This window comes from Lichenostomus cassidix, chromosome 1 (genome assembly GCF_008360975.1).
Source record: "Lichenostomus cassidix isolate B80296 chromosome 1, HeHo_3.0, whole genome shotgun sequence".
In the NCBI taxonomy this organism is placed as follows: domain Eukaryota; kingdom Metazoa; phylum Chordata; class Aves; order Passeriformes; family Meliphagidae; genus Lichenostomus; species Lichenostomus cassidix.
The window spans coordinates 93455963-93744320 of record NC_139479.1 but is presented as its reverse complement, the minus strand read 5'-3'; the positions used below and the strand labels follow the sequence as shown (position 1 = coordinate 93744320).

At 41.9% G+C, this 288358-nt stretch overlaps 8 protein-coding genes and 2 long non-coding RNA genes across 15 annotated transcripts in view; 5 read left to right on the top strand and 5 right to left on the bottom strand.

The window, feature by feature from the left end:
* Positions 1-41464, top strand: part of LOC146445311 (uncharacterized) — a 273530-nt gene extending 232066 nt beyond the window's left edge. For both annotated transcript variants that reach the window (XR_014854489.1, XR_014854491.1), the window contains exon 5: positions 41326-41464. This is a non-coding gene — a long non-coding RNA (uncharacterized LOC146445311). The remainder of the gene's footprint in view (positions 1-41325) is intronic.
* A 27311-nt stretch (positions 41465-68775) lies between these two features.
* On the top strand, positions 68776-83315 carry ATP1B1 (ATPase Na+/K+ transporting subunit beta 1). Its single transcript, XM_085071468.1, has 6 exons — positions 68776-69098; positions 71660-71788; positions 78301-78456; positions 79178-79362; positions 81242-81322; positions 81910-83315. The coding sequence occupies exons 1-6, from the start codon at positions 68999-69001 to the stop codon at positions 82174-82176; spliced, it is 918 nt and encodes a 305-aa protein (XP_084927594.1). The 5' UTR covers positions 68776-68998; the 3' UTR covers positions 82177-83315.
* Positions 82944-172585, bottom strand: NME7 (NME/NM23 family member 7). Its single transcript, XM_085049858.1, has 14 exons — positions 172577-172585; positions 172215-172341; positions 171784-172121; positions 154643-154750; positions 151067-151233; positions 145834-145944; positions 142235-142285; positions 139603-139810; positions 136194-136299; positions 122601-122665; positions 121740-121808; positions 117863-117964; positions 98098-98205; positions 82944-83391 (listed from the first exon to the last, which is right to left on the bottom strand). Exons 1-14 carry the CDS (start codon positions 172583-172585, stop codon positions 83359-83361), a joined length of 1602 nt encoding a protein of 533 aa, XP_084905984.1. The 3' UTR covers positions 82944-83358.
* Positions 171860-180277, top strand: BLZF1 (basic leucine zipper nuclear factor 1). 2 transcript variants are annotated; one of them, XR_014854472.1, is made up of 8 exons: positions 171860-171986; positions 173529-173585; positions 174922-175361; positions 175985-176184; positions 177718-177846; positions 178440-178659; positions 178844-179333; positions 179380-180277. XR_014854472.1 is itself a non-coding variant. In XM_085071437.1 (7 exons), the coding sequence occupies exons 2-7, from the start codon at positions 173567-173569 to the stop codon at positions 179027-179029; spliced, it is 1194 nt and encodes a 397-aa protein (XP_084927563.1). In that variant the 5' UTR covers positions 171860-171986; positions 173529-173566; the 3' UTR covers positions 179030-180277. The 2 variants fall into 2 exon arrangements, 1 of the variants encoding a protein (XP_084927563.1); XM_085071437.1 differs by having other exon boundaries at positions 178844-180277.
* A 629-nt stretch (positions 180278-180906) lies between these two features.
* Positions 180907-194179, bottom strand: CCDC181 (coiled-coil domain containing 181). Its single transcript, XM_085071380.1, is given in 7 exon segments — positions 180907-181642; positions 181644-181755; positions 182384-182538; positions 183115-183261; positions 185288-186196; positions 187930-188090; positions 194015-194179. Coding segments are annotated over 7 exon segments (1554 nt in total). The 5' UTR covers positions 194034-194179; the 3' UTR covers positions 180907-181591.
* Positions 194180-195201: 1022 nt separating this feature from the next.
* Positions 195202-206516, bottom strand: SLC19A2 (solute carrier family 19 member 2). Its single transcript, XM_085071393.1, has 6 exons — positions 206262-206516; positions 205540-206145; positions 202575-202797; positions 198932-199124; positions 197908-198049; positions 195202-197675 (listed from the first exon to the last, which is right to left on the bottom strand). Exons 1-6 carry the CDS (start codon positions 206445-206447, stop codon positions 197550-197552), a joined length of 1476 nt encoding a protein of 491 aa, XP_084927519.1. The 5' UTR covers positions 206448-206516; the 3' UTR covers positions 195202-197549.
* A 6565-nt stretch (positions 206517-213081) lies between these two features.
* Positions 213082-247432, bottom strand: F5 (coagulation factor V). The gene is made up of 25 exons (XM_085071479.1): positions 247122-247432; positions 243898-243989; positions 242754-242876; positions 241501-241713; positions 238530-238673; positions 237416-237637; positions 236742-236907; positions 234811-234988; positions 233631-233733; positions 233041-233252; positions 232144-232294; positions 231237-231449; positions 227534-229433; positions 225285-225450; positions 223875-224111; positions 223182-223392; positions 221985-222164; positions 220797-220913; positions 220269-220340; positions 219097-219188; positions 217636-217791; positions 216652-216796; positions 216330-216478; positions 215345-215527; positions 213082-214589 (listed from the first exon to the last, which is right to left on the bottom strand). The coding sequence occupies exons 1-25, from the start codon at positions 247280-247282 to the stop codon at positions 214401-214403; spliced, it is 5775 nt and encodes a 1924-aa protein (XP_084927605.1). The 5' UTR covers positions 247283-247432; the 3' UTR covers positions 213082-214400.
* Positions 222886-226719, top strand: LOC146445305 (uncharacterized). Its single transcript, XR_014854486.1, has 2 exons — positions 222886-223173; positions 223572-226719. It is a non-coding gene; the product is annotated as an uncharacterized LOC146445305 (long non-coding RNA).
* Positions 247433-254176: 6744 nt separating the features above from the next.
* On the bottom strand, positions 254177-276871 carry ATG3 (autophagy related 3). 2 transcript variants are annotated; one of them, XM_085071448.1, is made up of 12 exons: positions 276700-276865; positions 273986-274027; positions 270754-270803; positions 269496-269566; positions 267689-267796; positions 266022-266071; positions 264055-264136; positions 263526-263560; positions 262628-262783; positions 261867-261994; positions 256084-256152; positions 254177-254414 (listed from the first exon to the last, which is right to left on the bottom strand). In XM_085071448.1, the coding sequence occupies exons 1-12, from the start codon at positions 276769-276771 to the stop codon at positions 254333-254335; spliced, it is 945 nt and encodes a 314-aa protein (XP_084927574.1). In that variant the 5' UTR covers positions 276772-276865; the 3' UTR covers positions 254177-254332. The 2 variants fall into 2 exon arrangements, with proteins under 2 accessions (XP_084927574.1, XP_084927582.1); XM_085071456.1 differs by lacking the exon at positions 262628-262783 and having other exon boundaries at positions 276700-276871.
* A 198-nt stretch (positions 276872-277069) lies between these two features.
* SLC35A5 (solute carrier family 35 member A5) lies at positions 277070-287872 on the top strand. 3 transcript variants are annotated; one of them, XM_085071412.1, is made up of 7 exons: positions 277070-277146; positions 278394-278546; positions 279300-279398; positions 280627-280763; positions 283884-283951; positions 285252-286047; positions 287496-287872. In XM_085071412.1, exons 2-7 carry the CDS (start codon positions 278417-278419, stop codon positions 287562-287564), a joined length of 1299 nt encoding a protein of 432 aa, XP_084927538.1. In that variant the 5' UTR covers positions 277070-277146; positions 278394-278416; the 3' UTR covers positions 287565-287872. The 3 variants fall into 3 exon arrangements, with proteins under 3 accessions (XP_084927538.1, XP_084927530.1, XP_084927546.1); XM_085071404.1 differs by lacking the exon at positions 277070-277146 and adding an exon at positions 277170-277447; XM_085071420.1 differs by lacking the exon at positions 277070-277146 and adding an exon at positions 277500-277688.
* The last annotated feature ends 486 nt before the right edge of the window (positions 287873-288358 follow it).

The following is a 288358-nucleotide window of genomic DNA, read 5'->3' as shown; positions in this document are numbered from 1 at the left end:
CTCCACACCACCTTCATAAATGACTGAATTCACTTGTTTGGAAGGTCCTGCAACATTTTAAATCCTGTTTGAATTGTAAGCAAGATGATAGGAGTATCCATTCCCTCACCTGCTTTGTCCCCAGGGCAGCTGAACATGCCTGGCTTCTGGCTGCAGGTTGGCATGGTCTGTGCCCTGTGGCATGTGGCATGACAAGGGCAAGGGATTTGGCAGACCCTTTCAGAAAGAGTGTGGGCTCCAATGAGACAGAGTTCACCCAAGATTTGGGAAGGCAAGCCATCATGTAAGTGAGGCAGTGTGTGTGAAGTACAAAGCAGAAGTAAAAATTGAATTTGATAGCAAAAGGTCTGGGATGCTGAGTATTTGATTTATTTAGGGAGAAAGGAATTTTTCTCCCTCGTAGCCAGCACCGAAATCATTCATGGAATTCTGAATCTGCCTCTTGAGAAGTAGGCATTGCCTGATGCCTCAGACAAGATACTAAACTTGGCTAGTGTGACCTGGCCTAGCAGATCCTGTGCCATGTTGAAGGGAGAACTCTGGCAACCACCTGCTTGCATATTTCTGCCCTTGTGTGCAGCCAGATTTACAGCACCACAAACACAAGGAAATCATATCCAAAAAAGAACTGCACAAAAATACCATGCTGTTAAGGGAACAGCAGCATTTTGTGAAGAGCAGTTGACTTTGCAGAATGTCCTCAAATGGATTTTGGGTAAGAGCTGGTTTTCTTCCATCAAAAGCTGAAAAAAGGCAGAGAAACAGAGGACTCTCTTATTAGCTCTGTTTGAGGGCCATGCCACCAAGCCATCTTGGGGAATCCTCCTCCTCCTTTGGCCCTCATATGCACTGCTCAGGACTGTCTGTAGCCCACTAGCTGCCAAGCCTGGTTTTCCACCATCTGCACCAAACATTTTCTTTTTGCCTGCTGCTGCTGTTCATGGCCCTGTCAGTTCAAATGGCAAACATCAATACAAGCATTACCAAAAGCAAAGCCCCATGTGGAGGGGACAGTGTGCATCTGGACCTGGTCCAAGTTGAGTAAGTCTTCATTCTTCCTTCTCATGCTTAAGCAGGAACCAGGAAATATCTTCAAGGGATTTTTTTTTTCTAATTCCTGGTTATTCTATTTATAAAGGACTAGCAATTTGTAAACATCCTCAAAGGATAAGGTGTGCTCTGAGCTTTTGCTTTCTCAGGTTTCATATCTGTTTACATTACAATGAGTCTAAATATATAAAGGGCAATAGTAGCCTCTCATTGCTTTGTTTTCTGGCTGGCATTTCCAGTCTGGTCTGGAACAGCTGAACCCAGGAAGGGATTCCCACTGTTGTCAAGGGCTCTAAATGAATATTCCAGTGGCAGTCCTACATTTATTTTATTTTGCAAGCCCTAAACTCCCACCAGTTTCACTAGGTGCTGATGCTTTTTGCTAATGGCAGCATAAGATCCCCCAGCAGGGATCTATCTCCTGTATTGAGGCTAGAGGAGATTTATGTCTCATTTCCCTGTGCTGTGTGTAATCCTTTTGCTGCAGCATAAAGACATAGGGAGTACCAGGTCCTACTATTCTGCTTTCATAGCTTGTACAACACCTCTGTACTCTTCATTTCTGTAGGGACTGCAAGTGATACAGGGCAGTGAGGGGGAGGAGAGCTAGGGCCTTGGGTAGTGCTTGTCCTGATCACTGAGACTTAGTAGCTCTTGGGCATAACCAAAATTATTTTAAAAAACCCCAAACCCAAATCCTTCTTTAAAACATCAAGGTCCTCTCCTTTTTCTCCTTTCCCTCTCATCCTTTATCTTTTTTTTCACTTGTCTCCTTCTCCTTTTTTAGTTTCCTCTCCTATGAGCACCAAAATTTCTTTTAACCTTCTCTCTCAAATTTTCAGACATCTCTGGCCTCAAACAGGAGCTGATGTACCAAAACCCCATGAGAGAGGTCTATTCTTACTGTATTTCTGGCCTATTTTTGTTATGAGAGGTGGGTGCCCTCTGAAGCTCAGAATGGTATCTAGGGTTTCAGATGCTTCCCCTAAACACTGTGGCTCTTGTCCATCACTTGTCCAGAACACATACTCTGTGCAAAGTACTTGTCTGCTTACAAGGGAAAAAGTTCACTACAGGGGTGAACTTCTGTCAGTTTGGAGAGTGGAAGGGTAGGAAATGTCACTCTGCTTTCTCTTTTGGAGGAAAAACAGTGGGAGAGCATATCATAAAATGACCACTTGAAAGGCAGTAACGGACAAAAGGACTGAATTCAGTCACATTTCAGGTCAGCTGGGTGCCAGATTTTCTCCCAGCCAAGGTACGTTGGCTGTTTCAAGCATTTTTCTTCATGGCAGTGATAGTAGACAAGGTTTATAGATGAGAAATTGGAAGATAGAGACATAAAGAGGGCATTTGCTCCACAACACAAAGGTGGGGATATTCCCAGGGAGAAAACTCTGGCCCATAGAGGTGACCTAGGCCACTTTTGGATGAGGCAGCAGGGTACCCAGCAGAACAATTTCAGCAGCCTTGCTCTGGTGCTGACAAGGAATCCTTGGGTAGTTGTGCCTTTTTCTGTAGCTTTGTTGGCCAGTTTAAAACCAGCCTATTTGAGTCAGTTCAGGCTGAGGTTGAAGATGTGATTTGGGTTGTGAAAGAAATGGCAGACCAAAGACTGAGCAGCATTCCCAGGTGCTCCGTGTCTTCTCTTTTTCCTGTGTTATCCAGTACTGTGTCCCCTTTGTCTGTCTCCTTGCACCAAAAGTAACATCGGATCAAACTGATTCCTGGCATATCATTTTGGGGGCACAGACATATTGGACTCTGACAATGAAGTTTATTTAAAATGAAAATTATCTTTAAAAACATTAGACAGTTCTACAGTTCTCTAAAACCCTTCATTGACCTGCATTAAGCCTCCCACATACAGTCTTAAAAGCTCTGCAAGTTAAATCCTGCCTTCTTTATGCTTTTTCCCGTAGGATTTGGTGGGCCTCAGATAGTGTGGTTAATTGGAAGGCAAATACTGTAGAGATGATGACCAAGCACAGAAGTCCATTATATTGCCTTCATGGTGCAGAATATATCCAGGCAAGGGCAGAAGGGATGGTGGAGCAACAAACCCTATTGTGTTTCACAGAACTGAGAAGAACCAATTCCATGGCAGCAGTTCTGTTGATTTAGTAGTAATTTTGCATAACAGTTTACCAGACTAGCACTGCAATTCCAAACAAAGCCCTAAAACCTTTAATAATAATCCCTGGGTATAATGGAAGATGTATTTCACCTTTTTCTCTCTTTCATTTTCCTTTTCCTTTGGAAAAATGCCTACCAGAAACCATATGTGTTACTTGTACACAGTAGTACATAAAATGAGAAAAATTTTCAGAAATTTTTCTGTTCCTGTTTTAGACGTGGCTTCAGGCCAGTAAATAGATGCATTCTTTACTGCATTAGCAGTTTATTTCATTTTTAGTCAACCACACGATGCTATCCCAATATCATTTAACCTGTAATGATCTTTTGTCCAGAAGCCCAAATATTTGTGTTGCTAATAAGAACTTGCTAAGGTGGCACTCAGGGGTTTTTTGTCCCCTGACTGCTGCCAAGTAGTTAAGTTCTAATATATTCAGAGATTTGAAAGGCTGCAGTCTTAGTACTCTCCCTAGTTATAAAATTACTATTCTGGGAACCAACCATCCAGTTAGTACAATTACTTATTTCCAGTAACAGCAGGTATAACCTGGTTCAAAGGTAAAATACCTAGTGATGTGTAAAGGCATAGTCTGTAGGGAAGTTCCTCTCTGAGAACAACTACGATCATCTTGAAGCAAGTACATTAAAAATCCTTGAAGATCTGTGCTGTACATGGTATTGCTAGAAATGCTGCTTTTCTCAAATTCTAATCTTTTATTTAAGAAAAAAATTAATAGGCCTTTTTCTTCCCTAATAGATTGTGGCAATGCACAGGGCAAAGCCAGGTGACACTGAACTCTAAAAAGCCTGACTTAGCAGAGCTGAAGGGAAAGCCAGGAAGAATGTGTGCTGTGCATGGTAATCTGTAATTGTACACATGAGCAAATGTTCTGGTACCATGGACATTTCAGGTCTGAAATATATGTGCAGCCTTTAGATCAAAGGGTTCCTAAGTGTTTTATTATCCTGATCTATCTAATAATATTGAGCAAACTCCAAAGTACCAGTATCTGGTAAATATTCACTTACCCTCCTCTGATACGGAGCAATTGCAGGAATCAATCATAGTTACTCTCTAACAGCATGCAACAAACTAATTTCAGTTTTGTGGCAGGAGGAATGGAACTCTTACTCACACACTAAATGACAGGAGAAAGTCTTGCAGCTGACACCCTTGCCATAGTTTTATGTGTACGTGCCTCAGTCTTTCCAATGGAGCAGAGGAGACTGAATGTGAGGTTAGGGGCAAGGTCTTGAGTCTTCCTTGGCTCTGGGGATTGCTCTGGGGGTTCTTGTGGGTTGGGGGCAGCAGGATGGAGTGGGGTGGGTGCACAAGCACTGCCCCAGCACAAGGAGACCAGTAGCAACTGAGATCTCCTTGAAGGTACACAGAGCTGATGAAGGGTGACTGGGGGAGTGAACTGGGGACACAAACCTTCAGTGGGTGGGTTTGGGAAAGGGGTGGAGGAGTGTGAGTGTTTGCAAGACGATGCTTCTTCACCCCTGGTGTCTGGTGTTGCACAGGTGGCTGTGCAGGCAACTGTGGGGACTTCAGCACTTCTTCCAGGTGCCCGTGAGTTCCAGCTACTCTGAAACACCTGAGTGTGTACAGAGGGCCAGTTGTTGTTCAGGCTGGGAAGTGGTGTTGGTGGTATCAAGTAGAGCTGGCCCAGCAATGGCACCTCTGGGTTAACCACTAGTGGCCATATGAGCACACAAAGTGGTGCAGCAAGTGGCTGTAGGTTTGTCACAGCAGGTGATCGAGGAGCATTAGGAAGGGCAGCAGCTCACTAAAGGACAGGACAGCTTGATCTTAAGAAGACAGAGAAATGACATGAAACTAGAAGAGGAACAGAAGGCAACACCCATCCCACACTCCTTGAAATCTCACTGGCTCCTCATTCATAAGGCTTAATGGTATTCCACACTTTTCTGGCATTTGAATTGGGAAGGGTTCAAATGTTGAATACTGCAAATCAGCCAGAATCACCTTTTTCCTCACCAGTGGGACAGAGAAGCATCACAATTTCTCCTGGGGAGGGAGGGGAAGGGAGTTAAGTTGTTGGAACTAGGGTATAACAGCACTTTTTCTAGATATGGCTGGGTTTTGATAGGTTGTTTTTTCCTCCATACCAAGCCTTTCCATCTCTGAATTATTTTAGTTAGAACATGTTACTATTTTAATCCCTCGTCAGTCCAAACCATTGACCTAGTACGTCTTCTGAGATAAAATGCATTATTTGATATGGGAAAATTGGTGTCAGTTGAAAAAAATTAAATTGCATGCTCACCAGCAAAAGAGAGCCCTTAAGGACCAGGTCTCAGGCTCTGAATTTGTAGATGAATGCTGATTCAGGTAATCACATTTTTGGCAAGATAGTCAGCACCCCACAATGTCACACTGAGGCCCAAAATATATTAAAGCATCTGTTTGCTAAGATCATGCATGTGTCCACCCGTTTGTTCACAGTACTATCCTAAATAAAAGGTCAAAACTTCACTGTAGTTTAGCTGCAAGATTCTGAAAGGAAAAAACATCCAGCATTATTTCCTTCTCAAATTCATTGTGTTATGTGTTAATTTAAAACTTTCCACTCCTGTGGAGAGCAAAAAGTGAACCTAGCCAGAGGCAAGTGGTGAAGATAAAGAGTTGGAATTGTTCTGACCCTGCAAAGAAAAAATCCCAAGCACACAAATTAACTCTACTAACATAAAATAAATCTGGTCCTTAACATTTTCACAGCCATATCTGAGTCATAGCGTTTTAATAACACCACCAAGAATGCTATTGCCAATTATTTAATTATTCAAGGAAGAATATCCCCAGCCTAGGCTTTCTACCAACTCTCTTCTCACCATTGCTGGAGGATTGCTCTGAAAAAAGATGGCCTTACGCTGGCAGAACCCTGTGGAAGTCTGTGGGAGTTTGCTTTCACTGTGAGTTGCAGGAAACAGTTGGTGAAAAGCTAAGTCTGATGGTAAGTGCTGTCAGGCAAATGGCCAAATCCAAGAAGGAATACAGGCACCTAAACACTCACTGATCTCTGTGACAGGCTGTGGCTTACATTTCTTCAGGTGGCTTGCTCCTGTATCTTCTTTTTCAGGATTAACATATCAAAATTCAAAAGCTTGTTCTTTTTCACAAAGAATAAAGAATATGTGTGTTTTCAAGAGCTGTGGGCAAACTGGGCAGCAGTGCAGAAAGGAGAGTCCTGGGGACGATGGTTAAAAGGCCAGTGGCAAACTTAGGTTACTTGTCATGGAGATGGGCTGTGCTGTGTGGCTGGACAGAGGGTGGCAGTGGGTCTGGGGCACAGGAAGCGATGCCTTACAGCCTTCTGATGACAGCTGTGCTACTGGGACACCCAAGGAATCAGTCCCAGAGCAAATGGAGACAGTGCCCTGGTGGCCCTGAGTGTCTTGTGCAAGCATCCTAGCTGCCTCAGGTTTCCTAAAGAAAACCAGGGCATGGGAGAGTTGTATCCTTCAGTTACTTTGCATCCTTGCACAAGTCCTCAGAGGCCACTAAACCTTGCAATCCTTGGGGCAAAACAATACAATGTGACTCAAAAAGCCTCTCGTACAGAGAAGGAGTGCATCAGATCTAAGCATGGACAGTCTACTGAAGTGCAGCATGTATTGCTTTGATTTAGGAGCTGACAAGCCCAGTTTTCAACAGTATCCACCACAGATGCAGATTTCCCTGAGAATTCTGTAGTTTCCCCAGCCTGTGCCTTCCCAAGGTGACATCACTGTGCTCTTAGAGACACTGCATCTTTTTGCTGGGGACACCCATACCATGTAAGCAAAATCCTCACACAGCACCTTCTTTCCAGTGCTGTCACTTTTCTACTCTATGTGGAAGGTCTCCCAGACTAACACACAGGAACAGGAAAAAACATTGCACAAGAAATGGAAGCTTCCCTGGGCAGGCACAGAGCAAAGAGGGTTTTTCCCCCCATTGTCAAGGACCTGGAAGGTTAGTCTTGGTTGTGGTGCAACCTGAGACTTGCTTTTCCCTGACTCCTACCTTTCATGATCCACAGTGGACTTTGCACTGCTTTGATGTGCATTCTCCAGGGCTGGGTTAATCAGCCCTCAGAGCTCACAGGAGCACAGCCTGCACCAAAGTCAGCAGTTTTGCCTCCTGACTTGACACAGACCTTCATTTCACTTGCAGCTGCCCTGATCCAACTGGGCTGTAAACGCAGCTAGGTAGGTTGAACAGAAGTTTTGCTGAAGATTAATAAGTTCAAGCCTTTATTAGCATCTAACTTCCAGAAGTGGGTGTGGTCTAAGGAGAGACATAAATGCTTTTTTACTTTGTGAGAAGGTACTGTGTTGCTTAATTCATTGTGACAGGTCAAGGTTTCTGTTAGAACAAGATGCTTGAAGAGGAGTACATTCTTCTTGGAGAGAGTGAGACAAAAAATAAATACAAAGAACCATCACATATGTATATAGCTACTGGAAAAAAAAATTAAAAATCCAAGCCCTACAACACAGACACAGAAAAAATTTAAATAATTTTTAACATTTTAAGTGCAGTACTTGTGTTTGTGGTGACAAATTATCCATGTCTTTTGTGCCTTAGGGAAAAGTATTATAAAATTGCAGGCCTTGATCTATGGTATATGAGTCATTTAATGACAAACTGTAGCAATGAGTCCAAACCTTTTATTCAAGTACATTTTAATCTCCTGTCATTTTTAATTATCCAATTATCCAATTATGACAACTTGGACACTTGGATGGAGAGTGATTGACTGTGCATATCAAGTGTCTTAAACTCCAAATTTTATTTGTAAACTATCAGTGAAGAGGATGGTAAATAGGTTAATTTCTGACCTCTCCCGAGTGCTGTTGCACTTACTTAACCCAGATGAAGAGCATGCCTGGAAAGTTAAAAGGAATTCACTAAAACTTCAGTGAAACTGGGAAATCATCACACTTTTAAAGGCAGAAAGAGAAATACATGACAGCTTGCTTTATGACCTAGAAACTCAGTCACTGCATTTTTTTAACCTTTCTGCTAAAACCAGGAACATAACCCTGCCCTGCTTTAGAAACTATAATGTCCTGTCAGTTTGTATGGAAAATGCAAGTGCTCTCTGAACTTACTGTAAGCCTTTGTTTTGTTTTCCTTTTTATCTACCTTGTTTCTCCCAATCTTTGGCCTTCTGTGTTTGCTAAAGCTATTCAAGAATGCAATGCCAAACAATGCCCTATTACTGCTCTGCAGCTTTTATTTGAGAAGGCAGCCTCTCAAATGTACTTATCCTAACCAGCAATAGCCAGGCACTCACAGTCAGGGTTGCACAATCATTTCCATTTCAAGAGGTGTTTTTGTTGGTTTTTTGGGGTTTTTTTTGGTTTTGTTTCCCTTTTTCCACCCTGAAGTTGCTTGTAACTTCCCTAAACTTGATCATTCAGGCTGAAATTTTCCATGCTGGGTGTCTACCTTAGGCCTCTTTTGCTTAATTTAAAACAAAACAGCTTCATTATCATCCATTTCTGAGAACAAGATGATGCAAAATGTGTACACTTCCCACATTAGAAATCTTACTGTAAACTGAAGAGTGCTGGTGCATTCACTGCTTCGCCTTGTTTGGAGGTCAATGCAAAGCTGCCCTGCTTCTTAGAAGAGCCTTTGTCATTACTGTGGTATTTCTGGAAATTTGAAAAAGTGCAGGACTGAAACACTTCGACTCTGCCTGGTTAGAAGGAACCTAGAGTTTGCAAATCAAACCTGTAAAAATGTGCCAGCCTTTCACATGGAAACCAGCACAGCCTGAAGTGTCACAGCAGTGGCAGCACCTGCCTGGCCTCAGGCAAAGAGCACAGGCACCAGAGAGAAGAACGTCAGCCACAGGCAGAGGATTTTGCTCTCCAGGTCCATAAGTAAAATCTGGGCTTTTTGTTCATGTTCAGCATGTAATTTACTGTTTTCCTCTCAGGAAAAGTGTATGGATATGAGTTTTCCACCAGGAGCAGATTCTCTGTTATCTGAGGTAGGGAAGAGCTGATGAGGAGTTGATGTTCCAGCTATATCAGATAAACCTTGTGAGAAGTAAGGTGGAATTTTGGTGTTGCCATTATTTAGTTTCCTGTTAATACTTTGGAAGCATTGTGGAATGTGATTCACACACCACCATTAACATTTTATCCATTCAGAAGCCAAGTCTGCCATTGCAACCATATTCAGCTCCCCTTTATGTCATGGCAGTGATGTGGAGAGTATAGAAAAACAATTCAGAAATTATTATGTCAATGTGACCAACAGGAGAGCTACATCCACCTCCGGACTCAGCTCATTAAACTGTCTCCTCTGGGACCTTTGACTTTTCCTTAATAAGCTTCAAAGTATTATCATTTTCTTTGTGTCAGGCTTCTTCCTCTCATTCTCTCTCCGTCTGGCTTATGTTAATGAAAATATTACTACACAGTGAAAAAAGAGCATATATGTGGCTAAAAGCAAGCATTATGGCAAGATATCAAACCTCTCATCATAAGAAGTAGGTGTCAAAAAGAAAAGACAAAAGTGCATTTTTTGGAGGTGCATATGCTGGTCTAGTTTCATTTTTCCTCTTCTGACAGAAGCTGTAGGAGCAGGTCTGTGATTCTGCCACAGGTCTGGAGCAGCTGGAGACAGGTCTACTGCAAGCATGGACAACACAGGGCTGCCTGGGGTGGCAGAGTGCTGTGGGCTGAAATGTGGTGATTGCCACAGGGCAATCAAAAAGCTTGGCTACCACCAAACTCTGGGTACTGCTGGAGCTGTTGCTGTTACAGGAGGGGCCAAGCTCCTTCCCTGACACCTACTGTGGACCCTGGTGAAGGAGGATGGGGTCTCAGCACATCTTTCTCCCATTCTCTTGTTTCTTCCTCCCATCCTTCTGAACTGACACCTGCCTCTTCTCTCAGAGCAGCCATGGTAACTTTGTGCAGTTCACTTAATTTGTTCAGTAAGGGAAGATGGGGTTACTGCTGAAGAAATACTGGAATAAGATTCTTGGAAAACACTTCTTTTAAAGCATTTAAGAGTGTTTCCTCTAAAATGCAGAACAATGAGTTCCAGGAATGAACTAAGAATGGCTGAAGATTTGCCACTCATCAGTTATGTGGTCACATCAACCTCAAGCCATCTCACACAATCACACATGCTCTTCAGTTTGCTCCCTAACACACTTATGTGAAAGGTTATGACAAATGCAGAGACAAGTGATGTCAAGAAATAGTAGACATATAACTCTTTTTAAGTGTATCAACAAAACCAGCAAGACAGTATTTAATACTTTCTGGCCAAGTTTGCTCTTGGGATAAATGGATAACCTCTACAGCTTCAAATCTGACCTGCATTGTGCATTACGTTAGGATTGATCATCAACAAAAATCACAACAGAGCTATTCACTTGTGCTCAACTTCAAAAAATTTGCAGTGGCTCATGAAGCTGGAAATGTTCAGTTTAAGAAAGCTGCAGTGCTAAATTGGTGGTAACACAGAATCTCTGATACCTTTTTGATGTTGTTTAGCTTTTAGTACTGATGACTTAAGTGGCTTAGTTATCTTAAACTGTTCTAAGGGCTTCAGCTCTTTTAAGCTGTTTAACTTACAGTTGTGGCAGTCACAGTACATGGGTTTGAGGGACCCCTGTTAAATCAGTGTATAGTCAGGACATGTCAAGACATACAAGTCAGTTCTGATGAATGTTTAACATGTTGAAGAAATCATTATTTTCAGGCTTTTTCCCTTGATTTTTCTTTTAAATAGAGGACTATCACACATAAACATAGAAGCTTTGCAGCATTGAGATTCAGGGCACATATGAATTTCCTCAGAAATTAAATACTAACTCTGTAACTAAGAGGTGATCTGAAAATCTGAAGTGATATTTCAGTGCTTTTTGGCATGATACTTATTTTTGGTTTTTCACTGCTGTCTTAGGATTTCTCACTAGGAGTAGATAGTTGAAACAAATCCTAGCTCTTAAGTAGTGCTTCTCATCTGCTCACTGAAGTGGCTATTTGCATTGCTCTCTCCAGCTTGAAGAAGGGCAGCTGATGAAAGTTTCAGAGGTTTGCAACAGCCACTTTATTTTCACTGTGACATAGTAAGAAGACACCAGTTCCTCTCATTTCCCTTCACTGGGGAGGGAACTCACTGTTCCCATAAAACAAGACTGAACCTCAAAGACCCAGCCAGCCAGCAGTCTGCCTGGAAGCATTCATGTAGGAGGCAAAGGCAGATAATCATCCATTGCATCCAGAAGAGGCTCAGGGCACAGAGAAGGGATAGGGCAGAAAAGACCTGGACTGGGCAAGGAACACAGAGGGTTCCAGATTTCGTGACACTGAGCACAGCTGTGGCTGTCTGTTGGAGCATATTAGGAGGGTTGCATCCCTGTGTTTCTTATCTGGTGTTGAAGGGGTCCACAGCCAGATGATTGGCCTCATCTTCCCATCACAACTCCTTCCAAGAGCTTATTTACTCATTGGCAGTGATCTCCTCCAAGGAGAGATGGCTCTGCCATTGATTCAGTTGGAAATGTAAGAATGGACCTTGCTGAGTGAATATTTCTGTCTGGAAGATGCTTAACATGCTTGGCACACTGCTAGGCATATTTCATTAATAATAACAGTAGTACTGTCTCTCTAGTAAAGACCTTTACAAATGTAGAAGGGAGAGGACTGAAACGCTACAGCAATACATTCACCTGGGGAGGTTACAGAAAAATCCCTTTTGCTACTGCCACAAGCTCTAACTGTGAAAAGAAGGGGTCTGTTTGCATTTTTGCTGAAGAGGTAATGTTGATGTGCTCCTACTTTTTAGGTAATACCATAGAAACCTTTAAGAGGATAGGAAATACAGACGAATAGCAACAAATAAGAATGTGGCAGTTGTGTTCCTGCAGCTCCTAATTTAATTTTTAGATTATATAGAGCACAGGCACGTTAGTCACAGGCACAGGTGATTTGGGTTATGGGCTCTGCCTCACGTTGGTCGTTTTAGGATGAGACTTGGAATATTCCCCTGTTTGCTTGTCACCAGTAATTCCAAGTCCCTTGGCACAATCATCACTTAACCACTTTAGATTACAAATACCTTACCAACTGTCTTGTGAGGAAAGAGACTCTTATTGCACCCATGTGACTCTTTAGGAGCTGTATGATAGGAGGATAAAGTAGATGATCGAAGAACACGTTGAAAATTTCAGCAAGTCAGAGAGTTCAGCCTGCATTTCCCAAGTTCCAGGCTTTCTGTAAGCCACTGGACTTTAGCAGAGAAGGCCTGCATTCTCTTAACAAGCTTGTCAGCACATCTACTTAAAATCTCCAGAATAAAAGCACACACAGAAATTGGACCCTTTCATAAGATCAGAATTCAAGAAAAATCCCCAAAACATGAACTTCTGAAGTCTCAAATGTTAGTTGTTCTACATAGCCTCCCTTTATTGTCAAGAGCTCTGGATTGCATATCCAGGTTTACTGCAATCAGTTCTGGAAAAAAATGCAGGAGCAATCTGACTGCATCCAGCAATTTTGCAAGAAATCATGGAAGAGCTTGCAAAAAGGACAGAGAAGAGATAAACTCTCTATTTGTAGCCTGGCTCAAACTTTCCTAAAGAGCTAATGTGTGAGAGGGATCAGAACTTTAAACTACCCTGGTCTGCTGGTTCCTAATTGTCCCCACAATTCTCCCTATTTATGGGAAGTAATGTAGTAACAGACAAAGGCACATGGAAATCTGTACCTGGAATTTCAGAACAAAAATGAAAAGCACACTTTCCAGAGAATCCACAGAAAAGCACCTGCGCAATTAATGTGAAAGGAGAAAACGTAAAGCTCAGAAAAGATTTTTCCTGCTGTTACTTGAGACAATAGGGATTTAGTAAAGAAAAGGTTTCCATCAAAAGGTGAATGAGTAAGACCACTGTCAAAGTAAAACGTGTCAGAACCACAATCTTCATTTGCTCTGAGATGTCAGCCTGTCTTTGTAAAGCTGTGAAGGCAGTGATGAGCTCAGCACAGTGCCTGGGCAACATAAAAGACTTTACTTTCTTTCATACAAGAGCCTGGAGAAAGTGTCCAGTCAAAGGTGCTGGTGTATGGTTGGTGGTCTCCCAAACTACTTCTCTTGCCACCAAAAGAAAAGATAAAGGATCCATCTAAGAGGCTGGAATGACAAAAGTAAGGGAAGTCAAAACTAGGTCTAGAGGTCAGGAAAGTTCAGGAGGAGATGCAAGGGTTTATCCCAATGCTGGAACAAGTTATTGTGGGCATGAATATACAGTATTCACCACTGGGATGAAAGTATGGATGCTGTAATAATTCTCCAAGGCAAGGAAAATGATCTCAGCATCAAAAGAATTTTCTAATTGAAACTTGTGCTAAGACTAGACAAAAGGCAAGGCTTGTTCCTAGTTTATCCTCTGGAGGAGATTGAAAAGGTGGCTAAAGATTTTTTGAAGGGTTATTCCTGTTCAAAGAATGAAAGAGGCTTGAAAATATTTGCTAAATATAAATACAGAAAGCTTATAGATCAGAAGGGTACTTTTTGTCCATGTATGCATCTGAAACTAGATGACTTCTCTTGTTAAACTGCTTCTCATTTCCAAAGACAGGATGATACCCCTCATCTATTGAAGCTGAAGAAAAGGTGAACATTTTCCAGTGTAGTGAGCTGTATTCTGCCCTCAGAGCTATTGAACTTGCAGTCAATTTAAATCTGATGTGAAAATGGAAAAAGAGAGACTGACCATGATTTTCATGAAGCTAATCTCCTTTCTAACAAGGATACTTAAAAGTTCTCAAAATATCCCTTGAATTCCTTTACTTCTCTCCCTGCAGACATCAGGCAGGACTTCTCTCTGAGCCTCATGGATGAATTTTGGAGGCAGATTTATCCTCTGTTATTTGCAGATACATGTCAGCAGGTTAATAGGGAGGTAGGGAGAAGGGAGAACAGGAGTACCAGGGAGTAGTCCCACAGGGAGCTGTAGAAGATCTATGCAAGAAAACACATCAAAAGAAGCAAAAGCTAATGTTTAGCTCCCCCTCCATTTAATGCTCTCAGCTGCAGAGAAACAAAGCAGAAGAGAAATCAGGAATAAAATCCAATTATCCACATGCTATTAATGGGTACCACCTGCTCTTGGGTGCACAGGTTGACACAGCTGTGAGATACAGCTACATTGCCTGAGAGGGACAAGCATTGCTGGCAGAAGTTTTGTGCCAGCTAAATAGCTAAGTGAAGCTATTACGGGCTATAGGTTTTTTTTCTTCAAAAGTTCCATTTCATGGTAGATTACAAATTGCATTTATTGATCAATTTTATTGAGTGAGGAAGAACTCAGAAAAAAATAATTCCCTTTATATCTTAGAACTTGCCAGACAGAGAGAGTTAGAACTTGTGATTTCTAAGAGCTGGTCCCAGGAAGTTGGCCTAGCACTTCATCATGCCACAGAGACCTGCAGTGTGATACTGTGCTGAGAGTATCAGGGAGAAATACATACAGGGAAAATACCAGCTGTGCATTCAATGTAGGATTCAGCTTTTGGGCAGGGTACAAGGTGCAGAGATTCATATGGAATGAGGACAGTAAGGATCAGTGTGTTTTTTATTGGATCCATGGCTGTATGAGATGGTAAGTCCATGTCTAGGACCAGGGTGAATGTACCATGGCCACATGATGCTCAGGGCTGGAATGGTACATACTTACTCTGCTGTGTCAAATGCTTTTTAAAGAAGTGAAGGGACACTCTGTTCTGGCAGATTGTATATCATGCACAGTCTGTCTGCGCTTCACTGACTTCATGATGAGTCAAGTATGGTCTGTCCTTCCACAGCTGGTGTAAGTCCTCTGTATGAATTTAATGGTTCCTGACAGCGCTAAATCTTGTGAGCCTTGGCTGAAAAGATTATTAAAATGTGATTGTATGCTTGCATCTGATCCAAATGAGACCTGTTTTGCCATGACCCAGTAGTGTGCAGGCCATGTATCAATACTTACAGAGTCAGTATTCAAGTTCCTCACTCAGCCTGTGCAAAGTGTGGTGTGGGCTCCTCAGACAAAACAGTTTGTGATCCTGCAGTTGGAGATCATATCACAGTGCTTACCACCAGCAGGGCTCAAAGGTTTCATAGGCAGTTTTAAGCCCAGCATTTCCTATCCATGAGTGGATGATTTTGTCCCCTTGGTGATGTTCTTTTTGTGTGTCATATGATCATAAGTCTACTCTTGTGAGCATTTTCCTTGCAATACTTGGATATTTTGTCTATAATTCTTCAACAGTGTGCTTTTGTGTCTTTTTTTGTAGAACTTTTGCTACTGCTCAGTTTGTAATCTTTAGTGATCAATTCTGCTATGAAACAAAGCAGTCTTAGACATGATTGCTTAAGTATCTACAATAATGAGACTAAATGTTTTGGCATTGAGGAACTGCCATAAACAGAGCTTCTTTTGTGATGGGTTCCTACTGGAAGTAATTGAAATCTCCTATCAGTATTTTTTGTTAAGTTTTAAAACATACTGCTTCCTTTATTACCTGCATCCCTAGCGATTCTCTCTGTCATTCAACAAATTAATAACACAGCTGTGTTAGAAGCCAGTTTTGCATGTGAACTTGAGGGTGACTTTCACCAGAATGCAATTCAGCTGCATGCTGTGCCAGGTGCCAGGTGTTTGGGCCAGCCTGGGACAAATACTGAGATGGTTTGTTATGGAACTCTTGAAAATGAGGCTGCTTTTGTGCCTCTGCCAGGAAAGAAAGAGCAGTCTTCCTTGCTGTGAGGTTGCTCACCACATCTCTAACCAGAGGCTGCTGGTTGCTGTCATCCCATCAGGAGCTGGGATAACCTGCTTTTTAAATGGGAGCTTGTCCTTGGTAAGATCAAAAGCCTTTACAATGCAAATTGGGCACACTTTTAAATAAATGCAGCACCTCTCCAGAGCAGTGTCAGGTTTTCCAGTGACATAGCAGAAGTGAATTTAGTTGCCCTAACCAAGAGAAACAGATACTGAGATAAAATCATAGAGTGGTGTGGTTGTTAGGGATTTTAAAGATCATCAAGTGCCAAGCCCCCTGCCATGGGTAGGGACATCTTCCACCAGACTGGGTTGCTCAAAGCCCCATCTAACCTGCCCTTGAACACTTGCAGGGATGGGGCAGCCACAGCTTCTCTGGGCAACCTCTTCCAGTGTTTCACTACCCTCACAGTAAAGAATTTCTTCCTAATACCTAATCTAAACCTGCTCTCTGTCAGTTTGAAGCCATTCCCTCTTTTCCTATCATCACATGCCTTTGTAAAAAGTCCCACTTCAGCTCTCTTGTAGGTTCCCTTCAGCTACTGACAGGGGCTCTAAGGTCTCTCTGTAGCCTTCTCCATGCTGAGCAGCCCCAGCTCTCTCAATCTGTCTTTATAAAAGAGGTACTGCAGCCCTCTGATTATCTTTGCAGCCTGCTCTGGACTCGCTCCAGCAGATCCATATCCTTCCTTATCTCGGAGCCCCAGATCTGGATGCAGCACTCCAGGTGGAGTAGAGGGGGTCTCATCAGAGCAGAGTAGAGGGGCAGAATCCCCCCCTCGCCCTGCTGGTCAAGCTGCTTTGGATACATCTGGATTTTTTGGGGCTGCCAGTGTGTGTTGCTGGGTCATGTCCAGCTTCTCATCCACCCACACTCCTCCTTCAGTCTATGATTCTGAGATCTGCTCCTGTGACATAACATGGAAGGAAGGGATGGGATATAGATGGAAGAGCAGTGGTAGTGACCCTGTATAGAGATCAGAGGAGCGAGGACAGATCATGCTGTTAGGCCTGATGTTGGAAATAGCAGCTGTCCACATATTCTGTCCCCAGTCAGCCAGAGGTGGAGGCAGCAGAAGGCAGTGTGACTCTCCAGCACTCTGGAATAGGCAAAATGGGCAGCTGGGTCATGGGTGGTTTTGTGTGCTTTGGTTTCCTGCTCTGGGAAGTTGGCTGCTGGATGAATTCCTAGAGCCAGCTCTGCACTTGTCTACGTATGGCCTCAATTACTTCTCTTTACATTTGCATTGCACTACTTTTTCCCTCTCTCAGCTACATCTCTGCCCATTCTTGTTTGTGGTCCATTGAGAGGGAAAGACCCGACCAGCACTCTTTTGTAACAGGGATGCTCTTTTAATTCCAAAGGTAGGAGTCTGTGTGATTGTACTGAGCAACTTTGTTTCCATCTCCAGCTGCCTTCCTCTGCAAGGTGGGTTATTGCAAACGTGCCAGGTCTAGCACTGACTTGATGGAGTGTCTCACAGCAAGCATGGCTCAAGCAGATGAAAAGACAATAAGCACTCCCCCAAATTGTCAATGAGGGTAAATATTAGCTATATTAGTGGAGATGTCTCTCTCTTTCACGCCAGCACATAATTTCAGGGTTTGCAAGAGCATCTTCAGTTCTTTTCTGTGAACTGCTGAGGTCACACTGACTGGGAAACTACCCATGTGCCTACAACCATCCAGGAGAGCAACAAGAGCATTTTTCCCTGTGTTGCAGCCAAACCCACTTTGTTCCAGCACAACAAAAAGCTGCTACACAAGCTTCATGCCAGAAGTGTTGAGAGGGGATGGCAAAGTTGGAAAAGATGGAAGTGTGGCCAGAAGTCTGATTACCCAGATACCCTTGTCATGGAAGTTGCAGCTGTGTTTCAACAGCAACAGGAAAGCACAAGAAAAGTGAGCAGCTTTTCTTTTGTCTCTAGCAGTAGACCAACACAAACTCTAATCCAGAGAATGTGATGGAATACAGCCACAGTTTTGTCTGGAACCTGGGGACCTGCCAGCTGTACACAGCTGGGAGCCAAGGCAGTGCATGTACAAGAGTGAGGGAATGTGGGCATCAGCCAGAGGGAGAGGATGAACAGAAAGGAATTGGCAGATAGAAGCAGAAAGAGTATCATATGTTGGGGAAGTGGTTGATGTTCAGGAATACTTGTCCTGGGAACAGCACTAGCCTATTAAGGGCAGTGACTTGAAGATTGCAGTGCCTTCTGCGATCCAAAGGTTAGAATGAACATTAAGCTCAGCAAGCAGAGCACTAAAGCAGGGGAGCCAAGCTAGCTTGCAAAGTAAAACCCAGGAGAGTGTTTAACTGTATCACAGGCTTGCATAGAATTGTTGACTAAATTGCTAGGCCTTGCTGTTGAATGTGAGTTGCAAAGCTTTAAAATGTAGCCTTCTATTCTCTTTCCATTTTCTGGTAGAGAAAGTATGTATGGCAGCCTTGTTTGAAACTCATAAAAGGCTGTAGGCTGTTTCTGTCCCTCTGGAAGAACAACAGGGAGAAATTTCCCACACCAAGTTGTGTATGGGATTGGAGCAGTGTCCCTGCTGCTTCCATGCACCTCTGCTGTCCAAACAGCTCCCACATGGAGGGTGCCCTGTGCTTGCACGCAGGGAGAGAGTGTGGCATGGCTTGGGGACTGCAAATGATTCCCTCCATCTTCATACACACAGGCTCTTATCACAGAAAATGAGCATCCATGCAGACATTTTCACCAGTGTCACTGTAGCAATTCAGTGACACATCTGAGATTTCCTCAGCTGAAAGAGCCCTCTGAAAATTAAGAGGTGATCACCTAGCCCTTTGCACCGTTTTAAAACTAATCTTTAGAAATTACTTTAACATTTTCCTTTAAGATCCCTTTTAAACCTAGCTAGTGCAATTTTCTTGTGGTAACAGAGCCAATGAGAAAAAAGGAAAGGGAAGGAGGCAGAAGCACATCACCTGTGTGTGTGTGTATGTCTGCTTGCTGCCTTTAAAAACAAGGCCTGGCTCAGGCATTTGCATGTCATGGTTTCTTTTCTCTTTAGGAACCAGTACAGAAACCTTTATGAGCTGCCAGCTGTTGATAATATACCTGGGTGGGAAAGCCTCCAGTTGGATTTGTACTAGTTACTTTCTCATTGTGATTTCACACAAGCAGGGCAGAACCATTCCTGGAGTTGAGAGAAGGGAAAAGCAGGAGTCACCTTATCTGATAACTGTACTCTGCCAATAACTTGCTCGTTTCCTGTGGACAAGTTATTTAGTTTCTCTGTGTCTGGGAGGGTGGCTTGATGATCCAGAGTCTTCTTTGGTAATTCAAGCTTTAGGTATTGCTACTTCACTTCCCATCATTATCATCACCCTCTCCTTTGCTTTATCCTTCCTCCATAGCTCATTCCTTGTCTTCTGACAGTGGACGTTACCACTGTATTCATCATTAGTCAGCATTTTCCCAGGAGTATTGTTCCTCTGGTAACTGTTAAGCTTATAAAGAAATACAACAATAAAACCCCTATGTTGGGTTTGTTTGTTTTTCAGTTGGAAGCTACATCACCAGGTTTATAAAGTAGCACACAGTTTTGAGGGTCAGCCAGCTGGGAGGTGGCTGTGGCACGAGGAAGGAGTGGGGATGAGGTAGAAGCTGTTGTTGAAGACTTTGCTGCCATCACATTCTTTATACTGACAGCCTATGGCCTCCATTTTAGCATTTAACATAAATGGGAGAAGGTGCTGTGAGCCATCACTAAAGGATGTTTGCAAAGGGGTTTGAGATCCTTACAGGTACCTTGCAATAAAATGTTCTTGCAGAACAGACATCTCTGTTGTTACCCTGCAAGATTTTCCAGGCAGATAGCAATAAACAAGAATCATTGCAGGTCATGGCTAGTCATGTAAGAATCACATGTTTTGAGAAGAAGGAGGGAGGAGGGGTTGTTAGTTGGCAGATACATTTCTGTTGTCTAAGTGCAGGAAGGTGGAGGGAAGACTCACAGTAGTGGGTCAAGCCTTTGACCCTGTGCAGGATGCAGTTGGCTGAGCAGTTTTTGTCTAGAAGGCTGCAGCTGCTGAATGCAGTAAGGCTGTGATTTGCAGTAACCAGCTTAAATTCTTGAATTCTCCCATTTCACCATAGTTGTTTTTTGTCATTCTCTCCCAAATCAGTTGTCCCATCTGTGGTGCTGGTAACACTGCAAATGCTGACAGAAGCATTTATGCTGTATGTCAGACAGACATTTTGAGGGGAAAGTTATTTTCCACCCTGAGCTAACTCAACAGCCAGGTGGAAAAACACTGGGTTCAGCTCAAGCATGAGTGAGGTGCAGGAGCATGAGTACATGTTTAAAGGTGAAGAAAACCAGTTTTTCACAAGTTAAGCAGCTGTGGCACAGCTGGCAGTGTAACACATTGCCTTATACTGGGTAGATGGTTCCCACCAAGAGCTCTATTTTACAGAAACACTGAGATCGAGGTATTGTTGCATTAAATGTTTCGTACATGACACCCAGGTAGAGCGTCTCTGTTTGAAAAGCCTCTAAAGCCTGCAAAGACTTCTCTGATGTTGTGGGAAAGGTTGTCATCTGCACAGGACCATTCAGCATCCAGCAGATAACAATTTCTCTGCACAGACTGGTGCTGGTTTTGGGGCAATTTGATATGGGAGCTCAGTGAGGAGGGAGCTGCTTTGATGACTAGAAGGAGTGAGGGAAGAACAAGGAGAAAAGAGGGAAGGGAAGTCAGAATGAGTTGTAGATGGAGACTGGTCTGAGCAGATCAGAAAGGAAGATGTAGGAGCAAACTTCTATTCAAGAAGAAATGCCTGATTTAAAATTGCAGAGAATGTGGATGACATTGTGAGTACTACTTTGAGCTTGCTGGTGTGATTCTATGGTCTGTTCCTGCCAGCCTTCAATACAACCACCTATGCACCCAGCTCTTTGCAGTACATGTTTTATCTTTTCCTTTTCTTCTCTTTTCCACACAAGCCTATATGGCTCTGGGGTAGAAGACTCCCCATGGCTCTCTAAAGGGAGTCAGTCGGTCTTGTACTGGTGGGTGTGAGGAATATTTCTTTTTTGAGGAGCTTTTGGAATTAGGGGAACAAAAGAAAGGAGGACCCATGCAACAGCGCAAGTATCTTTTTTTTCTCTTGTGCTGCTGTACACTGCTAACCTATTACCCCAAATATGGCTGTGTTTCAGGAGCAGGAAAAGTCCTTCTAACACCCTATTGGGACCTCATGGGATGGGATGCAATAGGCAAATGTGAAAATTGTACAGCACTTGTCCTTTAATTTCCAGCTCTGTTCTTGCTCTTGGAGTCAACATGCTTTTCTGACTGGACTGCCCATTTCCATAGACATGCAAGCCCAGATCTGTAGAAGTTCTTTATCATTTTATATGGCGTTTGTTTTGTGTGGCACAGCTTTAAGCACTGCATCCTGCCTCTCATTTTTTTTCCCCTTTATTGCTTGCTTGCTTTCATTTTGCTCTTTGTTTCTTCCACCGTATTGTTCATTTATTTGCACTCCCTTTGTGCCTTGTCTCAAGGCTGTGAGCAACATCTCAGTGCAGGGAATTCATTGTGCTACCACGTCATAGTGAAGAGAGCTCCCATTCAGAGCCAAGGGAGTGTTTTTTTAAAGGGAAAACCATGTTATCCACAGCTTCATGTTTGAACAGCACAACATACAAACAGTGTCCCCTTTGGCATTACTTTATTTCCTATGACAAGGTATGAATCGAGGAAGAGAGAAATTATGACAAAAGAGCAAGCTGGTGCCTGTTGGAGGGGAGAGTGAGCAGGCAGGACAAATGTCCAAAGCCACAGGCCATGGAATGACCTCGTAGAATGCAGCTATGATTTGTGGCAAGACATCTAGCAAATGGGTGGGAACAGAGAGAAGGGTCTACACCTCTGTGTGAGATGTCACATTTCTGCCATGAGCTGCTGCAGTTTACAGACAAATGCATTCAGTTGCACTTGATGATCTTAAGAGTCTTTCCCAACCTAAATGATTCTGTGATTACCTGGAGCTCATCTCAGTTTAAGCTTGCACTCAGATGTTCAGCTGTGAAGGAAGCAGCTGAAAGGCAGGTAGATGCACCCACTTCTGAAAGGTGGGAGTGGGCAGGGAAGGGGTGTAACTGCCAGACAGCCCTGCAAAATCTGTCCCTGAAAATAAGCTGGTGCCTGGGACTCCCAGGTGGGGTTCAAGACAATGGGGCCATTGGAGGAGCAAACTGCAGTGATTAAGTGAGAAGATTAACTCCAATGGATATGATAAAACAAGAGCTAAATGAAAGGAAAAGCTCACCACTGTCAGAATGAAAAACATAAACAGGGTTGCTTGGAAGAGAAAAACTAAGGATGCTTTGTCAGCTCCACTCCAGTACATTATAAACATGGTACCTTCTAGAGCCAGGGCTGCCAGGTGGGTAATAAAAGCCCCACTGGTGCTCACTGTAATACATGAAGTTTGCACTGAGTTTGGATTATTAGAGCTCCATGGAGAAATAGGAGATGCTAGTGAAAAAGGTAGTGGAGACAACTGCTACCTGTGGGTAAGAGTTGGGAAGGAAACTGAAGGAAAAGTCCTGAAATTAGGCAGAGCCATAGCATGAAACTGTATAAGCAAAGACCCAGATCCCACATGACCTTCTGCAGGAATCTCTGCTGATACCAATGTGCAGTCTCTGGCTGGGGTGGCACGCAGCAAACAGCACAGCAAGGGAGGATGGTTTGAGCTGGTGCTCTGTAGTGAAAGCAGAAATTGCAGTTGCTTAGTACAAGTAGAGTTCCATGAAGACAGAGCTTCCTACCTCTGCTCCCCTTATACAAGTGCTTGGCTGGCACTGTGACTTGGTATTGGTTCTTGGCAAGACTGGGGCCTGAGAGCTGCTCTTGTATAAATTCCCTTGCTGACATTCAAACCTGAACACTTAGATTGGGCTGCCAGCTAATGGTGCTGAAATCATAGGATCATAGAATTGTTTAGGTTGGAAAAAACTTTTAGGTCATTTAGTCCAAACTTTAATGTATAACACATGGAAAAAAGTTACGTGCAAATACCTATTCCTTGTACCCAAATGAGCTTTTCATGTTTATTCTTCAAGTGGTGGATATTTCTGTACATATTTTGAGTTTCATCACCTCCATTTCAGAGATCAGTGTGACTTCTAATAACCAATTAAATCCATGGCAAGTCAATCACTGTATAACTAGCTCAAATCTGTGTTCCCGTTAGCTGCAACATCCTTTACCTGCCATTGAGCACCCAGCAGTAAAAGGTGTGAAAATTCTTCTGACCTTGGAAATGCATCCAAAACCCAGAAGTGATGCTCTCCAGACAGATATTTGCAGACTATTGAGAACACATATCAGGACCTGTGTGTTATCCTCAGTTATGGTATTTAGTATAGTTTAGACTTTTTCATTAGTCTTCAGAAACTATGATAGATAATTGATGGAAAAGTAAGGATAAACAGTCCCTCTAAAGGCAATTTTGTCTTGATATGTATCAATTTTGAAACAGGCCTGGCTTTACAGGCAAGACAACAATTTTTTTAAGGTCATGTAGTGATGACAAGACACAGGCACTTAATAGGATTTTAGGTTGCTACTAGGCACAGCAGGCACAGACAGCCCATCAAAACCATTCAAGAGCTCTGCACAGAGCATGGGTATCTATAATCAACTAATTTTTTACTCTGTTACTCAAACAACTGTGTGCCAATAGCAACATTGTCCTAATAGGAGAAAAGTTCTTCCTCTGCAGAGCTCCCTGGTTTCTAAGTCCTCCGTCACATTTAGATTTGTGCCCTGCCAGAGCAAAGGGCCATGGTGAAAAGGAACAGAGGTTATATGTGCATGGGGCAAAGCTTTCAGGTGTAGGGGGAAGCTTCCTATGTAAAAGGTGCCAAGGGGGCATCCAGCATTATACCAAAGAGCAACATACCTGTGAAGGGAAGGGAAAAAAATCCAGGTTAGAGGACTCGTCCCACAAAGACATTTGGGGTAGTAACCTGGAAGGAGTAAAAAATACATTTTATTATGCAACATTTTAATTTTTGTGTGTGGGTTTTGTACACAACCTTAATGTTTTCCATAAAGTATAGTTTTTCAAATGTGCAGTTTGCATTCAGGTAGAGCACTCAAAGTGGCTGAGAGAGCTTTTCCTCCTTCTCATTGCTGACCTTTTGCTTTTTAGAAAACTTGAAAATGTAAAATTCTCTTTTTACATTCTGCTACACAGAATGTTATTGCCGTCAGAGTAAGCTCTTGCAAAGAGAGTGCAACTTTACCTTATATTTCCCAAAATACATATGTTTGGGTCTTCATGGTGAATGGCTCATGCACACCCTGTAAGAAGGCTTGGTTGCGTTATGGGAAGCTGGAAGGGTCAGAGGAGTCTGCAATGAGCAGTTTTCTGCACATGGGGGTTTGCTTGTGGTTTAATAAACCATATTATCCTAGAGCATTCTCTCCTTCAATTAATGCCTCCTCCTAGAGAACTGATGTGTCTGCTCTGGAGAAGGGGAATGGGCAGTAGAGGGGAGGTGACTGCCAGGCAGCAGCCAGAGCATGGTAACAAATAGCTCCTTTTCAACTAGGGCCTGTCACAAATGGGGCCCCCAGGGATCTGTGCCAGGCCCAGTGTTTAATATCTCCATGAATAATCTAGATAATGGGATTGAGCATACCCTGATGAAGTTTGCCAGTGATACCAAACTGAGTGGAAAAGTGGACACTTTGGAAAGGAGTGCTACCCTGCAGGAAGACCTGGATAGGCTGGAAGAGTGGACTAACAAGAACCTTATGAAGCTCAACAAAGACAAATGTGAGGTATGGGAAAACATAATCCTGGAATGCAACTGAGGCTGGGATCTACCCAGCAGAGCAGTAGCTCAGTGGAAAATAACCTGGAGGTCCTGGTGGGCAGCAGCTCAGTGTGCCACAGCTGCACATTGTTCACTCACAGCAACCCAACAGGATGCTGGGCTGCACCAACAAGGACATCACCAGCAGACATAAAGAAGTCACTATCCCACTCTACTCAGTGCTTGTCAGGCCACTGCTGGAGTACTGTGTTCAGTTTTGGTCCCTGCTATACAAAAAACATGTGGATAAGCTGGAGAGGGCCCAGAGAAGGGCCACAGAGATTGTCAAAATCTGGGAAACCTGTCCTGTGAGAAAAGGCTGAGAGAGCTGGTTTTTCTTAATCTTGAGAACAGAAGGCTTAAGGGAGACCTTATCACCATGTTTTTCCAGTATTTAAAGGATGGCTACAAAAAAGATGGAAATGCTCTTTTTTTCACCAAATCACATGGAAAAGACAGGGGGTAATGGGTACATGTTACTTCTGGGGAGATTCCAATTATGTTGCTGTTGAGCAGCTAGCAGAGTAATGAAAGCACCAGTTCTCAGTGGCAAGAAGGAATGACCTTTATTGTTTTGATTTCATCACATATATAGAGTTCTCAAAAGTCACCCAGATTGGTCAGTCAGAAGCTTTCCCCCAGGCCTGATTGGCCAGGCCTGCACTGCCCAAGTTCTGGGACACCGTTCCAACAACATCCAAACTTTATCTTTATTTATAAAACACAAGAAAATTTCTCATGGGAAAAACCTGTGCTAGCCGCACAATTAGACACAAGAAGAAAATTATTCACAGTGAAATCAATCAGCCATTGGAATAGTCTCTTGATGGAAGTGGTGGATTCCCCAACATTGGATACTTTTAATATTTGTCTGAACAGGGTCCTGGCCTGTCTTGTCTAGACTGTGTTTTTGGCAAGAAAGCTCAGACCAGATGATCATTGTGCTCTCTTCCAACCTGGTGTATTATAGTTCTGTGATTCTGACACTGGCTTAAAATGACCTCAAGGAAAGCTTGCCATTCATGTGGGATGTCTCATCCAGGCATGGAATAAGAAAGAGCTGCTACATGCTCAGTGTACACCTAGATGTGTCACAAATGCTGCTCCCACAGACAGGTGCTAACTAGGCACTGCAACTGTTACAACTTGGCAGAGCTCCTCAGCAGTTCCCCAAAATTTTATGCTTGAGGGAACATATCCTATCTTGTTACGCCAGACAAATGGTTTTCAACATTCTTCCAACTTGCCAGCCACTAAAAATTCCAGGAGAGGTGTGGGCTCCTGTGGAGAGAGTAGGTTTTCTTTTCTTGGTCTTTATCCATGGACTCCTTAAAAATAATTCACAAACCCCTGGGATCTCACATAGCGTGGGTTGAAAACCAGAGTACTAGATCAGTAAACAGATCCCCTGGTGAAATTAAGAGATTTGTTCTTGGCTGCAAGTAATGCAGAAGTAGGTGTGAAGTTAGTCCAGTTCCAATTTTTTGTTGTTAGGAGATGTGTTCTTGTGGATAAAGCACTGATCTGGCAATCAGGAAACTGGGCAGCAAGCAGGACCTACAGCTGGCATCACGCTCTGCAAGGCAGAAAGCATGGTTGATGCTTGTGGAGAGGTGAGATGAGCACTTAGTCCAATATTTTAGAGCCACAGAAGCAATTTTGGATAGAAAACTGGCTTCTGGAAAGGCAAGTAATGAAACATCCTTGTTGGATGGGAGGAGTTCTGAAAAAGACCTTTCCTGACGTGCTGTGTTACTACAGAGAGACGTTTTCCCAGGACGTTAACAGAATCAGATTTCCTAGTGTGATGACAGTAGGAATTGCACTGGAGAGATTTTGTGTTTCCATGTCCCAGTGCCACCAGAACAAATTTCCTTTTCACCGTGTAGAAAACCTGTTTCTCCTGTATTACAGGAGGCAGTAGGAGTGTAGTACTTCATTGAGAAGTTCATCAGGTCTCCAGTTCAGCTGCGTGAGCTGGCTGCAGTTCAGCCTGTTTGTTAAAGATGCCATCAACCTCTAAAATTTGCCAACAGGCTTCAGAGGAGCATCACATTCACCTAATAAAACACAAGGACTAACTTTTTCACTCCCTTTCCAAATTGCTGTCTGAACACAGCCTGCTGGTAGGACACGATTAGCACATCTTACACCTCCTCAGTAAGCTACTGGGCTGATCAAGATGTCTGTAAGAGGCATGAAAGTTTTTGCAAGAGCTACGGGGAGAACTGAATATCCAGGAGTAGGAGAAAGTCTCATCTTCATATTAAACATGCCTTTAGCTCTGATGGATAGAAATATAAGAACAAACTGAATATTGATTTTCTATGATGGGCTAGGGAAATGAGGGCTCCTCTCTTACTGATTGGATATGCATCAAAATGCTGAACAGGTTCCTGAAAACCTGCCACTAATTCTTCATATCTCACATTGCCAGAATGTTTTAAGTGGTTCTTGCTGCTTTCCTGAACAGCCAGTTCTTGAAGCTGGGTGTTTGGAAAGCAGAGAGTTTGTTTTTAGTGATCAGTTTTAACTGTGGACTAAACAAGGATTTCTCTCAAAAGGGGAGACAGGATCTTAAAACATTTCCATGATTGGAAATGAAAACTTCTGAACCACTTGAGAAAGGAGTTTCAGAAGGAGAAAATAAGAAGGGGAGAGGACTTAGTTCTATCATCTCTCCAAGGAATCAATCCTAATTTGGTGGCTGAAGAGAACAGCTTGCTTGAGATTTAGTCTGTGTGAGGTACACAAGTAATGCAGGAAGGAGCATCACTTCTTTTGTAGGTACACAGAGTATTTCAAGCATAATATCTGCGTTCTGGCTCTCCTGCACCAGAATGAATCTGGATTATTTCCACTGCAGACAAAGACAGAACTTCTTGTGATTTACAGCAGAATCTTCATGTTTGGAGACAATCAGGCACAGTTCTAGCCAATTATCCATGACCTACTGTACTTGTACAGTTTTTAGTCTACATCTGGCCTCATGTCACCTCCATATATCTGTTAAGCACTGCAGATGTCACATTGAGTGCAAGGACTTGCAAGTGGAGAGTATTTATCTAACAACCTTGTAACTCCTGGAAGGCTTCTCAGCAGCAGGATGTGATGTTTGGGTCTGATACTGCCTTTAGTGTGTCCAGCCCCCACCTCCTTTTTATCACACATACTCATATAGCATTAGAGAGCTGCCTCACAGCCACTCCTCTGCTGTCATTTTGGTGTTGGTCCCTGCTTTTTGGTTTGGAGTCCAAATAAATGAACACTTGGCATTTACAAACTGTGTAGCCCATGCAGACTGCAGTCCCAACATGAAGCTGCTGACCCACATGCCCGCTGTATGAATTAGGTCACCCTGGCTGTGTTTTGTCTTCCTAGTACAGATAAGGAAAATGATTTATCCTTCTGGAAAGTGGGCTGGAAGTCAGTGCAAGGATTTTAGTCCCAGGAGACTTGTGTTGTTTTATTTACCAGCCCAGAGAGGGGATAATAAAAACGAGCAGGGGGGAAAAAGTCATAAAGTGCAAGGTGCATACTGTGCCCCAGCCAGAGGATGCTGTGTGTGTGAGCCAGGGCACTGCCTCTAAACAGATATCTGTGTTATCCTGACAATACTGAGATTCCAGCAAGAGACAAGTCTTATTTTACTGATCTGCAAGCAAATGCATAGGAATAGATCATTCTTGCCCCACAACCATTACAGTACATTTGCTGAGAGGGAAGCAGGAAGAGGATTCAGCCCATGGAGAACTGAAAGGAGGCATGAGTTTTCCCAAGTTGGAATAAAACCTGTGGCAGAGCCAAGACTTAAACCCCTTCCCCCTTTCAGTGCTTAACCATCCCTTCTCCAAATGTCCCTCTGTGGCTGTGCCTGCCAAGCTGTCGTTCTGAGGAGCATTAGGATCTGCCTCTGAAGTGACTTCAGTGCAGTTTCTCTCCTCCTCACCCCCGCACCCTCTCATTAGCTTGAAAGCTCCTATTTATAAACCTGCTCAAGATTGCTTGTTCAGAAAGGAGGAGCCGAAACACTCCGCACACAGACTAAGAGACTGAGCAGAGATTCAGGCAAGAGCTACTTCTCACTCAAAGGGTAATAACCAGATGGAACAAGTCAGCAGGAAGAGTGCCTGAAATGTCACAGAAATGAGATCAAGCAACAGCTAGAGCTGTGTGTCTGCAGGCAGAAGGGGGAGAATCACAGGATTGCAGGAAACACTAAGAAAGAAGGGCTGAGTGGAAGCAAAATATTTAAGTGGGTAAGAACATTGGATTAAATGGCCTGATCATCTCCCTAGACCAGCACATTTCCATTATGCATTTTTGTCACTCTGTCCCAGCCTCTCTGACAGTGATGAACAGGAGGCCTATAAAACTGGCTTGCCATGAAAAAGTGTGCCAGGCTATTTACTGTGGAGTGACTTGTCATCTCTGTTGTTAAACAGCTCACTCGCCTCCCTGAATCTCACTGGGATGCTGTTTGTAAGCACAAAACTTGTTAAACTCAGGCTTGCCTGCAATTTCTGTAGCACCTGGTGATTTTGTGCTGGCAAGCTAGAAAACAGGCTGATGACAACTTGAACCCCTGTGAGGGGAGAAGTGTGTACCTAAATAGCTGTCCTACATTGTATGGCACTATTTACAACAGCCTGACTTCCCTTATTTTTCCTCCTGACTGTATTTTATGGTAATTATCCAGACACGACCCAGCTATCTCTGCTCTTCTGGAGAAGCACAGCACAATTATGAAAGATCAGACAAGCTCATCTGCTATGAAGATAGGGGGAAAAAAGGCCAGTCCCTAAGTTTTATATACAGAATAAACAAAACTGCATTAACCCATAAGGAGTTGCATTCATGGAGAGAAACAGAATGTCATTGTTCAATAAATCAGAGCAGAACAAAGAGGTTCAATGACAGCGCAAGACCAAAGCCATTTCTGCTAAGGAGCCTGCATCCGCATACTGAACATAACCTCACCTCTTCTCCTTCCGGCTTAACAAGTGATTTCATGGAGCCCTTTGTGCCAGCAGCCAGGCAACTCCCTGAGCTGCTTCTCTTCACTGGGCTTCTCACAAGAGGGCAAAGGATGTGCTCTGCTCTGCCCTTTTCCAGTCTGAATTCTTCCAGTTCCTCTCAAAAATACCAGGTTAACTCTCCTTCACGTCTATGGTTTGTCATCAGGTGCTTTGTCATCTGATACATTATTATGTCACTTAAAAAAACCCACTTTTTAATGCCCACAGTCTTACCGAGGTGAAGTCTCTATGTATTAAGTGACAGTTTACAGATCCAGTAACGGACAAGCATTCCCACAAAATGCCCACAAAATGTCAAAGACAAGACACAACCAGTGAAGAAAACAGGTAGACTGAGGGAATGAGAGAATCAAGAATTAGGGTAACAAAAGTAATGTGATGTGCACAGTTGTGGCATTTTGAGCCAGATGATTTTAATGCTGGTGTGCTGGACATACCAGAGTACTGGGACACTCTTACAGTAATACCAAAAAATTTCTTAAAAACCAAAATTACTGAATTTGCCTATACATACTTGTTTTCTTTACTGGGGAAAACCTGATACAGTTTGTGGTATCATCTGATGTATCTTACATATTTAAGAAATTCTCTGCTGACATCAGAGAAAAAAACATCAGCCTATCTAGAGCATGTCTCAGTGTCAGGTACAGACAGAGGTAGGTTTAGAAATGAACAGTGAAAACTGTCACAGGTCTACAAAACCTGGTGAAGAAAAGTTATTGATGGAATTGCATTTACTGAGTTTAGAAAAAAGAAATTTGAGGAGAAACGTGGAAAACTGTCTTCTAGCAGAGCTATAAAAAGGACAGGGACTAATTGTTCTCTGCTTCTGTGATGGGAGGGGTGTGCAACAAATAGTGGTCAGCTTTGTTTGCATAAACAAAGATTTTGGTTAAGTATCAGAAGGAGATTTATTCTGAAAATAGGAAGAGAGAAGCAGTGAAGCAGCCTTGAAGGCTGTGAAATCCCTGTTTATGGAGTCCTTTAAGAACAAAGCTTTGTTAGTCAGTGATGGTGTTGGCATGTTTACTTTATCATAAGGAAGGGGCCTCTGAGTCCTTCCAGCCCCATATTTCTATGGTTTGTACTAAGTCTGCAGTTGTAGCACAGCAAAGCTGCAAGATGTAATCTCATTGTATAAATAAACAGAAATCCCCATTGTGTTCTGAACAACCAAACCTGGAAAGGGAAACAGACAGTTTGGCAAAACAAATGCCCCAAGAACCTTTAAAGATTTATAGGTGTAATTTGACTCTGTAGTTCTATTTAGGAGCACCTGTGAAGAGTGGCCTGAGTTAAGCAGGCTAAAGAGGGGGAAATACCCCAACTCCTTATCCTTAATATTGTGGCAGGACAACCTGGCTTATGCTGTGTTTACACAGGCAGCTTCAGGGCTGGCAGTGCAATCCAGCCTGCATCTCAGTGACTACACTCAAAATGTACAAATAACAAAATTTATAGCAATATTTTATTGATGGAAATATCCTGAGGTAGCTAAAGTGGTTCAATATTTCAAAGCTGAAATAGGAGAGAAGTTTGTGAAATTAAGATGTCTGTATTCCTTGTCCATAATCAGAGGGGAAAGCTGAATAGCCTGTGGGTAAAATAAATGAACTTTTAATTACATTATGAGTAACTTATGGTATAAATACTATATATAAGATGGTTGAGTATTTTTAAGCATCATCCACTGGGTTTGAGTTGAAACATTAGCTTTACTCAATTGTAAGTTCTCTTAGTTAATAAAACTACATGTGATTTGGCACTGTATACATGAAAATCTAGTATGTTCGCTTTGAGATAGCTTCGTTAGGTTTCTTTCTTCATCCCAAATAATTTACTGATTGCTCATTTCCTGTGATCTCAATGGTTCTGGTTTTGCCTTTATTTTTTTGTTTTTGTTTGAAAAAGGGGGTTCCATGTCAAATGTAGAGACTCCTAAACAGTGATAGATCATGACCGATGATCCTACTTTAAGCACTCAAGCATTTGTGTAAGAATTGAAATACTGTCATCTTAACTCTGGAAGATGATAAGAGCTGTGGCCGCAGTCCAGCAAACTGTGTTTGTTCTGGGAATAATCTGATTCAGCTAGAATATTTATGTGCTCCAATCTAAGCACAGGGAAGGACAGCAGCTCAATCAGGACCTGTTGGGATAAAGAGAAGCAGTGAAGATCTGATCATAACAATGAAGTGCACTCCCTTATCTTTGGTGCAGTTCCTCTGATGTATGCAAGGGTAAGTGACACTAGATCTGGATCTCTAAGGTCCCTTCTCACTTTGGACTCCAGCTTTCAACATGATTCCTTTCACTTGGAATACCATCAGTTAATTGACATAACAGATACGTATCACTGGTTTATGACAGAAAGAAGTTGCCCATAGTGTTACCTAACCCAATAAGTATATATTCTCCACGAACATTAGCCTTGGAATGTCTAGAAAACCTGTCTAAAGTCCACAGTGGTGGTAAAAAAATCAGGCTCTGTCATGCTACCATTGCTAATGGAGTGGAAGGGTGGACTGTTTAGCCATGTTGGTGTGAATTGATGAGTCTCAATCCAGCTCACAAACAGGAGCTTTGGCTCAACCCTGCCACAAGCATCTCTGTCTCGTGCTCCACTGCACAAGGCAGAGAAACACAAAACCTGATGGGAAACCCATAGAACAAACTGTTCCAGAGTTCAGATCCATCCTAGGGTCTAAATGTTTTCACCACTTCCCTGTCTATTAGAGCTTTGTTCAGTGTGGCCCAGAAATGAATAATGCAAAAGCCTATTTTAATCATGTGGCCTCTGCTTGCTCTCAAGTTTCTTGGATGAGCAGCAGTTTCCTGCAGCACTGCAGCATCTACATCCTGTGTCTAGAACTGTTTTTCATCCATTTCTTGCTTCAGAGTAGCAGGCCTTGGACCACTGAAAAAGATTAATGGAAATGCAGAACACCATCAAGTCCAGAGCTCCCAGCTTAGAGAAATGGACACTTTCTCTTTCCTGCCTCTCCCATGGAAGCTGCATAGCCTGGATCTGAAAGCTGCTTAGCTCTTCTCACTGGGGGTCGGCTCTTTGCACTTAGTCCAAAAAGACCCAACTTGATAAAGAGCTATAGGTGGTTATACAGAGCCATATACATGTGGTTACTCAGTAGTGCTTATCATATGTTGACAGGAAAAGGAAATTAAAAAAAAAAAAGAGAAAATAACTAACACAACGCTGTTACAAACTGCAAAATAAGAAGGAAAACCACTGTTTTCCATACACTTGCAATTCTCTGTTATTTGCTTCCTTGCTGTTTCTACTCCTTCCATAGTCTCAGTGTGTAAAATCATAATTGTATTGCATAATTTACAGTGCTGATGTCACTGTGGAATTCAGTGCTTGGCTGTTGGATTTATTTTTATTAGATACAGTGATTAGAATCTAAGCAGTGATCATAGCTTTAAAGCTTTTATGAATATGTGCTTGTTTCCAATGGGATTTTCTTTCTCCTTCCTTAATATCTTTCTGATTCAGAATACTTACAAAAACTTGGAAACTGAATGTGTATGGAGAAGCATTTGGAGAGGATGTTTGGATCTTAAAAGCCTCATCAAATGTCTCAAGGGCAATGGATTTTTACTGTAGGGCAAGCTACTTTATTCCTTAGGTTACTGACAACCAGAAAATAGCTTCCAGAAGAAACATATGGTCTCAAAATTATTGGTAAGGAGGTATGATGTGTCCTTTCATTGCACTGGGGAACCAAAGCTAGCCCAAAGCTTGTGAGAACTATTACTGTTGAACTTGCTGGGAACAGTGGAAAAGGGTCTCAAATTCCAGTGCCTGGGCTCCCAAACACCAGGTCACTAGTGAAGGATCAGGAATCAGTGGCCACCTTTTCTTTACCTATATGTGATGAAGACGGGTCCCAGGAAGAGGAACAAGGAAACTGCCCTCCAAGTGAATCCATTTCTGTACGACAAATTCAGCTGCTTATGTGGGGATGAACTAGGGTGTCCCTCTGAGGGTAGTAGGCTAGGTCACATGAGAAGAGAAGCCTATCTTTCTGTATGTATTTGATTTCCTTGGTTTGTGGGGGCTGTATTAAATCCCCACACCACAGGAATAACAGTCTTAAAGGAGCTGATTTGCTCACTAGGCTAAAATCAGTGTTCTCCATGTTTCATTTTGGTGGTGCCTTTCCTTGACATATCTGGTTCTACCTGCAGTTGTAGTTATGCCAGAAAAGGAGTGCCTTTTTCTGGTTTAAGATAAGCCACTCCTGTACTAGGTTAGAGGTGCTGCTCAATGTTACCTTGCCTGGTCTCTTCAGTGTTGTTTGCTCTTCTTTTTATAGCCATCTTGTCTCTTCAGGTTGACAGTTTTTTGGTCTCAAGCTATCCGCCTGTGTAGTCCTTGGAAAGCCTGTTATCATGAGAAAAGTAACAAAAAAAAAAAAAAACTTGAACATTTTCCAGGATGTGTTCATGGGCACAAGGAGCAGATATGTCCTTGGGAGCTATCAACTCAGAGTCCACATTTCAAAACGTGTTCCGGCACACATTGTTCCTTCAGGAGAAGTCATACATAAATACTTCTGAGACACCTACACCTTGTTTATCAGTTCAATGTCATTGGGCATTTTCTCCTGTCCTTTCACCAGAAGGAAAAAAACCATGACTGCACACAAAAGGGTCAATGTTTTTGAAAGGCCAGTAATTCCAGATGAAATGCAAACCTAAGGCTTTAAAAAAAAAAATCTCCATTGAGCAATAAAGCACTTAGAGTTTGACTTTGTTACGCAAGAGAGAAACTTTCCAGCTGGCTGGCAGTGGCTCCAAAGGGTGTCTGTGTGGTTATTGATTAATTAAGTCTATTGTTACTCACTTCTTTCATTAATCCAAGAGTTTTCTCTTCACTTGTGTCCCTGCATAACCCTGTTTTAAATATTTGAAATCCGTCAGAGACAACTGCTTTGAATATCAGGTGGCTTATTTGAAATGCTAACTCTTCCTGTCTCAGAAATATCTAGGTGTGGCATTTTAGACCTCAGAAGAATGACAAAGCTCCTTAAAGTTGAAGGTGTCTCCTTTCTCATGTTCTGGCCTGGAACTCTCTAATGTGTAATATGTGTAATATGTGTAACAGAGAGGAAGGGCACAAAAGGCTGGACCAGAGGGGTGGCTCTGCTGCTTTCTGTAGGACTGCACTCAGTTCCAGTGCTGAAACACAAACCTTAATGGCTGTGTGAGGGACAGATGCCTCTGGAGGGTTGACAATGTTCAGGGCTCTAAATCTCTGGTGGAGTAGTGTGGAGGATGAGATTAGTAATATCAGCAAGCCAGCAGCACAGTTTTGCTTCTCCATATACTCACCTTGGCCCCAATGAAAATCTCTAAATAGCCTTATACCCACGTGGTCCCAACAACCAAAACCCCTGAACAATACTAGCAGTACTAGTAGCAGTAGGAGGCTGTGTCTAAAAACCCAGAGAAAAGCCCAGCTCCTGCTAGGCCATACAGCCCCAGTGTCTCTGTTTGCTGTTCTGAGGGTACTTTGTGTGCTGGTCCCTGGCCTGGTGCCACTGGCTTGTGTCACACAGGAAGCTGAAGCCCTGCCAGCTGGGAACTGCTGCTGGTCACTATCTCCAGCCATCAGAGCTCGATTGGAGCCTGTTAACCAGGCTCCTGACCTGCCAGCCTTGCAGGTCCCAGGCATTTGCTTTCCCTTTTGAGCAGAGTTCCCTTGAGATAGCAGAGTCTGTTCTACTGCCATGAATGTGTTTAGGAAATGCCAAGTCTGAACTAACTACTGCTGGCTATGGGGAATTTTTAGCTTGACTGGAAACATTGGCCAGAGTGTGGGACGGACTGTGTTCATGCCCAAGAGCAGGGCAGACCTCCTTGATAAGCTTTCCCACAGAAGCAATTCTTTATCACATCAGTGACAAGTCACTCCTAGTTCCTTCCTGCTCTATACCAGCTTTATTTCCACTGAAATACAGAGGTCATCTGAAGGTTAAAGCTGCAGCCATCACTCAAGTCAAGAGAGCACCATCTCCACCTTTCTGAAGCAGGGAAAGAGAGGAAATATTTCCAGTTCAAGACTATTTGGCTGATATATACTTTTGTCTGGTAAAACACAGAAGCGACCTAGAAATTTCAGAGGGCTGTTTTAGGAAATCCTTTACAAGTTCCTTTAGGAGAAGGGTTTTACCTCAACAATTCAACTAATTATAATTAGTCACTTGATCCTGGAAGAACAAGGAAATTGTATCATGCATATTACATACAGGATTTACTTAAGTATTCTGGTTTTTAGCTCTTTGGCACCTGCAGTTAGTCCTTTTGCCTGTAATTTTGGCTGGCAATAATATCAATGCCTTCGTACCAGAGAAATGGGCTTCCTCTCCTGAGGAGCAACAACAATAGTGTCTGCTGGCAGGCTCTGTTCTTACAAAAATCACATGCAAACAAAATATGCATAGGTTGGCCTTCCAGTCCAGCAGGAGAACAAAGCAGACATTTGTGCCTGGGGATGTCCATTTCTCCCCAGCTGTGGAGGGCGAGGGAGGGAGGTACCCAAAGATTACCTTGCTGTAAGAGTAGATCCCCCTGGTTATAGCAGTACTGCTAACAAACTCTGTGCTAAACCTTCATGCAGCACAGGATCAGGAAGGCCACCTACTTTCCCTAAAGCATTTTTTAAATGGAACTTTTAAACCATTTCCTAGCCACAACATGTTGCCCATTGTGAGAGCCCCTCCAGAGGACTTAAAACCTCAGAGAGGGGCTGGCACAGCAGATGGGGAGGAGCAGCTGGTGATGTGTTTAGCTTGTGTGCTGCTTAGCAGTATAAATGTCTTGAGCACAGAGGAAATTTGCAGTCAGTCTGGTGTAAACAAAATATTCCAGCATAATTGCACTAATTAAACAGGGATACTGCTTTTAACTAAACATCTGTTACCTTTTTCTGATTGAATTAAATTGTTATAAGCCTCTGAGCCTTACTATTACTCCCTTTTTCTTTCTATCCTAAATCTCTTTTCCTGCTCTCTGTTTTGTCAATCACTGATCATGCCTGCGGATTTTGCAGTGTCTCCCTTTGATCAGATTAGAAATGTTTGTGGTTTCTTGCTCTCTGAAGCCTTGCACACACAGGACAATTTTCCGTGGCTACCTCAGCAGTGCCTTTGTGCCAGCAGCTGCCTGCCCTTCTCTTGCTGATGCACCACTGCTGCCCTGACCTCTGTGGAAGGAACTGATCCCGGGAATAATTTGATTCTGATCTGAATAAGGCTGCCAGTAGAAGCAGACAATGCTTTGCCATCACAGAGTGGTATCCAACACACAGGAATGAAGGCTCAGCCTTTCCCTGAGTTACAGTGGTGCTGCACCTGCTTTTGGAGTTGTGTTAAAGCAGTGTGAGGTGCTACGACCAAAGCAGATGTAGGCAAAACCATTTGACTCTACTGCATCAAAGAATTGAATAGTTACCATCTTCCCCTGAAGAGCCACCACAACAGTGCCTTGGGTGGTGATGTCTACAGTCTGCACTACCTGATTGCAGGGCAGTAGCAGGGATAACTCTTCCAGCCTTCTGTCTCTTCAGTTAATTTTCTGTTGCTTTCTCATCATCTTATCCTCATCCACCGTCCATGTTTTCCTCTCTGCACTATTCAAATATTTCTGTATTGGTGTTTTAGGTCACCTTAGTGACGCTGGAAGGAAAACTGGTTATGAAAGAGCAGCAGCGATAGTCAGCTCAGCAGCACAACTCCTGTGTACTCAACCCCACTAGGTTCCCTCCAATGCAAGTGCCTGGCCTCACCTGACCTGTGGCCCCAAGCAATCCTGCCTTTGTATTGACTTAAATTTGCTGCAAATAGGTCACCCTATCTTAGAAAGACCGTAAGAAAAGAATCCTAACCATTTTAATTTCTGAACTGGCAAAAATCCTGGACAGTGCACGATAGAGCTTATAAATAGCACTTTGAGTGGCCATGATGTCACAAACCACAAGAGCGTCTGACTTGTGATTTATTACATCAGATCATGGCTTGTTCATAGGCTTGTAGTTTGCAGCTTATTTACAGTCAGTACACCCACTATTATTCCTAAGCCATCCCAGTGTTATGCAGATACATAAATGCTGCCTGGAATTGAAACAGTAAACAACCAATTAAAAGTTTAACCTCTTCCTTTCTGATCTCTTCCTACATGATTAACTGAGGGTACTGCTGCATAAAGCACAGTTGTGTTAGATAATGAAAAAAAGTGGTGTTCTTTCATTTGCCTGTGTATCACATTTACAATAAAAAACACTTGTAGATTTTTTTAACATTTATGCTCAAAAATAATTTGTCATTAAATCTGCATTTATTTGAAGACATGTTCTTTCCTTTTCTTCACTGCAAGATTGTTGTTTTACAAGATTTCCTAGAATAAAATAGCAAAAGCTAATTTCTGGACTTTAATGAGAGAAGAATTTTAATTCTTTTTATAGCTCTTGACACAGCACACATATACACACAAATTGGTTTATCTAAACAGCAGTTTGAAAAACCAGAGTTGGGCAATGTAATTAGAAAAGGAAAAGCTTGCTATTCAGATTAATTAAGCTAAGTAACATTCAATTTTTACGTCACATCTTTTTGGCAGAGGGGGTAATCTCATTTACTTCGACCATGTTTTGGAAGAGGTCACAGTGAATATTTAAATACAGGCCAATATAAACCTCAGGCATTAATGAATCTTGAATGTAATGATTTTAAGATTGGAAAAATTCTTTGGTCTGCTCCCTATCTATATCGCTGAGTTACAGGGATTATTTGGTTTTGAATAGCCCAGTGGAAGAGAAAGTCACCCACCTAAAAATCTACAGAAAGAACTAAGCCATTTTCAACCAGTGCTTGTTCAGCTAGATGCATTTTAAAATAAAGAAACTCCCACCCTGAGAAAAATGTGGGATTATATTCAGGTATCTATAAATTGCTGTATCCTCATATCTAAGAGTGGGCAAGGGAGAAACTGCTTCATTCAGAAATGGCAAAATGGAAAACAATTTATATAGCTCCTCTCAACTGAGTGTCAGTGGACCTGGCTGGTACATCAGTGTGTGCTCTCTATCAAAGGTTACTTCAGAGCACTCCTAAACATGTTGTGATCTACTCCCTCGCTTTAAAAAAAATCCCTCAAGTGAATCTAAAGCTGTAGGAGAAGAAAAGTAATTACCAGTACTACTGTCCTGTACAGTACCTCAGTCTATGCCTGATAGTTTCATAGTCTGTGATCTTAAAAGTACAGTCCTCAGAACAGAAACTCCTTTTGTATTCTCACAGGACAAAGTACCCTAACCCAGCTGGTCAAAGGAGATCAAACACTACATGTCAGTGTGATTTGCAAGAGAGACACAAAGGAAATGTTTCTGTAGCCAACTGGTTCTTTCTAAACATTAATTTGTATTAATTAAAATATTTACAGTGTTAGCAGCCCTTACAGGAATTGGAACAGAGTGCAGATAAGATGGTTCAAGGTGCATGAGAAATCAAGTTTATTGCAGTCTTCTCTGCACAGATTTTGCATTATATACCTAATCTTGTTCTGTAAGCAATGAATTGGCTAGCTAAAGTGTACCAGGGGCCATGAAAGAGAAATCTAATGCACAGACTGTCAGCAGTATTTCTTCTAGCAGCATTTACATACATCTGTAGGTGGCCTCAAAGCTGGGTTTTATTCATTGTGACCTGCTTTTAAATATGAGTGTATTTGGACTCTTGCTGGGGTGGGCAGAGGGCTTAGTGCATATCATTGGAGAACCATGTGCTTGTTCTTTCAGCATCTGAAAAGAAGAGAGACAAGGTGCCTTAAATTGAAGGAAAAAACCTTATCTTTTTTCAAAGAAAAAATATTTGTGTGCATTGCTATTAATCTCAGGTGTTTGGACATCAAGGAAGAGGCCTTTAGGACTTAGAAATCAAATGATTAAACAAATAAATAAATAGGGGAAAAGTCTTTTTTAATGTCCCCTGAATACAGGGGACACTAGTGAAGAGAGGAGTTCTGTTCTCAGGATTTTTTACGCTGTCATGACAGCTTGAATCCTCTTTCCCTTTGATCAAAGTACCTACACAACCCCTTGATATCAGGAATGGCAGCTCTAAGGCAGATATTGCAAAACTTTCGTGTATGAAAGTATGCAGATTTTTTTTGTATCATCCAGTTCCTGGTACTCTGCCACTGGCACAGGGCAGTGCTGGAGGCTGACCGGGTGCCTTCCACAGCTATAACTGTGGCTCTTCCTATGTCTTACCATATTCCTGGACATGTGGTAGCAGCCATTGTCAGAACACGGGCAATGGCCAAATAAGCCTCTGCTGGGGTGTTTCCTATGTCTTATTTTGGATTTGGAAGAGTTAATAAATATACAGATTCGTTTTTCCTCCTCCGAAATTAGATCCCAGAGGGAAAATGCCGTAAGCCTCAACTACGTCCTTAATCACCCGAACAATAGAAACTGTATTAAAAAACCCCAAACAAATGTCTTCCTGGGAAGGGTAGAGGCTCACCAGTGACCCTCAGCTGGGTTTCTGGTGTGAGCCTTGCCTGGGCTGGCTGGGGGCAGCGAGGGGGTCTGCTCATGAGTGCAGGAGCACCTCCTGCTTGCCTGGGCTGGGCTGAGCTCCTGCCAGGCAGGCGTTTGTGGCTCTGGAACTGGCAGGGTGCTCTGCAGCAGTGTGGAGAGGTGCTGGGGAAGGGGGAGCATGGGAAGGTGGGCGAGCAGCTTGCTCACCGCTGTAAGAAGTGGCTTCTCTCCAGTTGGCAGTGCTTTGGCAGAGGGATGGGGCAGACAGATGTCCTGCACTTGCCCGATTTATCTTCTGGAGAGGTCCCTTCCCTCTCCAGGTCTGTCAGCTCCCTTGCACCAAAAATACTTCTCTGAAACGTGCCCTCCTGTGCACTCAGTCGTGCAGAGAGCCTGACCCTCAGCTCAGCTGGCAGAAAGCAGTCTTCTGGTATTTTCTGTGTACTTCAGGAAGGGCACAATCAGCTGCCCGGAACCATTATCAAAAGAATTGGGACACGGAATTGCACACATTAACCCAGCCTCTCCTCTCTTCCTCCTCCCTCTGACTCAACAAGTGGTGTAAGCTCCAAACAGCATCCTTATCCTACAAGTGTGTTTAATTTCCTTAACAAATTGAGGTATTAGGAATTTTAAACCCCAGATGTTTCTCAGAGTTATGTAAACCAAGAGACACCCAGATGCTCACGTAAGAGCAGAGGGAAAATCCCTTTGGGAACATGTGCCTGGCCCACGGCTGCAATGGGCTGCCAAGCAGAGTCATTCAAACTGTGACATGCAACAAGCTGAGATAGCAAAAGCTCAAGGAGAATGAGGTGAAGGTGGAAAGTGACACAGTGTTCCTATTCTTTTTCCCCAGGTGGGCCTTGGGAAAATTAGAATATACTAGAGTTGTGCCTTCCAAATCAAGAGTCTCCTATGCATGAACTCAGGCAGACATCAACCAACCAGAAGGACGCCTACATGGCAACAAGCATCAAAAGAAAAAAGATGTAACAAAACAGGTAAATATTAACATTCAGTGTTACCCAGTGTACGGTATTTCATTTTCCCCTCCTTGTTTCACTCCCCTTTTGAGAAAAAGAATTGTCACCTGGAAACAAGATGAAATTTCTTCTTATTTTGTAGCATATAGGAAGGGCATATAGGAAGGTTTGAAAATGTTTAGGTTTTTGAAAATTATTTTCTATATTTAGAACTCTCATAAACACTGAGTCTGTTTCTTGGAGGTCTTTCGTGGTGACCTTGAGATGTTGACTATGAAGTCTTTGAATTCTTATAGAAAGTAGCTGGGTCTTTATTTCCTTCCAACAGCTTATTTTATACTTTCAATTGAAGAGATGTTAATGAACACACGCTGTTAAAAACAGCTGTTCCTGCCTCGTACTAGAGCTCATCTCCACCATAATAGCTCTGCTGAAAAGAGAAAAATGATCTCCTGGTGTGGATTCAGTCCTGTGTGAGCTTTTGCTTTCCTTTCTTCTGCAAGGCTCTGTCCCTCACCCAGAATGGGCAGCCTGCCTCTATCTACCCTGGAGTGTCCTGTGTTACAGGGATCAATGACATGACCTAGCCTTATCTCATACTAGGAAATTATAGAGCTATTAAGAGTGTGGAAAATACCTTTTCTCTCCCTCTCCTCCCACCAGTCAACTGTAATCAGCACAAGCTTTACTGTAAATGCAGTGGTAATAGGTAAAAGCAGTAGCAGGAGGCTTTTTACTGGTGTGGCTTATTATTACCATCTGGGAAAATAAACTTCAGATGCAATACTGAGGTTTGCTAGTTATACCATTGTCCCTGTAGATGTGTCTTGTTCAGTGGAAGCAAAAAATGAGATTTGAAACTGTGCAACCAGTGAGGAAGGATTTTATTAGAAGTTGCAGCACCACCGAGGAGTGAAGGAATTAAGTTGTAGGTACCTAATAAAAGCTTTTGATAATGTTTTGAGGACATCCACATACATATGGGGCCTTTCCAAGGGGACTTTCACAAAACTCTGTGTGTGTCTCTTCTCATTCCATTTTGCCTCTGTTGGGATACCAAGGAATCCATGATTGAGATAACACCAGGCCTCTCTGGCTGAAAGGTACTGACTGTAATAGTGTCTGACTCAGTTTCAGCCTAGTGGCCTCCTGAAACTCTCAATATGTGCCAGATATAAGGAGCTCTTCATCATGCAGGTATCTCCAAAGAACCAAATTGAGGCCAGCATAGCCTGGCATGCAGAGTACTAATCAGTCCTGCAAGGCTGAGTCACTATTGAATCTCACCGGACCAGGTTTTGAATCAGGTCAGAGGACCAGTTGTTTATTGTCAAAATCCTCAAGCTCTCTATCCCTACTTGCCAGTAAAGCTATTTAACTTCCTGCCACTGTTTCAAAGCATTACTGGTTTAAAGAAGCCTGTGCTTGACTTCTGTTTAATGCAGCTCCCTGGAGCAGAGGAAGCACAGTGTCACCCTGGGCCAGGGCTGGGTGCTCTGTGTCCATGACCTTTGCCATGCTAACCTGCCCTCATCTTGCCCGACAGCATTAATTGCCTCTTAGGGCAGTTTGTCTCCAGCTCTGGGAGGCTGGGACAGACAGCTCACGCTTCCGCTAGTTAGGAGCCAGTAATAGCCACTTTGGGTCCTGGGATGAGAGAAGGAGGCTGGTAATACCCCTGCTTCAGTGCCCCATTAGAGTGGAGGCATCCCCAAAATGTGGGTTAGTTTCAGCTGAGCCCCCTCCCTCTCCAGCCCAGGCTCTTCCTCATCTTCTGTTTCAGCTCTGCACCACAACCCACGTGAGGAGGGCGTGATGCTATTTATACTTGTTTCCTCCCTCTCTGAGATCCTATCAGAAACACCAGTCTGAGTCAGAGGCAGAGGCTGCGACTGAAATGAGAGAGAAAACTCGGAAATGCACAGATTTCAGCCCAGTGTAGCTACCCCAGCTCTTTGGAAAACTGGGCCTCAGAAATGTGTGAGATACTCAGCAAAACAGCAGCTAAAGAAAGACTACGTGAATTAGAAACTGCCTAGCAAGCAGCAAGGAAAGGAGTGGCTGGTTTGTCGTAGGTAACGAACAGGGCTCAGAGGAGTGCTGTAGCATGGGTGTTACATGACCTTCTACCCTCTTGCAATATCTGCTATTTTTGGACATTTGCTGAGAAGAATCCCTCCAAGATCACTTCTCTGGTTTATTGGGTGGTGATAGCTGGGTTTTCCAGCACAAACAGAACTGTGCTACAGTGAGAGGTTTCCAGCAGTGATATTTTTCCACATGCATTTGGATGAAAAGTCATTTAAAAGCCTACTCTCTGGATTTGGCAGGTAGGGGCAGGGTACCACAAACCAAAAGCATGTGTCCAAATATTCTAGTCCCAAACACTTAGATCTAGCTGCTTACAATATGTTTCATTACACATTAAGCAGCACTGGTCTGGAAGGATCTGGAAATACTTTCCACATCCAGATCTCCCCAGCAAGAACCATGTCTTGGGTAGATTGCATTTTTATTGCCTTCATTGCCTCGGTGAGATGATATCCCAGTACTTAAGTTGAGCTGTGTGAGTAATGGTACTTCAGTAGAATGGAGCCATTTACTTCTGCTCAAGTGAACTGGTGCTTAATGGTCTGTACAGTTATATGACCTCTGGTTGCAATCTGATCAGATAGCACAAACTAAATGTAGTGGAGTCTTGCTGATAATGGGAGGAGAATGGAGGGTCAGGATCTAGGGTATTGCCCAAAGTAGGGACAACTGGTCAGCAAGTGGCAATCTTATATCTGAAGCAGGAAAGGCCCCCCACTGCTAGAAAAATTTGCTACCAGCCATGTCTTCAGCGAGATGTGTAATCGAGAGATCTGGACACTTTGTGTACTGGTTCTAATCACATGGCTTTAATTTTCCTTTGCAATCTGTTAACAGCACACCTTTGCCATGCCCCAGTTTCTCTTCCTTCCATTCTGCTGTGCCCTCTAGTTGCAGGTCTGATAGCTTATATTCAGCCTCCTCCTTGGCCAGACAGCACTATGGGGCCAGATGTGCACTATGGGGCCAGATGGGGCCAAACCTTGCTATTTGCTGCTAAAAGGCTGCTATGGAATGGGTGCACCTTGCAAATGTAAGCCATGTAATATCATTAACCACGTGTGTGAGAGAAGGGCATCTCAGTCCTTGCAGACATGAGTGGCTCACTGACTTCCCTAGCCTTGTTTGTCCATGTAAAGTCAGTCAGCTGCAGCAGTTTGATCAACACCACCTTTAATACAACACCTCAGCCTAGGCATCTTTGCTCATATAGTGCTACTTCAGAAATGCTTTCATTTGGGCCTTTTTATAATACACAGAAAAGAGATCCATTTCCAGAGCATTTGACCTCATTTTCAGCCTGTCAAGTGGGAGAGAGGCCGTGAAGCATAAGGAGAGTGTTTGGGACCAGGCAGGGATTATGCAGCAATGGCAGCATTTGTGATACATGTTGTCCTAACAACAGCAGCTTTCTCTAACCCAAGATTTCCTGTGCTAACATATTGAGGAATCCTTGGGTATGGCCTGTTACCTGAAAGCCACTTCATGCACTTGTGGGGAGGGAGGAGGTGAGAAAAAAAACTGGTGCTGCTGCTTTTAAAATGAATTTAGCATTGAGGAGAGTAACTTGTTCCCAAACATGGAGCCTGAAGCTCTGTATAATCCACAGGGCATGGGAAACAGGCAGGGCTGGAGCAGATGTCCCTATCCTGCATTTGTTCTGAGGTGAATTTGGACCTTGCATCCTTGCATGTGAAGGGCTGCAGGAAAGGGGCAGGTGTTGGTGATAGCCAGTTCTTTCTTGTGGATCTTCCTGGGCACCTATGATGGCCAAACTTCTTACAGACCTCACAGTACCAGCGCCCAGCAGTCTGCTGGAGAAGTGCTTGCCCTGATTTCAGGGAAGCAAGGTAAGGGGCCTAAAACTAGGTGACCTGGGCATGGATACATGGCAGGTTTGTTGAAAGACAAGCAGTTATACCAGAGCCTCCCAAATCCTAGCCCTTTCTCGTGGGTTAGAGCAGCTTCAGTTGCCCATTCAGATTTCAGCCCCATAACCAAACAGCTAATTTGGGCCTATTGCAAGTGAGATATGCACCACTGAGGATTAAAAATCATTTTTCTTATCCTGCCAGCAGTCACCAACTGGAATTTGACAGCCAAGCACTGCTAGTCTGTGCTTCATATAAGCTGGCAGCCTTCTTGCTGAAGTCAAGGTCACTGGGAGTAGCAGAGGACGGTGAAGAGGCAATTAAAGCACACGGGAGCCACCCGGGCACTCACAGCAGGTTTGATTTCTCATCTCTTCTGCTGCCCAGTTTTCACAATGCACATCTACAGATTCAGGTTATAACCCCAGAAGTGTTGCAACAAGTTAGGGCTTGGAGCACATTTTGTCTGCAATGTTTGCACAGTCTGTCTCACGAGCAGCCAGGACTGCCCCAGGCATGCCAGCAATGCAGGTGGGAAAGGCTGGATGAAGCTCCCAGGTAGCAAGCAGAGCTTTAGTTCCCATCCCACCATAACCCAAATGGCATCAAGCATAAGCTCCTTGAAACTGAAACCTCCCTACCTACTCCTTGCTTGGCCACCTGCAGCCTTTACCCAGAGATCTCGTGGTGCTGCAGCAGCACAGATCAGTGGTCTGTGGTAAAGAAAGGGCAAGCAATATCAGACATGGTGCTGGCTCAGACAGCTGCTCACACCCTGCCCACCAAAGCAGTGATCTGCATTCAGAACCTGACCCAATTCCAGCCCCTGCTGGCTTCACAGGAAAAACACTGTGGGGTTTCCAGGAAGTGCTTGCACAACAGCCGATACCAGGTGAGCTGCTGGCTGAGACAGATGTGTCGTCAAAACAGTGTTGCCACGTGTGTTGCAAGGATGAGTGAAGGATATTGGCATTTTGTGTCATCCATGCCTGGGGGACCATGTTCTCTTTTCAAATGCAGTCAAAATGGAAGAGAGAAGAGGATAAGCATGGTTGTGACTTTAAGATACCCGCTCTGAGTGGGAATGTGTGCCTGGCATAAAGTCAGTTCTTTCAGTAACGCTTATGTTGCTTTTATGCTTTTGTAGAAAACTCATCAGTGGATGAAGGCCTAGAAAAGGGTAGGGGCCTTTGCTTTAATAGAAGGGCTATGACCTGGTGGAGTGAAATTACTGTGTTTTGGAAATTTTCCCTTCGTATCTGACATTTGCTCTACATCTACCCAGGAGCTCTGACCTGTCTCTCATGAAGAACAACCTCTAATCACATGTGAGCACAAGTGGAGGATAATAGGTTTTTTTTCACCAGGATGAAGAGGAAAAGCAGTGACAAACACAGCAACTGATAGGATAAGTTCTCTCTTTATTATGAACCAGATGTCTTCCAGCCTGAGGAGCTGGTATATGGCTCACTGTGGAATGAGAGTGCTGGGGTGGATGAGAGGGCTTGGAGCACCTGGTCTGGCCTGGTCATGCATGCTCCTTGTGATCTTTGATGAAACACTGGTTATGTCTCTCTGAAAGCCATTTGCTTTCCACCCACCTACTGTGCTAGTCCTCAGAAAAGCTTGCCTTGGAAAAAAATGCCTGGCCATCAGCCTGGTAAGTCAGGCTTCTTGTCTCCTCTCTCGACCTCTCTCTCTCGACCTCTCTTCCCAGCCCAAAGCACATTTGTTGCAGCCCCACAAAGTTTGCATCAGAAATCTCTGCTTTAGCTTCCCTGGAACTGGAAATGTTTAGAGCACTAGAAGAGGGAAATGAGACCACGAGATGTGGCAGGGAGGTAACAAAAGAAATGGACAGGAAAAATGAGATCAATGTGTGATCCCAGGCCACAAGACCAGGTATGTGAGGGAAAGTAAGGAACAGGACTTTTAGGAAAGAGTCCTGGCCCTAAGGCAACTAGGTGAGAGACATAGCAGATTTTACTAGAAAAATCTCCAAGGCTGAAAGATGTCAAAAGGCTGCTAAGAGTGGGGAGACAGAACAGTATTGATCTTGGAAAATGTGAGGCATAGGGACAGCTGCAGCCCTATGGAGAGGTTCACACTTTTCTTTAGATGGTCCTTGCTTAGTTATGCTACGTACCAGTATTACAGCACAGCCCTGCTGATGCCACAACTTAACCCTGCAGTGTTTGCAAGTGTCTGTAGTGGCTGGTCCCAAACTACGTGGGTCAAGGTGCCACGTGGCTTTCCTTCTTGGCCAGCACCCAAGAAGGAGCTGTAGCAGCTCCACAGGTCCCATCCCCACCGCTGTCTGCCTGGAGGCCTCCCAGTGTCCTGGCCAGCTCGGCGTGGGGGCTGGGAGGACAGCGGTGCTGGTGTAACAGGTTTGGGCAGCAGAGCAGCCGCCGGGCTGTTCCTGCAGCTCCTGCTGCTCCTGCTGCTGCTCCTGCGGCGCCTCCGCGGGGCTCGGCAGCAGCACCTCGGCGGGGCTGGGCTGGCCACACGGGCGAGGAGCAGGTTCCGCTGGGCAAGGGCCCCACGCTGGCACACGGGCCGCGGGAAAGCAGCGTGACATCCGAGCGAGCAGGAAGGAGCAGTGGCGGTGCCAGCTCCAGGCGCGGGTCAGCCCGGGAGAGCCAGGAGCACGGCGGTGCCGCCGCGCCTCAGGTGCTTTCCGCCAGCTCCAGCCGTGTGTGCACAGGGTCAGGGCACGGCACCGCCCCGGGCACCGGCAGGGCTGCGGGCTGCTCTGCGGGGAAGCAGTGTCCTTGCAGGAAAATTGCTCTCAAGGTCCCTCTCTTTTGCTGTCCCAAGTTGCCCTTGAGGGTAGTGGAAAAAGCCAAGGTGGGAGTCCTGTTCTGCAGCATTTTCTCCTTGAACTCCAGAAGGCAAGTTGGTGTTGCTGTAAATGCAGCAACACATTTCGCCACTGAGGCGTTTCTGTGTGGCTGACAGGGATTTTGCCTAAATGTCACGCAGGAGGCCAGAAATATGTCATCCTAGTCTCAACAGCTCTTTCTGCTCCTCCTGCTGTGAAGACTGGCATGAAAGGATGAAAAGGTCATCAGGCAACGATAGCTAGCCCCTGTCTTCTGAGTCTTAGCTGGAGATTCCTGCTTTGGAGGCCCTTAAGCCAAGGAAGCCTGCTTGGAACAACCAAAATACCAAATCCTAGACCTGGAGCTGAGACTTGGTCTACACTGCTACCAGGCTTGAAAGATTGAAGCATGACTGGATTACTTCTTTTTCTGTTTTGAATTCCTTTTGTCTTGAGGCCCTGATGGTGTGGACAAAATTGAGAAACTTACCCTTGTGCCTCTTTGGGAATTTTCACATGCTGCTTGTATCCTGGGAGCATGCAAACTTTCTATCCTCTTACCACAGATGGTGTATTTTTTTAACCCCTGTTTTCCACAATGCATTCCAGTGCGAAATGTGTCCTGTAAGTGTGTTGTCCGAGATCATCCTGCCCTCTGCAATCCAGGACTTGTGGAAAGGAAATCTATTCAGGCTAGGAATGTGTTAACTATTCATTACTGACTCTTCCATCAGGGGCTGTGAGATGTGCTGGGAATTTTGTGCTGGGAATTTTCCACCAGCTCTGCCTATTCCAAAATCCATCCTTTCTGGATGCATTTTCCCAGAAAGATGTAGTCTCATAAGTGCCATCTTCACTGCTTAGTCACTCAGGTAAAGAAAATAGTTCAAGCATGGTTCTCATGCTGCCTCCTTCCTACCAGGCACTTGGCTTTATCTTGCATTATAAGTGAGACTAAATCTTTTTGAAAATCTATGTGTCAGCACTGAATTATTTATAGTCGTGTCAAACATTCCTGAGTATATGGATAAAACCCAGGATAAAGGATCCTAGTATGCCACTGACGACAAAAAATGTTGTGCCAGTCAGAGAGCTTACCTTGATGTGGTGTAGACAAAGATGGTTTTTGCCAGTCAGGGGGCAGGTGGGGTGGGAGTGTGTGCTTATTTTAACGAAGTTAATATGTCGTATTTTATGATTGCCTTAATAAACATATATATAATAATGCAATTTTTCCAGCAGCAGACTGCAGCAGAAGATAAAAACCTAGAATTATGTTTGTGAATTTGACTGGAGGAGATTGCAGACTGTTCCCAGGCCATGTTTGTTCTCTTTGCCAAAGCAAAGTATTACTTAAATAGAAAGCTAGAGACACTCTGCTGCAGCTGAAATATGACCCATTAGAAATGCCTGAGAAGCCACAATTAAAAACTTAAGAAATTTGAAGTAATTTCTCCCAAATAAAACTAGGAGAGGAGAGGTAATAGTATTGGTGCATAAATTATGAACCCAGATCTTGCCTTGTATCTGCTCATTTTCTTTATACACTATTTGTCCTTTTTTTAAGAATAACACAGGCCTTATACATTTGCATATAAAGTATGCAATGATACATCATTATCCTGCTTGTTCTTTATTCATTTTCTATTTTAAAATCTTCCAGCACTTGGAGCACTCATCCTTATATTCAGAAACTGCTTCACATTAGTGGCTGCCCTCTCCTGCTCCCAAAATAATTATGATCTCCACATCTCTAAGGTTTTTTTTTTCTTTTTTTTCTGTGTTCTGACATGTATTGACCAGCCCACATTGATATATCCTGCCTTCAGTTAGAGAAGATCTTTCAACATGGGCATTTAGGAATTCTTTCTGGCTGCTTTGCTGTTGAGTTCTCGGTGCATTATTCACACGATGGGCTGGACCATTGTCAAAGGAGTGGTTAAATCTCAGCCAGACCTGAGAGGGTTCAAGTGGGCAAGGAATGATAGCCTTTCACCTGTTTTGGTCTTTTCAGTCTTATGATAGCAATATATGCTTGCTTGGTCACTCCCTTTCGAAACACAGTCGCTCTGCTGAAAAAATAGACCCTTTGGTTTGCTCTATACTGAGGCAAAAGCAATCTTAATTCCAGAACTACGGAAATGTACGCTTTTCTTACCACCCTTCAGCTAAGGAAGAGGGGAAACAAATGTTTGAGTAAATCCATCTATAATAGCGTAATATTTTACATGTCTGTTTAATAGATAACTACAGCAGTAAGGGAAAACTCTGACAAGTCACTGCTGCACTTTATGTTGTTTGTGCTCTGAAGGCTGTTAAACTTCTTCATTGTCCTGCAGAGTTTGCAGATGGCATTGTGATTGCTTGATGGGTCTAGTTCATAGGTGTAAACTTATTTTCTGGTAATGCCTAGACATGGTAGAAACTTCACAGCCATAAAGGAGCCATTGACATCCTCAGGGTACTGAGGACTGGGGACAGACCACTGAAGGGGAAGTTAAATAAAAGGTGGGAAAATCAGAGTTATTGCTGTTGGGTCCTCAACAAAGCTGTGTGACTTCTCACACTGGAATGAATATTTGTCCCCAGGTTTGTTTTCCCCCTTTCTAAGGGGTGGTATTGATAACATGTATATGGATTATTCTGTATTAAAAAATTTTCTGTCATGTTGGGGTATACTAGTTGGGAGTATACAGGAGAACATACATCAAACTCATCACAGTTCTGGCCCTAACATGATTTAAATTATGCTTGGGAAAAAAAATTACAGCATCGTCTATTTAAATAGCTGAGAAAATAACTTCTCTGTGGTATGAATGGCATCTCCATTACTGAGGTATTTTTGTCATGGCTCTAGCAATATATATACATATGCTGGAAAACTTTCAGTGTAGACACACCCTAGAGGAACTGGATGTCCAGCTGACTGAGAAGGTCACCTGCATATCCAACTCTCTTACACACACTCAAAATCACTATTTAAAGTTTCCCTTTTGAATGACAGTTTAACACATTTCACCACATTCCCTCCCACCCCTGTGAGGTCTTGATGAACAATGTGGTATCATCTTCCCTCAAAACCAAATCCAGCCTACTTGTTGCTCACCCTGCCTTCAGCACTGCCTTTCACACATACCCTAGGCAGTAGAGCTGGTAGAGGAAGCCTGGGCTGGGCTGGAGAGAAAGTGGAAGGGTAGGATGAAGTCTGTCAACGACATGTTTTTAACTGGCAAATAGAGGGACATTTCCCTTTAGTGACAAGACCTGCCCCTGTGATGCAAATGAAGTGGAATATTTGCAGTGTCATACCAATGGGTGTAGATTCCACTTGTTTTAAGATAAACAAATCCTAAACCTATTTTTCTCTTTCTTTTCTGCCTCTGGAGCAAATGCATTTAACTCTCAAAGAGGAGACAGCTGGTTGTTAGCTTCAGATTCTCTTGATGTTCATTTTCATTTTAAAAAAGCTTGCATATTATTCTAGATTAATTATATCCTTCTGCAAATAAAATCATTGGAAGAGGTCCACCTCCCTCCCCCCATTCTGCTTGGTTTTTTCCTTGATTTCTTTCACATGTCCCCTCCCCAGTGAATACATCTGAATGTTACGTGGTGTTAATTAAGGATCTTAATTGCATATTTGTCTTTGCAAAGCCGGTCAGTGTGTACGGGCAACTGTGATTGATTGACAGCATGTGAAGAACAATGGAGAAGCCTTTGCAAGGCTTGGCAAAACAATAAAATCAGTGGAGAGCTTGGAAGGGGAAGCTCAGGGGCAGAACTTCACACAAGGATTTCAGGAAGATCTGTGCTTGGTGACTTTTATTTCCTTAATCAACAGCAGGAAACAGTTCAGCCCTGCTGCAGATGGTGATAAAGCAGCTGCCCCAAAGCCCACCACTAGATGAAATAACCACATGACTTGAGGTAGAACAAGCAGTTCTGGAACACACACTTTTGTGGTTATTTGGGGAAGTCTTAAGGAACTCTGGTTCTTCCTGGCAATGACCCACAGCTGGGATTATTTTGGTGTTGGGCTCTGCAGTTGTGCCAGCACAAGGTGCTTGTGATGCTGGTGCAGACTTCCCTACTAGCTGAGGTCCTGAGTAATTGACCCAATGCCACACAGGCCAGCCATCTGTTCTGCTGCCATCCCAAGGCAAAGCTCGAGCACAGTGGAAGAGAAAAAGTCTGGATTTACCTCAGCTCATACAGAAAGTCTCCCATAGGCAGGGTGAGAGTTGCAGGCATGTTGCCCAGCATGTTGCAGAGAGTTGCCCAGCATGTCAGGGGAGAAGCTCATCCCAGTTCTGTGCCCCATCTACAGGGCTTGCCTGTCTCACATGCTGTGGTGATCTGTGGTACCACAAAATCAGAGTACCACACCCCTTCTGTCCAATCTTTGCATTCTCCTCACATACCTGAGGGGCTAAAAACTGCTGCAAACCCTGCTTTACAGGAGAGAAGTGGAGGTACAGAAATGTCACCTGTAACCTCTTCAGTTTCCTAAGCAATGATGAGAAATTTTAGGGCAGAACTGGAAATTAAACCCGGGTTTCCCAGTGGTGTTTCTTGGGGAGTTACCTCAGGGGATTCCTGCCCACAGGGCTGTTACTATCACATAGTAAGAGGTGCAGTGGGTCAGGCAAAACTCTGAGGACTCACAGCAGTCTGGGATCTGTTACATTTGGAAACAGTAGCATAATGCAGCAGAAACTGCTTTCCCTCCATCTGTCATGCCTGAAGTGGCATTTACGCAGGCAGCTCTCTATGCCAAGGGGTCATGTTACAGCCCAGTTCTCTGCTAACCATGTTACTGCATGTTTTTGTCTCACCTGTGTATGCAAGTCCAACCCATGTTACAGCTCAGAGGACAAATTCCTTGCTGAAACAGAGTTTGACCTTATGGATAGCAGCAGCAATGGCCACTATTGCAGCAGGGTTCCCAGGCATGTTCTGTTTTCTGTGCAGACAGGTCTGCTCACACCAGTGAAGGCCACCAAAGTGAGGTGTGCACTGTAAACCTCAGGGGGAGGGGGGTGTGATGATATGCTGACCTATAAAAGTTTGGACAGTTATTATTTTTTGGCTATTTTACCTTTTCCTCCCTGTCCTGCATTTGTTTCCTGAGTTGAGAAGCACAGCAGATCAGGTGTTTGGGTGCGGGCAAAGCACGGGGAGACCTGGAGTCAGTATCTTTGCCTGCTGCAGTCCTTTGCATCTGAGCTAGGTGAACCCCTTAGGGTTTCTCTGCACCAGCTGGACTAAATGCTTGGGAAGTTGTACCTTCCTGTAGGCAACAGTCAGATAAATCAACCCAGCAGAACATGGCATGTCTGTCTCCTGATCCATTTAGAGCTTGTCACTCAAAGAGGTTGCCTGGGCTGCAGGGATGGCTCAGCTCCCGAGGAAAGCAGCCGGTGAACCTCTGCGGTTAACAACCCTCATCATTAAGGTAAATTAGCACCAACATAGGAAGCTTTAAAGGAAGAAGGGGCACATTGGATCACTCTGTATGTCTGTCTAGTCTGGTATCCTCTCTTCATCAGTGGTTGATAGCTGATGTTTAGAGAAAACTCTATGAGAAAGGCAAGCATGTATCGTAATTCTCTGGTGTACTTGCCAGGCTGTGGCTTCTTGAAAGCTTCCTAAAACCTTGCTGTTTAGTAGCAGTTAATAGATCTGTCCACAACTTTGTAAAATCATTTATTGAAATCTATTTTCAGCATCCATAGCACTGCTGGTAGCCAGCTCCAGAATTTAATTATGCATTTGATGAAGCATTTCCTTTTGTTAGCTTTGAATCTGCCACCTCATAACTTTATTTTATGCCATTTCTTCTGTATAATCCTGCCATGGGACCAAATTGTGTGGAAGTCACCAGAACACTTCTCAGGCTGGTGTCTTGTCTATAGCTACATGCTTGTGAAACTGTTGCGGTTATGTTCTGGATATATGTGGCATATGTGTCAAGGGGAAGTTGTTTTTCACTTAACCAAGTCCACACCAAAAAAACTCTCAATTTTAAATTGCATTACAGTACCCCAGATAGGTCTGCCAATGATTTAACTCTTCTCTCTTCTTGGAAGTGAAAGCCTTGCCAGCACTGATATATCACAAACTCACAGAATGAGCTGAGCTGGTAGGGATTTATCAGGATCATCGAGTCCAACCCGTGATCCTACACAGGACACCCCAAGTATCCCCATGTGCCTGAGAGCACTGTCCAAGCACTTCTTGAGCTCTGGCAGGCTTGGTGCTGTGACCATTTCCCTGGGGACCGTATTCAGTGCCCAATCACCCTCTGGGGGAAGAGCCTCTTCCTAATGTCCAACCTAAACCTCCCCTGACACAGCTTCAGGCCATTCCCTCACATCCTGTCACTGTCACCACAGAGCAAAGATCAGTGTCTGCCCCTCCTCTTCCCCACATGAGTAAGTTGTAGAAAGCAGGTGTAGTCAAAAAAACTTGTCATTTATCCACAGCTTTGTATACTTTTCCAGCACCAGTGAGTTTTACCAGGGAGATGTCTCTGCCGTGGAGATCGTGTGTGTCAAGGCTGTGCTTTGAACCAACCTGCTACTCATGGGCAGAAAACATGGCTTTGCTGCAAGAGTGGTGCCAGCAAGGCAGCTCACCCCTCTTTGCCATCCAGACCCATCTGTAGGCCAACAGAAGTCCTTGGTAATCCAGCCTTTGGGGCTAAACCGGCCTGACAGGATGCAAAGCTGTCCCTCAAGTCATATGAAAGAAAAAGTAAAATATCCTCATGATGACTAAGGAGCCTCGCCACCCAATGCCTGTACAAATGGCACGAGGTTCACTGAAGACCTGTGCCTACGATTCGCTTAAAAGGCCATGCTGCCGAGACCATATCAGAAAGTCTGATAAAAGACTTGATTCCTCAGGAACCCCTGAGTTTCTATTAAAAGAAGTGAGAGAGGTTGTGAGTTCTGCGCATTTGAAATTCAAGTCATTTACACAGGAGTCCAAATATGGAGTTGGACTTCTATCTTATGATATATTGGCCTTTGTCTTGGGCTGTTGTAAAGCAAATATGATAAGCTAACAACTGGCATAAAATTTTCACTTACTTTCTAAATGTTACAGCAGCAGAGAACCAAGTGGAATTACTGAAGGGTCAAAGGCATAGATCAGAAACACCATTAAGAAATTGTAAGAATTACTGATAAGTTTTAGTGTCTTTGTTTTATTACTTCCCTGTCTCAGTCAGGTCTGCAAACACACTGATTCACGTTTAATTGAACAACAGCTTCATTGTGAAACCTGCCATTCTTAGCTCCAGTAAAGAAAATATCTTTAACAACACCACCCCCGCTTTCTAACATTGTACAGACAAAGAATTACAGCTCATCTGCCATAGGATATACTCTACAAGTGGCATCATCTCCCTTCAGTCTCATTTTCTCCATCATACGTGGTGTAATAAGCAGCATCCTGAGGACCTGTGTGCTGTGTGTGCCTCAGTCATCACCAGCAGTCTCTGGGCCAGTGTCCCAAAGCTGTGGAGCAGGGCAAGGCAGGCCATGCAGGAGGTGTGGAAGGGTGACCTTCACGTTGAGTTCCCAAAGCCCTGCCCACTCTCTGGGTTGTGCACAAGCAAACGTGTCTCGCTTCCCCAAAAGCAGCATGCCATGAAGCATGTTCTGCTTCCACTGGCCGTGGTCTGCAACACTCACTACGTGTGATCAACTGCAGGGATTTGGTTACTCTCATAGAAATAAAAAGGGTTAGCTGGCTCTGTAGAGCATTTGCCTACATTTCACCATTTTCTTGTGAAGCTGAGCTGGATTGGAGTGTGGAAAAAAAGCTTGTGAACACCCTGGTGTTGACACAGTTATGTCAGCCAAAAAACCCCCAAAACTTGTCTCAATAACTAATTTCTTTTTGCAGAGCTCTTCTCTGTGGCTTTCACCACTGCAGAGGTGAGCCCCACCTCACGCAGATCATGCAGTGCAGAGAGATTGAGGGTGTGTAGTCCAGCTTGGCTGTGGCTCCAGCTGTGTGCTGCTGATGTCCTTGGTGCAGCTCCTGGGAGAGGCATGCATCTATTGCAACACTTAGGCTAGAGGAGGACACATGAGAGGCTTCTGACCTGCCTCTGATTCAGAATACTGCATCCACGTGCTCAAGAGTGCATTCACCTCAGCTTATTTCAATACCAGCATACAGGCACAGTGCAGGGGAAGGTGCAGCAGCTCGGAGGAGAGTGGATTGTCTTTGAGGTCAGACAAGAGATGCAAACTCGTATGCAGGATGCCCCATGCTATGTGATACATCCTGTGTCTGCTTCAGACTGTGGGAGATTTCACAGCTCCAGTGTCACCACAAAGTTAATTTACCACAGTGATGTGAATTGATGTAACCGAGCTAAAAGTGACAGTTCAGTGTGGGAAACCCCTAATTTTTAAGTTGGCTATTTACATTAGATCAGCCTGTGTGAGTCACAGCATCTGACCTGAACAGCCCATTCCACTACCTGGGTAAGGATTTGTCTTACGAGGATGGCTCTCTCGTTTTTTGCCATTTTTAAACTCCTCATGAAGTCAAGAGTTATAGAAAGAAGCTGGAAACTTCTGTGGACCAGTAAAGCCTTCCCTCCTGCTCTGGGTTGTGACCTTTAGTCATTTTACTTTCAGCCAAAATTGCTGAAAGTCCTGTCCTCCCAATCTGTGCACTACAGATTATGAAAAGCTAATGAGAAAAGCTAAAACTCATTTGCTCAGAAAGAATAATTCTGCTTGTTCCTGTGGCAAATGGGAAAATTAGGCAAACTAATGCATTTGTGATAGACTCAGTTGAATACACTGTTTTATTCTGTTTCATGTAGGAGTCCTTTAAGAAGGGTCTGGGCATAGGTCCCTGACAGGTTAATAACTCCAACTTTGTTTCTACAGGGCTTTTGAGAGCACTGTAGTTTTCCAGATGGAGGACGGGCAGACTGAGGAAAGGTCTAGGCCCAAGGGATCCTGGCAGTAGGGAAGGCAGGAGAGGTGGGTGTCTCTGAATGTTGCAAGAGAAGATCATGTCTGTAGACCTCTACCTGATGACTGTGCCCTGCTCTGCTGTGGACCCCTGTCTTTGGCCAGATGGGTCCATGAGTCACAGTCCAAACACACTGCAACTATAATTTGACTTGCAATTGCTGCTGCCAGTGCCATAGTAAACATCTGACCATTGTGAGCAAGGCCAAGTCACTTTTCCCACGTCTTGCTTTCTACCTTAGGAGAAGGTAAGAAGTCATGATTCTTGTCCTTAGTTTCCAGTGTAGTATCCTTAGTATTCTTGTCCTTAGTTATCCAGTGCTAAGATCCAGCACTGGAAAACTGCTCACATGTTTTGAGCATGTTTCTGAAGATCCCAGAATGCTGAGAGTGCAGCATGGTAAGGGTGGTCTGATATTTGAGACTTGAATAGGTCTTGAATTAAGGCTGAAATATTTGAGAGTGAGTTACCTACCCTAGAGAGGCTATTCTCCATTTTTCTGTCTTGCTCATTTTTATGCTCTATTCCAATGTGTATCTGAATCTCTCTGCACTGCCCAACCTCATGCTGCCATTTGGGTGGGGGAAGAGAAAAGGCTAAATTTGTGGCTTATATATGAAGAAACCTTGAAGCTGCCCACCAGATCCTCCTTTTGGCTCCTGTGGAGTGCCTGAGGCTGGGACCACCCTTGCAGGCTTTGGCATTCCTGCTCCAGCTGCTTTGCTGACACCTTGAGATAAACAAAAGGACTCACTCTATGTCCTCAAGAACCTAGGCGTAGCAGTGACAATAAGAGAGAGGTGTTTGAGATTAGGAGAAATTTGCATTCACACTGGTGTAATAATTGCAGGCCCCTGGAAAAATATGGGTGTTCTCCCTTCAGGTTTTTAAACTGCTATAGACCAAAACTACATCCCCAAGAAGGCAATGACTACGGTTTTGCACAGAAAGGCATGTCTGTCAGCAGGAAAAAGATCATAAAAAGTAGTTTTCTAAAAGCAAAATTGGTTTCAATGAAAAACATGTATCCAGCAAAATGCTTGGAAAATTTAACTGCAGCAAATACATGACTTTATGTTTCAGCCAAAGATAAACTATCAGGCAGACTGAAGAAGTAATGGAATGAAATTATACTGTCTGTGTTATGCTGGAAGGGCATAATAAATGATCCCTAGACTGCAATCTCAAAGGACTGTGGCATTTTCATGAATTTTCTGCACAGTGTTGCTTGGAGCCAGACAAGACAACCACTATCTTGCTCTTCCCATCCTGCCTCTGCTGTTTGGGTCTGTTGCAAAGCCTGATGTGAAAAGGGTAGAAAAAGAGTGCTAGATCGGCAGAAAACAATTCCTGCAGTGGTAGAATGACAAGGGAGAGAAAAGCTTCTTCCCTGAATACTTGTGTATGTCTGGTCTCTCCCACTTCTGCTCCTGACACTTTTAGATAATCCCAGACAAGTCCCTTCTTGCTCTTGAATGGCTTCTTTACAAAAGAAAATGGGGGGAAAAGTCATCTACGGGAGCTAGATGCATGAATTTTAAATAGATGAGTCAACTGCATTAAAGTGGACACATTTAGTAAGAGTAAAGGTGGGCTAAATCAAATGTTCTTCTTAAGCTAAAATGCCCACATGTGGCTTTAATGTGATTGAAATAAGTTTTTAAAGTTTCATCACTTGCAAAGTTCATTCAAATTAGGTTTCCGGAGCATCTCCATGGAGGTAAACCCAGAGTTTCTCCCACTGATGAAATGGGGACTTCCCTGCCTTAGGAGGGTGCTGCTGGCAGAGCCAGTTCCCCAATACCTAGAAAGCCCTTAGCTCTGCAGAGGCACTCAGCCAGACGTGCACAGCCCTCTCTGCTAAGTGCAGCAGGCACAGGCTCTGGGCAGCTGCTCGTGGCTCTGTGCAGTGCTCCCAGCTGCAGCCTCTCCAGACCCCTGCCAGCTGGCCAGGACAGTGCTGTCACCTGCACAGAGCCATATCAAAGGTGGCAAAACTCTGCCTCTGCTCTTTCTTCTGCCACCAGCTTCCCATGTCCCACATACAGCTGCCAGGAACAGGACCAGAACAATGGATGTGCATTTACTCTTCAGTGTGCTTTGAAGTCAAGGGGGAGAAGGGGAGTTGCAGGCCTGTTCAGTGCCTGATGTGGGTGACTTTCCCGTGCCATTTCATTATGGGAACTCAACTGCAGCAGATTCCTGGAAACCTGATCCCTGAGATAAACGTGGAAGAACTGAAGCAGCAGTATCTGTCCAGTGCTTCAGACTGTCAGTTCAGAGGTGGGTCAGAGCCTCCCCGACCTGAACAGGGCTGTCAGTATAAAGACAGCTGCTCTCAGTCATAGGCACCCAGTGGGCCTAAGTGGAGGCAAAAGTTACATTAAACAGCCACACTGCTTTCAGAGTCACATGAGCACTACTGACATGCATTTTCTAAGAGACTGATGACATTTAAAGCTCTTCAAGTAAACTATTTGCTTTACGTTTGTAATAGGATATTCATCCCACTGCTTGCCATGGGAATGAAGCACACTGATCACCATCCCAATGACCAAATGGTTGCCATGTCAAAAACATTGTCCTGGAGAATAAAATACACATCTTTATTGTTCAGTTCTGCCTCATCAATAATGCTAGGACAGATTCTCTTACAAAGGTATCAGGTTTAAGAGAGCAGCCACCTTACTAACCACACCAGCCTTTTTCCAGATGGCATTTTGAATACAATATAGACCAGGGACTTTGCTATCTAATCCATTATGCAATTAATTAGCACTTATAAATTAAGTATGTGCCTAGCAGAATGCGTCCTTCCATGTGGCAAGCCTTGTGCAGCAAGGACAGACTGTGAGTCGTGAGTCACCACAGGTGACACAAAGGCCACCTCAGCAGGTCATTTCAACTGGAAAATGAGAGGCAATTCCTGTGTGCTATGAGGCTGCATAGGAAGAAGGAGAAAGATTCTCTTTGTGTGCTGTTATGCTCTAGGCTGCTGTTTGTTGTCTGGCGGTGCAGACACATGGGTGCTCGGATAGCACCGTGACAGTAAGACAGGTGCCTCACTCGTCAGGTGAACAACCATGTGGCATCCAAGTTTATGGTTCCCTTTTACCTGCACAGCCCGTGGGAAGGTTGGTCTGTGGGCACCCTCAGGCTAAGGGTGACTTATTTAGCCAGACCAGGGACAGCTTTGAATCCTCCTGCTGGGCCGTGGTGAAATGCAGCAGTGACAGGCTGGTGCGGACTCTCACTGTGCAGTGTGTGGCTGTGGTGACACGTCCCTCACCCCTGCACCCCTGCTGGCCTCCAAAGCTCACCCAGGAGAGCTTGCAGAGGCTGCAGTCACACCACTGAGCTCGAGGGTGAGGTGCAATGTGCCAGATACACACTGCTTCTCCAAAGTGAGCCACAGATTAGGCTGGGGACTACACCCAGTTTACTCAGCTGTCAGTGTACTCCCTGGCTTGGGAAATCCCTAGGTGGCAGACTGCTGGCACCTGGGAGGTCACATCGGTCACTGTGCACTTGCCCTGTTGTTAGGCTCTTTTGCTAAATATTTGGTACTGACCACAGCTGGAGAACACACCCTGCATTAAATGGACTTTTGGTGTGTTCCAGGTGTTGCCAGTGTTATGTGCTTACAGTCATCAAAACTAGCTTCTAATAAAACTGGTTAGCTAAGACCATTTTGGTATGGAGGGTTCATTTGGGAAGTACTTTGAATATCAGGCAATAGTAGCTAATCTTTGATTACCGATAGTGACTGCTTTTCCAAAAGGAAATATGGGTGGGGAGAAAAAAGGAATTTCTATTCATTTCCTGGTCCTGGTTGCCTGGGGAATTCTTTTAACATGCAGAAGAACAGATTTGCATGTTGGTATTTTGGGGATGTTTCCCATTAGAGAAAAAGTGCAACTCAAAACTAGCTGACTTGGAGGTCTTGTCACGATTATATCCTCCAAGGGTTTGTGCAATTCAGCTGATAAATAGGGTTTAAATAATGGAAAAACAAAGGTATCGCCTTATGTCAAGAACAGCAGCATCACCACACAGCACCTGTCCCGTTGTTAGGGCAGACATGGTGGAGCTGTTTGCTCATGGTGTTCACTTCCCCGTGGCAGTCACTTGTGGTGTTGTACTCAGCCAGGACTGAGAGTTTCTGAGAAATGCATGATCAATCTGTGGGCACCAGTGACACAAGTGCTCAGGTCCTGTCGTGCTGCTGCATATGGATTCACTTTGACACAGATCTGGTAAAGATGTCCATGTCAAGCTTATCCTGTCTATCTGTGCACAAAAGTAAAGCAGGTATACAAGGTATACAAAAATAACATCTAAAAACCAAGCATCTAAAAACACAAACTGAGACTCATTCAACTTTTCAAATCAGTCACGCAGGTCAGATTCTTAACTCATACTAATTATAATAAAAAATTTATATGACAATTATAATGAGAAAAGTGCTTTTTAAACACCTCCTTTGTCTGCCCCTTTGGCCTGCATGATAATGCCTCTCAGGCTGCATGGTGTGCTGCAGTCTGCAGGACTGGCTAAAAGAAAAAAAGGAATTTCAGACTCTGGCATGGTTACCACAGCACTGAATTCACACCGGGGGAATGAAGGCAGACAGCTTCCATCAGAGCTGTGTGATGCCTTTGGTCATGATAACTGGATGTTCAGGACGGTAGAGGGACTCTCCAGTGAAAATGTGTTTGTTTTTGACATGTCATGTGTCTCTGTGTTGCAAGTGAGGGCGCAGTGCTGGTCATTGCAGGATGTCACAGTGGGACCAGACAACCCAAGCCAAATCAAAGCACACCAAGGAGCCCACAGCGGACAGCAGGCTCTCCGGTTTGCAGACATCTACCTTCAGCTGGTAAGAAGTTTTAGTGTGGACAATGCTGGAGTAATCTTTAAAATTACTATGTACATCTGTGAATAATTTCAGGGAAAGGACCTCTCATGAGGAGAAGAAGAAAGGCCTCTGGCAGGCATTGTAACTCATGTAGCATCCGACTGATGTTTAGGAACAAGCCAGACCTTCACTTGCCATTCCCATTGCCAGCTCCTGTGTGGCACTGCTTAGATAAGCCTTGCTCCTGATGGCTAAAGATAGAAATGTTTTTCCACTCTGATTTTGTTTTTCTTTTTAAACTCTGTTAGAGCAGGCCTCAAAATAGTTTTGGAGTTTATATAGTTCTCATTCTTTGACTTGGTTTCCTGCTGGATGCCCCAGGCTGGCTGGCGCTGGAGAGAGCAGAGCTCTAACTGGAGCAGATGAGCAGCCTGGTGACCAAATACAACCTTCATCAGAAATCCCATGCAGGGTTTATGGTTAGGGCCAAGTGGAGAGTGAAATCTTACTGCCTGAACAGAAAAGTGCTGGCAGCATGCTGTGATGGTGGACAGTGCTTCTGTATCCAGTAGGAGCCAAATGGAGACAATTTTGTTTGTGGGTACAGCAGGGGTGAAGCTGTATCAATGCCCCAGACCTGCAGCTGCTGGCTGCATCAGGAGCTCATGTAGCTGCCTGGGCTTGGTGGCTGCATACCAGGAAGCTGGCTACTGCTCCAGTAATATTCCAGGTGCCCATTATCACAAATATGTGTTCTTGATAGCTTCACAGCTAGTTCCTGGGAAATGCTGCTTCCCTGTGTGGTGATCACTTCCAGATGTGTCAAGGAAAACAGGGTAGACTTCATGCAAGACATCATTTTCTGTGACATCAGAGTAATTTTTCTATATCAGCCAAAAAGAGAAATTTTGGCAATGTGATGTGACTTCTGCTGCCTTCACAAGTTGCCTTTGGCTCCATCAGAACAACGTTGGTAGCTGGCAAGTTTCACTGTAGCAATCACCAGAATTCTATGCTGTGCACCAGAAGTATTTATGCCCTTTATCAAACACCAAGCATACATCATGTTGTCTCTATTGCATCCCCCTTTTTTGTCTCTGGCTGCCATCCAGTCCACCCCAAAAACCTTCCTTTGTTCTGCACATTGTGACCAGTTCAACATGAAGTGAATCTCTTTTTTTCTATCACTGAGCGTTTAGGCCTTCTCCTGCCAGGATTGGTCAAAAGCCTGCATCACTGGTCCTTGTGGAAGGGAAAAGTAGCTCAGCTCACATTGGTTAAACCAAATCAGGACTGAAATGGTTTATTGATTTATTAAGGACATGTAATTAACTGACAATCCATGAACTATACATTCAGGGTCTATGTCAGCAATACAGCAGTTCAACCACTAGGTCAGACACTTAGACAACACCAATAAATTCCTGCAAGTTCCTAAACACACTTTTGTAACTAATCCCCAGAGAGGTGGGCTCCAACCCCTCTCTCAGTGGCATGGGAGTCACTTCTGGGAGCACAGGTCCCCCCATGCATGCCTTGCTCCCTCTGCAGTTGTGGCCACTCCAGCTCTAGGGGTGCCCATGCCACTGCCCTGATGCATTAGCCTCAGCTAATGCACCTGCAGGTGGGAAGGGACACCAGCAGGTCACACTCCTTCCCAAAGGGTGAATCCCTAAATGCTGCACCCCACGGGGTCAGGCACGGCTGCTGATGGTGTCTTATGGATGGGGAACTGCTGCATCTGAGCTCAACGGAGGCTGTGATGTGCCAGACTGCCTTTTGACATTCTGAGGCCTCTCCCTGCTCCATTACTGTTTTTTATTTTTCTTTCATACAGCCTTTCCAGCCAACTCACTCTTTGTCTCAAAATTGTCTTTGTCACCCCCTGGTCACCATTTAATCGAGCTAACAGACGCCATCCTCTTCAGCATGATCAGCTGAGGTCTGGTGTTTGTTTCCCTCTTCAGCAAGATAAGTTTGGGGCAAATGCCTCTCAGACACTTCTAGGTTTTCCATCCATACATGCTCTTTACAGTCACTTATTTATTTTATCGGCTATTATCTTACACCTCATTTTGCCAAGGGTGAGCTCTGCAAGCACCCCCACACAACTATCAAACTGATATTAAGGAATAGTGGCCCCATGTCTGAATTTGGGGGGGGGTTATTTTTACATAAATGTACTTTCTCGGTGCCTACCAGTTCATAAATCTTTGAATTTACTTTCTTCACCTTGCACAGCTGTATACAGTTAATCTGTTCAAATGCAGTCATTGTGCTCAGAGAACCAGCTGCATATGTCTGTAAATCTAATCCCTAGTGATCCCACACCTGTGAGGGACAAAAGGAGAGGAAGGAGGAAGACTTGAAAGTTACTACTGTCATGCTTGTTTTGGGAGACAACACACCCTGCTTGAGCCTGTGTTATGTGTAACAGCCCCTGAGTGGGATTTTTTTCTCCTGAACCTCCCAGGCAGAAAATTTGAGAATAATCCCAGGGCAGTGTGCTGCAGGACCAAGAAGCTGGCATGGGGACCAAACACTGGCATGTGCTTTGCTGGGACCCTGAGGGCAGTCCTTGAGGGTCACTGCTCTCCCCCTCGAGGCCCCCAGAGGACTATAAAAGGGCTGTTTGCCACCTGGCATCTCGATGGCAGTCTGCAGGGCTGCCGTTTTGTTCCTCTCCCTCTCTCACCTGTTGTGTGTGATGCAGGCTTGGTGCCAAGCTCTTGAGCAGCTGCCCTTTTCCAGCTCCCGGGCATGCCAGTCAGAGGCAGCCCCTCCCCATTTGTTTGCAGTGGCAGCCCATGGAATAGTGGTGGCTTGAGGCCATTTTGCACACTCTTGTCACCTTATAACTCGCTCTTGGTCCCACAGCCTGAGTTGCTGCCTGCCCTGGCATGCCTCTCTCCTTCTGCTGCTCATCGCAGCATCCCTCACAGCCACCTGCAGGGATGTTTCTAGATCACACATTGCCTAAAATTTCTGTGTGTGATCGTCAGCAGCACAGTCTCCTTTCCCCCTAAAAATGGCACTAAGGGACAGAATCAAGCCAGACAAATCCTTACTTTGCTTTGCTTTGCATTGCTCATTTCTTTTATGCTGTTGTATTACAAATAATTGTCCACCCTCGCCCCATAGTGAGACAACTTTCCTTGCTCCAGGTGCGTTTTTCCAGTCCCACAAGGCAGGAGATCCAAAGGAAGCAGGAAATCTCATTGATGGCTATGCTCGAGGTAGTGAGATAAACAGTTAGCAACTTCCATCTTGTAGGTTGTTCCTTCCTAGGTGTCAGTGCACAGCTTTCCCTTACCCCATCCTTCGTCCTGCAGCTAATCTCCTGGACATGCATTGCTTTGCACATTTTGTTCTTGGCAGTTTCCAACATTGCCTCAGGCCCTTATCGCCTTAAAAAATCAGATCATACGGTGGTGGCCTTAGAGACGGCCTGATTGATATCTGAGCAGCCAAACAAACAGTAAATTTGAATAAAATTTGGCACCTCATTGCCTATCAGTTCTGCTGATTCTGAGAGGATAATTCACAGACATCAAGTGAAGTGCACATCCTGAGTGTGCACAGGACGGAGTCTTCAGTTTTGTAGAAGAGTTTGCAGGAATGGTTTGTGACCCTTACGAAGGGCATTTTGCCCATTCCACATCCTGCATGCCCCAGCCTGTGCAGTCACAGGGATTTGATACAGCTGGCCACCACCAACCTAGCAGTTGGCTAACCACCAACCTAACCTTGCCTGTGTATTTATCCAGAAATAGAGATTCTTGCAGGAAGAGGAGAGAGTTTGCCGGTGATCCTTGAACAAACACTGATGAAGCCAGGAGCTCCTGCAGCTCGGCTTCCACCAGCAGCACTGGAGCTCATAGCGATGGTGTGCATGTGCTCAGAGGAAGATCATGTTTCTGGGTGGCCATTTACTGTGTAATTGTGATACAGTTCTTTAGATATTCTCTAGTTGCTTTCTCCAAACTCATTCTCTGCGGTCATAGGAAATAATGCTGTGGGAGAGTGTATCTCCATTCAAATCCTCCCTGATTTAAGTATCACCTTGATCTTCCCTGAACGTCCCATGCCTGTTTTGTTTTGGATGGCCCCACTGCTCAGGCAGAAGGTAGGAAGGAGAGAGCTGCTCTGACTGCTGTGTGCTGTTCAGGCACGTGCCCTGAACTAACTCCTGTGCTGTTTCTTCCACAGAGCGGATGAGCTGGGTCCTGGCCCGTGGATAACACAAGACTGAAGGGCAGGCTGTCTCGTGAGTAGATTTCATGCTTGGGTGACACCACCATGCACCCATACATATTTCCCAAACTGCTGTCCTTTGTAGGGGGGCATACCTGGGCTATAAATTGCACCTAGGGCATTAGAAGGAAAGTTGTTCAGTTTCCCAGTCACCACTGCAGACTTGCAGCCCAGCAGCTGAGAGAAAGTGGCTTGTTGGCAAAAGCAGCAGCCACTGTGGTCTGGGGAGTTAAAAATGGGTGTTTTTTCCTTCAGCAGTGCTTGTGTATTTATTGGCTTGATTGTAATCACAGCTGCCTTAACTTGTAACTGATAGTGCCCTCCCTGCAGCGTGGATGATGTTCGCTTGGGTATCAGGTACTGCTGTCTGTGTTTGCTTTTGTTATCACCCACCATCAGCAGGTCTCTTTAAAAGACCAGCTCTGACCAGACACCAAGGAGAGACGAGAGATTCCAATTATCCTCTTCCCTGTGGCTGTCCAGCTCTTTCCCATCACATAAACACCACTGAGTGCTGATTCTCCTAACCCAGGATGAAAATCTGTGTGGCACACCTGGCTCCCTTTGATCATGGAGCGTTCTTCAAACCAGACACTCCCAATTAAACACACACAGCCTTCTAAGCACACAACCTCTCTGTGTCTCTAAGCCCCCACAGCTTTGAGAAGTCTGGTTGGGTGCCTAAACCTATGGAGACCATCCTCAGCCTCTGCCATGAATAGTGGTGCCAGGTTGGGAATATCTGCCCTGTGGGGACCTAGAGTATCTCCAGTAAGGAAAGGCTGAGTGTGGCTAGCACAGTTTTTCCCATGAGAAGTTTTCTTGTGTTTTGTAAATAAAGATAAAGTTTGGATGTTTTTGGAACAGTGTCCCAGAACTTGGGCAGTGCAGGCCTGGCCAATCAGGCCTGGGGGAAGGCTTCTGACTGACCAATCTGGGTGACTTTTGAGAACTCTATAAATGTGATGAAATCAAAACAATAAAGGTCATTCCTTCTTGCCACTGAGAACCGATGCATTCATTACTCTGCTAGCTGCTCAACAGCGACAGCTGAGGACCTAAAAAAGCAGCTCCCTCAGTTGCTTCAGGAGCTGGTTCTGGGTTGTAGCTGTGGATCACTTGGAGAAGGGTGCCCCATTATGACTTGTCCTCTAAATGCTAGCTTTAATGACTTAGAGGGGGTATGAGATGATGGTGGCCACACCACTTCTTCTCGAGACTTGAGAAGAGCACATTGATGTTGGGTGGTCCTGGATTCCAGGCTAGGTCATTCTTGCAGGTAATCCACACAACACGCACCTGCTAGCTAGTACTGTGGAAAGGCTCATCTTATACACATTCATCACAATTCCCAGACCTTAAGAAAAAAAGGAAGACGGAGCTAAAGTTCAGAGAATGTATCAGTAGCTTAAGGGCAAGAAAATAGGTGGAATACAATATTGCAACGCAACAGGAAGTTCAGAGGTAAATCCAAGAGTGTTTGGATTGACAATGTATTTTAACTGTCCTGTAATGGTACCAGGGGACCAGGGCACATTAGTTACGTGTGATCACAGAAGTGTCCCCGCAGAGAACCCCCAAACCCCACCCGGCCGGGCCAGGGGTGCGCTGCCGGCGGCTGGGTGTCCCCCGACCTCGGAGCGGCAATGGCGTTTGTGCAGCGCCCTGAAGGTCACCCCGCAAGGGCGGCGGCGGCTGTCGCGTGTGCGAGTCGTGTCCCCTCCGCTACAGGGGACGGGCAGGTCCCGCTGCCCGCGGGGAGCCCCGGCCCGGCCCTCCCGGCTGGTGCTCCCAGCGCACGGGCGGCGGAGCGCGGGGCCGGGGCGGGAGCTGCTCGCGCTCAATATTCCGCAGCCGCGTTACACGTGAGCTCGCCCGACCGTGGCGGGGCCGGCGGCTGCGCGGGGCGCCAGGAGCGGGAGCAGGAGGAGGCGAGGGAGGGAGGGAGGGAGGGAGGCGGACGATGCTCAGCAGCGCCCGGCCGATCAGCTCGGCTGCGGGGAGCAGGGTCCCGCAGGGAGCGGGAGGGGCGGGAACGCCGGGAGCAGGCGGGCACGTGCACGGGCCGGCGCGCGCACAGGTGTGCGGTGGCGCGCACACGCAGCTAGAGCCGGGCAGGGGGCGCGCAGCCCAGCGGGCACACGCACACACACACCTGCCCTGCCCTGCCCTGCCCTGCCCTGCCCCGGCCCGGCGGCTCAGAGCTCCGGTGAGCGGAGGGCGGCCCGCACCGACCCTCCCCGCCGGTGCCGGTGCCGCAGCCCCCCGCCCCCTCCCGCCCTGACGCTCCCGCCGCCGGCGCGCCCCCACCGCGCCCCGCCCGCCCCGGGCCCCGCCCGCGGAGCGCTCCGCCGAGCTGCATTGGCGGCGGCGCGGGCAGGGCGGAGCCCGCGGTGTATATGAAGGGGCGCAGCGCGGGGAGCGCGGCTGCTCCGTGCCCCGTGCGCTCCGCCGCGCTCCCCTCGCCGCTCCCGCGTCCCCCCGGCCGCCTTCCCCCGCTCTGTCCCGCCGGGTCGGCGCCGCCGGGGCGGGCGCACCCACTCGCACCTTCCCGGGGCCGCTCCGTCCGGCCGGGCCCTGCCCGCTCCGCCCGCCGAGGGCTGTAGGTCTCTGCACGCCGCTCGCCCACCCCGCCGCTCGCCATGGCCCGCGGGAAGGCCAAGGACGGTGACGGCAACTGGAAGAAATTCATCTGGAACTCGGAGAAGAAGGAGCTGCTGGGCCGCACCGGGGGCAGCTGGTGTGAGTGCGGGGCCGGGGGGCGGCGATGCGGCGGGCGCTGCAGCACGGCCCCGGCGCTCCGCCTCCGCCGGCTGCGGCGGGGCTGCGGCCGGGGCGGGGGGGGCTGGGGACGGGGCGTCCCCGCGGGGCGAGGGAGGCAGGGCCGGGGTCCCGCTGCCGTCTCCCCTCGGTGTCCGCTGGGGCCCCGGCGGGGCCGGCGAGCGCTGCACCCCGAGTGCGGCTCCAGGTGGGTCCGGGGTGAGGCGGGGTCGGGCCGACCTTGTCGAGGGCGCCTCGTCCTTGGGTCTCCTTCCTTTCCCCGTGGCTGGCCCGGCCCGGGAGCATCGCCGTCGGGGGACCCTGACCTTCTAGCCCTCATCTGCCTTAGACCTCACAGAGGCTTTTTCTTTTTTTGTGTTTTCTCTGGATAAATGAAACTAAGCGAGTTTTACTCCGCTGAGAAAGAGTGATTGACTTTCAATATCTCCGCAAGAAGGAAATGGCTCAATGTGCATTCCTCATAAATGCTTATGATGTATTCCTTGGGTGCCGTACGAATAGCATTTAGCTTAAAGAGGCCTTTAATTTCTTTACGCAAATAGACAGTCTTCCAGTTGCTGCCAACCACAGCTGGTGTTGCCACCCTCGCGATGTTGAATTCAGCTCCTATTGTAATGGATCGGCTGGAGGTGCCACATCCCGAGCCGGCAGCTCTGGCAGGCGGACTAGAGCAGGCTTCTGCCGTATCTTTACGTGAGCAGAATGGGGTTGTGGGTGCGCATGGAGAGGTATTTTCTGCTCCTGAGGCACCAGGCAACTGCGCAGTGCTTCAAACGCGGAGGCTGAAGCAGGTCCTTCTCCCAGAGTGCCTGTTCTTATCTGCCTAGAACTGATTTCCATTTGCTGAGTCGATCTGCAGGCTGATGATCAGATTCTTCTGTTATAAGCCTACCTGTTGCAAGAAGCTTTCTCGTTCAACCCTGTGGTGCTCGATTTCTAGACCCACTGCGTATTTTCTGAGACCTTGGAGTGGTTTTGACCTTTAAGGTGTCTTTGGCGTTTAGAGCATCCTGGCTGGGAACCTGATTAAATAAGCTCCCTCCCAGCGTTTGCCTTTTGATGTTACAAAACTCAAAGGCATTACGCTGCAGACAACAGCATTAGTGTTTGGTTTGTTACAACAGCACCTCCTATGACCGTGCTCTGGAAAAAATTTCCACACGTCCCTGACGTCACGGCCATTTGCTTTACGCTGCCTGGATACCAAAGAGTGCTTTAACTCCTGGAGCACCACGTTACTGTACCCAGCTCTGCCCTCCAGCCCTGGCTACCTCTGGAAGACGAGAGGATGGAGTGCCCTTCTGACAGTGTCCCTCAGCCTCTGTTTCTCTGGGTGACCCTCCTGTTTGCCTGTCTTTCACACACTTAAAAGGACCAGAACTGCCAGCTTTCATTGTGAGGCTTCTCCAGCGATGTAGCTTTTTCTTTTATGATGGGGCTGAGGAGTGAGGAGGAATACTTCCATCCACTATTTACTCCCCTTCCCTGGTAGCTCATTGCTTCAACTCCTTCAAATAAACTACATCCATTTTGTTTGCGATTAGGTGAGGACAGTCTGAGATCAAGCAGCCTGGCTCTCCAGTTCTCTTTGGCCTCTGCTTGTCCCTGCACCCTGATGAGCAATACACTTGCTTGGCATGGGCTGTCTTAGCCTTGTAGGCGGCCTGGTGCTGTGTAGTATGGCATGTTACCCTGCAGTTAATCAGTTCAGATAATCCTTGTAAACTTGTAACTGATACCCAGAGCTGGGCTGCATTTCCAGGCTCTTCTCCATTCTTCCCCCACAAGATTATTCTAGATGTTCCCTTTAGACTGAAACTACATTAAATCTTTCATTGTTATGTAATTCACTCTTTAATTGGTATGAGTAGTGCAAGAGTGCCTTTGTAGGCACACCAGGCTGGTAAATGTGCAGTACTATGACACCTTAAGAGTACTTTCCTACATTTGAGATGGAGTACTGGCACTAATTTGGGCCTGAATTCTTCTCCCATTGTCTTTTTTTTGGAGGTGATGGCCTGAATTACTAGAAGATACCAGGCTTTACAATTGCTTGTAAATCTGAATAAAACATTTACTGTTACTCCTGCAGGAAATAGCTTTGAGCCCCAGAGCTGTGTGGAATGAGTATCCTTCAAGCACACCTGTGCTTGCTGTGAGGCACTTGGATCACTGACAGTGTCAAGTGCGAGGGCCTGTGGTGGTACTGCTGGGTCAGCCAAGGGATCTTTGAAGGTGTGAGGGAATGTGGTTTAGTCTTTGTATTTGATAAGCCCAAACTCTGATTCATGGATTTCTAGGTTTTCAAGGGCTTGTGTTTCCCCACCACCAAAGAACTGGAGTGCCTTACATTTCCTGTCTGCATCAGGGCATAATCTCACTGTTAAATAGATGTCTTTGCAACATCTGAATTTTATGTGCCGGGCTCTTCCTTGCAAGTGGCAATGGTTGGAATTACTGTCCTGAAACATGACTGCCGTGAGGGCTTGATTTGATTCCTCTTTGTTTGTTTTCTCTTACAGTTAAGATCCTCCTCTTCTATGTCATCTTCTACGGCTGCCTGGCAGGTATATTCATCGGGACCATCCAAGTGATGTTGCTCACTGTCAGTGAATTTGAGCCTAAATACCAGGATCGAGTGGCACCTCCAGGTAACTAAATAGGAGGCCCGTGTTTGACTTTGTGCGAGCTGTTCTGGGAAGGCGGGGTTGGTTACTCACCTCAAGAAGGAGGATGAAATAAGCGTGTCATTGCTGCAACACATATTTGTAGGGGGTGGGTATGTTCTCAGCCTTCTGTGTTAACAGTACTGGGGCTTGAAGACAATCCTGCTAGAATTAAAGGTTGCATCACATGAAAAATGTCTCCTCTCTGAGAGGAGCTTGAGCCTGGTGTGCTTTTCCCTTCCCCTACGCTGAAGTGATGAGATGAGGCTAAAAGGCGTCACTTTTGGGAATAGGCTGTATGAGGAAGCTGCGTTCAGTTTTTCTTTCTTCAGAGCCACTCTGTTCACATGGGTAAGTGAAGGGACAAAGATAAATGTTGGCTTTATCTGTGGAAGTGGCATAAACAAGGAGGAAGGTGGCAGCGCCAGTTCTGGTAGTGTTTATGGAATTGCATTATCTGACACCAAAGTACCCCGCGCTCCAGAGATGCTGTGGTACTCACTGGTGGGCATTGCCACTGACTGGCGTGTTTTTGGGAAGGTGAAGGGAAGGTGGGTCTGGTAGTTGCTGATATGTGACCTGGGATCACTAGGCAGGAGAAATCTCTGCTCAAAATGCCGCCTGAGCAGTGCCTGTGGCCAGCCTGCCCCGGCTAGGGCAGAGGGAGCGAGCAGCCCTTGCCGCAGGTTCGCGCTCCGCCTGCCCGGGCTGTGCTGCGCTATCCGATTCCCGCCGCAGCCAGCGGCTGGAGCGCGGGGGGAGCTGCGCAACTGCTGCTTTCCCACATTGCAAATGACCTTGAGGCTGCCTGGCACTGGGCATCCTAACGATCTGTCTCCAGTTGCTCTGTAAAACAGTTCAGAAGCTTTTAATAACAGTGGTATTTAAGTGACAATTGTGAGGCCGATGGCTTGTAGCTACACAAGTTGGCCCTGGTGCTGCACTGTGTCTTGCAGCCCCACTGTCTGCAGTGCTGTGATTCCCTGCCCTAAAAACAGGGAATGTCACCGTCACCAAATGGTGTTAGAGCTCAGCTAAGTCATCTTCTGCAGATAACTGCTTTTCTACCAGCACTCTTTAAAGACAGAACAGAGGCTGGAGCTGCTGTGTTGGTGCGTGGCACTCCTTCATGTACCACCATGGCTGGGGTAAATGCTATCTTAAACACTGAAAGTGGCTCTTTGAGTCTCTGCAGTGGACCCTGACATCTGCAGGAAAGACTCACTGATACTGCCCAGAGCCATTGGCTGCATCTGAAAAGCCAACATGGTTAATGCTGGGGTAGTTGTTACTCAATAACGTGTTTTTCCCCCTCATGAAATAATTAGTGAAGGAGCCCATGAATCTGAGGCCTCACCCAGATAGCCCTGCTGTTCAGCCAGATGTCACATAATTACCCATTCTAGGCAAACTGTTTGCTTTCTGTGAAGTGGCAGTTTATGATTCCAATTTCAAAGCAACTCTGGTAAAATTTCTGTGGAAGATTTCAGCCTGCACAGAATTTTTATTCATATCTTAACTGCACCAGTTTTTCTGGGGCTTCTTTTCTTTTAGCAAAGAAAAGGAATTGAATTTAAAGATGCTCTTGTAGCGTGTGCTGCAGAAATCAAAATGGAGGAACAATGAAAAGGTTGTCAGGAATCTTTTGTACTGAGCTTTCAGGACATGTACTGAAATCAAGGGGAACAATGCGTGACAGTGGGAAGCCAGTAAACAAGTGTTTTGAACCAAGCTGCAATGGCATATGCATAAAATGTCAAAGAAATAATTAGTAAATAGCAGAGGGTGCTTTGCAGAGCATCAGTTGACAGCTCTTCCTACCAATGTGGACAAGCTGGTGTAGGGCATGGCAGAGGCTGGCACTCTATGTCCAGTACATTCCTTGCCCTGTAGCACAGCAGCCATGAAACTGCAAGTCCAAAATAGCCCTTTAATGCAGGCTTTCAGAGACACTGATAGGTGCTGAGTGGCTGCACTGCTGTTTGAGGGGTCAGCAATCCCTGTATTCCCTGGCTGTGCAGGATTCTCCCCAGTGCTGCAAGCACAGCTGCTTGCAACAAACATGCCTGTGGTGAGCATCAAATTTGAACTTTCTGTGATCTGAGACACCTGCAGATGATGATCTATATAAAATAGGATGTTGTGCAATTCTAATTCCTGGTTCTTGTGGGAAAATTTGTGAGCCAAGTAAGTATACTGGCAGCTTGATAAAGCCCTGGATTTTCTAGGGAGCCAGAAAGCTGGTTTTATTCTTGTTCTAGTGCTCTGTCCTTCTTGGGCAAAAGACTGTTGTGTCAGCCCAGAATGTTTTGAGAAAGGGGAAACTAGCCTTGCCTTCAGGATTTGCAAGAGAAAATGCTGTAGGGGCTGCTGTAATATCATTCTTGTTCTGAAATACAAGGGATTTCATAACAGCAACAGAACCTACAGGGTGTTGTATTGAGTTATTGACATGGGTATAACATTGAAAGCCATAAAGTGCTATTTTTGTAGCCAAGTGTCATTAATATGGTAATTGGTTTCTGCATTGAACTCAACAGGAATGTTATACAGGGCTTCAGGGCAAGCTGAGTATTGTACCTTTCCATTATACTATTTTTTTCTTTCTTTTGTCTTGTGGTGGGGGAAGGATCAGCGCAGTTCACCTGCCTGTCCAGCCCTGCCATTGCGACAGCCGCAACGCCCAGCTCCGCAAGTGCTGCAGGCTCAGACTCTGCTTTAAGCACAGAGGACTCACCCTGCTAACAGTGAAGGATGAGGATACTGCCTCTTAAGAAGCATCCCTAAAAAATAATTCTTCATTGTCCCTGTCCCCTGCCCCACCCCAATACAAATTGGGCTGTGTATCCTGCCATCTTGTGGTGTGCATCCCATGGAACAGCATCCCATCAGGGGCTGGTGGAGGGGACAGAGCTTGCTGCTGCCTGAGGCAGCTTTGTAAGTGGTGGCTGGAAGGAAGAATCCCTGCTCAAGCCAGGGGATTTCAGGTGTCCCTGCTTCAAGCACTGCTGGGCAGTGAGTGAATCATGGAAAAGGCTGTTTTGCTGTGTGTTCCCCACTTGGTTTATTTAGCTGGGGCAGCAGCAGCAATGTGGCAGGGAGGCTTCAAAGGCAGCCCTCCTGTGAAGCTGCACTTCTTTGCTTCTTTCTCTCATCTCTGCAGCACCTGTTCTTGGGAAAATCTCAGTCTCAAGCTCCAGGATCTTACTGCCAAGCAGGTTTTGCTGCATTGGCAGAAGACTTGCACCTGCTTTTTGCACTTTAGGGATGACGTTGACTGGAGGCTTGGAAGGACATTGTTTGATATGGTGGCTTTTTTAAATCTATCCTCATTTAGTGAGCTGGGGTGGGGGTGTAGTAATCACTCAATTTGTCATCTGTGTCATCCCAGAAGTGTTCATACTCATTTGGAACCAAGATTACATAGTACTTGGAAATGAGCATGGTGTGATGGAACAAGAGTGGTTACTATGGCTTTATACAACTATTCCTAATAACAAGCCTGACCTCCCACTTCAGTGTCTTCCTTTTCACCCCCAGGACACTTCTCCTAAAGTCTTGCTATTGCAGCTTAGAATGATAAAATCTACATGGAAAATAATTTTTTAAATGAACTTGAATAAACAGGATTTTTATCTGCAGCAGCATTTTGGAAGTGGAACTGTAGCTGAAAAAAAAACCAAAGCAAGTGACTTTACATGTGTGTTTTTGGTGTTTGATATCCTTGTATAGTCACAGCCAACAGACAGTGGTGTCCATCACCAGCTCGAGGCATTGCTCATCATTTATATGGACAATTGAAAATAGGAGTCAAGTGAAAATAGGAGTCTTATTTCCTAGCAAGGCACTCTTGAGAGCCAGTTGCAGCAATTTTCTAATTTGTCAGTACTTCAGCAATAAGTTGCTTGCGTCTTTCCTGTGGAAAGGACAGCATCACCATGTGACACCATGGTGCATCTCTGTTGCAACAGCATGAGGTGCAGAGCTGTGTCATACAGATTGTAGTCTGAGGGCAGGGAGAGGGTTGTTAAACCTCTGGCTATGAAAGCACTTGTGGGTTTGTTTCTTTTCCCCCATGGGACTTGCTTAGGAATGGCTTCCTCATGTGCCTGGAGCCCCTAAAATCTTCATTCATTCCAGCCACACACTTCCTTGGGTGTCTCACAACACATGGCAGGTAGCACTGAAAGGGCTCAGGTTTTTAATGCTTTTTCTTGTCCCTACTTACTTAAGTGAGAGAATGTTCCAGAAAGGTTAATGTTCTGCAGAGGTGACCTTCTGCCATCATACAATACGTTTGGTTTTTCACACAAGATGCCTTAAGATTTCAGTGGTAGTGCTGCTCTGCTAACAGCACTGCAGCTTTTAGTTTGGCTATGGGATGTGCAGAAGGAAATGACACATCAGTGCTTAGGGCTTTGCATCCAGTCAGCTTGCAGGCATGTGAGAATGGAGGCTGTGGTATAAGCCAGCAACATTTTTTAAATTAGGATAAAGTTAGTTTTCATGAAAAGTCTTTTATATTCATGAAGATTTTCTTTCTTGCTTTTTAAGTGGGAAGATTGATCTCCACTTTGCTCCTATCCTAAACAAAGCAAGCACTTGTGTGCCAAAGCCTGGTCTAGTCTGGTTCATCCAATTACCTGGAAATGCTCCCAGTTTGGCAGAAAACAGCCCAGCTACGGCCACAGGCTACCTGGCAGGAGCAGTGGCTCCCCTGTGCAGGACAGTGGAACAGCTGCATGGGATGGGAGTCTGTTTTCCAGCCAAGTCACTTGTCTGATGGGCAGAGGGTTGGCTCTGGACTGTACCTGTCAGTGGCCAGGTTCTCTCAAAGCAGAGAACAGGGATCTTCTGCTGGGTGGCTTTTACAAACCACAGGGTACCTATTGCTGACCTTCACTTCACCTTTGCCAGGCCTGTGTGGGTGCCCTATGTGTTACCTTGGCCAAGACAAGAAATGGATGTGGGGAGGTCCTGAGCAAAACTAACAGCTTCACTTGCCTGACTGGAACTTAACAAACCTGGCCATGTTTTCTTGATTTTTTTTTTTTTTTTCTTTGTATTTATACACTTGAATGACACACATGCCTGTAACTTGAACTTTGGAAAAGGCAGACCCAGGAAAGGACCCAAGGCCTGGCCTGCCTTTGCTGCAATTCCAGACAGCCACCTCAGGTGACTGAGTCTGTTGCTTCCCAGCTGAGTGGTAACATGAGAAGGGCTTAGCAGGATGGGATTGAAGTCCCTTACTAAAATTGAAACTGGCATATTTATTCTATATATAGCTGTTTGTGAAGCAAGAAGATGAGCGATTGCTCAAAAAAGGGTTGAAAGCCACTGACTTTAGAGGGTAGGATATCATTCTGCTAGAGGAATAGTAAGTTGGTTCTCAGAGGGTAAACTCAACCCAGTCCATTTGTACCAGAGGGATTTCTGAGCAGTTAAAGCTGCTTTATGGAATATAACTTGAAACACGCGAGCTCCTTGCTGGACTTCTCGCAACCCTTGGCGACCAGGAGCTGTGTTTAGGGGAACAAAGCTAATCTTTGTCCCAGGTTACAAATTCCAAGTTAGTGGGTAGTGGAAGGGGGGGTGGGGGGAGTGGTGAGTTGGCTTGAGGAGGGACTGAGCAGAAGCACTCAAGTGGCTTTGGAAAAATTGCTGGAGTCACAAGCTCTTGTGGGTTGGGGCCAGCCTGCTAAGCTGCCTGAATTTTGCACCAGAGGAGCTTCTTGGCAACAGGCCTGTTCTGAAAGCTGTCAAAGCAAAGGCTGCTCCTTTTCTTGATCTTGTTAAAATGAAGATGACAAACTGAACTGAAGTCAAGACCTCAATAATTTCGTGGCTGCCACAAAAGCAGCATGAACTAGTTTCCCATTACTTAAATTAAATTGTTAGCCATGCAGCAACACTTTCAATTAAAATGTGACCTAAACATTGTATAGGAGCAGCTATTTCCAAGTTCCACAATGAAGAGCAAAGGAGTTGGTGTGGATTCCAGCTGGCAGAGCCTGACTGGACTTGGGGAACCTCTCTTGTCTTTTATTGCAGGGGTTCACGAGTAGACAGCTGTGCTGTATCCTAAACACAGTGTTTTGCAGACACTGAAGGCAGCCTGTTAAGAATACTGACACTCCATGTGGTTGGTCTCACATGCAGCTTCCCTTCTGCCCTTGAGGAGGAGGCGGAAGTGCACAGTGGACCTGTGGTTGGCTGTTTTTCTTGAAGGAAGTCTCAACTTGTAGCTTCACTTCTCCATTTTGTGATTTGTCTTTTTACCTGATGAAAACACTGTGGTAAATATTTAAGACTGTTGTTGGAAAGAGGAGAAGCTCTCTTCTAGTGAGCTTAAGCTGTTTTGTCAAAGTTCCTAAGCCGGAGAAATAGAGATCATCATTATTAGGAGTTACGTTCTTGGTGTGCACTGTATTGCCTGGAGGCTGTGCTTCTCTGAGGTGTACTTAATATTTTCTTCCTGATTTTGCTTTTCTTAGGATTGACTCAAATCCCCCAGGTTCAAAAGACAGAAATTGCCTTTACTGCCTCTGACCCCAAAAGTTATGACGCCTATGTGAGGAACCTTGATAATTTCTTAAGTAGCTACAGTGCTGACCAGCAAACTGAAAACATCGTGTTTCAGGACTGTGGAGGTAAGCCTCGATTGTTTGCTGCAGCTGAGGGCTCTGAATGATGCCTCTGTCAGGTCCACCAGAAGCTGAGGGTGACCAGTGGTGGGCTTGGTCTTCAGCTGTTCCAGCAGCATGTTGGTAAACTGGCAGGCTCTGGTTTCAGTCATATGGGTGCTCATTAATTTTGTTTGGGCAGACCACACTGGGCCTTACTTAGCAGCTTACTGTAGAGGTTACATGGTTGGAACTCCCATGTTTCTCTTGGAGAATGTTGCAGCTGACTCTGAAGCTCGTGGCACTGACCTTATCCTCTCTGATAACCACCACGGGGTTTTATGATGACTTAGTTAAAGCCAGTGTTGGTCCTCTTCATGCCATGCAGTCAAACATCTGGGAGGTGTTAACCTTTAATAGGTTGTTTGTAATCATGTGAATGAGACTCTCACCTCATAACACATCCACATCAAATCTGAGGAGAACCTGCTTGTAAAAGCTGCCCAGAAAAAAATTAGTTTTTGACCCAGGTGGTTCTGGAAGAAATCTGTTATAAAAGAAAAGCCCATAAAACTTGCTGGTCTGGGAGCAGCCCTATGTGGGGGGTGGCTGGGTGTAGGTCTGTGGAGTGCCTCAACTGCCCTGGTGAGGGGGAAATCCCAGCTGCCCAGGGAAGTGAAAGTGTTGCTGTTCCTGACACACACGAGATCCCCTTGCATACAGTTGTCTTTTCCTTCCCCCCCAACAGACACACCTACTGAATACAAAGAGAGAGGACCATATAATGACGCCCAGGGCCAGAAGAAGGTCTGCAAATTCAAACGTGAATGGCTGGAAAACTGCTCTGGATTAAGTGATCCCACCTATGGGTACAAGGATGGCAAACCATGCATCCTTGTCAAGCTCAACAGAATTATTGGCTTCAAACCTCAGGCAAGTATCTCTTCCCCTTTCTAGCAGAAGCTACTAATTAGGAGGAGGGGGTGGCTGCAGATTTGCTGTGCCTGCTTTTTTGGTCTCTCGAAAGAGATCAGTAGACCCTATGTGAGAAAGAAATAGTTTCTTTAGAGGATAAATTTTGAGACAATTTGAGTAATTTGCTTTAAAAATGCTTTTAATTAAAAAGCAGTGAAAGTTGTGCACTGCAAGTTGGTAACAAGTAGCAGTGACCCTCACAGTGCAACTTCCTGGTTATTTATCTGGAAACTTCTGAACCTGCTAAAGGAGTTGATATAAAGGGGCATTTTCTTCAAAGGATAAACCCCATTTTAAATTATTGTATGCTTCCATGGGACCATCCCAGACCAACTCTATCTGCAGTAACATCAGTACATTTTGTTATGCCCTGATCCACTTCATTCTTTTCCTCAGGCAGTGTAGCTTTGTCTGCCTTGCTAGAACTGCTTAATTAAATGATGAAGTGCTAATATTAAATACCAGAGTGAAACACAGGCTCTAAAGGGCCTGAAAGTCAGGCAAAGCTGCAAGAAAGGTGAGGAGATCTTTGGTTAATTTAATGTAGCTTCCCAGAAGCTGTAGGGTATCTCTGCCACCTGGTTGCTCTGTGCTTTAGTGGAAGGCAAGTTTGCAGTGATGTGGAACAATGTTGATCTGGACATTCATGGCTTCTCCTTCTGGTTTTTTTCAACACATTTAAGTGCTAAAAATTTCTCCTAAGAATTCAGTGGCAAAACACATGCTGTTGAATAAGGTGGTGTGCAAAAGCTGCCACTCCATCTTTTGGATGGAGAACGGTGCAAATGGTGCAATGCTGCCTTCACCTCCACCTGCCAGGGCACTCAAGGGTGGGGAATGGTGCTGTCTAACGAGTCCTGAGGGATGTGTTTCTCCAAAGGGAGTCTGTCCTGTGCTAAAAGAATTAAGTTGAATTTTGGTTTATCTGATCTGTGGTGGAAACACTTTAACAGGAATGTACTGTGGTAACTTGGTATGTGGTGGCTGTGGGATGACACGAGATGTGCATGTGTGATGACTAGGAAAGAGAAGGGTTTGGTGTGTTACTCTTTTTTTCTTTGACATGGAATTCTGGAGAGCTCCAGACTGCATTAGACAACATTGTTTAGTCTAGGAATGCCTTTCCATGTTTCATTTAGAAGCAATGTATCCAAGGCAGTATTTATTTCTGTGGTTCCACACTCCAGCAGAGACCCCAGAGCTCTTACGTTGGGCAAGGTGTTTGTAAAGCAGATCTGAAACTGCAATGCTGTCAAGCAATACTGCTGCACTTTAAAAGACCAAAAATCAACTGGGTTAATGGCTGGACTATCAGAGTTGGCACTCACACCTTTCCCTGACGTACCCAGAACTTTAGTCCTTCCTTGTCAGTGGTGGTGAAGTTCAGCAATGTCAGGGTGTGACTGCCACACTTTGTTTTTTCCTGTGCATTTCCAGTCCTGACTGCACACACCTGGCAGGCAGGTGGCAAATCCTGCACCATAGTGCATCTCTTCCTGCCACTGCCTGAGCTTGCATAAACAAGCACTAGCTATAGACACTCTGCCATGAGTGTTCCTCAGGGATGCCATGGAATTAAACCCAGCCTGACCTGCTTGTATCCACAGCAGGTGAAGCTGTAAGCAGTTCTGCTTGAATTAAGTTCCCCTGCTTCCAGTTGTTGTGCTACTTCTCTGTTCCAAGAACCAGGGAGAGCTGTTGCCTCTGGAACTATGCTTAGAAGGGATTCCAGTTAATGGTGTGTCTTTGGTACTGTTGACCTTTGTTGCTGCAAAGGTGCTCCAGTCTGCAGAGGAGTGTTCAGTGTGTAACATCCCCTTGTTCTGAATTCTTCTAGGCTCCAGCAAATGAAAGCCTCCCTCTTGAGATTATGGCAAAATACAACCCAAATCTCATCCCTGTCCACTGCGTTGCCAAGGTAAGTTGAAATATAAGAGAGCAGAGTTGGGAAGCTGCAGGGCATGACTAAGCTTTTGTCCAAGTGTAGTTACCCCCCTGTCTGCCTTTCCATAGACAAATGGGGTAGTTCTTACTTGGGATATCTTCCCCCCCCAGGAACAGAAGTTTTGCAAAGCCCCACTGATGAATGAGTTAGTGCTGCCCTCACAGTGTGAGGTAAAAGCAGGGCGTAACACTTCAAAGTATCTTCAAAAGTAGCCATTTTGCTTCCAAGTGCTATGCTAGAGCTGAAAAAAGGCCTCCAGGGAAGAAATTTCATACTTGGCACGTGTAAAGCAGCTGCGAAACAGCAACGTTTTTGTAGCCAAAGCCTGTGCATTCCTATGACAGGAGGCTCTGGTGTAAAGTGGCTGAGGCTTTAAATGAAGCAAAGCCCTTTGTTGTGGCCGATGTGTGCTCGGAGGTGCCGCACGTCTGTGTGCTGCTGAGGCAGTGCTGATGTCCTCTGACACTGGATGCTGTGGCGCTGTCGCGGTGGGGAGCCGGCGCTGACCCAAGGCACAGTGTGGCTGGTTGTCACGGCTTGCGCTTCCCTTCCCCCCGCAGCGAGAGGAAGACGCAGACAAGATCGGCACGGTGGAGTACTACGGGATGGGCGGCTACCCCGGCTTCGGGCTGCAGTACTACCCCTACTACGGGAAGCTGCTGCAGCCGCGCTACCTGCAGCCGCTGGTGGCCGTGCAGTTCACCAACCTGACCTACGACGTGGAGGTGCGCGTGGAGTGCAGGGCCTACGGGGAGAACATCGACTACAGCGACAAGGACCGCTTCCAGGGACGCTTTGATATTAAATTTGACATAAAAAGCAGCTGATCGTAAGCACAACTCTCTTCCTCCCCCCTCCTCCTCCTAGCCATTTAAAAAGGTTAAAAAAAAAAAAAAAGAACAAAAAAGAAAACCTACTAGTCTTGAACAAACTGTCATACGTATGGGACCTACACGTAATCTATATGCTTTACACTAGCTTTCTGCATTTACTAGGTTAGAATGTAAACAAAGTGTAGCAATAGCGACAAATATTTATTCTACTGTAAATGACAAAAGAAAACAAAATTGAGCCTTGGGACATGCCCATTTTTACTGTAAATTATGATTCCATAACTGACTTGTAGTAAGCAGTGTTTCTGGCCCCTAAGTATTGCTGCCTTGTGTATTTTATTTAGTGTACAGTACTATAGGTGCATACTCTGGTCATTTTTCAAGCCATGTATTGTATCTGTTTTCTACTTCTTGTGAGCAAAGACTTTTGCTGTCCAAGGTGTAAATACTCAATGGGACTAGAACTGGCATGAAACTTCTCATTATTTTGTTCCTTTTCAAAGAAAGGCCCACCTGTGAGACGATATTTAACAGCACTCCATAAGGCTTCTGGCTTTTCTGTGGTGTTAGGGTATTTTATTTGGAGGGGTGGCAGGGAAACTAACTTAAGTGAAGTTAAAGAGAATAGGTGATTGTGTACTGTGCTTTGTAGCGAATGCTGTCTCTCTCTCCACCTCTTCCCTTATCCTCCAGTATGTTGTGTGAGAGACTGGGTCAGACTATCACTCCTCAGTGATAGGCATAACTCTTTGCTTTGTATATTTTCTTTTCTTTTTCTTTTTTTCTTTTTTTTTTCCTGCTGAAGGCATCGCACACTGTGGTGCTAATGTCTTTATTGAATGTTTTAGCCATTTTCATGGTGGAAGAATTTTATATTTATGCAGTTGTACAATTTTATTTTTTCTGCAAGAAAGTGTAATGTATGAAATAAACCAAAGTCACATGTTTGAAAATAAATCTTTATTTTAAACTTTATAAAAGCAATGCAGTACCCCATAGAATGGTGTTAAATGTTGTCTAAAGTGCAAAACTCTATGTTCTAACATGTAATAATAGCCAGGAGTACAGTGCTCTTGTTGATCTTGTATTTCAGTCAGGTTGAAACATTGGACAAATAAATGAATGAACACACAGTTCTGTGTGCGTGTCTGTTGCAGTGGGTGAGGATGGAGTCTGTTAGTTGTCCAGAATCTTGAAGAAGTACTGCACCTATTTCAAACAGAAAATGCATCTTTATCATTCCCAGACACTCTCAGCAGAAGGGAGTTGAGGCATTTGAAACAGGGAGATGTTACACATAAGTGCTGATGTCTGTTTGCTACTGTTACTACTGTTTTCCCCTCTCCCTCCCTGGCCTTAGAGGCTGCTCTGGCACATGTAGCTGTGCCCATCACGATCCCAAAAAGCCTCTTTCCCCTTCACTCCACCTCTGGAGGCACAGGCTCTGTCTTCCAGACATAAGACAACAGATGATCCTCAGTGCAGGTTAAAGCTTCCAGCAGCCAGAAGGGAGGCTGCACACTGAAGCCACAGGAGCTTCAGGCCCCCACTTGCTCTGTGTTGCTGCTGGGCTGGTGGCCAGGGCTGCGGACAGGCTGTGCCTGCCAGGGCTGCTCAGATGTGACAAAAAGTGGCAGCTGGCTTCGTGCAGGAGTCAGGCTCACTTTGTGCTGCATGACACAGATTACCAGAGAGAATTTCTCCATGTAAAGTGACAAAACAGGACTATCCTAGAGCAAGTGGCTTGATAAAGACTTCCTCATTGGAACACACAATCCTGGAAAAGCAAGATGCTAAACTTTTTGCCATCTGCTAGAAGGAAAAGCGTGGTTACGGTATGCTGTGGTGGTTAGTGCACCCATTTAGCTGTTCTGTGTTGTTCCCAAGAAGCAGATGCAGCAGAAATCACACCTTCAGCTCATTCTTTTGCTGCTGTATGTTTATAGCAAGGATTTAACAAGCTGTGATGAAAGCCCTAAAATACTCCCTGATGGAAGCTCCACCTGCAAAAAGAACGGCAGGGAAGCTGAGCCATTTTGGCTCCCAGCAATTGCTGGGCTCCTACTGCTGTGGGGATGTTGTTGCATGGCTCAAGGTTTGTCCCTACAATTCAACTCCTAGGTGAACAGTCTGTGACAGTTTAAAAAAAATCAATACAATAACAAAAAACCCCAAATCAACTAATAAAAAAAAAATCCCAACTTTTATTTGTATAAGACCCAACTCATGGTTAGGTACTTTACTGCCTTTTAATTTCCTACATGAGTCCAAAGTCCAAGCATCAGCTATTAATAAAAGATTCTGACTTACTCCAGGGGTTGGGACAACCATTGTGGAAAACTTCTGGTGCTTGTGTTCGCTTCAGTGAGCAAATGTCCAAAAGGGCTCGTGTAACACACTCTTAGGAATTGCATACAAAATTAGGCAAAACCACACCTTTACCCAACATCCCCACCCCAATCACTTTGTTGTCCCACATCAGTGAAAGCAGGATGGCTGCTCAGATCACTAATTAACGAGGCAGGAAGGGCAGTAGCTATCCCAGCCACATGCCCTGCAGCTGCCTGCTGAAAAGACCCACCTGGTTCCAGGCTACAGGACAGCTCTGCTGCCGAAGGACCACACCCCCCCACGCCCCCAAAAGAAACACCCCACAATGCACCTGCTCAGACATCGTTCCCTTCCCCCATTAGAAATGCTGCTATTTGTCAGACCTGCTAGAGATAAAGCACTAGAAGACTGCAGGATGTTGAAAAAAACTCCCGACCAACCAAAGTCAAAAAAACCCCACCCCCTCACAAGCAGGTGTAGACTGCAGGCTGGGCACTGTGCTTGCCCAGTGGCACCTGAGCTTTGGGTACACAGCAGCCTTGACACCAAAATGACCTTTCACAAGCTGGTGCTGACACAGCCTTGCCAGGCTGGGGCTGGTCAGAAGCCCTGGGGGCAGAGGGACTGCAGGCAGGGGAAGGGTCTCAAGATGTGACATCTCATCAACCCAAATTAAAATGCGCATTGCCTTCAAGATTCTGTCTTTTAAACTGTGCTCTATCCACTCTCTTCAGGAAGGCATTGCTTTCTTTACTGTCTAATAGGACATTACATTATAAAATGCCAGTCTGAACACGTTGTTCTTTCCGCCAGATTGACTCAACATAGTTAAGCATAATTGTAGCCATTAAAGTGAATTTTATCTCCCTTTTTGTTATATGGGACACCTGCATTTCATAAGAGAGACACATAAAAACACTATTAAAATAAAAAGCAGAGAGAGAGATACATACATCTATTTAACCACACAAGCATTTAAGGCTGTGTCTGCACAAACACTTGCACTAACACACACCAGCTACCGATTTTACAGCTCTGAGCACTGGCACTTCTGGACTTCTGTTCTCAGCTTGGCCAAGGGCAGCTGTCCGGCAAGAGCCAGGCACAACCCTCAGCATGGGTGGGGAGCTGTGCCAAGGGAAAAGAAAAAGGCCAAGTGCAGTGGAACCTGCTCCTTCCTAGATAATAACTCCATGTCCAGCCTCAGCCTGGGGTGCTGATACAACTGCTGCCACCACAGGCCCTGTTTCCCTGTTTCCCAGCCATAGAGCACATTTAATAGAGCTGAGTCAACTCCCACCTGTGCCTGGGCTGCCTCAGCCAGAGCTGCATGGTCTCCCCTGGGATTAAAGCACTGATCACCCCTGCAGCACACACTGACACAGGTGAATGCTGGCCTTGCCCAAAGCCTGCTCACTTGCCACCAGCAACAAAAGGATTTGTGCTATTTTAGTCCCCAAAGGCCCCTGATTTTGTGCAACCAATTTTCTCAGGCCAGGCCAAACAATCTCAGTTTACTTACAGCCTGTGCAAAACCTCTTCCTCCTCAATTAACTTTTACTGGGTTGTTGGAAGATCCATCAGACTGTACTGGCAAGGATCAGACATCAGAACAAGCAACACTACGTTTCGATACCGCGCACAAAATCAGGTGCTGGTATGTTCTCTTTATGTATAATTATCTTTATGTGGGTCAGCTGCCACCCAACTCCCAGTAAAACCAGTTAAGAGCTGGCAGATCTGTGGTACACAGGAAGGGATCCTTCTCTCCAAGAACCTCACCCTCAGGAGCACAGCAGTGCTGCACAAGAACCAGCAGAACTTAGTAACCCCACTCATGACACTCACATGACAACAGGTATGGTGTTAGGAGAAGAATAAAGACTTCAGAAGAACCAAGATTTCAGCACCATCAAGAGATTTGGGGTGCCCCCATGTTATGAGGCCCCAGCTGGAGACAGCTTGAAGAACCCTATTCTAAAAGCACCAGGTCGTTTTCCAAGGGGATCCAGGACTTGGTGACAGCTTGCATCAAGAATCTAGATGGAGGTTAGGTACTCCAAAATACCCTGTATTTCAGGAAATACAGTTCCTCTCTTTCCCAAGGTCTGAGCATAGTCCAAACCACAGAAAGGGGAGCGGTGCCAGTACAAAACATCTGAACAAGCCTCACATTTGACCAAGGGCAAGGTCAGCCTCTCTGAGCCAAGCACACCTCTGATCTTTACAGGATCCAAGGGTGACAGGGCAAAAATCCACACCAGGAGCTGATTTAAAACCAACCAAACACATTCCACAGATGCCACCCAAATGCCTATCCAATGATGCTAACATTCAGGTGTGCTCACTGCTTCCCAGTGATGAGACAGGATCAACTTTAAGGTCAGTACTCCCAGATTCCAGGAACCATCCACCTGCTTGGCAGCATGCAGCTATGTCCTCCTTAGCTCTGCTCAGGGACAAACACCAATAATACTCAGGAAGTAACAACAGGTGAGTAACTGTGACCTTCTAGCCCTAACCCTATAAACTGCTTCACCAAGGAGGAGCTGATAGCTGCTTCAGTTCCATGAAGTTTTGCTTCAGTCACACACCCTCCCTGCAAAACTCATGTAAATTAAATTGGCTGCTCTTTCTGAGTAGTTCCATGCATTACCACAAAGTTTCAAGAGCAGGTAAAAACAGCAGGAAAAACAAAATCCAGTCTAACACCCTGGCTGAGCACTGAACAATGTGTGCCCTAAATGCATGGAGAGGCCATGCAAAATAAAAATAAAAAAAAAAAAAAAAAAAAAAAAAGGAAGCAAATCAAGTGAGACAGCCAGTTTTCCAGGGGAGAGCAAAAGATCTTGGAATTAACATGGGACCTTGTACAGGCACAAAGTGTCCTGAAGATTCAAAGTGTAAGAATTACATGCACTTAAAATTTAACTCTCCTTCTGCCCAGAAAACAAGGCGAACATCAGTGCTGATGAGAGGCACCTGCTGAGCAGCTTCAGAGTCAGAGTTTTTGTCTAGAGGCCAGAGCCAGGCACATTTTGGGCTGTAGCAGCACTACACTCCACAGAGGCACCACTAAAGTCCTAAAGAAACCCTGGCAGTAAAAGCGTCCCTCAACACTCACAGTCTATTCCCCTTTTCTCCCTGGGCTGGCAGTTTCTGGTAAAAGACCCTGTCACTATGGTTCATGGCAGAAGCCAGGGGCCTGACAGGGTGACACACTAGCAAGAAAAAGGCTGAGCTCACAGATTCTCTTCTCATCCATCAATAGCAAGGTGACAGCAATTGTAGTCCTTCCTCATCTCTGCAGAACCAAAACTGGCAGCTGGGAGATGGAAGGCTTTTTCATCCCTGTTTTCATTTAGAGCCTGTCAGTAATCTTGGTGCCTTCCACACAGGTAGACAGACACTCACCAGCTCCCTCTCCCCAAAACCACCACAACACTGCATCTCCTTGGTCAGCACAGGCATCCAGGCACATGATCCAGAGTCTTTGCTGATCCAAAGTTTCAGCATCAGTACACTAACCCTAGACATTTAGATCTGATAAATCTTTACATGCTATCTCAGTCTGAGGTCACAAGTAGGAAACAAAAATCTTTTTTTGCCCATCAACGTTGGTTTGTACATCTGCATGAACTTGCCAATGCTGTTAGCAATCACAATTGCTAACACCTAAACCTCACTTCAGCTACAATTCACTCAGCTGATTCACATGACTAAATCACCAGATTAACACACCAAAAGCCCCATGGATTCATACCATCCTTCCAGCCACAAGCAGTCCAGAAAGAAAACTGGTTGTCAAAGAAAATAGTCTACTTACTCACTGTAGTATGTGTTCTGAAAATAAAGGATTGTTTTCCCACACAAACCTGAAGAGGGCTTAGTCCCAGGAAGTTTGTTTTAAAAAAAGGCAGGTTCATCACTCCTGCCTCTCTCAAGCATCACACAATGTAAGAAATAAAGCCAGTCAGGTTGCCCAAGACAGAACAGTTGGTACACATGAACTTCAACTATCCAAGTTAATTTCTTAAGCAGACCTGGTTCAAAAACCCCTATGCACCAAAAACCCCAACTTTGCAATTGAAGGTTTTATTACATAAAAGCTACAAGATAACACAGAGCACATTGTTCTTTTATGCTGAGTGCTGTTAACACAGTCACCTCAAAAATTGTGTATGGTTATGTTCAATTCTGAAAACACAGTGAAAGAGAAGGGCAAGGGAAGCTATTTGGAAATTGTACCATAAAATATAAGATTAGAAAAATCTGAATTTCAAACAGGATGGAAATGAGAGGACAAGACAATATTTCATTATACCACAATCATAAATACCAAAAAAGTGAGTTTTATGCTACTCACTCTGGTTTAAGAAAAATAAGTGAACTCCAAAACTAATCTAAAATAACAAGGTGTTGGTTTTATATCATACATAACTACTGTGTAGACCCAGACCACTGATTTCTGAAGCACAGATACTTGTAGATTTAACAAGAAGATACAGGTTCACTGAATCTCCTCAGTTCTCATCATAAGACAACTGTTCAGCTGGAGCTGAACATTTTAGCCCAGAACTCTCCCACCTAGAGTTCTACTTCTTATTTAGTAACATCTTTGGTCACCAACAGAACACATCACTGGCTTGGTAGAGCCACTGGAATGTAAGATCCTGTCTCCCATCACATGTGACAAATTACAGCATGACACAAGTACTGCTTTCCTAAGCATCCCGAGCAGCTCACTGAGTGATCAGGATCACTGCCTCTGCACTTCACACTCCTCTTGAGGGACACTTGCTTGCCTGCATCACAATCAGGGGCTGCTGTGGAGGTCTTGTAGGATGCCCTTGGAGCAGCGAGCTGAGGTGAGACAAGACACTGTAGGTGCACCACAACAAACACATCCCAAAGGCATTGCCAATGCCAAGCAAAGGCTCACCAGCCTACTCATGGAGCACTGACAGTCATGGTCCTCACAAGCTACCAGGCTGTGGCCAAGACAGGAGGAAGAGATTGCACAGAGATGAGAACGTGTCTTCCAACTACATCACAGATTCAAGCAAGGAGGGAAGCAGCAAATAAGTAAGTTAAGTAGAAGGTAGACAGCATTTAAAGTTCTTCCCAAGCAATCACCACGTTCAGCAGACTATTTGGCTGGGGGCCTCAATAGGCTACAAGTGGCAACAGTGTAAATGTTATGAAGATGAGAGTAACAAAATATCCTTAAAGAAGCTACCTAGCAAAAGCACGGCCAGCAGGGGCCTTGCACGCACCACCACAAGCCCCTTTGCTGACCCTGGCTTGCTGTGCTGATAGGAAACATCCCATCAAACTAATGGCATAAATCCCCCCAGTGTAGTGCTCAAAATACCTTCTGAGAGATGTCAGTGAATCTAGAATGCTCCATTCCCCTGTGGAATGGGTCAGCATTAAAAGGCCAAGACTTTGTTTCGAGTCTCATTACTCTCTGTGATTTCAACACTCCCACTGAGTGCTGAACTACGTACTGTCATGGTAGGACTAGACTCGACACCTCAGTGATCAAGTTGCCATGCAATAGCTGGACTAAGGCAGCTACCTGAGAAAGCCCACAGGTCCTTGTTTGTGGCTGGACAGTTTTGGCACACTGTCTCTCCCCAGCAGCACACCAGTAACCGGCACCAATGTGGAAGGAAACTTGCCCACTTAGCCGCTCTGAATGCTTCAGAGAATTGCTTCTTGCTCAGAGAGTTGCCGACACAGATCAGTGTACCTCAGGAAGTGCTGTAGATTCCTGCCTACGTGCCAGTGCACATTAAGGCTTAAAACGGAAGGATGCAGCTCTTGCTGAAACCAGAAGATGCTGGGTGACTTCAAGGAGCCCTAGACTACAGCCAACACCCCTTCAGGTGACCACTGCCATCCTGTTCTGTGTCTGCACAGCTGCTAGCACAGGATCAACACAGACACTGTCCTAGCCCTCAGCACTATGACAGCACAAAGCCAGTAGTGGCACGACACCATGCTTTGAATCATTAGCTATTATTAATTACAAAAGAAGAAGTGGTTTCTAGAGTTTGACAAATGCTAAATTCAATATATCGCATGGTGTTAGCATCTATCACAGACAGGAAATCTTATTCACAGTTTTCTATCCCTATTAACATGTTTGGCTTTGAACTTTTCCTCCCATGTTCCACATATATTTCAACACGTGTATGAAAATAGCTGACTTAAATTCTCCTCTTAATTACTGCTGGCTTATGGTAGTCAATGAAAGAAGGTGCACTGAGAAGGGAAGGGGTAAACCCTACACAGGAAGCACCAGCAGAGCTAATCATTTGCCTACCAGACCTCTGAGAGGGAGGTAGGAGGTGCAACTGGCTGAAGTCAATAATGGGAAACCACATAAAAATTTATGTGCATCTCACAGAACGTGTGTTACAGAACAACAGTGTTTCTCTTACCCCCCAAATAACATGCAGGGCCCCCTTGCTCCAGAAATCAAAGATATTTTGAGCTTCTATGTGGCTCTGCAACTACAGCATGCCCTTACTGCTCTGGCTGTATAAGTTGTTCCCCTGGGCTTTTTTCTCTTCTTTACTGTAGTTTGCCCATGGTGCAGCTGAGTTGCAGCCCAGCTGTTGCTCTGCTTCAGCTGGAGGAAGAGGGGTAGTGGAAAGAGGACCTGAGCCTTTTGGTTCAAAATGAGAACATGCTGAGGGAAAGAAAGAAGGCACCAGCATCAAAGACACAAACTGGGCCTCAGATGAGTTACCAAGAAAGGTCACGCCTTCCCTCCACCTTGACCTCCCCTCCACAAAATTACTTTGCTCAGCACAACACAAACATGTGCCAAAAGCCAAGCCCTGTTTAACACACAGGTTACCTTCAGGATCAGGTGAAACTTAAAGAGCTTTGGCAGCTGCTTGGTTCACACTCATTAACTTCTTCTCTCTGGCACTTAAAAACCTCAGACTTGGCAGAACAAGGGGTAACTGGACCTCGGATTTTACCCAGAAGTGGAAGCACAAGACGTGAACTATTTCACAACTCTGTTTAAACAAGTTTCTGGTTTAGTTTACCTGTCTGGCCCACAAGTATAATAATTATACAACCTATGCTCAAAATTAGGCTGCAAGAAACCTAATAATAAAATAATTTTTAAAAGAGAAATCACCAACATCTTCAATACCCATCCATCTATTACTGCTATTTTTAATTCTTAATTTCAGATAGGCCTAGGCAAAAGGATGACTTAATTCTCTATACAAGTATACATACAACATCAGGAAACATTGTGAGACAGCATTCCAGTCCTGGCTAACATGTTCTGATATGCAAAAACAAGTAAGATTAAGTTTTCCTACACTCCAGGTTCTTTCCAACCTGTTCCTACAGCTGTTGAACAAAAAGTCTCAGAAAGTTGAAACAGAGAAGCACTTGAATCATAATAACAATTATCTGACAGACATCCCTAGAAATCATTTTGTACCAGGAGAGACTGAAATTTCCAACTGACAGACAAAAATAACTACTTCTTGGATGAAAACTAGGGGGAAAAAAGTGCTAAAACCAACCTCACCCAAACCATTCCATTTTTATTACTTTTCACTGGGAACGGTGAAAAGCTTTTTACCCTGGATTATGCAGCTCAGTATGGGCCTCTAATAAAAGACTTCATTGCTAAACTGCTGTATGACTGAGTGAAACAATGGTTTCTTTATTAAAATATTTTAAAGACTCCTGAGGGAAATGCGGATGGCTGAAATGCCCTCAGTGAAAGGTTCATTGCCATGCTATGCACTTCTGCTGTGTAATGTTTTACAAGCTGGACTACCCTGTGAATGGGGAGAGTTGGTTCTCAGCTGGCAGAGGCAGCTTGCATAATAGCAGACAAGTTAATCGGTAACAAGCAATGCAGGAGACCTTTGTTCTGAGTGCAACACACATGAATTCCACACTAAGCACATTGACGCTTCCGAGAGTTACTCATTGACATGCTTTATTAAATTGCTTGGAATATACCTCAATGCACCAAAAAGGACTAGTTTAACAGAGCTTCATCCTTCTGATGCCTTCCATCCTAAACTGTTGCACTTTACCCTCAACCCATGGATCAGCTCATTACTGCTACGGAAGCATTTCCAGGGTGGATGATAGTGAGCACCTTGCAGCATGCCTATTCAATGGCAGTGGGCAGCCAAGGAGGCAGCACACAGGAAAATGCAAGTTGGCAGCCAGCAGAGTGCTTCTGTAACAGGACTCTGTTCTTATGGAAGTGGTTACGGCTATGTGTCTTGTCCCCCCGTCCAAGGCAAGTGCTCCCTGTCCACTCTGAACAGCTTGCTACAATACCACCCTTCCCTCAGCCTCCCTGAATAAATGGAAAGGGAAAGAAGACATAAGGCATGCTTCTCCTGGCACTTCTGGAATGCCAGACCAAGGACAGCTGGCCTCTAGCAGGTGGAATACATACTGCACCAAAAGCTTAGGAGCAGCACAGCTCTTAACACTCTACAGAGCATTCAGTTTATACCAAGTCTCAGGAAAATGATCATGGTTTTCATTGTCCACAGCACTTGCCTGGACAAAACACTTCTGCTGAACTGGACTATCCTGTCACCTGTTACTGTACAACATCACCTCCCATCTCCCCAAGGTCGGATCCAGGCAGCTGAACTTCCAGTGCCAGAACTGTGTGAGCCTCTGTCCACCAGACCAGCACAGCTGATCTGCACCTAGATGGTATTACTTGTTCACTTTAATGCCCTCTCACTGTAAGCCAGTCTCACTGGTGCAAGGCCAAGGGAACGAAGAGCCTCCAGCAGCTTGTTGCACAGTCTGCCAGTCCCCAGCCCTACACTTGAACACTACTGCACAGCTGAAATTCAAAGAAGTGATAGTGAAAAAACCAACCATCATGACAGCTCCATCAGAAGACAGATGAAACCTACTCTTCTCTGATAACAGCAAAGTCATGCCCCTTTGATAGGTTATTTTCATGTCTGTGGGTGCCACAAATAGCTCTGAGGCAAGGGAGACAGCCAGCAAGCGATACTCGAGGAGATCCTCACTCCTGCCTGGCTGGAAAGCTGCCCATGCCACTGAAAACTGACATGTCTCTCCATGGTGCTCATGCCCAAGGAGGAGCCTGACAGCACCCAAAAAGGGGCTTGAGAGATCACCCCCCTCTGCAGTTCCACTCGTAGCCTACCAGGCACACAAAGGCACAGCTAAGCACACAACCCGCAGCACTTGTCACGCTATTGTCCAAGGATTAGTCACCTAATAACAGCGTCTCCCTCGGCAACCGGGAGAAGGCTGTTTCACCCAGAACTCAGGTTTTACCCATCCCACAGCAAATCCTTTTTATCTCGCTGAGGGCAGCATCCTCTCCCTCTGTGTCTAAGTACACACACACAAACACACGTATGACTATTAAGGACTTTGTAATTATGCAAAGAAACCCCATGAGACTGACTGATTGCCCCAACACCATGGCAGAGGAACACAAAGCCAGCGTGGGTGGCTGGCAGGCTGCGCTGCAATGGAGAGACCTTTCAGGTTACCCCAGATGTGTGCATTCTATTCTATCATCCCTAGAGTGTTTTTCTGCATTGTAAATACCTTCATGGAACTGCTCTCACACACAAAATAAAAACCAAAACAAAAAGACCTTGAACTGCACGGTATGAGTAATGATTTATAGGCAGAACATGCCAAAACCCAGAAATTCTGGGTTTGTTATAACTGCAGTTCTAGGCAACCACTTTTTTTAATTATGTGGTTTTCTGCATAATCTGAAAGGTACTGAGCCACTTGAGATCCAGGGAACTGAGGTGTGTATACAGCACCACCTCCTGTGGGAAGTTTTACTCACTGTACTTTCAGTGATGTGAATAAGGCTTTATTATGACCGATTTTTAATTTGCCTTCATTTATTTAAAGTGGGACATAAACTGTGAAGTCTAGTAGCCACAACACCTTGTATCACTACTTTGATTAAAAACTATTCCAGGAATGATCAACTTTAAGGAAAATTGTTTTGTCTAGAGAATAATGATTCATCAGATCAAATGGTTTGCAAGCTTCTATTTCAACAAGATATTTATCAGAAATGTTCCTCAGGTCAAAGATGGTGAGTTGAGAAACAAAATCATCTTTCACCACATGTACATGACACACCTCCAGTCTGCTAAACAGAGTAGTTCCTTGGCATATAAAATATGCATGTTCCAGTCCTGGCTCTACCTGGCTCTACCTGACTCAGAAGGAACATCAAAGCAGGTGAGTACTGTAATTGCTTGCTCCAAATAGTACTTGCTTTCTATAAAACAGAAAAAAACCCCTGACAAGAGGTAGAGCTGCACCTGCTTTGGATGTGAGAAACAAATGCAACCCCCTGCTCTGAATGAATGTCCTACACAACATCAGCTGCTGGTTGAACCTTCAATCATGAAACTGCATCATCTCACAAATACTCCATTGCAATCAGTCTCCCTTCTCTACTTCCTCCTTTCTTTCCTCTCCTCATTAAAATGGGAAACTGATGACAAGGCTGGGAAAACAGACTGTTCTGAGCTATTTGTGTCTCTCCATTGTCACTTGTAAAAATACATTTTGTACTGATTAGAGGACACACAAGTCTATGAAGTGAATAAGTAAGTGCCTGACCCAGTAAGTCAAACAACATATCTAAGAGGTTTCAGGGCAATATTCACACTCCTCCTGTATCACTAAACTAGGAACAAAAAGAGCACTTACAACTCTACAACTGAAAACACACTGATTTGTTCATTATGACCAGTCATATTTAAGGCTCAGTTGTATCTCCCCTCCTCTTTTGAGCCAAAGTGAGTTATTCATTAATTCTGATATTCTTTAGTCACTGCCTAAAATGTGAAGTGCTTTGTAGAACAAAGACAGGAGTTAAGGGTCAAACTTTTGGGAGCAAGTGCTCATATTTGCTTTTGGGGTTGGTTTGTTTGTTTGAGGGGGTTTTAAGATTAAAAGTGAACTTTCCTTTTTTCAGGTCCATGGAAAAGAGGTCTAAGAGAAAAACACTGAAAAACTGCTGTACTACATTACTTAAATATAGTGTTCTAAAATAGGTGCACAAACCGACCTTTATTTAGTTAATTAGTCCTTGCTGTTCCCAAGACATTGTTGCTCTCTCTTCTTTTACCAAGTACTGCTTGTTCACGATTTCTGGGAGAAAGGTCACAATCTTGCCCTTCCTAGTGACAGTCAATTAAGTGCAAAACACCAAAGTCACCCAGAGTTTGGCTATTAACTTCAGGAAGCATTTTATCTAACCGTCAATTACCTATCTCATCTCCTCTAAGAAGTCTCCAGTTGTGGACAATGAGAGAGCAGCTGCCATTGCAAATTCTTCAGATTTCAGTTAGACCTGAAACCAGGTGATGAAAACTGCAGAGAAGGGTGGAGAAATCTCAACATAAACAGTGTCTGGCACTAAAGATACCCAAGTCCTCAGGAAGGCACCAGTGTGTTCTTTCCCACACAGGAACTTGCTTCTGCTGTGCTTCCATAACACTATGCATTTAAGGTCCATCAGAGAATAGCTGGTCAACCAGAGATCCCTCCTTTCCATCTCCATTTTGTTCTGGAAGTTCAAAAGTCGCACAACCAATTAACACACAAACCAGCCTATTTGGCTTTCTGACCACAGTGTTAACAGCAGCAGTCCTTCCACATTTCCTCCAGGATCCCTTGGGCACTGCAGATGCTGCACACACCCTGTGAGCACACGGGACATGAGGCCACAGCAGGAGTCAGGACTGTGGCAGGGACACCTAAAAGCTGCTTCAGCATTAACAGTGTAAATACTCCACACACCAACCAACAGGTACAGCCAAGGCTTTCTTTGTACAAACCCACTGCACTCAATTCAAAACATTCACTGCTTTATTTACTCACTAAAGAACATTGAGTGATGTCCTTTACAACTGCTGGCTTAACTTGGGCTGTTACAGAAGAAACTACAGATTGATGAAGAACCATATTCTGCATACAATTATGCCTATGGTAAAAAAAGATCTTAGAACCCTCTCCCTAAAAAATACAATCAATAAATGACTGTTAAAATGATCAGACTGCAATGGGAACTGCAAGGTGAGTAGTCAGAGTAATACTAGACCAAGAACTTCCCTTATGATTGAGCTGCAGGATTCAAAGGACAAACACACGTGATGGGGACCTTAAGAACGAATGCCAGCCTCAGTTTTTGTTTTGGAGAACCAATTCTTGCCTCACTTGTAGTAGCTCTAAACTCAAATTTAAACAAGCAGCAAAATCTGCTTTGCACCAGCATAAAGGCTACGGATTGTGGAAATAAGAGAGAGAGAGACAGAAAATTCTGATGGAGTACTAAAACGTTATTTGAGTGTTGGTCTGTTTGATTTTTCCCTTGCAGCCTTTTTTCCTGCTGCCACTGGAAATCCGCGGCGGAGGGATTTCAGGAATGTGGTGAAAAATACCTGTTTGCGTGTTCAAACCATAAGGGAAGGAACTAAAAGTTGACAACTTCTAATGACACCTTGAAAACGCTCCTCAAAAAAGCTGCAACTTTGTTTATACTGGTTGTCATTCTCAGTGTTGAATTTCACTAGTCTATGCCTTAAACCAGACACTATTTTTTAGCAAAAGCACTTTAATCCATAGGTTATTTCATGGAGGGAGATGGTGATGAAGTTAGCTCTTCCTCACTGCCTCATGAAACCACCATTTTGGCAATGTAAAATTATCTAAGCAGGACAACTCTTGGTGCTCCATGATTCTGCTGCAGCCTGACAGCAAAACACTCACAAATACAAATAGACAGTAAAATGTACGCTGTGCATGTGCTGGTAAAACATCTCCACTGACACAGAGATCCATCCAAGATATGCTTACACACCAGTCCAATCCCCTGCCATGGACCTTAGTTACGAGGCACAGAGTTAAGTGAATGAGCTTGTTCTGGCTTTTGTAGTCAGTACTTCCATCTTTACAAATTCCCTTAATTTAACATTTTCTCATTTTATTGGACTTTATTGAAAGCATACAAAGCCAAAATCAGATAATAATTAGTAAGTTAGCATTAAACACAGGAAATACTAATTGATGTGCTTAAGTATGAATGTCTACAAATAAACCTGGGTCCTGTCTGAAGAATTTGAATCCCTAGTGCCTGCAATATTCCAAGCTCTACACAAGCTCACTGTAGAGACAACTTAGATCAGGAGTCAGGGTGGTCATCCAAGAAAAGGCTAAGAAAGTGTCCCTGCAGAAGCACTGTTAGGTGCTGATGTTAGTCCCAAGGACACATTCAAACAAAGACTCTTGACTTTCATTTCATCAAATACTTCATTGCACTATATTCAATCAAGAAAACTGCCTGGATGAATTTTTTTTGCAGTATCAGAAATAACTGAGTTAAATGCTGTTAATAAACTCTCTCCTTTTGTGTCTAGTCTGGTCCACAAAACAGCTACTCCACATAGCAAACACTTACCGGCTTAAAAGGGTATCAAGAAAAGCATTTCACTTTACATCTTGCAGTGATATAAGAGAACATGTTTGTCTAGCAAGTCTCACCTCCAAAAGTCCATCTTCAGGCAGGTCTGTGCAGTGAACAGCATTCTGAATCTTGTCCTTCCCAAAGACAGCACGCAGAGTTCCAGGTCGGAGGTGACGGGCTAATTCCTGTTGAACACAAGCAAACCAGAAGTCATTTGTGACTCACACTGTTCCCTTGTATTGTGGATGTAATAGAATCTTATGAAGTAAATTATTATGATTTATTAATACACTTGTATTATATTAATAAAAGAAATATTAATAAAAGAAAACAAAGATTGAAGCCAGCCCTAAGGAGAGGGACTTGGGCGTGTTGGTGGGCGAGAAGGTTGACGTGACCCAGCAATGTGCATTCACAGCCCAGAAAGCCAATTGTATCCTGGGACACATCAAAAGCAGTGTGGCCAGCAGGGTGAGGGAGGGGATTCTCCCCCTCTGCTCCTCTCTGGTGAGACCCCACCTGCAGTGCTGCATCCAGCTCTGCAGTCCCCAGCATAAGAAGTGTGTGGACCTGTTGGAGTGAGTCCAGAGGAGGGCCATGAATGGTGCACCTCTCCTATGATGACAGGCTGAGAGTGTTGGGGTTGTTTGGTCTGGAGAAGAGAGGCTCCAGGGAGACTTTAGAGCAGCCTTCTGGTACCTAAAGGGGGCTACAAGAGAGCTAGAGAGTGACCTTACTAGGACAGGTAGTGATAGGACAAGGGTGAATGGCTTTACACTGAAAGAGAGCAGGTTTAGAAAAATATTAGGAAGAAATTCTTTACTTTGAGAGTGGTCAGACACTGAGATGGGTTGCCCAGAGAAGCTGTGGATGCCCCGTCCTTGGAGGTGTTTAAGGACAGGTTGGATGGGGCTCTGAGCAACTTGTTCTAGTAGAATGTGTCCCTGGCTATGGCAGGAGGGCTTGGAACTAGTTGATCCTGAAGATCCCTTCCAACCCAAACCATTCTATCATTCTGTAAAGAGAGAAATTCCAATTACTACACCTATTGCTGCTGCTGAAAAAACATGACCAAGACTATGAAAATTACCTGCTTGAAACTGGGCCAGTCAAGCCATGCTGGGTGAAATACAGGACCCTTCATATTGCAGATATCCTTACTGGCACTTGTATTAACACAGCTCATGTTAAGACCTTTGCAGCTCTCAAGCACAGGATGTGCTGTCCTTAGTGGGCAGACACAAGCGTGCTGCCTTGCAGATTGTTTCCCTCAGCATTGAGCTGCTTGCCTCAGAACCTGACATTTGTGAAGTCCAACTGCTGAACAACCTCTCAGTCCTCTTTGACACTGTGACTAGTGCCAACATCTGATCTCCTCTAAGGTTTAGTCTAGGCTTTACATTTTCCTTTGTTCTTTGAAATTAACATTTCAATACTCTTCTTCATCTGCAATGTCAAATACCTCTTAGGCCTCTCAGAGGCCTCTTTCCCTACAGCAGATACTCAGGTCCTGAGATAACATTCCTCCCTTACATCTTTACTGTGGTATTTCTCTCACACTGCAGAACACTGCCTTCATTGGCTCTCCACCATACTCTTTCTTTCAAGCCACAATGCAGTCCTGCTGTACTTCTCTGCACCATCACCTTGCACTGTTGTCTTTGAACTGCTTTCCTATGCCACCCATGCTGCACTTGGCCTCTCTTCCCAATACCCTGGAGGCTCTTCTCCAAGTCTATCTCATGCACAGTGAAATCAACCCACTTTTCTCTCCTTAAAACCCTTTGGATGTTCTCACATGAGTGCTTGTGAGGGGATAGGTGGATGACCAGCTCACACTACAGCTACTGAACAAAGAAAAGAATTCTGTCCTTGCCAACAGAGCTTACATCAGCCCCTTTCTGAACAGATACTAGGTACATTAGGGTATAATAATTTTCGAAGTGGCCAGTGCAGTTTCACTGTGCCACTCCCACGTGTTTGTTTCAGTGTCACAGCTGGAGGTTACTGTTCCCACAACTGAGTCATCAAACTGGATTGTCCAAGCATTTCTTAACTTTCAGTGTCAAATGGGTTTGAAGTGATTTCATCAGCTGCTCTTGGCTGACCTGGAAAACCTTTCACAGGTACAAAAGGGAACCACTTGCATGACGCAAAGTCTCTTTTGGCATGGAAGTGGATGTTTTAAGCTAGCCCCAAAAGACCTCACAAGACCATTACCTGACAACACCACCCTTTGCCCTCTTTCCAGCTTCATCCATTTGTCATGTTTCATTACTAAACTAAGACAATTGGACTTTAAGGGCAAGAACTTCTCCTAGCCCAGCAAGTCCTATTTTCCTGTTTTAAAAATTAACGATTTTTATGATCTGATACCCACCCAGAAGACAATTAAACCACTTTAATGCTTGGAGTGTGTATAACCCAAAACATGATACGAGGAGAAGTTTCAGTTCCTCATTGTTACTGTGTGTACATCACAGGTTATACAAGATTTTTTGATATGAATGTCATGGACATTTGAGTAAGATGCACTCAACATCAAACGAATTTTGCTTCAGAGGAAAGTTCAAGAGTTTCACTTTAAAATAAAAAAAGCCCCAAGGAGAAAAAACCCCTCCTCTACATGCTCCTCATTAAAGGCTTGAGATAAGGAAGTCTGCTGGAGAAACAAAAGTCACATGCCAGTTAAGTACAGCTATGTGACACTTTAATCAAGCCTTCCTTCAAGCAACTGTTGATTGCAGTAACAACTAGCTGTCAGGAAGCCGGCAATAGCGCTGGAGCTTTCAATCATTTTAATGAAAGTTTGGGAGTACCAGAAAAAATTATCATGGCTATGAAACATTTGAAAACAATTCAGAAACAGCTCAAGTCTAAAAAGCTAAAGCTTGGTGTTTTATACTCTGTTTATTTCCTATCCATCAAAAACTCTTTTGCTCAAATGGTTCTGTCCTCCAACAGGTCGAGAAATGCTGCTTCTTATGAAAATTCCACAAGATTTTCCTTGACTCATCTTCCTCATAAAACCCACTTTTCTTTTTTTTTCCTTCTCTCTGTTTTTTTAAGAGCAGCTGTGGTCTCCTGACTGACCATTTGTCCTAAGCTCTCATCTCTACTTCACAACTTCATAAAAAAAAGACCTCATGTTTCTTTCCATGGACACACACTCTGTCACTAACACAGGCAAAAGCTCCTGCTGTTGTACTGTGCAATCTTGTGCTCTTCCTTCAATTTTTCAATGCAGGTTGCTACACATTCTAGTACCCTCCTGAAACTCTTGCACAAAGAGGGATGCATTCTGTTTGGCCTGGGATTGCAGTGGATCAGAAATGCTTAAAGGTAGGTCCTCCTCTACACTGTTAGCACCTGATTAATAAGAATCTTAATAAGCCTTTCTTGCCATTAGTTAACAAAGAGGATGAAACAGTCACTGCTTACATTTACATATCCAAAAAAAAGTACAATAATTGTCAATTCCAAAGTTTTACTATTCCACTGCTTTCTTATTTCACCACTGAGGAATCATGAAGGAACAAGGCCTCTGTAAATGATGGAGATACAAAATGCTGTACAGCTCATATATAAGTGTCCTTGTGTAGGTATGGCTGGAAATCTTGGGAATGTTTCAGGGAAGAAGGAAGAGAGCTCATGACAGAACCTATTCCTCATTGCAAGTATTAAAACACACTCTTCTGGTCCATGACAGGAAGCTTACCCATCACTTTATTTATAGAGCCTCATCTGCAACAACAGGGAGATACAAAGAGTGGGCTTTGGGTTGGTTTCCCCTCACCCCACCATCCCCTTTTAAACCTTACTCGTAAGCTTTCAGCTGAGTCTAGTTTCTGGAGTATGTGTTTTGTGCAATGGCTTTCAAAAAAGCTTTGAAAGGAGTTGAGAGTGGGATGATGGAGAAGAGCAGCTACAGCTGTACCATGTGTGTGAGAGGAGACTGATGTGTGTGTGCTGGAGCTTCACGTGCATGTGGAAACGGGGATGACACAAAACTGGCACCTCACACAAGAATACACTGGCTATGGCAAAACAAACCAGGGCTGCTGTACCAAAAGGCTCCATCCTCTTTGGTCTTATTCAGCAGGTTATTTGATTACCCTTACAGGCTGGGCTTTGATCTACAGATAGCCCTTTGAAGATCCTTATCCTGTACAGGATACAGATGCATATATTTCATGCTTCTCTTTGTCATGTAACTGTGTCCAGTGCAACACTGCCTGTATGAAGTACTTAGCACGTTTCTAAAATTTTTCTATTTCTACACAAGTGAAAGGAAACAAAAATGTCACCAATGCCAGTAATATGCCAAAATCAAACTGAAAATTCATACACATATTCATAAGCAAAGCTCATTAATTGCTTTTCCTCCAAAAGGCTGGGGTTTTTTTCATGGGCTGGGTGGGAAGTTATACAGAATAGTAACATGTATTCCAGACAAAACTGCAGATTTCAAGAAAGTTTAGCCAAAACTGCAAATTTCAAGAAAATCTGGCTAGCTCTTTTTAAACACTGTCCTGAATACTAATTGGGTATTTAGAAAGGCTAAAAGGACACTAAATGGATCAAAACTACACAAAGGAACTTTTACATCCCAGAACTTTGTTCTTCTTAAACATGAACTAGAACAAAGGAACCTTGAAAATGTACTGGTCCTCTTGAATGAAGCAGAATAAGATTTTCATCAAACCCTCTCTACCCACAGTGTGCTCACAGGGCAGGTTCCTTCTTTCGGTTTTGCTTTCAGATCAGCAGCACTGACAGGATCTCTTGGGCTACAACAGACTGCACAGATCCCCCTACACCCTCAGTAAAACAGCTTTCCTACTCTAGCTGAGCCCTGGCTGTGTGCCTGCTCGTTGCTCTTCTTGGCACTCCTCATTCATCACCCTTTCTAAAGGCTCTGTGTTGACTTGGTCTCACCACCTCTGCTTTCCCCACCCTGCACTCATGAAGCTTTTTCCTTCTGCAGTTCTCCATGCTCTGCTACTGGCAGGAAGATGGTCCCTCTCTCTCCTTGAGGGTGCCAGCTAATCCAGAAGGCAGAGTCAGCCTCAGGCAAATAAGCAAGTGCCTCTCTCCTTTTAAGGACCAGCTACACCCGTGTCAAGAGAACAGAATGCACATAAACTGTGAACAAACAAAATAATATAACTTCCACCACTCACCTTGGAATTTGTCTGGCTGACCTTTAGGCATTGGAAAACCTCATCCAAGTAAGGCAGCCAAGCTTCCTTAGTAGTACATAAAAACCATCTAAAACAACATTTGCAGCACAGCAGTTATGGAAGTGAAGGTAGGATAAGTGCCTCTCTCTTCTCATCATCCTAGCTCTTCAGGTGGCTTTTATTTTCAGGGAATTTTAGCACCAGTCATTTCAAACACTGATAGTTGCAGTAGGGAGCTGGACAAAATACTCATTCCTACAAGCCATCAGCAAGAGGTAACATCATAAAAGCAGTACAGTCTTCATCATGCAGAACAGGATACTAGACAAGCACCTCCTGTAATGCTGATTGAAGCTACAAACACCTTAGCACTACTGTTACGGAGAACGACCTCAGCTGATCAGTCCAATAGATTCTTCACTAAAGTTCTCATAGAAAGAGAAATGCTTAAGTGTCAAAATAAAATCTGTGGTCATGGGCGACCTTGTGCATGATACCAAAAGGGCTAGGTTACCTTAGCTTGCTTCACATGTTTTCTTTGCAGCTCATACTCCCTCTGAACTCTAGCTAACCACTTGTGATGTGTGCTTCCTCATTACTTACCTCAGCTCACCCCTGGTTTATGTTGCTCAGTTTCATGCAATGGGCCACTTGGAAACCAACATCAGCTGCTGCAGAACACAACAATTTTCTACTCCTGCAGCAATTCAAGGTCCATTTCATCACCCCTAAATGCAGTACTAACCCTTCTGCCTATATTACGGAGAAAAATTACATAAGATGGTAATTTTTACCATCCAATACCAAAATTACATAAGATGGTGGTGCTGTTGGCACTGTAAAAACTTTAACTGGGGACTAGGGTCTGCCTGTAGAAAAGTACTTCACAAAGTTTCTAAATACAAAACCAGGTCAATGTTAAAGGGCATGCAAGAGGCTTCCTTCAGCTCGCATTTCACAAACCAATCCAGAACAGAAGTCACTTGTTGACACCGACACATCTCTTTGTGTTCCACATGAGCTGCAGCAACGTCATGTACAAATACAGAGTCAGTATCAAAGGCCTTACTCAGACTTCAAGGGAGTCAGTGTTACCTGAAAGAGCTTTTGTACTTTCCACATATCACAAAAAAAAAAAAAAAAAAGCAAGCCCGAACAACACTAGCAATTAAACACACACACAAACTCCCCCTATCTTTTAATCTTTATCACAAAACAAACTCAAGAACCTGGAAAAGTTGCATTCAAAGACTTTATCATATTTTGCCTAACTTTCTCTCCCCTTAGCACTGTATACTTCACCTAGGCTTCCAGATTGTCTTCTGGCTAATGGCAGAATAGATCACTTATTGGCCATTCTGACAAGGTTCTCATACCTTTAACTGAGCCAAGTCTGTGTGCACATAGTTCTGTACTTGAAAAAGCGTGGCTGTCAAAGTTTGTTCAGCAAATGAATTACCTGATTCAGGCAACAGCAGTCGAATTTTCAATTGCAAGGCCTATAGAAAGTCCATCTGAGGTGCAACTCCTTCCAAAATCAAACAGTTTCGCAACAGCAGCAGCAAGTACTCAAACTACAGTTTATTTTATTACGCACACCTACTCTGGTCAAAGTAAAACAAAAAAAAATCCACCTACTTTTCTGTTTATTTTTAAGTCAGCCAACCTCTGCACTACCAGTCTGAAACCCTGTGTCTCTGGAAATTTTGTTAACGGACCTAAAATTATCTTCCAAACTCCAGTGCTGGCAGTTTTCCGGAAGCTCACAAGTCTGTACAAGTTGTTACACTGTCTCCTTCTCACTCTCCATCCCCTCAGGCACTTTGATTCTTTCTGTTTCACTCCCACTCGTTCCCTACCACTCCTCCTCCCTGGCAGCCCAAAGGTGCTGCACCAGCTCTCCGCAGGTTCTCTGCTGTGGGCAGCAAGCGTGGCACATTTGCCAGCCTGAGACAGTATTTTCACTGGTCTTGGTGCTTCTGGTTGATGTTTAAGTGATTCTAATGGTAAATGCCCTGCTCAGAAAGTTTGTGTGTCTATCTGCCATTACAATGTGCTGAACCTGGCCAGCCACATATCTGAGTTAAGTGTAAATTAGACTGGAACTAGAATTCAAGGTGAAGCCTTGAAGGCAACTGAAGTACCAAACATAAGCTGGTCACAAAATAGGAATAAAGATAAAATATCCAGCTATCTTGTCCCATTATCTGGGTACCGTAAGGAATATTTACGTTACTTGACAAGCTGGAAAAAGGAAGCATTTAACAACTGAAATGCAACTAACCCCACAAGACAACAGAACACACAGATATAACTGTAAATTTCATTTTTAGGTGCTTTAAGTTTTAAAAGTGAGATGGTACTACTGATGCTTTTCCAGTGCCTTCCAAGGCACCCACAATATCACCCATTTATTAATTCACCTATAAAGCAAGGACAAAGACATACTAGGCTGCAAAAGATATTCTGGGATTTTATTAATTCAGATCATCAAAATATGTCAAGAGCCTCTGTGACCAGCACAGGTCTTTCTCGTGAGAACATTTTGCTGTACTTTATAAACAAAGATAAAGTTTGGATGTTTTTGCAAACAAGGTCTCAAGACTTGGGCAGTTCAGGCCTGGCCAATTAGGCCTAGGGGGAGGTTTTTGACTGACCAATCTGGGTGACCTGTGAGAAGTCTATATATATGGAAATAAAAATAATAAACTCTCTCTTTTCTTGCCTGAGAACCTGGGTTTCTACTTCTCTGCTAGTGGCTCAACAGCGACAAGCCTCCAGTAAAAGTCACTATGAAGTTGCAAGACATTATTTTTAGTCCGCAGACATTTTGGCTCATTTTTCCCCAGTAAGAACAAGAATAATTATAAATTATCCTTTTCTCTGAATTTTTCTGAGATTAAATTCTACATTTGCAAAGCAGTCCAGGTATCACAGCTTTACACTTTGCAAAGCAGAAAAAATGCTTTGAAATTCTACTGAGACTTCCCCAGCTGAACCAATTTTGGACCATCCACTTCCACAGAAGATGGAGATGGACTGAAAGACAAAATTCATACACCTGCTGCACCCCACAGACATCCTTCTCATTTGATTCTTAACATGGGAGAGACCTTTCCCTTCCATTCTGTGCCCTAAACCCTCTCCAGTGCAACTTTGGAGGCAGCAGCACTGCCATCGTCCCACACAGTTGTGAGCAGCCCTATTCTGATGGAAGGAATCACTCATTATTTGTGTTACAACTGCTTTTTAAAAGGTCCTGCTCTGTTCAGGACTAGCTATATTAGCCAGTGTGCTTTACATACTAACAGATGAAGAGACACAAAGAACAGAAAATAGTAGAATGGACCCCATTTTCTGGAGTGGGAAACCAAGACAGCAAGACAGTAATTTTTCCAGGAGCACAAAAGAAATACATATTTCACAAGAATCACAAGTTCAATGTCTAACTTTTAGCTGAGATCTTTAAAACCCCAGATCAGGTCTCCAACTGATGGAGATTACATCTCTCTGCTTGATGTAATGTTGCTGTACAATTACATCTATCTGCTTGATGTAATGTTGCTTTAATTCTTGGGTAGCACTCTGATGATAAGCCACAGTCTGCAGAACTCAGACCACACCAGGTCACCTATGTGAACCTGAGAGCTGCCATAGGAACATGAAGAACTGCTGCTCAGCCATCCTTCACCCTGACCATGTTCTAGCCCCTTGATGTGGGAAGCCAATGGAAGCAGAGAAAAGAAAAACTTCTTATTAGGAGTATTCAAGGGAAGCCCCGTGTGCACATCAGATGAAGGCGACCATACTGTAAGTGAAAGAAGCTCATAAAAATTCAGCTCAGGTGGCCCTGCAGCAGAACAGAGAATGTCAGCCTGAATCAAACAGACCAGCAAGCAGCATCCCAAATTATTCAGCAAATTCTCAGAAACTGAATTAATCATTTTATATCCAGCTTCTAAAATGCTTTTGTTTAGTTAACAGTATCCCCAGGCAATGGGACCAGTGATACAGAATGAAAACTATTGCTGCAGTTGTTCTCACAACTATGCTATGGCTGTCAGCAGCTGATGAAAGGAGGAAGAATAATAACAATAACAACAATAATAACAACAACAATATCCATCATCATCTAAAATGCAAAACCAGATGACTTTTTGTTACAGAAGGGAAGGCTTAGGCCACAGTATCTGTTTTCATCCACTTTGAAGCCTTCATTAATGTTCTTCAAGCAGAAAATAACTGCAGATACAGAATCACAGAATCACAACCAACGGCTGTCTTGGAAGGCAACCACAAGGATTGTTGATTGAACTCCCGACCCTGCACAGGACACTCCAAGAGTCACACCATGTCCCTGAGACCATTGTCCAAATGCCTCTTGAGCTCTGTCAGGCTTGGTGCTGTGCCCACTTTCCTGGGGAGCCTCTTCCAATGCTCAACAACTGGGGGAAGAACCTTTTTCTAATGTCCAACCTAAACCTCCCCTGACACAACTTCAGGCCATTCCCTCAGGTCCTGTCACTGTCACCACAGAGCAGAGATCAGTGTCTGCCCCTCCTCTTCCCCTCACAAGAAGTTGTAACTGCAATGAGGTCACCATCAGTCTCTGAATAGACCAAGTGACCTCAGCCACTCCTCACACAACCTCCTCAAGGCCCTTCTCAATCTTGTATTGTGGCACCCCAAACTGCCCCCAGCACTGGAGGTGAGGCCACCCCAGAGCAGAGCAGAGCAGAGCAGGACAATCCCCTCCCTTGCCCGGCTGGCAATGCTGTGCCTGATGCCCCCCAGGACACAAATGTTCCTCCTGGCTGCCAAGGCACTGCTGACTCAGGTTCAACTTTCCATCAACCAGGACCCCCAGGTCCCTTTCCATGGCCCTGCTGTCCAGCCTCTCATTCCCTAGTCTGTCCATACATCCATTCTGCCCCATCCCAGGTGCAGAATCCAGCAATTTCCCTTGTTGAACTTCATACAGTTGGTGATTGCCCAGGCTTCTAATTTATCACGGTCTCTTTGCAGGGCCTCTGCCTTTGAGAGAGTCAACAGCTCCTCTCAGTTTAGTATTACCTGCAGACTTGCTCAGTATCCCTTCCAGTCCTGCATCCAAGACATTTATCAAGATGTAGAAGAGCACAGGGGGACCATGGAGCCCTGCAGAACCCCACAAGTGACAAGTCACCAGTCTGACGTCACTCCACTCACAGTAACCCTTTGTGCCTGGCTGGTGACCCAGTTGCTCACCCATCACATGATGTGTTTATCCAGCTGTGTGCTGGACATTTTGTCCAGAAGGATCCTGTGAGAGACAGTGTTGAAAGATTTACTGAAATCCAAAATGATTACATCAACTGGCTTCCCTTGATCAACTGGGTGGGTCACCTTGTCATAAAATGAAATCAGGTTTGATAAGCAGGACTTCCCTCTCAAGAAGCCATGCTGGCTGTGACCAAGGACTACATTGTCTTTTAGGTGTTTTTCTATACCTCCAAGAATAATCTTCTCCATAACTCCAATTTCTCTCATATAACAATTTATCATCAGGAGTACCTAAGATACAGTGTGACCTGCAGCTCCTTTTCTGTTTGGCTATTACTAGCTCTACCTTCAATGTATTGACCAAGCAGAACCTGAATAAGAAGTCCCCTGGGATAAGAAAAGAAAGAAAAATAATCTTGCACTTCTGGGATAAGAAAAGAAAGAAAAATAAGTCTTGTTCTTCTGGGAATTGACTATTCATTCATCATCTGCTGACTAAAAACCATGAAACCTTCTGGGACAATTACAGTCACTTTCAAGATACTCAAGATCACAACATCATCATGGTTATGTGGAAAAGTAAGTGTTCCACCGCCCTTTTTTTACATGGTTATAACTTTCTCTGTTGCACAATTTCATCAAGCAGCTTTGCCATCTAGAGAGCCCTAGAAAACACCCTTGCAGCCTGTTCTACCATGTTCTACCTTGATTTTCTTAAAAACTCTACCCTTATTATTTTCTTAATACTTTTTAAAATGAAATATCGTTCACGCTACTTCATAACTTGAAGTATTTGCAACAGTACTACATAACCAATATGTTCCAACCAGAGGCTGGGACAAATTCAAGTGAAGGACAAGGCTATCTACAGTTGACAAAAACCCGAGTCAGGCATGCAAGCAAATACTCTTAATCTATTCAAATCAAAGATTCTGCAAATACACAAGGTCACTGTGACCAGAATGCTAAGAAACTAAAGAAGGAGAAAATAGTTGTTTAGTGCAATAACAGTATAATTTCCTTTCCCAAACAGAGTGACCTCAGAACTTGCCTTATCTTTTGGAAACACTGCTCCCTTTTCGTAAGGAAGGACTAAGGCTATAAGTTGTTGGTTTTTTCCCTGAATGCTTATTTTCTGGTATTTGATATATTCAAAAACATTGCTGTCCAAGGTAAAAGAGTGATTTGCTATTGGCTGTAACCAAACAGAACACAAGGGAAGCAAAGAAAACCACCACGTAGACTGAAATAACCCAGGACCATCATATTCTCAAAAAGGCTCTTACCTAGTGCCTTTATGGACGGAATATATTTATTAATCTATTCTCAGAAACCACAGCAGCTACAGCAGAACCAAAGAAAAAAGGAGGGAGGAAAAAAAAAAACCTAAAAAAAAAATTAAAAGAAAGGGAATCACCAAGGAAGGCAGACATCCTCTGACTGCAGGAGGACAATACAACCTAAAAATTCTGATGTTCAGCTATTTGTATTGCTGACAAAGACTATTTTCATAGGGCAGGTATACTCCTATTTTGAAACAGTATTAAAACTCTCCCATAGACCAGGTAAACCACATTGTAATCCAGTGTAGCTGTGTGAAAGAAGCCTGGAGAGAAACCTTGCAGACTACCTTTGATCAGCCTAGCAGTGTAAAATTACATTGTATACTTGTTTATACTAGGCTGGTATCACAGGATCAGCGGTTATGTTAAGAGCCTCTTTTTCTACAGTAGTTAGAAACAAAACTTTTCCCTCTAACGTAAGCAGAGATACAATAAAGATACACTATTCAGAGATGTATTCATTTGGTGTTATTTAAAAATAAACCAAGCAAATGCCAAAAGAAATTAGGTAAGCACTTCTAAAACTTCGTGTGGTCACTTTTAAAATAAAATATGAGCCATCAGTACAAGATACTAAATCTGTAACACCACCCTGAAGCATGGCATTTATTCAAAGCTTGGAGAGAACATAACCAAGAAGATGCAATGCAAACAGGATGTGCAAGCATTCATTTTGCAGAACAAGACCTGCAGATAGACATTTATTACCAAAACTCCACGCAATCAGAAAAACCCCACCTCCCCAAGGCTGAAGAGACAAATTTATGTAACTCACAGCATTTATAAGAATCTTGTGTTCATCACAGTTGCTTAAAATAACCCCTTCTTTAATAACACACACTTACTACTTTGGGATGCGCTCAGTCTGGCTGCAAAGGGAGCCTTTATGGTTTCTAAGTCAGTCTTTCAGTCTTCTTCCCCACCTACCTACAGGTACAATTAGTCTTTGTGATTTCAGACCAGATTAAGTGTCTTCATGTGTCTGCAGAGATGAACAGTACCAAGGCCTTGACCAAAAAAACCCGAGTTTTCTTGAAAAGTAAATATTGTAAGCACAGCTCAAACCCTCACCAAAGTGGCTAGGCCTTTCCCTGCAAAGCTTCTCAGGACTAAAAACCTAGCTCCAGGATACCTTGGCACATTAGCTATTCTGCAGAGCAACTAGGAAGTCTCTGTGGTAGCTCAGCAAGTCAAGGAAGATCAGTGCTGCAAATGCTTTGTGGCACACCCTTGCTTTTCTTCAGTCTCTGGGCTCATGTCAAGCTTCACTCCTATTGCTAAAATAGGGCAAGTTATTCTACCCTGGAACCAGGCAAGAGGTAACCTGAAAGAAACATTTCAAAGCCAGAGATAGGTTGACATAAGGGAAAGACAGGAATGCAGATGGGAACCCTGAAGCTTCTGAAGTTGACACTACTTTCCAGGAGGATAGAATCTTTGGCAAAATGTTGTTAACTTCCGGCAAATGTCCAGAAACTGCAGTTAAAAGGGTGTCTTGTCATCAGGGGATACTAAAATATCATAGTGTCAGGTAGCAGAGGGAACTACAAAATAAACCTCTATCACATAGCTGGAGGGGTTTTGGTAGTCAACTAACCAAAAAAGGCATTGCAGCAACTGGAAACAATATGCAAAAATGCTCTCAGTCCTCTCCCAGAGGTCACTAGAACCTTCTCTCCAGAGGGTGAAAACAGCAGACTCTCCAGCATCAGGCCTCTGGGGTAGCAGTGGGCCTGGTAACAGACAATGCAATAACTTTTATTAACTATTGTACCAAATTACTCTAATTTGGGACCTCTGAACTCAAGTCCAGTGACCTTGCATCCAGGATGTATTTAGGCAGCAACTGTTGCATTGATAACACGTTCAAGTTCAGGAGCTCTGGAGCCACAGACAAGGAGTGGCAGATAAAAGTGGGTTTTTTCAAACTGTAACCTTGCCAACACGCCTCAATCACACTGGATTTAAAGCAGAGTTAAGTCTTGAGGGCACTGTCAATATTTAGTCTCCTGATGGAGACTGTCAGTCACCACTAATAACAGCAATTTTCAACACATAAGCGCCTAGCCATCAAGAATCAAAGTGAGCCTACAAGCTCCAGCTCCACATGACACTGAACAGCCATCATATGACAGCAACCTTGCGGCTATAACAAGCCACATCTAAAGCAAGCCACTTGCAAGCAAAAGCCTCCTCCACTACTACTGCTCTGATTTTTGTTCTAATCTCTGCACAAAGACATATTGCCCTGAGGCTGAAGTCCCTCTTTGTATCAAAGGACTGCCCATCACCTGCAAAGAGTGGCTTGGAGAAGTCTGCAAGAAACAGAGCTCTAAACTGGTAATCTCTAAATTGTAAGCAGATCATGTATCCATGACACTAGGAAGCACACACACACACACATGTGATCAAACAGGGCAGCAGGGGTAGGGTGGGTGTCAAGGCCTGCCAGACCTCTGTAGTACGTATTCAGAAGCAAAAGAAACATCAGGAGAACTTACTATGAACACTGAAATCATGCCTGTAAAAATTAATTCTTGGATTCTTGACTCTCAGCTGCTCCCAGTGCTACACAGAGCTTTGAAAGGAAGGACAAATAATTATCAGTTTTGCTCCAGGTGCAGCCAGTGCAGACTCCATCCATTTCAAACCATGGAAAGCAACTCACTGCCATGGGTGTGGTGTTTGGCATCCACGCAGACACAGGCTTGTCTCTGACAAAAAGCTGTAATACTTTTGGAGGCACAATTCAAATCATACACCAACATACTGACAGTCTAAAACAGTGGTGACAACTCTGTTGTCAGCCTTTATCATTAGAGCACAGATATCTTAGCACTTCCTTTCTTCTAGATCCTCTGCCTGTGCACAGACAGGTCACACAGAACCAGGCAGGAGAAGTCCTGGGTCTACAGAGACTTTGGGCTTCATGAATCAGCAGTGTCAGCTCACAAAAAAGGGGGCTGTGCTAGAGGGAAGAATCCACCTCCAAAGACACCTCCTCAGCCAATAATTACCCTGTCTCCCAACTAAGAGGCCTTAGCTCTGTCTAGAACATTTTTTCATTAGACATGCAGAGGCTAATGTGGAAATTAAAAACTGAAAGGACAGAGTCAGATGATTGACCCTAAATAACATCTAAGCAATTCAATCGTGTCTTTCCCATTGCTGGCTTAGACAGCAGGATATTGTAACTGGTATTGATTGGCTCATTTGCTACTCTAGCTGACAACAGTCTGCATCTGAATGAAAGTTTTTATTTTTATTACATGACTCAGACCATCTGAGAAGATAATCAATAATATTAAAATCTTCTTCATTAAAGAACTAGATTAAAAAAACCCTTATTTCTTCAAGACATTATGTGCTTCACTGTCAACACCCTTACCAGGGCTCCCTAGGCTATAGAGAGAATCCACACTGAAACAGCTATAAGGGTATTACCAGAAAATGAGCGCTTGGAAGCTCAAAAATAGACTTTATATTCCTTTAGATCTTCCACTGAACTATTATTCCTATGATGCAATATGAAAATGTCGTGCTGCTAGTGCAGCTCTAGGAATGAACATGACCATTTTAGGCCTCACATATGCATACTGTTCAGTGCTAGAGATTCACAGGAGGTCTATAAAAACAAAAATCTTACAGCAAGAGTGCTCTTTGGCTCATACTGTTATCCCTATTTAACTGATGTGATTAACTGAGGCAGAAAGATATTGAACTTTTTGTCCAAGGTCACACAGTGAGGTCAGGAATGGAACTAAAGCAGACTCCAGCTCTTTCAGTTCACTGCTTTGTTTTAAACCATCTAATCTCCCTTTCAGCTCTTTCATGCAAAAGTATAAAAGACTGCTGCTATGCTGTTATGCTTAAAAGTACCAATCCCCAGCATAAAAAGAATGCAGGTTAGGATTTAAAACGAGTGTATGAAAATCCCTTTTCAGCCCACTGGATGCAGAAATATTGCAGCACATCCCATCACTTTAATAGTATCTCACAACAGAAGGTACTTGAGTCACGTTTAGTGTACTGCCAATTCCAAGTAAAAGCTCTTAGGAATACTAAAAGTTATGCAATCAGCCAGGAACATGCAGCTGATGTAGACTCCTGGCATCATGTTTTATAACCAACTTTTTCATTTGTATATGAACAAAGCTCAAAAGAAAAAAATAAAATAATATACATAATTTCTACAGCATTTTTCAAGTGTTTTATGAATACTAAGTAATCATCTTGACAACTCCATGACAAAATGTTACCAAGCAGCTATTTCAACATAGAAGCTGCACAAAGATGTGAAAACTAAAGCTGTAGCTCCAGACCTAAGTAATAACAAAAAGTCCCTAAGTGCTTCAGGAGCCAAAAATATACAAACATTAGTGAAATGAAACCCCAATGCCAGGAAACTCAAGCAGTGATTCCCTAGCCACCATCCCCTCGTTCCATGATTTTCCATTACAGACTTTGCATCCTGGTCCATGGTAAAGAAAGTCAAATCAATGCAGCATAGGTTGCTTTTTTATTTCTTCCTTACTGAACTAAAACAAAACAGCTTTCTTGATAATGCACACTGTGCTGCATTTATCCCCACCCCTCCTGGCATTTTAGTTTTTTTACAATGAAGAAGAAACATAACTTCATTTCTGTTGTACTTTGGCTGCAGTTAGTAACTTATTTTTAAGTGATAGTGTGTTCTGAAAGCTCAAAAGACTTGTGTTCTGTAAGGAACACATTTAATTAACTTTTTAAGTCCTGTTCCTAGCTTTCTAGAGCAGCTACCTCTTTGCCACAGGTGCAACCTTTTTCTTTCAGTGTCAGAACTGCACCAGTAGAAACTGAGTGAAATGGCACCCAGCAAAAAATGTGTAATTGAACAACCTGCATTAGCAAGCCTTAATAGTGTATTTTAAAAAAGGGCTTAAATGATTCAGACACACCACAAAAATCAGTGGAACTTGAAGTTATTTCAGAAACCCTGTTCCTATTTGTAATTTAAATAGAAGTCCTCAGCTGCTCACACGATGTCAGTATCTCAAACCTCAAAGCTTTGTGTGCACAGCAGAGCCTGTGGATGCTTCCCCTCCCCAAAAAGCTACAGTCCTTTGTGACATTCAGAGACCTTTTTGTATCAGCTATTATTAATATTGCAAAGAAACATTTTCAAGATGTGCATCAGTATGACTGCTGGCCTTTCACAGGGGTGCTGAAAAATTGAGTAAAAAGCTGTTTATTATAGTAGATGTGGAGAGACCCTTTCACTTCTGAGGCCCACATATTAGCCACGGAGGCAGACCAGGACAGAGGGAAGGAGGCACAGAGGGACACCAAGAGCCAGGCACACACATAGTCTGGGACCTGGCTGGAGACTGCTGCTGGAAGACAAGAACATCACGACAGCACTACAGAGAGGTCTCAAGTGAGACCACCAATGACACAAAAGAATGAGCTGCACTTAGGAGCTGAAGCCAAGTGTGATTAGAGAGACAGACAGCTCACCAAGAGCGCACTGAGCCAGACACTCAGAAGAAAAGTGCCAGTGTACAAGAAGGATGCAAGGAACAGCACGATCTGCAGAAAGGCATATGTCCTAGTGAATGTCCTATCCTATCTACTGGGGACAAGTGTTCCACAAGCCAGAAATCTGCCACACTAAGCCTTTCAATCAGACCACAGTAATTTTGGGAGTGAGCATGTCCAGCACAGCTTCTTACAGAGAAGTATCTTTATCCCACTCCCTGCTTTCCAGATCCGACAGGGCTCTTCATACACTACTACAAAGAGGCTCAAACCAGGTTTTTGTTTAGTTGTCTTCCCTACAACCACACAGGAAGTTTTAATAAAGTATTTATAAGCTGGTTTATAATGAAGGATATTTTTGGCAGAGAGCTTTACTGACCTGCAGTGCTAACAAAATATTACCTGCTTATAGAAAATAGCCCAAAGTTCCATGTCATTTTTAGCATTACACTCTTGGTATAAATTGCTATTTTATTAAGGTATAATCCTCAAAATAGAAGCATTCTTTCTTCAGCCCTAAACAAAGCCCCTGCAAAACCAAGAACAGACTGAAAGGGATGCTAACATTAACAGTTTAGGTATCTGACTTGCCACAACATAATTATTACATTTGTTATGGATTTAAGATATAATTAAAAGCACAGGTGTTTGGGAAAGATTCATTATCTAAGTCAAATCCCAACACCTTTACTCACTTCAAACAACACTTTGCCTTGAAAGCAATGACAGTGATTTCAATGGCAAATAGGGTATTCTTTAACAGGAGCCAAAGTGGCCCAAACAGGTCCATTTTTGTAGAGAACTTGGTCTTCTCCTGTGTTTATAAACAGACTGCACACACATCAAGATCTAGCATACATGAACAGACAAGTTATAAAGAGATCCAGATCTCTCAGTGATAATGCACTATTTGCAAGGACAAGCTACAAACAGTATCTGAAGAGACAGGCTGATTTCAGGCAACAATTCATCTTGAGAGCAGCTGTAGTTACTGTACATAGGCCTTATGTACTTGGAGAATCAATTAATTTGCAATTTTTACAGAAAACAGTGGACAGAAATATAACATGGTTTCCTGCCTTCCAAACATACCATCAGTGGAACTGCTCTGAAGTCAGTGTCCAAAACTTACAGCCTCTGCTTCCACTAGAAGCAGGCTGGTAGTCATTTTCACTTCACAAGTCAGAAAGTTAACCATTAACAGGGAAACACAAACAGCATCAGCAGGTCACTGAGGAACAACAGATCTGTGAGACAGGAAATTAGTTTCCTCCTTTGTGGTTTTCTTCTGTTACCCAGAGAAGCTATCAGTTTATACATCAGTTTATACATTGTATGGTTATGACAGCTTTTCATGTGAGTAGTAATGAAAACCAGTGAGATTCCCCTTACTGCCTTTCATAACCAAAAGCCACTGTGATTTTTGCAAGAATGGTCTTATTTCAATGTATCAGGCATTAAACAAGCAGACATATGAAAAGGATATAATAGGCCCAAATAAAACGACTGCATCTTTGAAAGTTTTAAAGACCAGAAACCTTTAACATGGATTTTGAAACAAAACTGATACCACTACATTGTGCACATTACTACTGATATATCATCCTACAGTTAAAACTAAGTCAGATAAATGGTATATGCTCTGTTTACAAGATGCTAACCCAGTAGAGAAACATTTGAATATTACCAAACAGAAGAGGCAAAAAGGGTTTGGATAATGCCTTTAATTTGTGCTTTCCATAATGGAAACTCTGGATCTGAAGAAAAATATATCCTGAATAACTTGTTCTCCCTTCGAACATTCATGTGTGTGATTCTTTTCCATGAAAACTGGTAAATTCCCTCAGTCTACAACTAAAACATTGAATCATAACCAGAAAAACATACAAACCCTGACTCCATTGCCTGCATCTTGATATTTCACTTCATTGTTCTTGGGTCTATAGCAGCCTTCATTGTTTAACAAAAATCCACAAACTTTTTGAGACAGCACTTACACCTGTATTCAAATTGCACACAATATCATATCTAATTATGCACCTCGAGAAATTAAAAATAAAAGCCAGAAACAAATAGGTATGAGAACTTTGACACTCTCTTTTTTGTTTGCTTCCTTCTGAAAATCAAAGGAACTGAGTCTCCTTTCACAGTTTCATTCTAGGAGGACACCACAGACTGCAGTGAACTAACATTTGATTACACTGGCATCCACAAGCAAACACTGTTCATTCCAGGGCTTCAGGCCTTCCATTAGAGCATCTGTGAACCTTTAACTAAGATTTTTGCCTAGACTGCTTTCCTTTCACATAAATGTCAACACAGTATTTTATCATCTGGTGTAGGTAAGATCAGAAGGGTTGCTAAAGGATTTGCAAATTGGTCCACCAAGGCTAGAGTCTGACCTCTGTAATAAGGTAATGCTGACATGTTTCTAATGAATGCAGCAGGCACGTGGCAGCCATACCATACTTTGGCATTTTAATTCAGTAAGTCCATCAATTTTTTAAACTTTACTTATCATTCAAGAAAGTACTTACAGGGTCAGAAGGACCGCAGAAGTCTCTGAACACTTTTGAAGGATCCGTTTGTCTAATCTCCATTGCTATGCAAGGGCCTGAACACAACTCTGAAACCATCTCCTGGAAGAGAAAAAAGACAGAAAAAAAGCTGAACTTCTTTGGGCTTTAGCATGGGTTGAATTTCTGCCCCAAACAAGGCCCAAACTTACAGGACAGGAGCAATTAAAAATATTGCTTATTTTAGGAAAGCGAGGACACGAAACAAAGATACCATTAGTATTCACCATGAAAGAAGTGTTTTCCATTTCACTACTTGGTTTAGAAGGTGGAAATTGAGAAAAATTGGATATTCAGCTTCAACAGGATACCAAATAGCATATAACAGCATCCACAATAGTTAAAATTCTTTTGTAAGTATATCCTTATTGATCTGGACCTAGATTTCATGGCGGTATCTCCTAACTTGTCAAACTAGACTGAATCACTGGAATGCACTTTGCTGGGTTTTAAGCCTGAAAAATCACACTATGTTCAGCCAGTTCCACAGGCAGCAATGTATTTTGCAGTGTTCCCAACCAGAGGCAGGGTACACAGCCTATATCTGTTTCCAAATATACACTTGGTCAATGGCTTTAAGTCCTTAAAATGTCTCCTGGGCTTTGGGCTCTCACTGTCTTTTCCTCACAGATTACAGAGGCTGAGACACACAAGCCAACAGAACCTGTGCCTGTGGCACAACCTGATAGGGAAAGGGTCCTTGGTCCAGCAACATTCTTGTGATGTACTAATACCAGAATCTCAGTTACAATGAAATCATCTGTTTCCCTGGAGTCTCCAGGACAGTAAAGAGACATCGTGAGTTCCGCGTGGGTGATGAAGATGAGTCTTAGTTTTCATAAGCTTAAATTAGCTCTGGGCATTAGTGCCAATTTGGAGTTTGTTAATTAGAGGTATAGGTTTCACAAGCAGAAAGAATCTATTTTGATGTTCTAGTCTGACTTCCTTTTTTAAATCATGCCCTTATAATTGCACACTTGTCTAGAAATCTGGGCAGACAAGTTTTAAACGAATCAAGACAATTAAAGGAGTCAAAACCAATGAGGAAAGAGGAAAGGACAAAACAGGCACAGAAAGCAAGGGAGGACAGGTAAGAACTAGAAAGCTTCTGCAGTCATGCCAACCAGCCATGGGCAGGTAAAAGATGAGCCGTGCAAAGGAAAACAGCATACAGAATGGACAACAGAGCAGAAGGAAAAGAACTAAGCCCTTCTCTTCCTTCTATGAATTGTGACAGAAAATAAACACACAATAACTCCAAGTCAAGCAGCACTGTTCCAAAAAGTTGCTATCCTCCTACTGGATTCCATGCTGAGAACATGTGCCTAATCTCTCCACTCTAAATTTTATCCAGTGCCTCTGTCATCAACCAGATTCTAGGAATCTAGGTAGAAGTATTCTTCAAGGACATGAGAAAAGTGCAGACTAGCTTCATGCTCTACAACATAAATAAATGTTTGAATTCCAAATACTGTGTTATCACTAACAGATCCTCTGTTCAAAACAGGTCAAAGAGCCACGTACTTCACTCTGTTAAGAAACACTAAATTGCCCCAATGTCACTACTCTGCACAATTTCATTAAATTCTGTCATCTAAACCACTGTTAACAAGAAAGAGAAAAATTGGGCTTTTAACTTTAGTTGAATCAGCTCTCCGCAATTCTTCTCTGCAAACTGTGGGTACTCTTGTTCCTCCCTCTTTTATTGTTTCTGTCTCAGCACTGCCATCCCATCAACAACAGCAAACAACATGACCAAAGTTACCCTGACCCTTCATTACAGCACAAAACTGAAATCTGAACAGCAGCTGCCATCAAGTAGAGCAGAGAGGCAGGTGGTTCTGTGTCAGACAAGCCTGGTCTACTTACACAGCCTCATCAAGTCCAGAGCAGAGTATAAACAGCAGACACTGTTTCTCTGGTGAGGCTCCCAGTTACAGATACATCTAATTTTCTTTAGCAAATAGTTTATTCACCAAATAGCATGGTTTCTGGTCAATCAAAACCTGGAGGTGGATCAAGCTCAAGGATTTTTGATTGACAAAGTGGATTCTGAGCTGACCTAAAATAATCTCACTTCTTTTTCCCCATTGTCTGTTCTGGCTAGAGTAGGAAATACAAAGCAAAACTAAGCACAAAAACTATTCAACAGTATGCAAAATCCCATGCAGGTGATACCAACAAAGCTAAAACTTTGCGTAATTTTACAGCTTTCTCTTTTCACAAGGTATTTTATATACAATGTCAAACCTTTATCTGACTGACAAGGAATAACCAGAAAAAATGGAAGTACAGTTTTTAAAAAAGATTTCTGGATGCCAGTATCTTCTGTGCTGAGTTATTTTGGAATGGTAAATAAAATTTAGATCAAAACAGATGGTTCTGAGTCACATATATAAGAGGTCATATTCTTTCTTCAATATCCTATTTCGTAACATACTTTTTCCTATTTGGATTGCACTGACAATATCCGTTGCTGTTCCCATGTGTGCCTTCTCTGGAACCCTTTACCATCGTGATTAGCTTTTCCACGTTTTCCTGTTTCTCAGATATCCTGCCTGCATGAAGATATTAATTTGATTTCATTTCAACTGAGCCAATCTAGCCCATAGAGCTTGCAGGACAGAGCTCTAGATTCTCATTTTTCTCGACATCACCTAAAATCTATCTTATTTATTGACTCACCTTGTTTAAATGTCACCTTCCCCTCTGAGTAATTCTCCAATTAAATTATATAACTAAAATTTGCAACTTGTTAGAGGGTTAGAGATTGTACAAAAAAACTGCAGGAAATGGTAGAGCATTTCCAATTTTGTTCAACACACAGACTTTTGCAGTTCTACAGGATTCTTCAGACCCTGAAATACTGGTCATTTTTAAATCCTTTCACATACCTACAGGTATGTCTGTCCAATCTCCCCTTGGTCCTTGTCAAAAATGATATGCAGAGGAAACCTTATGAGTATTCCCCAGTCTGAGAGTGAATCAACAATACTCCTAATCCATTTAAAGACAAATCTACAAACCCTGTTGAAGTTAGATTGAACAATCATAAAGGAGGCAAAAAAATTATTTTCAGAGTAATATTAATAAATATGTACAAAACTTACAATAATGTAACCATTTAAAAATTAAGAATAATTTGCATTCTAATAGCACCGCAGTGAAGCCAAACTCATTACTATGAGTAAATTACATAGTAAAGTAAAAATTATTATGAGTAAAATGGACCAGAATCCTCTGAAAGAAGGTGATACAGGAATACAAGCTCATCTTCTTATATTCCTGTTTTTCTATCTGCAGTCAGGAAGTTTTATGTGACAGCACAACAAAACATAATACTGTAGAGAGTCTCAGACATCCACTGGGAGTACAGCGTATCTTAAACTTCTTAAGTTTTCTGAATATTTACAAAGGTCAGATCAATAAATCAAAGACTAGTTCAAGATGTCATTAGGAAAGCTTCAAATACAGCAGCTTTATTGTAAATAAAATAATGGTCCAAGTCACTATTGCAACATCCATTCAAACAAAGATGCAGATGTGATACCTTCTCATAGCTCAATATCAATAAAATAACTTCTCTGGGGCAAGATGGGGATATGACTCTGTTGTATTTTACAAATTCCTTGGTTCAACAATTTTCATGAGAGGCTCTCCTCTATATACACAACACAACTTTCACGACGAATTAATTTAGATGAGAACAATCGAGAACTGCTCAATTCCAGGTTCATAAAAGAAACCATATCACAATCCCAAGCAATAAAAAATGTGGTAATTTGCTCACTTAAGCGTATTTTATTTTTAAACAGATTTTTGTTAAACTTATGCTTACCAGGTATTCAGGGACGACACCTTTGTAAATCTCATAAAATTCTTCCACATTTGGACGCTCCATGTTGAACTAAGAAAATCAAAATGTTAGCTAGTCTGTATCAATAACAAAAACAGACAGACACTCCTTCTCAACCAGCAAATACTCAGAATCTTTTAAGTTTTACTAAGTAAAAGGAGTGGCTTTACTACTGCAATATGAATTTTGTCAGCAACTTAGTCACTGATGCCACAGGCAACATATAGCACACACTATCTTTTTCCACATCAAAATGTAGTGTTGGCTGATCCCATTAAGAAAGGGGCTATTCTTCATTTGTGATGGGGATTTGAGTGATAGGGGAATTTCAGATCTTGAGACTTTCACCAAAATTGAAGGGCAGTACTCTTGGGAACAATCTTTGTGCCAAATTCCTTTAATGGCTGAGGGTGTTCAGAGGGTCAAAATCCCTTAAGTATCTTTAAAAGCATTCCCCACAATTCATACTAAAGACATATTTTTAAAAAATTAAGGAAGGATATTAACAATAGCTTCATTTATCTTAGCTAGTACATTTTGTAAAGATATCTCAAATTGCTCCAAAAGAGACAGACATAATTATCTCCCCTCTGAAGCATAGGGAAACTCAGATACAGAGAAGTGAAGCATCTTGGCTCAAGGTCACCGAGCAAACAGACACAGATTAGCTGATCCATCAAATACTAAAACACAAATATCATAAGGACAATGCTGATCCCAAAACATTGCCACAGTCTGCACAAGGGTTTTATATTGCAGGAAGACACCTCTGCACTGCTATGACGTGCATACAGCACTACTCCAACTCCTGTTTATCATAAAAACAAACAAAAGGAAACCTACCAACTGCAAAGCTGAGATCTCAAATCCTTCCTTGAGGATGGCTTTTACAATCTTTCCAGCAAGCCCTGAAGAAACATGGAAAATACAGTATCCAATTTTAAAAAGCAGAATTTACAACTGAAAGGTGCTATGCCAGTATGCTGATTATTCTCAGACTGGAAAAACAGTGTTTGTGTAATGCTGTGAAAGGAAGCAGAGAGCAGAGCTGAGTTCACACACTCTATGTTCTACATGAAATTACGTGTTGGTGGTTTCAAACAACTAAATTCCATGCAGACACTGAAAAGCATTTCTACCAAAAAAAGATAATTAGTGAAGCCTTTGCTTCTCTCAGATCAACTGCAAAACACCCAGACCAAGATTCATATTTTTAATGAAGACCCATTTGCAATACTGATGCTTAATCAGTCATCGATTCAGAGCACCAGCTGTCTTTTCTTTTACAGAGTTCACCAGAGTGCAGGTTCGACTTTAAGCCAGAAACAATGCAGGATGATAACAAATGTTGCCACCAAACCAGTACAAAAGTACATGTCTTCTACGGGAAAAATACATTAGTGCAAAATAACCTATTCCTTCTAAGTTTATAGCTCACAAATATGCTATTGCTGATGATACTGCTTGCTTTATTCTCTCCAGAATGCGTCCTCAAAGACTGAATGATATTGTAAAGCAAAACACTAAACTTCAGAAAACAAGAACCGCTGATTTTCCACTGAATGTATATTTTAGACTTGCCTGTGCTTACAAGATCAGGCCATTTTGAAGATGTCAGCCAAGCACAGTACTCTGTGTGAGTGAGTGAAATTTCACAGAATCACAGCTTTTATAGAATGCAAATGCCTGTCCTCTGGTACAACTTGTGAGAAACTACAAATTTCTGGACATTCATTTAGAAAATAATTAATCACAGAAGAACACCCTGTAATGAATGACAACAGCATTATGTGACTCCTGATCATTAAATCCTTCTAAGTAGTCTTTAAATTGCAGGATATTTAGCACTGCATAAATTTAGGAGATGAGAATAAAACAAAGCTAGTATGGAGGTTATAGCATGCCCGAGACACAGCCTCCTAATACCTGTGGCATAGGATGGGGGAGCTTCCTACCACAATAAAAGGTCAATGGAAGCTTTGAGTAAATGAGACTGATAGTTGAAGGGCTTTCAAAAATTGTATTTACAAGTGAAAATGAAAAACTGTGTCCCTGAAGTACTTGCTATCATATTTTCACATTTAGGTTTATGTAGAAAAACCTTCCCTCTACAAAATACTGCATATTTCTTTCAAAAATCTTCCAAATACTAAAGGGAAAACCTGAGATTTTGGTGCATACTCAGTCCATGCAGCTCTTCGGGTTTACAGAACATAGAAACACGCGGAAGCAGATGCAGTTCTTGTCCCACTATACTGTTCCACCGTGTTTTGGTGAAAGTTTTCTTTTAACTCTCCTGTGAACCCAGGGGAAAAAAATCCCTTTTCAAGATTTAAAAAAAAAAAAAAAAAAAAAAAAGAAGCGCTGCAGCAAAATGAAGGGACTTGGACAGGTTTGCCCAGGAAATGCAAGACTAAATCAGAGAGAGAAACCAGAGCTCTAGTTTCTTTTTGTCCACCCTGCTGGAAAGGCTGAGCAGCTCAGATGCTTCCAGTGAGGCAGTGAGCATACAGTCTTGTCTTCAGAGATGAATGGCCAGTTTACAAAAAGATTAGAGTGACTGGCTGGGAATCATTCAGGGAATGAAAAAATAAATAGAATTAATTAATTAAATATGTGACACAGCAAAAACATCTCCTCATTCTCAATCTTCAAAGACAATACTTCGGTCAACTCCTTCACCAGAAACCAAAAAAGACAAAGAAAGGGCACTGGCAGATAAATAGTCACTGTCACTTGCAAGAAAAAAGCTATGAGAAAGGTAAGGGGCAGCTGCTTGCCCTGACAGATGTCCATTTTACACTTAATCAGTCAAGAATGGGCCACTGGCATAGGCACTCAGAGCTAGCTAGCATCTAATTAAAATACATCAAGTTCTGGGGTATTATGGAGATCTGCTTTTTACAGAACTTTTGTCTTCAGCAGTTTTACAGCCTACAAGCAAACCCCATGTTTTAGAGAAACAAAGGGGGACTCTATTCCGCTTTCTGAGCTGTTTCTCTACTTAAGTCCCTAAAACATATCTTTTCTGCAGAGAGGAGATAGGCTCCTTTAATGACAGAAATAGAAATAGGATAGTAGTTTGCATAAAGGTCTTTAATGCAAGGTTCCTTCAATAATTGTAACAAACCTATCAAGATTTTCCTCTACATTGTATTCCTGAGTTCACTCTCACTCATCAGAGCTACAGAGCACTTAGTTGCTGCAGACAGATTGCCCATGTCTGCAATACCCAAAAGGCTTAACCAAAGGATTTATTTTCAAGCAAAAAAATTCTAAGTGCCTTGAGGAAGAAGGGATATGAGATTTCATTTATGTTTGCAAAGCAGGATGTTAGCTCCACTTTCCAGATGTGGGAATTGAGGCAGAGGAGCATAAACAAGTTGCCAGTGGCAGTGTAGATCTGCAGATCCAGTTTCTTGGCCTGCCTTGTCCTGGTTTAGGCAATCCATGCATCACTTCTCCTAGGGATACTTTCCTTTCAAATTCTACCTGAACCAAAATAGAAACAAAAAGCACAAATGGCAATCCCCAAGCAACAGAAGAGTGGAAGCTCAAGGCTCGGCCTGGGATCTGTTTGAGGCTTTCAGCCAGTTGCATGACTGAATTGGGACATATCCTCTTCTTTGGGGGCAGATAAGGCTTGGGAAAAAATGAACTAATTAGGGTGCCATTTCAGCAGCTTTCAAGAATTCTTTTCAACTTTAAAATCCAAATCTCTAGTGAAAAAACAACTTTTTAAGGACCTTTGAAACAGGGTCAGTGGATGTTCAAAATGTGATTACAGTAAGAACCCAAATCAAAGCTCCAGATTAGACATCAGTTATGACAAATTTTCAGTCGCAAAGCACAAAAGAACCACAAGCATTACTAAATACAACTGAGGGAATTTAACACTAATCCAAGCAAATAGAGTGAGAGAAAGAAAGGGAGCACAAGCACACATTTTATGTCTGCTAGGCAGAATTATCTTACTACATACCTAGTACAGGACAGATAGTTTTCCAACATATTTAACCAGGTAAAATGATAAAGTACTGAGACTTTCTCAGTTGCATTAATCGTCTACAATTTGTTACTTTACAACATACAGTATTTGAAAAATTGTCCTTCATTAAGAAACAGAAAGTAGCAGGGAAGTCATCAGACTGAAAAATGTTACAACTGTTTGCAGAATTGGGCATTGGGATAAAATAAAACAGTTAATGAAAGTCACTTTTAACCCAATAGCCTTTTAATCAATGAGATGTAATTGCTGTGCTACTGGGACCTTTCAGTCCCAGGGCACTACGAACCACCAGCCCTAGGAATAGGAACGTTACATTCTCTTCCCTTTCTTCTTGGCCTGCTTCCTACTTTAACTATTCCTCTCTTAAAAGCTCATTAGGCAAGAGAGCACACTGCTTTCTAAGCAAGGCAAGAACTAGCTTCCTCATCTCAGCCTCCATATGTCATTCTTTTAAACCCTTCCAATAATTAAAAATAATACCTCTTAAACAACAGAGTTTTCTGACAGGCATACAAAAACTGCCATGACTGATCAGATTGATGATCCACCTCATCCAGTATTGTATTTCTAAAAGTAACCTATACCAGGTGCTTAACACATCACTAACTATAAGTAGCAATTAAATTTCATGTCTATTTCTGACATTTTGAAATGCAATTTTGCTTCATAGTATAATGAAATAATCTGATTCTTTACTACCATGTGGTAAGCTCCTGTTTCAAAACTCCAGAGAATCACGACCAGGCTTGACTCGAAGCAAACACTTTTTGAACTCTAGAAGATGGAAAAGTGGGATTCAGAGTTGAGCCCTCCTGCAATGTATTTCAGTTGAAGTTCTCACTAATCTTTGTTTCAGACAGCATTAAAAAACACTGGGCAGTAAGAAAATTACAGATGTCCTTCTCAAAATGTGTACTTCTTCCTATCAGTTGGTCAACCTATCCCCTAAAGAACAAAGTTTCTTTCTCTTCTTCTTCTTTTACTACTTAGGAATAACACAACTAGGCAATCTTATTATGCAGCATAAATACAACATTTCTAGATTCCCCAAAAGTTTGGTCATAGTGATAATCTATAATTATTGGCCTCCCAGCCCCACTGTGCACCATATGAAAAAGGATATGCAGTCATCTGTGCTCTGGCACACCAAGTGAGTCACAGAGGGTCTCCAGAGTGACACACACTGGGCCAGCAAAAGAGAAGGGGACCTCAAAAGCTACCCAGGCTGGCAACGAGGAGGGAAAGAAAAGACCAGTGGATACTGATGGAAGACAGAGGATCATGTGAGGAAATGATGAGAGAATATTGTCCATAGCAAGAGAGTCCAAGATTTTCCATTATTCCTCATTTCTGTTTAGGTATTGTATTAAAGGAGAACCTCAAGAAGTTTGAAGGGCAGCTTTACAGACATTTATGGAGAACTCTATCAACATTGCAGCACTGGTGAAAATCTTGACAAAAAATATCCATTAGAGCATACTAGAAGTTAAAAGAGTGAAGACAAAAGATATCACCAGGGCCTTACTGGAAAACAGAAGTCAGGATATTGCTAGCGCAAGAAAAATTCTGCATGCAGATAGTAAATCTCAGGGGACCTTGAAACCAAAATGAGTGAATGTGTGACGTGGCTGAGAACGGGAACTGACAAACTCAAAGGGGGTGAAAGGTTCAAAGGCTTAATCCCAGCTGCAACTTTCTGAACTGAAATGAGCAAGGCAAGACCACACTTGTGAATGCCAGACAGGGCATTAAGACACTGAATGATGAAAATCCATAGGGAAAAAACGGTATTTTGGGAATTCTTGTATGGGAACAGATGGGAAGAGTCACACTTAGTATTCAGATACAAAGGCCCATAGATAAATTCAAGGCAAAGATCATGACTAGACTACAGAAAATATCCATCAATTTGGCTGCAGTGTGTGCCATTTGAAGAAGAAAGAAATATTACAAAGAAAGGTCACTATCTCTGCTCCAGCTATGCTGAACTCAACATGATGGTTGTGTATCTACAAAAATAACAAAACAAAACCCAGAAAAGCTTAGGTTTCTGTCTTTCTTTGTTTTTAAGAAAATGTTTAAAAAGAAATATCCAGTTTGCTTTGCTCTTTTTTTCAATATGTTCATTACTGTGTACTCCTTTAGCACATCCACACAGATTTTTTTTTTTAAATTTAAGATTATCGTCAATCGCTCTGGCTAGAATAATGTTTCTATGGCTATAATGAGCATAATTTATTTTTGTTTATTTCTTGGGTGTGAACAAAACTAAACCTGCTGTTTTAGCTGAGGCTGTACCACTGGATTATACAATGGCTAATTACTAACATTTCTTTCCTTTTTTTTGGTTATCCCTGCTGAACACTGTACATTAGACTTTTCATGAATGGTTAGAGTTACAGAGAGGAAGTGGTTAAAATTATACGTTGGAACGTGCATTAGCTCATAATTATAAACAATAACTTTAATCTACCATTACACTGTCAATTAAATTAACTCTGGAGGTTAAAACCCTCATGAGATCCTCTATAATCTGCTCCAGCCTTTATCAATTTTATATTCTACTTCCTGTGGAAGGTTCACCAATTGACTGTCCTAGATCAATAGTAAATATACTGTAAGCTCTATAATTTCTTTTCAACTTGGCAAAAGACTATAATATATTCCTGCACGCTGTGTCTTAGCTGTTTTCAGATCCAGTATCTTGCCTTTCTCCTTACACTCTGATTTGAAAAGGGCAGTAAAAGAAGAGACTTCAATATATTTACCTTTTGCTCCAAGGTACTGTGACTTAGACTAGGGATGGCCACGTTTTTTTCATTTAATGTTCTCCAAAGTTTCTGGTGACTTCAGGTTCTACATCCCCAAATACCAGGCCAGTGATACACTATGAAGTTTTCCTTAATGATTAGATTAAATCTTCTTTCATCTAAATTAGCAAATATGCCTGTATTTTGTAAAAGTACTTATAGAAACCTGTATATCCCTTCCCTGTCCTACCCATCTCAGGTTAAATAAATTAAATCCATCAAGCTTTCATTGGCTAAATTTCTTTTCTTTTTTTTTTGCTTTCTTTTTCTCTTGTTTTTTGAAACTGAGTGCCCAGAAACTGGACATGATACACAAGTTGGATTCTCCTGAGCATTGAGAAGAACTAGTGAGTACATTGTGAACACAGACTGTGCCTGCTTCATCACTATACCAACCATTTCTCTACAAACTTTTCACTGATACCCTGCCAGTTCTTTTCTATTTTATATCTGTGCATTTATTTTCCCTTCTCCATGGTAGTGCTATGCAGTTTATATTCAGTTTCAATTTCAGAAATTGCTCAATTTCTTCAGTTCATCAGGAGTGTTCTGAATCCTAATCACATCCTTCAAAAATTCAGGTGGCACTTGGTACCACATGTGAACATTGCAAGCATGCTCTGTCCTCCCCCATCTGAGCCACTAATGGCAATATTGACTGCAACTGGCCCCAGGATGCCTGACAAGACTTCACTTGTAAAGCCCTTTTAATTTGATGTGCTCATGTCCAGTGCAGCATTCAGGGAAACATTTAAAGCTATGCAGATGCCTATGCTGCAGAGATCGAAACATACAAATTATTCCACTAAAGGAAAATTCTGGTTTCCTAACAGCAAAGAACTTTCACAAAGGCACTGATATTCAAGTGAATCAGGCTGTCTGGCACTGTTTTACCTTCCTTTAGAGAAAGCATACTTAGAGAATTCAGAGATCAACAAAGCATATTTTCCTTCACAAAACACACGCTGGTAAATATCCATCATATGTCCATCAATCAGAGAAATTTAAATTAAATTATACACTCCTGATTCATCGGTTCCCTTGGTATGAAAGAAGTTTTATTATCTTGAAATTCCCTGGTTCACTCTTAGAACTGACTTTTCTCTAACCCTTTACAAGTGAAAATCGTGAAATGCAGTAATAAACACTCATTTCTAATGTCTTTTTTTTAAATGCTAATACCATCATCCCTGCACAAAGATGATTTTCAGTAACATGAACACCACCAATATAAGTCTACTGAACAAAAGCAGGAAATACATTCTTTTCAGTTGGAGGATACTTATGAGCTTCAGCAAGGATTGGCTGTGCCATTTGATCTGTTTGTTTCTCTGAAGTGTATCTCCTCCTCTTCCTGTCTCAAACTGTCAGAAAGGATTTTCAAATTCAGTTCACCTCCTCCTCTACCTTAATCAAGTCAAATGTAAAGTGTATTTTTCATACTTCAAAAACATAAATGTCATTTCCCCACTAGTCATTGAAATCCGAAGAGAGTCTAAGTTGGGAAGCCAATGTCAAGGTGCTCAAACTTTATGCAGGAAATAAAGGAGCAACAGTATGGGCTTGGTTTCAAAACCAAACATCCCAGGCAAGGAATATCCAGCATTACAACTATGGGAAAGAATTCAAAACACAGATGGAAGTGTATGGACGACTGATCTCATGAAAGCTAAATTTTTTTATTCTAAAAAACAGTGATGAAGTGGAAAAGTAGGTTGTTTTAATTTTAATCACTTTTTCCTACCTTCTCTAAAGAGAAAAAAAACCCCAACCAACCAAAAAAAAAAGCAAAAAAAACCCCAGCACCACTAGACACCACCAAATGCTTCAACACCATATATATAATATATATTCAAGGAAAACCTAAGACACAAACTGCATTTCATTTGATATAAGTACATCTCCTCCCTGGGCAAATCTATCTGCAAAAGAATGGCTGAAAGCAGTGGTTTGCTTGTTAGTCTTCCCATGACTGCAGCACTAAGATTGCCATATTACATGTGGGAATACCTTGAGGTCACATCTCAAACCATCCACTGTACTTTGAAGTATCTGCAAAGATTTGTGTTCATTCCACTTTTTTTTTTTCATTTCCAGATCCCATCTTCAAATAATTCCTTCCAGACTTCTCATTGTTAAGTGCATCAAGGCTATCACTGATGCCACAGGCCACTCAACCTTGCAGACAAGATCCAAAGATAAGCTCTGTTTACAATGAGGTGAATTCCACAGCATCTGCACTTCACCTTTCTACTAAGCACACTTGTCACAGACAGAAAACATGCTTTCAGATTACTTATGATAAAATTGCACTCCTCATTTTTTCTCAAGCCAGTTTTCTGAAAGCGTTCTAATTCTAGGTTTTCTGAAAATAAAAATAATGAATTATACAAACTTATGCCTAAAAGGATAAAAAAAGGCAACAGTTTCCAGAGTTTTCTTATCTAATGAATACAAATTGTCTTGAGAAAAAACTATGAAACCGATATGCAGTGCTGAGAATGATAACAGATTTGTACCTTCACTATGCCATCCTCTTTTTCTTTTCTAGCTTATTTAATTTCCTAACTACATGCATGTAACTATACTTAGCATGATACAGAGGTTAATTGGATGTTTGCATAGTGATGCCTGTGGCCAGCACAGGTTTTTCCCATGAGAATTTTTCTTGTGTTTTATAAATAAAGATAAAGTTTGGATGTTGTTGGAACAGTGTCCCAGAACTTGAACAGTGCAAGCCTGGCCAATCAGGCCTGGGGGAAGGCTTCTGACTGACCAATCTGGGTGACTTTTGAGAACTCTATATATGTGATGAAATCAAAACAATAAAGGGCATTCCTTCTTGCCACTGAGAACTGGTGCCTTCATTACTCTGCTAGCTGCTCAACAGCAACAGATGCCTTCTCTCTTTCAAAGAGTAGCGAGTGTATTGTGTGTCAGGACAGTTCTTCAGTAGTCTGCAGTCAGGTAATACACTACAATGCTGGATTTCCATGCTCTAAAATCCTCTCTTCACTCTCTTTTTTACAGTAACTTCACTTGAGATTCTACATAAATAAACCTTACTTCTGTATGTGCCTGAGACTGAACTACCCTCCTTGGTATTCTTTTTGCCACATTCAAGCTTGTCTTTGGAGCAACAAACTGCTCTCTCAACTGGAATTTTTCTGTCTTTGCATAAAGCAGAAAATATGATTCTTATGATTTCTTACGTCATGCAATGTTTTGCTAATCAATGTAAAGTTCTACAACTTTCTAAAGCTGTCCACTAGCTACTGAGTTAATATAGGAGAGCTCTGTAAGATTATCATCCACTCAGAACAGGTCTAAAATCACATTTCCACACAGTATCTATTCCACTTGGAAAGAACCTATTCCTACTCCATTTGTCTTCTATGAGATTTAAATTTTAGTTGAAGAATACTGTGGAAAACAGCACTGTAATTTTTTTTAATCATATAAGAGGAACAAGGATTTAACTTATTAGACATGTTAGAACAAAATCTCAAGCTTAACACGTATGAGGAGAACAAACCTGTCTGGGCAGTTAGTCTCATGCCTAGGAGCTCTCAAAACCACAGAGGCTTCCTTCCCTCTAGGCAGACCTTTCAATTTGAATATTACATACTTCTGACCTCAGCCTTTATGGCCTGATCATCACTATTTTCAAATCTTTCCCCTGCTCATTTTTCAAAGGAAGCAACTAAAGACCACATCAAAGAAATTTTAAACCAGTAATGAAATACCAAATTCTACTTCCTACAGCAAACATGACTAAACTGTTACACATAAAAACATTAAAGTTAATCCTACCCAGTGATCTATTAGGTGCTATTTCTGCTCACAAAACAGTCAAGTGATAACTGTCCTTGGGGCATTAAACTGATGTTTATCCATTCTGGTGAATTTACAGTTTTGGCTTCTGAGCACTATCGATAATACCTACAGATCTACTAACATGAAGGGAATTACAAAAATAGAATGTGTGATTACAACTGTGATCTTGTATCTCAAGCATCAGAAGCACAAGAAGCAGGAAGATTACAGAACACCGATCCACACTAAAAATTTCAAATTATTAAACAACTGTACCATACAATTCTAGAGCTGTGCTTGCTAGTTACCATTCCCCTTGACTGAAAACTGGTCTCAGGAGAAGAGGAGGAAACGAAAAGGTACTGAAAAGCATAACAGACTCTAGAGGGGACAAACAACATCATGCCTCCCTGACGCAACCCTGGTAAGAACAAATTTACATGGAGTAGCATTAGGTTGCTTTTACATTCTTCTAGCTCTCAGTGAAGAGGAATTGGATTGCTCTTGCAAAGCCTCTTCAGAGTTAAAATACAACCACCTCACTGCTGCCAGCCAGGGAAGTGCTCCATCTCCACTGGGAGCAGCCACCAGTGAGCTACAGCTGTCTAGTCCAGAGCTCTGGGGTACATTGCCCTCCATGGCCTACCCAGCTCTGATCCTCCACACAAGATGTTATGCTGACACCAGACTGACAGAAGAGCTATGGCCATACTTCTTTAAGAGACGTGTATGCCACACATTCCTACAGGGCCAGCCATGCCATTGCTCCAGCATTGCCAGCACCCTTGACAGCTGAAGTTAAACTTCACCTTAGTCCCCAAACACCCTTTATCAGGCCTTAGGGCTCCCCTGCAGCCTGGCAGACATTCTGACACTCCTGCTTACAGGATTTCTCAGGTGCCTGGGCACTGCACAAGGTCCTGCTGTGGTTGGCCAGTCTGCAGTGCTGCGGCTGCCTAGGACCAGACACTTCCATATGTCTGTCAGGAGAGGGGCAGCAAGGCCAGAGGTAAAACCAACACTGATTTTCCACTACTTTGTCACTGGATAGAAACCCCCTGTGGCAATCAAAGTCATTTCCTAAGAGAGTGTTCTGCCCAAGAATTAACCATCATAAACTAGAGATTACTTCCAGCCTTTTGACAGCAAGCTAAGCTTGCTGAAAAGCACCCTAGTTTACAGCTGCTGCTAAAGCAAATCAACTTCCAGGATAGAACACCAGGAATAGTTTTCCTTCTAAGAATCAGTTATGCAATAGACTCTGGAGGAAAAACAAACACTGGGAAAAAGGGCCAGAAAGCAAAATTCAAATCATTAATTCAGTCAAATGTCTCTGCAGAAACAAAGACTAAATCTCTGTATAAACTCAAGTATGTAAGCGAAACTTCATGTAATTTTAAGTATGTAATTCATATTCATGGTAATTAGATAGCCAAGTTCAAAGCCTCAGCAGTGCATAGGAAATTGCAAAAAGGTTTATTTTTAGATACTCAATACTGAAAATTTGTAGAGCACAAATCAAAACTCCAACGCAAAGAGACTCTGCTGCTTTGACCCACATAAATTTCTCTCCATGCCTCTGGCTTTGCCAAAGCACCTTTTCACACTGAAGGCCACACAGGATTTCCTTTCCTCTCCAGCTGCTGTGTTTCCACTTACCTGCTCTCTGCTATAAACAGCAGGGTGGATGGCCACAGCCAGGCGCACTGTCACTGGGGGTAAGGAAGTTGCTCAGTTTTAAGACCACACAGTCTCCTGCATGCAATTTTGCCAAAAAGGGCAGCCCATAGTTGCTATAGCACCTGCTTCAACTGAGATACAGGAGATGTTGCTGGTACAACCAGAATGTCTCAAGTATCACTGAACACAGTTGCAAACAGACATTAAAAGGAAGATGACTGAACACCTGCCTGCCCAAGAAAAGTGGTGATAATTGTTTTGCTTTGATTGTGTGTGCAGCTTTTGCTTTACCTGTTTAACTGTCCTTATCTCAACCATGAGTTTTCTCACTTTTACTCCTCTGATTCTCTCCCCAATCCCACTGCAGGGAAGTGAGCGAGTCGCTGTGTGGGGTTTGGTTGCCAGCTGTGCTTAAACCACAACCAAGTGTTAAAACAGTTTGCTGACTTAGAAAAGTCAGTTCTGGTTTCTTCATTCTGTTGAGGGTTGTTTCAAATTTTAGTTGCTGTTTGGCAGCTGTTGTCTGACTTTCCACTCCTCTGTGGTGTGAGAAAAAAGGCTATATAGGGAACATTTAGACCCCAGGCTCTATATAGACCTCAGGACTATATAGGGGACATTAAGACCAACACTCACACTGCAAAGCTGGATGTGCACACACATTTTTTGTTTATCTATATCCATACTTCCTCTTCTCTCTCTTACCACCCCTCACCTCCTACAGGCACTCACACTCCCAGAGGGAAGTGCAAATAGGGTAAGAATTTATTTTCTGGCAACTCAGAAAAATTCAGAGAAGTTCAAGAAAAAAAAAGGTAACAGACAGGGCACTATGAAATCTGCAGAAATGAATAAGATGAAAAATAGGAAGAGAAAACCTGCGCTCATTAAGACAAGACTCTGAGCCTCTTCATGTAACAGAAATTATATTTTAGAATGAAGAAACAGTCCGAGCCATCCATTTTGCTGTTTTTACACTCAAATGAAGGACCCTAACAATCCTGCCACAGCAAAGTTTGTCCTCTGCAAACATGTAGCTAGGTAAAATCAGAGTCCCAGCTGCTGCCCTTATTTCTGTAAAAGGAACATCACTGTGTCTTTGCTGCATGGCAGACTTATCAGTAGCAGATACCATGCAAGGTCTGGAAGAGATAACAGGCACATTATCAGTAGCAGCTACGAGACTCTTTCTTGTGAAAGCCTTTTTTTTTTTTCAGCAAGCTCTCCAGACATCCCACTTGAGGTGTGAAAGGCCTGGAAACTGCTCCAGCCACTTCTGCTGTTTCCATTTAAGCTATCCAGAGAGTAGTGATTAAAATGTTGCAGTGTGCTCTGCACCTTGCTAAGAAAAAACTCTATGCTCTCACATGGTGATATTTATTCTGCATTCAAAAATACTGTTTCAGTGCCTGAGCCAAAATATTTTACTGCACTCACTGCTCCTACACATGCTCCTGGAACTAAGTACAGGACACACAAGCGAGGTTATTTTTGCACAGTAACAGTAGAGCATTAAACACTTCCAATACTCATATGGCAAACTCCCAGGGCATTCTCCAGCACAGAAAGCATCACAGAATCCACCAAATGCTTTAGGTCTTTGGCTCACTTTCATAAACAAGCCTTTTGTACTCACCATCTCCACTGCATTCAGCAGAACAAGATTTGTAACAGCACAAATCTCCCTCTGCAAGTGGTTTTAATCTGGTGTGTTACTGCATGACTGGAAGGCCCTGGATCATGGCCAGGTATCCTGCTTTCACTCTGTTGGGAGGATGCTAACCTCCAGCAGGTGACTGTGCTGGGCAGACAGGAGCAAGGACATGGGAAGCTGTCACAATAAGATATGTCAAATCTCATGTATGTTTTAATCTTTCTTTTTTTCACCTCTACCTTCTCATTCTGAAATGAACGTGTATCTGCATGGAAAATACATGACCCACTCACTCTTCATGGAAATGAACTGCAGAAATACTAAATGTGTATGAAAGGCAATGTATCTGCAAGCTTTTGCATATACAGTGAAATACACCCTGCACTCATCCAGTCTCATTCTCCCAAGAATGGTCATGGATACAAAGAACACACACTGCTTTCTCCTCTGTTATCTGCATTGCTTACCTTCATTAACAGCATGAGGCTTAATAATGCAACAAGTACAGTTTGTGAATTTTGCACTGCTGGCTGGTCCACGACCTCCACTGGAGGGAAAGAACAACTCCAGCTCCTGAAAACAATTGTAATTAAATACATTTTAGATTGATCTAGCTGCACACATCAGCTTTTATCATAAGTAACAACATTTCAACTATGCATAACCACAGAAGATAAACCTTAAGTACAGATTTTTTCCTACAAATATGTTTCTTCCCTAAAACATTAATTCAAAGGTATCTTTTCCTCTCTGGCACCATTGCTACAATTGTAAAAACAGGACTGGAGTATTTCTTGCAATGTCTTCCTTTTCAGTTTTGCAATGCAATCTGTTCACACATAAAGCATCCAAATGCTGCTGCCACAATCACTTACGAGAGGTGTTCCCAGTTTTCCCAGTGCTCTCTCTCTTTCCTCAATATCTTTCCAAATCCACTCCCTTACATACATATTTTATTTTTCCTTTATTTCAAATCATCTTTTACACTATATAAGCAAAACCACAACTACCATCATTTCTCACTATGTTTTCTTTCCAAATACAAAACTGACCTCCTTCCAAATTGTTTACATTTTTTTCCTTTCGTCTTAAAAAATTAAACTTCGTCTAAAATTGCCAACGCACTTCTCATGCCTCATTGCCCCGATAATGTTTTTTTAAATCTTACTGAATTGAAGCTGACAAACTCAATTGCTTTGATTTCTCAGGAATCTTTTTGCCTCTGATCTCTTTCTTTCTTCCCACCATCACTATTTATGTATCATACACCTTGGGTCTCAGACCATACTGGGGTGAACTTGGCAGTCAGGTTTCTTTCTTCAGTGATATTTTTTCACTGTTAACTGACAGCTTCACACATTTTCCATACCATTTATTCACATATGTTACACAATCTGCCAATTAACAAATATGCAAAACACAGGTTTCATTTCATACCTATTGGTCAAATTCAGCAAGAGGATTGATACATTTCTATTTAAGAGAAGAAACTCCATCCAAGAAATACTACTACCAAATGTATCTGATTTTTTTTTCTCCATAACAGTAGCAATCCTAAGGGCCATTTCCTGGAATTGTCTCATTTAATGTACTAGCTCAACTTAAAAGGAATAGACTTACCTTTAACTCATGGCACTTCAACCATTTCTGTAATCCTTTATTGAACAATTACACAATTCGAACTAATGGTTCTTTCAATAGAAGGAAAAAAGACCTTTGTTTTTCTGCTAGCAAATCATCCACATTATAAGTGGACACATCTGAGACAATGGGGTTCATTTCCTACATCCTTCTACTGATAAAATGCTACATGATTCAAAGAACTTATCCCACTCTGTTAACTGCTGTTTACTCTAACTGAAGCAGCCAGGAAAATGCAGTAAAATATGTATAATATTTAATACTTAGTTCTATCCACTAAAATTCATACAAGGAAATTAACTCAATAATGCTGAAGGACTGCCATAATGACAAGCCAAATTATAACCTTGTGGAGCCTTAAAAACAACAACAAAAAATATTTTCCTTATCCTTTTTTCCTGATCTAAAGAAATTACAAAATTTGGCCTGCAGAGAGACAGCAGCTTAGAGTGTACCAGAGACATACTTTCACTTGTCATTTAGCCATCAAAAGAACAATGCAGCCTTCCACTCAAAGCGTTCAGCTCACAATACGTTCACTAAATGTACTTGAGACTTCAGTTTTCTGTCAGAAGAGTTCACTTGGGTCCCTTAATCTTACATTTCTAACTTTTCAGCAAAGCTTCTGCAGGCACAGCCAACTAGTTTCCATAGCAACTGCTATATATCCATATATTACTGGGCCTACTAAATTAATAGAAGCACAGGGGCATTAAATTCACAATTTTGGTTGATTTATTAAAGATTGGTATCAGTAACACCACAAAGATGCACACACCTACAGATATTCAACAAAATAATCCCAGTGTCATAAAAATGCTGCAGATGAGCAGGGTCTTCAGACAGCATTTCAAAAATAATGAAATGCAACAAGAACAACAAACTAAAAGCTAAGCACACACTTTATGCTTCTAACCAAGAATTTATGCTAATAGATACTCTTTCCTACACTCTCAGTTCAGAAGCTGGCACAGTTGTCATGGTAGTACACAGGAACAAAGAGAAACTTTCACCCTTATATTTGAAGACATCTAACTATTTAACCAGAACTTCAAAGACTTTTCTGACTATAACCGTCCTTCATCAGAAAAATCAAATTTATCCCAACTCTTTCTGACTCTGCAACATGTTCATCAAGACAGCCAGCAGAAAAAGTATTTCATGTCCAACATTTGATTTCTTGCCAAAACCTGAGGCACAGGGAGAGGATCCAGCAGCTTGGGCATGATGCAGATCAGCAAGATGGGTGCTTGGCCAGCAGAAAGTTCATGCTTTGCAGTCAGCCTGCTGTACCTCACAGCCTGACAGCAGCCAGGAGAGGCTGACCAACTCTGCCCTCACCACCAGGGAATGATCTCTGTGCACATTTTCTAGTACACACTACTTGGCAGCTTATTAGGTATTCTGAGGCAGCTCTCTCTCCAGCTGTGCTACTGCAGATCTTAGGAAGGACTAGAATCAAGGAACTAACAACTGGTGTCTTTTCCCCAGCTAAAGTGGTCTGCAGCTAAGACACCACAGTGACACATCAACCACACATCTCATCAACCATGAGATAACCTTTATTCTTGCCATCATTTATTGCCAAATCCATCCCACAACAACACACACAAAAGTCACCTTAATTCTACAGAAATGCTGGTAATATCTATCACCCAGTCCCACGGTCTTTTCTTAGCACTGAGAAAAGAAACACCACAAACAAAGCAAAACAGAACCAAGCTCCTCAAAACCATGTACACTGCATTACCTCTCAAAGCACAAAGCACTACAAAGTGGCCTGGTTATTAATTTTTCATTCTGAATAATAACAGCAAAGTAGGCTGCAGGTAGAGCACTAGTGAGAACTGTGGAGGAGAACAGATATGCGAAACCCAAGAGGGCACAAATTAATTGTTTAATCCCCTTTCTTTTTGTGACCAACATGGGCAGACTATGGGTAGATTACGCAGACTATGCAATTAACTCATTGTTTGTACATTGTGATGTACAGGAGACATTAAAAATGACCAGGCATGCTCTTCTGATCAAAGAACCCAAGATTCCCCTTTGTGACAGAGATAAACAACATTTCTGTTTTCAGACAGTTTATTTTTCCATGCTAAAAAGGAGCCATGAAGAATATGTAAACTAGTTCTGAACTCAAGTATGGAAACAAAATGAGAAATTCCTTATCTGGTTGTTAGCAGATAAAAGTAAAAATAAACCTCAGTCAAGAAAGAGCCAAAAACTTACTTTAGCAGCTGAAGCAACTGAATCTGCGCTGTGAGCTGCATCTCTTAGGCCACAGTGTCCAAAGCTCTCTGAGATGCTGTCCAGTGTTTCACTCTCAGTCGTTGTAGGGTTTGCTGGCCCCACTATTGCTTTCCATTTACTCACTGCATCATCTCCTAAGAGCTCCATAGCAAGAACAGGGCCACTCATTATGAACTGGAGAAGCTCACTGCAAAATGGAAACAGCACATGGTGATCCATGCTACAAATTAAACCAAACAAAAACATGATCCAGTGGAGATGCTCAGAACTCAACTTGGCAAGACCTTGAGCGACCTGATCTAACTTTGAAGTTGACTCTGCTTTGAGGAGGAGGTTAGATTAGGTCATGTGCAGACCTTCCCTTATTATTGTTTAATAAGAAGAAAGAAAACAACCTGTAGATAACAAACACTCACTCAAGCTACTTTTTAGAATGTTAGATTTCAAAAGAATTTTAAAGGATGAATACTGGTGTCCTAGTAAAAGTGAAAAAGAGACCCTGATGACCACTGGTCTGACAGAAATGATTCCTAAGCTTGTCTCTTCTGCACAACAGCATTTCAAGACTCTCACACATAACCTGGATGTGTATCCCACTGACAGAACTTCAACACTGCTTTCAAGCTGAATTCCTCCACTGCCCCATGGATCTCTGCCATGGATTTTGCCCAGCCAAAGTCTGAAGTGGGAGAGAAGGGAAAGAGTTGAAAAGTTTGCATGGAAGAGAGGACTTACTCACAAAGTGGGTTATTACATCCTGGCACAAGCAGAACTCCAGTGAGTTTTAATGGGATGAATCCAAGTAAGGAGAAAAGGTTGTCAGGAGCAGCCTGCCTCCTGTCCTGATCACCTCAAGTAGAAAACAACCACCCAAAATTGGTAACCCAAACATTCTATTTAAAAACTAAACAAAACACCATAGCTATAAGTCTGTATCTTTACAAAACATGCATACCAACAAGCCTATCTTTTCACTGTGTAATCTGGATAGAGCCAACAAAGGAGAACATTGACTCAATACTTTGTTTAAAAAAAGAGCTTTACACAATTATTATAATCGTGGATGTGCATGTTTCTCCAACCACCTTCTTCCTAATGATCACTGGTCAAGAAGAGAAGAGAAATCCTACTAGTTCTTTGCTAAAGGAACAATATTAAAACTATGAAAAATTACATAAAGAAACTATACAACTAAAAATGTTATTGGAAGTCAGGTGCTGTTGGTCAGAGTCTGCTTGTTTAGGACAGTTAAATAGTACACATACATACACCCAAGTAAAAAGCAATTTCTACAACACTATTTTCTGTGCAGGCTAATTCTTGAATATTCATTTTTTAAAGATTAAATTCTTTAATATGAAAACCATTATTTTCCAAACAATAGAATTGTTATTTTTCCTTACTATTCACTAGACTTACATTGATTAGTGAACTTGCAAACTAATTCTGAATTTAAAGACAAGTAATACAATATTAAATATAAATGAGTTGCACATTTCACACTTTATTGCCTTGAAGTTTCTTGTTTCTGATGGATTTGGAATGCTCTAGAGCTGTTTATTTCTAGTTTAGAGAAAAATCCTATACAGAAGATGTAGCCAATAGGACTATAGGATGGGAGAAAGGCACATCACAGCGGACAAAGGCTGCAGCTCCTCAGACAATTACCATTAGTATAGATAGGCATCTGTGAAATAACACTGCAGGCAAAATTCTTGATTATTTATCACCATATTCAAGCAGGCTTACTCAGCAAAGAAAAGGCAATTCCAAATCATCCATCCTCTGGCCTCCAACATGGTCAGACATAGCCTGGGGCCATGTCTCTCTGAAGGGCTTGACTTTGGACCCACAATAAATCAGCTGCTGTTGCAGGAGAGCAGCTGGCAATGCTAATTCTCAAGCACTTCATGACAGTACTGAAACCAAAACAGTACTTTTGACCAAATCAGTGCAAACCCAGTCATCAAAACTGTTGAAAAACCCAAGGCACCTTCTTCCTAAAAGAGGCAGACTACCCAATCCAGAGGGAGGAAAGGAAAGTTGCTGGCACCTTCAGGGAAAATAGAAATTACTCAGTGTCTGGGTCATAACCATCCCTCTGGTCAATTATCGAAATACTGAGGTTTTTCACATTAGGTGAAGCAGTCTAGCATCATGGACAATTAACATTTGTCCAAGTGTAGCAGTACAGTAAAAAATGCCTCATGCACTATCCTTTCAGTTACTTGTGATTTGGGGTACTTATCAATTCTTACAACTAAGTGTTCCCCCTAATTCTCACTATCTGCAAGCTCCACCCTGATCCTGAAGATGCTCCTTCTGCTGGCTTTGAAGTTCTGCCCTGCTAGGAGCGTTTTCATTTCGGAGGGACAAAAGACATTCCCCTAATACCACTGGGTTGTAAAGAGTGCGAGTTAAAATCCTGAATAGCTGAAATAAGGATCTCTCCCTGGAGGAAGATGAAAAGGTGCATGCTTTGCAAAGGGCTCCACTCAACTAAGACAAGCTCTGATTTTCCCATGGTCCTGTGGTACCAAATAAGGTAAGTGAATTTTGTGCATTCAATAAATAAGGTTAATCCATATCAAGTGGAAATTGATATACCTACTGATAAAAAGGTTTTGCTCGATAATCGGCGTAGAAATCAGCTGCTTCTTTTCTGCAAAAGTAAAAAACCACAGATATAGATAAAAACATATATATAAAACACCTTCTGAAAACCACAAACTATCATTCATAAATATGTTTTTACAGGTAATGTCTTCCTAAGCTGAACAACGTGTTGGGTATTTGTCTCCAGTAACAGAAACTACATTTAACTTTCAGTCATATTTTCTGTGGCTGACAACTCCTTATGCTCCTGCTCTGAGAAGGAAGTAATTGCTGAAGCCCATTTCAGGGTCACTGATAGTCCCACATTCTCAGGTTAAGAAGTAAATGCAGCAGAGTTACCTTCTTGCCAAGCTATTTGCTGCTATGTTTTCATCTTTCATCAGTTTGAGTGTGGATATTGGTTAATGACATTTTAAAGCATAAACACAAAACTTATCTGCTCCACTGGAACAGATTCAATTGGTGCACAATGAAATACTGCATAAACTGGTTTCCATTCAGTATTCTCAAATCTTACAAGTTGCATAGGCAGCACAATGCCCTCCATGTTAAAACTGGATTTCTCCCACACTTTCACACTTCAAAACTCAATTTGGTCTTGTATGCCTCCTCAGGGAACACAGCAGTGACTACACACTGCTTTCTTCCAAAGCAATGGGGTTTCTGCCATGAGGGTCTCCTTACACTGCCAGGCAAACAAAGGCTACCAGGCATACCCAGTGTGTCTGTAGCATAGCTGTTACTCAGCCTTTCATCAGATGCTGCAAGCAAAGATACCCTTTCCAGACAGGGTGGTGCCCCTTTCCAAGCTCTGCATTGCCACAGCCAAGCTGCTACCAACAACTGGGCTCAGCTACCCAAATACACAGGTTTTGGGGACCTCCACAGTGCAGAGCTACTATCCATGCACTGATGGACATTTTGTGCCTTTTCACCCCAGCACCCTCTGCCACCAGCCAACCTATTCTCTCTTCCCTGTCTTTTTCCCCAGCTGCTTCTCATGTTTAACTCTTGGTTACTGAACTGCTTTTTCTGCATGGCAACAGCTAGAAAAATCCATGGAGTTTTTCAGCTCTAAACCTGCTATTTTGCAGCTTCAGAATTCTTGTTGAGAACACAGGCTCGGTGCTCCAAATCCTGGTGTGTGCCACTTTTTGAAACTGGAATTTATAGAGAAGGACAAGCCCTTCAGGAGGATTGACAGGTGAAAGAAAGCAATATTGCTGACCTCTACTCTAGGCACAAAGTTCATAATCAAAACAGTGCTGTTGGGTGACTAAGAGATTCCAAATTGGAAAACTGTTTTTACCTGCAGCGCAGTCTTCTGATTCTTTCTGGTCTTCACGAGTTTGTTCATTTTGAGCAGTTCTCTTTACTGAAAGAAATTGTCTGCATGCTTTTCAAATAACAGATTCCATGTATGAACAAAGGCATGGCTCTGTCATCTGAAATGGAACTTTTGATGCCTCTCTTCCATTTGCAGGCCAGACTTAAACCAAATATTGCCAGAGGAAAGAAATAATATCAAGAAGAACCTAAGAAGAATTTAATTTTCTTAACATTTATCAATGTTTGAACAGTCACATTTTTCTCCAGCTTTTTTATCAAAATGACCTGAAGAATTCCTGGTTTGTTGCTTTTAGTTCAGTATAAGTATGAGCGATTCAAAATCCAAAATATTTTCATTAATCAGACAGTCAATATGCTTCCTTTCCATTTCATAACTAAGGCAAAAGCATGGTGTAAAAATTATGCTAGACACAGAACTCTTGCAATCTCCCACTTCAAGCCTACACTCTGCAGAAGTTTTGCCTACAATTCACTATTTCTCCAGAAAATCCTCTCCTGAAATTAATTCACCAAATAATATTGGAAAGCAAATATGAAAAAGGTACGTGAAGAAATTAAGTTTTACCATTTCTGATTGCAAAGAAGTATTTGAAAGGTATATTTCTGAAACAAATTAAGCTCTACTACTCAGTTAACAATTCCTATTGAAATAAATATAAAAGTGCAGTTGTGTTGTATAACTTAGTTCCATTTAAATTTTATTATTAGTTCTCTGTTTTCAAATAATGGAAAACAGTGTTCACCTATGTATAACAGACTGAACTGACATAAGATTAAAGGAAGAGACTGCAGAAGCAAGTGCCTGCCCACACTTTCGTATCTTGGCTACAACTTTTACAGAAGGCATGAATCTACTTAACAGTGATTGACAGACAAATGTTGTTAATAATCCCTTTAAAGAAAGCAGTAGATGGTGATGATTTGAACAAGCATGCCTTCAGAAATCTAAGGGTAGAAGACTTTGGCAAAGCCATAGTTCTATAATTTTAAAATGGCACAGACCCAAGAAACAGAGTAGACAGTATGCAGAGAAACCACAAAATACTCAAGACACTATGTAAATACACTCAGTATCACAGCCCAGTCTTGTGGTTATTAATAATTACTTTCAATTATACAAGACAACCAGAAATTTTTATATTGCAAGAGGCAGTAAAAGTTCAAGTCTAGATTTCTTCCCTTCGGAGTGAGTCAACTATAAAGCACGTGACTTGGCTCAATAGCTCGACTTCTCAGACTAAAATAAAGTACCACCCAAAACAATGCTTCAGAATCAAATCTCTCAGATTGCAGGAGAGGAAGCCAAAAAAAGCTGGTTTGAAAGACATTATGAATTGTAAAGAAACATTAGAACCCTCTTTGAACTCATGAACTGGAGTTGTTGGATGGAGGATCTAGGACCAGTACCATTAAACATTGCAGCAGGTGCATGCAGAGACAAGAGGAAGAAGTCTTATAGTTAACAGTATTTCAGAAAGCCAAAAAGGTTTTGAAGTGAAGGAAAATTGTTCCTGACCTCACACATAAACCATAAGAACACATGAAAATGGTATTACATAAGACAGATAGCATTTCTTTTCAAAAACATGTTGCATACGAATAGGTTTGGCAAAGCAGCAATGGAAAAGTAGTGCAGCAACTTTGGGAATGTCTTGTAAGGTAAATTAATTATGTTCTGTTTCCTCTGCAGCTTGCCTTCTTTTAAATCTTGGGCCTCAATGAGAAGTGAAGGTTGGGGGATTAGGAAGATGCATGAATAAAACCTGTCTAACCCTGCACCATCAGAACATCACTTGCTTTGCCTGGGAATTCTAGTGATTAAAGAGTGCAAATCTGAGAGCACAAATTGAGACAACAGATTTACTGAGATAAGCAAACCAAATACTTTAAACACAATACTGTTAAAATCAGCAATATTGTCTGTATGAGGAAGCCATGAGGTGAGGACATACAGACATGTCAGTTGTAAACAGTGCTGGATTGCTAAAGCTATGGTAGCCACCTTGGATTCATACAGACATGACACTTCAATCACCCATGCTCACTTGCCTATCGCTTTTTAATACTTTGCGTAAATCTCTAAATACTTTCAGAAACCTACAGGATTATGAAACTGATGAGTCTTACCTCTCTTACTCACTGGAATGAATCTGACATGTGGAACAACAAAGAATAGCTTTATAGAATGTTCTTAACTGCAAAAAATATTTAGATACAATAGAGCTAACCTTAAAAATTCCTTACCTTGAAAGCAGCATCATTTTGGCCTTAGTTATTGTCAATCCTGCATTAATAATAATATCAAGTAATTCTCCAATCTTGTGCATTCCTCCAGGTTTAATCAAAGCCAGCGTTCTGGGGACGAAAAGAAACAGTAGAGAGATTCAGCCAACACAACTTTCCTTAGAGCATTTGGTGTGCCCGTTGGGTTCATATTCAGACAAAAAAACAGCACATCAAAGAGAGAAATTTTGTCACAGTCACATATTCACTGTCCCAGTGTCTCATCAATTTCCATGCTGTTCTTGAATGCCTGTGCAACACATTATTCTGATAAAAACAATCCTTGCACATTATAATTTCCTTGGCTTTCTAACCCAAGCAAGCTCACAGTGTTCCACCAGCAGTTATTATTTACCAAGCTCACCCTTTGCTTTCAGAGCACACAATTTGACCACTTCTTCCTTAGCTAGTGGGTATCTCTACAGCTCCTCACTCTCAGCTCTGGGTTGGAACACAACTGATTTGTTACTCTCTCCCTGCGTTTGCTCAGGTCCCCTTTTTCCTAATGTTAATCATATGCATAAAATTGAAACTGTTAAAATTCCCTGTTTACAAATATTACTTAAACATGTGCCTCTTCCATAAAAGTCAAAGTTAAATGATTGTTTTGATATCACTTTTAAAATATTTGGAGTTCTCAGTGAGAAGAAGATCCTCTTGTGCTTGGTAAAGTACAAAAACTTCATGGTGTGCAATGTGCATGCCAAATAGCAGACACTGTTAATAGACACAATAAAAGGATGGCAGAGTAGGTATTGCATCTCTTATACTTACTGACAGCTATATTCTAAGGGACATCAATCCAAAAAGCTCTACACTCTCCCCCACATCATTGTTTCCAAGTACATCCTGTCTTCTAGGTAATTACCTTTTTATACTGTACATCCCCAGGGCCAGGACTGTTTTATTAGTGAGCTTTGCATAGCACCAAGAACACCATCAGCACTAAACATATCATTAATCAAAAATAACAAGCGAAAAAAGAAGGTCTGTAAAATTGCGTTTTCTATTTGCATTCATCTAGTGGTGAGTCAGCTTCAAATGTGCTCTGCTTACAAACCAACAGATTTATTCAACCTCAGATCTCAGAAACTCCACGTCTCTGACAACCCTAAAGAGCAGGTTCCATCTTTTACACTGTTTACAATAAAGAAGACTCTCCAAGATGGATTTTTTTATTGCAGTACTTCCTTAAATGAAAGATAAATAATTGCAAATGTCATATTTTTTATGCCAGCATAGCGTGGAAAGCAGCCCTTAGGTTAGCAGCAATATATTCCAGACAGGGCAAATATGCTGAGATTATAGGGGATGGATGAACTTCCACTACATTTACTCTGAACCTTAAATGACCCCAGATTGACAGATGCTTTGGCAAGAGACAGACTATTTCACAGCACATGTAAAGCAAGGGAGGTGTTAGGAGCAGGAAATGTAACCATGAAGATTTGAACACACACAATGCTTTATCTGCAACTAAGGGAGAGGCACAGATGACCTTCAGAGCTCAGAAACAAACAGATTTCCTCAAGCACCACAAAGTTCATATACACAGAGCACCTCAGGCCCAGATCCATTGGGAAGTATGATACAAAAAGACTGATGGACTAAGGGTGTAGCCAGAAACTGCATGGAAATAATCAACCAAGACTGTCCTTCAGCCCACTGCAGTGCAACCAAAAGTTGGTTTAGCCCCATCTTGAGATCAGGAAATGCTGACCTCTCGTCAACATTCAACTCAGTTTGCCAGCACACTCCATGCAGCCTTACAGCCTGTCACCCTCTTCCCCAAGGATTTCACAGCTCCGCCTCATTTCCTGATGTTATTTATCATATCACAGGGTGTTCCCCATGAATTGAAGCCCATGAAGGGGAGCAGCTCCATGTTTGACCAACAACAGTCACACAGTGCATGACCTGCATCCTGGCACAACAGATTCTCAACATTGTTACTTCCCACAAACAATAAGGATCAAATTGCCAGAATGGGATCTCCAGCGCTGTTTGCATTTCCTTGAGAATTCACTTTTTAGAATTTATGTTATTACACAGGTATTTGACACAGACTGGTAAGGCTAGAAATAAATTGTCCCTTACTTTTCTAATTTCAAAGTTTTTAGTAATACTGTAATTCCTACAAATATGCAAAGAAATATTGTGCTACCTAGAAGACATTAATACAAACTGCAATGAGAAACTCTTATAACATCTTTTCTCTAACACTGATATATAAACTTTGACATTTCAGTGTGAGTTTTTCAGAGGTATGCAGGATACAAAAAGTACACTTCACAATGCTGAAGACTGTTTCTGAGATTGGATTTTGATTCATGTGCCCTATTTTTAGTTTTAATTAGGAATATGTTTCATGGGGTTCAACATGATACAGTCTGCAGTGAAGGTTTTAAAGCAGTTTCAGGTCTAGGAACAGAGGAGAAAGGAAAATTAAGCTCACTTGCTTACATTTTCAGAGGGCCTGTGCAACAGTGCTGCAGTGAGTGCTGAAACAACAGAAGATGAGAACTGATCAAAGGAACAATGCACAAAGCTTGCTGTGACTATGCTTTTGCAATCTACTTCCAATAATAGGACTGTTCCAGGTAGAGCAGCTTATGTCTTGTAGGGAAAGAAATGCTGATTATGTCAATGACTGGAAGCATAAGAATAACATATCTCACTCAAAGCAGAATACAAGTATTTCCGTGTGATGCACAAGTTTTCTAACATCATTTTCACTACCAGTGATACTTACTCTAAGTAAAGTTTACTTAGACAGGACACACTATGTTACACTATGCTACACTATGTTACACTATGCTACAACACTAGTCAGACAAATGTTTACCTCTGGTTACAACCACCCAGGACTACAAGTGAAAGGCTACAGAAACACAAATCCCTGTCCCATGCCAGTGGTTAATTATGTGGCACAGTCTAAGTACATGCTCACTTAACCATTTGCATCACTGTTTGTGATGGTTTTCTTATGATACACTATGAGGGGAACAGAAATGAAGAACACTTAGATACAACAATATTTAAAAATTGACCCAAGACTTTAAAAAAGTTGGTTTAGAAACTAAAACAGAACTGTCTTAATAATTCTAGAAAGAGCCTGGGCAAATCTAGCCTTTTTCTACATATCTGTTTTGTATCTTATGTACTTACAGTCACATTCACTTGTTTTGCTGAAAAAATAAAGGTCTCTAACTCAAAACATTCAAGATTTTTTATATACACTCCTCAGTCTCCCTCAAATGCCTCTGCTGAGCCTGTCTGAGCACACATTGAGTGACCAAAGAACACATTTCCCAAGTCAAACTGATGTGCCAATAGTCCTGTACAGCATGAAGGCAAAAAAAAGACAGAGAACCATTCTGCTTCATACAACAACCTTAAAATTATAAACAAAATTCCAACTGCAGATTATTTTGGGAATGATCATGCACCGCAAAAATCTTATTATATCTAATAACTGCAGTGAAATCAGCTGGAAACAGGCCAAAAAGACAAATAACTCACATGCAACTGTTTTGCCCAAGAAAACTCTTTTAATATGACCCTGTTTACTCAGTGAAAGCTCCTGTAAAGAAACTGGATTTTGAAGATCCCTTGCCTATGTAAGGCACCTTTCACTGTGTTCCTTTGGGCTATTCTTGAATATGTAACACCACTTGAATATCTATGTTATCTTTCAGCCAACATTCCTAAAATGTTTTCCAAACAGCTGACATGTCATAAATGCCTTTTCTTCCTTTTGTAGAGCAGTACAAAAATTCGCCTCCTCCCAAGACAACCACCTCATTGACAATTGCAATGTTGCCGTGCAGACAGCAACGTCTCCTACAAGAAGAAAATATCATTTCACCATAAGCTGCCTTTTCCTGGTATAACTTCATGAGCTCTGCATCAGCACCAGGGATTACGTTAGTTTAGGCAGAGCAGGAAATACCCAACTTCACATTGATATAAAGACATAACCTACCCAATGCAGCGCTGAGGAACAAAAAGAGTAGCCACATATACACATATACATTCCCTTATGTTCTCCACTTCCTTTGCTGCTCTTTCACTATGCCCAACCCCAGCTTGGAGAAGAAGTACCAGAACCCCTCAGGAAAAATGTTATGGCAGGCATTTTCACAGCAATATGTTTGTGAAGTTAAGACAAAGATGTGTGTTAAAACATGCAACTCTTCCTCTATGTCTGTTTATGTACAACACTCCAAAAAGAGTTCAAAATAAACTGATTTACTGGGAGAAAGCAAGAAAACAAGTGATTAAGGCTCACTGGAACATCATACCAGTTCTGTATTCTTTTCAAAACGGCTGGAGCAAATTATAAAAATTTATTAATTTGCAAATTCAGAGATTACCTGCACTGCCATTAAACCCAACCTAAATTTCTTGTAAATTAACCTTAGTGTCCTGATATTCGTAGTCCTGATATTAGTTCTTGGATGGCTTCTTAAAGTCTTTTCCAAAGCAAGTCTTTAAACCAAAAATATGTGAGTCTTATCTTCATCATTAATAAACAAACTTTGTCTTGACAAACAAGCCTATCATTTTTATTGACATTCTCACACTGTACTTTCAGTCCTCATCCACACATAGCTTAAAAGAAGCTCAAAACAATTCCCAGAAAAAATCTCCATAGTGGGAAAAAACAACAGAGAATGGGTGTGGTCCTCTAGTATTTTCATTTATTACTACTAACAGAGAGTAAATCAGACTGGTGAGGCACTAGGCTTCTGCACAGCTCCCAGAGAGACAAGTGCTGGTTTCATAAGGTCCAGGAATTTCAAGCCCAGCACATATCAGTTACCATATCATTTCTGGCCCCAGAGAATCCACAAATCACAAGAACCCTACTGCTGCTTGCCCTGGGTGAGTTACAAAGCTGAACAGCACCCATTTTCCTCCTCCCTCTCTTCTCTTCTAAGTTACCTAGAGGAGCCAGCAGCTGACACCATGGAGAAGCTGGCCTTGAAGGTAACAATCAGGTAACTATAGGTTTGCCCACAAGCAGGTACCACTTTGCCTCTCTGCAGCCATCATTATATCAGCTCCCTTCAAACAGCATGCAAACATGCAGCCATTTCCTTTTTTCCCCACAGTAGTACAGAAACGTCATTTCCAGCAAACATCTACTTTGAAACCCCAACCACAAGATCCCAGATTTGCCCTTCCTCACCTCTCTTTGCGGCTGCCAAGCTTGCGAGATGTGTAGAGATTCCCATAGTCCACGATGGTGAGGTGACGGGAGAAAACAGTGACTTTGCTGCCCACATAGAGATCCTCGAGGTGCAAGCTCTCGTACTTGGTGCGCCTCAGGAACGTGCGACGGTTCTTCACATCGTACTGCAGCAACAAGAAGATTAAAATCTACCATTGCAAGGTACTTAGTTGTGGGCAAACTCAACTTAATCTTTACCGTCAGAAATTGCCATAGTACTGTGGGATTGAATCTGATCACTTAATTGATTTAATTGCTAGCCCTTTGAACTTACAGGTATACTAAGAACGCTTAGAAGATTAAACCACAATTACAAATTTATTCCATTTAAATTGTCTCAGGCTGACAGCTATCTTTGAATTTTTTCTGGTTTGTAATTTGCTTGTTCTAATTCAAGCTGTGATAAAAGGTTCAGGTGCCTGGTAGATGCCTCTGCCCAGATTCACTGAGAGCTCCCCCCAGCAGATCCATGCTGTTTCACAGCCCAGTGGCTCGCACCAGAACGATCAGGATACACACTGGCAGGTCTCCTCTTCAGGGCATCGTTCCAGTGATATTATGCTCTATTTGACTGCGTAAGACTCAGCATTAGGGACGGAGAGATGATTGCAACACTTGGCTGAGATGTTCTCACTGCCTAGAGCTGCAAGCTCAAAAGCCTGTCAGGACAATTCAGCTTTATGTATCATCATTCCAAGCAAGAAACCAGACATAAATGTGTAGTTTTCTGGGTGGGCTGGCAAAGCACAGAAGTCAACCTGCTGAACGGTTTCTTCACTGCAAGTAGATATTAGATATGCCTTAAGTTTCCTGGAGAAGTGAAAGCCTGTGAAAGGAAGAGTTTTGTCCTCCTGAGGCCAAACTTCCCCTTCTGTCTCGAATTACGTGTGCTTCACTGCAATGGTGTATCCACTAGAACAGCATTAAAAGAAAGAACATCATTCCCTCAAATTTTGGGGGGAAAAGAAATTTAAGAGCAAAATTACATGCTCCGTGTTCTGAAATGTGTGAATACAGTTCCCTTCTGTTAGAAGGCTAGAAGAATTGTAATTGTTAATATCTAAAACTTTGCAGATTACAGAATACAAATTATTTTGATACTTCCTTCTCCTGAGGCATGATTGTAAGGAAGAAACCTTCCCTGCTGAAAAGCCCTCAGCCCCACATACATGCTCCTACTATGTGCTCACTATTCAAGTTCGGCGGGGAATGAAATGGCAACACAGTGGGGAAAAAAAACACAACAAAGAAACCAACATGAATTCAGCTACTTGTTTTCTCCTGGACTTCGCCAGGAAGCCTATTAGCTGTCTCAACCATAAGCAAATTCTTCAATATCTTGACAAAAAATCTGAGCATTTTCTTGGTTATTTCACTAATGGTCGCTAGAAAGGCACCCTGAGGTGTTTTTCTCTTGTCAAGAAGAAGAGGGGATCTACTTGTATTAAAGGATTCTTCTTCAGAGGGGAATTTTGGATCTGTTTAAAAGACATTTTTATAAAGCGAATGATAAGCCACAGCAGAAGAAATATAAGACTGTTTGGACTGTTCTACTCCTGCCCATGTACAAGTAGAAGTAAATTACCCAAAACAAAATAGTTCTCTGCTAAGAATGAGTCCTTTTAAAGATTTATTTTCTCTTTTCAGGCTTTATTCAGGCTTTAAGAATTCCCCATGAGAGTTATTAACATTGGAAAACTCAGAGAATGGGGCCTCTCTGTCAAGAGGTCCAGCTTGACTGAAAGAGCTGCTTGCTGTCCTTGTACAAAAATCTATGCTGTCTTCTTCCAGCTGCTAAGCAAGCTGGAAACTTCTCTCATTATTCCCAGCATTAATTTTCTTCACCAACCAAGACATGAAGGACAGAAAGAAAAGGTAAGCTCAGGACTTCATACAACACAAGCCTTCAACAGCTCTGCTCCACCCTCAGCTGAGGTGTGTGAGAGGTATTGTCAGGGAGGGGGGAAAGGGATAAAACATCCTCCCCATATGTGGGGAGAAGCTGGCTCATATCCATCACCTCCCTTCTCTCAGATATGTTACAGGTAAGAGAAGGTTGTAATTTCCTCAGGAGAGTATTAAAAGATGCAAAAGAATTAGGCAGTAATAAAGGAAAAAAAAGAATGACCAAATCCTGCAGAAATAAAAAAAAACAATCCAGAAGAGAATTCTAAATATAAGATCCGTCACCCCCAAAATTACAAACTCATCCCCAAAAGTGATTTTGAGATATTCTTTCACTAAGGGTGTTCACATACATTTTTGTTCTTTTAACTCCAGTCCTGCCTCCATGCAGTCTATGGCTGTGTACACACCAAACTACTTTAACCTAAGAGCACACCAGCAAAATGCAAAAGCATACCAAGGCAGAGGTATTGCATTAAAAAGCTCAAGAACACCTTGGAAGCTCTTGGTTTTGAGACGTGTAGGTGAAATGAACAACAATTTTGCCAGCCTACACATGGTTGTGTAGGAAGATTATTACAGTTCCTGACTGATCAGCCAAACTGCCTCTGGGAAATAAAAACTAGACATCTCACATTTTGAAAACTGTGCACATACAGACATTGTACAAAGAACTAACGTAAAAGGGACAACATTATGATAGAGTTTGCTTAAAGTGTATATCAGTGATCAGTGCAAAGTGCATCTCCTCAAACAAGTGGGTATCATGGCTTCAGGGAGCAGCAGCTTGGGTAAAAAAAGGCAAATTTCACTAGCTTTCTTATTTCTGCATTTGACATTTATAGCAGGAAAGTTAACTTTGATAACGAAATTACTAAGTGTGAATATCCAAATCTAGGCTATTCTTAGATTCTTAGGTCTTCATTAAAAATTGGAACAGACTAGTCCATACCATTTACTCATTCTAAAAAGGAAGCAAAAAGCATTGTTTGGCATGAGGATTATCTTTAAAGTATATATTATATTTTTATATACACACCTGCTACAGCAAAATGCTTGTTTTCACCTGCTGTCAATAAGCAATGGGGATTAGTTTTATGAACCACAAGACACAAAGATCTGTGCAAGCACCACTGATGGAAAAATTTAGATCCCACTGTCTGAAATGTCCTACCTCTCATTAAACCAAATTTACCACTTCCTCTACTTTGACAAGACTCTTTTACATTTTACTCTTCAGAGACTTCTGGAATTCCTGCTGAAGCTTATTTTCGTGTTTGAAGTGAGCTTCAGCTTACTCTTCTCAAGCAGTAGGCCAGTGTTGCTGAGTTTCAATTCTGAAACCCAAGTAGAGATTGAATGAAAACAGATTTATGAAAATTAATCTCTCCTCACCAAAGCAAGCTTTAAGAAAGAAAAAAAATCATAAATGTGAAAGCTATTCTATATGTTTCACCATGAACTCAAATTTTTGCTTTTCTTTTAGTTTTAGAAAAAGAGCAAGATACATTTTAAATTCAATTTTCTTATCTGGAAAATTAATAGGCATAGGCAGCGGCTTGCCATTTTAAGAACTGTTTAATTGGATGTTACATTTATGACAACAGATGTTTTTTCTTACATCCTTACCATTTCAATCGATGCATCTTTTGGATAATACAGAAGTTCATAACGCCGCAAGAGTGAAGCATTTGGGTCATACCATTCAGCAATGAAAGCATATCTCTCATCTTGACTCTGGAAAAAGAAAAGGGGCAAAACTGGCTCTTACAGAAAGCATACGTATTCTATATCTAAAAATACACAAATAAAAAAACTTCATTTGTAAATGAAAAGTAAAAAAAAAATCACTAGTAAGTGGACTTGCACACTCTGCATATTACCTTCTGCCTACCACAGCTGGTGAAATCTTTTCACTTGATAGCTATCATCTTTTAAGTATTATGGAACTTTGATCATGGCAGTTTTCCAGACAATCTCATAACTTACCCTGATTTCAGCAGTCATGAAGGAAGGTACTACTGTAGAAGTTGTTAGACTCCTTAACTTACTCAAACTATTTGATTTACTTTCTTTTGTGTAAAAAAAAATGTGTTCGCCTCTAATTAAATTTTACACTCTTAACACATTTTTTACACATCCTACAAGAAAACACTTTCCTCTTCCTTAACAGTCATATCTAAACTCCTCTTAATGACGAGATAAACATATTCAAGTTAAGGACAACATTAGCTTGATTCACTTCTTAACTTCCTGGAATTTACATAAAGCATAAAAAGCTCGACCTCATTTACAACTCATTTTCTGCCCCTGAGGAGTGCAGATGAGAAAGATGGATTGCAGTAATTCCAGAAGCATAACTACATGCATAGCTTCTCTCCACACCTCATCCTCAAAGGATAACACCCCCCAGCACAGCAAGCACAGAGGCGAGGCAAAGCACGTGGACATGCAGTTCTCATCCCTCTTAGTGGTACATGTTTGTTGGTTATTGATGCAATACCAGTAATTTCATAGCTAGAATAGTTAGATGGAGCTCTAAATTTTTAATTCCCCCACCTCTGCTAAATCTGACTGCCACCCCTAAGGGCAAGCACGGTCTTATCACAGACTTCCACACTTTATACATATCTGTACTCTTATACACTTTAAACACTGAGGAACCATTGAGAGTTTAACTTGAAGCCATGTGGGCCTCTTTAGTACTTCAGATTTTAGAAAACAGCAGCATTTCAGTTGTTACAAAGATCACTTAATAAGCACCAAGACAGAGAGTTCCTGTAAACTTCCATGACTATTCTAAAAAACCAGCAGGAAAAGAATCATAATTTTCCAGCACCTTCAGCTTACCACTGACTTGGGACTAAGTGCTTTTGCAGGTTGAGGTCCTAACAGAAGCAGCAGCAGGAAAGAATGAGACAATGAAGAGCAAATTCAGAATTTTACAATGCGATGAATACTAGTACCTCTCCAGTCAAGAGCATCATGGCAAAAGCCCCACCCTCCTATCAGTTCTTATGGTACTCCCTACACTGCGAACAAAGATATGATTGTACTGCAGAAACACTTACGCCATGGCAGCAGCACAGTGCCCTGTGAAGGATGCAAAGTTTCCATTTCTCTCTGCAGAAGTCTGTGCAGCACTGAAAACCTTATTAGCATCAGCTACTCTAACTTCTGTATTATCTGTGCAGTACACACTGCAGCCTTTGACAAGAGTTAAGCTCATCTTTTACATCCAGCTTGAAAACTCCCTAGGGACTTAGCCTGGTTTCCGGCCTTGCTTGAGCTGGATGTGTTTGCGTCATCAGTGCTCCTGCCGTCATTCTGGAGATATGCAAGGCAGAACAAACTCCTATGGCAAAACTCACTCCTGAATTTTTCTATGTAGGGAATAAGCAATAACAAGGGTTGGCAGACTGATTTCAACTTCAATCTTACAATCACACTATGGGACAAGAAGACGTTTAATCAATTAATTTGACTGACCATCATCTTGTCAAGAACGGATTTTATAGAGAAGCAGTTCTCTACCAAAGAGGTTGTCTAAAAAGAAAAACAGTCCTGTTTCACAGAACCACAGAATGGTCTGGGTTGGAAGGAGCCTCAAAGATCACCCAGTTCTAACCCTTTGCTATGGCAGGGACACCTTTCACCAGAGCAGGTTGCTCAAAGCCCCACCCAACCTTAAGCACTTCCAGAGATGGGGCATTTCTTAAATACTATCTTCAGAAAATGACTAGTGATGGATGAAATCAAGAAGATGTACCATCTTTAACCAATGCCTCTTCAAAATATGAGGTTATATGATTGCTTTACTGCATGCTACTTATTTCATGTTATAGCATCACTCTCAAATATTTTTTCCAGGCAGCAGTTGCCAGAGAAGCTACTAATTTTCCTCCAAGTAAAACTTCCAAAATTTGCAAATGCTTCCTTGTCTTACAGAAGTAATGTATTTATGTGAACAACAAAACAAAACACCATTAGATTTTTAATTAGTCACCAGTATCAATCATCAGCACTTTCATGTTTACAATGAGAAACTGCATTGCATGTCTTGCGTGGTGTGGAATTGGTCTGCTTTTTTTTTTTTTTTAACACAAACTTGGGTTTAAGATCCATCTGAAATTCATTTTGCAAGATCTTATTCGATGCCTGAGCAGTTAATATTTGTTATTCAACAAGCTCTGCTGGCTACTGAACAGTAGAAATCATCATTCTGTATTATCTTCTTTTGGCATTGTAAGCAAAAGCAAGGTAATAAATGCTACTTGGACTTGAGAAAAACTGCAGAGCTAATCCCCAAACACCCAGTAAATACTATCAGTAAGCAGGACAGCTTGAATCCATTTTTGTTATGGATTTAGAAATTATGGAGACCTAATATTTTTCTAAAATGACCAAAACGAAGTCTCTAAAGCTTATCCTGAGCCGTAACTCGAATTTTCTCTGCTGTATGGACATAAAATTATTACAATAAATATTTCTACATGCAGAGAACAGTATAAAAAAAAGTTCAAAGCTTGTGGGAAACACTGTAAAATAATTGGAAGCATTGTATTTGTGAGCATGTCAATTGTTTCAGAGGCACACACTGCAAAGTGAAGAAATTCAACACTAAAAGCAAACTGAAGACCCTGTCAAACAAGTACCTAAAACACAGCAGAACTCCACTCTTACTATTGCAGATTCATGCAAATAGTCTTAAAACAGATACAAGACAATACTGAATACAATCATGATATGGTGGACTTATTCTGGGAAGCCCTTGGCAGGCACGGCTGTGAAACTGCCACTCCAAGTCATCAAAAACACCTACTAATTTTAAAACATAAGTTCTTAAAAGTGAGTGCATACTAAGCTCATAATATATTTTTACACAAGAACAGAAACTTCTGTTTACTTATTTAATGGAGTAGGATTTTGAAGGCAAAAACCAAACACAAAAACTATCTACTTTCCATCACATTGTAAAGATTGCAGTAAAATTTTAAGCCTTCACAGGCCTGAAATTCTAATTTCTGAACATTTATTTTCAATCAGTTTACCACTCAATCAATAGAACAGAATCAAGGTATGGCAAACAACCTTCTTACATGCCCCTTCACTTGTGTGTCCTGTCTGCAAAGTGGAAGGAGTGTCAAAGACGAGGAAGTATTACAGGAGACAAGCTAAGTTTCATCCTTAGTTCTGTCCATCCTCCTAACAAAGAAAACTCGGAGAAAATAACTGTCCAGAGAAGAGTGGTTAGAGAACAGTGATGACTTGTCAGGTGGGAACATGTTCAATGCACCACACTGATACAGACCAAGAGTGTCTCCTGGAGAGGAATATTTCACAGCTCTTGACCAAGAAGCACCTCATTCCCCGAGGAAATGGCACAAACATGGTTAGCCACTACTGAAATTATATTTCTGTGAACAGCTCAAGTAATAACAAATCAAGTGAATCTATAAATACATTAAAAGTCAGAAAATTCTTGCTTTAAAGAATTCATTTCCATTCATTTCTGTACCATTCCCTCATTAAAATCACACATAGCCTCTGCTCTCATGACTATGCAATTAACCAAGCAATACCTAATGGAGGAGAAACATTTTTTCATAAATGTTCACATTAGTGGAAAAATTACTACCACTAAAAAGCCTAGCAGTGACTATGCACTTTACATTTACATACTGAAACCTCCAGAATAGCTGTTTAGAGCTCAGGTTTTACATCTCTTTTCCATGGTAAAATCTAGAACCACTAAGATCAGCAATGTCAAGAGTTCACCTACTGTGAAGATGGAAAAAATAGGTTCTGTTCTTCTCCCTTCTGTAAGCTGCACAGAAAAATATTCAAATGCATGTGGGTTTTGCTACTTTTTGCTTTTTGTTTATATTGGCACATGTGAATATGCAGTAGGATGGCTCTATGCACATAAGAAACACTTACTGAAGTACAGTTGAATTAAAAACCCTAAATTTTGTACTTACTTTTGAAAGTGATGGGGGAAGCAGTCATTCTTAGCTAGCATGGGACTAAGTTCTAGAAGCTAAATCCAAGCATCCATTAAAGAACTGTGCTCCCAGAAAACTCTGTGCAGAGGGAAATGATGTGTTTGAAACTAAACTGCCAGGGACACTCATGAGCAAAAAGCAGAATGCTTAACAAGCTGGAAAGGACATGATATCTTGTCCTGAAAACCTTTTAGATTCCCAAAAGGCTTCTGTTCATGGTAAAACAAAAGGAGATCTTCCAAAGGTTTTCATGAGAAGCAACAGTGGTAGAAGAGCAGCTCAAGGACTACAGAACTCACTTGTAAAGGTGGAGAAACAACTTTTTCCCTCTGCTCTGACCTATGCGGAACACAAATCTGGATTCAGTTTTCCAAATGCTTCATGGTGCCACCTGGCAGCCACACTGCCGTACTATTCTGGGGTGAGTACTTCTCTCCTCCTCCTCCTCCTCCTCCTCCTCCCCCTCCCTCTGGTTTTGACTAGAAATTTCATACTAGAGTTTCTCTTACAATGGAGAACACAGGGAATCGGGAGCTGCTGATTATTTTTTTCAACGCAAGAGAACTTCACATGAAACAGTAACAAAATTAGCAAGCCCTGAGGTATCTAGACAGTGCACCTTTACATGCTACTAGTAACCTGGTCTCTGTGAGGTTATACATGCTATCAGGAACATCAACACACATGGCATGATCTGACACAGGCTCAGGGCCCATTGCCCACATATTACAGCTTTAGGAGTCATGCAGAGTATTGCTACATTTCAAGTGTGCAGCTTTGCTGTCTGCTGCTCTTCAATTCTTGTCAGTGACTCCAAAATCAGACCAGAGAGAAAAAGCATCAAAGGATTTGAATCATCTGCTAATGAAGCAATAAAGAGACCACACAAACCTCAGTAAAAGCTGAATCCGATCCACCCTGATATCTGTGTTCTGCATTGTGTAAAATGTGGTGCTGTCATGGGGAGAACCTCCAGTCAAGCACAGACCAAGCTGTTTCTATGAAAATCACTGGGAACAGGATGGACCAGCAGACAGGAACTATTCTCACACCAAATGGGTATTTCTCCTAATGCACCAAGAAAAGCTTTCTGGAAAGGCTACTCTGAAGCTTCCTTAAATTCTGGCAACAATTTTAAGGGAACATTTTTTTTCACAACCCACTCCCCCCTCAAACCAGGTTGGTGGCACTCTCAAAAATACTTTGGAAGGGCATGAGAATTTTAATTAAAAATTAGATGGTTTCAAAGAATACTAATTATCTTAAAACACTTCAGTGAAGACATCATGAGGCTGATTGACTCCAGTATCAGGTAGTCTGGTGATGCATTAACATGTACTTATTTTATGGTTTTAGTAAGAAAAAATATTTAAAAAATCACAAATGTGTAAAAGCTTGGTAACAAAAAGAAAAAAAAAAAGCTGAAATGGCAAGTGAGGATGTGTCTTCCTCTTTGTCTTTCTTCTTTATAGTTTCTACAAAAAACCCCACCAACTATTGCCATATGTGCTGGTGCATTCCTTAGACAATGTTGGCCTTGTGCTCTTCAGACAGGGTGAAGTGGGGCACCTGACCAGCTGCCTTCACCACGAATATTATTTTTAGAATTAGGTCCAAAAACTGTTGTCATAAATGTATAATCAGCCTCTAAAGTCCAGAAGCTACTGCTGTAAATGTACAATCAATCTCTGACAGCAGGCATCTAAGTCCTGCAATGAATGATTTGAAACAGCTCCTCAGAGCTCATAAATCTCCAATCACTCATCTTCCAGACCAATCCCCACTTCAGATTCAATGCTACTTCCTAGTCCTGAAGAGGACTTCAGCACAAATGAAAAGCAGTAACTGATAAACTCCTGGTCTGAGGAGCAAGAGCCAGGAATTCCAGCCAGAAGCAGCTACTCACAGTGTTATACACCCCCAGCAGGCCAGTGACAAAATCGCTGTCACAGTATCACCTGCTTTGAGGAGCCCCAGAAATACTTTGATTGCTTTATATGGTTGACCTGTTAGCTTTCCTGTTCTCCTACTGTCACATCTGGCAAGTCCTGCTTTATTTTCAGCTGAATGCATTGAAGTGCAGACCCTGAGCTATCCAGACTTCCCACACAGCATCAAGTGCTCACAAATTCAGATCACCAGACAAAAAAAATGCTACTTCAATTAGCTTAAAAGACAGTCTCAATCAGTGGGCTAGGAGTGCTATTCTTTCATGGAAGGATATGTTAAATGTGACAGTCCTCTGCAGACATAAAGCTGAAAAAGAAAATTCAAAAACATTTAAAACAATAGAAATCTCAAAAAAATTCCTAAAAAAGGTCAAGTACTTCTGCAAGGATGAGAAACAACAAGGCCTGGTTCTCTGTATTCATGTTTCTCATCCCTGGCTGTTGTGACCACAGCCTCCCTTCAGGTCAGGTATTTAATAAAGGCTCATACCCACCTGGATTGTCTGATGTCTAACAATATTTGAGCTCACAGTAAAGTCTCTCTTAAAAGACGAATTAGAGGATTTCTACCCCCTCCACATTCTCGTGAAACCTGGAGGAACATCACTACCCCTCCACCAAATCTGACTGAAATCTGCCAGTAAACGTCAAACTTCCCAGTAGGAAAACTCAGTGGTCAGATACACATGAACAGACTCTGATCACACAAACATTTTCTGAGACAAACAAGCAGAGAGCAGCTGTATATAAAATTCTATTTGCATACTACAAGTAATTTTCAATCATCAATAATTCTTCAAAGGAAAAAATCTCCATTTGTGAACGAAAAGGGAATAGCAAAAAGCACAGAAGTAGCTACACCATTAAATGTTAGCAACAATTTTGCAAGACTGAAACAAGAGACTTCAGACATGCTGGTGGTATTTAACAAATAACATTCTGAGCGGCAGAAAGTGCTCAGATTTTCAGCATTGTAGTGCACCTTAAATCCCAAAATGAATTCTCATCAGTGCGTATTTATTAAGCTGTGTTATTGAAGCCATCTTCTACCTTCACAGTTTATATAATACAGGATATTTTCCAGGCAAAACTTAAATCCACAACACTGTGTAGATAGAGCACTCAATTAGCTCTGTCTCTTAAAACTCATTTTCCTCCTCCTATTCATGTTTCTGACACACGAGCTGGAATAATTTTTAGAACTCCAATTTTGCAGCCCCCTCACTGCTGTTGCACCTCCCACTACTTTCTCAACAGGCTTTTCTTTAGTGAAAAAGTAAAATCAAAAGATCACTTTTCAAAACGAGAAACATCTGGCAACTACAATTTCCATGACAATGTCTTGAATACAGACAATTCTCAACCTAAGCCTTGTATTCAGAAGCTCACTGGTGAATTTTGTAAGCATCTTTTTATCCTCTCCTTGGAGAAAGCAAAGCCTACCTATTGAAAATATCACACAAATTCTAGACTATTTCAAATTAGGCAAATATTGGATAAATTATTAACATTCTTAATCATATTTGAAATCTATTGAGTCAAACACTTTACCGAATCTGTGTTTACCCTCCTCCAACTGGTGCTACATCCTTTGGATTCACAGACTTCCAGTATTACTGGTCCCTGGGCTTCTCAGGTGCCTTTTGGATTGTCTATGTTCATATGGCTATTGCTGCTTGGACCATCTGTTGCCAAGCAGCATGGGGATACTTCTGCCCCTGTAGCACTAACCAACGGAATCTTCCTCTTCAACTTGGATCTCAGTTCAGTAAATCATCCCCTTATGCTCAGGGGTTGTGACAAACACAGCTCTAGAAGGCTGAAAGCCTCAAATTTTCTTCTCAGATTTAGGAATCTGCAATTCCATGCTACATCAGCAAAATTATCTTGCTGTTCTGTCGATTTACTAAGCAAGAAATCTTCTTTTACTACTAGATTATGTAAATGACGTAAGCTTCCTATGAAGCATGTAGGCATGATTAGTGTAACCTTTTCTTCCCCCAGTCTCTCATATAAAAGAATCAACAATTGAAATTCTCAACCATTAACTTCAATCCTTTGCAATTACATGTCACAGTTAAGTACTTAGTTACACGATTCATACTGTTTTTCTAATTATGGAAAACAATTTCTCTAGAACACATGAAGGGTGCCATACTGCTCCTCATTGCTCTGTTCAGACAGGTTTAGCTTTATAAGACCAGCTAAACCTTGTCTTTAGGAGAATATGTGGCCATTTAACGCACATTTCTAAAGCTGCAGATCATAGGATCATATATTATTGTGCTATTAATTACACGATCACAGGTAACTCCTCTAGGACTAGTCAGCAGTGCTCAGCTCGTGCCTGTCTGCCTCCACTGACTCCAGCAGAGCCTGGCAGTGATTTAAGCTAAAAGCAGAGCTGTTCCCTGACTCAGAGCACGATTTGCAACGCAGGTCATCCCACATAATCACATCTGAGCACAAAGTTTAGGTGCTTTGCACTTAATCAGCCAGTAGTGGCAGAACTAATGCTGCCATGGTCAGCTGCTGAACGCTGTGTCTCCACCTTCCAACCACAAGATTAACACCTACATGCGATCCCAGGAAGGGAAATACTGAGCTACCTGCGCACATCCTGGTACAAAATCCAACCAATATTGTACTTACATGAAAAACATTTCTGAGAGGCTCAAAATGAAAGCTGATGTCAATATTCAAAGGCAGTTTTCTTTTATAAATATCATTCTTCTGGCAAACTTTCAGCTTTCAAGTTCCAGTATTTTTAAAACTAAAGCTTTTCAGAGGAACACTGGTTATTTTAGTATTTTAATTAGGATTCTGGAGCATTTTCAAATTTTCTCCCCACACATTCTTATTCAGGTATTCCATGAAATTTTCAACCTCCCATAGAATGTCTGGAAATTTTCACACAGAATGGTTAAAATTTGAGAAACTTACAAGCAGCTGGAAGTAGAGATTGGAAAGGAAACACCTACAAATCCTAAACTAAAGCTGTCAACAGCACTTCAAAGTAGTATAATGCCTACAGCATCTTCAGATTATCTCAGCTCATAATAATCTTCTGAAAAGCTTTTTTAACAAGAACTAGTTGGTTGCCTTGGAATCACAGCTAAGGGAGAGAGGGTCCTTCAGCCAGCCAATATCACAGGCAATTAGCACCCAGGAGTTTGTGTGAGTGCTCTGAAAACCACACATGCTGCATCTACCTGGAACAGTCAGAGCTTGTAAAATTCTACTAAACATTTATGGTCCCTTGAAGCTGACAAACAACTCTGCTGACACACTTTCTCATTCACTACTGTGGGTACTTAAGGCAAGCATTTTGTCTGCACGAAATGCTTAACCAAAGCTGGCTTTATTTTTTCTCAGATTGTGTCACATTCTAAGTTAGTTGGACTAAATCCAGATTTCAGCTAGTACAGATGTCATGCTCATAATTTATTCTGAAGTCAGACTAATTACAAATTCTCATGATAAAAGCTATTTAGAAATTTCCCATTAGTAAAGTAAAAAAAAAATCAAAAAATTCTGTGGGGTACAAAAAGCAAAGTGGATAAGCATAATCATGTTCCCACACTCTGCCAATCCTAACAGACTTTTACAGGTTCACCCTATGAAGATTTGTTCTACAATTCGAAGATTATTTCTCTTCCAAAGCATAGGACTTTTGTCATCAGATTTGCACAACTGAACTATGTTATTCACCAGAGATGAAAGTCTATGCTGGATGAAGACACTGACTGAGAGATTCCAGTCCCATATACAGTTTGGATAAAATTGCATAGTTCCACCTTCACAGCTGCCCCCTGCATTAGTGCCTTTGATGTTCAGCACCTTTCAAAATAGGAGGCTGTATTTCCCACTTTATTCATTTGTAAAATGGAAACAATAATCATCATCACTCCTTTCACAGAAGGATAGCAAGATTTAATAGCTAAAACAGTTGTGTTACTTAGGCATCCTAAATCTCTGTTTTGACAAAAACACAGCAGAGGCAGGTCAGTCAGTTCATCCTGATCTCCTGTTTCCACTGCAGCACAGGAATCAGGCACCTTTGAAACCAGTCAAAAATGTAAAATGATGCCCAGCCCACCAGCCCTGCAGCTGCCTCCAGGAAATACTGTTAGTCCAGAACGTCAGTAGCTGCAAGGACTGGATCCAAACCACAGCTCCTGTCCTCCACCCCAGTGATTTGGGAGTGTTCAGACTTAAAAGACCACGGTTCAGTTATCAAAGAGTGTATTGTAAGAGAGACCATGGGACAGGGCGAGGACAACGTTGCTCTTTTGTAACTAGAAAATATACAGCATAACACAGTCTCTACAGAGGAGAAATAATATATGGAAAGGCTAAAAATAGGAGGGGTACTAAAATTAGCAAGGGATCAAACTTAAATGTGCAGTGTTAATGTGGAAAAGCAGCTACAGAGCCTCAAGCATGCCTACCCACCTATCCCATTTCCCATGTATAGAGCACTCTTGTATGTGGCTCTCTTCCCAAGCGTATAAGAGTATTCTGCAGAAAAAGTATGATTTTTTAAAAAGATAATTAAGGCAGTTACAATTGTTGAAGGATCCCATGCAAAACAAAGAACAGCCAACAGTCTCTCAGGAACACATCCCGGGAGGGAACCACTTTGCAAGGACATGAGCACCCTCTGGTGCCCAAGGACAGGTTGAGCACTTCATTTAAACCAAGAATTCACTTCTGAAATTATCAGTATGAAGCCATCTCTGTTTGCCACCTCTTCCTAGGGCACCACGCCTCAAAATTAGTAACCTCGCAAGAGGAGGTGAAAATGACTAAATGATAAAGCACAGATAACAACAGCCAGGGTGGTGAAGTCCTTTCACACAGGAAAACTGAGGGACGTGGGCAGGAGGCCTTCCTCAATGCTTGGCCTCCAAAAATCCCAATGCCACAGTTTTTAAATGAGTATCAGAGCTGCCCACTCCAGGAGAACTTGTAAGGGGCACCTCACAGAGTTTATCTCACATGGGGAAAATAATAGGCGCAGAGTGTGAGAAAAAAACATAGTAATTTCTACCTTTTGTATGTGCTCATCTGATCTGAGATATGCTCGTTATAGATGCAAATACTTCCTAAGCTCTCATTCTTAGTATCAAACTGTGACAGCATGTTCCAAAGCCCTGCTACACCTCCCTTTATCAAACCTTATGCTGTTTTTTCTTTCCATTTTGCTGACTGGGAGAGAACTATGGGGTTCTACCCACTAAAACATTACTGAATGACCCCAGTGCATTGCTTAGGCACCAGGGCCTCTGGTTTCCAACTGTATAAGGACACAGGTGAGGTGGACACAAAATAGTTTGGGAACATTAGCCCAAACACACACAGTGCTTACTTTCAGGAAATTGTACTTTTGTTGATTATTCCTGGCAGCTACAATTGTAGTTAAAAGTCAGTGTTCATGGAAAAGCCCTCTTCAAACTTAGAGCAAGAAGTGTTCCCTACTACCACTGTTTCTCACCAGCCAGTTAATGACTAACAGAGTATCCCACCTGCATATACTAGATAATAATAGGATTCCAGAAACTGACACTAAAATGGGCAACTGAACAGCCAAACCCACTTTTTAGAGGGTCACTATTCCCTTGGCTGAAAGGAAACAGACACTTCCAAACAGAAAAAGCTATAAGGTTTAGTTTCTGGCGTTTAGGCCACCAAGGCAGTCAGGGTCTGGAGAACAAGACACATGAGAGGAGGCTGGGAGAACTGAGTTTTCTCGGATTAGAGAAGGCTGAGGGTGACCTTACTGCTGTCTGCAACTGCCTAACTGAAACACACTAAAAAGATGCATCTAGACTTTTCCTGAAGGTGCACAGCGACAGTAAAACATGCAAAGGACACGAGTGGAAACATAGAACATTTCAGTCACATACCAGAAAGAAAAGAATTACCAAGAGAGTGGTCAAGCACTGGCACAAGCTGCCCAGAGGAAGTGTGCAATATCCATCTTGGGAGATGTTCAGGACTTGCCAGGACACAGCCTGGAACAGCCTGGTCTGGTTAGACCTGTTTTGAGCAGGCTGGAGGTCCCTTCCAATCTAAATGATGATTCTATGATTCTAATTACAGCTTGGTGTCCTTTTGCCCAAATAAAATGCTCATCCTTCCTACATCCAGATCCTACAAAGAAAAGTTGGGTTCATGTACTAACAACAATCTAGATGTACTTTCAAAAAATGCAGAGTTTTGACTGTTAAGTGTAAATTTTATCCACATCAAATCTGCCTGGAACATCTCCCTAAATAACCACTGTCTGTCATCAAATTCTATTAATTTTACTGCCAACTGAAAGTTTGAAACTTTTCTTTATTCCTGGTAATGGTTCACTGAGTAATTCCTGAATTTCTTGAGTTTCTGACAAGATATATACTTTAAAAAACCAACACACCATTAGGACAGACGTGTCAAAGTTATTAAGATCTGCACCCACAACCCATAGGATCTGGACAGACAGCTCTGTCACAGCTCTGGTGACAAAAGGGGATTAGTATCAAACTTATCATTAGACAATGTTAGATAACTTTGATTATCACAATGTCACCTATTTCAGCCACTCCATCAGAAGAGCCATCAATGCATCAAAAATTACATTTGGAGAGATGACAATTTCTGCAAGCCAAAGCCAAGACTTGGCTACAGTAGGAGGTAATTTATCCCATGGATTCTAAACCTGTATTTGTAGGGTGGTATTTTATAAAGCACATAATGTCATAAAGATGTCAGCATCAAACCCAAAATGAGCTCCTGGAACAAAGGGAAGTTATGAGGGTTTTCAAACAGTTTTCAATTGCCTGACAGAGTGCCAAAGAATCTGTGATTTTATCAGCTACATCTTCTGCAATGCACAGAGCCTAGCTGTTGAAGAGGTAAATTTCCACTATTTGGAATGACTAGGTCAAGAAGAAACCATGGCATACTTTTGATGCTCACAGGAAGACTCACCATGCAATAAGTAGTTAAAGGCTACCCGATAGCACTTATCTTCTCCTCACACTGCATGAAACATTTTTTTTTTTCCCCTATGATGAAATATTCTAAATGACAGTTGGCCTGTCATTAAGTACAGAGCCCTGTCTTTGTGGCTGGTTCTGTCTTGCAAGCTACAACTGACAGGATCAGGCCACGGGGCAGCTGAGGAAAATTCAATGTAATCACTAACTGGTACTTCAGTGAAATTGAGTCTTGTTTTAAGACCAAAGAAGCAGAACTCCTCAAGCATTAGGAAAGTATCTTTCTTTTGTGGAGATTGTACTTTTTCCTGTAAGAGTTTAAATACTTTTTTTTTTTAATGACGACTGTTTTGCAACAGGAAGTAAGCAATTTGAAGATTATGAAAAGTTATTTTACAAATGTTCAGGAAAGTCTATTAGCAGGAAGCAGTTTAGTCTGTTTATATGATCAGTTCTGAATGACAGATCTCCACCAAAATTATTCCATTTTACTAGCTCATCCAGTATGTTTGAGATTACTGGATCCCAAGTGAAACTCCTGTAAGCCAATACAGCCCCATGAGCTGTTCTGCCTTTATAAAGTCTTCAGCTGAAAATCTGAACATGGCATGAAAAACCCAGGACTCACTACTGTTAAGTTTTTGAAATTCCTGATTCACTTCCTATTTTCTAAGACCTATTGCCCAGAAAGGAAATAAGTATTTTCCACCATGGAATTCAAAGAATTTTTTTTAAATTCTCATTTTTCTTCCCTGTCTTGTCTAAATTGATTTCCATATTGATATTCTCCAAGCTGTGGGTTTTACTAATGAGCTGATGATGATAATAATAATTACAGCAAACATGTAACACACAAATTGTCAGATTTTCTGTTGTAGTGAGCTGAACTGCTCATCATCCCTTGATAAATTTAAGATTTTTGTCAAAAATATAAGACTGCAAGCTCTGGCAACTAGGAGAGCCAATTTCATATATATTTTCCCTTAACTTTGCAAACAGAACTATGGTAGTTGGACACTTCAATTCCACTAACCATGTCCTTCTACATCCACAAGATCAAAGCCAGGTGGCATCAATTACACAAGTCACCTGGCTTTTACATGCCTTGATTTCCCTATGGACAAGGAGGAAATAATTTGTCTGTCCTGTTGCTCAAAGTCTTTGTAATGTAGAATGCAGTTGCTAGATTGCAGGGGTAAGAAGAGCTGTTTTAAAGGGTGGAATAAAAGAAAATCCTCTAACTGCACCTATGTGCAATCAGGCTCTGTATCTGTGGTGTACAGAGCCCATTGTTCTCTGGAAAATTCTGCACTTGTTTCTGGAACACATGCAAGTGTCAGAGTGCACCAAACCCATGAATCAAAAGAAACTAACACTGTTAAGATCATGGACCAAGATGTCTCTGTGTGTGATTTCATGAAGGTACCATTACAGAACAATAATAAGCATTCCAGCAGCCAAAAGGGAGGCCACAACTCAGGTGCAGAAAAGCAGGTTCCCCGGATGCTGTGTCCACACCTAACTGGGCAGCATACGTTCCCAAACATCTATTTTACCATCATCTTCCAGCTGCCAAATTATTCTTAATGTAGTTCAGGAAACTGTCAGGATGAAGGTGAAAAATTAGTGAGTCTTTAAGTATAAAGGAAACAAGCAGAGCTCTGTAACACTTGAAAGGCCAGAGAAGAAAGGTGCCAGGGTACAGGAGAAGGGCAAGAAAGGCAGTATTTGGGAAGATCATGAAACGAGTTCTAAAGTAGCTGGTCACTGAACATCTAAGACAACAACATAATAATAGAAAGCAGATAATGTGAATTTGTCAAGAACAAATCTTCTTCTGACACACTGAGCAAGGGAGAAGCCACAGGTGTGACAAACAAGGAATTGATAAGGCTTTTAATCTGTCACCTGAGAATCTACAAGCTGAGTAAGGCATTATGGCCTAAACTATGACTATGAGTAAAACAAGAGAAGATGTAACTAGGAACACTTCCCTTGCCAACTGGGAGTCAGATGGTGTTCCACAATTATATGCCATGCACCTGGTTTATTCTGTATTTTTCTTACTACACTGAAAATGAAACTGAGAAAGCATACTTCCAGAATCTGGGCTGACAACTGAGGTGGGAAAGATTGTGACCAGTTTAGAAGCAGAACTCAGAACAATAATCTGAAAATTCTACAGAAACAAAGGCAAAGTACTACAGTAAAAATTCAAATACAAGGGAGGAAATTGGCCAGACAACAAAACCACAGGAAATCTGATAGTTACGGTATGCTGCAGTGAGAGTGCAAACAGTTCAGGAAATAAATATGGTAAATTTGGCAATATGAAGATCTAAGACAAAAGAAACAAATATTTTGCTCTGTTCAGCAGCACTGAAACACACTGCAGCTGGCAAGAAACCTACACGTTAAACACCACATTTAGAGAGAACTGCAGACTGAGTGGAAAAAGGCTAAATTTTAAAACCACAGTTATCAGTAGAAAAATATCAAGAGAACAAATTTTGTTTAGAAAAATGTGAAATGAGGAATAATATAATAATATTCAAGTACTTCTACACATGAAAGACAAAGTGGAATATCTTTAAGCCATCAAGGGCAGAACAAAAAAATCACTGGTATCATTTCCAGCACAGAATATAATAGGAAAAAATCTCAGTGACCTATAAAACTCATCATGCAATGGAATTATGTCAACAGATCATGCAGTTCCTATCACTGAAGGCTTTTCAAAAGAAATCAAACAAACATGCCATGAAACATTTTGTTAGAAGTTGATGTAAGATTCCATACTGCATTAATGAAGTTAACTTGGTGTCACCTCAGAAAGAAAGGGAGGTTAGAAACATGTCACTCAGTGACAGTCAACTACAACAAAGCAAACGCTTTACCTAAGCTACAACTCAAAAAGCAGGACTTTTGCTGACATTCAACATGGGGATTGAAAATTAGTTTTACCTGGATTAAACAAAACACTTGTAACCCCTGTATCTGAAAACAAACAGTGGCATTTCTATTCAAGTGGCAAATGCTGATGTGGAGTTTATGTTCTGCAGGCAAGGTGCAGAATAAGCTGCTGGAGTGGCTGGGGCAAGGCTGAGGCACTCAGGATGGTGTTTAAGGTGAGCCTGGCTGCAGCTGCACCTGCCAGGCTACTGCATGTGTCTTGCAAATGAGTACAAATTGCAACTCAAAGCTGTTGATTTTTAGATCAACTCGGCAACACTGGGGTTCGCACACCATCTCGGGCAAAGGGGACTCAGCTGAGCTCCATTATAACCACAGAACAGCTGCGATGGAAGGAGCCCCCCAGGACTGCCAGCCCAGCTCCTGTCCCTGCACATGGTACCTCGGGAGTCACAGCGTGTGCCCGAGAGCATCGCACGAACACTGCTGGAGCTCTGCCAGGCTGCTGCTGTGAGCCCTGCCCCGGGAGCCTGTCCAGTGCCCAGCCACCCTCTGGGGGAAGAACCTTTCCCCGATACTGAAGTGCAAACTCGTTTTTTTTATTTTAGTGCCCCTGCAATGACATCCTGTCGTCCGTCCTGCATTAGTACACAGCAGATGCAGTCAAGAATAAAGACTGTCGTGCCTGAAACGTATTCCCTCCTCCCGCTAGCTCTCCCGGGCTCCTGGCCCAGCCTGTTGCTCTCTCAGAACAGCTTCCCAGCAGCTGGGCGCCAACGAGCCCGAACGGCCCTCAGAGCTGCCCAGGCTGCCCCCGAGCCCCTCAGCCCAGGGCCGGGCGCTCCCCGGCGGGGCACCTCCCGCCCGCGGCCCTGAGGGGCTCTGCCCGTGTCCCCGCGGCCCGTGTCCCCGCTCACCATGGCGACGATGGTGATGAGGACGATGACGGCCGATGGCGATGCCGGCCCGCCCTGTCTCGGCAACCGAAGCGCCGCCCCGCGCCCGGCCCGCGATTGGGCAGCGGACACGGCACGCAGCGCTCCGCCCGCCGCCGCCGGACGCGGAAGCCGCGAAGGTGACAACGCTGGGGCTGTCGCGACATCGGCGCCGCTCTGGGCCGGTCTGTCGCGGCCGGGGCAGGGACAGGGGGCCCGGGTGGCCGGGGCTGGGCGGACGGGCAGGCGGGCAGTGGCTGTGCGAGGCCCTGGGCCCGGCAGGGGAGGTGCGGTGGGCAATGATGTAAGCAGTGAAGGAGCTTGTAGTAGGAGGGGATGTGCTGGGAGGCTTACACTGCCCCCGCACTCTACTGGGCAGTATTAGAGAGTGAGCTCTGAAGCAGCAGGGTCACCGTCAGGCCGTGTCTGAGGGAGCGCATAAGCCCAAATGCTCCTAATCAGCCTTTCTTTGAGTATTCTTGCCTCTTTCTGGGCATCTGCGCTTTCATCCTCCTCGTTCTCATCGAGTAAATAAAGATGCTCAATCAAAAAGGAACGAGCAGTGGTGATTACCACCTAATGCTATTAAATAAGCAAACACACAGCTGGAGTTGTAGAAGCAACAGATGGTGAGACATTTCCATATCTGTAGTTTGAGAAAGCTCGGGGAGGGAAAGGTGTTTCTCTTGTCTTCTGTTCATCACAAAAGATAAACCTGCCTGACACAAAACAAACCTTGAATCTAGAAACCCGAAAGTAGTAGTAGTGTGCTCACTGCTGCCATTTTCTTTTTAGGGCAGAGAGCTGTTGCAATGGAAGTCAAAAAGCTGTGGTTAAGCCTTTTCAGTTGGTGGTACAGTGAAAGGAAGCAAGGGCCCTGGGGATCTCCCTTGAATAATGGGGAGAACTCAAGGGAAAAAAAGCCAGCCAAAGAAAATAGGGGTATACTGATCTCAAACTAGCATTGTTAGAGACAGGCCCTAGAAAAGAGGGATGGGTGACTTGTATAATTCCGAGTAGATGGGCCTGTGGATGAAGGTGGCAATGGTCAATGCCTTTAGGTGGATTAGGGAGAAAATGGCCAGGATGATGGTTTGGGCCAAACTGAGGTAAACTTTTGCAGTTTGGTTAAACTAAATATGTGCACACACTCAGGGCATTGAGTCCTTCTTTGACTGAGAAGTGGCCCTGTGAAAAAGGTTGTTTTAGCAAGCAGGACAAAAGGAATTGTGCGACTGGGAAGTTGCCATTGTTTCCTCCCCACCACTTGATCTCTGTGAAGGACGGTGTGGGATTTCCTTTTCTTGTGGTTCTGTGATTATTTTAGGTTATCTCAGCACAGTCATGCTGTTGTACTCTGGGAGTGTTACAGGCTTTTAAAGGGTAAAATGAGGGCTCACTGAAAAAAGGAGGGAAACCAGAAAGAGAAATTTGAGGATCGGAAACTACAACAAGATGAGGAGCAATGTAAAGGAGTTGAAGTGCAACTCTTGGTGAAAAAAGACACAAGTGTCAGCAGTCTCACAGCCTTCTCCTTTTAACTTTATGGGGTTTGGTGAAGTTTTTACAATTTTGGGGTTTTTCCCTTTATTTGGTGTGGGTTTTCTCACTGTGCTGCTGAACTGGAGTTTAGAGGTTATACTAGAAAACAGGATAATCCAAGATTAACTGTCACTGTTACCTTGCTAAAGATTTTTTTTCTGCTCCCCTCCTCATTTCTTCCTCAGACTTGCCTACTTAGGAAGAGCTGACTGCTGAAGAGAAAATGACATCTGTAGAAAAAGGTAGGTTGTTCATATGACATCTAAGCAGACTGGATTAAAAGTACTTTGACTGGAATTCTAAACACTGGAGTTATTCTGTAAACCAGGCTCTATTAATTTAAACTTACTCCTTTTTTGTAGTTATAAGGAAGCAGTTCTGTGACTTCATTATTGCAGTGAAAACCAGAGCTGCCTGGATGGAACAGCAATTTAATGTTGTTTTTCTAATCCAGCTTTATATTGAAAAAGAAGTTTGTCACTGCTACTGGGATCTGTCTATACACTTGTCTGACAGTTCCTCTGGTAGAACCTGTTGGTACTGATTCAGCAAACTTGAAAATAAGGCAGTATAATTACTATAGCATTTTGGAAATCCATTATTTGGATAGAAGACACAAACTCACATTACTGCCTTCAGAATATGAGAAAAAAAGCAGTATGAGTAGCCATGTCCTCAGAAACTTTGTTTCCTCACCCATTGTGAGGAAACTGTATTACAATAATGATTAATTCAGCTGAAAACTTAGCAGACTTAAATAAAATTAACTTCAGTAAATGTCATGCATATTGGGGACTATAGAGCAAGTTACAGCATTACTGGGAATTCTGAGGTCTGTTGATTAGGAATGGAGAAGAACTGGCTCACTGGCCTTTCTTACACCTTCACTTGGGCAACTAAAACACATGTAAGGTAGTACTTAAAAGTCTGCTAAACTTCTTAAGGTGTCAGTAGCTGTCTAACTAATAGCTGTTTTTCATTTGCTTCTTGCTTTTCAAATGAAACTGCTCTGATTCTGTCAGCTCCCCTGACCTGATTTTGTTTCCAGCCTGTGAGTAATGTCAAGAATTTTTTCCATGAAGGCTCTTTTTTGTGTCAGCATTTAATCTTTTACGGCCACAGGAAATTAAAATTAATGCAATTCAGATCAATGTTTGTGCCTTGTACTGTTATTGTTAATGAGCAATGCACATTTGAGTAAGGACTGGCTTGAGTAAGGGCTTACTGTGAGGGTGGTGAGACACTGGAACAGGTTCCCAGGGAAGTTGTGAATGCCCCATCCCTGGAAATGTTCAAGAACAGGTTGGATGGGGCCTTGAGCAATCTGGTCTAGTGGAAGGTGTCCCTGCCCATAGCAGGGGTTTGGAACAAGATGATCCTGAAGGTCTTTTCCAACCCAAACCATTCTATGATTTTCTGACTTGTGCTTGGTAATTGCTGCTGCAACAGACTATTTGACACACGCAGTGTACAATTGAAATTGTAACTTCAGAGTACAGAAATTAAGGGAATACTTGCAATGACACTATAACCAAGTGAGGGGTGGTAAACTTTCCCTCCACAATTTCTAAATTTCAGTTGATGATGCCTCAGCACCCATTCGAGGACCTGGAGATGGCATGGAAACGGAACAAACAGCTGGATCAGTGGAAGCAATTACTGGAGCCAACACTACAACCCATCACATCCACCACAGCCCCCATAAAAAGACAGCCTCTTCCCTGAGTCCCGGAGTTCTGCAGCTGGGGAAAGTACATGCTGATAAATCAGTGGAGATTGAAGCTATTCGAATATTAGTCCCCAAAGCAGCTATCACCCATGTTGTTCCAACTAAAAATGCTAAGGTAGCTAAATCTGTGGGACATAAAGGAGACACATTCCATCAGTCAGATGGAGCCACAGATCCCAAGAAAGAACAGACAGAGCTGAAAAATGCAATTGAAAAGCTAAAGAATTCAGAAAAGCGGTTGTTACAGGATAAAGAAGGTCTCTCTAATCAGCTGCGTATACAGACAGAGGTAAGAAATTAAGGGCATTTTCTCTCACACAACTGAACTGTTTTGGTTGTATAAGCAGTTTGTGAATGTGACCAAAGAGAACTGCTCTGACACTCTAGCCTTGAAACAAACAGTTTCCCTTTTGAACTTATCAGCTAAGATATAGGGTAGAAGTACATCAAAGTATTCTGGTGCTGCTTTTCTGACAACAGATGAAAGAGTCAAAGACTTAGCTGGGAGAAACACACTAGATACCTGCAGAGAAATTAGTCTTTCATAAGGAAAGATTTTTCTCCTTAATCACTAAGTGAAAAGTGTTATGCAGTAGAAGGGTTAACTGTAATTTTCTATTTCATATACCTGTGTATGTCTTGTCTAATTCTTAGTTATCTCACTAATTCAGGAGTTGACTGAAACTTTGTTTCCAGTAGCCGGCTTTCATTGTTCCTCTTTGACTTTTAGAATTTAAACAAGAATGTGTTGGACGTGCATTAGCCTCAAATGTTTATGCTGCCTGGATGTGTCCCATTCTGCAAAGAGAAAGGCAATTTATTGTTAGGAATTTGAAATAACTTGCACTGCATTCTGGAAATAGGAGTGTTTATTCTCTATTGATAGTTACAGAGAGTCTGGTCTAATTCCAGGTCAATCGGGAGCTGAAGAAATTGCTTGTTGCTTCTGTTGGGGACGATCTGCAGTATCACTTTGAGCGGATGGCTCGTGAGAAGAATCAGCTCATCCTGGAAAACGAAGTCCTGGGCCGGAACATGGCTCAGTTGTCTGAGCAATTGGAGCGCATGTCTATACAATGTGATGTGTGGCGAAGCAAATTCCTAGCAAGCAGGTATTCCCTCTCACGGAGCTGTCCTAACAGCATTCTCCTTCAGTCTTTCATCACATACACTCACTGCAGTGTGCTTGCATATGCAGAGAACAGCCACAACACCCATACTGACACCTACTATGAAATCTGAGAATACAGAAAAGCTGTAAAGAAAGTAAGCTCCTTGTAAATCTGAAAAGTCCTGCTTTTCAGAGGTAATACAGTGAGTCCTAAACCTCCTAAAATTTCAACTACAGTTCTTGTCAACATAGCAAGAGAAGCTCTTAATTCTGATAAAACTGTGTGCAGTTTAGGGTTTAAAAATGTCTTCTAGGGCAGCTGACTTTTCTTAAAGGTTGATTTTCATTCCCAACACCCCCCAGTATGATACAGTCATCAATTTGAGAAAAAGCTGACATGGTTAAGAGCTCTGCTTAGGGCGAGCCAGGGATCTAGTATGGAAGAAAGAGTAGGAAGATCTCTTTATCAAGCGCTGGTTGTGTTACTGCTCAGAACCCTCCTGTTACTTCTCTAACCATAAAAGCAGGTCTTGAAAGTCAAAATCTCATTTGACAATGGATTAGACTTTAAACTCACTAAGTTTAGTTGTCTTACCAAATCTGTAAGTGGTGTTCTAGGATTTTTAACTTTCTACTATACTTGGATATAACTGACTGAATTATGATGTTTAATGCATATCACAAAAGGCCTTATTGCTTGAAGGAAATAGTAATAGAATACAGTCTCCTCCCTTTAATTTGCTGGTCTTAAGAAGTTTCAGCATATGGGGTGCTATGGTTTTTGTAAGTCCTAGCTGAGCAAGAGTTACTAGGAAAACTTGGGATTTTTAGCATTATTCAGAATTCTGAGATCAGGGATGTGAGTCTCAGCAATGTGCTTAGAGTAACACTCTTTGATGTTGTAACATTCTGGTTCATTTTTATCTTGGATTTCTAATTGGTGTTTGTTTAAATGTCATTCTGGTTTTTCCATTTGGAATATCACAGGCATTTGTAATGCCTCCTGGAGGGGTCACTGCCAAGCCTCATGGCATAGCAAAATGTGACAACAGCTGTCTCGTTTGTAGCTCTGCAACATTCGTATCTGGCATCTAGTGATTGCTCCTGAGAAAGGCAGAGGTAAATGAATGCAATCTATAGCTGTCATTTTCAGAGATGAGTGTGAACACATGTGATGACAACATACTTGTGAGAACTGTTAGTAAAAGAAAAATGTATTTACTTTTTTCTTTCACGGGATCCTTGTCAGCTGGGTACACTTAGCCAAGGTATTTTGAAATGTCTATTACTAGGTTTGTATTAAGTGGTCTAAGATTGTTTAAACTCAGCAAGTCAAAACATAATCGTGCACTGGTGTTGACTGTAGTTGAACAGAAATTATTCTTAATTAGGTTGATATAGGCTCTGCATGTGGGAGGGAACAGAGAACAGCAGCTTAATCCTCAGGCTGAGCAGACAAGTGATGGTCTGTAGTAGAATAAAGGTGACATTCAAACTGTTCACTTGCACTACTGACTGGAGATTTCTTTTGCAGGGTGATGGCTGATGAGCTGACCAATACCAGAGCAATTCTTCAGCGCCAAACCAGAGATGCACAAAGTGCAATCCAGGACTTGCTGAACGAACGCGATCAGTTCCGTCAAGAGATGATTGATACCCACAAGTATGATTTTTCTAATCCAGACTACCTCTGTGCAAACTTCATTTTTGTCAGTTTATTTTAGGCCAGAGAAGAATCAAATAACTTTCCCCTCTTCCGCTGATATTCAACAAAAATCAGTTATGCTGGTGTATAGTACAGTCACTTTTCAGTTTTAGAGCTGAAAGAGCAAAAGTAATAGAATTCTTTCTTCATTCCCTAGAGGTGTGAAGTCTTAGGGGTAATAAACTGTGGAACTGACATCCCTCATATCCTCAGGCTTTCTCTAATCACTTACTATCTTGACCTCAGGTCTTCTCTGTTTCCTTCCAAAATATCAATATATCAAAGAAGAGATTCTTCTACCTACATGGACTTTCTAGTGCTTATTCTGCCAAACAGCAATGAAGTGTTCCCAGCATTTAAAGTCCTGTGCTGATGAGGCCTTGCCTTGGAGAATAGCCTGTTTGTCTCCTTTTTTTAAATGCCTTTTCTGGCATTTAAAGATTTAGCTTGTGTAGTAAGTCTTGGGAAGAGATGATTCCTCTGAAGTGTGCTGGGTGCTGATTATACAGTATGGAATACTAAATGCATTAACAGTGCTTCTTTCTGTGCAGGCTGCTGGAGGAGCTCATGGTTTCTCTTCAGTGGGGGAGACAACAGACATACTATCCTAGTGCCCAGCCTTACACTACAACAGAGCTAGCAGCTGTGAATTGTAAGCTAGCCAAATCTGTAAGCTCACATCTTCTAGGAGATGTTGGCACTAACAGTCCAAAAAAGACTTCAACAACTGTGGAGTTCTGTAATACCCCTGCTGAGAAAATGGCCGAAATGGTAAGAACTCTTCATACATGTTAATCTCTGTATTAAGGTTCTGGGCAAATGGGTATTTCATTTTCAACTTGGAAAAAAAAATGAAAAATGCCTTTTGAGCAGAAATCCTTCCTAGCTGATAGAGAAGGAAAAAGCTCATTAAACTGTATAAAAATATTTTCAGTCTCAATTTTTCTGTCCTTAGATGCTACATGTACTAGATCCAGCTGCACGTCCAGACACATCAACAGATGTTTCTTTTTCTGAGACTTCTCCATCTTCCTTCCTTTCCACAAAGAAAAGTATTGGAAGGTTTCACCCATATACAAGATATGAAGATGTAACCTTCAATTGTTGCAATCACTGTCAAGGAGAGCTGATAGCCCTTTAAAAGCCCAGCCAAGGCAGCTGCACATGCACTCTTTCTGCAGAACTACACTACCTGGTGTTCAGCAGGCTTCCCTTTGTCCTTTTTTTCCTAATGGTTGGGTTTAGCATTGGAAATTGTGTGCTTTCTGCTTCTCTACCTCTTGAAGTTAGGGACTGACAGGATTTCCACAGTCTCTGGGATACTTCTACTACTTCTCAATCTGGAAAGCTACTTATTTTCTTATACAAAGGCAAGACAAAAAATGGTATGATGATCCAATTGTAGAGCATAGATATGCTCTTGACTATTTAAGGTTTATAGTCTTGTTAGGAAATCTTAATGATTTCCTAAGTCCTAATATCTCCCTTTAGAGGGAGACAGAAGTGTAACCATACCAAACCAAATGAAGTGCTGATCAGTTATATCTAGAATTAAAAATAAAGCAATGGTAAGTGGTCAGTTACGAGCTTTTTTTTTTTTTTTTTTTTTTTAATCTTAGCCATGATGATGAATTGTCCCCAAGACTATGTTCAGCCTTTTAAATTTACTTACAAAAAGGAGTATGTGTGATAATTCTTCACAGGTGTGAGTTCTTAAAGCAAGAGTATGTGCAGTGTCAGCCCTCCTGTCAAGAAGGAGATGAAGCTTGAATGAACTCTAGCTGTAATATATAAGTAGTATCTGGTTTCAAATGGATTCTAGAGAACTGTGTGGGGTGAGATTATTCTTGTGTTTCCATAGATCTGAAATAATGGCTTTTCCATTGTTTCAGTGTCTAGAGTGAAGCTGCTGCATAGCTGATCCTCAGCAAAGGCAGAGTGACATACTTCCTTTGGTACATAGCATTGAAACCTGGCCTGGCATTAGGACTCAGTCCTTGCCCAAGGTCTTCTGGGTATTATGAGAAGATGAAGATAAGCACTAACTTTGCACGGGTACTGTTAAAAAAAAAGTATTTTTTTACTTACATGGTTTTATAATCTTGACATAGATTTCAAGTTCTTGACATAGGTTTGAAGAGAACTTTTAGGAGACAATCTGCTAAATCCAAAGAAGCCTATTTAAGTTTCTCAGTTTGACCCCCAAATTTACCATATGAAGCTGTCTGGTTTAGGTAAAACGTTTCTGAAATGGTTGCTTTTACCCAGTTTTCCTTTGAATCTCATGCCATGATCAGAATATGTAATAAGCTGTAAGTTCTTGCTGTTGCTGTCTCTGTTTTGATTTGCATGAAGAAAGCTACAATAAACTTCCTTTGCTTGCTTTCAAGTTGCAATTTTAAATTTAATGAAGTCATATTTCTGACCCTGTTTTCTCTGTAGCATAAAAGGAACTATTTGACATTGAACTGTAAAACCCATCACTCTGCTGGTGTGAGGTAATGAACAGAGAAGCACTTCTTTTGTAGTTTTCTACAATTAGGGGGATGGTGTGTGTGAACCTTTGCAAACATTCCCCCTGGGTTTGATTGTTTGACACAGGAAGCTCTTCTTGCCTTAGGTGTCAGAGGAAGGTACTGGGAGGAGGAAGGCACCTGTTACTTATGTGTCTCATTAGCATCTGAAATTTTCATTTTGTATCCATGTTGGATATTTTGTATCCATGGTGGATACAAAAGCTGCAACACAGCAGCCGCCAGTCCAGCACCAGTGCTCAATATGCCTGTAACTACCTCCAAAAATAACTGAAAAATACTACCAGCAAATCTGCTTTGCATCTACTACACTTCTGTGTTGCAGTACTCCCAGAAAACACTGAATGTGGAAAAATGTAAAAGCAATGCAAGGATCATGAAATCTGTTTGGCATATAGTTGGACAGAATGCTCCTTTCACTAACTTTATGACTTCATGAGTGACCCTGGCATGTTCTCTATCAAGAGTTCACAATTTGCCTGGGTAAGGTAATGTCATTTGCTAAATTTATTATAATAAACACTGACATATATATAAGAAACCTAGCTTCCTTACTGTTGGAAAAGGTCATAACTTACACAAGCTTTTAATTCCATGGAATAGAAAACTACTGAATATGACTCACAGAAATAAATTTCAAAACCTGTTGCATGTTCACCTACACATTAGCCTTCAATGACCACTTTCCAGGAACCTAAAAGAACACAGTCCTCTGTTGAGCTGTCAACAGATCAATAGGAGGTACAAGAAACATCATTTCCAACAACATAACACCTTGCACAGTCTTAATCACTAGCAGCATCAAACAGCAATATTAATCCACCAAAATTCAACATTTTACACAGTAGCCTGCAACCAGGAATCCATGATGGAGTTGAGTATAAAGTGCCTTTAAAAGAAGGGAATGAGTATTTGTCACCCTCATATATACATCTTGCACTCATTTAGATTTGGTTAACCAAGAAGATCCCTGAGTTATGCATAAAAGCAGGCATTTCAACTAAATTACAAATAAATAGATAGGAAAATCATTGTCACTGAAGGTAATTGTTAAACTTGCTTGATAGCTTTAAAAACACCACAAAAAGTCAGTAGCTGTAAAGAACAAAAATTAAAGCCATAAAAATCAAGAAGATTGTCACCAAGAATTTTGTGGCTACATCAAATTTTCAACTGTAATGGTCTGTGAAGCAAAAGGATTTTGGCTCTGAACTAAGCATAGTGGAAGCTCCGCATCTGTCTTGCTCTTCTGGCTTCTAGTCTAAGCTGCCTGGCCCTCTCTTTAGCAGCTAGTTCTTCTGCTCGTTTCTCTTCTCTCTTCTTTCTCAGCCACCTGTGGAGAGAGAAAGAGGACCAGAAGTACTGGCAGTTGCAATTTCAAGTTTTTACATCATCCATTCAAAGAAGATTTGCCCCCTGCTTAACTGGAGCCACGTGGTCTTGTTGGGTGAAGTTGGGTGTCGTGGCTGAGACAGGCTAAAGGCCTGCTCCACCCAAACACAGGAAGCACTACTTTCCCACTCCAATTCCCCTGCTTCTACATCCATTTTTACTTCCCCCTTTTGTTCAACTGGATTAATTTTATGCTCATTTAATGGACTGAATCAATCCAAGCTTGCTCCAGAACAGGCAACAAGGGTCTGGGGAGAAGATCTCTCTTTCAGCAAAAGCAATTCACTCTTTTCAGCTCAGGCTTTGATGCAGTGAACAAACATCATCAAGGAATTGATGTATTTTTGCTAGGGTGTATTTTAAAAGGGGACGTTCATGCAAAAAATCCTCCAAAACAATGGAAACAACATCTTCAGCAGTAAAGATAAACCATGAGATACCTATAGTTTTATTGTATAGTATAGTTTGTATCACTATATAGTAGAGTATAGTGTTGTATAGTTTTATACAGTTTTACAGATAGACTAGGAAGGTTTCAAACATGGTTCCTTAGGAATGACCCTACTCACTCTTTAAAAGCTCTGTTGCATTCCTCTGTCCTTGGAATAAAGGGCACTTCCTCAGCTTGACGTCTCAGAATTTCTATCCGTTTTTCTTTCACGTATTGTTGGTGCTTTTTTTTAAGCCATAACCTGTAGGCTTCTTCTGGATCCCTGCTCCCCTCCTAGTTAATAAAAAAGACATATATACAAAAGCCTTATCAGTAAATGACCTTTATATTAATCACATTACAATTTTTTTTTGTATTCTGCTAGCATCTCCCCTCCATAAAACATACTTTACAAACACACTACAGCATATGCTAATCTGGCATGGAATATATACATGAGCAAATATTCAAAGCACTGTTTTAAAAAGTACTGAATTTAGCTTTTCAAGCCCTTTAGGGCAGAAGAACTGTAGAACAGCATCTGAATCTCCAGGTTTTGATTAGGTCATGTGCATTAACTGCTTGCTAACAAGTTCTGATGGTGAGGAACACACTCCAAAGAGTCTTCTGACTGCTTGTTCACTGCAGGGTTCAATCAAGTCATTCTCCTGGTTTATAGGAGCATCACTGTATTCTCTGTGATTTTATATTTAAGTTCATGTGTGCTGCTTCTACAGTGCTTCTACAGATTTTATATTTAAGTTCATGTGTGCTTCTTCATACACTTAGCTAAGAACACAGGCTTAGAATTTGGTTTTCCTTCTTAACAAGAGCAATATAAATCCCAGTTCCACATTAGGGAGACCTTACTTTCATGCTCAGCTCTTCCAGCCGCTTTGCACGACGAATTCGCTTTTCTTCTTGTAATTGTTCTTTCTTCTTCTGTAACCAAGCTCTATAAACTACATCATTCTCTCTTCTCCTCTCTTCTTCTAGTTCCCTTTTCCTTTCTTCTTCCTTAAGTGGAAAGAAAAGCAAATAAACTTAGTTTTTAAGAGAATTATCTTAATCTGCAAAGACCGTTGCAGGCAATAAATAAGCTATTTGAATTACATGAAAGATATACTAAAATTCAGATGAAACAGAAATACTCAAAGACTTCATCACAGCTGATACTACATTTAGGAAGAAATTGCTTGGAGCACTTCTGTGGTTTGTGATATATTCAGACATTGTCAGTCTAATCCTTTTTGTGATTACCTCCGTTTTCATGACACATCTCGGCTAACAGACATTTAAGTAGCATCAGGTGAAAACTCTTAAAATTAAGTCTGCCCAATAGCTCTGATTGTCTTGGAATCACTTTAAATGGATGAATTTTAAAAATCAATGCAGTTCTCAGACTTGAAGGACCACTAAACCCTAAAGCATATTTAACAACCTATGCATTGCAGCCACTACCTTACAAATAAGGACTTTTTCTGGGCATGAAGTTGTAAAGCATTTAGTTAAGGAGTATTAATACCTTCAGGCTTTTTTCAAGTTTACAAAGTGAACTGATATTTATAAAGTTGAGAAAAGTTTCTTTTACTTATTAATTAGATTTTAGCTAATGATAGGTATCTAAAGGAGGAGAAAAGTTTTCAATTAATGCTCCATAAAGCTCATTAGGACATTTTTTACCAAGATATACTCTCTTTGACACAAAAGCTACAATCCCTACTCATTTCAACACTTGGAGAAATCTAATCTTTTTGCAAACAGACAATGTTCCTCCCACCTACACACAACTTTCAAATATCCTCCAAACTTACAATTTATAATTTATTGGAATGAAAAAAAAAAAAAACCACCAAAATGGAGCAGATGGATTCCAGTAATGTCAAGAAATGTTTCATGCCTGTGAAATCCATCACAGAAAGGAAGAATTCCATTCCAGAATGAAGAAATAAGGTAATACATCCTTACCTCCCCATAAGTCAGCCAAAAAAGGAGGAAATTTAGCACACACTGTTAGGAAAATAACCTTCCTTCCCCTCACCACACTACCTTTTACTTTAAATACGCAGAGCGTGGTGTCAAGCGATCTAGTCCTGTGTGCACAAAGAAAACTTTGACTTTAATTGTTCGTCATATTTCATATCCTTCATTACTGAACTGAGCCTCAGCAACCTTTTCAAATAAAGCAGACTAGAGCTATTTCCACAGATAGAAAGCAACCTTGGAAGCTACTTAGCCAGGCTTAATTAGTACATCATGGCACAGAAAAATGGCAGATGCTTCAGGCTTCTTTTTTAGAGCAGCATACGTAGTAAGTCACCTTTTTGTAATTGTATCTAAATAATGCAAAGAGAAGAAAAACATATACATTTTTGTAAACATCTACAACTCTTCTGTAAAGATTTCTGAAGTCTCCATTACAGCTGTCAGAGGCTGACTCTCTATTAAACCTAATTTTTTTTTCTGAGTAAGAGGCTGAGAAAGAATTAACATTTAACAAAGTCACTCTACTGTGTAAATGTTATATTAGGACTGAACACTCTCCTTTATGATAATTGCCTAATTCATATTTATTGAGTATCCAAATGTGCCCCTGCCTTAGTGTGGTTAATGTAAATTCCCTGCACTGCAGTCTAATATGTGCAGATGTGACATCATGTGCTACATTCCATAAACCATGGGACTATAATGGAACCTAGGTAGAGAGAAAGTCAAGATGCAAAAGCAGTAAGCAAAATATAGCAGAACAAGGCCTATTTATGAAGGATATATTAAATAAATACTTAATTTCTCCTCTGAGCAAGGTATGATCTTATGACACTCTGGGAAAGGAGCTTTGAGAGACTCTATACTAACCCCAGAGAAATATTGTTATTGTAGTTATTATTATTATTCTTACTACAACTACTACTGCTGCCTCTTTTATCAAAGAAGAATGGAATAAATGCCCTGAGCATGTGGACTTTGTGGAGAAGAGGTCACTGTGGAGGACCTCCTTTGTGGAGAATGGTCACTGTGATTTACTTTTCTCCATTATATTTACCTCTCTCCTCAGTCTTTCATTCCTTTGTTCTATTAGCTTCCTTAATTCTTTTTGTCTGGGAGTAAGAGTGTAAGTGGAGGTTCTCATGGGCGTGTTTGAAGACTGAGTCCTCTGTGGACTCTTCTCTTTTCCCAAATCTTTTGCAGCATTCGAAACAGTATCTGGATGATGCTTAGAATCAGATGGAGGCAATTCTTTCATTTGAGTGCCTGTGTGAGAAGAACTGGATTGTGAAAGTTTTCGAGATGTATGTTGAGTTTCAATATCAGTAAAAGAAACACTTATTGGGGGTGTGATGCCCTGGCTTTCAATATCACATACACTTAAGACTTCAAACTTTCCATCTTTTTCCACTAGGATTTTACCATCTGTTGTTTCCTCATCTGAGCCAGCTTGTGCTGAAACTGATGTGCGTTTCTGTCCTGTGTCATTAGAAATATGCAGCTGAGACAGCCCTCTTGAAACATCGTCTCCTTCTGCATCAGCTATACCAGCTTCAGCATCTTCTGGAGGAGGAGCTTGAAGATCCACCAACTCATCCTTAAATTTTAATTTCCGTTCTCTGTTTTGATCCACAGGAGCCTGATTTTCCAGCTCTTTGTTGGCTTCTTCAATCTTTTCCAAGACATAACGCTTTATTTCTTCATCCTCTTTCTCATCCAGTTCCTGCTCATTTTCCAGCCCAGATTCCTCGATAAAGCTTTCTCTCTCAGTATCAGACTCATAGTCCTCCTGTTCAGTATCTTCCCTGAGTTCCAAACATTTTTCATTAGTGTATATTACTTTCACATCTACATCTGCCTCTGCAAGCTGATCCAGATTTTCTTCCATTTCTTCATTGTCTTCCTCAAAGCTCTCTGCAGCTTTAGGAATTTGTGCTTCACTATCCTCTTCGTTTTCTCCTGGATTCTAAAAGAATTAAAATAAACTAGTCTCTCAACAAAAAACCAAAAAAAATTATCAATGAAAAAGAAACAGGTAGAGAGAAGAGCAGTACAAACTATCTGCATTCTAAACCAGGCTGTCAAATAGTGCATGTCATATCTAACAGCATTTTTGGCACTAACAAGTCTCTTCATTTTCTTCACGTTCACATTTGCACAAAGTTTAACTAGCAGAAAAGTGATGAGTGACAGCATAAAACCAGGAGTGTTGCACAAACACTTAAAGGAACTCAGAAGTACTTTTGAAAAAAAAAAGTGTAATTTTCAATGCACATTGAATTTTCTGATTTGAGGATATTATAACCAAACTAACCAGCTCACTGAGATGTTTTTCACTGTAATTCCAAATAACCTTCCTTGTCAAAATTCAGTGAATTGAACACATCGAAACACATTTCAATCAATACTGAATTTCTGCCTGTGACTCCAAATATTACTCAGTTTTGTCTTCTAAATAACACAACTAGCATTCAATGAAACAAATACCTCTATTTCTTCATTGTCTTTCTCAAAGCTCTCTGCAGCTTTAGGAATTTGTGCTTCACTATCCTCTTTGTTTTCTCCTGGATTCTAAAAGAATTAAAATAAACTAGTCTCTTCTCCCAACAAAAAAAAAAAAATTATCAAGGAAAAAGAAACAGGGAGAGAGAAGAGCAGTACAAAAGATCTGCATTCTAAACCAGGCTGTCAAATAGTGCATGTCATATCTAAAAGCATTTTTGGCACTAACAAGTCTCTTCATTTTCTTCATGTTCCCATTTGCACAAAGTTTAACTAACCAGTAAAGTGATGAGTGACAGCATAAAACCAGGAGTGTTGCACAAACACTTAAAGGAACCCAGAAGTACTTCTGAAAAAAAAACATGTACTTTTCAATGAACATTGAATTTTCTGATTTAAGGATACTATAACCAAACTAACCAGCTCACTGAGATGTTTTTCACTGTAATTCCAAATAACCTCCCTTGTCAAAATTCAGTGAATTGAACACATCGAAAGACATTTCAATCAATACTGAATTTCTGCCTGTGACTCCAAATATTACTCAGTTTTGTCTTCTAAATAACACAACTAGCATTCAATGAAACAAATACCTCTATTTCTTCATTGTCTTTCTCAAAGCTCTCTGCAGCTTTAGGAATTTGGGCTTCACTATTCTCTTTGTTTTCTCCTGGATTCTAAAAGAATTAAAATAAACTAGTCTCTTCTCTCAACAAAAAAAAACCAATTATCAAAGAAAAAGAAACAGGGAGAGAGAAGAGCAGTACAAAAGATCTGCATTCTAAACCAGGCTGTCAAATAGTGCATGTCATAACTAACAGCATTTTTGGCACTAACAAGTCTCTTCATTTTCTTCACGTTCACATTTGCACGAAGTTTAACTAACCAGTAAAGTGATGAGTGACAGCATAAAACCAGGAGTGTTGCACAAACACTTAAAGGAACCCAGAAGTACTTTTGAAAAAAATACCATGTAATTTTCAATGAACATTGAATTTTCTGATTTGAGGATATTATAACCAAACTGACCAGCTCACTGAAATGTTTTTCACTGTAATTCCAAATAACCTTCCTTGTCAAAATTCAGTGAACACATCGAAACACATTTCAGTCAATACTGAATTTCTGCCTATGACTCCAAATATTGCTCAAATTTGTCTTCTAAATAACACAATTAGCATTTAATGAAACAAATACCTCTATTTCACCAAGGTTTTGATTTTCTTCTTCATCAGTTAGGCATTCCAGGTCTTTCTCAAAATCATCCTCATATTCTGCATTTTCTGTTAAATCACCCACATCTGCTGGATCTCCTTGATCTTCCTTTTCACTCATTTTGGTGATCTGTTAGAGTAATACTACAAAAAGGAGAGGGAATAAAATATTTTCAAACTCTAGTGACTCACAAATACTGATATGTCTTGTGGCACCCACGTCAGACTTGTCAGCAGAATTAACACAAGCATGTTAGACAGTGCCACAGCACCTCAGGAATAAGGATCACTGGTGGTTTATAACCATGAATGGGTTTGGCCTTTCTGGCTCTGGCTACTGGGAGAAGGCTTGAGTTAAATCATATCAAGGTGATTTAATGTCTCTTAAACCAGAACTCATTATCTTTTAATTGCTAGCCCTGTGCTTGGACAAAGAGACCACTATTTTATGTTAGCTAGAAGTGCTACAAACTTCTTGTTTGTATCTTATCTTGTTTGAATCTTAACTTGTTTGCATCTTATCTTGTTTAAACGCAATGTAACTTTAAATACTCATTTACCTGTTACTCAGGCTGGATTTTGTCATGCTCATGACAAAACTGAAGGTGAACCACTATAAGGACTGAATCTTAAACAATCTTTGGACTGCATAGCACACAGGTACCACCAGCTCCTGAAGGACTGCTTAAATGCCAGTGCTTGATGCTCCAGGCTGACTGCCTGCTGCCCCTTGGCTCAGCTCACTCAGTACAGGGCATCAAAGACACAAAAGGTTAAAAGATGTGGACATGTTCACAGGCCTAGAGAGCTGATTCCGCTCTTTTTACAGCTTTAGCCACTCATCATTCCTTAACTAACTCGTTTATTACTTTTTACAGAAGCAGCACAGAAAAAGACGTTGATTATTCAAAAGTTCCTGCTCTTTTTGTACCCTCTGCTGTAGGCTGGAACATGCCATACCTACATGTCTCTAGTAGTACAAATCTATGTCCTTTTCAATATCCTAAACATCATGATTGTTGTGACAGGACAAGGAGTAATGGGTACAAATTGGAAGAGGGGAAATTTAGGTTTTAGGAGGAAATTCTTTGCTGTTACGATGATGAGGCACTGGAACAGGCTTCCCAGGGAGATTGTGGATGACCCATAACTGTAAGAGTTCAAGGCCAGGTTAGATGGGGCTTTGAGCAACCTGGTCTAATGGAAGGTGTCTCTGCCCATGGCAGGGAGGTCACAATTTGATGATCTTTAAGCTCCATTCCAACCCCTTAACATTCTATGATATGAGCATATGGCAAGACAATATGGGGTGTAAGAGATAGCTCTGACTCTGGATAGCCCTAGAACAGCAAGACAGCTGTGTGACCATCCTGCCCTTCCAGACAAGAATCACAGACTCAAGAAGGGTTTCACCTGGACTTTCAAATCTGTGTGTGCATTTTGCAATGCATTTTGTAAAAAAACATCCAATAGATGTTGCTTAAATTCTTCCAAGCTTCTTTTTTAAGTTCTGATGAGCATCTCTGAGTTCTCAGTTATTTATTCACAGAAACACCAGTTCAGTTTCTTAGAACTCTGTATTTCATGCTGGACAAGAGTGACATTCTTTTAAACCTCAAAACTTAGTCAAGATTTGTTTTAGAGGGAAAAAGTGGTATTAAAGCTGGGCTTTTTTTTCTGAAAACTTGTATATACAGAAGCTTTTAAAAGCTCTTCTTTTTTCTTTGATCCATATGTTGATCAAGAAAACCTGGCCGTTTTTTCTCTTCTTTTTAGCTACCACTTGCCACCGGAATCACTCATTCACACTAGATTTCTCAGAATTTAAATTTTTAGAGCTCATTCAAACTGTTGCCTTGGCTTTCCACCCCCTGTCTATTTCCATCATGTTTTTCCTGCACCACCTCATATGACATGTAATGATTTTTACTGGGAAATGCCCCTTCCTTCACAAATATCCTTGATTTGGGTGATGACATACCTGGGATCTTAATGGAGGTTACTTTGCTCTAGTGCATATTCAGCACAAAAGAACTATTTCTCTGTGATTTCATTATTATGATAAGTGGATACAAAAGCTTATCTGTGCCTTTAACAAAACGTGGTGAACTATGGTGAACTGTGCCTTTAACAAAACGTGGTCATATCCACCTGTGGCACTCAATATGAACACTGAAAACTGTTCAGTTCATTTAGGTTAAGTATAATAATGGGGAGCAGCATAAAAATCAACTTCTCCTGTTGTAAGATAACGTAGCTGTGGCTGAAGAGAGAATTTCCAATTCAACATCCTTATTTCATAGAATCATAGAATGTTAAGGGGTTGGAATTGACCTTAAAGATCATCTCGTCCCAGCTCCTCCTGCCATGGGCTGGAATATCTCCCACTAGACCAGGTTGCTCAAAGCCCCATCCAGCCTGGCCTTGAACACTTTCCAGGAATGGGGCATCCACCATCTCTCTGGGCAACCTGTTCCAGCGTCTCACCACCCTCACAGTAAAGAATTTCTTCCTAATATCTAACCAAAGCTTCTCCTCTTTCAGTTTGTGCTCATTACCCCTTGTCCTATCAGTACAGTTCCTGACAAGGAGTCCCTCTCCAGGTTGCTTGTGGGCTCCTTCAGACACTGTGAGATTACAACGAGGTTTCCACAAAACCTCCTCTTCTCCACGCTGAACAGTCCCAATCTTCTCAGCCTGTCTCCATGGGGAAGGTGCTCCAGTCCTCTTACCAACCTCGTGGCCGCCTCTGGACTTGCTCCAGCAGTTCCATGGCCTTCTGATGTTGGGGGCACCAGAAGATCCTGAATCAGCTCCTAATCTATTTAGGGTTTTACGAAGTAAAGTGATTCAGCATTAAGAGGGGCCAAAAGTATTCAGAAAATCTCAGGTCTTCATTTTCACCTGCTTCTGTTCTGCTCGGGGTGTGTCCGTGGGGGTGTGCGCTGTGACCAATTGCTCTGCACAGCTCACTGACACCTCTACGCGCTTACACTCAGGCACAGGCACGGCACAAGGCGGGACAGAGCGATGGATTTCTGTCGCTTTGTCCCACCGCACTAAAACCTACACACGTACACAGACCCACGACCCCGAACCCCACGCGGGTGCGATGGGGAACGTCCTCACCAGCATTCCCTGCTCCCCCGGGACACGCCGAGCCCCGCCACTCCGGCCGGGGACGAGGAGCTGCGGCCGCCGGGCTTTGCGGTTGCCTTGGCAGCGGCGGGGCCGTCCTGCGGCAGCGGTCAGCGCCACGGCGGCTCCCGAGGGACAAACTCCTCCTCCCGAGGGACGAACACCTGCTCCCGATAGCCGAACGCCGCCTCCCGAGGGACGATCGCCGCCTCCCGCAGCGCCCTTACCGCCCACGGGCGAGCGCAGGCCGGGCCGCACCGGCCCGTTGCCATGGAGATGGGCCTCCGCTCCAAGGCCGTCTCCCTGCCCGCTTTGCCGTGTGGCTCAATTCCGCTTAACGCCTGCAAATCGTGGGGAAGCAGAACGCTGAGGGCGAGGGGGACACATGTATCCCGCCGGGAGAGGGGCAGGAGTGCAGCAGGTGGCTCTCCCTGTCCAGCCGAAAGCCCTTTGGTGCTGTTAAATTATGCACTCCTCAGGGAGCAGCCTCAGCCTGCGTGTTGTATTATTCATCGTGCTCCGGCTGGTGATGAGCAATCGGATCAGCCCAAGAGCCAGCAGCGTGAGGATTTGGGCTTTTGTCAGTCATAGAATCACAGAATTATAGAATTGTTTGGGTTGGAAAGGCACCTTGAAGTTGCAGCCCCCTTGCCATGGCTAGGGACACCTTCCACTAGACCAGGTTGCTCAGAGCCCCATGCAGCCTAGCCTTGAACACCTCCAGGGATGGGGCATTTACAACTTCTCTGGGCATTCTGCTCCAGTGCCTCACCACTAATGAAGACAGCACTGAATCTCCAGAGACACACCTCTCTGTGTTAACCACACACTGCTCCTTGAACTTGGAAATAGGGAAAAAATAAAGAAACCAGGAAAATACCCTGAATTAATTCCCATTTGGAAGACAAAAAAGCAAAAACGAAAACAAAAAAAAACCCTCACACAAACAAAAAAAAAGCCCCACCCTGATTTACCCGAGGGGCCAGGGGAGCTGGCAGAGGGATCCAACTCCTCAGTAGAGCTGGAGGGAGGAGGCACATTGCAGCCTCCTCCAAGGAGGACCAAACAGGCCCAGAGGTAGTGGATACTGTGCCCCTGAGGCCAGCAAGTCCCCAACAAGCTGTGTGACTGCCAGGCTCCCCACGGAGCACATACAGAGCTGACTGCAAGGGCAAGCAGCTGCCCTTGCAGGATGACTGAAGTTCATGCATCATCACAAGATGCTTCCCAGCACCATTTTTTGGGGGATGACCCTCCTCAGCCCTTCTACCATCCTGGGCTGCAGTAGAATGAGCCCCCCTGGGTGGAAAGAGGGAGAGCAGGAGGGAGGAAGGGAGTTGTCACTGGCAGGACTGACATGATGCCCATCACACTGTCCCTCACACAGCTGTGGCCCAAGTTCTGAACACACTGGCCTGGCAAAGCAAAGGATGACTGTCTACAAGGCCACACACATCAGAGGGCAGCACCCACCCTGTACTAAATGGTTAATGCTGATGAAAGAAAATATGAGCAGAAAACAGCCACGAAGGTAGGGCTTTGATAACTCTCAGAGTAACTCGAGTAGGGTCACCCTTTCACTCAAAGTCATGCAGGACAGAAAAGCTAAAGCCCTTCAAGCTGGGGTTCAGGAGATCTCTGAAGACATCTGTCATCATAGGCCACATGCCACAGGAGGAGACTGGAGTCCATGACCTCAGGGTTTCTGCTCATCTTACACCATACAGTGAAAAAGAAAACCAGGTTTTGACATTGTTTCCAATGGGTGGGAAGGGGTCCCTGATACTTACCTCAGCTCAGGTACCTGCTTGGCAAAGGTTCCTGCTGTACCTAGAAAAACTTCAACCAGTGACCGCACCTAGGGCATGCAGTTATCCCGCCCTTGGAGACAATGTGCTGAATTTCTGATTTCCTACATTTCAGATAGATGACTTTGACAAGTTCATAGCATATGAACATAGCATATTGGCACAATACCAAGGCCTTCTGCTCTGCTTTTATTGTAAGACTATCCTTCATCTTAAAGGCTGTCTATCGCTTTCATTCACAAGAGATGCTTTATGTGACTAATTACAAGTCAGCATGATTAAGACAAGGATTAGACCCTATTGTTGGAATGTCAAGCTGTGATGTTTGAGAATGAAAACTTAATGATATAAGGTCAATTGAAATTCATGCATGCATTCATTAACCCACGTGCCATTAAATGTAGGTTTTCAGATGTTCCCATCTGTGAGGAAGCTGCAGAGCATGGTTATGAAAAATGCAACGACAATAACAGTTAAGCAGTTCAGGGCTCCAAGGACAGACCCCGACATGTTGGCTGCTCTTTTCCACGTCACTAATGTATCGTACACTGTGTTCAGAGAACAGATACATGTAGAATGAGTGTGTTTCAGAGAGAAAGGCTGCATAACACCTCCAGAGTGACGATAAACAAGCACATTAACGCCTTTTTAATATAGTGTAGGAAACAGCTGACACTGTCAAAAGCCACTGGGAACAGGGTTCGGAACATCCAGTCTCCTGCCCCTTCCATAGCCAAAATCCCTCTCTCCTTCCCAGTACTTGGCTACAATCACACCAATAAAGAAGAAAATCCAACCGCTTCCACACAGAGCCCTTCCCTTTCCCTGAGAGCACTGCCAGAGCAGCCGGCTGTGTCACACATGCACACAGCCACAGCAGAGTTGAGTGCAACCCTGCCTTACCCTGGCGGGCTCTCATAGCCCCTGCTAGCCCAAGGGGTCAGCAGTGGGTGCTGCTGCTGAAAAAGCAGCCTCTGGCAGCTCTTACTGTTTCGTGCTTTTTGGACAGAACAAGCCCAGCACCCAGTTTCTTGATGTAGCAGTGATCCCAGGAACTACACCTCATCCTACCAGCATCATAGCAAGCCCAGTGCAGGACAGAGATTCAGTGGTAACACTCACCTCCAGCAGCCCCCAGCATCAACTGGAACAAAGAAACAGCCACAGCATTCCAGGCAGACAGCCGCGTGTAGTGTTTATCTCATCTCCGCCAAACCGCACTGTGTGCTTTATCTCTGACACACAAATTCAGCTGCTTTCACAGCAGCTTTGTGTCCCTTTCAGCTCTCTCAGCTGTACACGATGTGGCAGGACGTGATGGGAGGAGCAAGGATTGCCACGGTTCACGTGGACTTGCTTCACTTGCAGGCAAGAGCAGCCTCAGGGTTCTTGTCCCTGTAGCTGTCACCAGCACCAGATGCAAACTACTTGAATCTACCTTAACAGGTAATGCTATACCTGTATGACTTACTAGTTACCTTCCTGACATATGAAGCAGAGATTTTAATTCCCCACTGTCAAGAAACTCATCCCTCCACAGCTGACTCCTGTATTCACCCAGGAAGGCAGATGAATGAAATTCAGAATAAACCTGATGTGCCAACAGTCCTATCCTTCAGCAATAAAGCCCAGCAATAAAGCTCTGAAGGAAACATGCATCTGAAAACCTCCCCTCACCCTTTCCTCCCCAGGAAATCCCTTTTCTCTTGTTTTTGGTGTCCTGCAGCAGGCTTGTTGAGCTACTACCCACACCAAACACTGTGCCCTCCAGCCCAGCCTCTACTATGAGGTACAAACCATCTCTTCTAGAAACACAGGGAGAACTTTCCAAGGCAGTCAAGTGTGGGTGTGCCAGGATGGGGAGCTTATAGCATTTCTTCCTTACAGCCTCAATTCTGTAATTAGGTCAATATAAGTAGAAAGGTCCTCCTGCACAGCAAACCTACACCTGCCTTCCCTTACCATCACCCCCAGTTAGACTGAAACATCCTGTCCAGGGCTACCCTGCATCAGTGAATGATGCTCTCCCTCACCAGACCAGTCTGCACTGGAATTTCACTGGTGCTTCTAGACTGCTCAGCAGTTAAGAATTCTCAGTCAAGACACTTGCACAGTTATGCACACCTACACAACACAAGCCAGCACAAGCCAGCAACTATCAGCTTCTTGAAGCCTTGCTTCTTTTTGCATATTTTGTTCTATATTGTTTTTCTCTTTGTTACAATGATGCTCAGAACCACCTGCAGCAGCAGTGCTATGGATTAGCAGAGTATCAAAATAGGAAAAAAAAAATCACTGTCCACACAGGATATCTCAGTGTATTTTTATTTAACAAAAATAGCTGTTTAATTAGAAACCAATAATGTCAACATGGTTACAGAATTTCATAGGCATCATTATTAACTCTACATACAGCTCCAATCAGGCTCTACAGTCACCTCATCACCACAGCAACAGCACAGCTCAGAACCTGAACAACATCCAGGTGTGGCTTCCATACATTGCAGGCCTGAAGACATACACACCATAGCAAGCCTCTCTATTGCAGTTGCCACAGTTTCATTACTTTGGTACAAAAATCTTGATATTGCTGTAAGTCATTAGTTCATTTGTGACTTGCTTTTAAAATAAGTGGGCTGTTCCCCATTAAAGATCTGATCTGCATATGAAAAGTATGATTAAAATTGAGCTGCTCCTTTTGGTCACTTGACAGGAGTGCTGTACACCCACTCCTCCTGCCTTGCTCCAACTGCTATCAGACCAAGGAACTCAAAGGACAGACTATCCCTGTCCCAGGACAGCTCACCAGCTAGCATTTCATGGCTTCAGATTTCATTTTTTTAAAACCAGAAAACAGTAGAGAAAGGAATATATACATGGGTGGCTTCAAGTTTCCATTTCAGGATAAGGCAGTTAAGTTTATATGTGTTAATGCCAGTGCAGCTGAGCCCCTCTTTAGGGGGCTGTTTCAGGAGGCAGCCTGCAGAAAAGAAAATCTTTGGGGAGTGGGCTCCCCTGAGCAGCTGGCCTGGAAGGGCTCCCTGGATCCCAGGCAGCACATCCTGAACACATTAATCATGTACCTTGTGTGGTAAAGGCTGAGACTCACAGAAAATGATGAGAAATGTCCCAGCTGGGAAGGAAACCACAATACTGTCAAGTCTCCATGGCACTAAAAGCAGGTGATGAATTAAAGCTGCTTCTTCAGCTGAAAGAAGAAAGAATCTCTTACAAACACACAGAGAGAAAGCATGGAGGGAAAGACTGCATTGCACCTTCTCCCTTGCCAGCTCTCCTGTACACTTAAACTCCAACCTGCACAGCAACAGGGACACTCCATAGGCATTTGTTGCTGTGCTGGTCATGCTGCCTGTCTATCCAGGTGCCCAAGCCTAGGACAATGCTGTGCAACTCCTCCTCAGTGTTGAAGCAATTTGGAAAAAATAAATTACTTTAAAAAACAGATACGAGGCAAGTCCCAAATTGCTTAAACTGGACAAAACAAAACAAAAGAATTGCCCACTCTAAACATTCATTGTTCTGCTCATGTGGAAAGAAGAGGTAGAACTAGTGGACAGAGACCCACCAGAAGCATAAAGGCATTTTAAAATAAGGGGGGGAAAAATGACAGACCATAAATCATCGTTTTCTAAAGCCTCAGGCAGTCATTCTGCCAACTACCATAATTGAAGGTGTCTATTTAATAATCACCAGTCACAATTCTCTAAGGGCAAAAAGAATAGCTTAAAATCCTGTGAGTTACCTTCCTTCTCAGTGCTATACTAAAATCCACCACCCCCCTGGAACAGTCCAGCCCCCTGGGCCGTGAAGCAATGACTCCTGTGATCATAGGAAGCTGCAGCCCTAAGGGACAAAGGCAAAGTTATCCAAGGGTCCCTTGGATTAGCATTTTGCCAATCTAAACTCCCTCTAAACTTCCCCTCCAGCTTCACAGTACCTCGGGCACAGGCCTCTGTGGCATAAGTAGTGTTGCTGATAGTCCATCCACCAGTGTCATAAATTGGCCAGGGACACAGTTATGGTTTTGGGGAAGCACCATCATCAGCTATGGTAAAGCTCTGGCAGCAGGGATGACAGACAGGAGCAGGAGAAACAGGACAAGCTCCTCAAGGAAGCATGTGCGTATGCAGAAACATCAGTGTGTCAGTCCTCAGGACAGAGCATCCAGCATCACAGGGCAGCCTTAGTGAGAGCCACACTGCAGAGCACAGCCCTCAGGCCACCTCCTGTCCCAGGCCTGGGGCTCTCCACAGATAGGTCTGTTAGTGTGCCCTCATTTCTGCCCTGTAGCAGCACCTCATGACAGAGAGCAGCAGTTGATCAGACAATCACAAAACTGCCTGCAGACGGACAGTGTTAGACTAAAACCTCCCAAGGTTCTCATTCTTTGAGAAAACTTACTGTTCTTTGCTGCACATCCCATATATGCAACAGAAGAACAAAAGGCATTTTAGAAAGAAGATATTTGTTCTTACTTACGTAAGAGCTAATACATTCATCTTCTAAAATGTGCTACTAATATAGTATAAATATAGATCATATACCATTAAGGTGACTGCCTTGGGAAGAAAAGGCAGAGATTAAAAAACAGACCTATATCTTCATATGTAGTCACCAAGAGCCTCCGCTTGGTGCACTACTGGCTTTCAGGAGATCTGCTTTGCATCTGCTCTGGTCTTCTAGAAGCTCTGACAATACTGCAGATGCCACTGACCAAGAACACCAGTGAGATGGCCGCAAAGTAAGAGGCATAAATCATGAACTGCAGAGAAGAGCAAAAGAAAATAAAAAGAAGTGGTTAAACCAAGCAGTTACCAGATTTATAAGAAAATTAATAAAATAAATAAGCTCCCTTCCTCTTCCAAAATATCAGGAATTAGTGATTATTTCATCAAATCCTTGACCCAGAAACAGGTAGCTGAGAAGCTTTACAGCTTCGTTTATCTTTCTCCCTTCCCTACCACCTATCAATAAGGTAAGAGCATCTTCCAAACCTGGGTGAAGATGTCCAAGCCAAGCCCACTGGCATCCACAACAATCAAAGTGAGCAGAGTCTGAAGTGCTAAGGCAATGAAAGTATTGACCCCAAACACCAGGGCATACCGCTCCACACTGAGATTCGTAGCGATCTGGAACCTGCAAAGAAAGGGATGATCAGAAACATAAGGGGGGATAAGCAGGGGAATGCATGAATAGGAGGAACATTTCTGGACAGAATGACTATTCAACCTGAGGAGTTACATTGACTGATACAGTATTTTCCACACCAAAATTACCTTGCACAAATAGTGTACTTTTCTAAATAAGGTCATGAGAGATTAGTATGGAAGCTAGAAGAGACCCACAGACACATGCAACCCCTGTTTTTCTAAGAAAAAAACAATCAAAAACCCACCCCACCACTTAGGGAGCTCTGGGTTTCAGTGTTACTGAAGCAGCCCTCCCGTCTGATGTAAAGGGTCTTGTCACATGGAGAAGATGCAATGCACTCTGCCCCAGAGAGCTGTTGGCAATCTCAAAGCTTCAGTCTGTTGCTGTGTGGTCCATAACTTCCTGCATCCTTCTAACCAGAACTCCCTTTAAAGTTGCCAGTTTCAGCATCACCCCTCTTACTATGCTTGAGCTTTTCCAGAGTGATTAGGTGGTTCAAAACCAGCCACACTTTCCTCCCTAAACTGACAAATAACATTAAAGTAGTTTTCCTACAGGTTAGGGAAAGTTGATACTTCAACCCAGGCAAAGCATTGTCCTTTACTCATCTGTTAACACTTCATTCCAGCCACCTTCATGAAAAACATCTCCTTAGCAATCAGCACTATCTAATATTTAGAAGTAGTCCCTTCAGTATCACAAGACTTCTAAGCTTGGGCACACTGCCAGCCAAATATATCTCTATGCCTCAGTTTCCAATCTGGATGACAACACAAACCCTTGCAACAGACTCTTGTTACACAGTAAGTGCACTGCTTTCACACCAGCTGTAACCCTGAGAGCAGGTTACATTAGAGGGATACTCACGTTGCTATTGTGATTAGCATCATGTAGATAATTCTGAAGACAACATAGGATGCATAGCACACCCAGATGTTACGGACAGTGTCCATGACATACACAGCAGCAGCAATAAGAAAGGAGAATAGGGCAAGTGCCACTTCACCCCACATTGCCCAGGATGTCTTTATGTGACCCACAACAACGACTGCAACAGCTCCTGTGAGGGGAAGGAAAGCATAACTCTTAGTAATTACAGTTGCAGCAATTTGGAGAAGGTGTATTGGGAGCTCTACAGTCCCTAAGAGCCAAACATGAATGAAGTGGAGAACAGAAATGGGAACACCTTAACAGTTCTCCTTTCTGACCTCTCCCTCACCTGGTACCCTGCTGTAAACTCCCATTTAGTTTCACAGAAATAGGCAGAAAATACATAGGTCAATGCTGATGGCCTCTAAAGTCTCCTCTCTGGCTCCAGAAGCACGACAGCCCCAGGCTTCAGACCACTGCCACTCAGTTCTCTGCACTTGACTGTGGCAGTGTTGTCAATAATTGAGCAATTTCCATCGAGAAATGCAAACCCTGGTTCTCAAAAGCACTCACCTAATTATTTAGTGGGACTTTAGCAGAGGGCAGGAAGGAGCAAGACACTTCTCACTTTAATGCACAGCTGTTAGAGCTCTCTCCCAGGAGGCAGAAAAACCTACATTTACTGTCATCTCCACATTGGGCTGTAAGAGTAAGTAAGGAGTCCAAATCCACATCTCCTGGGATGCAGCCTAATCATGGGGTATTAATCATGCTCTATTGATTGTGCAAGAACAAATTTTTGCAACCCAAACAGGTTTGTGACTCTGGCTGGATTTTATGAAGGGGGAATGGGAAGAAAGGACAGATCATAGGATGGAAAGTGTGTGATATTTCATGCAATTCAATGAGCAGACAAGCTGTGCTTCATGTACTGTCATAGCTGCAACTGCTGAGAAGCTTAAATACATATTACATTGATAGAAAATTCCCGTTTCAAGTAGGCCTTGTTCTGCAAACAAGCCGAATAGCAACCAACAGCATAATGGCTGTACACAGCAAACCAGACAAACAGCATACTGACAAAGGGAGGTTTACAGGATATCTGTGAAAAACAGGATTGTGTTCAGCAGTAGACCACTGCACAGAAGTGCTACAGTGCAGTATCTAAGCTCTTTGTAGACCTTAGCTGGCCTGCTGTCTTAGAAAACCTTCAAGCACACCAACACTCCTTATGTACCATCAGTGCACACAAGTCTGTGATCCTGTCAGACCTCGCATCAATCTTGCAGATTGGTGAATAAGGGAGCTATGCCAAGGGAAAGGATTTATTTTTCCTCACTAAAGTCTTCTCAGTGCCTGCTGTGACATGACCTAACTAACATCTTGTTGTTTGAAAGTCTGGCTCCCTCAACAGCAAAACTCTGAGATTCAAAGAGAAGCTAAGTCCTAGAGCATTCTTCCTATTGTCTCAGCAATTCTGAAATTTTGGAATAGGCATGGGGAACTCATGGCAACTCATGAAGTTGCAGTCTTCCTATGTGTCAAGGCTCTATCAGCCTGACACCAAATGGAGATACTCAATCTCTGTCCTTCAATGAGCCACATTCAGCTGATCCAGTGATTTCACAACCCAGCCTGATAAAGGATTGCCACATTCCGAAGAAGGTGCAGGGATGCAACTTAATTGTCAGCTGATCTCCCTAGAAGGAACATTATTTCTCTTTCCCAGGACAGGAAGCCGACAGCTCCATGAGTCACCATGCAGACTTAAACCCTTCTGCAGGGCAGGGATGGCAACAGCACCTTATGCAAAGGTGGCCAAACATTGTTCATAATTGAGCACAGAATGACTAAGAGAGATGAAAATGGCAAATCCGATCTGGGATGCAGCAGGAGAGGTATTTCTAGTAGAGGGAGAAGAGTGAATAGTATGTTCCTCTCTAAGTCTGAGGCCTCACTGAAGAAAGCCAAGTTCAGTTCTGGCAACTCACTTTCAAAAAGAATGCAATTCAAACCAGGTTTGGTGCAAGGAGGGGCTAATAAGAAAGAGAGCAAAGGGCTTAACTTTGTACCAAAGAAAACTAGAAAAACCTGGTTTCTTTGGCCAAGAGCAAAGGTTTTTGTTCTAAAATTCATCTTGGCAGGACATCAGAGATAAATAAACTTATTAATAAATTCAAACTAGAAATCAGAAGTAAGAGCATTTGCCCCAGTGCCTAGGAAGTCAGGTCACTGCATGCTCATCCTAAACAGGTGTTAGGACTTCCAGTCCTGTCACGCACTTCAAGCTTTTAGATGTGATTAATTCATTAAACTTTGCTTCCTTCAAGCAATTAATCTCTATCAACAAGAAGGACTTTTGGTTCTGTCTTTTGAGCAGTTCAGGCTAATTTGCTTTTAGAAAACATCACCCAAAATAATTCAACTATTTACAAAAATAATACTTGAGAAAAAAAATCAAAATGGGAACCTAAAAACTTCAATTTTACAAGAGTTTAGGTCTATTGTTCACATGCCTTTTAAAAAAGGACTTTTATCAAAGATGTTCATGATAAGGTTTGACAAATACCCCTCCATATATTTTTTTTTTTTTTTTTTTTTTTTAAGATTTTGCTGACATTGGGCCACATTATGGGTCTTCTTTTTCTTGATACCGATTCTTCTTCTTCTTCCTGGGATAAAGGCAGTATGGTAGAGGAAGCCAGTTCAAACAAGAAAAGGCACTGTGTCTTGCTAGAGTTGAGAAACAGCGTATGAGAGCAAGCTGAGTGCAGGTTCAGCCCACCAAGGAGTGAATAGACAAAGTCATCAAACTGTCAACAGTTTCAAACCCAACTAACAATGGGTTGTAGATCAGCTTTTAGAACTGTAAACCAGCCACAGCTTCCTACTGAACTTCAAGAATGGGCTGAGCACACCAAAGAAAGCACTAATTTGTTTGTGTACCTTGGTTTCTTTTGCCCCCAAGTAGGTGATGTCCACAGCAGATGATGGAACAATGACTCCATCAAAGAAAAGGGACATCTAGAAAATCTCTGCGAGGGTATGTTAGCTATTTTAAAAAGGTATTGTCCTAGTTCTGGTAATGAAACAGTATTGAACAACTTCATAAACAAATGCTTGTGTTGACTGACCTACCTGTCCCTTTCAAGTCAACCAACTTCTTTCATCCTAATAGCTTCTCCTCCCAACAGTGCTGAAATGACTAACCATGGCTCACTGCATGCTGTGCGTGTACAGGAAACCTTCATACGCTCCCCACACTGCTGGAGGAAAACCAAATGCACAGGACCCCGTGTCTGACTCTGAGTGGCTGAGACAAGCATTACCCCACTGTCATAGTGACAGCCAAGAACACACAGTCAGCCACATGCCTGGAGCCTTCTGCCAAGTATTTCAGAATGAAGATTGGCTTGGGAGGCTCCTCTAAACACCTACGTCCTGGATTACAAGAATCAGGGCTGCTTCAGCGACTAACTCACCCTACCTGAGCATGTCAGGGAAGACTCACCCCAAATGCGAGGGTTTACCTCTCCTGCACATTTGGGAGAATGCATGGCACTTCCAAATCATGCTCTGGCGACCTTGAGGGAAACAAGACATTTTTCATAGCAGAGCAGAAGCGATGCCAGAAGCTTACCTAGGAGTGTCGAGACTGCCTCCACAGCACCATTGTAGATGTCGGCAGTGTGAGAAGGCAGCACCATCTCCCACAGGCCCTGAGCGTAGTTGATGACCTGAAAGTAGCCACAGGTGGACAGTGCCCACCACACAGACCAGCAGAGCATGGTCCTGGAGGAGTAGCACTGCAGGAAGTCCCGCCAGAGGTCTTTGAGCACCTTTACGATGTCCACTTTCTGCTTCTGCATAGATTAGAGAAGGAAGGGGAGAGAAATGTTAAGTCTTTGGTTATGAACCTTCACACTTTAGGTCCTGATTCAAATTCAACCAAAGTTTGTAGCACAGAGAATATGAAAGGCACCAGTTGAGTACACCTCTCTCCAAATAAGTTGATTTTCTTTAGTACAGGCATTTGGCGTTTATAAATACTCAAAGAAGCTATTTTATTACCACACACTCTACCCCTGCTAAAGTTCACTGAGGCTTCAAGAAGGTGAGAGATGTCACCTGGGGACCTGAAGAGAAACAGAAGCTACTTCCACCAGACACTGCTGTCATAAATGGCAGCTCCTGCACATACAAGTGCCCTGACAAATGGCATGAGATAAAAAATGAAGCTTTCCACTCCAATTCTTTCTAGAAAGAGCATGAAAGGGGGCGGGGCAGACCCTTAAAAAAAATTGAAAATACATCAATTCCAGCAACAGGGCATGACAATCAAAATAACTTCTTCCACAAAATTACAATCCTGTTCTTAACCACTTTCTGTCAACAGCAGAAGAGCACGTCTTTACCTTGTAGACAAAAGTGTCTACATAGTGCATTGCATTGCTTCATGCACACATGTACAGAGTCTGGGTAAACCCTGTATGCAAGACCCTTCTAGTCTGAGTAGGAGGAGCAGTTACTTCATGTGAGATTGGGCAGAGCCCCAAGGCCCACCCAGCACCTCTGGCCCCTATGAACTTGGATACCCTGCAGGGAAACACACTGCATTGTCACAGGACTGAGCTATTGCACACTGTGCTGTCACACATCCAGTTTCAGAGTGGTTTCCAGACAGCAGCAGCAACTTTGGGCTCTTGGCATTATGCCCTTTCCCTGGGGGAATCATGCAGTGTATGCCTGGGAAAGGCTATTTTCCATGAGCAATAAAACTCATTTTAAAAGGTTTCTACTAAAACCCCAAAAGAGCACAGCCTAAACTCTGTCCTGAAGTCTCTTTCTTCCACCCCTTCAAGTATCACTGATTTCTAAGCATCTTTATTAAACACCACACAGTCCCATTGGCGCTTTGTCAATGGTGTGACTCTTGCTCTGCAGGTGGATACCATTCTTCCAAAAGACAACAAAACAACTTGGGAAGAGGTGAACTTGTGGCAATGTGACTTCAGACTCAACTCCCACACAGAAGATTTCACATGAAGCTCACATTTACGTGCAGGAAAACAAGGGAAGGGAACTGTAACACACACTGCAAAAACTGATTTGCCGGTCCAGACCCAAGCATGTGTCTGATAAATCAGAAAGGCCCACCCATCCTGCCATAGCCTGGCAGTGCCTCTTCAGTACAATTATTCCTACAGCCGTCCATGTTTGTGAAATACGGTTGCTGTTACCTCAGTAAGAAGGACAATCATCACACTCCAGTGCCTCTCAGCTTTCAGCATCTGGTGTAACTGACCTCTGGGGAATTAGGCAGGTGTGCTTGCTCCTTTTCTAAACTTTTCACCACTACTTTGGTACTACATGTGATCTCACAGGAGGGGAGTAAGATAAAAGGGATGGATACGTTATACATTTGTCATTATTGGCACAGAATTTGTCTTAACAAATACCCTTCAGCATGCAAGCATAACATGGGTAAAAATACCCTTGCTCACACAAGATTGTGCTGGATGGGGGAGGATTAAGTCCCTGGAATGTTAATACCTTTAATTCCCAGCTGTAGCTGGAGAAGCAGAAAGCAGCCCTGGATTCTGCCTCCCCCAAACCAGCTAACTATGGCTTACTTGCTAAGAAATATCCACTGCTGACTAATCCAGCAGCCACACTTACACTCTGCCTTGCTCTCAGAACCAGCACAGCCTCCCTTTGTCCGAGGAGCAAGGCTGACCTCTCCCAGGGCTGAGAACCCCCTGCCGAGAGTCTCCACACGTCTGCACCCCCTGGAACAGTGTGGCCGGCAGGGACCTGCCCAGCAGGCACCTACACTCACACGGGGCCTCAAAACTGGAGGCTGTTCACCCATTGTAGGGCCAGCTTGTCCCACCACCAACCAGGCATGCATACCTGCACTTGTTTTCATACAAGTGACTTTGCCAGAGGTTATGCAGCCCGCAAAAGCCACGAGTCAGGGCACTACCTTGGTGTTCTCAGGGGCTGCTTTAAGTTGACATCATGTAGATGTGCTTCCTGCAATTTATCCATATTCTGCCCTTCTATAACTAATCAATGTCTGCTTCCAAATGCCCTCAGGAACTACTGCAGTTTCCTTCCTAAACCAGTTTCCTTCCAGAAGGATATGATAAACCCCAATTGTTACACAGTATATTACTGCACAACTTGCACAACAGTTGGAATAACAATGTAAAAATGTGAGTGCAAGAATTGCTTCTTCTCTGCAAGTCACTGGGTGCATCCAGAAGCACACGCAGAATTTGGACATATGCTCCGTGTTAAGTGTCCCAGAGATATCCCTTGCTCTGTACCGTTTCATGCTCAGAGCATTCAAACTGCGGCCTTGTGAGACAGGGAGAGGCATTTAAAAAAAACTAAGGAGCAGCATACCATACTCAAACAGCAAAAGGATGCCAGTAATAATTTTCCCTGTGACATAAATAAGGAAGTGGGATAAGCAAAGGGATACCTTTTGCTGTTAGATATTACAACTCTACTGCCATGTACATGTAAACACATATGCCTTTGTGACAACCACGTCAATATGGCATCCTTTACTTATGTAAACTCAAGGCACAACACACCTGTTTCTCTGCTGAGTGATCCTCCCCATTTAAGGGAACTTTTGTCTCATCCTCCCAGCCAGGTACCCTCTGCACATCGGGATGATCTTGGACAGCTGCTCCATTTTTACAGTCCATGACCTTCATTTCACAGCTAAGCCGCTGACTTGAGATGTGGTGAAAGAAAAGGCTTTTTTGTGGCATGGGCAGGAACCACGCTGTGCCAAAGGCAATGGAGATGCTGGTTAAGGAGATAACATTCAAGCTGAAGAGGGACCATCCCGCCACTGACACAAGGACCTGCCCAGACACCGAGCCCACTGTGTAGCCCACCAGGGTGGCGCTTCGGCAGTAGCTGGTGACCTTCTGGTACAGGTTGATATCGACGACACTGTAGATGTAGGAATAATAGGCGATGTCGGTGGCGGTCCCCATCCCGTAAAAGAACTCGAGGAACTGGATGGCCCGCAGCCCCTGGGCGTACAGCAGCATGAACCAAGTGACGATGAGGCTCAGGCCCTGCAGCAGGACCACAGGCTTGTAGCGCAGGTAGTCCGTGGCCAGGAACACGGGGAACAGCAGCGCCAGGTAGGAGTAAGTCCACACCGGGTAAATCTCGTTGAACACCTGCGGGAGGGAAAAGCCGGCGGTGAGCCCGAGCACTCCCGGACTGCGAACAAAACCCAGACACCCAGACAGACACCCAGCCCGCGGGCGGGAGAAGGGGCCCGGCGCCGCCGTACCTGCGTCTCGGAGAGGTTCTTGTGCGGCCCCAGCAGGTACCGGGTGAGGAAGGGCTCCGACGGCCGCACGCTGCAGAAGAAGCCGTAGGCGCAGAGCAGCGCCGTGGGCAGCGCCCAGCAGCACGCGGCGCCGCCGGCAGCCCGGCTGGAGCGCCGCGCCGGCCGCCCCCGCTGCGAGTCCGCCATGCCGGGCCGGGCCCGGGGCCGCTGGCGCCGGCGGCGGGCGCGGGCGCGTCCCGGTCACCTCCTGAGGGCCGGCCCCGGCCCGGCCCGCCGGCTGCGCCCCAACCTGATTGGGTGCCGCCTGGGAGGCGGGGCAGCGCGCCGCCCTCCGATTGGGCGAGGCCGCCCCGTGGGCGGGGCCTGAGGTCGCGCGCGGGAGGGGCGGGGCAGGGCTGGGATCCCCCGTGGGTCAGTCTCCCCAAAATCCCTCATCCCCCCGTTTCCCCAGGGAAAGGGATACGCCTTTCCTGGAAACCCCCTCAGCCAAGAGATCCCCTGCCTGCTGTGCTGGGCTTGTTCGTCGTCTCCTGGCCAAGACGTGTTCGGCCGCTGACCTCTGCTGCTTTCTTTCCTTTCGCGAGATAAGAGCTTGAATCACTTCTGTGTTGAATAAAGGAGCACCTTGTCCATCCAGAAAAATGTTAGAAAAGTGGAGGAAATGCAACTGTTACATTCAAAGTAATTTTCTAAAGCTTTGTCCAGTACTACTGTTCCTAAAGCTTTGCCAGTCCTCTAAACTATTTGCTGTTTTTCTTCTCAATCTATCCCACATTTTCTTTCTATCTACTTGATTTGTCTTTGCTCCACTCCCTTGATCTCCACAACATTGCCACCACTTTTAGGGCTCCCTACTTTATACCTACAGTTTGTTCTCCAAATTGGCTGATGCCAGAGAGAATTCATACCACAGGTCAGGCCTCCCCACCTGTGCAATTGCAACTCCTGCCTCCTATGCATCCAGATATGCTGAGTTGGATGGGCAAAAACAGGTTCTTCTCAGCCCCAGAACAGATTCCTTGAATCGCAGAATTTTACTACTATCTATTCCTATTTCTGCTATTGTATGACTATTATTACCATTATATAGTTATTACTATTTTATTACTGTTATTACCATCATCATACCTTAGTAAACATAGCTACAAAGAGGATTTGAGCCATGAGATTACTCAGCTGTCTGTAAAACACAGCTCAATATTTTGGTCTTGATCATCTGATATCAGTGATTCTTGGTCTAGCAGAATTTCCTTTCCATTATTCACCACAATCTCTTCTGTAGAAAACCTGTAAGGTTTATTAGGAAAAAAAAATTATATTGCCACTTCATTAACCTTTAGCTTGAAGCAAAACTCTGCACACAAAGAATCAGTTCCTGTTAATACCGGCATTAATTTCAGCCGTAGGCAAGCAACTGCTGATCTTTTCCAATAGCATGGTTAGAGTGAAATGAGCCAAAACAACGACTGATAAACATGTTGCCAGGGATCCCCTCGCATTTAGCTCTCAGCAGCCCCAATGTCCTGCCAGCACGGGGCCCAGGAGCAGGTAATAAAGGGATATGGGCTGTGAGCACCAGGTGTTTTGCACCTTCTGGCCAATCTGGGCTATCGCTTTGTGCTGAGCAGGGGTGGGAGGAAAGAACAAAACCTTGGAGCTGCTGTGGTGTGCCCTGCCTGGAGGCAGCAGTTCCCACAACTTCCAGGCTGCTCACAGGATCTGATGGGCGACCTTGGACTTTTCCAAAACAACACTCCTTAGAGTTGTGCCACTGGAGCTCAACTGCTGTTCCCAGGGGATTGGTAGAACAAGTTACATCAGTTTAGCCCTTTTTCTTGAAAAAAATGCAGTCAGTCAAGCAACCTCGATTTCTCCTCCAAAAATTGCCTAAGAAAAAGAAACTGCAAAATTTTGATTTAAGTACTCCAGGTTTTCTCAGGGTTTCAGTTTTGTTCTCAAAAGAACTCACCTTGTTAGGTTTTCATGGAATATTTTCAGCCTTTAGGAACAAGATAAAATTTTATTCCCTGATTTTTTTACTTTTATCTTTTCTTTCTTAGCCTTCCTCCACATTTTCTCTTCCCATCTTCCCACTCTATTAGAAAAAGTAAGAAGAGGTTAAACATGTTTGACAGTAAAAACCTCAACACTTCTAATATTTTTTTCTAAGATGGAAGACATAAGCTGTGAGAAGTAGGGTTTCTCACTTTTTTCCTTAATCTTACCTGTTTCCTTCTTCTCTCAAATTCCAGCCTGCAGTGTATTGTGGAGGAATTAATAAAATATGTGTGCATGAAAAGTTCTCTTAAAGTCTTGCCTCAAGTTGTTTAGAGAAAAGCTTCGGTAAATTAAAAACTTTACAAACTGCACTCCTGTGAAGCTGTTGTTCAGAGTGCTTTCTCAGTATTTGAGAGCACTAAAATGGTACAAATATTTCAGAAACTATCTGGAAGGAGAGGATAAAAGAGATTTGTCTTTTGCTCAGTAAGGAAGGAACAAAGGCACAGAAATGTGACAAACAGCAGCAATCACTTTATTTTATTATTTTGGCCATTGTAACCAATCTGGAGAAGCAGACTCCATTAACTAATACCTATGTTGGAATGAAACAGAATTAGCAAGAACAAAAAAAAATTATTTCTGAAATGCAGGATGGTTAGTTTAGATAAAAGCCTATAGATTATAGCTATCTGTTAGAACAGTAGACCGGATATAACCTCGAAGGCCTGTATCTTCTACTTCCAACCCCCAGCTGATCCTTTGATAATGTGGGGGCTTTCAACAGGATACCCAAATATTATGCAGCCATTAAGGGTCAATTTAAAGCCCCGTGCATGGTGGGGGGAAATGTAATATTGTAATTTACTGGAACACAGCTGATAGAGAAGTCAGTGTAAAATCCAAGCTACCAAGGCCTACCTGCAGAAGCACGAGGACAAACAGCCATCTCTCCAAAATACAGGAGTCATTAGGAGGCAGGTTGCTATCAAAAGCCTCTGGCACAGAATTTCCCTTCTGCCCCACACATGACAGCAGGCTCTGCACTGTGTCCAATGCAGACTGAGGCAGAGAGCTGCTAGAAATAAGGCATTCATGGCTGAATTTGTAGAATTGCTTGCCACAGGTTATCAGAATAACTCCAGGGCTTAGATGGGTCATGATGTACAGCACTATACATTCCCATTATGGACATAACAGTTTAAAATATTTTGCAGTCAGCTACATGGTGAAAAGAATGGAAAAGCCACTTAAGTCTGCTACAAAGAGTGGACAAATTTTCATGGGAAGTGCTAGAAGAGAGTACCATAGTGGTGTTACAAAGGAAAACAAGCACTTAGAAGAAACATACCCTGTACTTTTATTAAATGAAGAAGCAGATCAACCTATCTGAATTACTTGGTGTTTTGTGTATGTAGATCACAGTGGCTTAACACAGTATTGCTCCCAATAGGAATGGTGTTAGGGATGTGCCCAGGAACCCTGAGAATGATCCCATGGCCTGTTTTGGAGAGTGCTGTGCAAGCACTCAAGAAGATGGAGTCCCTACCTGGAGGAGATTGTAATTAAAGCATGATTCAAGCACTGGGTGTAACAAATGGAGATTGGGGCACAGTAATGATAGGAAAGTGTAGGTGGATAAACTGGTTATGATGAAGAGCTAGCACGAATAAACACAGCAAGAAGAGGAATATTTTACACCGATTAAGCGGAGTAACTGACTCATACAAAACAGCAGTTGGTCACCATAGGACAGTGCTGTATTTAATTTCTGTGGTGCTTCATAGTAACATATTGATAAACAGTCTTCCCTAGCATGTATGTGGGCACGGGCAGAGCCTTTACCTTCCTCTCTCAGGTATGCGCCAGAAAAATCTTTTCCTGTCATGGAAGACACCTCATGAGTGGGAGTGCTTGGGAAGTTGCAAGCCCTCTTTTTGTCCCTTAGCACTGTCCTGAAATTCTGATCAACCCACCAGTGTTCATGGCCTTTTCAGGGGGTGCTGGAGGATGCTCAAAATATCAGTTATTTCTCTGGAGTCCTGACCACATTCCCACTTGATGCTGTTTCTGTACAGTTCTCCTGGGAGTTCCCTTTGACATACTCTTGCCATGCACACTCACTGATGTCTCTAATATGAGAAAAGCCCCAAAGTCCAGATTCACCTTTGCATTCTGCTGATGCACAGTTCAGGCTTTGGAAAGAGTGGATGCAGAAACAAGATCTGCATTGGCTTTAATCCAGGGGTAATATGCAGCTTTATGTCTCCACCATGCGATGCCAGTGGTGTGGAGGGAACCATCCAGTTTGCAGACTCCTGGGAACCTTGGTGAAGGTAAGCTGGCTCAGCTTCAGTGCAGGTATCCCTGCAGTGCAGGTGTTACATTCAGAACTACCAGCAGAAAAACTGGCAAAAATGGAGGTTACATGTTCTCTAGAAGGAAGAGGTGTGTGCACCCCTCCACATGAGGCTGCCTGCATCAGCTTTAGACTTTACAGGGCACTCTCTACAAACCTCTCTGGACACTGGACTAATGCATCAGGCTCTGAAGAAACTACTGTGGTGCTGCTGTCAGTAACTAGTTCAGAGCTGCTCAACTGTCTTTACACATACTTCCAACCTCTTTTCCAATCCAAGTACAGACACAATCAGTTTCTGTATCTGTGTGAAGGAGTACAGCCACCACTTCTGGAAAGAAAATGGAAACACCTGGTTACACCTGCTAAAGGTGGTTGTGAGTAAAGCACAAGGCTTCAGGCACAGCCACCCATGTGCTATTGTCACCTGCAAATAGTCAGCTCTGAGCACCCTGCAGCCTCGGAAGCTGGAACAAGCATTAGAGGGCAGCAACTCCATTGTAACGCTGTTTGAGGCTAAAAGCAGTTAACTTTGGACCTTTGGATCAAAAGGCCAGTGTGAAGTCATCTGTCCAGATTTGTGAAGAAATTACTGGCCATTTTACTCTGAACTTTGGCACCACATTTCTCCCTCAGTCTGAAAAGCTTTGCTAACTTTCATGCTGTCATATCCATCTTTGAGAAAACTGCAGGAATTCTTGCTCTCCTTGTGTATTTTGCAAATAATCTCAATATACACAGAATTTCATTCCACAGTGACTGTTTTAACTACAGATTTCCAGAAGCCTTGGCTGTCTGCTTCATAAAATTAAAATACTTTGTGTATGTGGTGTAGCTAGGATAGAGTTAATTTTCTTCCCAGCAGCCTGTATAGTGCTGTGCTTGTTTTTTGGCTGAACCAGCGCTGATAACACACGTTGTTTTAGCTAGGACTGAGCAGTGTTTGCTCAGCACCAAGGCCTTTTCTTTTCCCCACCCTGCCCCACTGGTGAGGAGGCTGGGGCTGCACGAGAGGCTGGGAGAGGACACAGCTGGGACAGCTGACCCAGGAGGTGTAATATTCCAGAGTGTGTGACATTGTGCTCAGCAAGAAATGACAGGGCAAAGGAGAACGATGAAGGGGGAATGTTCAGAGTTATGGTGTTTATCTTCCCAAGCAACTGTCAGGTGTGTCAAGGCCCTGCTTGCCCAGAAGCAGCTGAACATGTGCCTGTTGATGGGAAGTGGCAAATGAATTCCTTATTTTGATTTGCTTGCACATGCAGCTTTGATTTGCTTATTAAACTGCCTTTATACCAACCTACAAATTTCCTTTCTTTTGACCTTCCAATAGTCTCCCCAAGCCTGCCAGGGGAAAACCATCAAGTGACTGAGTGAGGACTTAGCTGCCAGCTGGGGCCAACCTACTGCAGTCCTTTTTGATGTCCAATGTGGGGCAAGAGGATTTTGAGATAACATCCCCGATCAGAGTGTGCTAGGTAGAATTTACAGCTGTTATTGGCAGGGGTTGTGCTTTCTGCCTTACTGTACATTAGAGTCTGGAACGTTAGTGACTGTTTAGGACTTTTGCTGTTTATTGTAGCACTTATCATCTTACTCCACTGTGCAAAGGAACATTTTGTTATCAGCCACATGTCTGGGCTGGCACAGGGCCCAGATTTCCCTGCTCTACTGGACAGGCTGGAACACAACTGGAATGGGGTTAATTCCCATCATAGCTGCCCACAGGGTGTTGTGGCTTAGATTTGTGACTAGGACAACACAGAGGTATTTTAGGTGGCACTGAACAGTGTTTGCAGTGCTAGGGCCTTTCCTTTTTCCCTCTCTGCCCTGCCAGTGGGCATGGACAACAGGTTGGGGAGGAGATGCAACCAGGACAGCTGACCCCAGCTGACCAAAGTACTGTCCATTGGCAAGAGAAGCAGAATCTTCAACTTGTAAAATTGATGCAGGTGTACTGAGTCATGCTCCGGCAATCAGTTTTGCATTTGTGTAACTTTACATATACTTATATATGTAATTTTATATATAAATATATAACTAATTACTTCTTTAGAACATTTAAGATCATGGCCTTCTTAAAAATAAAAGATTTCACAGTTATCACATAAAAGCCTGGTTCTGCTGAAGTTAACAAGCACTTATTAACTCTTTTCCAGGGTAAAACTTTATTCCAAAGTTTACATTTTTCTTTTTTTTTAGTGAATATGGCTTGTGTTGCAATTTCATGGCTGTGTCAAATAAAAATAAATTAAGCACTATTATAAAATATTAAGAAACTGATCTTTAGAGATGAAGCAATTATTCATATTGTTTCACCATTTGAAATTAATTTGAATTAGCATTGAAAGTTTCCATCAAGCTGAGAAATTTACTTTCCTGTTGCAAAATTTCACTATTACCAAAGAGCTGTAGAGGCAAATATACTGTAGAAGCAAATACACAAAATAAAATGTTTATGCATTTAATGCTACAATATTAATTTATTTTCCAGTGGAAAATTACAACAGTGTGTGACATAGTAAAAAAAAATTGTTTATTTTTTACACTTTTTTCATTCCTGTTTTATAAGAGAAACAAATGAAAAACTACTGAAATAAAACTAGATAATACCATCCATGGTTCAAAGAAAAACTACTTAAAAAATCCAGCCTGCTGAATTATACCTAGTGTGATAAATGAAGTGCTGCAATTAAACAATTTCCAGGATAGAAGCCCATAACACTACTGAAAAATTCTACTGGAATAATGAGCTCATGGACTGTGTATCTATTTTCAGATGTAGTCATCCTGGGAAAAATCCATGTAAAATCTATGCACAAGAATATTTCCATTATTGAAAACATTAATATATGGTAAGAAAAGATACAGATGTTTCTATTATCCAGTTTCATCTAATCCTCCTCTGCCACCTCCAGGTTGTCCTGTCACTGAGCAGCTGCAGCTCTCAAAGCTTTCCTAATCAAGGGAGCTCCCTGTCCTTACAGCCTAAAAGTGTACGTGGGACTGAGTTCAGGAGTTCTGAATTCTCATTTTGGTTCTCACATTGCTGTTCCATGACCTCCCAGGTTAAATCACTTCCCTTCTCATTTCTGGGATGGAAAGGTACTGCTGACTCTCCTTCCCCTTGCCTAGGCACTGAAGATGAATCATGTGAAATCCCCAGCATTCAGGTGTGCTGGGTAAGCAAGAACCAAACCAATAATGTGAGCACACATTCTCTGAGAAGAGGTTACACATACCTCAGTGCTGAGATGTGTCCTGCCTTTGCCACAGTGTAGATGAAAGACATGGAGGAGAGGCCACCCCGACAAACAATTCTCACCAAGGCACTGCTGGAATGCAGCACCACAGCCGCAGATCAGCACTGGTTTTTCCTCTCAGCCCTGTGTGTGGAGAACATCCACCTGCTATAGCTTTCTATTCCTCATCTGTGCTGGAAAAGCATTACAAAATGGAGATAATCTGGGCTCTGGATCAAGGCCAGAGTCTCCATTCCTAGGAATTTAGAACTTAAAATTAAGTAAAATGTAAGACAGAGTATTGGTTATAATGAAAAAGTGATAATACTAATCAGAAGGGACTACTATTTCTTCCCAGAGAAAAGAAGCTGTTTTCTAAAGAGTGTATTTGTAGGAATGAAACACCTGCCAGAGAAATCTCTCTAACCTGCTGGTAAAACATTATGTTCCTTTGAGGAAGCACACATCCAAACTACTAAGCATGACTGCTTTAAGGGTTTTTAAACAAACATGTTGTTCTGCATGATGACTGCTGGCAGGTTAAGAGCTCCCAGACTCGTCAGTCCTTTTCACAGCAAAACCCCCACCAAAATCACAGCCATAGAGTTCTACCCGAAGGGCAATCCCACGGTACCATGTTTTTGGAACAACGCGGATAAACCTGGACAGGATGGGTGGGTTAAAAAAATTCTTGACATGCCCATTGCTGTTTTCATTACCCAAGAAAACCTGCAAATAACACAAACAGGATTAGTTAAAAGGTGGCACTTGAAAAAACCCTGCATTTTCTCTTACAAGATGGACTTGCTCATTTCTGGTTTTAAACAAGACCACATCAAGTCTCTTCCTAACATGCTGGGTTAGATGTAGTTCAGGTCAGCAATAGCTGAGTTTGAATGAATTCAACAGCCTCTGTTTCCATCCACACCAGAAAATTTGCCATTCTAATTTCTAATGGACCAAACCCTCAAACTTTCCTTATTTTACTCCTGCTGATAGCCCTTGTGGGTTAGGCTGGTGTAAGGTAATACAAGAAAAAATAGAAAGCACTGCATCTGCCCTGTGGGTACCTGAAGTTCCCCAGCTCTGTTATTGCAATACTGTTCACTAACAGTAATCTCACTTATAAAATCAGGGCAGAACTAAAAAACTGAAAAGAGGCCCTGGGGAATCCACTGTTCATCCAAATTAAATGTCCTTGTGCTTTCAAACTAAATGTCCTCCTTTATAAACAGTGTTAGCTCCTTTTATCACACCATTGACTGCGTTCTCTCCAGATACAGTGTTCTTTCCTTTTATTATGATTAATTCTGATCGCTAGAAGCAGATGGATACTGTGACATTATCTGTAGTAACCCCAGCTCCCTAGCACTTTAAAGTCCTGTGAGAATACCAATTTGGCTGGGCATTCTGCCTCTGAGCCTTGACTGTATCCAGCACCTAAAACCAAGCAAAAATACAATTGCCTGAGCTGACAGTGATACCTTTGGCACTGAGTTTGAACCCTCTGTGTAGGATTTCCACTCAGAGCCGTTGTCGCTGTACAGGAGAACATAGGTTTTCACAAAGTTTTCAGTTGACATGGACGTGACCCCCTGTGTAGCAATAGCAGTGATCTTCTTAACTGTGAGGAGATCAATTTGCAGCCACTGCTGGTTGTTGTTCAACTACAATTGATAAAAAAGTTTGTCTATTAGCAAACATGTCTATGTCTGTATTTGCTTAAGTGAAAAATCTTGTTTACAAGTAGTTAAAACTGCATCAAAATGCACCCAAACTGTAACAAAGAAGTGCAGAAGAGTAAAGCTGAGGCAAGTCACAAACATTCTTAGTGACCCATGTAATTAACTTCATCACTGCAGGTAGTGTATTTGGAGTCTTAGGATTTACACTTTAATTTCCAATACTGAATGAAAAATAACAGAGAATTACCTCCAGTAAACAAAATAAAATACGAAATACTTAAATACTAAATACTTAAAACACTTAATACTAATATCAAATGCCTATACAAAAGACCAGCTTCCTTAAGGTGCTTTGTGAATAAAAGCAGCTCCATTTCAAAGAAACAGAACGTCATATGCCTTGCTGAAGGTCACCCACCCTCAGATCCATTAGGCTGCACTGCCTATAAGCCAACCCAGCATGGGTTTCTTTAATCCCTTTGAGAGACATACTCAAGTTGTACTCATCTCCTGAAAGTAAACAGGCTATTTCCACAGGGAAGTTCTGCAGCCTGTGGCCCAGAGGGCACCATCCATCTCTCAAGGTATGATTTCTTTGCTGTTGCCAGAAGCTCAACAGATTTTCTGCTGGAAGAGTTGAGTGGTGATTTTCCCAAAGGATGGTTGTGCAGTGACCCTATCACGCTTGGCACTAGACAGAGCATGCAGGAAGCACAATGATCACACAGGCAGCACGAATTTATTAACCAGCTGTCCTTGCTGCCATCCCTGCTTTTCTCATTACCTTGGCTCGCCAGGCATTCATCCTTCCGTTCTGATTGAGACGAGCCAGTGAAGCATCCCATGTGTTAAACCAGGATGTCTTGGTAGATGAGGCTGTTATCTGGGTACTCTTGATCTCTCCACTTTCCATCCCAAGTGGCAAAGAGCAACCTGTTGAGAGGAGCATCATGTCATCTCCAGTACATCCAAGCAGCCACAGAGTAAGCAACAATATCGGAATGGAGAAGACCCACAGATTTTAGCTTCATTTAAGGCTAAACATTTTATTTTATTAGGTAAAAAAATTGTAAGAATGGAAGCACCAGCACTTGACCAATTCTTACCATCTACTTCACAGCCTAGAAGCTCCATGCGAAGAGTAGGCCTGTTGTAGACCTCAGTGGGATAGAGTCTGATGTACCTAGCAATAATAGGGGGATCAATGATGTTCTCTTTTATCTCATAGGCATCAGAATTACCTTCAAAAATCTGGTAAAACAGAAAAGAAAAAAGAAAAAAATTCCACACATAATTAATTTAATGCAAATATAAGCTTGGGTGCTGAAAGCCTGCTCTGTTACAAATGTAGTCTTTTTTATGCCTTTAGCCCCATCCACAGTGATAGCACACTCTATGATGCAGGACCACTTGAAATATCTCATGGTTCTATCTTAGCATATTTGGAAGCATCTGAAGGTCTCAGTTTAAATAAGCAACCCTTTTCTATGTAAGTCTGTAAGAATACATGAGCAAAGAGGCAAAATGAGAGGTAAAAGACAACAGGTTTTCATTTGGGAGTTGCACCACAGAAACATCAGGGTAAACTGAAGGGAACTGTAATAGGTAGGGCTGGAGCAGCTGGATACTCTTTCAGGGTACAACCATACTCATCACACAGGCCTTCTGCAGGCAATCCAGACAGTTCAACATTCAACTGTTGGGACAGATGAAAGGGAGAGATGAGATGCAGAATCTAATACCAAATGGGTAAGGGCCTGATTTTTAGTTCAGCTTCCTGCTTCCTTCAAAAAAGCTGCCATGGGCTGAGGAAATAATGGTAGGGAGAGATGCCTATGAGAAAGCCAGACTCTACACAGTCAAGGTCACATGGCCAATCCAAACTCCAGTCTAGGCAGCTCCTCACCTTACAATTTGTCTTCTAGTCTGAATTTTATTAGTTTGGTAAATGCCCTTTGGGGCTTCAAGCTGTACCTATTAAGGCTCTGAAGGCCATAATTTTTTCCAATCTCTCTTAACATTAAACAAAACTCACTGCATCATTCAGTGATGCTGCCTAGGTTGTTGCAACCCCCATGGCACAGACAGACCTTTCCTGTTGGCGAGCTGTCTCCTTTGAAGGTGTTCCACGTCCGTTTGTCCTTGCTATAAACAAGAAAATACTTCTGGATGTACAAGGACCTTAAAAACTGCTTGGCTCCCTGTGTCTGTATCCCAGTGAGCAGAACTTGTCTTCGAAAGTCCACCTAGGAACAGCAAAGAGCATTTATAAAGTCAGTAGTGCACAGCAAAACCAACATAATTCTTTGGCATTTACACAATAGCTTTGAGCCCTGCATTTTAAAACCCTCAACACTAACAAGTCTCTGAAGTAATAACAGTTATCACAGTCCAAATTAGTGCCCTCTCACTCTCATTTCATTTGTGTATTTGTGTGTGAATTTTATTTCAGAGACCATTTTACAGGGTTCAGCACTGCACCACAAAGGCACCTCAAAAGTATCTGTGTGTCTGTGGTAGGCTCAACTCCCCCAGCCCCATTTTGCATACAGGCCAAAGGAGCACAGAGAAACTAAAGGCTTACACTTTTATAAGCCACCTCTAATTTTGGATTCCTAGGCTGCAAAAAGGCATATGACATTCTGAAGTGCTGAAAAGCTACCATTCCTGCTGATACTGTATCTAAGCATTTAGCACATAAAAACAACTCAGCAAGATGATCCTATCAGCAGTGAAACTCATTCTCTGGGACATGCCCTCCACACCCCTGCATGCTTCACTGCAGTAACCTCAGCTTCTCACTACCATGGCCCTCTATTAAATTCTTTTTCCTCCCAATGCTATTTCCAGTTCCACAGCAGATCTCCCAACCTTCCCTCCCTACTTCACTTCCACTAACTTGCTAGTATGTCAAATGTTAGCACACAAGATATAATGACCACCTGCTGAACCTGAGTCTCTCCTGTCATCCAACCAATTTTAATGAGATTTATAAGAAATCAACTATCCTCCCTAAATTTAGGTGCAAATTAGCTACGTGGTGCAAAAGTCACTGGGATGGAAGAAAAACACGGAAGTGAGGTCATTGAATGATATAGTGAAGTCATAATTATAAGCTTAGTTTCCTTGTAAAGCCAACTGTGCTGTGTCAAGTTGGACATAGCAGCATACAAACCAAGCAAAAACCTTTCTGAAGCAATGTTTGAGGATATTACACTTCAAATGATCACTCAAGAAACACATACATATAAATATGTATGTGTTAGACAAAGAAATGTACTGTTAGACAAAGAAAAAAAGAAAGTAGTAGAAAGAATGACTCCATTTGCCTACAAAGAGTTACACTCTGAACTGTGAGGGTAGCTGTCCAGTCAATGGGCCTCAACAGCAGTAGAGACCCCAGGGAAGAACAGTTCATGGCATCACCAATCTTTGCACAATCTTTCAGTTTTCCCCAAGAGCCTTCCCAGTGACAAGAGCAGCCTGACCTTCTAAAATAAACTGTAGGAAAATTGTAACTTAGTGATGGGCAAGCACAAGTTGCACCACACCTGGATCCAAGGGAGTTCTTCTTCCATTGTAGTACTCCAAGCATTGTATGTTCCAGAATTGTTTAATCGGGCTAACTTAGGTTCCCAATAGTCTAGATAGAAAATATGAATAAAGCAAGAATTTTAAGAGAGGTATTGAAAAAATATAAATTGAGGATGTAATTAGCTTTAAGGGCTTCATTTCTCTTCTCCCCACCCAAAGGATAAAAAAAAAAAAAAAGAATAAGAATAAAAACAAGAGCCTCTAAAATCGTAATCTAGGACAATTTGGGCATGGTCAGCAACTGAAAGTCATCTGCACCCTGCAAAGCTTTAGAGTTGAGAGAATGAGAAAAATAACAGCCTTTTATGTTATATACTGCCTGCTAATTTGGAACCAGGGTCTAGAGTTTGCTAAATAAGTTTTGGCCCCCAACAGGACCAGACACAAAACATGCTCTATATTCATGGAAGAGAGTTCCCCTCTGCAAAACAAGGTTTACAAGATAACAACTGGTATAGAATATATATCTGGCAAAACAGCTTTCGAGCCTTCATAGAACTCTGTCACAAAAGAAAGAAAGAAAATCAAATCCACAAAATATAAAGTTTTACCAAATAAATAATTTATTTCTTATTTCAAGTGAAAGGATATGCATTCCTGCATGTGCACCTGTACACCTCGATTTGACACTGTCCATGTAAAATTCTAACAAAATTCTCTGTGAAATGATCCCACTTTTGTACCACAGATAAAGTTGACAAATTAAAGACTCTGTAATTGCTCTGGATGCCAGGATTCCCAAATCTTTCATAACAGATCTATTTTGTCCTTTCACATCTCATACCACATGCAAATCTCAAAAGCTTTTTGAACGCTTGGTGTTCATTTTCAAGCAGGGAACTTAAAGGACAAAAAGAATGCTGGATTTGTTCCTGGTCATCCAGTAGGCAGAGCACTCTCAAGCTTGTGATACTGACAGCAGACTGTGACACCTAAAAAACAATGATGATGGCTGCCTAACAGAGCTCCCAGCCTCTGCTTGCAGTACTGGGAAGATCTTTAGCCTGACAGCTGATTCACTCCTGAACTGATCTTGAGAGACATAGGAAATGCCAAAAGAATACGGAACTGGAACACTTTGCTGGGGGTATTCAGGAGCATGCACAGATCTTTCCAAGGATTAACTCACCTATGTGATGTGAAGCATCAATCTGTGAATCAAGTATAACTCCACTTGCCAGACCCATGGGAATCCTGCACTCTAAAGGGAGCACAGTAAGTTTGTTGTTAAAGAAAATGAGGGCTATTCCAATAAATATTCTGGTGAAATCTAGGACAACATCACTCAGAACAATTCCTAGTATACTATAACACCACTCTCTGCCCAGAGAAGTCTAAATTAATTTCTGCAATTTCTCTCAACTGATTAATCCACTGGGAATTTGAGGAAAACCTCAAATTCAAAGATAGCATGCTAAAGGAATAAAGCTAGTATGCTAAATAATTCAAAGCTAGCATTGCTGGAAGCTAAAATTTTTTTCTTGCAGAAAAAATTTACAGTAACCACTCCACCATGTCCTTGACTGCAGATAATTTCCTACGTTGTTTTTTTTTTTGGCAGAAAATAATCTCCCAGATTTATTTTCAGTGATCCTGAAAGGGCAGAGAAGACTTCACAGCTTGACTTCCCCAGCCAGAAACCACTTTAGTTCAGTACCTTTCTCTATAACCAAATAGGATGCCTGCATTCCTGCTTGCTGGTATTCTCCCACTTCAGTGTCTAAAAGCCACCAGCCAGGTCTCTGTGGTTTCATTTCAATTGTTCTAAATGAGCCTTGAAAAAAGGAAGAGAAATGTATCAGAAACATTGGCATAGCAAGGTTGATGTCAGTGAGGCTGAATTTTAAACCAAAGACCATCCAGCTACCTAATCCAGAAAATTCAAATACACGTTGAAGCAAGAGCAGTAACTTCCACCATCTCAGTGATTTTTTTCTAAGCAAGCAAGTTCTAGCTGGAGACTGAGATTGGAATTAAGTAGCCAGATCAAAACCCAACCTTTGCTGATGGTGCAAAGTACAAAACCTTGGATGCCTGTATGTAACAACACATATGTGCACATTAACTACAGTGCTGAACAGTGTATATTACATAATGAAGGGATGTTAATTATGTGGTGCTGGTTAAGATTATTACTCCTGCTGTGCCAGCGCGTTGTTCAAGTAATGTAAAGGATGGATGTAAAGAAGTGTAAAGCAGAGGTGGAAAAATTAGATGTATGGGCCCTCCCCTCACTTTCTGCATGCCCCAGGAGTGCCAGGGATTGAGCAGGAAGCAGATGTTGTTTCAGTTGCTTCTGCTCTTCTTAGAAAGCACAGGACTTGCTCTCATTGCTTTTCTTATATTCCTAGTTACTGAAGACAATTCTGCAAATAATTCCAGTTAGTTCTGGTTCCCATTTAAACAAAAATATGTAGATTTCATAGTGTAAATCACTACCTTAAAAATAATAAAATAATGAATAAACTACCCCTAATGTTCACTAAAATAAACTCCTATTATTCCAAACCTATCCCATTATTTTTATCTCCTTGTCTTTTCTTTCTCTTGAACTCTTGTAGCTAGTGAGACAGGCTTGGTAAGTGCTGCTATTGCTCTCTGGCACTGCTGACAGTGATGGAGCAAAGAGCTTTATCCTGTAGTCTAATGAATACTTATAGTCTATTTCCTTTCTCCCTGGGCATATGAATTCTCCGAGGGCTCCGTTGTTCTTTCTGTTATATCACGCTTACCCTGACATTAAAAAACCTCAAACTCTCACCACATGGAGAGCTTTACCTTGGTATGATGATGACAGACTGCAGAGCTCACCCCTTAGAGCCCCTTAGTCAGCTCTGATGCTTACCTGGAAGGAGTGTGTAAGTACCAAGCTGATGCTCTGGCTCTCCTTGTTCTATGAAGGTCTGTCCATGAAAATGAACAACATGAATGTCTTTTGGCCCACCCATATTCAGCAAGTGCCATCGGACTGTTTCACCTTCGTACATCCTCAAGCCTTGCAAATTGTGGGTAATCCCATTAATGGCTGAAAAAAAGATGGTTGGTCAGGAAAACTGCTCACAAAACAGGGTGCAAAGTGCTAGAATGTAATTATTGAAATTAGCAAAATATTTAATGAAGCAATGTGCTTGGAAAAAACATCAATTTTTTTTCCAGTTCAAAGTGCAACACACTTTATGGTCTATGTACATCAATTCAGAAAATCCAGGGACCTCACCAGAAGATTTGAGCATAGCTTGCTAGCAACATGCAGCAGCGAAGAGACCAAAAATATTTAAAAGTAAGGTGGGAATATCAGGCCCAAAAGAAAAGACAGATATCCAAAACATGTTCTGCAGCTCCCATTTCCACAGGCACTCAGTCACAATGGACATCTTTGATTAATAACTGATTTTCAGACCACATTTTCAAAAGGCAGATTCCACATCTAAACCTGCCCTTTTCAAACATGGTCATTCAGTGCACACAAGTATCAGCTTTTCAAAGACAGAAACACAGAGTTCCACTACTGATCATTATTTCAAGGTGAAAAATTTACATTTTTTTACATTTAAACAGTCAGCCACTTACTTAACTCTGCAGGACTAAAACCTCTATATCCACAGAGAGGTGTATGAAGGGCTGTTCTGCAGCTGCTCCAAACTCCTCAATAGAACCAGCTGATTTATCAAACTATTAAAGTATTTTTAAATTTTTTGCAAAAAATTGTGAGGCTACTACCTTCTTACTGAAAATAAGACATTTTTTGTTTCTTTTTTCTTTCTTTTAATATGAGGGAGAATATGTATGTGAATGCAAGAGAGAAGTTTTCTGTTGAAAGTTTCAGTCTAATATGTCCTTTCTTCATTTTAATAGCAAGTTTCCAGTAATTTCTAATTTTCACATGTAAACCCATGACTATTACAGGTACAACTGGACAACAACAAAAACAATTCACATGACTAAAGCGTAGGATTTATACATGTTGGAAAGGATTGTGAGCTGAGATCCCCCAACATCTCTACCCCAGTAAAGTGAATATTTGGCAAAATGAGGTAAGTACCATAGAATTTGTGGCATTGCTGCATTTCTTGGGTCTTCCCACTACAAGGCCTGCCAGAATGTTTATCAAAGTACCAGCTCTTCTCTTCATCAAAGACCATAAAAAGCAAGAAAAAGTCTCGGATAGATATCCTGCTGCTGTTTGATTTGCTGAAGGCTCCTTTTTCACAGATCAGTATTGGCCCAATCAAACCAGACTGAATGTCTTTCTCCTAGAAGGTAATAAACTCATATTAGATGTAAAAGTGGATTTCCCAAAAGGTGTAAAAAACCCCATAGCATTCTGCAGGAATGCATCAGGCCCTAAAATCTAAAGCAGGTCCCAGAATCACTGCTCTTTGCTCTCCCCTGCTCAATCTACCAGAGCTGACCAATTCAAATTCTTCCACAGCTTATGGCCTGCTTTAACTGAGAGCAAGAGATTTAATTTCAAATGGGAACACTGAGCCCAAAAGAAAGGACAGCTATCGAAAAATGTGTTCTGCAGCTTGCATTTCCTGCAGCCATACAGTAACATCATCTGGAGATATTTAAAACCCAACTGAACATGGTCCAGGACAAACTACTCCAGCTGGCCCTGCCTGAGTTGAGGTGGTGGACTGGATGATCTCTAAGCATGCCTTCCAACATAAGTGTTTCTATGATTCTGTGACAAGCCCCAGCAACACCACCACGTCTACTTTCATCTCCTTACCATGTTTAAATCAGAGTAGTAGATCCAGGACCGACAAGCTTCTCCTGACTCCACAGGGCCCGATCGCCTGTTTGCATACCATACGTATATGTAGCTGTTATTTGGCTGAACTTCATCATCTGCCTTAAACCAAGCAGTAGATTCATCATCATAAATGCTTCCCTCAGAGGACTTTTCATAGAGGACTCCATGGGCATGGAGGGAATATGGTCTGGATGCCAGATTCTTAAAATGAACCTAAAAAAAAATATATAGATAGATTCTGTTCAGCCAATTCAGGCCTGAATGAAAGTCCCCACACACTACATTTGTATGACCTCAAACCAGGGTCAAGATTTGTATAAAGATTACAGGCTATGCTGTACATGGAAAAGCCAGCAGAGAGAGCTGCTGATATCTCCATGCAGAGTCACTGCCTTTGATGCAGGTAATTAATTAAAAATCAGAAAGCACGAGTCTAGCTCCCTGTCTTCCACCAGGTCTAGGCTCCCAGGACATTTACTGCTGACCCCCTTATCTGGAACTGCTTAATTACTGCCAGCAGGGAAATGGGGAGTTCCTATGTCTTATGCTTTGCTGCATTTCTGTTACAATATAGTAACTCTGGAACTTTTGTATGTATCATTCTCGCTGAAATCAGTGCTTCACACTTGTCCCAGAGAAACACCAGGGTAGGGTGATTACGTTTTTACCCCTCCTTAGAGAATGACACTCCCAAGCTATAAAATCTTTTTGTTCTCTTACTCATGTTTTAAACGTATCTCGGTGTGTTCCTGTTGCACACTACTCCTACTGAAATAAGCAGAAAGTGCTGAGGTCTGTTCTCCCTATCTCAGTCCATCCCTGCGTGTTGGAAGAGTGAATGAAGAAGGATGAGAGAAGGGTAATTTTATAACAATGTGCTTCCTAATGCAAATATACCATGACATCACCAGGGATATGGTTCCTCTCCATCCTTGTTGATTGCAGTAGAACTATCCAGCACACTTACATAGCAAAAGTTTTTAGAGGAGATGATATATTTTTCCAAAAAGTATATATTAATCTTGAACACAAATGTACAAATTTCGGAGTTTAGAAATTCAGTTTAGAAAACCCATTTTTCATTAACATTAAACCTAAATCTCATTTTACATTAGACTAATAGCCAGTATTTAGTGTTGGGAAACACAAGAAAGGAAAAACAGAATTTAATTTACTGTGGACAGGAGAGAAAAAGGGTGTGTTTCAGAGAAACACATCACAGTGCTTGCACGTCCACAGTGCAACTTCTAGCTTTGAAAACTGTTTCCCCTTCATCATCTTTAAAAAATCTGTGGTATTTTTAGATGCATTCTGTCACATTCCAAGATCACTGTCAGAACAAGTGTAAGATAAGATCCTGCACACACAATCCAAACATTGACCTACTAGGATAACATCGTCCACTTCAGCTCGGATAACTGGCCCCAGGATGCCAAGATGTTCTGTATATTCATCTTCATCCTGAAGAGTCGTAAAGGTACTGTCTGTATAGCTCTGGAAAATCACCTTATGTCTGCTGCCATCTTTACAGGTTTTGTCATTCCTCATTGTACTGAAAGGAAAACCCCAATTAAAATCCCACACAGGGAACCAGAAATAATAGCTTTGATGAAACATAAGAACTGATACAGCAGGAACATTTCAGAACTCTGTGAATATATAGAATAAACACTCAAATGGCCTCAAGCTGTGTCAGGGGAGATTTAGATTGGATATCTGGAAAAACTTCTTTACCAAAAGGGTTGTCGAGATCTGGAACAGGCTGCCCAGGAAAGTGGTTGAGTCACTGTCCTTGGAAGTGTTTGGAAGATGTGAGGATGTGGTGCTGAGGGAAATGCTTTAGTGGTGGACCTGGCAATGCTGGGTTAAAGGTCCAAGATCTTAAAGGTATCTTCCAACCTTCAATGATTCCATGAAATGAGTGTCAGATGATTCTGAAAATCATGGTTTTCAATGTTTAAGCAATTCTAGTTCTACAGTTGGATATGTGATCCCTCAACCATCAGGTCAGCCATCACTGAGAAACTCAAACAAGTCTCTCAAAATCCATCTAAGCTTTATTTTCCTTTTTTTTTCTTAGCCTTAATAATCTGAATTGAAGCTTGGGTCAGAGTAGTGAAGGCATCACCTACACCCTACTCTCTCATACAGATGCTCACATCTGATAGTATCTGCATTTTGTATCACAGAGTTGGTATGGTAACATAAGCTTTTAGACATTCAAACTGTTGTTCGATCTTAAACAGAAGCATTAAAATGCCATTATAATTCGCTGCAAACCTTTATCAATTCTGCAAAGTCCAGAAATTTAGCCACAGTTACATAGGGGAAAGGTTGGTTTTCAGCTCTCCAATACATTGAGACAGGATATACCATGGACTCTTTTAAATTCACTGGAACTCTGCAGCTCACATCAGCTGAGGAGGAATGTCACTGGAAAGATCTATATAGAGGTCTAAACATAAAAAAATTATTGATTTTGCATGTGCCCAAAGAAAGTGTCTGGTTTCAGCCATTTTTGCAAGCGCCATTTATATGGACTGAAGTGAGGCTGAAGTAAACCTGGAGAACACTGAAAAAGTTTTATTTTTATTTCTATTTCTTTCATATAAAATGGAAATTCAGTTTGAAAAATAATATATGTTTGGAGATTAATTTTGCATAATTAAAATTTTCTTTCTCCTATTTTGCCTGCTTTTGATAAAAATCCAAAGTTGTGCACATTTTGGTTCAGCTTTTTGATGAAAAGTGACAAGGAATTTTATGCCTTGTTGGGTGAGCATTGATCCTGATCTGTATGAATAAAGAGAGTGAACATTTAGTTGTGTTTCTCTAAAATCATATATATTCTTCACTGAGACATAGTGGCCAGTCTTCCCCATCAAAATGTAAGAAAATCCCTCAACATTACAGTTTGTGATCCAGTCACCTTCTGATTTCTCTAAACAGCAGGAGCAACAATGCAATACTTCATGCAGCCTCATTTTTACTTTTAGTATAAGGCAGTCACCAGTGTGATTAATCACTTTGTGGCTTTCATATACTTTTCAATACTGCAGCCTTGTGAAGTTGGAAAGTGTCTTGTGAAGTTATCCCATTTTCCAACAGAGAACTGAGACACCAGAACCATTTCCTGATATTGCTAGAAACTGATTTCATCCTCCCTATAAGCACATCCTGTCTATATTACATCAGTTGGTCCATTAAATGCCTGGAAAGACTTTGCACATGGAGGTCTCTGTCCTGTGTACAGGTACCAAGAACTCAAGGACAAAGGAAAACAGGTCATTCAAGTATAACAAAACGACCTGCAAGATTCCCTCTTGACCTCTTACAGTGAGTTTTCTAACTGACGTATTAAAGACTGTTTCTAATGAATTTACAAAAGGGGGTTACGGGAAAAAAAAAAAAAGAAAGGTTCTTAGCTGTGTTGTCCTTGACTATAGTAATATTTCTCTCTGACATTTCTAAGGGATGTGAATCTCCCATGGAAAATTCTTATGGTTCTGCCACTGAAATGTTGGAAATCACATGGCACATTATAGACACTTTTAAATTTATCAGCATGTGAATCAACATTCTGCAAGTAGATGTCAGGATGGCGTGCCAAATGAAAGCAAATGATTTAGGCAAACCTTTTCTTATATCCTGCATAGTTCCAGCAGACCTCTTTAGCTGCGATGTAGTATCTCCTCTCGTTGCCTCTGCTGCGCAGGTAGTGCTCAGCAATGTCATCAGGGTCACGCTGCCTGCTGATGTTCACCTTGGGGTCTGTCATGTAGGGGTCATCAAAGCTCACGTAATGGTACTCGTATTCCCCACCAGAGGCTTCGTCGCTGTAGGACTCTCCTATCACGTATTCGTAGTCTCCATCTTCTCGGGGAAGCCCGATGGTGATGGATGGCCTAAACTGCCGTGGGGTGAGGGTGTCTCCATGCCCAGCCATGCTCAGATCTGCTGTCTGCCTGACCTCACTGGGTGCTCTGGTGGTGTTTGTATGGTTGGTCCCACCTGGAAACAACACATGGCCAAACCCTGCCGTGGAATTGCTGGGCTTTTTGGGGTTTCTACTCCTTGGGCTCAGCAAGTAGGTAATTTTTGTATCTTCCTTCTTTTTCCTTCGGATCTTGATGAAGGTGCCAGATGTACTCAAGGTATCGTTGTTTCCCTCCTTTCCTTTCTGAGTTTGGTGCACATGGCTCCCCTTCTGGTTTTTCCCCATTAGATGTGAGAAACCTTGATACTCCTTCATATCCTCCTTATTTATGGATTTTGTACCATTTCTGCCATGATGATTTAACTTACCACCAGCAGATTTATCTAAATTTGCATCTAATCCCATACCCTTCTTTGCAGACACCAAATTCCATTCGTCATTAGTAATTTTAGATGAATATTTCCCAGCCCCAGGCAATGTTGCTTCTAGTAAGTTCTTCACTAGAGCAGGGCTGGAATTAGGGCTTGCATTGCCTAACGTATGATCTAAAGAAGAAACATCTTCTGGTTTATTTTTGGATATCCCGGGCTCAGAAAGGCTGGATGCATTAGACCCATCTCCTACTAGGAGGTCCAAATCAAGTGTCAAGTTAACTGCATGCATGGTATTTTCCATCTTCCGTTCCTCCTCATTCAGTTCATCACCATATTCATTTGGAAGCTGGCCAGATCCCACCATGGCTTCACTGGATGTGTTCTCTGACTGACGCACAGAATGAGGTACATTGGCCTTGTCAGAAAACGAGACATTTTTATTTCGGATATGATTCAGAAGGGCATTCATCTTTTGGACAGCATAAAACTTAATGGCCAGTGAGCTTCGCCTTTTCCGGTTAGCGGTATAATTTTTTCCTCCTGTGCTTTCCTCTTGATCTTTTTCTGGAAAAAATTTACTATCCTTTCCACCAGTTGGAAGCTCTTCTGCAACATTCACTGGGCCTTCCCCATTGCTCAGCAAGTGTTCACCTGCAGACATGTTACTGTGAGCTATTTCATAGTTGCTTTGGCTTCTATTCTCAAATACCAACTCAGCCTCTCCATCACTTGTGATGCCTAAAAATAAATCCTCTTCTGCTGTGATTGATGTGTGATTTGACTGGAATGTTTCAGCCTTGACTGGGGGAAGAGGAGTGATATGAGTTTCTAAGAAGTTAGAGTTGTTTGTTGTTCCATTACTATTTATAGCTGTCAGACCTGAGCCAGCTGCCACCTCAGAACTCGTGGCATCAGTGTCTTCATACTGATCCCAGGCCAGTGCTGTAAGATTTTGTATTTCTTCATCGCCTGCTGCCTTTCTTGAGCTTCGGATGGAGTAAACAGAAGCCAGGTATTCCTGATAGTCCGAGTCCTCATCTTCCTCTTTCTCTTGCACATCTTCCTCAGCTGAGGTAGGAACAGCCTTTCTTTCAGTCTTGGTAGGAGTTAAATCCACAACATCAAATGTTTCATCTTCCTCATATTCACATTTGGCATCCCTGAATCTCAGCCTCATGCCATAACTCATCTCTGGAGTGCCCCAGGATGCCAAAAGCCACGTACCTGCAATTGAAATAAAAGTGTTGTAAGAGTGGACATTGTCTATCATCTAAGTGGCCAAGATAAATTGTTAGGGTTGCTTCTACAACACCTGCTATAGTGGAGCGCTAATCATCATCTGGGATATTCCTGAGCTCTGAGTGCAATGAAAAATAATTAATAAATATACATAAATAAGAGCACATATAAATAAATACATCTAGGAGATGGAACTCTCCTCCATAGAATAAGATGTAACTAGAACCTGAATCCAAAAATAACCTGTGAAAGAGATGGATATGAAAAAGAAAAAAAACAAATTAAAGGATCCTATGTTTAGATCTAGATCTAAGATTGAGACCTCTTGAGATAAAGTTTCAATTTTATCCTGTCCTTACTCGTGTATGCACTGCTACAGATAGAACATTCTGTGCAGAACAAATGCGTTCTGAGGCAATGTTGGCAAAAATCTGACAAACACAGTATTTTAAAAGTTTTTGAATGAGTAACAGATGATCTTTAATAACTGCAACAGGAATAAAGCAATTTGAATTTCCAATCTGACACAAAATATTAAGCTGCCAATCTGAGGCAGCTCAGATTAATTTAAAGATTTTAATAATTCCTCAAAAACCTAATCAGAAGGTAAGTTCTCTATTGGAAGCTAGGATCTTCAGAGAACAAAATAAAATCTGTTTCCCTAAACAACATCAAATCAAGTTCTTTACTTGATACAGCTTGCTTTTGGAAATAGCAGAAATGACAGAATAGGCAGAATTAACAGACCTTGAGAAACAGCCTTTTTTATTAAAAAGGTCACCTACAATTCTTCCTGTATTGATCAGCCTGAAGTGACCTGCACAGTTTTCCTGATTTCTAACAACAGCATATTAAGCAAAAAAACATGCCCTAGATAGAAAGAACAAATCACCAGAATCAAGTAAAAGCAAACTTTATTACTGGGGAGGTTTCCATAAAGTCTTAAGAAGTTTCAATGGTTCCCTAATGGCTCTTGAACAATAAGAACCACTTAAACATGCCATACAGTTTTAAGTTACAAGGTATTGGTGCTGCGCAATCACCAAAGCCAAGCTTTGAGAACATGGAGAATTTGTTATTTAAAGATATAAAATATATATTTTTAAATGGCATTTTAAATGGGATAAAGAGACCTAAACCTTGTGGGATTTTAGAATGACCACTAAAAAAGGACACACATCAGTGGTGAAGAATCTCTGTCCTTTTGGAGGTAATTCCTTAGATGTGGACTACATGGATTCTAATGCCCCCTTTCCAAGACATGGTATTAATCCTTGTTAGACTTTGAGATGTATCCAATGGACCAGCAACTCAGTAAATCAGGAAGATTTTACTGCTGCTAAATGACCACAAGCCAAAGGTGAGGTGTAGCCATTTTGTCCAGTAATGACCAGCAGAATTTGACAGTTTCAGCCCGTTTTAGCCTGCTCAGGAGAGACAAGAGTGTGGCAAACCTGGGAATCTTACAATGGAGTTGATACTGGATTGTTTCCAAGAAGAATCTCAGAATTGCCTTAAAACTGTTACTACCAATATTAATTGTGAAGTGAAAAAAACCAAACTACAAGATGACCAACAAAAAGAGCCTCAGTATAGTACACAGTTATGCTGTGTTGGTGTAGCCAGAAAAACTCCGTACACATCACTTGCACTGGGGAATGATTCAATGTTTTCCAGCACTGTGTTCATCAGAAAAGTTTTCTTTCCTTTTTAGGTAAGCCCTTCTAGACTGGAGATTAAAGGAAGTCTTGGAAGAGCTGTCCAACACTCCACAGTTCCACCACTTACCACCATTGTCCATTTCCACTGTGACCGATTCTCCGCTCATGGGGAAAAGGCTCAATGTATCTTCATATTTCCCATGATACAGAAAAGAGTGTCCAGAAAGGCGAACAGAGACAATCTCATCATGAGTGCCAACGCTGGAAAAGTGCCACTGAACCACAGTATCTCGGCAAAATCCAAGGATTTCACTGCTGTCAGACACATAGCCATTTATTGCTGAAAGGAAAGCAAAGTAAAAGTGGTCTCAGTATTTTCATTTTAAAACCTCCTGTTCTTGGATGTCAATCCACTGAACTGATCTCATGCTTGCATTTGGGAAGAGATTGGCACAGGGCTGAAACCACAATAGTTTTGATGGAGATTCCGTGTCTGGAAATAATATCTCTAAAGCAGTAGGGTGCTGCATCAAAATTTAGTTAACCCTTGTCCTTGGTTCAGGGTCCAGAGCCAGCCTGGCTACTAGTGACATGGTGTGGGTCAGCCTCTTCCCCCTGGAAGTTAGCAATAAAACAAAGGGAAATGGCCTCAAATTGCACCAGGGGAGGTTCAGTTTGGATATTAGGAAAAATTTCTTCACTGAAAGAGTGTTTAACCATTGGAACAGGCTCCCAAAGGAAGTGGCAGAGTCATGATCCCTGGAAGTGTTCAAAAACAAGTGGACATGGCAATCTGCAACATGTTTTAGTGGGCATGGTGGTACTGGGTCAAAGGTTGGACTTCATGATATTGGAGGCCTTTTCCAACCTTTGTAATTCCATGATATTGCCTATTTCTGTCCAGTGCCACATGGCATGGTTAGAAGTTCACTAACTCTCTGGGGGATTCCCTGATCACACTTCTGAGAACAAGCAATCATGGAGTGCTCAGGTTATATAAGCTTTCATATTATTCATATTGATATCTCACTCACTGTGCATTATGTTCGAGTTATAGAACTTGGGATCATCTCTTTTAACAGTGGCTGGGTTGCTGCAGTACTCCTTGATGTTATCCTCTAGGTACCAGCTCTTATTTTCATCAAACACAGCAAACACTGCCTGCTGCTCCTCATCTGCCTTTTTCTGAAAGACAACCAACACAGCAGGTACATTTCATGAGCAGACACATGTATTAAGAGCTCAATCCTACAATGCTTCTTACTATGTAAGCAACATAGTAAGTTGGTCCTGGTAAGTGTGATCCATGGGCTGAGTGGAAGGGATTATGGGCTCCAGACTTCAATTCTTCTATTGCAACCAACCTGTGGTGGAGCACTGAGGAAGCCACAGCACTGCTGATACACAGATGGATTATTACTGGGCTCTCTGTAACAGGACCAGACTTCTGGTTTGACCTGAGTATAAGCTTCTGACATTTTTTTTTCTCCCAGGTGATGCTTCAGTCTTTGCCAAGCAAGGTCTCAATAACTGGTAAGGAGAAGCCCTCTCCCAGGACTCTCCCTTGCTGTTTTGGTTGTTCTAGATTTATTGTGCCTGAGATTGTCAGATGCTGTTGAGTTGTCTCTGTTACAGAAAGGGACCAGGTCAGATCTGAACCTCTCTTGAATATGAAAATATAATAGCACCAGGAAATTTTATTATCAAGTCTAGAAATAGACTTCTAAGTCAGGCTGACCTTTTGGTGACCTTTCTTAGCTCTTGCTAAGAAACACAGAACATAATTACTGCTGTGGACAGTTAGAAGTCTGTTTCTTCAGGAGTCTATTGCTTTAATTGCTCTCTACAGAACAGTTCTCTTAGGAAAGCAAAACTTAATTCACTGTGGACAAAATGAAATTATCTGAGCAAAATCTGTCCAAACAAATTACCTGTGCACCCTTCTGTGTAAGTGCTTCACTTTTACAAATCAGAAGTGGGCCAATCAGTCCAGAGGCTATATCTCTCACAATATTTACAGCACTATGATACAGCCTTGTAATACATTGTGCATCCTGTGCTGTGGGTTCGTCTGTTTTAGCAATTTTCCACTCATAAGTGTATGTCTTCCCTGGTTCAACTCCTCTACTCTGGGTGTCATTGCCTAAGGGAAAAACAAAGAACAGTAACAACCCAAACTCAGAGACAGATCTTAATATCAAGCTTCACATTCTCATAACAATGGTGCAGTTAGGCCATTAAAAGCTACCTTGAGATAACTGAAGTTCAGCATGAACTTTTGTCTCTCTCTAAAATCACAAACAAGGACAGAAAACTAAGAAAACAAACAGAGGGTATTTGTCTCTGCTTTGCAGATAATACCTTGGTTTCTCTATAAAGCAACACAACAGGCAAGCAGAAGCAGAGCACAGAACTGAGGTCTCCCAGTCATGCACATTCCCAGCCACAGCACCTCCTTCAAAGCAATGAAATCATCCATAACAGTTAGTAATATGCAAAATATATTTCACAAATTTTTTACTTGTGGGATCCAGAGGATAATCAGCTCCTTCTGCATTCTTTGAAAGTGTCACTCCATGGAAATAAATGCTGTAGGGTCGACTGGCCTTATTTTTGAATACAATCTATATTGATAGGCAAATGAAAAAAAAAAATTAGGGCTCAACTAATCCTTGTCTGAATACATAATGAAGCTTCTACTACAGTAGAATTTGTCTGGGTTTAGCCCAGAAAGTGCCAAAAAGGCAAAGGGATATCTTAAATATTGTCTGATAATATGAACCCACAGACTAAATGATGGTACCATTCTGCTGGACTTTGTAGAGCTCATTGAGTGAAATTCAGCTGCTTGAACTTGGGCTCTGGAAGGTTTAAAAAGAACACTTGCTCTTCCAGCTACTAGGCACTATCTTGGCAAATATGAAGTTATTGACTAAACTTCTTAAGAACTTTCCATGTGGGAGAAAAAAAAATTTAAAACTAAATCTCATCCCAAATTCCAAGACTCAAAGGGGATATGTAAGGAAAAGTCAAAATGTCCTGCCTATTCTTTATAAAACCAGGATAAAAAAAAAAGAGAGGAATAAAAACAAAGAACATGCTAAGCTCCAATTCAGAGAGACAGAGTCCTGGTGGAAATGACAGGAGTTAAAGGTCACAGAACTTTGTGATGCTTCATTAAATGACAACAGAAAGACAAGTGGATGTTGCAGCAGCACAAGCTTGTAATGCAAATGTTTTGTAGTTTCATAGTACAACTTCATGGAAAAACATTTAATTATGGAAACCAAATACGATTATCTAAAACAGCCAGGAAAAAAAAAATCATCAACATAAGAAATGAGGAACTCATTTAAGTTCAGTCTCACATCCAAATCCTCACAGAAGTCCACCCAAGTCTAGGGGTTTTTTTCCCATTTTGGACCAGTGTCAACATATATTTTACAGAGTGTAACTGAAGCATGTTTATGTTGTAAAATATAGCATAATCATGGAAACTATAGAGGGAACTGAAAAATGCAAGCTAAATACTTGTGAAAATCACAAGCTAAACTTGTGATCACACCTTGTAACAGGGCCAATATTTATAACATTAGCTGTATTTTTTGACAGAAAACACAAATCAAACTAGTTCTTTTGTATCTCTGCCTCAATGAAAATCATGCTATAGTATAAATAATCACTGTAATTATGTTACTTACTTTGACTTTATCGTTTATTTGAGCTCTGATAATAGGGCCCAAGATTCCAGTTTCCTTGGGACGAGGATTTTCCAGACGTTTAGTGAAGCTGGCATCAGTATATTGCCTAAAAATAGCCTTTTTATACCTTTTACCTATGAGATTTGAGTAGTTGTCCAAGTGTTGTGATTTATACTGCCTTAAAAACAAAAAGAAAAATGATCAACAAAACTTGAATGGCAGCACCTGTTAAAATACAAAATTAGTATTCAAGCAACTGGTAGAAACCTCACTGCTTGAAAAAAAGTTCAAACCCTACACTCACATAATGTTCTTCATTCAGAATTTTAACCTAAATTAGGTAAGAAGAATCTTGGACTATTACTTGTGTTTTAGTATTACACATGACCAAATTAATATCAGAGCTTACATTTAATTTAACAGTGACATGCAAGAAAGAAACAAACTGAAGCAGCAGTACACTTTCAAAGTAAGATAGCAGAAATCACTCTTCTCCTTTTGTCAAAGGTATAGTTGAGCATAAAGAAAAAAACACCAATTTGCTTACAGTAGCAAAGACTCCGGGAGAAAAAGAAACACAATCTTAATCCCAGTCAGGCACTATACATTAAGTAGTGTTACATTGAGGTTTCAAACACTAAAATTGTTAATGCTGAGAGAAAAACTGGGATAAACACTGAGAATTTACAGAGCAACATGTTCATTGTCACTTGCACTTCAAAGAAGTTTACTGAAAATGGATAAATTCCTTTTGAATTCCTACTGAAAAGGGCTGAGTTTTGAACAAAGGAGGAAAAATCTGAGCACTGAGGTGTTTGAGTAAGGCAGTATGACTGGCAAGAAAGATATAAAAGTTTGCTCCATGCAGTCCAAAAGCAAATAAGGGAAGCAAATCATGCCAAAGGAGAAGTTATGTAAACACTATATTTCTAAGGAGCTATATGAAACGACAACCCTTACAGAATAAGGAATTTGCCTTGTTCTGTTTAAATCCTTAAAAGTTCTTATGAATATCAGCTTGTAAAGGCTTGTAAAGGCATGAGTAGCACTGGGGAATTGAGAGATTGCAAATTTAACCCCACAGTGCACTGACACCAGTGTGTACTATGATATCATGTATGTTACAGAATTCCTTCTACTTAAGTTGAACAAAATAGCCCAATTTGCTTACTTATTATGACTTGTACTCCATCTACATTGGTGCCATGCAAAGGTCACTTATAGAGAGACCTCTCTTTCTCCTGTTCCCTAAACACTTTATTGTACTGAACTTTAAAAACTATTATCTCCAGAAATATTCCCTCCCTCCCTTTCCCTTTCTCTTGAGGATTCTTTATTTAAGCAGAATTAATGCCGAAAAGTATTTTAGAAAATAGGCTTGGATGCTACTTTGGAGAATTCCTAACTCATCTTCTTATTTTGGGCTCCTTGTGAGAGGCAAAAGCAAGTGTCTCCTCAGCAAAGAAAGTCACTGACACGGGTAGTTCAGTGAGAGTTCAGTGAAGGGCCACCATGGTAATCAGGGAGCCAGAGCACTTGGCGTAGAAGTAAAATCCCAGTTAATTCCGTCATGCAAAGACATAGCTAAGGGGGCATCTTATCTTTATCTTCAACTATCAAATTGGATATTATAGAGAAAACAGGACCAGATGCTTCTCAGAGCTGCATGGTGAAGAGATGAGGCACAGTGGACACAAGGTGCAACATGAGGAAGAATGATTAGATATAAGGAAAAGCTTTTTCACAGTATGGTTGCAAAGGTGCCAAGAGAAGCTGAGGGGTCCCTGTACTTGGAAACAATAAAAATGCAACTGGATCCAGTGCAACTCAATCCAGCTTTGCTGTTGGACACCAAGAGGTTCTTTCCAACCAGAGCTATCCTGTGATTTCATGCTAACATTCCCTATTGTATTGACAAAGTATTACTTTACTTGTCAAGAGTGTCTGGAATATTTGGGGCGTAATCCCAGGTAACTTCTTCTGCAGCAATGAAATATTCCCAGGTTTTGACCATAAGACGTTCTCTATGGGAGAGACGACTCTTCTTCACCTCTTTATTCCCACAGTCCCTTACAGTGAGGTAACCACGCATTCCAGCTATTTGAGAGGAAAAAGGACCACAGTGATTTCCCATCTGAGGAACTCTTACCACTTCAGTTGGTTTTTTTTCCCCCAAAACATATCCTACAGCTCTTATAAGACAGACATTTCTCTCATTCTTTAAAACAGAATTCTGATCATTGCTGAAAGACAGCACTTTCAAATGAACAGCAAATATTTTCATCCAGTTGAAGTACCCTTAGCTGAAAGCACTCAGTTTCCCAGGAAACAGGTGGTTTCCTACTCATTTTAAAATGGTGTTTATCTGCAAAGCTCACAGAGACTTAGATGCTGGAGTATTTATTCACTGTTGTTCTGTGATGTGCATACTGCAGTAAAGGTGCAGATAAGAGTATCTTAGTTCATCATGCACTTCCAACAGAATGCCCTGTTCTTGGGCAGTTTTTTAGGGAAATGAAAAAACCACCCGAAACAGATTAACAGCACCATCGCAAAACAGAGAAGGACAACTCTGCAGGTGCCTAATAAAGAGATGTTTCCTTGCCTTGCAGGTGCTTTTGGACAAGAGAGGATATGAGCCACCTTCCTTCCTCAGTCACAGTCATGTTTACGGTGGTTGAGGCTCCTCCAACCAAGTTAACGGCAGAAACTCGGCGATGTTTTTGCTCCATGGACTGGCCATTGATATGAATGGAGAAGATTTCTGGCTTAGAACTCATTCCTATCAAATGCCAGCTAATGTTGTCATATGCACAAGCCTCCAAATCTGAAAGAGACATGAGAGTAGGGTTCAGAATACAGGCAAATCATGCAAGTTCCCTATGCATGAAGTGAATCTTCACTCAAAACATTAAAAAAAATTGCTGTGATCAGTGTTTGCAACAAGAGGAAGTTTCAGAAACGTGTAAATGGACATAAATCCTGTATGTCTGTGGAAGGCAGGCATTTAAATCTTACCTGCGAGTGACAAATTGACTTACAATGAGCTGGCAAAAAGGAAAAAAGCCAGTGCCTTCTTTTGGAAAGCTGACTGTCCTTGTTTGGAGAGTAAGTGGGGGAATAAGGCAGGGAAGCAGAAGAACAAAGCAAGGATCTAAGCTGAAGAATGACATGGTATCTAGTGACAGTAACTACCCTCTCCAATATTTGCTTAAAAAAAAAAACCACTTAAGAAAACATTTTGTATTTGCTCAATGGATGGGAGAAACCTATGAAAGTTGCTCCTTAGGAGAACAATAGAAAAGCATCAGCAACAAAACAGCCCCACTACCATCTTCCTATTCTTCTCAATTAATTGCATCATTTAATGATAACTGACTTTCCACTTTCAGGAAGTTTTTCACCCAGTATATTCTCCATGCTGTAGAACCAACAGGTCACATAACAATATCACTCTCTCACCATCAGCTTATTAAAAAAATGAGAAACTTACTAAATTTTTTTTAAAAGTTAGTAAGCCTGTTCTTCAAGCTGAATTTTTCTAAGAAATGTTCTTACTGTTCCGATCAGTAATTTGACATGACTTCCTTTCAGCAGCAGTTTTTCTTCTAGAATTTAGATGCTCACAGACACATTCTAAAAAAGGCTGTATCCCATTTCTCCACATTCCCAATGTGTTCATCAATGTTAGTTTCATTTCACATAAGCCTGAACAGTACCTGGTAACGTTCCTTCAGTATAGCCATTAATTGTGTACTTGACTGATGTTGATTTTTGCCAACTCTTGTTTTCATCAAACACACCAAACATCAGTACATATTCCCTGTCAAAATGCTTCTGTGACCCATCCTCATTTAGGCTTCCTATAAGGGAGAAACAACAGGTCTTAATTTGAAGCAGAAATAACACAGATTTCACATCCATGCAGTTGCATTAATGTGTATTTCATGAGATTGTTTCACCTATTAACATGTACTGGCTGAGCCTGACCAAAACAAGGCCTCGAGAATGCTTGTAGCACAATTTTATTTCTGAAAGTACTTTTGGATTAGGTAACCACAAAATCAAAAGTTTGTAGTATTCCAGAGAAGATAAACATCATGCAATGAATTGTCTCAGGCAATTTCTGGCTGTGTAATGAAGGGGACTGTCAAACACGTTCTGCTCACAGCCAGGTGTTGTCCTCTCTTCTCAGACTGTGAGGCAAGGGGAAGAGTGATGGCAGAATCACCAGCAGTGTGAACAGCACCCTTTCAAGCCCTGCACTGAGGTCATCAGCACCTTTAAAAAGCTTAAAACCAACCACTCAGCTAACAACACTTAGACACAAAGACCTCAGCAGACGCTGCCGCACTGGGTCAGTTACAAGAAACTGCCCTAGCTGATTTTGTGACACAGATGCAATTTCCATCAAGAAGCAGAATTCATTCTGGACAAGCCACACAGAACTGGTGTGATTTTACTGATTCTTTCTGTAGATTACTCACATCAAATACTTCCATTTGCTACTTTCAATACATAATCTGGTCTCTCTGCACTGCAGGAATTCAACATTTGGGAACTTGTTGATTATTCTAACTGGGAAAAGAGGCAGTGGAAGCAATTATCTTTAATATGATAAATTTTATTTATGAGAAGCTACAAAACTCTGTTTTCCTTCACAAAAGAAGCCTCAGATCAACAGAGCAATTTATCTACTTGTCACATAAAAAACATTCAGGTAGTGCTTTAACTCAGAAGTCCACTTTTTATGACCTTCACCACCTCTTAATGGGTCAGACCATGGGGAGCTGACCCCAACCAGCAGCCAAACACCCACTTCAGTGTCTCCCCATCCCCAATAGGACAGGAGAGAGAACAGGAAAAACAAAACTGACAAAACTCATGGGTCGATAAAGATGGATCATAGGTAGAAGGAAAGAGGGAAAAAACCCCAAGCAACACAGAAGAAAACACTCATCATGTCCCACAGGCTGACTGATGCCCAGCCAGCCTCTCAAGAACAGTCACCTTGGAAGACAACAGCCCTTGTTCTCCCCACAGTGCTTCTTCTTCCCTTGCCTTCAGTTTTTATTGGAGAACAATGTTAATGGTAGAAGATACCCCTTTGGTCAATTTGTTCCATTGTCCAGATGGGTCCCCTCCCACCCTCTCATCCACCCCCAGGCCACTACCTGAGGGGGTCTGAAAAGGAAAAAGAGGAAGTCTTGACACTGCAAGCACTGTGCAGCAACAGTTCAAACATGAGTGGGTGTATTAGCAATGCTGATTAGCCACAAAGCAAAACCAGCACCACATGAGCTGCTGTGAAGAAGCTTAACTCCACACCAGGAAACCAAATACACGGGTATTGCACATTTACCAGACACAGTACCCAGTCAAAGAAACTATGCTCAGAGATCTTAAAAATGCATATAGTGAGCCATTTAATTTTGCTCTAGCTAGAAAACATATGCTCAAATTGTCTTGAAGATAGTGGTCACAGCAGTCCATCTCAAACTCATATCCAACTCAAGCCCACAATGCATGAATTTGAGAAGCCTGAGAAGGAAGTGGTTTCAAACCATTTGCCCAGATTAGCTCAACCAGCATGCCATAAAATGTGTATATACACAAAAACATCGAGAAAGAAAACCCAAGAAAATTAGGAAAATAATGAGTCCTAGATAACACTAAAAGCACCAATCACCAAAAAAAAAAAAAAACCCAGGGTAACCATAATTAATATTAATGCCAGTCCTTTGAGGTGAAATGAGTAGGTGTGTTCTGCAATTAAATAGGTGAGGGTGTAATTAATCAGTGAGGAGAGTGTCCTTGTGCAACCCACACTGAGCTAGTGTTCTGTTTACTTTCAGGGAATCTTTGAGGTCCAAGTCCATGCAGCCTACAGTCTACACAAAATTTCTGAGTCAAACTAAATCAAACTAAATAAATCTCAGTGCTTTCACTATGAGAAAGACATCTATAACTTGAAAAAAGCTTTGGATTTGAGGGACCAGTAAGCAGTTTAAGTAGCTTACATGATGGCATGTTGTTTCTGTTGTACCTCAAGCCAGGCATACGTATCTAGCAGCTATTCACAAGTCTTAGGAGACACCAGCTCTTATTAGCTGAGATAGAATTCAGTGGTTCAGACTGCTAAAATCTAAAGTCTCTGCATGCAAAAACAATTGTTAGACTTGTGATCTGTTTAAATTTGGCCATATCTTCAAATGACTAGCAAAAGACACACTGCTCTGCAATTTTAAAACCTTGTTACAGAAGAGAGAAAGCTCCAAGTTCTTGATCAGACAGCCTTCAAAAGAAAATGGGTAAAACAATTATTTCCTGCCTTATTCTCTGAAATGGCCAAATCATTTTGAATGAAGTTTTAAAAAATATTTATTCTAAGACAGGAAATTTGAGGTCATATATTAAGCAGTTAAGCAACTGAAAATGCAACCAGTACAGGCAAATGTATCTATGTATTCATGTTTTCTGCCCATCCTATAATCATACGATGGAACTGCATGAAAGCTGGCATTTAAAAACTTTAACATCTAAAAAAATGGTATTAAAAAACATTTGTTTTACGCTGCATGTAAAAATGTGAAAAAGAAAACAATGTATCCTCCCTCTTTATCATGCAACTTAACTTAGTTAGGAAGTTAAAATATGTTACCTTTTAGTAGTTTTAAAGCATTTCATTACCTTTCTTACAGATCAGCAGTGCTCCAATCAGACCAGAGTTAAAATCCGTTGCCATGTTCTCATGCGAATAGTAAGCATAAGTAAGACAGGGAAGGTCAGCTTCTCGTGGACCAACTTCTTCTGATATATCCCACACATATGTGTAGACCTGGCCTGGAAGTACAGCATCATCTCGTTTTTCTGCACGTGATGTTCTGTCATCATACAGGGAGCCTGTCAACAAAAGAGTCAGTAGGGTGGCATGAAGACAAAGAGCAATTAAAACACCTGGAATATCCTCCTACAACCAGTTCCAAAAGATTGGTTTGTTTCTTGCTTATATGATACTTCAGCTTCAAAGAGATAACTCATGATTCCACTCACACATTGTGGAGAGTAGCATGGGGAGAGTAGATATTCTACCACCATCCTGTTCCTCATAGATTAAAGATTTCCTAAGAAGTGCCATCACTGCCAAAAGGCTGGGCTCTTCATCAGTCTGCCTAGGGCTAGGATGGCCTGAAGCTTCAGGCTCTGCCCACTCTGTCACCCTTCTGTCTCTCATATAGCCAGTGCATGGGCTGGCACTGCATTGCTGCCTTAGGCCTTTTGTACAATGAATATCCACATACTGAGCAGTAATGGCTCGTGTCTATGCCTGCCATACCCAATAAATGTGCAATACAACAAAGGGGAGCCAGAGAATCAAAATCTGAGATGCAAAAGGCACATTAATTAATAAGACAATCAAACTGGGCTGCCCATCACTTCCAGTGAGACGTTCTGTTTAACTCCATGAGATGTAGTAGCAAAACTCTTTGTACCCACACAACAAACAAAGCCTTGCACAGATTTGTAAACTGTGGGTCAGAGTTCTGGCTCAGCACCCAGGGCAGGGCAATCCAAGCAGCAGAAGCAATCAAACTCATTTTGTGCTGGTACAGACATTTTAGTATCATTTTGGTCATAGTTTATCATCTCTTTTTGCTAGTCTCATGAGGGTGTGGAACAAAACACCACAAAGCTGAACATTAAATGCTGAGTGTCAGAACAGCATGATCAGGACTCTTAGGAGATTGTTCATATGACACTCATATTCCTAGTGTTACACTGATGAGCAAGAGAGGAGCTAGCAATGGATGTGAAGTTGCAATCCAGGATCAACAGATATTTGTGTTACACATAGCCTCAGACATTGGTCTGGAACCCTCTAAGCATTTCATGCATTAGTCTACATGTAAATGAGCAAAGCATAGAGTTTTTACACTATTTACCTTCTTCATTTTTGCTATAAACTAGGCCTTGGGGATGAATACTGACTGGCTTGTCAGCCATATTTTTAAGGTGAACTACTAAAGTATCTCCCACTTCAGCACGCAGAGTTGGTCCCAGAAGTCCTGTAGTTATTCAAGACAAAGAAAGAGGAAAATATTAGTGAAACAATATGTTTCGTGAAACAAAGAATTCTCTCCCAGTAGAAGATATTAGCTCCCAAAGTACAAGTTACAAAATTAATACAGAGAATGTAATAACATGGCAATGAAGATTTATCCATAAAAAGGCATATAGGTACTTAAAGACTTAAGTGCATCGTCAGAAATGTTACAAATTATGTATCTGGCAACTAGCACTTAAAAAATCACAGGAAAATAGTAGATTTAGGGGGAAAACAGATAGATTTAGGGGAAATAATTATTTACAGATACAGAAATTTTATATAAAGATTCATCTTGAGCTCCATTGGAAAGTTCTAGGAATCTTTCACATACAATTTAATTAAACAGTTTTAGAGGATTAAACACTTTATAGTTTAAGAGTTTGGGAAAGGCATTCAAACACATTACTTTAAGTAGCATTCTGAATGCCAAAAGTCACAGAACAAAGAGATCTTTCAATCCCCAGAAGTTATCCAAATAAATAATCAGTTCCACACTGCAAATTTCTTGAGGCATTTCCCGCAAAAGACTTCAAGAGCTTGTATCCCTACTCCACATGTTGCAAAAATAAGCAATCGAAGAAACTGCTAAGACAACTTTTGGCTTGTTAGTCTCTTTTCTTGTAAACTATTTTGTAAATATTTATCTCCAGGCCTTAGGCTCCTTCCATGTGAATTTACAGTGTCATCACTGTGGCTGTACCATACAAATCTAAATTCATGTGGTAAGTCTCATCAGATGCAGAAAACAAAGGGAACAACTTTGTATGGTGCAACTGATTTGCAGACAGCCACATCCTCTGAAAGCCAAACCTCTCTATGGCCTTTGGAAGCCTCATTGGTGCACTGCAGAGACCTCAGCCCCTGTGCCTGTTTGGTTTATGTGCAAATAATGGACACAAAAATACAAACTTGCTTAGGTTGCCACTGGCTTTAAAACAAGCCACAAATGAAAATATTCAGACCATTTCATTCCTGCTTACCTGTAAATTTATTTGCTGGTTTTTCTTTTTTAAAATCCACTTCATATTCTCTGTAAGAAATTTTCTTAAACACAGGATCTGCATGTTCCAATCTGAAACCAAAAGAGTTACAAGAAATATTGAAAGGACAAAGATTCTCAGTGATACCATTGCTATTTAATGGATACCTCAAAAAATGAATATTGGAAATATATTTAATCACTTGCACATTTTGCTGAAGGCGAAGCACACAGTCCAACTCTTTGCAGAGTCTTCCCTTCTCCCTCTTACTCTATTGAATCTACAATGTTCCTGAGCCAGATCATTTCATATGGGGCGTCCAATATCCATACCTAGAACATTTCACCCCTCATTTTACCGGTGGTGTCTATGAGTCCTTTTAATTCTGGGGTAAAGATGCCTTTGTTTCATCCGAGACAGAGAGGAAGATGTCTCAACCATACTTAACCTAGAAAGCATGTGACAAAACACAGTGAAAGAAACCTGAATTTTCTTCCCCATGTTTGAACTTTAAGACTCTCCAGAAGAATTCTACAACAGCATTAACAGCAAGCTCCTGTCGGAGCAATGACTCTTGGGGCAAGCACAAAACTGTTCTCTGACAACAACTAAGGATCTCACAGCAAGTTAGAAAACAAGAAACACTGCAAGCGCCCTTAGTCTTGTTACATAAATGATCTGGCACCCAGTAGACCACACAATGTTTTCTTAGAAAATATTTAGGCAAGCAGAAGGAAGCCAGCACACGACACTTCAGCAATGGAAATAATGATGAGAAGAGGGCTGGAAGGACAATAGCCCTTCACATTTATTGGTTGATTTACTGTAGTATGCATGATGACTGAATCCAACAGTAATTTCACTTGCTTTATTGGTAATGCCCTTCCAGGCACATTTGACACTGAGGAGCTGATGGGCTGCTCAAGCATGGGGAGGCTGAGCAGACAGAATACAGAGAGAGCTCACTTCACTGACATCCAGTATCCATAAGGGGGAGATGTCGTTTGGAAGAGATCTCTTGTAAATTCCTCTGCAACACTCTCACCACAGCAGAGTCAGGCAGAAGCATTTTGTGTCTCAATTCATTCCCCTCTCCTTAAAGTCACTGATAAAATCTTGTTTAACTCTTAAGGAGAAGGATGGGATCCATAACCTTCATTGACAAGTGCTGCCCTAATGTAGCAATGTTCAAGAGAATAGGCATGCAAGACTGTGGGGTAAAAGAGGAAATTTATCAGTGCCAACTGCATAGTGAGGAGGAACAAAATACATAGCACACTAACACTTCAAAAATCTCCCACTACGCAAGCAGGTCTAGTTACATAACTTTAAGGAATTGCAGCAGCAACGCTGCATGATGCACAGACTACACATTTTCACTTTGCTCTGAAGTGCCTTATAAATGAGTATCACTTGTACATGGTAACAAACCTCTGCAAAGATAAAACTGACACTCAGAAATAAGGTATGCTTTTCTGGCCAAAATTAAGGAAATAATTCAGGAAGAATTAATTTTCTTTTCAGTCTCTCTTCCGTTATTTAGAACTAAAAGCACTGAAGTATCAGATTCTCACACCGCATTTAGACATTCAGCTTCTACTGAAATCAACACAAGTTACATACTCCAATGCCTTTGGGATCCAAGCCATCAGCCCTTCCTCAGTGAGTATATTTTTGTTGTGAGGTTTTTTGTTTTTCTGTTTTGTGGGGTTTTTTTAATTGGGGGTTTTGTTGGTTTTTGTTTGCTTGTTTGTTTGTTTTGGGTTTTAGCTAAATTTCTATTAGCTCTACAAAATTCATTAGACCCTTCTGGGATGTGACTTGCTCTAAATACTTATGCAGGATAACTCAATAGCCATTGTATATAAAATACTGCTGGATTATTCCAGAGTACTTCAGCTGAGGTTTTGTCTTGTGAGACAGTCTTGTGAGTCTCTACTGCATGAAAACAGTTCATCCACAACGTGAATTCAACAAAACAGCAGTTGATGATTATATTGATGCATCCAGTGCAGAAAAGAATCAAGTTCTAACTAGTAAATTCATATGCCTGGATCAATACTTAAATGGCATTTAGCTTCACATTCCTACATTTAAATCCTGTTTTCTTCTGTCTTGCCAGTTTGACATTGTACTTATACCAGCTGTATTAAATTTTCAAGGGAGTTTTAGAAGTCACAGAAATATTGTTATAATTAAATCTTGAAAATAGAATAGTTATAAAGTCATAATCTGAACTGGAAATATCTTTTACATGTTATCCTGAGATGCAATATAAGTTTAGGAAAAAAACCCCACAAACTAAAAAATAAAGCAAGTCATCCACTTATATATGTATATATATATTTATATATATATATAAACAGTATCCAAAAAAACCCTTTCAATGTAGGATAACAAACAATTTTTAATTAATCTTAATGTTTAATTTTTAGTAATTGTTTTGCCTAATTTAAACAGAATTTGAAATTATGTCCAAGTTCGCTAATCTAGCCCAGTATCATTGTAGCATTGTACTTGCAGTGTTTACAATCCTAAGGATAGCTGCAGTAATAAAAGTAACATATTTTATATGCTTGACTGGTGGATGCAGGTAGGCTGGCTACCCTGCAATGCTATCTGAATAAAAGGAAATTAGTATTTTCACTTAACGAAGCAGAGCAATGTTTGATCTTACAACCTCTACTCATCAGAACTCAGGATGTACATTTCACAAAACTCCTGAACAGCTCAGAAAGCACACAGCTAGTTCCAAAGTTCATCTGGCTCTGATTTAAGTGAAAGTGATAGCATCCACGTTGGAACACATTTATTCCTTCTGCAAATTCTAAAGTCTTAAAGTTTTTGAAATCTTAGCAAACCATGGCTCAACATAACATTGCTCAACATGTACCTAAAATAAATACATTAAAAAACCCCAAGCAACAAGCATTAAGCTACACAAAAATAACAAAAGCAAGCCCTGAAACTTATTTAACAGAAGTGCTCTGAAAACATAAGAATAATTCTATCCACCAATGAAGCAAATAAAAAGGAGCTTTTAATTATGTCACTGGCTCTAGTTAAGATCATGCTGTTTAAAATCAACCAAGTTCCTCTGAAATCAACAGATTTGGCTCCAAAGTCCTCCTGGGCTCTGCAATTCCACAAGAGATGGGAGACACAAACCACATTTAGTCACAAGGGAGGACTAATTTTATCCTTCTTATCCTGTACTTTGTTACCTGAACTTTTCCTCAGATTCCGGTTTGTAGGTCCAGCTAGTGATCTGAGCAGCTATGTAGTGCTCCCTGACCTTCACAGCTCCCGCCACATGTTGCTCTGAGTCTGGCCACCATGAACCAAGCAGAAGCAAGAGAAAAAGCTGCAAGCAGTGCAGTGTCATGGTAGAGATGCCTGTTGATGCTGCTCTGGAAGACAAGGCAGAAACCACGGCTTTTATTGCTGTTGCTGCTTTTAACTTCCCCTCAGAAATGAAATAATTATGATGCAACAGGGTAACAGCATTTGCTATGCTCAGGTCATTGCTCTTCACCTCTGCCTCCCCTTACTGACAGGCATCCAATAGAGATAAAAAGCTGTTTAAACTACCTTCCTTCCCCTCCTCCACACCACCTCCAGCAAGAAACAAGCACCAAGGAGCAGCTTCAGCCCCACTAGGTGGTTGGGTCACTGTGCACTGAAGCAGCAGGATATCAGAGGCAAAAGACAATTATTTAGATGACTTCAATTACAGGATGTTTGACTTGCATGGTTAGGAAGAAGGGGGGCATATTTTCTATCTTCCCAGCAAACAGAAACCCAGCACATGGCTGGCACTGATGGAAATTTCCCAGGTAGATGCTGCACCTCCTAAGAAATCCTTCCCAGTTCAAAAGCAAAATGCTGAAGGATTAGGTATGGGGACTAGACGCGGATGCAGAGCTAAAATCCAGTTCAGATCACCATGTACTGCATACTCCTAACAGTAAGGCAGCTGCCTTTGCAAACGTTGCCAGCTTCAGTTTGGTTCCCACTACACTCCCAAATACCTCAGGTAATAGGTAACCAATGGGCTTCTCAGTGGCAGCTACCAGGTCAGCCTGGAGACTTTTAATCTAGTCTTGACTAGGGTCTGTTGACATTTATCTAACAAGAAATTATTAGGAAAATACCTTTTGATAAGCTAATTACTGAATTAATTAATTACCAAAAATGTTTCCCTGCTTTTGCCAGTGCTAAAAAGTTTGTCAAAATAATAACTGCATTGTTGATCATGTTTCCCACACACTCGATTACTAGAAAAAAATCCCATTTTTATCATGGACAGAAAATGAAAACAACGTTTTCAAAAATGTTTTCCTATATTTTCATGGATTACCTAAATCTGCAAACCAAAATAATTCCACTCCAGAACTAGACAAAAAGGATATATCATTGGATTACTTCAAAAGAAAATCTGATCAATTCTAGGTTTAATATATATATATATATGTAACAGCAGAATGGCCTAACTGACCAGTTGGTTAATTCTATCCAAACTATGGGGTACCATATGGCCTTAGAAGAAATAGGGAAAATGGATGGAAAAAAAAACCTGATGAAGACCAATAGCTAAAATGCTCCCTACCAAACTTCAGGATATTTGGTGCATAAACCTGAAAACATTTGTGCTCCCTTAGACAGCCCAAGACTACAGACACCATGGTATATTTTTTTAAACAAGTCTTCTTGCGATTCTGTTTAACAAACTAAGTGTTTGCATTTGAAACTTCCATTATAAGTAGGCTTCTAATAATTCTTGTAATAAAAGCTAAAATATTGCAGGCTAAGAACTAATACCTAGAAAATCTGTTTAACCCCCCTCTGCTTTGAGTCTGTGAGCTGGGAATCATCAAAGCTGACATCAATTGCTTCACTTTTATCCATTTTGATGAATTTGGGAGTTGTATTTTTGAAATTTCCTAATCAATTAATTTATGCAATATCACTCTAAAGGTAAAAATTATTTCTTTTGTAAGTGTGGCTGATAATGGCAATTTCAAAGAACAGTATCAAATTGCACTAGATACTTTCCATTAAGCTACATTGATTGCCATTTGTTAACCTTCTTTAACCCTTTAAGAGTAGGAAGTCCAATACTGGCTGCTCAGTTTTCATTTCCCCGCTTCACACACTCTAAGTATCAATGCAAAATTGAGCTGCCTGAAATTATCTGGGTCAACCTGGTTTTGTAGACTCCCCACCCCCTGCCTTTTATTTAAGCTATTCCATTACATTGTATCCTCAAGGCTTTGTAAAGTTTCACAGTGTTCTGAAAATCATTAAAAATCCAACACCTTGTCCTCTTCCACCTGACCATTAATTTCTGCTATCTACAATTATATCCTGTCAGATGTTGCAAAAGTCTAATATATACATACAACTTTTTTTAATTAACATTGGTTGCCTGCAAGCTATTACTTGTAGTCCATGACAAGTGACTACATAATGTATTTTTCCAGGCTGGAGTTTTACACGACAATGCAATTTTATTGGCTATTCATATATTTATCTGTGATCTTTTTTCCACTTCACAACACTGCACATGCTGCAAACTTAATATTTTATCCTCACTACTTACCTACATGTTCAAATATAAATTACAAGTCAACAGTAACATCAAAAAATCATGTGGTCAAAAGCCATGCACAAAGGAATGTGGGTCTAGTCCAGGCTGGCAAGACAATCGCTGCAGCACAATGAAAAATGCCATTCCCAAAACAAAGAGTACCTTTGGGATGTACTGATACTGAAATGGCAAATGAAAACCAAGTGTGGAATGAGAAGCCTAAGCAATACCTTTTAACACTAAGAGCAGGTTGGCATCTTCCAACTGGGCAAAGATTGTCTGTTCTCAAACCCAGTAATTATGGTCCAGTTATGTTGTTATGCTACTTGTGAAAACATACTAAAGGTATTATTTGCAGTCCTGCTCTAATGCTGACCCATAAAATTAACTGGCATTGGCACTTTTTCACCTAGACTGGGTGAAATATCCTAGGCTGATTCTAAGCGAGCAACAACAGATCTTTAAAAAGAGATGTAAAGTGGCAATATGCAACTTGCTGCAGATTATAGATTAGAATCCACAACAAACTTGGTTCTACTTCACCACAAACACTATCCTAAGTGCCAGCAGGCAGTCATATCCTGATGCCTGCCATCAGCTTTCACAACTGTACTATGGCAGCAGAGAGGGAGCTAGTACAGAGAAGAAAATGTACAACCATTGTGGAATTGGTTGCTAATAATGCCCTGAATGAGATCTCTCTCATTCAAGCACACAAATCAATGCACAGCAGTGCAGCGAGCGTACTTTGTTTAGTGCAGGGTGAACAGACTTCATGGGCAAACAAGGAGTTAATTATCGAATCAGCAGTGAACACGTGGTGCTGAAGCAGGTAAAAGACGGAGGGGGCACTTACCAAATCTGCCAGGCACAACTGGGAACAGAGGCCAACAGCTAAATATCTTCACGTCTGCAAGTGGGCACTAACGCCAAGAAAGGTTAACCTGTGAAACAGCTCAGTTTAGAAGCCGAAAATAGATGTGCTATGCCAAAAAACCACAGGAGCAGGCAAAAAGAAAAGATGGCAGAGAAATGGAGGCTTTCCTTCAGACAAGTTACACAAAAGGAAGATGTGTATGTGTTTTGATGACAGCCCACACAAGAACACATTGTGTGCACTATTAAGAGAAGGCAGGCTGTGTGACTTCTGTGGTCATAAACAAACTAAACGGCAGTAAGAACATAGAACGGCATTTCAGTTTGCCCTGGCACTTCAGAAGTGCTTCAGAAGACAGATAATCATGTTGATTTAAACCTAAATACATTCACATGTTTTAAACCTGTATTTTTCCTTAGCAGAAAAGCAAATGTCCCTTGATAGAATTGGGTGTTCCTCTAGTTAGCATTTGCCAAAACCACTTATTTAGCAGGACCCAAAATTATTTGCACAGAAATGTTGAATTCAATAAAGTCTCAGAGAAAAAGAAATACATATTTTTTCTCAATACTGTAAAACCTAACTTCAGTGCTTTAATGAATTTGTCTAAAACCGCTGTCTTGTGGTCTGAAAAGAAATAATTTTAAGGAAGAGAAGAGGATACACAAGCTTCCTCTCTTCAAAAACAGCATTAATGTCTGACTTAAAATTTTGGACTGACTCAGATGAAGCCTGTTTTTTTTCCTGTGTATTTAACTTTTGCCAGAAAAATTTCAGTTTAACTCAACAAAGTATTTTGCTCCTGCTCAATGTTTGTGTTCTCTGTGTTCCAGTTTGTCTTCTTTTACTAAGAGATTTCTGTATTTGCCCAGGCTTAGAACTGATATGCACCATGGGAGCAGCTGGCCTCATGCTAAGTCAGTCTAGCAGCACATTCATCTTGAATCGCCTTCTGTAAAGATCAACAGTGAGGATATCAGTGCAAGAGTTTGCAGCTAGGAAGATTTACATATTTTTTTAATCATAAATCCTTGTTGCAACTGAAACTGGACTACCAGGAAAGAGAGGGTCTCTTATCAAGTTGTACATAACAATTTCCAACAATAAGTATGATATTCTGGATGAATTAAATTTTTCTTCTTTTATATGGCTGAATTTTCTGCATCTGGGTATTGCTTTTTTCCCCTCCCAAATTGTAGGCTTAAAACAGATATTGCAAGTTACTGGCATAGAAGGCTATTTTCCACTAGAAAAGCAGATAGGTGTGTTTCAGAAACATGAAATCAGTAAGCTTTTAGCATAAGACATTGAATTATAACTATCCCTAGAGACTTCACAACACAGAAATGTTGTGACAAATTCAAAGCATTGCCAGCTCTCTAGCACTGGCTCAGGCTGTTTGTTAGCAAGCTGGTTAAACAAACTCCACTTTCCCCCACCTAAAAATACAGCCATAGAAGGACTAAGTTGAAATTGCCCTGTTTGTTTAACACTATTTCCAACCTCCATTAGTTGTAGCTTAGGTTTCCATTAGACTTTTAAAACAGTAAATACAGAATTGCACTTCTGACAGTTACTGCTTTGATTTTTATCTTCCACATTTATTTTTTATTGGGAGCAAGTATTTATTGGTATTTTAAATTTTTTTTATTACTATTGTAGTATTTTTACATTTCATGTAAATTAAAGTCCAGATATCTGAAGTTTGACAATAGGTTGTGATGGTCATTATTTTATATCTCTGTGAAGTTATTCCCCTTGCATCATAACTCGTTCACTGTGCATTACTTTTAGATTCAGTAGAATCAAAATTTCACCCAGATCTTCACTGCATGCAGCACCTGTAATTGAGAATGCACTCAAAGTCCAAGACCAAGAAACAGATCTAGAAGGCAAGCAAAGAGCAACAGGAACTGTAATATGTGAAATAGGAAAGGGAAGAGAGCAGAACTTCTCAGAAGCTCTTCTGATATAGAGACAAAATTCAGATAATTAATGATCATGTAGGATTTGACAGAAGCTTTAACTGAGTTTACTACATTTGCATGTTTATAGTAGTTCCTACAGTAGCAATCTTTGGTTCTATCAGGAATTTTAAACATTAATCCCAATGGAAGAGGATTAAGGTACAGTACCACTGCTGCAAGTGTGTCCAGGTCAAGTTGGCTTGCAGATACAGCCACTTTGATAAGCAGCCAAGTGGAGCACCATGTGTTAGTCACCAAGGACTGGCTTTTGTGACACCAGATATTGCTGTGCTAAAAATGGCATAAGGCATTTAATAACATGGTGCTGATGGAAGCCATTGGCAAGTTCTCTTCAGTTCTGCTGTGCCTCTTTTTCTGGTAGGGTCAGAGAAAAAGGCCTTTTTTGGTTTACATTTTAAAAAAAAGCCACTTGCTTCCATCAACAGCCTGACAAGGAAGAATGTGGTATTTTATATAACTTACTGGAAACTTGTGAAATAAATTCACCTTCCTAAAGGAGATGAATAGACACCTTTCAGGGAGAAGGATGTTTCAAAAGATTCTGACCCAGAAAAGGAAAAATACATACATCACTACTGGTTATTTTAAGTCACACTTTCTCTCTTTGCCCCTCTACAAACCCTCTATTTATTGGGTGGAGGACAGCTGCTTCCTTTGTTACCAGAATGCCCAAAACATCTTTGAGATTAGCCTCATAGGAAAATTCCTATGGCATGACTCAGTGGGTGTGGTTAAGTTTCCAACAGGTTTCAGCCAGCATTACTCTTCACTCACATAGACATTGCTTAAGATACTGTCCAAAAAAACAGGAAGACAGATATCAAGAGGAAAGCCAATTTAAGCATAGAACACTGAAGCTGATTACATGTTCCCATCCACGTAAGAGCATGGTACAGACGACAGCCAAAGCAGGGACCAGCTGTGCCAGGACAGGGACCAACCTTCCTACCCGACAGTAAATTCAGCCCATTGCAGACACCCAACTTCTGATTACCTTGCAGAATGAAAGATGGATGTTTGGGAGACAAAGGTGCTCTCCTGAAAGCCAGTTTAAGTGAATCTAATGACTATAAATACATGCACAAATATATATATATGTATAGAGATCTTCGTTTCCTCCTATTTTCATTAATAAAAACCTTACATTTTACAGGGCAGAAAGTGGATGCTAAACTCTGGATGCTTCTGCAATATCTGAATCCATAAACAACTCCGTGTATGTTTACTCCAAAAAGGAAACCATGCTATTAGACTGGAAATAAGTGTAGCTGAGGCAGAAAAATAATCAAGATTGAACCTTGCTCTGCATAGCAATCTTCTTCCTCTACCTTCAAGCTGTAATTTTGTCAATAAGACTGTTCTTCATTACAAGACACACAGACTACATAACCAATATTCCTCCTTTGTCTCTCAAAATATTCCATCACTAGTCTTGCTCAGGTGTAAATCACCTTTCAAAGATTGGTTAGTTACAGTTACTTGTTTAAGATGTAGTCAAACTTTCCTAACAAGACAATCACTTATTCATATCTTTAAAAATCTTCCTCCAGCTAGAGGAAATATAACCATTCATAGCTAGGAAAAAAACCCCACAAAGCTCTCAAGTAAATTTAAATGGGAGGGGAAAAACAAAACTTTGCATTTTTAGCAATCAGCAACAAAGCCAAAACTATTAGGCTTCTACTAGAAAAGTAGATTTCAGTTTCTAACATACACAAAAATAATCTGATGGAAGGAAATAAAAGGAATTATGGAAAAAAAATCCCACCTCTTAGTGCAGCATCCGTACTGGAATGAAAGTGATTTATTTATATTACACACAGATTTTTATTAAAAAGGCTGGTAATGGAACATTTTATTTTAATGCATCAAGTTGATAAAAGATTAGTTACAGAAATTGTGTATAATGTTGTATAAGTCACATGGATGGGTTATTTAAAAAAAGATTTGATAGTTAGAGGAACACATTTCTTATTTTAGTTACATCGTAAAGTGCCTTGTGTAGTCGTATTCTATCGTTGGAATGACCGCCTGTACAAATTTCAAGAAAATAAGAAGGTACCTGAGTTTCTTATTAAGGAAAATGTACAAGAGCTAGAAATCCTGCAAAACAAAGCAGAAGGCACATTCAATGGTCTGTTCAACAGTGTTTCTTGCTAATAGGAAAATAACACCTAGCTACTTTTGAATTAAGAGACTGGGAGATTAATATTGCAGAATTCTGGTAATGACATCCGATGCTTGACCAAAAATAGACCTTCCCATTTTAAGTTAATGCAGGGAACCAGAAGTTATTTTCAATAAATCTTGCAGACACCATACAAACATTAACAACCCCGTTTACATTCTTAATATTTGTTATTAGTAAATGCCAAGGTGAATTGTACCCAGCAAGGCTAATCCCTAGCTACCTTCCTGTAGTTGCAGGGAAAGCAGGCTCCTCTCCTCAGCATTTCAGTGGCTCAGAAAAAGAAATCAGTTCCTATTCTGAATCATCCTTTGAAAGAGCTCCTTCCTGTTCACGAGGGAAAGTGCAGAGATTAGCTTTACCAAGCTGAGCAGTTTGCCTTTGCAGAGAAGAATTCCCTTGTTTACATCAACTTCAAATGCATGTTGGGCCTGAATTTGCAATCTGGAGTATATTGAATAAATACAATCTAAAGTGTCCATCCATGTGGGAAAGAGGCACACAGGGAACTGAATAATTCATAGAAATCACTGCTTTCAACTGACTATTAAGTTACATTGGTACTGGATATAAGCAAACCCTACTGTTTTGATGTATCAGTCTCATGGACCATTTCTTCACAAACAGAAAATACATGAAAATGAGTAAAGAAATCCCATGTTAAAAATGCCCCAATTCATCCAGTAATAACAAAAAATGTAGTAAAATAAGCTACTTGCAACCATTGAGGACTAGGAGACTTGAACTACCTTGACAGAGAAGTTGTTTTCCAGTTCAGTTCCAGTTGCTTGTTGCACAAATTGAGCAAGTCTCAACTCATACAGTAAATGAGAGTTTTACTGATTCAGGACTACTGCTCAGTAATTCCTCCTTATTTGCCTTACAGCAGCAAAGAACACTCTTTTGAAAGGACACACTTGCTTCTAACATGGAGGTTGCTCCAGTCAGAAAGCACAGTATCAATTACTACAATGCATAACTAAGATCAGTCAGCTCCGTAAAAGAAAATTCTAATTGTGAGGCATTTGATATTGATGTTCAGTATAGTTTCAGTGATTTTCATTGCTTTTTGTCAGCTGTTTTACCAAGATATTGCTCACATGCAGAATAGAAAACAGTGAGACCTCTACACCTTTCAGATATGAATTTCAAATTAAAATCTAATACAAAATCTGCTGTACCAAGGAGAGATTACACTCTGGATGGAGTCTGTGAACCTCCAGTCTCACCCCCCTACACTGGCACCTCTGTTTCAGACTTACAGCTGCCTCCTTCACACCCCTGCAAACAAGGGCTCAATCCCGTTCCTTCAAACCTACCTACTTTCCCCACTGCTCCTGCTGTACACCTCCCCGTGCTCCCCCAGGAACTTTATGGAGTCTGTTTGCACAAAGGAGCTCATCCCAGAACTCCAGCAAGTGCTACCCCAAGCAGCTGCTCACTGCTTTCACACACAGTTGTGCTCCAGTTTATGAACTTTGAGGTAAAAACCATTATACCGCAAGGAGTTTCCAGGAATCTGTGTAGTAATGAAAAAGGATACATGTGAACTCCAAGTTCTCCACCACCTTCTGCAACAGTCTCGATTATTTTCTTCATGACTTCTGCATGCCTGAAAAACAGATCAAAACCAAAATATTTTAAGAAATAGGCAACTTCCTCTTCATCAGTAAGATAAGGTTTTGTGCAAATTAAATAATTTTGGACCGTTAGCTTCAGAAGCAGCAAGAGGAAATTTTCAGTTTACTGAGAAAGTAAAATAGCAACAGTAACTGAAAATTAACATTAAATGATGAATGTAACGTTATTTAACAGCTCCTTACATTCACAGGGAAAGCAAAAAATGTTGTATGCTACAATGTAGACTGAGTGCCATAATGAGCGTCAGTGCATACTGCTTAACACCAGTATAATTTTTAATTGCTATATGGCAAAAAAGCTACCAGATAAGTCCCCAGAAGGTAATACCATCCAGCAGCCAACCACCAGAAGTTCCCAGATGACCCCTGAAGATGTCTAGAAACTACTGTAACATTTTTAGCTGTCTCTGCTGCACTCAAACTTGTAAAGCTTGAAGAGGTTTAAAACACTAAAACAATTTATGAATTGTTTCCTAGGAAAAGCAGGCTGAACTAACCCTGCATAAATTCAGAATTATTGCTCTAGGACTGGTTCAGGGTATGGAAACTTTCCCTGGTGGCAACCTGGGTTCTATGGCAAATCAACAGTTTCTAAGCTAGTTTCTTCTCTCTTGTAACTCTGTTATTGTAAAGCTCTACAGGGAAGGATAAACATTTCCTCAGGTCACTGAGTTTTTACATTCTCATCAGTGACATCCCAAACCTACTATGAACCATATAACATTTGTGTACAAAGCCAGCCCTAGGAATGCAACACAAAATTACAGAATAGCCAGGGCTGGAAGAGACTGGTCATCATCTATTCTAACCTTCCTTGCTCAATGAGCAGTCAACTAGAACAGATCACTCAGGACCTTGTTTGCTCTAGTTTTGAGTATCTCTAATGATAAAGACCTCAAATCTTTTAATGACCAGTTACAATTCTGAAGTAATGCTCTTGTGTTCAATGCAGTTCTTCTATGCCATAAACTAAGGGATAGAGAACATACCAAATCAGAGGGGAGAACTACTGTATGATAATTTATGTTTTATTTATATATCTTTAACAGAAACTCCCAGGTTGTATAAATAATATTACATTTACCTATACTTCAACCTTGTTTTAAATACATATTCCTGTAGGTAATCTTCACCAGTGACATCATACAGGGCTATGGGCATCCACCAACACAGCACTGCAGGTTAGTGAGCAGCAGTAGTTTAAAATACCCATCTCAAAACAGCCAAAATGCCAACTGAGAACAAGGATGAGTGGGAAGCAGAGTCTGCATAACTTTCTGACCATGCTTTGATACCAATATGTCAATCTAAATAGCTGACCAGCATTTAGTAGCTACCTCCGAAGTTAATCATGCTGCCAGTGACTGCAAACAAGGAAGGAAGCTGTTGCAAAGTTACCAAGACATTGTAAACAGGAACACGCAAGTCTGGGGAAATATTAAAGGTCAGCATTTGTCATTTACTGTTGGTCTTTGCAAATAAACTAACCCTCAGAGCTGATTCCAATTCTGGATCCCCACGATGCCCTGCAGAACACATGCCATTTCAGGTGCCAAGGCCAGCTGCTTCTCCGTAGGAACCTGGCCACTGCCAAAACTTAAGTTTTGACCTTATGCATAACTGTGGACTTTTTTTTTTTACTGGCACAGAATACAGGACCATGCAGCTATTAGAGTCTTTAACAGCATACTGGCTCAACTTCTTACATCTTAATGACATTTGTTCTTTTCTGTTTTCTAAGAACTACTCAGATACTTGGAATTCTAAAATGGCCACAGAGCAATGGTCCTTTTACTGTCATGCAGCTACCTGTGAAAAGCTTTGGAGGTGCTTTAAAAACTTTGTAAAGTTTGTTTCCTGTTTTCAGTTTTCTTCTGTAAGAAAACTTGGAGGAATGAATATGAAATATGTATACACTACAATGGAAAGAAACAACTTTTGAAAAAACATAAGCTAAAATATCTTGCTATCTAGAAATCCCTCCCTGCAGATATTTTAGAGTACAATAGAAGGAAAAAGAGTTCAGAAGCCTATCACTATTTATTCTGAAGTGGAGAAGAATAACCTCTTGGAATCAGTGCAAGCAATTACAATTTAATTGTAAATGTATTTAGTAGTTAGCTTGTTTGATAGTCCCTTCGTAACACCCACAGAAAAAGCTGAGAATCACGATTAAAGTAGTTTACAGCAATTAATGAGGAAGTTGACTATGTTCCTCCCAGTACCATAAAAATGCTGACAAGAACTACAACTTACAGAAGAACTGTAAGATGAACAATTTCCATTAACTACTCGAAATAGAAGCAATCTCAAGCAGCTGACAGCAGCATCCGACAGCCATTTCTTTCCTTTCTCTGACGCCTGACATAAGGCTACTCACGTCACAAGAAAAAGGTAAGTTGAGAATCATACCAATATCCTACATTACACAATTGTTGTAACATGATGGGGAGCAACAGCAGCAGATGTAACCAAACACTGGTAGTTCCCAGCTGAATTAAAAACAAAACAACAGTTTGGCTATTAGTTTTTACTCAGAAGCCCCGACCTTCTTAGATGTTAGCCTTACTAATTTAATCAAACAGAATAGGTCACCTTGGGGAGTAAGAAAACATACTTAAAACCTCCATTTTAGATGCTGTTAACCTCTTTCTTCACAGTATCAACACTACCTTTTGAACCCTTTCCAGTATTAAGCAGTTGCAGATCCATAAGATCACTTTTTGAGAAGGGCTACAGCTACCTCCACATTTAAGACTAGCAACAAACCTGTCTCACTTCACTGTCAATCATCTCTTTCATGCTTAGAACTGAAACAAACCTCATGATGTAAACTATTCCTTCACGTGTAGATGTAGATTACACAACAAAGGAACTGGCACTTCACTGTTTTCAGAGGAAGAAGTGAAAACATGACCACAGAGCTCTCACCCGTGAAGAGACTCATCCCAAATTCAGATTAGAAGTGCACTGCTAACACCTCTGCAGAGTAATAACTAGAGCAGATCACATTGCAGCCACAGCCCAATATAAAACCCACAGTTCTACCTAGTCAGTGAAGGCTGTCATGCCCAAATATCCCTGCATCTTTCTTTGTTCTGAGAGTGTCCTCCTACTCTGCATCAACAGGAGCTTCTTCCCAAACAACAGTATTTACTAGCAGGCCTTCCAGCAAACACAACATAAATCAAATTTTGGCTTCAGGATTTTTTCCTCCCTTTCTCCTATTAATCATCTTCACAGTCTGTTAAGCCCTCCTACATTCATCCCACTTGACACTCCTTCAAAAACACTAGCTGCACAAAAAAGCTGCATCCATTTTTTGTCCAAAATCCTTCAGATAGCGAACAATAAGACAGTCAAAGTCACTTACAGGTTGAGATTAAGACTGGTATGTTCACACAAGGTACAAGAACACCTTACTGGATCAAACCAAAGGTCTACATGGTTCTGCTTACTATCTTATAGTACATGCTCAATAAAGAGGCCAGAACAAGCACCTATAGATGCTCTATTCAAAGCACTAGGTGCTTTTCCAGGAGTACGCTGGAAATTACCCAGGAGCTTTCTAATTCTGAACCACTCTAATAACTACACTTTTAACAACCTTGATGAATTTTTATTTCATTAACATACTATTGCTTAAATAAATACTTAGTTTAGTTAGGTGGTGTGTACAGAAATTAATGCTTTCTGGCTTTGAACATCCCAGCAGAGTAGCATTCAATGCCATCAGTTTCACTATTGGAAGAAAAATCCTACTACTTCACCTTCTGTGTCATTCATAATGAAGGTCACTGATATAATAACTCCCTGCTCAGCTTTTTCCAAAGGTAAAGGATCTCAGATTATTAAATTATTTTTATGGGAAGGAGCTTTATAATTTCAGTTATCCCAGACAACTCCCCATATCTTTTCCAGTTTTAGTTTTCCTATACCTCACAGACTACAGAACAGATGACCAGAGCTGTACTGAAGTATTCAACATGTGGGTGGTCCTTATGCTGTTTTTTGTTCTATTCTTTACTGTTTGCCTAACAGCTGTCTAAGTATTGCCTCTTGTATTACTCTTGAGCACCAAGACTCACATTTCATGTTACTGCAGACTTAAACCTGATGATTTAAAGACCAACAACAAACTTTACAACTCCAAAATTGTGGCTAGCACAGTTTTTCCATGAGAGGTTTTCTTGTGTTTTGTAAATAAAGATAAAGTTTGGATGTTTTGGAACAGTGTCCCAGAACTTGGGCAGTGCAGGCCTGGCCAATCAGGCCTGGGGGAAGGCTTCTGACTGACCAATCTGGGTGACTTTTGAGAACTCTATAAATGTGATGAAATCAAAACAATAAAGGTCATTCCTTCTTGCCACTGAGAACCGATGCATTCATTACTCTGCTAGCTGCTCAACAGCGACACAAAATTTTCTGCTAGACAGCTAAAGAAGAGAAAAAGTTATTTCCCAGTTGGACAATGGTTTCTCTGCTCAATGTTGTCCATATGTAAGTTTGACTGCTGGGTGAAAGCAAACACTGTTGTAAAGCTGTGGCTAATGAACTGTGAAATGGAAAAAACATGAGATACAGATTTACAAAGCCAATTAATATAGAACTTCATAGTAAGACAAAAATTAGACATAAAATACTTGTTGTGAAGTTCCCTTGCTCTCTTCTCTGAAGACTAATGAACAAATAAAGACTAAACCAGAAGAACAAGTAGCTGCTAAACCAGAAGCAAGAATGCTTTGAGTCTGTGAAAACTACCATAAGCTTGTCAACAATAAGCTGATTATTTGACCCTCAGATAGTGATGTGGATATTGAAAGCATTTAAATCAAAGGAAATTAAATGTAAAGAGGTAAACTGAACTCTGAATATTTTTTTAAACATATGCAGTCATACGGTCATACAGACTTAGGAAAAGTCATACAGTCTTTTCATAAAAGACAGAAGGCCAAACTCGTATCTCCAAGAACTTCACACTGTCAGGAAGCTGAGGAATTACACTGCTTCAGATATTAGCTCTGTATCACTAAGACACCTAAAAAGATGTTAGAGCCTACACCTAAGACAAGATGCACCTTTCAAAGACCTAGAAAAAAAATATCTGTGCATCAAGTTGAACTACAGGCTCCCAAAGTCTTGAGTGAGAAATGTGGAAATTACAACAGAAAATATCCTAAAAACACAACTGTGTTTTACACTTGTGTTCAACAAATATTTTGGTGTGGCAATTACAGGATCTCTATTTACCAGTGCGAAGTTTAAAGGGGAGCAGAAGGAAGTTAACATAAAAAAAAGAAATTGGTATTTCATGCTCAAATAGCTTTTTCTGCTGCCAAAGCATACACTGTACTTCTACCCTCCCCAAAAAGTAGACAAAAAGATAAAATTTTATTTCACAGAGTCCTGGTAGCCTGCCATCTTCTGGAGTCCATAGGGAAGCAGAATAAAAGCAAACTGATTAGAGAGAAGACAGTTCTAACTGCAGAACACACTTGCTGCAGTGAGCACTGGAATGAACTCTGAGAATTGCTGCTACCTTCCCTTCATACTGCCTCAGAAGCTAGCAGACCACTATGGCAGCCAACTGTGGAAGCATGTCCAGAAAGGCAGAACAGAATCCTTAAGAAGAACAGTGAAAAGCCTTGTATCTGCAGGCTGAATCAGACCAGAAAAACAGACTTACCTGCATGGATGAACTGAGCACATGGGAGGTGGAGGAAGATGAGGATGGTTTTCAATGGTCACTGTTTTCTTGACGTGATCTTGACTAATATCTTCATACATATGCTCTACTGTTAAAGGCTGCCGTTGCTATAGAAGAACAAGGAACACAAGAACAAAAGCATTACTGACAAAGAATCTTGCTCCTTTCTAAAATCAGTAACAGATGATGCACCAAAAATTACACGCATCTAAAATATCGAAGTTCTGAAGGTACACTGAAATTACTGAGTGTGTTAAAATCTATATGGTATAGAAATAGTACTGCACAGATTTTCCTTTGAGTGGTGAAGTCAATGTATTTGACAACCAACTAGGCTCCCCCTGAGGTATCTGAGCAGTAAGCCCTACCCAACTTTAACTCAAGAAACCTAACGAATAAAGAGAACAATGATTTATATATTACTTTCCTTCTGAAGGTGATGGAAATACTATCTTACTTGACTGAGTTTACTGGGGTTATTACCAGTTCTACAGTGCTAACAGAAACTCCAGTGGCTTTCTTCAAAACGTGCTCAGTCATCATGTGCAGTTTTCAGTGAAACTGTTCTGACTTCCTGCAAGTGCCATAAAAATCCTGACTACAAGTCCATACTGCTTAACGATTTTCTCACGTTTTTTCTCTTTAAATTTCTACTGTGAATAAGCAACAAAACAGCCTTTCTATTTGACACAGTGAGTCTAATTTCATAAAAGTAGGAAAAAACCCCAACACAGCTATACCTCATCATATCCAAATAACCAGAGCCTTGGAGTTTGGTAATATTTGTCATAAGTGATGTAGAGGTCATAGGTTCTAGTCTGTAGAATAGCATCTTCCCCTCCAACATCAACTTTAGTTTTGTTAGCTTCTACAATCTGTCTTGTGTCAAGCGTTGCCTGGTTCAAGGTAAAAATGACAAGATTAGTATAGTCTTGCTTGGGTTCCCTCCTTTTTGTTCCTAAGTAGTTATGTAAAACTGTAAAACTTTTATTAATGTTCTTAAGTGGGCATAAAACCCCCCAGTATATGGTTTGGTTTTATTTCTAAATTAGGACTATCAGTTTCTCCTCCAATAAGTATTTTCAGTTTTATTTTTAGTGGGTTTTTTTACTTTCCAAAAAAAGGTCTCATTTTTTATGTAAGAAGGCAACTACAGTGTTACACTCCCCTACCTTCTTTCAAAAATAACAGACAATTCCAATGAAATTCAGAAGGCAGAGGTCTCAGTTCATGCAGGTTCATGAAGACCTTAGGATAGTACCACAAATAACGAGGCCTTCTGTTTTCTGTCATGAGAATCTGATGGACTGGTGTAATCTACTGAACCTACAGGCCACTCATCCTCCCCGGCTAAGCCCCAGGAACCACCACTGCTTTTTTAACTCCTCGTGAATACAGCGCTGCGTGTAAGCAGAGCAAAGACGATTAGCAAAACCAAGGAAAATTTCTGTGGGCAAAATCTTTGAGGACTTGAGTGCTCCAGTTACTGCAGCAGGTTGGCAGGAGACAAATCCATAGGAGATCCAGGCTCAGTAACCCTACTACTCGTAAGCTTGTTATTTCAGGCATTTGTTATCATTATTTTTACTTTGCTTGTGCTTATATTGTAACAGAAAAGATAGAAAGCTGTTGACTCACGTCATCTGTCTCCAATAGCCCACTTTCTTCATACTCTGTAAAGAAGACCCATAAAATTCTGTGTTCAGCTTGTAGCTAGTCATATTTGCCACTCATAAACAACTATTAAAAAAAAAAATCTACACATATCTAAAGAAGCTTTATTCAGGTAGACTTCCCAATCCCCAAACCAGACTATCCCCTTTTTAACAAAAATTAGACCAAGACTCCAGTAAGTAGGTAATAAGCAATACTTCAGTGATTTTACATAGGCAGCTTAAGTGTAGGTATGAAGCCAGAAGGAAGCTGTGCTAAATCCCTAATGTATACTTTCTTGGATCTGTTCTGCTACACAATTTTGCAATCACTAACATTCACACAGATTAGAGAAAACATGCATCAATAAAACCATAAAAAAGATATTAAAGAGCACATGTCTACTGGAATTTTTCAGCATGCATTCCATGCAAACAATGAGTGGTGTTTTAGAGTGTACTGCTTTAGTTAAAGACCTGAAATAAAATATATCCCACCCAATTTAAAGAAATACCTTCCATGTCTGCAGCTTCTCCTTCATCTTCCTCATCATCATCTTCACAAGATGCTGAACACTCTGGTATTTTTATATTATCCTTTAGAAGTTAAATTGAAAATACCGCTTTAATGACTGTTGCATCTACACAGCCTAACAGCCCAAAAAAATTTAAGATGTGAACTCCAGCCAACACATCCAGTGAACCAGAAAGATATTTTTTGCAATATTAAGAAAGACTACACTGAACTCAAATATTTGCTTCCTAACTCATCTTAGTTCCCAAGTCCTAGTATGACATTAAAAATCCATTTAAAAAGTTTTCCTTTGACTTTGCGATCTGGAGTGATTTAATTCCTAAACAAACAAAAGTGACCATGGTGTTAAATAGTTAAAAGATCCACTTATCTCAAATGAAAGGCAGTGACTAAACAGCTAAGACTAAACATGTAGGTTAAGATTTGAAGTTCTAACCCATAGCCAACTGTGCAGCAGTTATAAAATATCTCAGGGAAGGGACCCATATGGATGATTGAGTCCAACCCCCTGCTCTTTGTGGGACTCCATAAAACTCTATGATATGACTAAAAGTGTCACCCAGTTCCACACATTATGAGCCCTGTCCAGTTTCATAATCATTTTCAAACACAATAGTCACAAAAGGTATCATTCTCCAAGAAAACATTGTCCAACAGAAACAAATACAGCACAAGCCCACAGTAAACTTTTGGGCCTTGCAGAGCATTTGAATCCAACAGACACCTCCAGTGAGATTCAGAAGGTGAAGATCTCAATTTACACAGGTTTTGTGAAGATTTTAGGAGAATACTCCAAATAACTACTACAGTTAGAAGCTTCTCTAATTTTAAGCATCAGGTGGAAGCTTTTTTCATTTTAAAAACCCAAAACACCAAAACCAGTAAGAAACTAAGTTACAAAGTGCATTGTCAAGCAGAACATCAGCAGGAAAGAGTTGTCCTCCTGGACTGAACCTGCAACCAAGCAAGTTTTTCTACACACAATAGAAATTAAATCCAATGCAAAACACACAGCAATGATGAATAACAGTAACATTCTGCAAGTACTGTGTTTTGCAGAAAAAGTGATTAACTTTAGTTATTTTTAGTGTTTCTTCCACCCTTATGTTACTGACTTGTAAAAAAGCAGTACTTTTACTATATTCAGCAAAGTCATTTGAAATACCTGCACTTCACAAAATCAACAGCATTTTGAGCTATTTACAATTATGCAGCAGCATGGGGCAGCCCATTTTCTTTCCCCTAATTTTAGAATCCAAAACTTCTGCCTGGATGGTTTAAACTCTCACAGCACACTGACAGAAGTCCCCTTACCAACCCATCTTTAAATGCATTTTGTGTCTCATGTTTCTTAAACTTGTTAGCCAACACATTTGCATTTCAAGTACTTCCTGAGCACTTAAGTTCAGGCTTTTCTCCTGCTGCAGTGACTTTTTGGAAACGTGCAGAAACTGAGGACTTCGTAAGATGTATACATTTAAACACAAAGTTCTTCTAAACTGAAGGGCATAAACCTGTCAAACTGGACCAACTGTGTTAGAAGTCTGCTTGCAGTAGCTGAAGATCACAAAGAAAAGCTTTACATCCCCACATTACTTTTCCATATAAAAATTTCTTTACACGAGATCTCCAAACATTAATGTCTTGAAACACTTATGTGTGGTATCAGTGTTAACAGAATCTCATTTTCAGTTTATAGAAGCATGGCACAGAAACACACTGGCTAAAAACATTTCAAAAAGACAAATGCCGCAGTAAACACAGCAGTAAGGAGATGCACATGCTTAGACTAATATCACAGGCTCTGAGGGTCAATGTACATCTGCAAAACAGTAAGTGACAAAATATATTTCAACCTTTCACAGGGAGTACTAGATTGCCACTAGTAAAACTATTATTACCTTCAGGTCCTGTAATAAAGCAACAGGAAAATTTAGAAAGAAGTACCTTACTGTCTAGTGTGATCTCCTTAACTGCTTCTGTTGCGCCAACTATACCTGTACATTGAAAAAGAATTTTGTGTAAAAAAGCTTGGTTCTTAGTTAGAGAATAGAGAAAGAGCTTGCAAGGATTTCAGAAAGCAGTGTCTCATCATTCCAAGTTACACCTCACAACAATCTTGATATGTGAGAGGCTGTTCATTTGGTCCTGGTAACATGCTTGGTGCTGGACATCCCTAGGCAAACCATACCAGTAACACAGAGCACCACAGCACAGCTGTGCCATGTCTTACAACGTCTGTGATGGAACACAAAAAATTTGGACTTCTATTTTAAAGGTATTTTTGGATAAAAGTGAGCTCAGGATAGGTACTTACCTCACAATAATGGAACTCAATTTCATGAGGAAGGCAGACATTTATAAATATTTCTGAGCATCTTGAAAGGAATGACAAAGCAAAATGTAGCAGAGCACTCAGTGCTTTTAGCTGAGAGGAAGTGGGGGTATAAAACCACCCCAAATCATAGTAGTGTCCTCTCCTGGGTTTCTCCCCATTAGCTTTCTAGTGTTACTGCAGTTCTCACACAGCACCTTTTGGGATACATGCCAAGATCCTGCTTTGACAGAGCACATTTATCTAATTAGGTCTTCAGCTGTGGAAACAGATTTTATCTCATTTGACAGCATTTGGAGATCTGGCCAGGTTTACTCAGAGTGTTACAGCTGTGCTGTACGGTATGGTGCCCAAACCAGTCAAATCCAAAATCAAACACCTGGCAGAGAAGTCTATTCACAGCAGGGATGGATACTGCATACTTAATTCAAGGACATGACAAAGCTATTCCAAACTATTTCTTTGGTGTGGGGACATTTGACTGTGAACTGTGATGCATTAAGGAATTGCCAATGATGAAAAATGTATTTCTACAGAAACAAAAGGCATCATCTCCTACCCTCATTCTCTCCATCCTGGTGTACTTTTCAGAAAACTTTCTCCACATCACAGCAAAAAGAAAATTTACACTAAAGAAAGTAAAAACTGAGAGGAGGACCTTCTAGGTTTGGAACTGGTGGAAAAGACATCATCGAAGGACTGAATTGTATTAATATGATAGAACATCAAGAAACAACTAATATAATTACCAATTAGAAAAAAACCAAAATTATTTATAAGGCACTGTGCTAGAAAAGCCAGTGAGATAGATTAATGTAAGCAGTATTTACTACTTTATAAACACAAGCTCATTTTAAGGGCTTATTATAAAAAAGGATCATCACCCACACTCATCTCCGTATTTAACATCTTTCTTTTTAGTAGAGCAACCATAATTTAAACTAACATTCTCTTCAGAGGATTTCCTTACTATGGAGTTTGCCACTACGCAGCTCATTTCTTAAAATAACTTCCTAGAAATTTAGTAAGAGAATACTGAAATAATTGCCATCATCTCTGAAGAGGAGCCTGTTTCAAGCATATATAGCCACACAGTTAAACATCATGTACCAATCAGGTGGGTAGCTGATAATGCAACTTATTTCCTCCAGACTAGATATTGGTACACTAGATATTGGTACACTCCAAACATCAGTGTATAAGAAAGATTTTACTTTCTAAGAGTGGAAACTGAAAATCAGATTACCAAATGCAAAGCCTGAAGCAAGACCTTGAATACCTGCATTGTGAAAAGTGTCTACCCATCCCCCATCACCATCATCTTCTTCTATAATTGCTTCCTGCTCATCTGAGTACTCCATCTGCTTACACCTTTTATAGCACGGCACTACAAAAAATGGCAAAACAAAAAGAATGCAGTCAGTCATTCTTATACAGCCTGGACCATGATATTATCCTACAAGGCATTCTAAAATGTGGCAGGCTTTCATATATCCTTATTTAAGGAATCCTAAAGCTGCATTTCAAATGCGAAAGTGTGAACTTAGAAAAATACGTTGATGTGCTGCACCAGATACTTTACTTCATATACAATGCAACAATTGCAGTAGCCTTAAAAGTTCATTTTTCTGTTAAGTATTAGAGCGGTTTCATCCAATCTCTTAAGGATTAGAAAAGAATTAACTTCTCATTTGCTAACAACTGGAGACAACCTATTACTTTTCTTCACACTGGTAAACAACTAAGGACAACTTGGCCTGGATTTTCATCAGCTTTCCAAACTCATTTGGCTTTAGAATTCTGCTAGAAGTTTGCACCACCTATTTAAGCAATACACTAGGTATGTTTAATTATGATTTAATATCTAGAAGTTTAGAAGGTCAGAATTTATGTGATATTTAGAATAACTTCTGTCACATGTGTTACAGAGCCACTCAAATAGAGATTTAGATAATGTTTTCAGAAAATAGTCAAAGACAGACAGAATATCTGATTAAGGCAAAGCAGGCATTTCCTAATAGCATAAACAAAGACTATGTAGAAAATGCTCTTTCCTTTTCTATTAATATGGAGAAAAACATTCTGCTGCACTACGTGCAGCATTTGAAAACTGCTCTCTGACCTTTCAGAAAGGGATGAAAGGGGTGTGAAAGTCACAGTGAAGTCAGCCAAGGACTTCCAAAATGAGGTCTGTAGGATGGCTCCCAGTCTCATCTACAGCCCACAACTTTCACTCAGGTGGGAGGCCAATGTGACACCAGCAGCAGGGAACACACTATTTTGGAATGTGATCAAGAAAGATCAGAGCAACAAAGAACCTCAGAAGTAGCAGGAAAAGAATGAAAGCAGATCAACTGGCCATCAAACCATCAGGAAACTGTCCAACACTACTGTAGCAATTTTCACATGATAGTGCACTGCAAGACTACAAAAGCCAGTGAGGAAAATCCAAGCATATAATACAACCCTCTGCAGGCAAAAATCTCCTCAGGCTGTCCTTAGTACTAAAGGTTCATCTAACGGCATTGACATATTTTAATACAAGATCTTTTGGATTTCCCATGGTTGTGCCAGAATGTTATCCTTCTTATCCATTAAAAAGGCAGCCACCAAATGTATTATATAAAACACAACTGTGAAGCTGGTAAAAAACTAATTCAAGATTGCATTTATATGATTATTATTGACAAGGTTATTGACATTAATTACATACTTGAATTAGAAGTATCAGTGTTACTACAAAAGACATTTCAAGAACTCTTTAATAACCTGGGCTTCCAAAGGAAAGGGGAAAATAAATATATTTTCCTTTCAGATACTGAATATGACTTGAAGCAAAGACAAAGAGATTTATAATGTTTAAAGTTCACTTATACTCCATGAAGGCAAGCTTTATTTCTCATATAAAGCGATCTAAGAAAAAGAATTTAAAAGTGCAGGAAAAACTTCTTCAATATTGCAAAGCCAGAGTATCCAAAGTGTGAGGTATTTGCTTCCCCTATCAACGCAGACCATCAGTAGAGCTGATAGCACAGACAACCATGCCGTCAATTCTAAGAACGCTTACATTTAAATTTCAGCCTTACCATTTTTAGTTACCAAAAACTGTTTGTCTGTTGGCAGATAAGCTTTGACTTTTAGTTCTTCTCCTGAAGCCCTGTAAAATGAAGTGCACCATTTGAGAACTTGATGACCTGCAAACAAAAGAACCCTTCTATTTTCAGGTTGTGTCAGGAACATTTTATATAATCCTCTTGACCTATTCTCAGAATCGGTTTGCTATTGCTTTACTTTTCCATATATACATTTGGTATGGTGTTAGAAAGCTTGGCCACCCCTGAACTGTTCTGGGATCAAAACCATTTTATGCCTCAAAAACTACTTTCCTCTTGAGATGGCCAAACAAAGATGGATTGACAGAATAATCTATTCTATATAAAATTTTCTAGGATCAGCAAGAATAGAGTTACAAATGTCTGAAGAAAGCAACTTCAGAAACGCAAGAAATAGACCTCTATAAATATAAAACCTGTCCACAGCCACTAGTGCTTAAGTACTCTTAATTTCACATTACTCAAGCATTTGCCTTCACCTTTAGTGGCTTTTGGTTTGAAATAAGAGTAACACTCTGAATAGCTAAATCCAAACTGCTGCCAGACTCAACATCATGTCTTCTCTGAAGGAGGTGGCAAAAGGGCAGGGAAACAATGATTCAAACATAGTAATTTCTCCCTCAGCAATTAATGGCCCAGTACAGAGCCAAGATCCTGATGATACCACCTGCACAGACAATGCTCATTTAGGAGCAGATTAGCTTCATAATGCAAGACACCAGCAAAACATAAGGAAGCACCTTATTTGTACCCTCGCTGTACATGAAACAGAGGGGATTTCCAAGGGCAATCACTGCACAAAGTGAACTGCTGTGGGCCAACTTGAACATGTTCAATTAACAAATGCTGGTCAAAATACGCTATTTACAATGACTTCCTAGCAATTCCAGTTGTATATGGCCTTTCCTTTTTCAGTCACCAAGACAAACCCAGGGAGACATGCTGCTATTGCAGCCAAGCACTAAAAGCATTCACAGTATGTAACAACTTATTGCCCCTAAAACCTCAGAAAAACAAACAAAAAATCCCCAAACAAATCCTCATCTCAACTACTGCTATACAGCAGTAAGTAAGCCCTGCCTGACTTAAATATAGAGCCATTATGAGAGTTCTACTGGAAAAGTCCACTTACTGCTCTGAAATGAGATGACTGCACAGCTGAATCCAGTGGAAACACGCCAAAGCATAGGTAGGAATGCTAGCTTTCTACAGTTCTTTCAATTTTACTTACCATTGCCAAGTAGGACAGTGGTGAACTAAGTGGTCTCCAGCTGCAACAAACTGTTCAGGCAGGAAAAAAAAGATTATTAAATATGGCCCAAGGAAACCATCTCCAATTTTTTCTCAGTAATGGTATTTCATTTCCACATTCCTTTGATTGATTAACTGTGTAATTAACAAATGTTTCCATCAGCTTGATGCTTTTTTTAAACCCTATTTCTCAGCTAACCATGAAAATGTGATGATTAAATTGATTTCACTGGAAATGCTTACTAAGCACCACAGCAAATTCAGAGTTTCAAAAGCTGTGGTACTACCTGCCAGTCTAGTAAGAACCAAAAAAGTTTCTAGACCTAGTAATTTTGTTACCATGTAATAAAGAAAGTATCTTTATTTGCCACTATTCAAATTTTCACAAAGACAACAAAGAACTTAATATAAAAAAAGAATGTTTAATTCTCTTTCCTTGTTCAAAACAATTTTGCAGTAAGAAAAGAGAGACCATCAATCCACTGAATCAGTGAGAGAACTGCAACAAAGGAATAAACAGCATACATTTTACATAATGACCATCACTACAATAGTTAATCACAGATGTTAATTTAAAATGGATTACCACTTACTTAGTACAATGAAAACCTTACAGACAACTTAGTTCTGAAGAAATAGTTTAAAAATAATCACTCTGCTTGTTCTTAGTATCAAAGATGAAGCCTCTTATAAAATTGCATTACTCTTTCAAAGTGATACTGTCATGTTAAACTTGCCAGCAATGTCATGCTAGAGTTGTATAAAAACTCAAAATTCACCCAGCAAAGTCTAACCCTCTGGGCCTGTTTTTTGTACACATAAATTGAGGAAGGCAAGCCTGCACTTGGGAAAAGTGGTTTTTGTGGGCTTTGCAGCAGTCACTTAGAAATGTGAGGTGCACAGCTATTGCTACAGGTGCTTTCTTGTCTTGAAGTGCCAGTTTATAACACCACCCTGCCTGGCTGCCCAGAAGCTGCTGCAGTGTGACATAACAGGCTTGCAGCAGGTCACAGCCATTTCCTCACCCTGCAAAGGGAGGCGGATCAGCGCAGCAGAGAACACCACAGCACGCACTGCACATGGATTAACAGCCTTAATCTCTGCAGAAGTGCTTTCCTTTCACCCAGTTTTCAACAGAAGCCCCTAGCAAAAGTGAAATCTCTTAAAAAAACCCCAGCAAACCTCACAATACACATGGACATTTTAAAACTCATCTCTTACATAAAAAACAACTAAAACTCCAGAATTATTTAAAATTCTCTGTGCAAGGAACTGGAATTCTATTTGTGACATCAGTGTTGAAATACACTATTAGAGATGAAAAAACAGTGTTGTTTGTGGGTCTAACAGATAGAAAGCCCTAAAACAATACTTGAAATATCACTTTTTTCAGCTTAGGCAGCAAAATTATCTAGCTGGTTTCACTTTCTGTTTCTCAAGCACTGATGCTGTCTCATACCTGAATCAGTACTGCAAAGTAGAAAAAGATCAATTTTAGGACATCTTATTTCTAGTCCTGGAAAGAATGATTTTAACAATTTGCCTGTATTTACATGTATCATTAAAACAGGTGTCATCTTTTGGAGGTATTAACTACTAAGAACTCATGACATGCAAGAATTTTTTGAAAACAAATCAAGTACACAGATAAATGAAAAGAGGGAGTAGGTGTTGAGTTTGATTAATGAGTCATCTTTAGCCTTACTGCTAATTTATTCATTCCCAGAGGCAAGCCACAGGAGCCTCACATTATCTATAAACCAGTTAGTGTCTCAAACTAAAATAGAGCTAAAATTACTCAAGAAATCCAAACTCATTCAAAGACAACACCCTAGAGTCATTATTCTTCTTTAGCAACCATTACTATATAAAGACTGTCAAAGGGACAATCAGCAGATCCATGCTCCAGCTTCATCCAAATTTAACAAAAATTCAATCTTGCTGTATAACCGGTTCCCTTGACTACTGTTTTGAAGGATCCAATTTATCCATCCCAGCAGCACCTAACTTGACACACAGAAAACAGACTATTCACATTCATAGTGGTGTTTAAACAATGTAGTACAGTGTGGTTCTTGCTATGTTTGATAGAAGGTGCTTTTTCTTACTGTACCACTGCGATTTTTTCTCCCATAAATCAAGAAGGGAATATGTATTGGTAGAACATCTGTCTTAACTTTCTCTGTCATTCTAGTTTACAGATAATAAAAATCATGTATTATTGTTTAACATATATGAATATTTATACACACACATACATATGGTTATCAGAACAGGAGAACACCATGTTGCTAAGCCTGTTTTTCTGTGTGGTACTTAGGTGTCAGAGAGAGGGAGGAAGTGTTTGCTTGCCAGGCAACACAGCAGAAAAATGCAAGCACCAATATTAGGAAAAATACTTCTGTCCACATTGTCTACCTGCATCAGTCATCATTTGTTCCATTTTTTTTATCTCATCTCTACATTTTCTCATAGTTTCAGTTTTCTTTCATTCTACCTAGCAGTCTTAACCTTGCTTTCTTAGACCTCTGTAAAGACAAAGTATTTGCAGATCAGTACCACTTTAATGAGAAAAAGTGTAATGGGGAAGTTAAACAGCACAACACAGTTGGTGTTCTTACTATTCCAGGAAAAAAAGATCATGTTTGTTGCTCTGTGCAGTGGAGTTTGTAAAAAAACAAAAAAACAAAAAAACAAACAACTGCTTGGCAGCAATCCAAAATACAACCAGCCTAAAGCAGCCTATAGAGGAGGGAAAAATAATAATCATTGGATACTCGGTGTGGACAAGCATAAGTAATGATCTTGACAGAGCTTTGGAAGGAAGCAAAACTGAGGTAAGCAAAGACTATTCCAAAGATAAAAGCTCTCCTTTGAGTTGCTCAGAGGAAAGACTTTTAAAATCAATATATTCTTGCTTCAGTCCTGAACTCCCGTGACAAATGGAGCTGTTGACCCAGCTTCTTTACAATCTTTACAAGCATCATAGAGGAAAAAAAGCATCCCACATTCAGATGCCTAATGCCATCTCAAGAGAAATTATGTTGATTATTTCATCTGTAGAGTAACAAGGCCACTTAGAAACTTCACTTTGTGGAAATTGTTTAAAGAAGCAATAGCTGACAAAGGCGTGATCTGTTTAACATTGTAGTTTTGCATACAACAAAGAGCATCATTACTTTCAAAATAAATTTAAATTTCTAAATACTTACTTCTTCAGGTGTAATTACTCCAGTTTCTTTAAACTTGGACTCCTGCAATAAAAAAAGTTTAGAAATTATGAGAACTGCTGACAAATCAACACACTCCTCTTTACTGGAGAGACAAACATCTTCTCTACTTTTGTTTTGCAACTAGTTCTGTCTAGAGATCCATGAAATCAGACTGGAGACAACCTCTGCCAGGGCTGATAGGCAGCTTATATTAGAAAATAAGGAAGTAAGGCGCTCCAAAATTGCTTGTTGCAGAATGTGAGGTATGATGAAAAATGCTCACCTACACGAAATTTTTTTTTTGCTACAGCCACTTATAGCAATAATGAAGAAAAGATGACTGGCACTCAGTATTACATTTGCCAGTAAGAAACAGAAGATCAGTTGGAATCAGGGATTCCAGCTGTCATGGACTCCAGAGTGCTAGGCACTGAACGGCACTGCAATGCATCCATAGGAGGTTCTGCATTTAAGAAGTCACGAAATGAATGACCAAACCAACTTTTCTCTGGGATAGATAAAGTTCAGTAGGAAGAATTAATAATAGGCTCTCTTTTAATGCCTATTTCTGTGCCTTCATCATACAGCCCACGGAAACTTCAATTTTTGTATATTGTATTGGGGTTTTTGTGGATGAAAGAATAGACGGCAAGCAGACACAAGACTTATTCTGCAAGGAGAAATGAAGTACTTTGGCATTAAAGGCAACATTTATGAAGATTAAGGATAACACATCTTTTATCATATTCAAATCTAGATTAAGTGTATTATGTTTTGACTTCTGGTTGTTTGTTTCTTGAGAAAAGCCTCACATACCAAGGAATCCTTTTGTTCCCCAACACTAGATCTATCAAAAAATGGCTTTTGAAAAAGAATACAATTTCAACCATGGCATAGCTGACTTCTTACCATAAGGAGCCTGTTATTTTTTTTTCCTATCAAGACTAAAAGCAGCAACTGAAAATGTCTTGCTTCCAGCCACAACTTCACCTTATTCAATCAGTTGGAAAACATTAAAGAAAAGCAGCCCCAGCTAAACTTGGTTATTCTTGTTCCTTCATCCAGTGTGTGCTGTGGAAAATGAAAGGAGCATACCTGTTTCATATGGTACTGATTACTGCCTTTCTGCCTCATTTCTAAGGAAGCTACACTTAAGGACAAGATAAAGATAGGAAAAAACCAGCTGTACAAACATTGTAACATCATTATGTGCTGGCTGACTGAAATCAAAGTAATTTGAATTGCTATAAAACTCAGAATTCTCAATTACACATTGTGCAACACCACAGTGGGGACAACATACTAGTTCACCTGAAAATGAACCATAAGCAGTAGGCAACATGCACAAACTTGAGTCTCTGGAATTACAGAAAGAAAACATGTAAAATATCCATCCTCTGTTCCCTGAGGGTAAATAGTTCATTTTTCCATCTAAGTAAATTCTTTGGCAGTGGAAGACACAGGTCTAATTTCTTTCTAAAGTTACCAAGTTGGAGTATTCATTTCAACCCCTTGTAAAGGGAACATTTTAACACCTCCCATTTCAGGGAGGTTCTACTCCTGCCTCCTCCCAATATTACACCTGGACACATTAATTCCTCCACTATTACACCTGTGCAACAACAGCTGTACTGTGGTAAATGAGTCACTTCACCTTCCCATGCCACAACTTCACTGCAACCCATACATTTCACATTGGTGGGCAACTCTGGAAAGGTCCACCATCCACACAAGAGCATCCCACAGACCACAGAGGCACAAATGCAATGAATAATTGACTGTCACTGCTGTCTGCCCAAAGATGTAAGATGCAGGGTGCAAAGCACATAGAAGGTGAAACAACAAAGCCACAGGAAGACAAACTTGTCATAAACAAGTGTTTTCTCAAAAACATGCAGAAGCATCAAAATAAGTAGTGAAAAAACTGCTGCCAAGTTAAGCAGCCATCCACAAAGCTGGGGTTTACATAAAAAATCGTTTGCAAATAAGAGTCAGAGAATGGGATGTAGTCTAACAACTGCAAAAAACCACGATTTGTTTCTACCTCAAACTGCAATAACAGGAATTATAACAGATGTACTGTCCACCTTTGTAAGGACCCAGTGGCTAATTTCTACTATTCTCAGGTACTTTAGAGCACAGAGGCTTGTAATAATACTGTAATTCTGACATAGAAAAACTGTGCTCTGGAACACCTGCTCACATAACGAAGACGTGTGTAATTTTGCTGTTTGAGATGGGAATTATTTTATGTCACCTGAAAAAGCTGACCTCTTACCCAAAATAACCCTGGCAACGCAATTCCTGGTACCAGGCTCAAGCCAGTCCGTACGTGTGCATTTCAATTCCTAGCGCCACATCCACCTAAAAGTTTCTCCACTTTAGTAGCAAACGGCAACACATTTAAGGCATTCCTGGAGCAGCAGGATCATCAACACCTGTTCTCCGCCCCTCCCGGGGGGATGTGAGAGCCAGCTCGGGTTCCCCCATCCCCTCGGGCCCGCCGCGGGCTCAGGGCCGCTGTCAGTGCCCGGCACGCCCAGCACCGTGCCCCGGAGCCCCGCAGCCCCTCGGGCCCAGCCGCCAAGGCCACCGACAGCCGGCTGCCGAGCGAGCGGAGCGGCTCCGGCTGCTCGGGCAGGGAAGGGCGGCCGCGGCAGGGGCGGCCACGGGTGTCCCTCCTCCCCATCCCGGCTCCCCCGCAGGACCGGCACCTTGAGCACGGGCGTGAGGTACTCGGCCACCTCCAGGGCCTTCCCCTTCACCGTGTTGATGACGTTCTGCATGGCGGCGGTCGGACGCGCTGACGGACAGACGGACCGGACGGACAGCGGCCGGCCGCCCCCCCGCGCTCGGTGCGGCGCTCCCGCGGCCGCCCCCCACCGCCCACGTGACCCGCCCCTCACCTTCCCCCCGCCCCCCCGTCGCACGCGCGTGACGACACGCGGTGCGCGCGCGCAAGGCGGGAAGGCGCGGAGGGCGGGGAGGGGCGGGGCCGCAGTTACGTGGCCTCCGGGGGCGGGCACGAGCTGGGGGCGGAGCGCGCGGGTTCCTCGAAGTCACGGGGCGGGGCCGGGCGTGAAGAGGGGGCGGGGGGACGGGGCGCGTGTCCGCGCGGGGCGGGGCCAGGCGGGGTCGCGCGCGCGGCCCCGCCCCGCCAGGTGAGGCAGGGGGAGGGGGTGAGTCGCGAGTGCCGAAGGGGCGTCGTGAGGGAGCCTGGGCGGGGCTCGGGGGGAGCCCGGCGGTGGGCATGAGTGAGGGGAGCCGCGCCGCCGCAGCCTCCCGGGACCCGGTGCGCCGGGGTGCGCCTGGCCGCGGCGTGCGAGCACCGGGCGCCGCTGCCTCGGAGTCCCGCTCGCCCCGCGCGGCCGCCGCCCCGCCGCTCCCGGCTGCAGCCTGAAGCAGCGACGTGGCAGGAGGCGGTCGGCGAAGCCCGGCGGGTGTTCCTCCTCCGGCGGTGAGGTGGGTGTCCCCCCGGTCCGGTTCGCCGCGCTCCGGCCGCCCCGCCGGCACGGGCCGGACCGTCAGCACGGCCGGAGTGCAGCCCGCAGCTGGCCCGCGGGGGCTGCCCCGCCCTGCTCCTCCCTCGGCCGGCTGTTGAGGCCCCGCGGCCCGTTAGCGGGTCGGGCGAGTAACGGCGGCGCTGGAGGCGGAGGACGCTCCGTGCTGGGCTGTGGCTGCGCTGTGCCTCCCCCGGCACCAGGTCAGCGCCGAGGGGTGGGTCTCGCCCCGCTGCTGTAGCGGTTCCTCTTAGGAGCAAGAGCGCTTTCAAAAATACTACAGAAAAATAAGCATGTGAAATATTTAATTATTTTAGCTAATCAGTATGCCGTAGATGCAGACATCTCAGGAACCAGCCTCCTTGTGGCACCTTCCGAGTCCCTGTGTATACATTGTTTATCCCCCTTTGGTGGTGCTTGTAGCATATCCTTCTCTCGGGGTGACCTTATCACCCTTTACCTGAAAGGAGGGAGTGGCCAGGTGGGGGACAGCCTCTCCTCCTAGGCACCATCAACAGGACAAGAGGATACAGTCTTAAACTGTGCCACGGGAGGTTTAGGTTGGACGTGAGGAAAAGTTTCTTCATAGAAGGATTGGTTAGACATTGGAATGGACTGCCCAGGAGAGGTGATGGAGTCACCATCCCTGGAGGCCTTTTAAGGAAAGGCTGGATGTGGCACTTGGTGCCATGGTCTAGTTGACATGGTGGTATTTAGTCATAGGTTGAACTCGATTTTCTTATTTTTTTAGTAAGTAACTGTAGTTGTAAAACAAGATCATGGCCTGTTCTATGATGTAAGCATCTTTCTATAAATTAACACAAAGCAGTAAAATACACTTATTTTGCCATGTGTAACCAGTTTCTGGGAATGCTGTTCATAGTGTATTTTTATCCTGCCATCTGAAGGGCACTGACGGCAAAGCAGCAGAATGAAGTTGGAGTGGTGTAGTCGATTTGCCCTTTGCTCCAAGACAACCAGCCAGACCTTTCTGCTTGGAGGAGTGTTCATTACATTGGGCTCAAGTCGAATCCTCCTGATGAAGTATTCTGCCAATGAAGGTACTGTTGGGCAATACACATGATGGACCTTGAATAAGAAAGAGAGGATGTTTGGGCTAAAACAGATAGCAAAAAAACACTTCTCCACCTGCAGAGTTCTTTGTATAAGCAGCCTATTATATTTATAGGGACATGTGTTTCTGCACTGGAAAACTTCTGCCTAGCCAGTGGTCTACCATAAAGGTATAACTTGGGTTGCAAGGTGTATGATCTACCCTTAAAAGATATGGCAGTGATTTATTTTATAGCTGACTCTTCAAAGAGTATATTGTTGTGTAAGCTCTATTGGCAGTACATGATTTTATTGAAATATTTTTTTTGCAACAGGCTTAGGAGAGAAGTGGTATCATAGTGGGTGTGCTAAAACTGACTGGTATTGCCAGTCCTAAAAAAAGGTTATGTCATCTGGAGAGCCATTTTTTTGTGAGGGTTAAAAAATAAAATACCATATTGCTCTTTGGGGAAAAAAAGTTTTATTTTATTTTATATATATATATATATATATTAACACAGATATTCTTGGGTTCTTCCAAGAAAGTTCTGCTCTAAACTGGGACCGAATGAGGAAAGATTTCAACCCAGAAAAGAGACTATTCAGGAAGTTGTTTATCATAAACATTGAAACATTTGTAACAGAAGTTCTGACAAAGCCTTTTGTGACTAAAATTGTGACAGTGGTAGTTAAAATAAATTCTTGCTCTGAGTGCAGGAGACAAACTGATTGTGTTCTCTCTGATTTGCTGAATCCCACAGATAACAAGTATGATTACCTTCCTGCAACAGTGAACATGTGTTCTGAAGTAGTAAAACTGGTCCTATGTGTGGTGTTGGCACTCTGGAATAGGAAAAAAGGTAAGTACCTATGTTTAAAATAACTAAAATGTGTTGACTTTTTAAGATTTGTGTCTACAATTTAAGATTTGTGTCTACAAATACATTTTTTTAATGATAGATGACACTCTCTACTTGCCACAGGTTTTGCATTGCGAGAGATTTTTGGTTTTTTCTTTCTTTTCTGTCCTGATGTAAAAACTGTGAGATATTAACTCCACAGCATTTCAAAATGGTAGAGAACAAATATTTAAATTGGAAGAGGGTGTCAGGCACTGGAAGTTTGTATTAAATTGAACTGTTGGTTTTGTTTACTTCTCCAGGAAACAGTCATGGCTCTGGCAAGCTAATAAAATTTTCACCTCCACCATTTAGTACAGACATACATAAGACAGTAAATATAATCAGTCAGTGTTAGCCATCATTGCTTGCTGCTGATTGCATGTTTTATGGTTTTCTTTCTTTCTTTTTTTCTTTTTCTTTTTTTTTTTTTTTTTTAATCCAGATGTCTGAGTATTGCTGAACTAAATGTCTTGGTGCTTCAGGGGAGGATTAGATAACATTGGATAGTTTTAAATCTGTGCTAATAAAGTACTTTTGGCATAAGCTCTGGAGTAGTCTAAAGTTTATCACAGTCTTCCTCCTGAAGTTTGTGTCCTGAATACCTAAGTAAATGTCATTCTTTGTTCTTTGTCCTTTCTTTCTTTTTTCTTCCTGTATGTTCTCTTTCTACCCAGATCATGTTCTGTAGTCTGAGTACAAATACTGAATTCTGGTTTATTTTGTATTTCTGACTTTACTGGTTGACCTTTGGGTGCTCTGTGAAGGAATCCACTGTCTGTGTCATTGTTCCTGTTGTAGATTTGATCAATAATCAACAGAAAGTCAAAGCCAGTAGGGATGTCACTATTGTGTGGGGACTCTGGAGTGCTTTTTGGACCTCAAAGAATGGTTGACAGTTGAATTTTTGTTGCCGGTGGACAAATGCTCTGATGGATGTAACAGGTTCTGTGATGTTTTCTCTGCTGAAGCAAGGAGGTCAACACCACACAGACACAGGATTGCTGCTCCAGCTGTGTGCTCTGCCCTGGAACACAAGTTCCTGTGTTGCCAGAGGACTGTGGAACCCCAAGTGTTTTCAGTCTAATGGTGCTCCTCGAAAGAGAACAGTCGTACCTATTCTATTACAAGGGAATGAACTTTCAATAATAAGAATGATGACTTCCTTACTGATTTCTTTTCCTTTCAGAAAAGGGTTGTATGGATCATCTCTCTGAGTGTTTTTCCTGGAAGAATGTATGTAATTCCATGAAATGGTCAATTCCTGCCTTTCTTTACTTTTTGGATAACTTGATTGTCTTCTATGTATTGTCCTACCTCCAGCCAGTAAGTATACTTATACTGAATAAAGTGACTTCCAATGTCTTAGTGGGCAATACTGCTCTTAGGATATCTACCATGGTAACACTGGCAAGGCAAGACTGTAACTGAGACTATCGGCTGTTTTAACACGGGCAGGTTAAAGAATAATCTGTTACACAACCACTCAGACCTTCCCATTCTCTTGCCCACTGGTCAGTGTTGTACAGCTTTCAGCAGAGAAGAGTCTTTATGTTTTCTCCATCCAAAGTGATTTAGAAATAGGGTAAAGTGCTTCAGAAGTGTATGGCTGTCTGGTACTTTTCTTCTTTCACCTTCTTTAACTCTGTATATCTCTTTCAATCCGGTTGTGCCTCTTGCTATTATTTGAGCTGCGCTTTTCTGTGTGGCCTTTACCACTGCATATATGTGACATAAAGGGAGTAAATATGATCTCTCAAACAGAATAGATGTAACAGAAACTGGTGAGGGGAGGAAGAAAACTGACTTAATTTTTGCATTTGTTTGTTAGCTATGTTTAGGTACAAAATTTAGTTGGTACTTTCTTCTAGCTACCCTCATCCTTTTGGATGAACCTGCATATGCTCAGGAAATTGTACAGGTTTTGTGCTTGCTTCTGTTTTTGCATTATGATACTTTTTGGTTCAGATTCTATCTTTGCAGTAAGATGGAAACAGGTGGTTTTGTGCTTGCTGTAACATACTGTGGCTGCCCCTGCTGAACATTAAAAATAAATGGTTTTCTGCCTCTTCTATCAGCATTTCTCTTTGGAATATTATTCTCTTAGGTGTACATTTCTGTCAGGGTCCGATCAGTCCAGAATCTAGAACAGGACCTAGCTGAAAAACCCTAATAAAATCAAGAGCCAGATACCTTAAAAGAACATGCACAGCTGCTTGGCTCTGTGGTTTGTTGTATGAGGTTGGGTTTTGTTTTTTTGTTTTGGTTTATTTCTGTTTGTGGGTTGTTTTGGTTTGTTTTGGTTTTTAGTTTTAGGAAGGAAATTCAGCTATAATATTTGTAAAAGCAAAGCTTGATGCATAGGAGGTTACATAAAGGCTATTTCTCTCTTAAGCAGTTTCATTTGGTTTAGTGAAGGTAATCCTTTGTTATACGCACAGGTTTTGTTTTACATACACACACCCAGACATGCATTGTCTCTTTCTCCCCTCAGAACATGTGCTCTAAGATTCCTCTTTTTAGAACTTTTAATACCTTTAAATTGGAGAAATTCCTAGGTGGTTAGCTGAAACTGTAACATTATTATGATAAGTATTAAAAGAGATAACTAAATATCTCTAAGATGGACTATCTTGGTAGTGTACAAGACCATGAATGTGAAAAGGTGAAGATGCTTAAAGGAACATGGCCATACCTGACTGAACTTGGTCATGTGACTTTAAATACAAAGTAGTTGGGGACTAAGTAGTACTTGGGTGAGCAGTTGCTGGATGTATAGAGTTGCTTTGGTGAGATTTTTTTTGCTTGAAAATTCAGGCATAACTGTGAATACTTTTTAGTGGCTAAATTTCCTAGAAATTTCCTAAATTTCTCTAAATTTTGAGACTGCTTGTGACATGCAGATTAGTAGCATGGGGAACATTGATATTCATATTCCTTTTCAACTAGGACAGAGATCTCTTGAGGTTTCAGAGAACAAAGTGACTAAAAATTAATTTTTTAAAATTATCCTTCTAAAGATTTTGATCATATTATGTTACCAGAGATGTTGGATGGAGGGCATTGACTGTAAGGCAAAACCAGAGTGTGCATGGAACACTTCTACATTTTGCATAAAGACTCTTTTCCAGAATGATTTCAGCCAGATTTCCTTGTTTATACAATATTTTTCTCCTTCCCCAGTGTTCACCTAACATGAATATTTACTGAGATTTAATTTTGCAAAGTGGAAAATTAAAATGTGTTTTCTTAGGCAGATGTCTTATTGTCAGTAAGTCTCCAACTTACTTGAGACCCTGTGTTGAGCTGTTTCATTATTGTTCAGCAGACAGTATGTTGGGAGTGAGTGGAATGAAGATCATGGGAAATGGGTCTGCTTTTCCTCTGGTAAATGAAAAAGACTCTGCTATAGCAGAATTGAGAATGTGGAAATGCAGATGAAAAAATTAAAGTCTGTGGTTTGTACTTCTGAATCCACATATGCTTTTGTGTAAAATTGTCTAACGTGAGTTCACTCTGAGGCTCAGTTGGACCAAAAACTTCAGATGCCTGTAGCTTTTGAACATGTACTGACTATACAGGGCAGTCCTGAATAACAATTTGTAAAACACCCCCACCCTCAAAAAGAGGATTTTTTTCCTACTGGTGCTGGTGGATTCTGATCTTTACTGGTAACTGGAGTGCCTAAAAGAGACTCTTCTTGGTTTGGTGTCCTAGTATAGAGTGTCTAATACAGAGACAAAGCAGACAATCCTTGCCACAAGGAGTTTATGAGCATGGGATAATGGCTGTGGATTGAAGCACTGACTTTATTATATAGTTATTCCCAAATTAAACAGAAGCTTTAGAGTTGTCTTCAGTTGTACTTTGGAATAGATGATTTTTTGAAATTACAGTTGTAATCTTGAAAATTCAAGCCAAGCAGCTCCTTATCTTTGATAAACTCTATACTAAATGCACTTGACATATAAGAAGTTTATTTTCTGCAAGTGCCTTGTCCAAATCTGGAATTTCATGAACACTGTAAATGGCACTGCAGCCAGACGCAGCCTCACCTTGCTTTATTCTTTGCTTATTCTTGTTTTGGAGCAACTTCCTCCTTTGTGCCAACGCAGCTGTTTTTGCAGCTGACTGATCAGCCTGCCTGGGGAACTGATCTGACAGAAAACTAAACTGTTCTCTGTTAAGTTTTCTGTTGCACTGGTTTCCTCACATCTTCATCTTAGTACAGCTTTCCCTGCTACCGTAGAACTTGGGCGCTGAGATTTTTAAATGAGACTTGAACATCATTTTACGGGTGTGTTATTTTACCATTTGAGTGAGGAAGAAAATTCAGTACCAGTGCTTTTCATGCTGGCACCTTGCAGAAAGGTGAACCCTTGAAGTCTGTAGGTTTTTGGTGTCCACAGTGTCTGGAGTATAACTTTGTTCCTCTTCTCTTTCAAGGCAATGGCCGTACTCTTCTCAAATTTTGTCATTATAACAACAGCTCTTCTCTTCAGGATAGTGCTAAAGTAAGTAGTATTTGCTAAAGTAAATAAAACTTACATCTTCTTAGCTTTGATGAAGTTAAGCTACATTTTTTCTTGTTGTCTGATGGGAACAGTATTTCTCTTGTGGCTGTACCAACTGGTGATGGTTTTGTTTTCTATATCTGAAGCTGTAGGAAATAATAGGTTGTTAGGACTCCCTTCATATGTCTACACATTTGATCAACTCTAGTAGAAAACAGTTGGAATCTGTGAATCATGATTATATAGTCATTGAATGGTAAAAATAAACTTTTCATTTCACATTAATGTCTTACTCCATGGTTATCAGTACTTCTTACTAGTCTGTTGCAATTCTTAATTGAATGTAAATGTGGTCTAGTAAGAGGGCATGAGATACATAAGAGTGAAAGATAGAGAGAGGTGTCTTTGGTGCCAGTCCTGATGTGTTTCTGGTCAACTCCAAAGTCTGTTTTGGAAAGTAATTATATGTCCCTTCATTATTCTTGTGACAAAAGCCAGACTGTGTTCTCCTTTGCCAGATTTGTGCTCTTTATAGGATGATTTAGATTCAGAAACAACTGACAGGAAAATGGATATTAATTTAACACACTAAAAGTTGCTTGTGTTGAATATGGCACAAATACGCCTTTCCTATAGGTGTTAATATACCAAAATACTGCCTGATAGTCTAACTTGAAATGCTCTTTCTCGTTTTGAGTTTTGTGTTTCTTGTGATGTCACAGTTCACTTAATCTTCTAAAGTTTTGATCTTCACCAAGATAAACACGCTTTGATGGAGAGAAAAAATAATATAAATAATTTGAATAGTCTTATGAATTACAGTTGTAGATTTATAAGATTTACCATTGTAAAATACTAGAAAAGGGCTCATAATCGTGGGATTATGGGAGGAAAGAGCAGTATAGTGAACATTTACCAAAGAAAGATGGTAATTATTTTGATGTCTGTGATTTTTTTTTTTATTTTATTCATCAGACCTTTGTTTCCATGGAGACAAGAGTTGTTTTAAAGTTGTTAGGCAATCAGTATCTAGAAATAACGTGATCTTGAAAGACTTTCTTCTTTATCTGTTCAGCATACTTCATTTTGTACTTCTTTGATTGCCAGACTGGGCCCTCCTTGCCATAGAAAAGCGTGCTGCATTTAGGCATTTTATTGTATTCTGAAAAGACTTTTCATTACACCTGTCTGTCTCCTTATCTGTGGCATGATGTCTTTCGTATGTTTTATAGATCTGGCTGTTCTGTCATTTAATTTGTGGCACTGTGTTTCTAAATTTAGTGGCTTTTTTGTGTACTAGGCGAAGACTCTCTTGGGTACAATGGGCGTCTCTGGTGATTTTATTCCTGTCCATCGTTGCCTTGACTCGAGGAACTGGAGGCCATCAGCACAGCTTGGCTGCACATGGATTTCATCACAGTATGTTTTTTAGGCCATCTAACCACTGTCTTCTCTCTACTGGACCTGAGGAAGCATGTGGGGAAAAGGGCAACTGCGCAGCGCCAGGTTTCCTTCACAGCTTCCAGTGGAATGTGACCAGTACCATGGCAGGAGCATTGAAACCTCTCCGCCTCAGCCTGGGCCATCTGCTTATTCTAGTGCAGTGTTTTGTGTCTGCCCTGGCTAACATCTACAATGAAAAGATGCTGAAAGATGTGGATCAGCTTGGAGAAAGCATCTTCACGCAGAACAGCAAACTCTATGCCTTTGGGGTGCTGTTCAATGGGCTTATGCTGGCACTGCAGGCTAAGGACCGGAGGCAGATAGGGAACTGTGGCTTCTTTTATGGGCACAACATCTTCTCCGTGGCTCTTATATTTGTCACAGCTTTCCTGGGGCTGTCTGTAGCCTTCATCTTGAAGTTCCGAGACAACATGTTCCATGTTATGACTGCTCAGATCAACACTGTCATCATCACCACTGTGTCTTTTGTCATCTTTGACTTCAGGCCTTCTCTAGAGTTCTTTTTGGAAGCTCCTGTAGTGCTTCTCTCCATATTCATTTATAATGCCAGTAAAGCAAGAGGCCTGGAATATGCCACTCTGCGGGAAAGGGGAAAACTCATCAAAGGAGGTGCATGGGAGAGGTCAAGTGGGGTAAGGCTTTTCAGTACTTGTCTCTTATGGTTTCTCTTACGTTTCACCTCCTGTTATGCTGTGAAATGTTTGGAAGACTCAACTTGTGTGTGACTGGACTCATCCCTCAACACCAAAGCTCCACAGGATTTCTTAAAATCTTGGGTATTGCTTTTCATATGCCACTTTTTGAAATCATGAAGCCTAGGTTAGCACTGCTTTCCTGCTGTGACTGTAAACAGTCCTGTGAGCAACTGCAGCTTTGTACAAAGCTGTTCATGAAAGCTTTATAACCAAGAGAGTTTAGTTGTCCAGCATGTTCAGAAATTGGAATTGATGCCTGGGAAATAGTTGTACCTAAGTAGAACTGGTAAGTGTGTGTTGCTTAATGAGGCCACATAATGAGGAAGTTAACACATTTGATGTTAAGATTCTTTCTACCATAACAGTCAAAGATAGCTGAAGACAAAAAGTAATGTTTAAATACAGAGATTTAACCCGTTTTTGTTTAGTTTTGGTTTTGTTTTTTTTTCTTGTTATATATTCACTCCAGGCCTGCTAGTGTTTTTTGTTGTAATTTGGGTAGTGATATAGTTACCTAGAACGTGTTGGGGACGGCTTGCTCTTAGAGCTGTCATTCAGCTGAGCTGAGCAGTCACCTCATGGGGAGGGTTAATGTTTGTGTCCCTCAGCTCGCAGGTACTGACAGGCCGTGGATGCACATTGTAACCAGCAGAGAGTGCTGTCCCCACTTCGTTCTAACAAACATTAAACTCGGAAGAGATGTTTTTCAGAAATTCCACAGGGTGCCTTTTAAAGTTGATGTTTAATGAGCAATAAATAACACAGATTCATATATTTTGGTATGCCAGGTGGCATCTATTTTAGCACTTACAACTAAGAAGCTGTGGTAGAAACGAATAGCACTATGTGAGCAGGCAAAGCCAGCTATATCTTGGGCTGCACCAAAAGCAGCGTGGCCAACAGGTCAAGGTAGGCGATTGTGAGACTCCACCTGTAGTACTGTGTCCAGCTCTGGGGACTAAGATCTGCTGGAGCGAGTCCAGGCCGGGGAGGATGATCAGAGAGAACATCTCTTCTGTGAAGACAGGCTGAGAGAGTTAGGGATGTTCATCCTGGAGAAGGCTTCAGGGAGACCTAGCAGTGTTCCAGTACCTTCCAACCCAAACCATTTTATGATTGTGTGGAAGAATGGGCTACCAGCTGTTTTAGGCAGCGAGTCACTAAAAAGTATTAAAGATGCAGGGAATGGTTTTTATGAGTATGTATTTCCTAAACCTTGAAACAGTAAGAGATTTAAATTACAGGGTCTTGTTTTTGCTATAAGTGCTGCCTTCAGAATGAACCTTACTTCTTCTCTTTTTTTTTTTTTTTTTTCCCTTCTTGATGGTATTAATAACAAGATAACTTTTGCTCAGATTGTTCTTTTCTGCTTCTGGTTTCTGTAGGATGGAGAAGAATTTGAGAGGTTGAACAAACCAAGCAGTGACATCGATACAGATGAAGATTCCCTCTAGCATGAGGCTGGCTTGGAGGAGTGCTGTTACTCCTAGTGAGAGAGAGTTAATCTTTTATTAACATAGGGAAGGGTCGTTTTTCCCCACTGACAGACTATTTGGAACTGTTTTGGGGCTGGATGTCAAATGTGGATGAGGACAATATTCAAGCTGTATATATGGAGAGTTGTATTCCTTTGTGCCTGTCTCCCAGTATCTGGGGAAATGGAAATATGGAATGCCTTTATAGCATCTGGTGAATTTTACATGCAACTTACGCGGCCTAACTTTGAAAGAGCTTGAATAAAATAAAAGTTTGTTAAACAGTATGAATGCATCATCTTTTTGGTTTTTTGCATTTAGAAGGGCTTGTGTAGAGGCTTAGTTTGCACTGAGCCCACTGTCTGAAAAATATTATGCAGCTACAGTAATGCCCTTCAACATCTGGAGCACTGAGCAAGAGAGTGCAGGTGGCAATATCATCTGGTGTTGCTCTATCTTGGCAGACTGATAAGGTCTTGCATTCATTTTGTAGAGAGAGAAGTCATTTTGCAAAGTGCCAGGCATAGTGATCTCAGAATTTCTGTGGAGGCATCTGCTGGATTGTATTTTGACTGAGATGAAAAATAGGTTCCAAATTATTCAGAGAATTTTGAAACAGGCAAGGGAACAGGGATGCTGATAAGAGATTCCTGGTATGTTCCTAAAGCCTCTTCTCTCAGAGCAGTGGAAAAGATGTTGGTTTATAATTTCCTCCCTTCAAAAATGTGTCTTTCATAGTTGAAAGATACTGTCAGAAGAATTCTTAAGAAGAT

What these genes read in the sequence shown, in the direction of transcription:
- ATP1B1 (XM_085071468.1), top strand. Translation starts at nt 68,999, where the DNA reads ATGGCCCGCGGGAAGGCCAAGGACGGTGACGGCAACTGGAAGAAATTC. An exon ending in CCGCACCGGGGGCAGCTGGT is followed by an intron (nt 69,099 to 71,659) that starts GTGAGTGCGGGG and finishes TTTCTCTTACAG; the next exon opens with TTAAGATCCTCCTCTTCTAT. An exon ending in CTGTCCACTGCGTTGCCAAG is followed by an intron (nt 81,323 to 81,909) that starts GTAAGTTGAAAT and finishes TTCCCCCCGCAG; the next exon opens with CGAGAGGAAGACGCAGACAA.
- NME7 (XM_085049858.1), bottom strand. An exon ending in AAGATGCATCGATTGAAATG is followed by an intron (nt 151,234 to 154,642) that starts GTAAGGATGTAA and finishes TTGTTGCTGCAG; the next exon opens with TACGATGTGAAGAACCGTCG. An exon ending in AAAATGATGCTGCTTTCAAG is followed by an intron (nt 142,286 to 145,833) that starts GTAAGGAATTTT and finishes TTACTTTTGCAG; the next exon opens with AAAAGAAGCAGCTGATTTCT.
- BLZF1 (XM_085071437.1), top strand. An exon ending in AGCTGCGTATACAGACAGAG is followed by an intron (nt 175,362 to 175,984) that starts GTAAGAAATTAA and finishes GTCTAATTCCAG; the next exon opens with GTCAATCGGGAGCTGAAGAA. An exon ending in AGCAAATTCCTAGCAAGCAG is followed by an intron (nt 176,185 to 177,717) that starts GTATTCCCTCTC and finishes TTTCTTTTGCAG; the next exon opens with GGTGATGGCTGATGAGCTGA.
- SLC19A2 (XM_085071393.1), bottom strand. Translation starts at nt 206,447, where the DNA reads ATGGCGGACTCGCAGCGGGGGCGGCCGGCGCGGCGCTCCAGCCGGGCT. An exon ending in ATGCTAATCACAATAGCAAC is followed by an intron (nt 198,050 to 198,931) that starts GTGAGTATCCCT and finishes CTTTCTTTGCAG; the next exon opens with GTTCCAGATCGCTACGAATC. An exon ending in GCTTGGACATCTTCACCCAG is followed by an intron (nt 197,676 to 197,907) that starts GTTTGGAAGATG and finishes TCTTCTCTGCAG; the next exon opens with TTCATGATTTATGCCTCTTA.
- F5 (XM_085071479.1), bottom strand. Translation starts at nt 247,282, where the DNA reads ATGACACTGCACTGCTTGCAGCTTTTTCTCTTGCTTCTGCTTGGTTCA. An exon ending in TACTTACACACTCCTTCCAG is followed by an intron (nt 220,914 to 221,984) that starts GTAAGCATCAGA and finishes CCTTTTTTCAAG; the next exon opens with GCTCATTTAGAACAATTGAA. An exon ending in TCTAGGCTGTGAAGTAGATG is followed by an intron (nt 216,479 to 216,651) that starts GTAAGAATTGGT and finishes TCCTCTCAACAG; the next exon opens with GTTGCTCTTTGCCACTTGGG.
- ATG3 (XM_085071448.1), bottom strand. Translation starts at nt 276,771, where the DNA reads ATGCAGAACGTCATCAACACGGTGAAGGGGAAGGCCCTGGAGGTGGCC. An exon ending in GAGTAATTACACCTGAAGAA is followed by an intron (nt 270,804 to 273,985) that starts GTAAGTATTTAG and finishes CTGCCTGAACAG; the next exon opens with TTTGTTGCAGCTGGAGACCA. An exon ending in AGAAGCTGCAGACATGGAAG is followed by an intron (nt 263,561 to 264,054) that starts GTATTTCTTTAA and finishes TCTTCTTTACAG; the next exon opens with AGTATGAAGAAAGTGGGCTA.
- SLC35A5 (XM_085071412.1), top strand. Translation starts at nt 278,417, where the DNA reads ATGAAGTTGGAGTGGTGTAGTCGATTTGCCCTTTGCTCCAAGACAACC. An exon ending in GAAGTATTCTGCCAATGAAG is followed by an intron (nt 278,547 to 279,299) that starts GTACTGTTGGGC and finishes TGAATCCCACAG; the next exon opens with ATAACAAGTATGATTACCTT. An exon ending in TATTGTCCTACCTCCAGCCA is followed by an intron (nt 280,764 to 283,883) that starts GTAAGTATACTT and finishes TTCTCTTTCAAG; the next exon opens with GCAATGGCCGTACTCTTCTC.